General features: G+C 40.8%; 2 protein-coding genes and 1 pseudogene across 6 annotated transcripts in view; 1 reads left to right on the top strand and 2 right to left on the bottom strand.

Moving 5' to 3' along the window:
* CDK5RAP2 (CDK5 regulatory subunit associated protein 2) overlaps window positions 1–32,357 on the bottom strand; it is a 185,775-nt gene extending 153,418 nt beyond the window's left edge. For 3 of the 4 annotated variants that reach the window (XM_025359182.1, XM_025359184.1, XM_025359185.1), the window contains exons 1-4: window positions 32,107–32,357; window positions 23,817–23,884; window positions 20,166–20,233; window positions 3,346–3,456 (exon numbers count right to left, since the gene is read on the bottom strand). In XM_025359182.1, the coding sequence (XP_025214967.1) occupies window positions 3,346–3,456; window positions 20,166–20,233; window positions 23,817–23,884; window positions 32,107–32,165 (306 nt within the window). In that variant the 5' untranslated portion in view covers window positions 32,166–32,357. The remainder of the gene's footprint in view (window positions 1–3,345; window positions 3,457–20,165; window positions 20,234–23,816; window positions 23,885–32,106) is intronic. The other variant, XM_025359183.1, reaches the window with a different exon arrangement.
* Window positions 32,358–52,773: 20,416 nt separating this feature from the next.
* Window positions 52,774–167,960, bottom strand: MEGF9 (multiple EGF like domains 9). The gene is made up of 6 exons (XM_025360527.1): window positions 167,240–167,960; window positions 111,408–111,609; window positions 75,178–75,317; window positions 64,829–64,969; window positions 59,959–60,228; window positions 52,774–57,855 (listed from the first exon to the last, which is right to left on the bottom strand). Exons 1-6 carry the CDS (start codon window positions 167,835–167,837, stop codon window positions 57,404–57,406), a joined length of 1,803 nt encoding a protein of 600 aa, XP_025216312.1. The 5' UTR covers window positions 167,838–167,960; the 3' UTR covers window positions 52,774–57,403.
* A 6,717-nt stretch (window positions 167,961–174,677) lies between these two features.
* Window positions 174,678–176,057, top strand: LOC112607684 (annotated as a pseudogene). Its single transcript, XR_003115899.1, has one exon. The product of XR_003115899.1 is annotated as an adenosylhomocysteinase-like (transcript).
* The last annotated feature ends 28,458 nt before the right edge of the window (window positions 176,058–204,515 follow it).

Genomic DNA, 204,515 nt, shown 5'->3' with positions numbered 1-204,515 from the left:
AAAAAAAAAAAAAAAAAAAAAAAAAAAAATCATTTCCAGTAAGATTTACCATCTCACAGGATATGCCTCCCTCCTTTCTGGCAAGCAGCCCTGGAGAAACAAGTACTTCAGGTTGAGAAGTACAGCCATGACAGAAAGGTCATGGGTGTGTGACCAAAAGGACATGGGTTTAAATTCTGTCTCTACTCTCTACAAGAGGAGACCACAGAGTCAGTGGCTACTCACTTATTCATTCCTTCACTTCGCAGAAACTTACCAAGCACCTGTGAAGGACCGACCACAGAAGACACTGAAGTGAACAAGACACGCTAACGTGGAATACAAAACTAGAAGCACAATATTATAACTGTCCTTAGACACATAAGTCCACAGGGTGACAAAGCAATGCTTCTCCTTTCCAATCCCTCAAGTGTCAAAAACAAAACATAAAAGCTCCCATGACATGAGGGCTTTAAGGATTAAATGAGCAAAGCCTCGGAGACAGGGCTTAAAATAGGTTATCTTCTTCACTGTCAAACAACAAGAACTAAAGAAGTCATCTATGAGGCAGAACTTTTTCTTGAAGAAAGAGATCTTTGCATAAAGGACCCTGGGTAACATTGTATAATGTCTTCAACTGTGATTTTGTGAAAAATGCAGAAACATCCTTCAAACAGAGGAGTCTTTTTCCAGCTCTCAGAAGGGTGGAGAGCTTCTATTTATGAAATGATATAATATACTCTAAGTGCTTCACTTTGTGATGAACCAACAGGCACTCCAATTTAATATATTTAAAAGAATTAATACTAACTTGTCCATTCGGCTATTTTTCTCAAGTCCAATATCTCAAGTTATAAACTCATATACATAATTGTAATTTCCAAACCAAAAGTCAGGGTACCTTCAAAGCATAAAACGGAATATTATGAAACTATAAAAAAAAGGCAGCTTAGTGTGGTGGCTCACACCTGTAAGTCCCAACACTTTAGGAAGCCAAGACAGGAGGACGGCTTGAAGCTAGAAGTTCAAGACCAGCCTTGGGCAACATAGCAAGACCCCATCTCTATAAAAAGCAAAAATTTTAAAATGCCAGGTGTGGTGGTGCATGCCTGTAGTCCCAACTACTAAGGAGACTGAGATGGGAGGATCCCTTGAGCCCAAGAGTTCAAGGTTGTAGTGAGCTATGATCATGCCACTACACTCCAGCCTGGTGACAGAGTGAGATACTGTCTCAAAAACAAAAAGAATAAAGAAATTCATTCTTAAACTACTCTTAAAGAAAGATATCCAAGATATCATTAAGTAAAGCGAGGTGCAGTGCCTCACGCCTATAATCCAAGCACTTTGAGAGGCCAAGGCAGGTGGATCACTTGAGGCCAGGAGTTCAAGACCAGCCTGGAGAACGTGGCGAAACCCCATCTCTACCAAAAATACAAAAATTAGCCAGGCGTGCTGGCATTCACATGCAATCCCAGCTAACCAGGAGGCCGAAGACAGGAATTACTTGAACCTGGGAGGCAGAGGTTGCAGTAAGCCAAGATTGTGCCACTGCACTCCAGCCTGGGCAACAGACGGAGACTCCATCGGAAGAAAAGAAAAGAAAACAGAAAAGAGAAAAGAGAAGGAAAGAAGGAAAGAAGGAAGGAAGGAAGGAAAGAAAGAAAAAAGGAAGGAAGGAAAGGGAAGTGAAGAAAGAAAAGAAGGGAAAGGAAGGAAAGAAAAGAAAAAAAGAAAGGAAGGAAGGAAGGAAGGAAAGAAAGAAATCATTAAGTGAAAAATATAAGGTGCAGAACAGAACATGCTTGCATTTATGTAAAAAGAGGGTTTATACACATACACACACACGCAAACACACGCTTGCTTGTAATATATATATATATAAAATTCCTCTGCATAAGCAATCAATATTTATTAGATCTAGAGGACCAGGACACAAGGATGGAAGAGTCTTTTCAGTGTGTACCTCTTAGGCTTTTTGAATTCTAAACCATGTGCACCTATCCAAAAACTTACACTGAAGAAAGGGGTCATGAAATCGTCTAGTCAGACAGCTGAAGTGGTATGGTACAATGAGGTTGGAAGACCTAGGCTCAAAATCCACCTCACATAGTAGCTATATGACATCAGGTGGGTTATTCATCTTCTATAAGTCTCAGTTTCTTCCCCTATAAGATGAAGATAAACTCCATGGCATAGGACTGTCATGAGAATTACAATAAGATGCAAATGTACAGATGCCGAAGACAGTGCCTGATAGAGTTGGCAACTGGCACGTTTTGTATTCCTATCACCCAAGAGGTTCTGAGAGGCATGACCACCATACTCACATATAAACTGCTTTAGGCTATTGGTTTTCCTCTAAAATTGTGATTACATCACCACTCCCTTCCAGAAAAGGGGACATCCTCATTGTCTTTCCACCCCCAGAGTGAAGAAAAAAACTCTCATAGGGGACAAAGAAGCTTTTCAATTCTTGAAAAGGCTCAGAAGTACAGCACAATCCCTCTTCAAGACAAGTCAATTTAAGTTCATCTGCTGAAATTCAAGGAGAGTTCTTTTTCCTCCTTCAAAAGTTTCCACTGGTACAAACTTCAGAGGAGAAAAGTCAGAATAATTCCCAGGCCAAGGGCTAATCTACTAGAAAAAGCCAAGAAACAGGCACTGAAATACTGTTTGTACTCAAGCCTTTTCAAGAAAGCCAAGTTCTTTTTTCAGTTTTCAGCACCAAGGTTTGTTTTCAGACAAAGACCTCCAGGTCAAGACTTCAAATGAGGATAGCCTTTTCTTCTGACAGTTAACAGGCAAGCACACAGGAATACAGAAGAGTCCTATCACAGAAATACTGACAATCCTAACTTTGGGCTGCCAAACGAAGCCTCAAGAAGACGATAATTGTCAACTGACTGTGTGCTGGAGCTTTTCATCTGTCTTCTCATTTTAATTCACACAAATAACCCTATGACAAAGGGATTATCACTTAATTCTGGAAGCAAGCCCCAAGAGCTAAAGTGACTTGCCTAAGTTACACAAGTCAGCTGGTAACAGAATTCAACTCCAAAACCATTCCACCATTCCACTGCCTGTTTCTAAAGAACACATAATTATAAAAACTTAATTGAGGTAAAAATGAGTGAATCCAAATTCTGATTTTTAAAAGAGAGTGAAAGACTTCCTTAAAATTAATCATGTACCCCTTTGCTTAATATTAAAGTCATCCTGATATCTTCATGCTCCCCATAATCAATTGAGATTAAATGAAAGCATCTTTATTCCTGCTAACTCTGAGATCAAATATTAATCAAATTTCTGCTTGAAATGACAATGAGAAAAAACACAAGGGACAGCAATGAGAAGTGGGCCACTCACAGTTTTGTAGATATGTTCGGTGGGGCCATGAAATTCCTGTTGCATTCTTTCCTCAAGGAAATAGATGCGCAGCTTTAGGTTAAAGTTTTCTTTCTTCAATTCAGTGATTTGCTGAAAAATATCACAGAAGGGTCATCAAAAGCAAACAACAGACAGATAGTACATACATTAGTCCTATAGATTACGAGGCTACAAAACTGATTCAAATGTTAAATACTAGAGAAAGCTTGTTTTTGCTACCATTCTACTAACCCAGAAGAATTAAGCAGTTCCCACTAGCCAAAGTCAGTACAATTTGAGCATTAAAATGAATAATGACAGGAATGAATAATGAATGAAAATGAATAATGACTGAATAAAGAGAGAATTCAAAACTCCACACTGATAATAAGAAGAAAAGGAAAAGAAGAGGAGAATCTCAAAAGAAATCCAGTTAATAAATGTAGAATACGAGGAACAGAAAATCACTATTGTACAACCTCCATAGTAATGATTGATTCAGGTAAGAATCAGCAACACTAAAAGCATTAGATGAAAGATCACTACAGAACATAATATTCAGACAGTCTCAGACTTATTACCCCACAAATGGCTTATTAATTACAAAAGGAAAAGGTACCCTTACAATTTAGAAAACTTGCGAACACCATCTTAACCAAAAAAATTCATCTCTTATCACCATTGAAGGGATAAACTAACATCATTTTCCTCCTGAAATAAATCACTGAGAGCAAACAATTCCATCTCAAGTGCTTCTGTCTGTAACCTTTAACCTGTACCTAATCAAGAGGACTCTACCAGATAAGTCTAAGTTGAAAAACATTCTGCAAAACAACAGAACTGAACTCTTCAAAAATCTTAATGACAATCCTAAGGCAAAAATGTTTGGTAAACTCTTCTAAATAAACGGAGATTGAAGAGGCACAACTACTAAGTACAATAAAATCTTGAATTCTTTACAAAAACAGCCATATGATGATACCTGGGGAAACTTGAATAACAACTTTTTATTAGGTAATAATATTATGATTTTACAGGAAAATGTCCTAAGAAAGAGACATATGCTAATGTACTTGAGTGCTATGTCATGACGTCTGCAATTAACTCAAATGAGCAGAGACAGGAAAAAAAAAGATAAAGCAAATATAGAAAACATTAATGATGAATCTAGATGAATATATATGGTTGTTCACTGTGCTATTTTGCAACTTTTCATACACTTGAAATCTGTCACAATAAAAAGTTGGGGGAAAAAGTAAGAAAAAGCATATTTACTGAGAACCTACTATGTAAACAAGCACCTAGCCAGATAATTTACATACATTATCTCAATTCTTATAGTAACACTGCAAAAGTACTGTCTCCACTATATACATGATCAAAGATCACGCTAGTAGGGGAAGGGCTGGGATTCCTATCCTGCTGTCTGACTCCAGTAACTATGATCTGTCAATTCAACCTCACTGCCTATAGAGAAAATTCCTGACTTTTTTGGTTTGGTTCATCCAGTAAACTTTTCTGTGCAGTCTAACTTAACTTCAAGAACAGATATTAGCCTACACAGTAAAGCAATTCCTAGTATGTTTCTATCACCATGTTTAAATAGTTAAATGTTCTCCAAAATCCTACCAACATCCCCAGGTTCTCCCTCTCTGTTTCACATTTTTTTAAGTCTCTGCCTTTGAGGGGGAAAAAATTCCTCTCTTTTCCTTGTTACAAAGAGAGGGACAGAAACACAAGCTAGGAAGGGACTTTAAATTAGTCCAGGATGATGGTTACCTTTGGGGAGGAAAAGTGCTTAGTGCGTGGAATGAGCCACAAAGCAAACTTCTGGGGCACTGATAATGTCCCATGTCTTGGCTTTGGTGATGGTTATAGGTTATGCTCCTTTTTTGATAATTCATTAAACTGTTCACATACGATTTGTGGGTAGGCCTGCATGCATGTTACACTTCTTTTGAAGTTTTTTTTTATTATTATTATTTTTTAAAGATGAGGTCTTGCTCTGTCACCCAGGTTGGAATGAAGTGGTATAATCACAGCTTACTGCAGCCTCAAACTCCTGGGCTCAAGGAATCCTCACCTAAGCCTCCCAACTTGCTGGGATTATAGGTGCAAGCCATCACACTTGGCCTCATTTTTTAAAGTTTTTAAAGTCAAATAGTCTACTAGTCTATGGTTAATGTGAATTATTAAAAGTCAATTTGTCCATGGTTAAGTAAATTATAGTATGTCAACTCAATAGAATATGATAGAACCATAAACAAGAATGAGAGACCACATTGTGCACTCATAGGAAATTATGTCCGAGATACATTGTTAAATAAAAACACTATACTATGGAACATTATATAGACAGGTTACTATTTTTTAAAAGAGCAGGGGATATGAATACGTAATTATTTACTTGATATGATAGTATGCATCTAGAAGTACTCTGTATATTTGTACCATATAAATTTCCTATAAATAATAAAAATAAAGTAGTAATAGATAAATGCAATCTTTTATTGAGACTCTGAATTGTGAAGCAAGTGCTGATGATATTTACTAAATGCAGTGTGCCTGTCCATGCTATAGTTCGTGCATCTGTTGTTCTCTTTCCATTCTCAAAGTCACTGTTCAAGCTCAGTTCTCAATGGTAAGGCAGAAAGATTAGCGGCTTTGGAGACAATACTAAGTCCTATCTTAACTCTCTTTTATGATGCAAACTAGACATGCTACTTCTTTGAGCCTCAGTTTCCTCAACTTTAAAACAGGGATAATAAAATCAATCTCATAGGTTTTTGTGAGAAGAAAATAAATGAATTTGACGATTTCAAAATGTGAAACTGTTGTGGTTTTTTTTGAGACGGAGTCTCACACTGTCACTCAGGCTGGAGTGCAATGGCGTAATCTTGGCTCACTGCAACCTCTACCTCCCGGATTCAAGCCATTCTCCTGCCTCAGCCTCCCAAGTAGCTGGGATTACAGGCATGTGCCACCATGCCCGCCTAATTTTTGTACTTTTAGTAGAGACGGGGTTTCACCATGTTGGCCAGGCTGGTCTCAAATCCTGACCTCAGGTGATTCACCCACCTCGGCCTCCCAGAGTGCTGGGATTACAGGTGTGTCACCACGCCCAGCCTCAAAATGTGAAACTTTTTTGTTGTTGTTTTGTTTTGGTTTTTTTTGAGACGGAGTCTCGCTCTGTTGCCCAGGCTGGAGCGCAGTGGCCGGATCTCAACTCACTGCAAGCTCCGCCTCCCGGGTTTACGCCATTCTCCTGCCTCAGCCTCGGGACTACAGGCGCCCGCCAACTCACCCGGCTAGTTTTTTGTATTTTTTAGTAGAGACGGGGTTTCACTGCGTTAGCCAGGATGGTTTCGATCTCCTGACCTCGTGATCCACCCGTCTCGGCCTCCCAAAGTGCTGGGATTACAGGCTTGAGCCACCGCGCCCGGCTAAAATGTGAAACTTTTAAAGTCAAGTGACTAAAATGTTTGCAACATGCAAAATCATGTGCTAAGACATAAGACAACAATCTTGAAATGAATGGAAAGATAGAAAGTCTGAGTGGAGAAACAGGTATAAAAAAAGAATCAAGACCCTGTCCCTACAAAAAATGAGATACCGTACACACCTACTAGAATGGCTAATTTTTTTTTGGCGGGGGGCGCGGGTGGGAGACAGAGTCTTGCTCTGTTGCCCAGGCTTGGCGCAATCCTGGCTCACTACAACTTCTGTCTTCCCGGTTCAAGTGATTCTCTTTTCTCAGCCTCCTGAGTAGCTGGGATTACAGGCACACACCACCACGCTCGGCTAAGTTTTTGTATTTTTTTAAATAGAGACGAGGTTTCACCATGTTGGCCAGGCTGGTCTCGAACTCCTGACCTCAAATGATCCACTCGCCTGGGCCTCCCAAAGTGCTGGGATTACAGATGTGACCCACTATGCCTAGTAAAATAAATTGTTTACATTGTTAATACCAAGTACTGATGTAGAATAAATGGAGTTCTCATACTCTGTTGATGGGAATGCAAAATGGCACGGATACTCTAGATATACTTTGGCAATTTCTTACAAAAAAACTATACTTAACATGTGACTCAACAATTCCACTCCTGGGTATTTATCTTAGAGAAATGAAAACCTATCTTGACACAAAAAACCTGTACATAAATGTTTACTGCAGCTTTATTAATAATCACCAAAACCTGGGGAAAACTCTTATGTCCCTCAGAGGGTGAATGGATAAACAGTAGACATCCATTCAACAGAAGAGTGCTCAGCAACTATGAAACACACAACGTGAATAAAATTCAAAGACATTATGCTGAGGCAAAGAAGCCAGTCTGAAAAGATTACATTCTGTACGATTCCATTTATATGACATTCTGGGAAAAGCAAAATTACAAGGACAGAGAACAGGCATTAGTTGCCAGAGGCTTGGGGTGAAGAAAGAAGCCAAAAAAAAAAAAAAAGGGAAGTGGTTGGCCGGGCGCGGTGGCTCAAGCCTGTAATCCCAGCACTTTGGGAGGCCGAGGCGGGCGGATCACGAGGTCAGGAGATCGAGACCATCCTGGCTAACATGGTGAAACCCCGTCTCTACTAAAAATACAAAAAAAACTAGCCGGGCGTGGTGGCGGGCGCCTGTAGTCCCAGCTACTCGGAGGCTGAGGCAGGAGAATGGCCTGAACCTGGGAGGCGGAGATTGCAGTGAGCCGAGATCGCGCCACTGCACTCCAGCCAGCCTGGGTGACACAGCGCGAGACTCCGTCTCAAAAAAAAAAAAAAAAAAAAAAAAAAAGGGAAGTGGTTGGGATTATGGAACTGTTCTATATTCTGATTATAGTGATCATTACATATGCCAAGAACTGTACACACATATAAAAAACTATAACCATACATACATACAGATTACAATAGTGATTACAAGGGAATATACATCTGTCAAAGTTCATCCAACACCTAAAATTGGTACATTTTATTTTATGTAAATTATATCTCAAGCTGATTTTTAAAATAACTAAAATGAATTAGGGCAAAATGTGAAAAGCTACACTTAGATGCTAGTATATCTTCACACTCACCACATATTTTTTCCAGCTTTTTACAAAACAATTTTTAATAGCATATCATATTCTTTTTAGTAAATTTTTTTTTTTTTTTTTTGAGACGGAGTCTCGCTCTGTCACCCAGGCTGGAGTGCAGTGTTGCGATCTTGGCTCACCGCAACCTCCACCTCCCAGGTTCAAGCGATTCTCCTGCCTCAGCCTCCCGAGTAGCTGGGATTACAGATGTGTGTCACCATGCCCAGTTAATTTTTTTATTCTTAGTAGAGACGGGGTTTCACCATGCTGGCCAGGCTGGTCTTGAACTCCTGACCTCAGGAGATCCACCCGCCTCAGCCTCCCACAGTGCTGGGATTACAGGCATGACACACCACATCCAGCCCATAAATACAATTTTATCAGTGAATAAAAGAAAACGATAAGCATATTTCACATTAAGTACATTTTCAAACTATCTACCCTTGGCCCTCTTGTTAACACTTAAGGTTTCACTTTTGTGGTTAACAAGAAAAGCACAAGAAACAACTGATAGGTTCATTAGCACCTCCTTTTAAGGAAACAGCACATAAAACATTCATTCAAACAAAAACGACTACCCCGCCAGATGCTTCCTATAAAGAGAAACCTTATTCTGTTACTCAGCTACCAATAAAATATTTATGGAGGTTGCTTAGAATGCCCCCATTGTACACAATGCTAAAATTCTCAGCAACACTTGAAAGAATATTTGTCCTATTTATAGTTAAAGAAATTTGTGTATATAGCAAAGGAAAATACGCCTTTAGAAGGTCACAGCAAACGTCAGACAGTCCCAAATGAATAAAATGAAATACAAGCACCATCTTTTCCACCATGGCCAGTTCAGTTCTCTGCTTAGTACCATTTCTCTCACAGTTTTCTTTGAATACCACTACCAGGCTGGACTGGGGATCCTTCTACATGTTTCCATACACTCTCTACTTTATCAGAGCAATGACCATACTGAATTGTCCTAGCTGGATGCTTGGCTTTCCACCCACCCCCATCCCATAACCACCTTGTGCACTCGACTGTAACCCAAGAGATGGTTACTAAATAGCCAATGGTTGGCAGAATAGATGGACAGACACATTTAAGAATTTCTTGGCCAGGCAGGGTAGCTCACATCTGTAATCCCAACACTTTGGTAGGCAGAGCCAGAAGGATCACTTGAGCCCAGGAGGTCGAAGCTGCAGTAAGCCATGATCATGCTACTGCACTCCAGCCTGGGTGACAGAGTGAGACCATCTGTCAAAATATATATATATATTTGTTTTTTTTTTTTGAGACAGAGTCTCGCTCTGTCACCCAAGCTGAAGTGTAGTGGTACAATCCCAGCCCACTGCAAACTCTGCCTTCCGGGTTCAAGCAATTCTCCCTGCTTCAGCCTCCCGAGTAGCTGGGATCACAGGTGTCCGCCACCACACCTGGCTAATTTTTGTAGTTTTAATAGAGACAAGTTTTCACCATGTTGGCCAGGCTGGTCTCGAACTCCCGACTTCAGGTGATTCACCCATCTCGGCCTCCCAAAGTTCTGGGATTACAGGCGTGAGTCACTGTGTCCGGCCTAAAAATTTTTTAAAAAAAGAAGTTCTTGGCTGGGCACGGTGGCTTATCCCAGCACTTTGGGAGGCTGAGGCGGGCAGATCATGAGGTCAAGAGATCGAGACCACCCTGGCCAACATGGTGAAACCCTGTCTCTACTAAAAATACAAAAATTAGCTAGGCGTAGTAGTGTTCACCTGTAGTCTCAGCTACTCCAGAGGCTGAGGCAGGAGAATGGCTTGAACCCAGGAGGTAGAGCTTGCAGTGAACTAAGATGACGCCACTGCACTCTAGCCTGGCGACAGAGTGAGACTCCATCTCAAAAGAAAAAAAGAAAAGAATTCCTTTAAGGCAGTGTGATGTAATAAGAGCCCCCTCAGGCTTCAGACAGATCTGGTATACACCACTCCCTGGGTAAACCCTCCATTAGCTCGTTTCCATCATTCTTAGAATAAAACTCCCTGCCACAGCTACAAAGAGCTGTATCATCTGGTCCCTGACCACCTCTCCAACCTCATCAGGTATCATCTTCTCCCCTGTTCACAATATTCCAGCCTCACTGGCCTCCTTTCCAGTCCTGAAATAAGTCAAGCCCTTGTCTGCCTACAAAGCTCTTTCTGCAGCGTCTGCCAGGATGGCTCGGTCTCATCCCTTCCACCTCAGCTCCAATGTCACTGCCTTGGGGAGGCCCTCCCCAACTACGCCATCTAAAGTGGGCCCCATCTCTACCACCCCAACCAGCTCACTCTCTAACGCACAGCTCTTACTTTCTTGCTAGAATTTTTCACAATCTATATTTGTCTCATCTATTTGCGTGTTTATTATTATCATGTTTATTACATGAATATAATCCACTTGATCTTTCATGGCTGTTTCCTCCAAGGTTTTAACAAGTATCTAAGACAGAGCAGATATTCAACAATTTGTTAAATGAGTGAACAAATTAATGAATAAATACAATCCAGACCACTTTACTAGCTGTATGGCCTTACTGAAGTTCACTTTTCCTATGTGCCTCAGTTCCTCTATCTGTAAAAAAGGGATTATTATAACTATCTCAAAGAACTAGTCTAAGAATTGAAAGAAATTAATTAGAATGTTTAGTATAGTGCCTACTACAACATGGGAATTTAAAACATTGTTTTTCTCACGTGTACTTTTCCCTTTAAGAGAAACAAGAAAAAAAAAAACTTGAGGTGGAAAAACTGGTAACAGCTTACAATACAGTAGGAATAAACACCCAAAATATAAAACCCACCAAATATGACTTAGAAACCTAATGCTCAAAAGTAAGCTAATGCAAGGCTGTATCTGCCACGTTCCAGCCCTTGGAAACCACGTGTTGCTGTGGAAGTGCAGCCATCTGAAATGGGAAACATCCCAACATGATTATGGGGTGGTGCTTTCTGAAACTGGAGAAGGGCCCCAGCTTAGCAGCAGGAAAAATTTTGCAGGAGCTAGTAGTCAATCATCCTGGCTTCCTCCTACTCCCACTCTCTGTCAAAAGCCTTGCCTAGTCTGAAGTTCCATCTAAAAGGGAAGAAAAACCAAAAACATAAAAAGGAATCAGGGCAACTCCAACCAGCCCTACCTCAACTGAAATCTAAGCAAAGTGCGCCTAATTCTGGCTGTCCGTTTCAAAGGCTCGCAAGAACCTGGGTCTCCAAAGCTGAGGCTCACTCTACCAAATCATCTTTCCACCCAAGACAGCAAGGGCTAAGAGCAAGAGCTCTGCGATCAGCAGAAACAGACTAAACTACAAGAGCTGCTACTTTTACATTGTGTGACCTTGGGAAAATTATTTAACATCTTTGTCCAGTGTTGGCTCATCTATAAAATGAAGATAAAGTCAATTCCCTCACAGGGGTGTTGTGACAACCAAATGAACTAAAGCACCTGGCAGAGCCTTGCACTCAGCAAGCAGGAAACACAGGATAGCATTAAAAATCGCGCAGAGTGAAGGCAACACCAAGGCGCTAAAGGGAAGAGATCTTCTCCAACCCACCCATCTTGCTGTCTCAAGGCCTGTGTTCTCCACTCACTATTGACCGGGAATGGTCTGTGCCGATCCTGGCTGTTGCTGACCCTGTGATTATGCACCACTTGCCATCCCACTCACAGTCTCAAGACAGTATGGCATCTTTCCTCCATGAAGTCATCAATTTTTAAATGTTTACACCTAGGGAAGTATTATAGTCTGCATACATAGACGGTGGTATTGTCTTTTATTTTTAGACAGAGTCTCACTCTGTCGCCTAGGTTGGAGTGCAGTGGCGCGATCTCAGCTCACTGCAACCTCCGCCTGCCAGGTTCAAGTGATTCTCCTGCCTCAGCCTCCCAAGTAGCTGGGATTACAGGCATGTGCCACCACGTCCAGCCAATTTTTTTATTTTTAGTATTTTTTTCAAACTCCTGACCCCAGGTGATATGCCCGCCTCGACCTCCCAAAGTGCTGGGATTACCGATGTGAGCCACCGCACCCAGCCGATATTGTCTATCTTAAATAATTGTATGTGTATACACACACACAGAGTAAAGCCTTTTTTAAAAAGAAAAAGAGGCCGGGCGCGGTGGCTCATGCCTGTAATTCCAGCACTTTGGGAGGCCGAGGCGTGCGGATCACGAGGTCAGGAGATCAAGACCATCCTGGCTAACATGGTAAAACCCTGTCTCTGCTAAAAAATACAACAAAAATTAGCTGGGCTTGGTGGCGGGCGCCTGCAGTCCCAGCTACTGGGGAGGCTGAGGCAGGAGAATGGTGTGAACCGGGGAGGCGGAGCTCGTAGTGAGCTGAGATCGTGCCACTGCACTCCAGCCTGGGCAACAGAGCAAGACTCCGTCTCAAAAAAAAAAAAAAAAAGAAAAGAAAAAGAAAAAGAAATTCACTTCTCAGGACGTCAATAAGCCAATCTTTGGGTCACAATGAATTTTTTAACCTTTTTGAAAGTACAAAAACCATTAGACCTCACCTAGCCATAACAAAAACCATGAACTTGGCTACCTAAAGTTGATCTCTAGTAAACAATACTGCATGTAATATAATATTGCCTACAGCAGCTAAGTGAGGTAGTAAAGAGGGGAGGATACTTTGGAATCCATTTCTGATGCTGATACTCTCCTTGGTGTCTTCAAATCATCAAGAAAACTGTTACTAGGTAAGTCTCTATTATAAATAATACTGGAGCAATAACAGAATTTTTTTTTTAAACAAGGTCTCTCTCTGTTGCTCAGGCTAGAGTGCAGTGGCACATTCATGGCTCACTGCAGCCTCAACCTCCCAGGCTCAAGCAATCCTCCCACCTTAGCCTCCCGAGCAGCTGGGACCACAAGCACACATGACCATGCCCAGCTAACTTTTTAATTTTTTTGTAGAAATGGGGTCTCACTTTGTGACCCAAGCTGGGTCACAACTCCTGGGCTCAAGCAATCCCCCTGCCTTGGTCTCCCAAAGTGCTGGGATTACAGGTGTGAGCCACCACACCCAGCCTCAATAACAGAAATTTAAAACTGAATCTCAAACACCAGTTGGAATTTAACTACCTTATGAAACCAACTATTTTCATATTCTCTTCAACCTTTGCTCATGAATATACATTTTTGCAGAATTATAACATAAGTGAATTTGCATATTCCATTGCTTTCCTTTAATATTTCTTAAGCATTTTTCACATTGTGGCAGAATTACACAAAACTATCAGTTGAAATAACTGCACTACATTCCACTGAAGTGATTCAGTCAACTGTTTAACCATTTCTCTGCTGTGCACTGATGGACTCAGTGTGCTCTAATGGAAAGTGACCAGCTTTACAATCAGAAAGACCAGGCTTGAATTTTGCCTTCTTTTTGCTTCTCAATCACAATAAGCTCATGGGCAAGTTGTTTAATCTCTCCAACCTCAGCTTCCTCATCTGTGAAATATCCTCAATATACGTTTGTCAAAAGCAAAGAGATAACAAATGTAATATATAATTTCCCTTCCTTACAGTTTTTCACAATGATACACAATGTGGTCACAAACACCTTCATCAGCAGAGCTTTATTCCTTCTACTGGGTTGTTTCCCTAGGATCAATTTCCCCAAAATGGATTATTGGGCTCAAGAGTAATTTTATATTTATGACTATCAAAATCTCTTTCCAAATGGCCTTCAAAAAGATTGTAAAAATTTACACTACTCAGCCCTCCATCTGGCCATTTTTGGAGGGCATGGCCAGGACATGCAGAGAGAGGTACAGGAACTCAGAGCATTCAATCCAGCAGGTCGTCCCACTACACAAACGAACTCCTGTACTTAACACTTTAACCCCACCAGCCATGAGCCCTACTTGATTCCAAGTACTCATCTCTGCAAAAAACCCTAGCACCGTCGGGCTATATGTTGTGCACAGAGCTCCATGGAAAGTGGCTACAACACTCACTCTGCCAGCTACAGACCTGGTCTTCAACCACTTCCACTGAGTGGCATCCACACAATTCTTACACTCCTGCCGTGTTCTAAGCTCACCCTCATTCTCCCACTCTTAGCCTCACCTTGCCCTCATTACTGCTTGTTTTCCTATGACTCTGGCCCTGCATGCCCCCATCCTCATTATAAGCTGTCTGCCTCTAAATGTGTCTCTAGGCATATCTCCTCTCCAGCCACTTTAGTAACAATAACCAAAACAGCAGCCGCCCTGATTGCTAAAGATCTGGTATAGCAGGCACTATCCTAGCATGTTCTTTACTTTTCCCAAGCCTCAGATAAACATTTTTTCCCAGTTTTACAGATAAAGCAACCAAAATTCGGAGCTTTAGTATTCCATACAGGGTCACACATTCATTCAATCAACAAATATTAGGTGCCTACGATTTTCTTAGGTTCAGTGTTGAGTACCAGACATTGAATACAGACACATGTTAAGCAAGTACACTAATAAAGAAATAATCACAAACTGTCACAAGAGTCATGGTGGGAGAGACAGGGTGCTGAGTACTTGCTAGAAGAGAGAATCATGAGTTGAGAAGGGAGTTAGGGATAGCCTCTCTAACAAGGTCACATTCAAGCTGAGGCAAGAAGGTCCAGGGGCCTGCCATTCAAGGAAAGGGAGAAAGGGTGTCCAGGCAGAGGGTGGAACATGCATGAAGGCCCTGGCACAGGGACAAGCTGGGTGTGGCCAAGGAAGAGCGGCCTGTGTGGCAAGAGCAGTGTACGATGGGGAGAGGAATATGCTGAGTTCGGAGAGACAGGAAGCTGCCAATCACACAGGGCAGGTTCTCATGGACCATGGTTAGGGATTTTATTCCAAGGTCAAAGAAACATCACAGAAGGATGTACAGAAACTGAACACTGATGGGGCAGAACCCAGGGCAGTGGTTGTAGTCAACAGAATCTTCGGATTAGAGCAGACATCAGCATTTATTGAGTACCCACCATCCACCAGGCATCATTCTAGGTGCTTTCCATACCTTACCTAATTAATAACTCTGAAGGAAAGACAGTAGCAGCTCCACTTTACACACGAGGTTTTAGAAACAACCAATTTAAGGCCACAGGTCAGTAAGTGGCAGGGCCAAGCCTGAAACCCAGTCCCCATCATTCTCAAATCCACACTGTATCTATACACCACGGTGCTTCTGAAAGCTTCAGGGCCATACAAGTGGGGCAGGAGTGGAAGGTGAGGGAGCTATGATCTGGTAGTAAGTAACTCACAACACATTACAGTAAATTTAAAGATGCAAACATCCTAGTGAAACCAAAAACAAAACACTCAAATTTGACCAACTGCCTCGGCTGAGGCCAAGAATGTTCAACAATAGGAATAAGGGCCTCAATGCAAGAATGCCAGCATCTCAGGACAGGTGGGTATAAGACAAGAACAGCAAAAGATAAGGAGACTAGGTGTGGACAGGATACAGGAAATTGTTTCAGCCATACCTGGCTAAGAGTTCTTTCAATTCCTTAGAAAGGAGGCTGCTAGACATAACAAATCCTATTCCATAGTATCTACTGTTTATTGCATATATGCTTAATATCTCCGACATCCAGAAATCTCATTTCTAGGAATCTACCCTTTTAAAAAAACCACTCAGCAAGGCACGGTTTCTCATGCCTGTAGTCCCAGCACTTTGGGAGGCCAAGGCGGGCAGATCACAAGGTCAGGAAATCAAGACTATCCTGGCTAACACGATGAGACCATCCTGGCTAACACGGTGAAACCCTGTCTGTATTAAAAATACAAAAAAATTAGCCCGGCATGGTAGCATATGCCTGTAATCCCAGCTACTTGGGAGGCTGGGGCAGGAGAATCACTTGAATCTGGGAGGCGGAGGTTGCAGTGAGCCAAGATCACACCACTCCACTCCAGACTGGGCAACAGAGCAAGACTCTGTCTCAAAAAAAAAAAAAAAAAAAAATCACGTAACTATAAAAAGATACATGCACAAGGAGATTCATCACAGCTTTGTTTATAAAAGTGAGAAATTAGAAACAACTTGAAATGTCCCACAGTAAGGTTTTATAAATTATGGCTCAATCTATCCCTTTTAATAAGCCTTTATTTAATATTACACAGCCAATAACGCCATCCATCAATATTGAGAATGGAAAGCTATCCATGTCATTCCCTGTCAAAAGCCAGGATTAAACTCTTCCATATGTTCATAAAGATAGCTACTTGGACAGCGTATGTTGTACCAGATTCTGGGTCTTCCCCACTCACCCAAAAAACATGTTTTTTAAAGGGAGAGCAAGATACATATTAGTGTCCAGAACAAGTCACAGCAGGTACAGGCCTTCACAAAATGCTGCCTCCGCGAGGCCTCCTCTGGTCTAGGGAGGGAAGACCAGTAAGACAGGCTCCCATAGAAGAGCAACTGATCTACCTACTTCCTACCATAAGGCCTGCCATACAGGTGATTATACCCTCAGCTAACGAGGATATTAGACAATAGATTACCAGTTTAAAGACCAAAAGGAAGACATGTGGTTTTCACAAGCCAGAGTGAGTACTTGCACAGAACAGTCAAATGAAATAGAAAGGACTTCCTTTGATAGAAGACCTGGGTTCAAAGCCTGAATAAGTCCCTACCCCTGTCTGGGCTTCAGAGTCCCCACATGTCAAATGAAAGGACTGGAAGAGATGATTCCTAGAGCTCCTCCAGCTCTGAAATTAGCTCTATTCTAAATATCCCTTCATTCCATGCCCTTAGCTCCACATTCCTCCCTTTGGGCCCACACCACCACAGCAGCCTTTTAACTCATCACCTTACCACCAGCCTTGCTCCCCTCCAAACTCTTCTCCTCATAGTCACCAGCCTGGTAAGCTTTTGAAAGCACTATTCTGGTCATTTCCCTCCCCAGATTAAAATCCATTGCTGGTTCCCTTTCATCTTCAGGACAAAAACCAAACAAAGCAGTGTAACATTCAAGAACCTGCAGGAGCTGGCCCCTGCCTGCTTCAATGGCCTCACCTCTCAACTCGTCTCACACAGCCTCCTTCCAGCCAAAGAGAACTTACAGGTCCCTGAACTCATCAAACCCTGTCATGCCTCTCTCTGCATTTGCACATGTGAGTCCTTATGCCTGGGATGCTCCCTAACTCTCTCTACTTGATCAATCCCTACCTGTCCCTGATGACCCAACTCAGGCAACATCTCCTCCAGAGAGGCTTCTCTGAACCCCGAGTCATAGCCCCTCCTCTGTGGCCCCACAGCACCCTATACTTACCTCTGTCCCTGCACTATTTTTCTATCCATCTTCCCAATCAGACTGTGAGCCTCTGGATAGGGGGACTTACCTGGTCTTAATCTACTGCAGATTCCCCCAGCAGAGAGCCTGGCACAGTGGTGTACATTTAAAAATGTTTATTAAATGGATGAACTCTGAGGAAAACCAGAAGGGGACCTATGTGTTGCCAGCCCCCAACTAAATGCAACTCTTGATGGTTAGGTATCAATCATCTGAGACTAGAATAGGACGAATCATGAGTTTCCACTTTAAATCCAAAGTATCTCAGCCCCCTCCTTAATATGCATGCTGACTCTAAAATTAGCTTTAGATGCCAAGAGCATTTCCTATAAGCATCCCACAGAAAGTTCAGACTACCACTACACAGAGATCATGCATTCATAACTCAGGCCAAATGAAAAATTTCAGTGACTCATAAAGACCTGAAAGGGAGACACTGAGAACAGTGTGGCCATTTCAATTCCGGCTGCAGAATTTGCTCTTGAAAATGCTATAATAAAAAATATTAATGCCATAAAAACCTAATAGCAGCCAAAGGACTACAGTCATAAAGAAAAAAACATAAATCCTAAAACATGTTGGCATAGAAGGCTCTCCCTCACCTTCAAGAAAAACAGGATTTAGGTCACCAAAAACACATCTGAACAAGGGAAACTTGAATCACATGGCAGAGGGAAAAAAAATAACAGTAATTATAACAGTAACAGTAAGAAAAGGAAGAAGCAGCGATGGCAAACACATAGAACGTACTCCATGCTTTGCAAATATTCACTCATTCAATCCTCCTAACAACCCTATGAAGTAGGTACTGTTATCATGCCCATTGTTAAAACGAGGGAAGTACAGAGAGGTTAACTGACCGGCCACAAGGCACCCAGGAGATGTGGACAAATAAGCAGCCTGGCTCCAGCAGCCATGGGCCTCAGGCAGCACAGACTGCCTCTGAGAACAATTTTGCCATGTCACATCCCTGGGCCTCAGTTTCTGCTATATATAATAAAGAGGGTTGTGTTCAATTCTGGGATTCCTTTCCGTTCAATAAGCAGATAAAAGATGTGAAATCAAAATTCTAATATCCTGCGAAATTTTCCAATTTAGAAATAAAATGTAAAGCAGTGCCCTTCAAAAATGAAACAGGCATCCTGCAGAGCCGCTTTAATATTAAAGTAACATATACAAAGAGCTTAGCACTTAAAGTGCCCAGCTCAGAGCAAGAGCTCAATAAACAGTAGCTGTTATTACTCTTACGATAAAACAGGAACAACCATTTAATAGTAGAGCATATTTTAATTATACACGATGTAGAATAATCAAATCTCATTCGTTTGAGGCCCCAGACCCCACAGCATAGATCGAGTTGTACAGCTGAAATTATAACAACTCAAAGCTCAGAAATTACTTGTTTCCATTAGAGATCTGACAAGTCATTTCTTCAATTGGTCACTGGTGGTTTGCAGATAACTATTAGCAGTAATGAGTATTCTAAATTAAATCCAGAGACAGCACCGCTCTGTTCTGTAAAGACAACTGGGGAGAGAGAAACATAATTGTGGAATGTCCTTCTCTCTATGTCCTCCATCTTCTCTCCGATAAATATCTCTTGTGTCTTGCATAGTATGGATTTCATTTGCTTACAAATGAAGAAGGGTCTAATTCTTCCCATGATAAATGAGAGCACTGAACAGGTAACTTGTTAAAGAGAATTGGAATTGGGAAAATAACCTTATTTTCCTGTTACTTGACAACAAACCCCCTCTGCTAATAAATGAAAGACACAATGCTGGAAGACATCAGGCATTGAAGCCAAATCTATCACCAAGTAATCCATTCTCAGAAAAAAAACTACACAGTACTGGGTACAGGTTACTCACATTTCATTCAAGAGCAACAAAGATAAAAGTTTACAAAATGCAAGGGGAGGCACAATGCAGTGGAAAGAATAATGGCTTTGGAATTAATAAAAACCTGGATTCAAATTCCAACTCTGACACTTATCTATTATATGACCAGAAACAAGTCTCTCCTAGTCTTAAGATTCCTTACCTGTAAAATGGGAATAATACAAAATATCTCAAAGGTTGCAGTGAGCATCAAACAGAGGACCATAAATAACATGCCTTAGAGTGATAGTAAGGCCCTTGACAAATGTCAGCTCCCCTCACCTGTGCAACATGGACACATCCTCACCTTTAGGACACCAGAAAGACACCAAACTAGAAAACCAAAGTTGAAAACTAAAAGTTTCACCCCAAGTTGAAAACTGCTGATCCCATCAGAACCTATATTTGGCCCTTGTATAACGGGCTGACTGCATGTGGACGTAAAAGTCTCACAGAGGATGTCCATGAGACATGGCACCTCTCCTACCTCTGGCATCACCGAACTTAGATCTCAAGAAACACAGCTTTCCTGGGTCTGGCTGGACAGGGGCAGCAGACATGATTCGTTGGGGACAGTAATTTGGTATTTCCACTTACATTTTCAAAGTCCTTCATGTTCCGTGCTCGGGTGGGAGACACTGTTTCTTCTGATACATTTGAGAGCACTGTAAAAAGGTAAAATAGAGGAAAACGTCACAGCATGCAAACTGCCCAAGGTTCCTATTGAGGAATAGAGCCCAGAGAGGAAAACAACATGAACTGCTTCCATAGTGCACGCGGCTGGTACCTGCTGTCTGTGGTGATTTACTGATTTTAGTCCAGGGAAAGCTCTAAACCATTAATTTACAAATTACTTAAACTAACCCCAAAGTAACAATGCGCACATCAGAGGATGAACACGGCAAACACGTCAGGCATTTTGCAAAGCAGGCTGTCCTGATATGTACTTCCTTATTTCGTGAAATTACTTTACTGAACAGAGTGTCATCTTCTCATGTCAGTAATTACAACAAAGCACGTCTAACTGACTTGACAGCAGGGTTGGCAAACTTTTTCTTAAAATGCCAGACAATATTTTAGGCGTTGTGGGCCATACGCAAAGCCTAAAATCTGTCACAACTACTCAAATCCTGTTGTCACATAAACACAGCCACAAACAATCCAGAAACAAAGTGGTTGTGTTCTAATAAAAGTTGATTTTCAAAAGCAAGCAGTGGACCGGAAATTGCTGACCTGCTTTAAAGACTGTGCCAACAACCAAACCTCTCCGCAGCGTCTTTAACTGAACAAACATGTATTCCACACCTACTCGGTGCCAAGCCCCATCCTGTGTGCTGAGGAAACAATGGTGAAGGAGACACTAATCCTGCACCCAAGAGGTTCCCTATCGAGCGGGCAGGATGGAGACCTAAACTAACTGTTATCAGGCTGAATACCTGTGGCACTTTGTAGGTGTTCAGTAAATGTGTGCTGAGAGAATAAGTTCATTCTTCCAAAATATATGCACTGAGAGCCCACTTTCTGCTAGGCCCCTTTCTAGATGTGGAAACATCAGGAAATAAAACAAACAAATGCAGCTGAGAGTCTAAAGGGAGGAAACACAATAAACAAAACGAAAGGACAACAGCATAATATGTTAAAAGGTGATAAATGCTATGGAGAAAAAAAAAGTAGGTAAGGATAGGAAATAGGAGGCATGGGGTGAGGACTGCCATTTTAAGTAAGGTGGTTAAGGAAGGTCTCACTGAGAAGGTGACATATGGGCAGACTTGAAGAGAAAGGACCAGTTACCTGGGGGAGAATTCTCCACATTCAGAGAGAAGCCTGAGGTGGAAGTATGGTCCCCAGTGGGTCTGTGGAACAGTCAAGAGGCCAATAATCTGGAGCTCAATAAACAAAGGGGTATAGCAGGAGAGGAGGTGAGACAGGTAAACGGGGACAGACTGTATACAGTTTTTAGACTCTTCTAAGGACTCTGAGTTGCTGCTGGAAGATTTGGAGCTAAGGAGTAAGATGATTCGACTTAGGTTTCTACAGGCTCCCTCTGGCTGCCTGTCTGAGAACAGACTGTAAGGGGCTTAGGAGAGAAACAGGGAAACCAGTTAGGAGAATATTGGGATAATCTAGGCCTCAGATCATGGTGGTTTGGAGTAGGATGGAAGGAGTATAGGCGGCTGAGAACTAGTCTGATTCTGATACTTTAAAAGTAGCCAACAGGAATAAATGAAATGAGAGGAGACAAAGTGAAATACACAATGCTGAGAGAGGAAAGTACACCTTAGTCAGCCTGGGGAGAGCCAAAAAGGGTGGTGAGCTTTGAGCTGAGTCTTAAAGAGGGTGCAAGCAGGAACTGGGCAGATGAGGAACAAAAGGAAGGAAAGACAGCCCAGGCAAAAGCACAGAGGTGGGAGTGGGGATGGTGTTCAGAAACCACTTAGCAGAAAAGAGGCTAAGGAATGGGCAGGGCAGACTGTGAAGAGCACACTGGTTTGTTTTCCTGTTCCTCAAATGGGCCATGCCCTCACCTGTCTGGGATGCTCATCCCCTCCTTTTTCCTTACCTACATCCGACTTATTCAGGTCTCTGCTCCAATATCAATTTCTTGTGAAACTCTAGCCTGACTCACCTCCACACCAGAGGAAATCTCCGTTTAATCCCCTCTCACAGCACTTGATACGTCTTTGCTTCTGACACTGATGATATGATTTCTCATAAGTGTTTGTCTGTCTTCTCAGCTTAAGTATAAACACATTTGAGGTTGAATTCTAGCACTGAGCCCAGAGTTGGGCATGAAACAGATGTATACTATCGGCTAAATTAAGAAATAAGCCAGCCAGGCACGGTGGCTCATGCCTGTAATCCCAGCACTTTGGGAGGCCAAGGCAAGCACATCGCCTGAGGTCAGGAGTTCGAGACCAGCCTGGCCAACATGGTGAACTCCGTGTCTACTAAAAATACAAAAATTAACTGGGCGTGGTGGCACATGCCTGTAATCCCAGCTACTCGGGAGGCTGAGGCAGGAGAATTGCTTGAATCCACGAGGTGGAGGTTGCAGTGAGCCGAGATGGCACCACTGCACTCCAGCCTGGGCAACAGAGTGAGACTCCATCTCACATCAGATTTGTTAGATTTTGCATTTAAAGTAAAAGTTGCCAGTGAGTGCAGTGGCTCATGCCTATAATCCCAGCACTTTGGGAAGCTGAGGCAGGTGGATCGCTTGAGTCCAGGAATTCAAGACTAGCCTGGGCAACATGGCAAAACCGTCCTACAAAAAATACAAAAATTAGCTGGATGTCTTGGCGCACGCCTGTAGTCCCAGATACTAGGGAGACTGAGATGGGAGAATCGCCTGAGTCCAAGAGGTCAAGGTTGCAGTGTGCGTGATCGCACCTCTGCACTCCCATCCTGGGTGACAGGGCAAGACCCTGTCTCAAAAAAATGAAAAGTAAAAATAAAGTAAAAGTTAATAGGTTCCTGAGGAAAACATGAGGGTGCCCTGTAAGTTAAGGGATTTTCCAGAAATAAACCTTGGGACTCTTTTCCTGTCTGCTCCAAAATCTCCTTCCTTTTGCACTTATCTCAGCACTGTGGAAAAGAGAAAAAAATACACAAGTCAAAATATCTTAGAGATATTTTACAAAAACTAGCACTACCCACAGAGATGCTTAAGCATTCACTTTCTTCAGAAATAAAAATTATGAAGAATGCTTAGCTAGATCCAAACTGCAAAGTCTCCTCATAATCCAGCTTAAACACAATACGCTACTTGTTTACTCAGTGCCGTCTCCTGTGGTCTAACCAGCTATTTGTCTCCAAAGGGCAGGCCCGTGTAGGAATGCTGGGCCTCAGCCGGCAAACAGGATCCAACAGCCTGCCAGGAAGGTCTTGGCACGCTAGAGTCCAGATGGCAGCTCTCCTGGGCCTCCAGCCACCGGCTTAGCCGCCAATTCAATGTCCAGCCTCCATGCAGTTGTTCAGTTCAGCAAACGCTCACTAAGTCCCTATAGGTTTAGTAGCAACAAATGAAACTCATGAAGTATGGCCAAAAGGACAGCAATTCCTCTAGTCCAGTGTTTATGAAAGGAGGTGGAGAGCAAATCAATACATACAAAAAATACTCAGCACCTACTGTATGCCAATCCAGGGAAGCCTCTGGGCCCCAGAGACAGGAAAGCTCAAGATGCTCACAGTCTAATGTCTACTTTCCTTGTTCTTTACTCAAGAGAAGGCCTGGTTTTGTGTACTTACCACCATTTTCCAACCTAGCATCAGGGTTGATGCCATCCAGGTCATCTGGTACATTGGGAACAAGGCCACTAGGAGAGAACACATGAGATAACAGATGAGCTAATGTTTGAACAACAGAAACTGTTATGACTGTCTGGACTGCACATGACAATCATCCCATGGCCGGGAGGGACGCACACAGCTGAGCTACCTATGAGGCATGAAGCACAGAGGTTAAGAACTCAGGCTTTGGGTCTGAGTTCCAGCTCCAACACTTGATAGCTGAGTGACCTTCAGTAATGTCATTCATTCAGTCACACATCACGTTCTGTGTGCCAAATATGTGCTACTGGCAGAGGCACTGTGACAAGCACAAGCTACTTATGTTTCTGAGTCTCGCTCTCTTAATCTGGTACATGGGGATACCATGCCCTCCCTGTAAAAATTAAATTAGTTCATGTATATAAACACAAAGCACATAGTAAGTGTTCAATAAATGGCAACTATTATTGTTGTTACTATTATCATTATGACCACTAATATGCCTATCACAACCTCTGGGAATCAGACACAAACTCAGATGCTTTAAGAATGTCAAACAATGCAAAATTCACTGATCCAAGAAGTTGTCCTGGTTGAATTACATAAATACATTCAGTGAGGATCTGGAGACATTGACAGAAAACTAACCCATAATAGGAGGTGTGGTGTGACACAAAAGACACTACCCTGGATTCTATTCTAAGCTCTGCCATGTATCTCTCTGAGCCTCACTTTCTTCAACTGTAAAAGGAGAACAGCAGCTACCTCACAGAGTAATTGGCAATTAAACAAGATACAGCAAGGCCCAGTATATTGTGGGTACTCCACAAATGAAAGCAAAATATCATGTCGCCTTGAAACCTACAGTGCTTTACAATTTATAAAAGATTTACCATCATTAGAATTGCCTAACTTCCTGAGGGTACACACATTTTTCAAAGGAAGACTCCAAGGCCCAGACAATTTCACTGTCCTAGCCAGGGTCACATGGCAGTTCAGTAGAGAGCCAGGTCCAGAAGCTCGGTCTTTTACGTCCAACCCCCACGAATGCTTCCCTATCCCACGCTGTAAACTAGGAGTTGATGGAAACTCAGCTTGACTTCTTGGCAGTTTGCTCTTTCCATGCCTCTAAATCCATTCATTGTGCTCCTCAGACAATTTTGCCTGACCACTAAACTTTGGAGTTGGAATGTACCTTCAAGATCAAAAACAGGCAAAAAATTGGAAATATCATAAAATTCCAACATCAAGAAAATGATCAAAAAAAAAATGTGTCCAGGTCGGGTACAGTGACTCATGTCTATAATCCCAGTACTTTGGAAGGCCAAGGCCGGTGGATCACTTGAGATCAGGAGTTCAAGACCAGCCTGGCCAATATGGTGAAACCCCATCTCTACTAAAAATACAAAAATTAGCCAGGCATTATGGCAGGTGCCTGTAATCCTAGCTACTTGAGAGGCTAAGGCAGGAGAATCACTTGAACCCAGGAGGCGGAGGTTGCAGTGAGCTGAGATCACGCCACTGCACTCCAGCCTGGGTGACAGAGTGAGACTCCGTCTCAAAAAAAATAAATAAATAAATAAATAAAAAATGTGTCCCCTATAAAGGCAAATGAAAAAACATAAAGAGAATACGTCCTCAATTATGAAAACCAATATATACAGTACATAAATACTAAAGTCACCTCAAGTCCGTTTTGTAAATAGGTGGGCTATAGATATATAACAAGACAAAGGAAATACACTGAAATATTAAAAGTCATCATCAGTAGGGAAATGAGAGGTTTTCTTCCTTTTTAATGTTGTATAATTCTCAATTTCCTCCAATAAACATCACTAAAAGGACAAAGTCAATTTTCTAAACTGAATTTTAAAAACTAAAATAAAGTTCAACCATCACCTTTTGCAGACAGTGGTCCAGAAGCCCAAGGTCACACACACCAGGTTATTGGCCAAGCTCGGCCTAAGGTCTGGTCCTACATTCTCAATCTGGGGTTCTCTCCACCAGAGCCATTACATTAACTCCCACTGGCTGAAACTGCCCATGAATAACTCAAGCCAAGATCAATTACAGCTGAAAAGTACCTAGCAAACAAAGCCAACGATTTTGGTCTTAGACAAACTTCCTACAGGCAAACACTGAAGTTTGAAAAATGACATTTGACATCCCAACTCTTAGACAAAACCACTATGTAATGCAGAAATTCTTGCTTGGATCCTGCCAACTTTCCACTTGGGCTTTACCTACCCACTTTTAAAATGCTATGAACCTCTGTCATCTGCACCCTCCAGTCAGTTCCAACCACACCTCCAGCCCCAAGCAGCTCCCACTTTCCATTCTGATCATTCACTTGTAGCCTTACAATTAAGGTTGGGGGCTCAGGGAGACTCACCAGAAATAAAAACAATGTAAGCAAAACAAAAGGGCTCGGATATGATCTTACTCCACAGATGACAAGACTGAAACCCAGAAATGGGTTAGGAACTTATTTGCTCAAAATCACAAAAGTTACTGGCAAAGCCGAGCCCAAAGTCCAGGATCCCAGTGACTTTTCCCCTTGCTAGCCTGTGTGTGGACTGCCCAAAGCTCGTATATAAACGTGACACATGGTGGAGTACCAGTCTCCTCACATGCAAAATAAAGCACAATCTAAGAAACCTGCCTTATATGGAGCACCCGTTCCACACAAACACCGCGCTCAGCACAGGACAGGCAGCCTTCCCTTTCATCCTCACCACAGGACTGAAGTCCATTTTCTTTCTTTTTTTTTTTTTTTTTTTTTTTGAGACGTAGTTTTGCTCTCGTTGCCCAGGCTGGAGTGCAATGGTGCAATCTCGGCTCACCACAACCTCCGCCTCCCAGGTTCAAGCAATTCTTCTGCCTCAGCCTCCCGAGTAGCTGGGATTACAGGCGTGCACTACTACACCTGGCTAATTTTGTATTTTTAGTAGAGACGGGGGTTTCCCCATGTTGAAGCTGGTCTTGAACTTCTGACCTCAGGTGATCCGCCCGCTTTGGCCTCCCAAAGTGCTGGGATTACAGGCGTGAGCCACCACGCCCAGCTGAAGTCCATTTTCTAAACTGAATGTTTGAAACTAAAATCAGGTTTAATCCTCACCATAGTCCTTCTGCAGTAGGTGGTGATTTTAATGTTACCTTTTTTTTTTTTTAATTTTCTAACGAGGAAAAACAAAGACCCAAAAGTTAATAGGCTGGAAACTCCAAGCCAGCCTGACTTTAACCCCCTGCCCTGAACCTACACCACCCTGGTACCCCTGACACCTTCCCTGAGGTTGGGGATAAGGGGTGGTGGTGGTGGAGGTAAGGACCAAATGGACTGAGGCATAAGGTTTCCATCACTCAACACAGGGCACAGCCATCATAATGACTCTTCTGTTTTGTTTTGGTTTGGTTTTTTGGAGACTCTCACTCTATCGCCCAGACTGGAGTGCAAAGGCGTGATCTCAGCTCACTGCAACCTCCGCCTTCCGTATTCAAGCGATTCTCATGCCTCAGCCTCCCAAGTAGCTTGGATTACAGGCACGCACCACCATGCCCAGCTAATTTTTTGTATTTTTAGTAGAGATGGAGTTTCACCACGTTGGCCAGGCTGGTCTCGAACTCCTGAGCTCAGGTGACCTGACTGCCTCAGCCTCCCAAAGAGCTAGGATTACAGGCGTGAGCCATCGCGCACTGCTATAGCAACTGTCTGTGGACAATTTTTAAGTGATTGAATGGACCTTCCCCTGAGCTCCACCACCACATCCTCCTATCTTGCTCTATTGCTACCAAAAAGGAGTGACCTCTTTCTATGCCTATATATGCCAGCAACAAATGTCCATTCAAACCACAAGACCCAACAGGACTGTCTCCTTGACAAATTGTTTCACGAGAGCCATGAATGAGACCAGACATAACATTCAGACGATTACACCAACGAGCTCACTTTTGTCTTTTAACAACCCCTTTTTCATTCTATTTTATTCTTAATTAGAGAAAAATACATAAATTTTAAAAAAAAATACAGATAAGCCTAAAGTTCTCCTTGGCTCCTCCTCACTCCCATCTAGTACCCACCTAAGAGGTAACTGTTATCAAAAAGACCTGTAACTTCCAGATCTTTTTATGTGTTTTTACATAGATAGTTTTAATTTTGCTGCTTAAAAATAAAACACATGCAATCAAACAGTATATATCTTGCTACAACATCCTTCTTCTACTTAATGTTTTCATTAGTAGAGATGTTTTCATGACAAGATGTTTTCTTGACAGTACAAATAGATATGCCTCAAAGTTTTTAACTCCTACAAAGCTTTCTATAGCAGTGTTCTTCAAACTTTACTGACCATGAGCCGCAGAAGAAATATTATTACCCTTCATCCTTGAAATGTTTTCTATTCTGTTCCACTTTTCTAAATCCTGGTTGCAACCTACTAAATTGAATTTCATGAGCTACCAATGGGCCACAGTCTGAAAGATACTTTTGAAAGGATGTGTATTTACCCAATCCCCTACTGATAATAATTCAATTTGTTTCCAAGTTTTTCTTTTACACACATTGTCATATGAATGTCCTTATAAGGTCCCATTATGCACAAGCATGAGGATTTCTCTAGAATAGATGACAAGAAGTGGAATTGCTGGGTCAAAATATATTCACATTTTTTAAATGGACAACGGATTTGAATACATATTTCTCCAAAGAAAGTGTACAAATGGCTAAAAGGCACATGGAAAGATGCTCAACACATCAGTAGCCATTAACGTGTAATCAATACCACAATGAGGGCCAGGCGCGGTGGCTCACTCCTGCAATCCCAGCACTTTGGGAGGCCGAGGTGGGCGGATCATCTGAGGTCAAGAGTTTGACACCAGCCTGGCCAACATGGTGAAGCCCCGTCTCTACTAAAAATATACAAATTAGCCAAGCGTGCTGGCATGCGCCTGTAGTCCCAACTACTTGGGAGGCTGAGGCACGAGAATTGCTTAAACCCACGAGGCAGAGGATGTGGTGAGCTGAAATTGCACCACTGCACTCCAGCCTGGGTGAGAGAGTGAGACTCTGTCTCAAAAAAACAAACAAACAAACAAACCACAATGAGATACCTACCATGTCACACCCTAAGGGTATAATCAAAAGGACAATAAAAATATTGGTGAGGGGCAGGCACAGTGGCTTGTGCCTGTAATCCCAGCACTTAGCAAGGCAGAGGCAGGAGGATCACTTGAGTCCAGGAATTTAAGACCAATCTGGGTAACAGAGCAAGACTGTCTCTAAAATTGAAAAGAAAAGCCTTAAAAAGGAAAGAAATTCTGACACATACTACAACATGCATGAACTTTGAGGACATAATGCTAAATTAAATAAACCAGTCACAAAAGGACAAATAGTGTATTATTCTACTAATATGCGATACTTATAGAGTAGTCACAATCATAGAGACAGGCTGGGTGCAATGGCACATACCTATAATCCCAGCACTTTGGGAGGCCAAGGCAGGCAGAATACTTGAGGCCAGGAGTTCAAGACCAGCCTGGTCAACCTGGTGAAACCCTGTCTCTACTAAAAATACAAAAATTAGCCAGGCGTAGTGGGGCCTGCCTGCAGTCCCAGCCACTAAGTGGATGAGCCATGAGAATTGCTTGAACCCTGGAGGCGGGAGTTGCAGTGAGCCAAGATCACTCCACTGCATTCCAGCCTGGGCAACAGAGCAAAACCCTGTCTTAGGGAAGAAAAAAAAATCATAGAGACAGAAAATAGACTGGGGATTGTCAGAGGCTGGAAGAAGAGGGGAATAGGGAGTTACTGTTTTAACAGGGACAGAGTTTCTGTTTTGCATTTGCAAGATGGAGAGTTACATATAGATAGTGGTGACAGTTCAGCAATAACACAAATAGATTTAATACAACTGAACCATGCTTTAAAATGGTTAAGATGGAATGTATGCAGTATCTAGGTCCCGCAAAGGAGGGAGATGAGGGAAAGGAGAATGTTTGCTGTTCTGTTGAGTAGTTACTCCAGGTCAGACACTGAACTAAACATTTTAAGATTCATTTTAATCCTTATACCAACCCTAGGCTTTACACCAACCCCTTTTACAGATGATAAACACTGAGGCTCACGGAGGATGAGTGACTTGCCCCAAATCAAGGGGTTGTTAAGTAGCAGAACTGGGATTGAAACCCAGCTAGGCCTGGGACCCCAAAACCCAAGTGTTTGGCCAACAAGCACTGAAATGAGAATGGCTATCTGAGAGAATAATAATGGAAGTTACGGTAACAGCAATAAGCAGCATTAAAAGTATAAAGCAGCAGACTGTGAAGAGCAGATTTATATTTAAAAAATAGTTCTCAGGCTGGGCATGGTGGCTCACACCTATAATCTCAGCACTTTGGGAGGCCAAGGTGGACAGATCACGAGATAAGGAGATGGAGACCGTCCTGGCCAACATGGTGAAACCCCATCTCTACTAAACATACAAAAATTAGCCAGGCATGGTGGTGCACTCCTGTAATCCCAGCTATAGGGGAGGCTGAGGCAAGAGAATTGCTTGAACCCGGGAGGCAGAGGTTGCAGTGAGTTGAGATCGCGCCACTGCACTCCAGCCTGGTGATAGAGCAAGACTCAAATAAATAAATAAATAAATAATAGTTTTCAAACTGTAGTATAAAAAACTATTAGAGGTGCAAAGGACAATACAGGAGAGAAGCCATACTCCAAATATATTGGGGCAGTGGAAGTAAAACAGACAGAAAAGGGCATGATGAAATATCACAGGACCCAATTAGACAGGAACTGCAAAGCATCTTAGTCTGTGTCTGATACATGAAGGTTCTCAATAAACAGAAAAACCATTTGTCCAGGTTTACCCAAGATAGGCCCTATGTATGTCTGCTGCCCGGGCATAAATATTAATTATTTTCACTTTTTTTTTTTTTAAAGACAGAGCCTCACTTTGTCACCCAGGCTACAGTGCAGTGGCATGAACACAGCTCACTGCAGCATCAACCTTCCGGGCTCAAGCAATCCTGCCTCAGCCTCCCGAGCGGCTGAGACTACAAGTGCATGCCACCACGCCTGGCTAATTTTTGTATTTTTTGTAGAGATAGGATTTCACCATGTTTCCCAGGCTGATCTCACACTCCTGAGCTCAAGAAATCGGCCCACCTCAGCCTCCCCAAGGACTGGGATTACAGGGGTGAGCCACCGCGCCTGGCCCTTTTCACTCTTAAGTGTCCCAGTTAGCACAATAAATACCATGGTTACCCTTTCAATTAGGATCTGTTGACTAAAAGCAGCAGCTTGTCCCTAGTAGAGCTGGATAAACAGTGCAGGTTCTCAGTCAGGGCTCTCCTCTTCCTTCTTCTACTCACTCTCCAACCAGGAGTCCAGGACAACCACAGGGGCCAGCCCTGAAGCAGTGTAGTGCTCTATTAGGCCTTCCTACCAGACTCCAGCTCAACCAGCAATGGGGACTCCCAGTCTCTTGGGGCAGGTCCATGGGAGGCCACTCTTGGCCATTATTCCCTGATTCATATCACCTTTGATGACAGTAGTAATAATAACACTAATGGCAACACAAGATCATTTTTTAAGTACTGATTATGTGGCAGGCACTACAGGTGCCAAGCTAATGGCTCGACAGGCATCACCTCTTTTAATCCTCACCCCAACTCTATTGGGTAGATATTACTAGCCCATTTTACAGATGGGAAAGCCAGTGAAATCACTTTACCAAGGTCACACAGCTAGTCAGTTTACAGGGCTGGATTTGAATCCAGTTTTGTCCAACTCCAGCCACGGCTCTTAACCATTGCACTCCATTGCCTCCTGGGTGGCCACTATCTGACCCAAAAAGCAAAGTCTGGGCATATCGGCTACACTCTTCATAATGAAAACAAACCCTCAAACCAGAGTGAACCATCAGGTGCCCTCAACGTCCCTGTTCCCCACCAATCCCCACTAACGGGATACTCCAAGTGGCCCCACCCTGGTCCTACTCTTTCACAAAACCGCTTACTTGTTCTTCAAGCCCTCTACAAAGTACGTGGTGCAATGCTACAGGCAACTGTGGTGCAGATCGTGGCTCCCAGCCCCCCAGAGTGTCAGCTGGTGGGCCCCCCAGAGACCCTCTCCGAAGGAGCCCACCCCACACACTTGCCCCTGGCCAGACATCCTCAAAAGCAAACCTCAAGGCCGCGTTAGAGTGAAACCCCATCAGCCGGAACCCCGGCCCGGTTACCAAGATCACCAATGCCCCGGCCGCACCTGCAGCCGCTGAGCGTCCCAGGGAGGGTGACGTCCTCTTCCAACACCGAGTCCATCATGGATACAGAGGTGGTGGCGGTGTTGGTGTCTGTGGCGGCGGCGCCACTAGTACCCCCCGCGGTAGCGACCCGCCGAGCTCCCAAGGTCCCCGCCCCCTCCACCCCAGCGCTTGTTCAGACTCTGGCGGCGCCGCTGGAATTCAAACCGCAGACGCCGCCATCTTTCCCGGCGCTTCTTCCTACGGAAACGAGGCGGGGTCACCGAGGCGCACGCAGTGAAGCCGACCGGCTGGCGCCAGAGGACGGGCAGGGAAGCGGGGGTAGGTGCCATCTTAACTAAGGGCACAGCGTCCGTGTTTATGCCAGCAAAACTAAGAGAAAAAAAAGGCCGGCTGTCATTTTTTGTGAGGGCACTTAAGACGAGGCGAGGGCGGGTGCCATCTTTGTTGAGGGCCAAAGCCGGCCCTAGTCCGTTAATTTACGCGGGAGATGGGAATGAATACAGCCCCTTAGGCATCCTCAAATTTCCTAACCTCGTGTTTGCTTTTCTGGAATAGTGACCCCAAAACTTTGGGATTTGACCTTGAGTTGAAACTCAGATAACTGAGTGCTGCCTTGCTTTAGAAAAATCCTGCATGCGGAATCTCAAGGCAAACAGTAATTTGCAGACTTAGTTTGAAGCAAATAACTTACTCCCATGAGCCAGTGGTCAACAGCACTCTCACTCCAGTCACTCACCTATTGATCTTTTATTACTATTAGGACTCAAAAGGCACTTGTGGTCAGAAAACTGAGGCCCAGCGAGAGGAAAGGACTCTCCCAAAGTAATTAAGTATTGACAATGTCTTTCAACTGGAGCGGGGTCCGCAGCTCCTGCCAACTAGATGAGGGCTCTCTGCATAACCCTGACTGCCTTTCATTTTTGTCTTTTTTCTTTCTTTCTTTCTTTTTGAGACGGTGCCTCACTCTGTCGCCAGGCTGGAGTGCGGTGGCGCGATCTCAGGTCACTGCAACCTCCATCTCCACCTCCACCTCCCGGTTTTAAGCGATTCTCCTGCCTCAGCCTCCCAAGTAGCTGGGATTACAGGCGCAGCGCCACCGCGCCCAGGTAATTTTTGTATCTTTAGTAGAGACCATGTAGATTCACCATGTTGGCCAGGATGGTCTCGATCTCTTGACCTCGTGGTCTGCCCGCTTCAGCCTCCCAAAGTGCTGGAATTACAGGCATGAGCCACAGCACCCGGCCCCTTGGCCGCCTTTCTTAAAGCACATAGCAATCACCAAACACTTAGATAATCTTGGCAGAGCTTAAGCAATTAAATCAACCTTCCCCTCCTCAACTCAGTGTTGCTCCTTCCTCTGCAGGTGCTTGTGAGAGCACCGGATGAAAATAACTTGAAACGATTGGTGAGTGGATAGATAGTGACTTTCCCAGTAATCTTGAACAATTCCCGTTTCACCCCCAGTTTCCTCATTCTTTTTTTTTTTTTTTTTTTTAATAGAGACAGGGTCTCACTATGTTGCCTAGACTGGTCTTGAACTCCTGGCCTCAAGCAATACTCCCACTTGGCCTCCCAAAGTGCTGGGGTTATAGGCCTGAGCCACTGCACCAGGCCCTCATTCTTCAATTAAGTCATTAACCAATTATTGATACTTTTCAAAAGAAGCCTTCCCTAATCATTTAATCTAAATCAAGCCACTTCTTGTATTCCTAGCAATGCAAATTATTCCTTTGTGGCACTTACCATATTTTGCAATTGTGTGTGTGTGTGTGTGTGTGTGTGTGTGTGTGTATGTAAAATCTTTTTAAATGTCTTTCCTTGCACTAGACGGAAGCTGCATGGGGCAGGGACTACATTCTCAATTGTTCACTGCTATATCCTCAACACCTAGCACATGTCTGCCGCTCAGCAGCTATTTGAAAATGTATGTTAAGTGAATGAATGATTCAATCAATCAATCTGGAAACGAGGCCAATACCTATCCTGCAAGGTTTTTGTGAGAATAATCGGAGATACTTTTAGGAGCTCAGTCAATAGTAATTCTGTGTATCCCAGATTCATATTCATTCTCTCTGTCTCTCTCTCTCTCTCTCTCAGCTTTAGTGAGACTTCCAAAGCCCACGATTTTTGCCTATCCCTCTTCTTTCCCTAGATCTTCAACCACCCCCAGCATTAGCAATATAAAAGCATGAAAAAGAGGGAGAGCTTAGCACACCCGGTGCACTGCTCAGGAAAGGGGCAGTCCTTGAAGCCCAGAAACCAATACTCCTTGCCAGTAAGTTCAACCCATGAATAGGTGTGTCCAAAAGCAGGAAAGTTGGGGTGTCAGGATTCCCCCCCTGGCTCTGCCACCAACAATGTGATCTTTGGCAGATCACTTCTTTCTTTTCCTTTTTTTTTTTTTTTTTTTTTTTTTTTGAGATGGAGCTTTCCTCTTGTTGCCCAGACTGGGGTGCAATGGCACGATCTCAGCTCACCGAGATCTCAGATCTCAGGTCTGCCTCCCAGGTTCAAGCGATTCTCCTGCCTCAGCCTCCCAAGTAGCTGGGATTACAGGCATGCGCCACCATGCCCGGCTAGTTTTGTATTTTTAGTAGAGGCGGGGTTTGTCCATCTTGGTCAGGTTGGTCTCAAACTCCTGACCTCAGGTGATCCACCCACCTCAGCCTGCCAAAGTGCTGGGATTACAGGCATGAGCCACTGTGCCTGGCTTCTGTGTATATTTCAAAGCTACTAACATACAACCGACTCTCTCATGGGGAGGAAGGCTAACACTTCCCACATGAAGGAACTAACTTTGCATCTCCAGCCAATGAAAACTCTTGAGAATATAAACAAGGAAGAGAACTTACACATTTTGAACATGTCTTATGTGTCACTTGTTCCAGGTATATCACATGCAACACCTCATTTAACCCTCCCAACAACCTTCTGCAGGAGGTGCTACTATTTGACTTAAAATTGAGAAGACTGAGGCTATGAAAGGTAAAAACTACTTACTGAAGGTCCTACCACTAGTAAGTGCCAGAGATGGAAACTGAGGCCAGGTCCCTTTGAATTCCAGTACCTTGATTGTTTCAGGCAGCCTGTCATCCCCATTTGGGTTTTTCTTTTGCTTTAGAATTTAGTATTAAGAAGTGAGGTCTACACTCAGACGACAGTATTTAAGGGCCGTGTTCACCAGACCCTACTCCTTGGGAAACTGCTCCAAAGTGGCTAAGAGGTGAATCTTAGTGTGGGCAGTTTACAGAACCGGAAGTCTGGACACCTGGATTCTGACTCTGGAAACTCTTCCCATTTATCCTGTGACCTGGGGTTCCTTCCCGCTTGCTACACCTCGATTTTCCCATGTGTAAAATGGGGAGGACAGTGCTGAGTTCACACGATTGCCTCATCTAATTGAATACCTTGGACGTTATTGAAGAAGAAAGAACCTGTGAGGAGTTGGGTTGGTTTTTCAATTTATTTATTTATTTTTTTTTTTTTAATTTTTTGACACAGGGTCTTGCTTTGTCAACCAGGCTGGAGTGCAGTAAGAGTGATCATAGCTCACTGCAGCCTCCACCTCCTAGGCTTAGGTGATCCTCCCACCTCAGCCTCCCAAGTAGCTGGGACCACAGGCAGGTGCCACCACGCCCGACTAATTTGTTTATTTTTAGTAGAGACGGGGTCTTGGTATGTTGCCCAGGCTGGTCTCGAACTCCTGGGCTCAAATGATTCTCCCACCTCAGCCTCAGAAAGTACTGGGTTATAGACATGAACCGTCGCACCCAGCCTAGGAGCTCTCATTATGATTAGTCCATTGCCTTGTTCAGCATGACCATGTCCCTGGATTGCATGCTAAACCCTTTAGTGAACCTGGAAACTGAAAATAGAATCAATTGCACAAAGGAAAGGCTATTTGGAAGTTGGTTTTCCTGCTACTGTAGCGGTTTCATGGTCAGAGACAGAGGCCTTTGTCCTGTCTCTGTCTCACCATGATCTTTCTGCCAAGCCTAGAGGTGACATCACTACCACCAGCTGTTTGGGCTATCTGGGGCTATCTCCTTGACAACAGCTGTCCAACCACAAAGCTGGCATTATTATTTCCTCAGACAAGGTCATATAAATGGCTGGGAGGCAGTAGCTTGCAGTCAGATGTTTTTCATTTGGGTAGAACCCTCCTGAAGCTTTCACAGATCAAGACACTTGAACTGCCATTACTAACAGCAAGAATAACTTTTTATAGGATCAATATATATGCAATGCTGCTACTTTGCACTCTTCCATTTGATCCTCATGGTGCTGGGAAGTGAACTGGGGTGATCGCACTACTCTACCTAAGAAAAAGCTAAAGGCCTAGGGAGGGGAAGAGATTTCCCAAAGGCCACACTTTTTTTTGTTTCCTTCTTTCTTAGCTTTTTATTTAGAAATCATTTCAAACTTAGAAAAAAGTTTCAAAAATAGTACAAAGACTTTCTAAACTATTAACATCTTCCACAACCATAGCACAATTGTCAAAAATAAGAGATTACATTGATACGATACTACTTATTATAGACCTTATTTAAATTTAATCTTTTCCCATTAATTCCCTTTTGCTGGTCCAGGATCCAATCCAATATTCCACACTGCATTTACTTGTTACTTCTCCTTACTGTCCTCCAGTCTCTGACAGTTCTGTCTTTCATGGCATTGACGCTCTTTTTTTTTTGGAGACGCAGTCTCACTCTGTCACCCAGGCTGGGGTACAGTGGCGCGATCTCAGCTCTCACTGCAACCTCTGCCTCCCAGATTCAAGTGATCCTCCCACCTCATCTTCCCAAGTAGCTAGGATTACAAGGCACGCACCACCACGCCCAGCTAATTTTTGTATTTTTGTAGAGATGGAGTTTTACCATGTTGGCCAGGCTGGTCTTGAACTCCTGACCCAGATAATCTGCCCATCTCGGCCCCCCAAAGTAATGGAATTACAAGTGTGAGCCACTGCGCCCGGCCAGCATTGATTGGCACTTTCTAAATGTTGTTGCCAGTTATTTGGTAGAATGTTCTTCAATGTGGGTTTGTGTCGTGTTTTCTCAGGATCAAATTCAAGTTATGCACTTTTTTTTTTTTTCAGAGACAGAGTCTCACTCTGTCACCCAGGCTGAAGTGCAGTGGCACCATCATGGCTCACTGCCGCCTCTAACTCCTGGGCTCAAGTGCTCCTCCAGCCTCAGCCTCCCAAAGCCCTGGGATTACTGGTGTGAGCCACTGTGCTGAGCCCAAGTTATGCACTTTTGACAAGAATACCACAAAAGTGACGCGCCCTTCCTTGGTTGCATATCAGGAGGCGCAGAATGTTAATATGTCTCATTAATGGGTGATGTTAACTCTGATTTCTTGGCTAAGGTGGTATCTGCAATAAAATTACTGTTTTTCCTTTTGTAGTTAATACTAATGTTGTGGGAAGATATTTGAAGCTGTGTGTTCAGTTTGTACACTTTCACCCACTAATTTTAGCATCTATTGGTAATTCTTACCCAAAACCATTTTCACAGTAGTATTTGCCAATTGGTGATTTTCTATTTTCATTGTCCTTTCTATATTTATTGGAATTCTACTGTAAGGAACAGCTTTCTCTTCTCCCCCATTTATTCATTTATTCAATTCTTGATTTACATCATTATGAAGTCATGGATATTGGTTTATTTTGTGTGTTATAATCCATTACTATCATTATTTGTTGCACAAGCTGTCCTAGATTTGACTAAGCTGTCCTTCCTTTTTTTTTTTTTTGAGACAGAGTCTTGCTCTGTCCCCAGGCTCCAGTGTGGTGGCACGATCTCGACTCACTGCAACCTCCACCTCCCGGGTTCAAGCAATTCTCCTGCGTCAGCCTCCCAAGTAGCTGGGACTACAGGCGCACACAACCACACTCAGCTAATTTTTGTATTTTTAGTAGAGACAAGGTTTCACCATGTTGGCCAGGATGGTCTCAATCTCCTGACCTCGTGATCTGCCCGCCTTGGCCTCCCAAAGTGCTGGGTTTACAGGCATGAGCTACTGCAACCAGCCCAAGCTGCCCTTCTAAACTATGACTCTGCTGAGATTCAAACCCATGCCTGTCCAGTCCCACAGTTGGCGGTATTTCTGGCACACGCATCAGCTCTGTTGCTCCCAAGACCTCTTGCCATCCAATCCTCAACACCAGCAGTCCTTATTAGGGACCAGTTCTCAATTAGTACCCACTGCCTTCTCTGAAGAGTGCAGGGTGATCAAGCCAGTGATGCCTTCTGGGCCCAACATGTAGCCCAAGGCTGTGCACATAGTAGGTGCTCAATGCCAGTTTGTCAGATTAACTCCAAGTCCTGACTTTTTCTCAAGATGGAAAGAGGAATGAGAAATACCAAATATCAAAGGAATAGAATACAGATTATTGGACTAGGGATGGTAACACACATCAACATAAGATTAATACCAACCTCCCAGTTCAACTTTCTGGGCCTATTTTCTTATCGGTATACTGAGTGACTTACACTACAACATTGAGGCCCCTTCAGCTGTGATGTTCCATGAATAACTAAAATTAGCTACCATATATTAAGCTCTTTCTGTGTGCCGGGTACTGTGTTGTATACTTTGCATTCAATCCTCACAATAACCTTATGAAACAAGAACTGATTATGCTCTATCTAACTTTATGGTTGACAAAACTGAAGTACAGAGAGAAGAAAGAGTTGCCCGGCCATTGAAGGGGATCAAAATATGCCATCCCAACATATGCTACTTTTGCATAAGGATTATTTTGAGCTGAAGACAATTGAGAATCAAGAGATGCAGAAAGAATTTCCTGCCTTCTCCTTTTCTACCCTGAAGCAGGACATAAATTTCCCTTTGTGAAGATGTGCCTCCTCCCTGTCTACCATTAGTTTCCCCTATATATTCCCTAATCACTTCCCCATGATTTATCAGCCTTGAAGCTCAACACTCCCTTCCTTTGTCATAATGGGATAAAAGCCCTTGAGCCTCACCACTTATTTGAGTTTCACTTGTTTTCTATGAACTCTTGTGCACATAACTATTAATAAAAATTATATGCCTTTTCTCCTGTTAATCTGTCTTTTGTCCATTTAATTCACAGAACCCTCAGGTACTGAACCAGACAGGATAAAGAGAAAGTTTTGCTCCCTGACACCATCCAAGTAGCTCAGTTGTGGAGATGAGATTTGAACCCAGAATTCATCCCAAAGCCCTTGCTCTTAACCACTAAGCCATAGTGCCTTTCACTGAATACCTGTCCTCAAGAAGCTGGTGAAAATGCACATAAATAATTATGAAACAAAGCAAAACATTTTAAATACTTTGTTGATATAAGAAAGATAACAGGGCTGGGCACGGTGGCTCACGCCTGTAATCCCAGCACTTTGGGAGGCCGAGGCAGGTGGATCACAAGGTCAGGAGATGGAGACCATCATAGCCAACATGGTGAAACGCCGTCTCTACTAAAATACAAAAAAAGAAATTAGCTGGGTGTAGTGACGTGCACCTGTAGTCCCAGCTACTTGGGAGGCTGAGGTAGGGGAATCACTTGAACCTAGGAGGTGGAGGTTGCAGTGAGCTGAGATCACGCCACTGCACTCTAGCCTGGCGACAGAGCAAGACTCCATCTCAAAAAAAAAAGAAAAGAAAGAAAGAAAAATAACAGTAAGATTCTAGGAACACAGAAAGGATTGAGTCTTTCTGATTGAAGAGTTAGGGAAGGCTATTTTACAAGTAAGACCTATGCCCTGCAAAAGCAGGATAAAAACCTGTCTATACTATTATGTGCACTAGCTCCTCGTGTTTGAAGGTCCACAGAGATCAAATAAAATCCCTACTTGATGAAACTATTTAAAAAGCCCGTGTCACATTCTTCCTCCCTTGATTCTACCTCACAACAGCTCTGAGACAAGTTTGTTATCATTCTTCTATGGATAAGGAAATTGAGGCTCAGAGACATGAACCGATTTTCCCAAAGTCACACAGCAAGGTAGTGACAGAGAGGAGCTTGGACCTCCATTTCCTGATTCACAAAAGCTGCTTCCTGAGCTTTTTGAAACTTGCAGGAGCCCAAGATAATGTCCCACGCCAAGATCTCCTACCTAAATTGATCATCCTCAGTACTGTGGCCAGATCCCCACCCACTGAAATCCACGGTCTGCTAACAGAGATCTAAAAGCTGCTGGAAAAACTATCCGAGGATGCCAGAGAGTGCTTTCAAGCACCCTCTCCAGCTGCACATTGAATATGTAAAGCAGCGATAGCTCTAGGCAGAGAAGGATAATTGAATTAATCAACTGTCTGGACATTTTGCAGATTAAAAGAAGCGCTTAATGTCTTGTGACTTGTAGGAGGGGACGGTAAACTTTGCATCTCCCTTAAAGGCAGTGAATTCACATTGAGAGCACAGAGCAGGATCTAGAGAAGGATGAACACGACACTTGTGGCAGCTGCAGAGGGATAAATGACAGTCCCCTTTTCCTTGCATGTGTCCTCTCTGTGTGACATGCCACCAAGTACACGGCACAGGCTGTGCCCTACACAAGCACATCCACTCACAGGAGGAGTGGAGGCTGAAATTGAGTCCGTGTCATGCTGGACAAACTGTGAGTTTATCCCAAAGCAGGGATGCCTTTTTTCTAATTCACACAAAAGAACTATACATGCCAGTGACTCTTAGAGTCTGAAATATACTTCCTTCCCCTTCTCTGAGTCCTAGGGTCCTCTAAACAGCAGTTCCAGAGAAAGTTTTGGGAGCCAGTTTGGGTAGATGTCCCACCTCTGGACTCCCAGAATACCCTGAGCCTATCATCATTGTGACATTTACCTCTGTAACTGTTAACTTGGCTGCCACAGTGTGAACTCCTTGAGGCTAGGAGAGGCAATGCCATATTTTATTTTTATTTCATTTTATTTTTTGAGATGGAATTTCACTCTTGTAGCCCAGGCTGGAGTGCAGTGGCATGATCTCAGCTCACTGCAACCTCCGCCTCCCAAGTTCAAGCAATTCTCCTGCCTCAGTCTTCCAAGTAGCTGGGACTACAGGTGAGCGCCACCACGCCCAGCTAATTTTTGTATTTTTAGTAGTGACAGGATTTCACCATATTGGCCAGAATGGTCTTGAACTCCCAACCCAGCTGATCCGCCCACCTCGGCCTCCCAAAGTGCTGGGATTACAGGCGTGAGCCACGGCGCCCGGCCTTTGTTTGTTTGTTTGAGACAGAGATTCACTCTTGTCACCCAGGCTGGAGCGCAATGGCACAATCTCAACTCACTGCAACTTCCACCTCCTGGGTTCAACAATTGTCCTGCCTCAGCTTCCTGAGTAGCTGGGATTACAAGCGTGCGCCACCATGCCCAGCTAATTTTTGTGTTTTTTAGTAGAGACAGGATTTCACCACGTTGGCCAAACTCCTCTCAAACTCCTGACCTCAGGTGATCCACCCGCCTCCGCCTCCCAAAGTGCTTGGATTACAGTTGTGAGCCACCGTGCCTGGCCTCACTGTTCTATTTTCCCTAATTAAAGGTTTGTCTTTTCGGGCCCATCATGGTGGCTCTGACCTATAATAACAAAACTTGCGGAGGCCAAAGCAGGAGGATTGCTTAAGCCCAGGAGTTCGAAACCAGCCTGCTCAATATAGGGAGACCTTGTCTCTACAAAAAAAAATTAAAAATGAGTGGGGCATGAGGTGGCCACAATGGCTCACACCTGTGATCCCAGCATTTTGGGAGGCCGAGGTGGGTAGATCACGTGAGGCCAGGAGTTCAAGATCAGCCTGGGTGACATGGCAAAACCCCATCTCTACTAAAAATACAAAAATCAGCTGCGCATGGTGGAGCATGCCTGTAGTCCCAGCTACTCGGGAAGCTGAGGCAGGAGGATCCCTTGAACCTGGGAAGCAGAGTTTGCAGTGAGCCGAGATCACGCCACTGTACTCCATCCAGCCTGGGCAACAGAGTGAGATGCTGTATAAAAACAAACAAAAAATCGTTTTTTCTTTCTTTCCTTTGTTTTTTTTTTGTGTGTGTGTGTTTTGTTTCGTTTTGTTTTGTTTTGAGACAGGGTCTCGCTCTGTCGCCCAGGCTAGAGTGCAGTGGTGCAATCACAGCTCTCTGCAGCCTCGACCTCCTGGGCTCCAGCGATCTTCCCGCCTCAGCCTCCCGAGTGGCTGGTACTACAGGCACATGCCACCACACCCAGCTAAATTTAGTATTTTTTGTACAGATAGTATTTTGCCGTGTCACCCAGATTGGTTTCAAACTCCTGGACTCAAGCTGTTCTCCAGTCTCAGCCCCCCAAAGTACTAGGATTACAGGCATGAGCCACTATGCCCAGCCAAGATTTGTCTTTCAACAGTTTCTTACGACTGGAATCATACAGTACATACTCTTGTGTCTGGCTTCTTTGGAGAGCAGGAACTTTTAATTCTATGCCCTCTGGTCTATTATAATGCCTGGCAGATGATAGGTGCTTAATAAATGTTGAGGAAAGAATGAATTAATAAATCTTAACCAGAATTAATTATCTTACTCTGAACACCCTTGTCTTCCCACCACATAGAATACAAGAATTAAAAAGGTCCTCACAGAGAACATTTAAACTTCTTGGATTTACCAGTGGAAAAACTGAGATCCAGACGGATTCAGCGGCCTGCCCAAGTTCACTCTACAAGTGCGTAACAGAGCAGGAATAGACCCAAAATGGGCAGACTCCCAGGCCTGTGCTCTCCTCACTTCACAATACCCACTTCCCACCCATTTCCCATAGGCAAATATGGCATTTCTTCATGGATCCCTATGAAATCAGAAGGCTGACAAGATGTCACGTTGCCTCTTTCAGCCTCCTGTGGATGCTGTCCTGGCCCCAGATCACTTGCTGAAAACACAGAAACAGCAGCAATTCAACTTAGGGAGGTATCTCATTTCATTTCAAGTATACCCAAAACCCAAGAGTAGCCTTACTCAAATACTGGGCTGTAGATTGGTTTTCTAGTCAGGAAACAAACCAGCTGGTACCTGATTCAATTCTCCACTCACAAGAGATAGAAAAACATTGCATTTTTTGTAAAGTTTTTGTTAAAGACCTCTTTTTTTTTTTTTTTTTTTTTTAAGATGGAGTTTCGCTCTTGTTGCCCAGGCTGGAGTACAATGGCGCGATCTTGGCTCACTGCAACCTCTGCCTCCCGGGTTCAAGCGATTCTCCTGCCTCAGCCTCCCGGGTAGCTGGGATTACAGGTGCATTATCACCACACCCGGCTCATTTTTGTGTTTTCAGTAGAGACGGGGTTTCACCATCTTGGCCAGGCTGGTCTTGAACTCCTGACCTTGTGATCCACCTGCCTCGGCCTCCCAGAGTGCTGGGATTACAGGCATGAGCCACCGTGTCCAGCCTAAAGACCTCTTAAATAATAGGGAGAGAGGAAGGGAACTATTCATTGTAGACCTTGCATGTGCTGCGATGCTTCACGTAAGGTTTTCACTTAACCTCGCTGCAACCCTAAGAGGTCAGCATCAAGACTAGCCTGAGCGACGTGAGGAAACCCAATGTTTAGTAATAACTAAAAAGTTATTACTTTTATAGGTAATGGCAACAAGACAAAGAGCCATCTATTAATTTGCCCAAGATCCTATAGTTGTGAGTATCTCTCTGCTTTTGAAATGGGAGAGTCCCCTGATCCCTCTCACAGGACGTGTGAAGGCAAGTGTGGCTCACCTGTTCGGTCACTGCCGCTGCTCAAACCCCTGAGGGGAGGGGAAGCACACAGACGGACCGCTGCAGGAGCCCAAGTGGGCCTGTGTTACAGTGTTCCCTTTTAGCCCTCCTATCTCCGTGGACGGCTTGAGTGTTCACCAGCTCAATGGACCCTCTGCCTTTTCGCAAAGGCAGAGGGCCAGTGTGATAGCCTTCTGTATTGTGAGCTCTTGCCCAGCATCCTGGAAGAATCAGGTCACACACAGGCTTGAAGGATGAATGTGGGGTTTTATTGAGCGGTGGAGGTGGTTTTTAGAGGGATGGATGGGGAGCTGGAAGGGGGGATGGAACAGGAAGATGATATTCCCCTGGAGCCTGGCCATCCAGTGGCCAAACTCCTCTCTGACCACCCCCAGCCAAATTCCTCTGGGCGTTCAGACGTTCCTTCTCATCTCTCTTTCTCTGCTGCATCATTCCGCTGTTCATCTGCCTATCTCATCTCCTTGCCTGCTTGTCTGTTTCTGGAGCCTGGAGTTCGGGGTTTATATGGGTACAGGATAGGGGATGTGGTAAGCCAAAAGACAACCTTTTGGGCACGAAAATAGAAATGCCTGTTCCCACTTAGGGCTGCAGGTCTCCAGGCTTGAGGGTGGGGCCTTTGCCGGGGACCGCCCTCTTCTACTCAGTGTTTCCCTGTCTCCTGTCCGAATCATTTTCAAAGCTGATGCTTTTTGTACTCTAAGCTATTATCTTTTAGAACCAAGAAAAATAGATTTTCTGTTGATGTTCTAGTATGCACCTTTTACTTAGACAGTAATACAGGAAAATAATCTATGTTGTTGGTTGCTGGGCAGCTCATAGCTAAACTGGGTGCCAATTGCTAACTTACCCTTTAGCCTAGGTTTTCTGGTATGTTTCTGCTTCCTCCTTAGTATACTTAACTCATACTTTAACTCTTAATTTAAAGGTTTAATGATCTCTACCTTTTAATACAAAAAGTTGAGATACAGATTATAAGTAAATAAAATTCTTTGCCCAGGACAGTACCTGTTAACATTGAAACCTTTTCATTTTAACTGAAGGAAATTCAAAATGTAGCTGTTGCCAAATTCCTTGTTTTCAAATTTAAAGGCCTCTCCATTTCAGACAACTCCATTGGGGATTAATGGCCCATTGGAGTCTATACAATTTGCTTAATTACCCTAAAATTATTATCTTGACTAAAGCAGAATCTTAATAGACAACATTAATGTCTTTATCCTTGTCTGGAAGAATCTCATCTCTTTGCAAAAAATAGCTTCTTCAAATGAGGCTGGATAATCCCTCTAGCCGTGGTGATTAAAGATAACAATGGCTCATTTAGAAAATGTTTTGGGGAAATTAAAAAGCTGAGATGAAGCCTGTTGGTTCTGCACGCTAGTGAAAGTAAAGGCAGGAAGGGGAGGGCACCAAAAGCATCCATGTATTGGACTATATTTGCTTCCTACTCAGTCAGCACAGGCCGCAGTGTTTGAGGACACGCAGTCAGGTCTGTGGGTGTGATCTCCCTCTGCACCAAAGGAATGAGCTTCATCAGCACCATTCCATTGAAGGGAATTTTGTGCTATATGTTCCCGGGGTCACTCACAAACATCCCTACTTACAAGTGACTTGTTGCTTTCCAAAATAACAGTTTATTGGGATTTCAGTTTAAGTTTGCACTAATTCAAAGCCTACAGACTGCAGTATACTTACACACCTTTACTGTACTGACGAGTGTAGAAACTGATACGGCTGATTCACTTATTCATTTACTAACATATAGTGAGGTGTGTGTGTGAGAGAGAGAAAGAGAGAGACAGGGCCTCACTCTGTTGCCAAGGGCGAGTGCAGTGACAAGATCATGACTCACTGCAGCCTGGATCTTCTGGCCTTAGCTGGGCATTATATATATAGGCTCATGCCTATAATCCCAGCACTTTGGGAGGCCAAGGCAGGAGGATCGCTTGAGCTCAGGAGTTCAAGACCAGCCCTGGCAGCATAGCAAGACTCTGTCTCTAAAAAAAATTTAAAATTATTTGGGTATACTGGTGTCCACTTATAGTCCGTCCACTTGTAGTCCCAGCTACTCAGGAAGCTGAGGTGGGGGGAACATTTGTGCCTGGGAGGTCAAGGCTGCAGTGAGCCAAGGTCCCACCATTGTGCTCCTGCCTGGGCAACAGAGTGAGGCGCCAGGCCAACATTTCAATCTTCTAAACATACAGTTGATTCCTCTGGCAACCAGCACCCTCATCTTGAGGGGCTTTTCCAAAGTCACTTCATTAACTCAGGTGTGGTCAACAGGGGCTTACTATAAGTAACAAAAGTTGTTCCTTTCACCTTTATCACCCTGGACATATTATAAGAGCCAGGGACAAAAACCAAATATAATATAAGATGCTACTACAGCTCTTATCATTTAGAAACTTGTACAAAAGTTTAAAAGCTCTGGTTAGGAGATAGACAAAGACTAAAATATATATTTCTTTTTTTGTTGTTGTTGTTGTTGTTGTTTTTGGAGACAGGGTTTCGCTCTGTTGCCCAGGCTAGAGTGCAGCGGCGCAATCTCAGCTCACTGCAGCCTCCATCTCCTGGGTTCAAATGATTCTCCTGCCTCAGCCTCCCAAGTAGCTGGGATCACAGGCATTCACCACCATGCCAGGCCGTTTCTTTTTTTTGTAATTTTAGTGGAGACAGGGTTTCGCCATGTTGGGCCGTGCTGGTCTCAAACTCCTGGCCACAAGTGATCCACCCACCTCGGCCTCCCAAAGTGCTGGGATTACAGGCATGAGCCACTGTGCCCAGCCTATATTTCTTATTATATCACAATATCACAAGAGAGTATCATCATCATCATCATCACTTTTGTCATGAATGAATACTGGATTTTGTCAAATGCCTTTTGTACAGCTATTGAGGTAATCATTATATTATTTTTCTTTCTCAGCCTTTGTGAATTACACTGATTGATTTTTGAATGTTATACCAGACTTACATTTATGTGATAAACCCCAGTTGGTAATGAAGTACTATTTGTGTGTGTGTATGTGATACAGAGTCTTGCTCTGTCGCTCAGGCTGGAGTGCAGTAGTGCAGCCTCCACCTCCTGGGATCAAGTAGTTCTCCTGCCTCAGCCTCCCAAGTAGCTGGGATTACAGGCATGCGCCACCACGCCTGGCTAATTTTTGTATTTTTTATAGTAGAGACGGGGTTTTGCCATGTTGGCCAGGCTGGTCTCAAAGTCCTGACCTCAGGTGATCTGCCCGCCTTGGCCTCCCAAAGTGCTAAGATTACAGACGGGAGTCACCGCGCCCAGCCTTGAAGTACTATTTTTTAAATTGTATTGTCGTACTTAAATTTGCTTGAATTTTCTTAGAAATGTTTGTGTCTATATTCATGAGAGACATTGGTCTGTAGTTTTCTTGTTATGTTTTCTTTTTTTATTTGAGTAATGCTGATTTCATAGAATGAACCGAGAAATAATTGCTTCTTCTTTAGTTTTTCTGGAAGGGTTTGTGTAGAATTGGTAATATTTCTTTAAATATTTCTAGAGTTCACCAGTGAAGCTATCCGGACCTGGAGTTTTCTTTGTGAAAGGTTAATTTTTTGTTTATTTGGAGACAGAGTCTCACTCTGTTGCCCAGGCTAGAGTGCAGTGGTGCAATCATGGCTCACTGCAGCCTCAAAATCCTGGGTTCAAGTGATCCTCCCACCTCAGCTTCCCAAATAGCTGGGACTACAGGCATGTGCCACAACACATGGCTAATTTTCCTTTTTTTTTTTTTTTTTTTTTTTCTGTAGAGACGGGGTCTCACTTTGTTGCCCAGGCTGGCCTCTCAAACTCCTGGGCTCAAGCAGTCCTCTTGCCTTGGCCTCTCAATGTGTTAGTATTATAGGTGTGAGCCACCACACATGGCCTGTGAAAGGTTTATAACTACAGGCCAGGCACGGTGGCTCATGACTGTAATCCCAACACTTTGGTAGGCCAAGGAGGGCAGATTACGAGGTCAGGAGTTCGAGACCAGCCTGGCCAGCATGGTGAAACCCCACCTCTACTAAAAATACCAAAATTAGCCAAGCACTGTGGTGCACACCTGTAATCCTACTACTTGGGAGACTGAGGCAGGAGAATTGCTTGAACCCAGGAGGCAGAGGTTGCAGGGAGCTGAGATCGCACCATCGCACTCCAGCCTGGGCAATAGGGCGAGACTCCGTCTCAAAGATAAATAAATAAACAAACAAATAAATAAATGGTTAACTACAAATTAAATTAAAGGTAACATGGCTACTTAGGTTATCTATTTCTTTTTGAGTGAGCATGGTTTGTGTCTTTTTTTTTTTGAGACAGAGTCTCGCTTTGTAGCCCAGGCTGGAGTACAGTGGCCTAGTCTCAGCTCATTGCAAGCTCCGCCTCCCGGGTTCACGCCATTCTCCTGCCTCAGCCTCTTAACTACCTGGGACTACAGGCGCCCACCACCACGCCCAGCTAATTTTTTGTATTTTTAGTAGAGACGGGCTTTCACCGTGTTAGCCAGGATGATCTCGATCTCCTGACCTCGTGATCTGCCCACCTTGGCCTCCCAAAGTGCTGGAATTACAGGCATGAGCCACCGCACCTGGCCGGGTTTGTGTCTTTTAAGGAATATGTACATTTCACATAAGTCATCAAATTGGTTGGCATAAACTTCCTTTATTATCCTTTTTTTTTAGAAGGGGTCTCACTCTGTTCTGTCGCCCAGACTGCAGTGAAGTGGAGCAATCTTGGCTCACTGCAACCTTGGCCACCCAGGTTCAAGCGAATTCTCATGCCTCAGTCTCTCGTGTAGCTGGGACTACAGGTGCTACGCCTGGTTAATTTTTGTATTTTTTTAGGAGAGTCGGAGTTTCACCATGTTGGCCAGGCCGGTATCTCAAACTGCTGACCTCAAGTGATTACTTGAGGTCACCCAAAGTGCGGGGATTACAGGCAAGAGCCACCAGCCTGGCCCCTTTATTATCCTTTTAATATTTATGGGATGTATAGTGATTTCCCCTTTCTCATTCCTGATACTGTTTTTTTGTGTTTTCTCCCTCTCTTAATTTTTCTGATCATCTGGCTGGAAGTCTATACATTTTATTGAATTTCTCAAAGATCTAGCTTTTAGCTCCATTTTTTATTTTATGCTTTCTATTTTATTTTTGCTCTTGTTTTTGTTATCTCCTATCTGCATACTTTGGGTTTATTTTGCTCTTCGTTTTCTAGCTTTTTAAGATAGATGCTTACGTCATTAATTTGAAGTCTTTTTTCTAATATACACATTTAGTACTCCGAGCTTTTCTCTAAGTACTGCTTTAGCTGCATTCCACAATTGTGAAATGTTGTTTCATTTTCATTCAGTTCAAAATGCTAATTTTTCTTTTTTCTTTTTTTTTTTTTTTTGAGACAGAGTGTCACTCTGTCACCCAGGCTGGAGTGCAGTGGCGTGATCTCGGTTCACTGCAACCTCCACCTTCCAGGTTCAAGCAATTCTCCTGCCTCAGCCTCCCGAGTAGCTGGGATTACAGGTGCCGCCACCGCGCCTGGCTAATTTTGGTATTTTTAGTAGAGACGGGTTTTACCATGTTGGCCAGGCTGGTCTTGAACTCCTGACCTCAAGTGATCTGCCCACTTTGGCCTCCCAAAGTGCTGGGATTATATACCTGGTCTCTATGACTTACTTTTTTTGCTCATGTATATAACTGTATATAGCTGTAATTCATTCATTTTCCATGACTGCATAAAATTCTGTTCAAAGTATATGGATAGACTACAGTTCTTCTACTGACAGATATTTGGATTGTTTCCAAATATTTTGCTATAGTAAATAATGCTGCAATGAAGAATTTGAAATGCAGCTTCTGGTGCACATATATGAGTTTCTCTAAACTATATACCAGGAGTGAAATTACATGCACATCTTCAAAACATATAATTTTTCTTCATTTAACTTTGATTCTGTTTTTAATAATTCTTCCTAATCCCTCTTAGTAACTGTATGTTATCTCATCAAGTATATGCACTAAACTACATCTCTATCCTTTTTTTTTTTTTTTTTTTTGAGGAGTCTCACTCTGTCTCCCAGGCTGGAGTGCAATGGCGTAATCTCGGCTCACTGCACCCTCCGCTTCCCAGGTTCAAGCCATTCTCCTGCCTCAGCCTCCCAAGTAGCTGGGATTACAAGCATGCGCCACAGCATCCGGCTAATATTTGTATTTTTAGTAGAGACGGGGTTTCGCCATCTTGGCCAGGCTGGTCTTGAACTCCTGACCTCAGGTGATCCACCCGCCTCAGCCTCCCAAAGTGCTGGGATTACAGGTGTTAGCCATCGTGCCGGCCCACATCTCTGTTCTTGAACATCTAGAATTTATCCCCAATTTTTGAAACTTCATACACCAGTCTGAAAAAAATTTGTGAAGTTTCTGCTTTTTAGGTCATTTCCTTATGAAGAATTCCTAGAAGTGGACTTATTGAAATAAAGACCAATTTACCAATTGTGCCAATTTACATTCAGTGGGAGGATTTTTATTGCTGAAAAATGAAGTAATAATCCTTCAATTAGTTGTTTATCCTTTGGGGGTCATGGATCCTTTGGTTTTTTTTTGGAGATGGAGCCTTGCTCTGTCAGCCAGGCTGGAGTGCACTGGCACGAACTCGGCTCACTGCAAATTCCGCCTCCCAGGTTCAAGCAATTCTCCTGCCTCAGCCCCCTGAGTAAGTGCGATCACAGGCGCCTGCCACCATACCCGGCTAATTTTTGTATTTTTAGTAGAGATGGGGTTTCACCATGTTGGCCAGGCTGGTCTCGAACTCCTCACCTCAGGTGATCCACCCACCTCGGCCTCCCAAAATGCTGGGATTACAGGCGTGAGCCACCGCGCCAGGCAGATCATGGATCCTTTTGAGACAATGATTAAAGTATGGGTCTTCTCTCCAGAAAAAAAGAAACACAATTGCATCAATAAACAAAACAGCACGAAATTTCAAGGGTTTCTCAGAACCTCTGAAGCCCATGTAAACTGACACCTCTCTTGAATAAGAAATATTATCCTATCCACTGAATAGAAGTTTTCTTGCCATACTTCAACAAATAAGTTCACATACAAACTCTTGTATTGTCAACTACCTTTTGTACATAAACCATCACTTACTGAGCACCCACAATGTACCAGCAACATGCCAGATGCCAGAGGCAGAAGAATAAATGCTACTGATTTCAAGGAATACAGAGTCCAGTGGGAAAGGCACAAACTAACAAGTATTTATAATAAAATATGTGCAGTAGTAGAAGTATTCATTAGGCAAAATGGAGGTACAAATTTAAGAATTGATCAACTTTTCTTTATCAAAGGTTTGCAAAGAATGAATGAGCATTCTCAAGGATATTATAGGTAGGGGAAGCAGTACCGGCAAAGGGAGGAAGACATCATATAACCTGGCATATATAGGAAATTGCATGAGTTTAACAGGTTAAATTGGAACAGTAATTAACACTGGAAGAGCTGAGACTTTTCCTTCCTTGGGTCAAAGACTAAAAGAACCAATACTGACATATACAATTTTAGCAGTTTGTCTGACAACACAAAGGAAACCACAAAAGAAGATTTCCTCCCAAACACTTCTTTTATTACCCAAACCTACTCTTATTACATACAAAGAAAACATTTTGCCTGTTTTCTTTTGCAACTGTTTGAAGTGCAGTGTTCCATTCAACAGACAAGGTTTTAAAATCTACTTATTATTAATACAAACAAGCAGTACATTGTGAATTTAACATTGTCTGATGGCTTTCATTTTGTACACAGAAGTACTAGAAAGCCTGTACAATTACTACAATAATTTCTCATAAAATTGCCTTGAAAGACTAACTTATAGGTAAAACTACAATTTTAACATTGATTTAGATAGAATGTTGATTTTCAGCCTGTCAATTAACACTCCTAATGCTATCATCTCATGAAAAACAGTTTTTAATTCACCTTGACTTTTAAAATATAAGTAAGCACACTGTTACTTTGAAGTTACTGACTTAATTATAATGGAGCATGTGGAACTTTAAAAAACATAGGTGTCTTATACACCTATGGAAAATGAATACAACCAGTTTTGATAATGCAACCTTGCAAATGTCTTTACTTGTTTGTATATATATATACTTTCTCTTGAAAATGTAATTTGATTAGATTTCTGCCATGCTTATTCTTTTCCCTTAATAACCAATTCATATACATCACAGAACCACATGTATAAACATAAGGTGTTATTATAAAGTAATAAAACCTGTTTTCTTGTGTGGCTAGAAAAGAAAATATAAGAGTTTAAAAATTTAAATGTCAACCAACTGAAGTTGAACAAAACAATTTAAGTTTATAAAGCTCTCAGCACAAAGAAGTGCCTGACTTGTTTTTTCTTTTTTTTTTTTTTTCAAATAAAGGAATCTCTCAGATGGCATCCCATTAAACACCATCTAGCTTTGTCAAAATAAAGGTTCTTCAAGAGTAGCTTAAAATATTAAAAAGATGTACTCTTATTACAAGTTACCTAATAAATATGTAGAATATGGTTTCTCTTCAGATTTCTACCAAAGAAAGGAAATTCTTCATATGTGTGACAAAGAAATCCAAAGTGAGCAAGTTTTCTCTATAAAATCCAATGGATCTCAGAGGGAACAGGCAAAAGCACAAACAAAAATGTATGTTAATATATTTTCTTCTCAGGTTTTGTTTTGTTTTCCTCTAAGAGAAGGAATCTTCTTCATGGATTTTTTTTTTCCCCCAAGTAGAAAACATTCTTTAAGTGAACTTAAACAAAATGCATGGCCAATAAATGAAGGGTTCAAAGATTTTTATGAAGTGGGCTGAAAATAAATGATCCTTGGCATGTATTTGAAGATATCAAACAACTCTGACCACAAAAAAAAGTAAACAACAAATCTACAATAGGTACAAATTATATACATTTATTTTTAATAATTTTAAATAACACTCTTGTATAAATTCTTTCATATATTCAAATCATACACAAATTTAGAAATGCATGATGAAGCCTAGTACAGCATATGTATGAGACACGTTTTTAAAGTTTGTGTTAGAATTTTAGTGACATAAATACAAGTTTAATGTTTCAGAAACATTCCCTAATTGCTCGGGCTATAATTTAATGTATTATAGAGTGCTTATGCCTAGCATTACAACTTGACTTTAAATCATTTAGCTTTTGGACTTAGATCTGAAGCCCTGGGCTCACTTTCTAGGGCTGCTGCTGCAGTTATTGCATATGCATAAGTAACAAGAAAGATTCCCATATTGCCTTTGAGCAAACATCATTCAACCACTGACATTTTAATGATCCATAACCTTTAGTCCGTTTGCTATTATTTGACTTCTTCAGATGTATGAGTGTATTCTTCCTGCCTTTCCCTTTGGCATAGACACTGGCTCAGGGTTAAACAGAAAAATGCACTAACCTTCCCTTACTCCCCCGCACACACCAAATTCATTTAAGCTCCCAAACTCCTTACTATCAAGAAGAGTATAACAGACCAAAGATTCTTTGTGGATGAAGCCAGAAATGCTTTTCTTGCTGTAATACGTTACGCTGGGTTGCCTTTTACTTCTCTGAACTTTTTGTCAGAGACCTTGCCTTGAGCTGTGGAAATTCAATTCCTACCCACCTAGCCCAAAATATAAGAACCAGGTATGTTCATTTTAAGTGGTGTTACGTTCACCAAGCGTCCTAAAAAGTGTAGGACAAAAGTGAATGATCTAATAACCCTGTTCCAATCAAAGCTGTCAAGTGGATTCTCTACTCCCAAAACAAAACTTAAAGGGCTAAAGATCCTGATGGCACTCAGCTGACCAAAATAAACTAGTAGGTCAGTGAGTATTGCTTTAATGGTCAATTTACCTGGGAATATTGGTGCTAGAGAATAGTGATATAATTTGAGGTGTCTACAAATGTTGTCTAAAAAACCTCTCTCCTCTCATCCCATGTTTCATCCGTTCTCTACTCTTAAAATCTAGGTATCACTGGGAAGAGTAATGCACTAGGCCCACAGGACCTTAGTATTAATATAAATGAGCTTTAGTTTTCAAGTGTCATTTTTTTCTCTGTAACTGCAGAAATTCCATTAATAAAAGAACCCTGGGGGACAGAGGGTACAGGGAGTGAGAGGGGAGTAAGGGAGGACAAGGACATACTTAACACTACCTACGGCACCTAACCATCAGAAATGCATAGGCATTAATGAAGATAAAAGCATCGCTTAATGGCAGTATCTGTAATTTCCAAATAAGATTCACATCAGTGCTATCTTATTTAAAAATAAACACATTTCCAATCCTTACACAAACATTCTCCCAATATTAGGCTTTCTTTTTCTTTTTTCTTTTCTTTTTTTTTTTTTGAGATGGTGTCTTGCTCTGTCGCCCAGGCTGGAGTGAAATGGCGCCGTCTCGGCTCACTGTAACTTCTGCCTCCCGGGTTCAAGTGCTTCTCCTGCCTCAGCCTCCCGAGTAGCTGAGACTACAGGCACGCACCACCACACCCAGCTACTTTTTGTATTTTTAGTAGAGACGGGATTTCGCCATGTTGACCAGGCTGGTCTCGAACTCCTGACCTCGTGATCCACCCGCCTCAGCCTACCAAAGTGCTGGGATCACAGGCGTGAGCCACTGCACCCGGCCCAATATTAGGCTTTCTGAAGGACAGATGGCATCCTGCTGCTGGATGCCACAGTTTATGGGGCTCATGCCTTTAGAGGAAAGAACATTGTGCAGTGCATCCCATACTAGTTTCCTAGACTGATTTCAGTGGTAGATCACTTCGTGATTGGTTTATATTTTAAAGCAAATTATTTCCAGAAGCAAAAAGCTGGAGACATTAGAGGATATTATTTAAAACAAATGTTAAGACTTTTTTTCCCATTGAGAAAAATTATAACCATAACCTAGGAGCCATTAACAAATATTTAAAGGTAAACTTCCTTTGTGATTCAATTTTTCAATACTTTTTAAGGTCTGTTTCAAGGAATTTCTACATGGTCAAAATCCTCTTAGATTCCAACAAACCTCCTTTCTCTATTGGTTTAACTTCTGTTTAATAAATGTTCACTTCTCACTACCTTTAATCCTGACCTTTTTTGGGGGGTGGGGGGCGGTGTAACTGGGAGAAAGTCGGGTATGCCATTTTGCATAATTTCTTAGAATTGTGCAGTCTGTACACACATATGCAGCAACTGCTAGGGAAAGCAAGTTTTCCCTCCCTGCGTGAAAGATGAGTTCACCTTAATGAAGCACAAAACTGGCAGTTTTGTTTTCTAATCACTAACACTAGCTTCAGATAGTAAATCTTCCTGTGTTCATTTCGCTAAGTGCTTCATGGTTGTATGGCCCTGGATTGCTCCTGATATTTAAAAAAAATAAAAAACATCCACAAGTAGAACTCTTCCTCCTAGCTTTCTTGTGTCCATGGCTAGGCAATTTCTGCATATAGTTGAAAAAACATGTGCTTTAGAGTTAGAAGCCCTGATTCCAAGCCTAATAATGACACACATTGTATAGCCTTGAACAAGACATTTAGCTCCTCTGTGCCTCAGTCTTTTCATCTATAAAATGGGGAGAACAATTACTTCCTCAGGGGGCTATGGTGTGGAAGAGAGGACACACATATGGAAAAGTGCTTTGCAAACTACAAAGGGCTATAGAAAAACTAAATAATTTTCATATAATGTAATATAATGTAACCTCTATTCTTCTGAGCAATGGCCAAATATGCAAAGCACCCTCAGATTACCAGAAGTAGATTATCTGCTTGTACTCCCTCCAGAACATCATCTCCAAACCCTGAGAACAACTTAGGGGTCTCCTATAAAGGGATGACCAAGTTCTAGTTTTTTCTCTAGGGAAGTTAGGCAAAGGGGTCAGCTTGGATTTCCTAGGTCTAATCTAATAAGTTTTTATTTTTTTTTCTAACCACTTCACAGTTCACTGTTCCTCCTAATAAGTTATATTTGACTTCTGACCACCTTTCCCACCCACCTTGCTTAACCCAAAATGTCAATATCATAATAAATGAGAGCAACAGTAGTTAGCCTCTAGGAAAAAAACTGCATCAAAAAGCAAGAACTAACTATACACACCCATCTACAAAGCTACCCACTAACCAGACAGGAAGACGATGGGAGAACTATAGCACTGCAGGGAGATGGCACATACCTCATGGCAAATGAGTGACAGGCTATGTTCACATGTAGAGATTTTTTATTTGGGGTGAGGGAGAGATTATAAATATTTCACAGGCATGAAAACTACAGATCCCAAGTAATATGATGGCTTTTCTCTTGGAACTAAAATATTTCTATCCTTTGGAAGACTATCTTTTACATTCAAGAAAAACATTTTTTAATGAGGATATGTTTTATATTAATCTATGTAAAATATATAGGGTAGCTAGTGTCTACTTAGATTAATGTTTTCGGAGAATGCATCCTATGTCCCAGCTTAATGATTATTGACTTCAAAATCTATTGCTTGAATCATAGTAAGTCAAAGAGCATGTAACTCTACTTTTAGACTGAGAAAGGAAAGAAAGATTAGAAACATTCGACCTCTTATAAATTTCAGCAATGTCCTCAAGAGGGACTAAAAATGACTGATGCTCACCAGAGTCCCAGCTCTAGCAATATTGCCATCTATTTTACAGTATTTTAAGCAATCCCCATATTTTTCTTTTTACAACACCATTAACTGCTGTACAAATAAATTCCAGATGATAAAATATGACAAGATTTTTTTTTACAAATAGATACAAATACAATGTTGACCAGATATGCTACATTAACTATGTACACCTTATTTCTCTAGAGGCAGGAATATTCCTTACTTTTAGACAATTGATCATTTACACTGAGACCCTGAGGAGGACCATCAGCCTCCTGCTCCCCAATGCTGCCTTCCTCCATTAGAAGCTTATCCTGTGCTTTCATCTCATCACTGAGCAAGAATCCTAGGAGGAAAAAACCAAGCCCTTCTGAAGATCTTGGGACTTTTCTATCCCTCTTCTAGAAACTATCAAGATTATTTATTGTGATACAGCCTAGAAACCAGCTTTTCCTCAATGATGTCCTTTTGTATAGTAAAATGAATATTATCCCTGACACTGTTTTTAAAAAAATGTTTCAGGAATGAAGATGAAGTCTTCCAGCAGTCTTTTCCCCCTCCACATCCATCATCTTGTTACCACTGGCTTGGTGAACACTTCCCCAGGAGTCTATCTGGAGGTCAAAGTGGTTTTGGCCTGCACAATGGGGTTTAGCCTTTCCATACTCCCACGTGGTTTAGTACAAAAATATACTTTACTTCAAGTCCTAATGACAATGAACACTTCAGATCTTCATGGGAAAACTAAGAGCAATAGATAGGCTAAGCGCATTACAAATTTGTACCTGAAAATTTCAGATGCACTATTTGCCTTTGCTTTCTCAGCAAACTCTAGCCAGGCTTTGTCTGGCCCAGGGGCTGATGCTTATAAGCACTGTGGTTTAACAATTCAGGAGAATATTTCTAGCTCCTTAGGCTTTGTAGTTATGTATGGGCGTCGTCAGGGTCAGTTGCCCATTGGGAGCCACTTCATTGCCATCATCTTCCAACAATCCCGAAACATCTGCATTGGGAATGCTGTCATGGTAGCTGCTGAAACTGATATTGTCTTCTTTCAGCTCGATGGTCCAAAAGGGGGCATTGAGTTTCCGGTTTTGGTACTCACGGTACATATATACAGCCCCCACAAATCCCATTAGCAGCACCACAACAATGATGATGACTGTCAAAATGATGATGTTAAACTGGGTCCATGATACATCAGCTAAAGCTGAAGTGCTGTTTTCAGAAGTGCTTACTGAAAAGACAGTCTGCAGGGTTGTAGGGGTAAAAGTACTATTTATAACAGGGGTGGGCACTGATGTGGTCAAAGAGGCATTGGAAACCAAAATGGTAGAACCTTCAGGTGTTGGAACAATAACTTCTGAAAATAAAAACAGAGAATGAAATGTAAAAGACAAAATTATCTAGTTTTGAGAAACAATAAAAGAAATACACATGGGAGTGAATGTTGATGTAGGATGTTGACATGATATTCTGCTTTAAGATAATGCAAGTTAAAAATAATTTTTAAAGAAATATAGTGATAAGGGTAAGAATCAGGGTCTATAAAGCTAGATTATTACATCTATGGCTGTTTTCCAATATGTATAATATCTACATTAAAATCTTTGAGTCGGGTGTGGTGGCTCACACCTGTAATCCCAGCACTTTAGGAGGCCGAGGCGGGTGGATCACGAGTTCAGGAGTTCAAGACCAGCCTGGCCAAGATGGTGAAACTCTGTCTCTACTGAAAATACAAAAATTAGCTGGGCGTGGTGGCGGGCACCTGTAATCCCATCTATTCAAGAGGCTGAGGCAGAGAATTTTTTGAACCCGGGAGGCGGAGGTTGCAGTGAGCTGAGATTGTGCCACTGCACTCCAGACTGGGTGACAGAGCAAGACTCTGTCTCCGAAAAAAAAAAAAAAAATTGGGAAAATTCCAGTGGAGTTGTCCATTCTTATTTACTCTTAGATAAAATCATACAAATTCCTGCAAAGGCAGTAAATTTGTCACTACTGAGTTCTAAATCACATAGTTAAAAGTGACAGGGGTATATGGCAATCATTTGAACAAAAATAAGTCTAACAAGTCTGATGGCATTTCATAAAGGTAAAATAATTATCTGCAAAGGAGGTGTAGGCAAAACTGTACCTCGAGTTATGTCTGAAAAACAAATTTTAAATGTCCGAGGCTGACGTCAGCCAAGAGAGAAAACAGCTTTCCTTAATTCCATGTGTAGGAATTCTTCCTTTGTGTAAATTACAACTACTTTATAATTTAGGTACTATACTTTGTATGTCTAATGGCAGCATAGTTTGGTGGAAGGACTAAAGGCTTTGGAATCAAATAGAAGTGTGTGGCTATAGATAAGTAAATTTTTTTAAAGCTCAATTTCCTTATCTGTAAAATGTGAATAACATCAACTTTGCAGAGTTCTTGGGAAGGATTAAATGAAATAATGTACCACACGCATTATCACATTTAATGCTTGGCATATAGCAGGTACTCAATAAAATTATTACTATTATTATTATAATTCTTCACCACAAAAGCCATATCAACTTATTCTAAAAAGAGGCAAAGTTTGTACATATTACTTAATAGCTAATAAGAAAAATCATCAGTCCTGTCAGTTAAGTATGGACAAAGTGTGCCTCCCAAATAGGTAACAGAACTGAGTAGTGGGATCTCTAGCTAGTAATAGGGTTCAATCTGAATCTTTTTGTCTTAATCACAACAGTATCAAGATATCAAGAAAATGGCAGAAAGATGGCACTTGCCACAGACCAGCTGCTCATCAGCCTCGTGTTCACAATGTTAGAATATCAAAGAGTGGTTTGTAGAACAGCATGGTCCAATCTCTCTGTGACCTAATAAACCCTCAATATCCCTAACTTATCCTGAATTTATAATCATTAATTTTTAAAATTAATCTTTACTGAGCTTTCCAGTAAGAAATATTTTGCCACGTGAATAAGTTTGCTTCTAAAAATCAAAAGGAATATTATTATTTCCTCCTTTGTACGTGGGGGAAACTTAGGCCCAAAGTTAGGAGAGATGCTAGAATGAACTCCAGCTTCTCAGCTAGAACTTCTAACCAGATTAGATGTCCCTCCTTCAAAAGACCTTTGATGATCCCTCAAAGTGATGAGAATAAAGGAAGCAAAGAATAAAAGAAATGATAGGATTCTTAAATTATTAACATAAAAATAAAAATAGATGAAGAGAAAAATGTGAGAACATTTTGTCTCACTCTCGCAACGACTTTGTCTTGGTCCTCAAATTTCTGGAGTTGACTGTGGAGTGTCAGAAGAGCAGCAGGAATGGAAAGAAACCTCTTTAGGCAAATATCTATCAAAATCTATTTCCAAAAACTCCTCTGGTAGGGTTGGAAGGTTTTACAAAGCCTTCCATTTTTCACTGCTGAAATTTTCACTGCTAGGTTTAGATATTAAATTTACAATCACTTAGGTGAAGTTTTACCTTTCTTGATGCAATTTCCCTCGAGGTCTTGAACATAACCTTCTAGGCAGTTCTCACACCAAAACCCAGTGGTGTTATGGAGGCAGTTGATGCACTCACCACTCTCAGGCTTACAAATCTTTGGAGTTTTAACTGGGTCCACATGGCCGTGACATTGGCACTTTCTACAGATGCTGTCAAAATTGTAATAACCATTTTCACATTTATTGCAGTTCGGGCCCATGTAACCATCTTTACACTGGTCACATTCAGGTTCCAATTCACTCGATTCTAAAAGAGAGAATGCCAGAATAGTTTAGTACAGTCGGAAGCTACAATTAAAAATGCAAAACAACAACTAGTCCTTAGAAATATTTATAACCCCAGAACTTTGGAGGCCAAGTGGAAGGATTGCTTGAGCCCAGGAGTTTGAGACCAGCCTGGGCAACATAGTGAGACCCTGTCTCTAATTTTTAAAAAAAGTTTTATAAACCTTCCCTACTGTCTCCTCTCTAGAGACATATAATAATGTCTATTAATTAATTAAACTAAGAATCTATAATCTATTTACTAATTTTCCAGCTTATTGTAGGAATGATGGGGCCATTCAGAGAACCTATTCAGGTAGAGAGCAAAACAAATAGGCTTACAAAAGAAGTCTGACTGATTATGATGAGTTGGCACTCTCATAACTGTGTTATTCACTTCTTTTTATAGATGACAGATTGGATAAAATATTGTTTTAACAAAAACTTCCTCCATCCCTCTCATACTTAAATGTTGGTACTCTGCAGACTTCTACTCTTAGTTTCTTTCTCTTCTCTGCTCATTCTCCATGGGTGGACTCATCCACTGACATCATCAACAATTCCAACATGTGTATCTCTAGTCTATATCTCTGTCCTAAATTCCAAACTATATACTAACTTCCTGTACACCTGGATCCACAAACAGCTCAAACTTAACATGTACAACACTGTCCTCAGTATCTTCCCTTCCTGAGTCCTGTCTTCCTCCAATGTTCCCTATATCTCAGTGAATGGTACCAACATCTACCCACTTGCATAAGCCAAAACACTGAGAATCATCTCTCAATCCTCCTTCTCCCTGTGTCCCTTCTAAGCAGTTATCAATTCATATCAATTGTACCTGATGAAAGTCTTTCCAATCCACAGATGTCTCTTTTCATTCCCACTGGAGTGATCTTAGATTAAGCCTTCATCATTTCTCACCTAAATTATTGTAGCTACTTCCTCATGGTTCTTTTTATCACAATGCACCCCTACATTCACTTTGAACTTCAAAGTAAATAAGAACATTTTACTTCTCTAGAGAAATCTCTTCAATGGCTCCCTGACTCCTTCAGGATTAAGTGAAAATGTAATAGAATTTTTAGTACCTTTCATAATCTGACCTCTGCCTACTTCTCTCAACTTTTCTCTCTTCACTTCACACTCCACCACCCCCTAAGGTTCAGGCACATTAAATGGCTTAAGAGAACTCCCAAAAACTGCCTGCTTTCTTTTCTCTGAGATTTTGTACATACTGCTTTCTCTGCATGGGACATCCTCTTGTCTCTCTATTTCTAGTTCAGTTAGCAAATTCAATCTGTAGAAATTAACTCAGATATTATTTCTTCTCAGAAGCACAAAAGTTTTCCTTGATTTCCTCAGTTTGGGATAGGGTTAGTCTATGCTTAACTGTAACACATGTCATTTGAAATTGTAATTACCTAATTACTTGTGTGTCTCTCCCATTAAATTATGAGCTACTTGATATTTTTCTGTCTTTATTGCTAATGTTTAGCACAGTGCCTAAAACACAGCATGTGTTCAATATATATATACTGAGTAATTTCACCTTAGGCAGTAGGAACATAACAACTCATACCTATCTGCTTCTTTTTAATTCTTCATAGGATTTCAATTCTGGATTCTTCATTATATTTAATAAATAATTTTTTTTTTTTTTTTGAGACGGAGTCTTGCTCTGTCTCCCAGGCTGGAGTGCAGTGGCCGGATCTCAGCTCACTGCAAGCTCTGCCTCCCGGGTTCACGCCATTCTCCTGCCTCAGCCTCCCGAGTAGCTGGGACTACAGGCGCCCGCCACCTCGCCCGGCTAGGTTTTTTTTGTATTTTTTAGTAGAGACGGGGTTTCACCGTGTTAGCCAGGATGGTCTCGAACTCCTGACCTCATGATCCACCCGTCTCGGCCTCCCAAAGTGCTGGGATTACAGGCTTGAGCCACCGCGCCCGGCCAATAAATAATTTTTAATAATAAACAAATCATCTTTTAAATCTGCTAGATAGATCTTTTCTTAGAATTTACTATTATAATTACACTAACAGGATCACTCTGTTATCTAAACACAGACTAATGTTATTATAGCAGGAATACTTTACAGTGGTCATAGAACTTGTGGCAATGAATCATATTTCTGATGCTCTTTATGAAAAATAAATTCCTTTCATCTTTCACTTTTACTTTTTAAAATGGCTTTGAGATATAATTTATATACTGTAACATTCATTAAAAGCATACAATTCAATGGTTTGTATATTCCCAGAGTGTGCAATTGATAAAGAATTCTAACTTACCACTTACAATCCTAGTTGGTAGTGTGACCTCAAGTAAGTTACTAAACTCTGAGCCTCAGCTTTCCATATTTCAAATAAGGGAATTAAACCAGAAATACTTAGGTTACTTTTAGCAATAAAAGGTGGCAGCTGAATTATTCATAACCCATGCAAACAACAATATACAGGAAAAAAATAATTAGTGAAAAGGCATATACTCCTTGTTCTCAATGAAGTTATAGCTTACAACAGTACCATATTTTACAGCATTTTTGTACTTCAACAACTATAGCAACAATAACTAATCTAAATAATTCCTGATGAAGTAGATTGAAGGACTGAAATTAAGGTTTGTGAAAGTCTTTCATGCCTGTCATGGGCAGACCAACTGGACCTCAAACATGACATTCAATGTGCCTGCCTCATGTTTCACTCCTTCTGTCTTATACTTTGTTTCTGCCATTCCTAAGTAGTTTCTTGATCAAATCGGCTGTTTTAAGATTTCTGTACCATTGTTCCTATTGATCTTTTTATCTGAAATGACCTTCCTTCTCCTGTCTACCTGCTAAATGCAGACTCCCATCACAAGACTCAGCTTTTATGTCACATCCTCCCTGAAGCCATTGCTGATATTCCCCCACTTCAGGTAAAGTAATTATTCCCTCTTGGTGCATCCACTGTACATAAATGCATGATATTGCACTGCAGTACGAGAGTTTGAGGGAGAGGATAATTTCCTACTGGGAGATACAGAAAAGTCTTTATGAAGCAGGTAACATTTGAACTGGGCCTTGCTGGGAAGGTCACCAAAAAGCAAGCAAAAAATTAAACTACAAAATAGAAAAAAATATTTATAAATCATATATCTGTTAAGGGACTTGTATCCAGAACATATAAAGAATTATTTCAACTCAATGATAACAAGATAAGTAATCCAAACTTTAAATGGGCAAAGGATCTGAACAGACATTTCTCTAAATATATAAATGACCAATAAGCACATAACTAGCCATCAGGAACATGCAACTTAAAATCACAGTGGAATATCACTTCATATCTACTAGAATGGCTATAATTATATAAAGGCAGATAGTAAGTGTTGGTGAAGCTATGGAAAATTTGGAACCCACATACAGGGCTGGTAAGAATGAGAATGTAAAATGGTGTACTCATTTTGGAAAACAGCCTGACAGTTCCTCAAATGGATAAACATAGTTACTACATGACCCAGGAATTCCACTCCTAGGTATATACTGAAGATAAATGAAAATGTATGTACACACAAAAACCTGTATACAAATGTTCACAGCAGCATTATTTGTAATAGCCAGAAATTGGAAACAACACGAATGTCTATCAATTGAAGAACAGATAAATGAAATGGGGTATAACACAATAAAATATTATTTAGTAACAAAAAGGAATGAAGTATTGGACATGTTATAACATGAATGAACTGAAAATACTATGCTAAGTGAAAAAAGCCAGACACACAAGGCCATATATTGTATGACTTCACTTATATGAAATGTTCAGAATGGGCAAATCCATAGAGCAGAAAAAGCAGGTTAGTGGTTGCCTACGGCCAGACAAAAAGGGAGTAATTGCTAATGATTATAGGATTGTTTTTTAGGTCCTTTTGATGGGGGAGGTGATGAAAATTTCTAAAATTGATTGTGGTCATGGTTGCACAACTTTGAGACTATGTACTAAAAAAACTGAATTTTGCATCTTAAATTGTATGAAATGTGAATTATAGCTCAAGAAAGCTATTATTTAAACAGACAGGGAGAAAGAAAGGAAGGGAGGAAAGAATTCAAACCAGCATCACCCAGCTAAGCTGCTTTGAAAGTCCTAGTGAAAATATGTGAAATAATGAATGCTTATTGTTTTAAGTCACTAAATTTTAAGGTAATTGGTTATTTAGCAATAGATAACTAATACATACATCAGTATTAAATGATTCAACTATATTTATTAGATTGCCATATATACGCAATTAGTCAACATTATTTGGTATCTAGGAGGAACTAATTAGTAAATGTCACCTTGAAATAGGTGAGCAAAAGTTGCTCAGTCTTGAAGTTCCTGTATTAACTCATTGTGCAGGTTTTTAGACACTTTAAGTCTCATTCACATATATATATTTGAATTAGATTATAAATTCCTGGAAAGGAAAACTTTTGCTGTTTTTTTAACTCCCTTTCACCTATGGCATCCAGAACTTTATTCATTAATGCAATTTATACCTATTGATAACTGATTCACTGATTTTTTTTTCCCCTCTAAAATGAAGAGTTAGAGAAAAGCCTTACTTATAGAGCAGCTGCCTGTAGATGTCACTGCTGAACAAGGGCAGCGAAGACATTCTTTAGTGGCATCAGGACTCTGATAAAATCCTTCTTTACACTCTTCACAGTGATTTCCTTTGCTATTCTGGCAGTTTAAACAAGCACCTAAAAGAAGTAAATTAATTTTAAAGGTTAAAGATTTACCTTGAAAGCCAAGTAACTTTCAAAAATCATGCCTGCAACAAAAAGATCATAAGAAAAAGAAAAACTAATAGGGGTTGATAGAGTTAATTTCTACCCCACCTGATTTCTATACTGCCCATGCCTCTGAATTGTGTCCCCTACTAGTTTGTAAACTCCTTAGGAAAAGGTGGGATACAGGATTAGTGGTTCAGGAAACCCTTGCTGGTTGATCTGATTATATACCAAAAGTAGGCCAAGTATACACCAAGGAAAAAATAAAAACAATCCAAATACATATTAATAGAAAAAACTGTGGCATTTTCATAAGCGAACTAATCATACATGCATGAACATGCATAAATCTTTTTTTTTTTTTTTTTTTTTTTAAGAGATGGGGCCTCCCAAGTGGCTGGGACTATAGGAGCATGCCATTACACCCGGCTAATTTTTAAACTATTTGTAGAAACAGGATTTCACTGTGTTGCCCAGGCTGATATTGAACTCCCAGCCTCCAATGCTTCTCCTGCCATCAGCCTCCCAAAGTTTTGGGATTATAGGCGTGAGCCATTAGATTAGCCACCCAGCTTAAATCTTATAAAGAATGTAGGCTGAAAAGCAAATTGGAGAATAACACATACAGAAAGAGAATACTTATTAAAATTTAAAAACCACACTAAGCACGCTAAGCAAATGGATACTAACCAGATGGACATAAATATGAGTACACTAACCAGATGGACATAAATATGAGGTAAAAATTCAAATGTGGATTGCCAGGGTATAGGGGAATGTTATACTCCACTTGTCTCTGTGGAGGGAGGTGGGTAAGACAGGACTAGGGAGGAAAAGAGGACCTCAACTTTATTTGAAATTTTCTATTTCAAAGATGTAACTATATACATATGTGTATAAATATGAAGTAAAATGTCAAAATGTTAATCTTTATTATTAATAATTCTGGGTGTGAGTGCATAAGTATTTGCTATATTATTCTCCATAGCTTTATATATTTAAAAATTTAAAGTAAAAATAAAAACAATTAATAAAGAAAAGAAAAAAAAGTGGCAAAGTTAGGTTTTGTAATAATACTCCCTTGGCACTCTATGAATAAGGATGTTCTACAGACATTGGAAGCAGCATAACATTTGAAAACAGGAAATGAGAAAGTGTAGCATAATTTACATTCCTTCCTTATGGGGCCACCAAGATTCAAAGGGACACTTAGAACTACTACTATGGAAATTAGTGAGTAAACTCAACATAGAGATCTAGGAAGATAATGACATTTTACAAAGTAAACTAACTACAGTTCAATGCTAAAACTATTCATAAAGTCTTGATTTCTTTTCCTTACTAGTAGAAATATTTTTTAAAAAGGGAGAGAGAATAAGGCTGTGAAATAAAATGGTCTCACAACTGAAGCAAAACTTGAAAAAAACAAAATAATGAAAATGTCATCAACCTACATGTTAAAAATCTCAATTTTTTTTTTTTTTTTTTTTTGAGACGGAGCTCGCTCTGTGGCTCAAGTTAGAGTGCAGTGGCATGATTTCTGCTCACCGCTCACTGCAACCTCTGCCTTCAGGTTCAAGTGATTCTCCTGCCTCAACTTCCCGAGTACCTGGGATTACAGGAGCGTGTCACTACGCCCGGCTAATTTTTGTATTTTAGTAGAGACAGGGTTTCACTATGTTGGCCAGGCTGGTCTCGAGCTTCTGACCTCAAGTGATGCATCCATGTAGGCTTCCCTAAGGGTAAATCTCAATTCTTAACTGACTACAGCAAAATTCCCCCAAAACTTCATGAATTTATTGTGAAAGATATCTTCAAAAGTTTGTTATATGAACACTTAACATTAAATCAAACTTGTATGTAAATATCATTGTTTTCAATCATGTAATTTTAAAGGCCTGATAGTGTTGATGATTTTTTCCCACATATAACAAAGTAGTATACACTCATGCCGTGGTAGACACTTTAGGTACTAGCTTCTTTCCAGATCTTCCTATATCATGATCTCTCTTTAGCTATGTATCTTTGTGACAATAAAAACAGCTGAAAAATACATACTAGGAAACTGGAGTTTTGCTCTAAAAATAAAACAATTTTAAAAGTTAAATTGTTCCTCAGGTTGGACACGTCAAAACCTGCATTATGTGTGAAATCTGTCTACCTACTCTCCCCCTATTAAAAATGTTCAATACAAAGAATTTTTAAGAGAAAAAGTTCTGATAAAGTGCTAAGCTTTAATATAAAAATACCTGGAAAAAAAAAAAAGCTAACAGTTCTGTAATAAAATTTGCATGTTTAAGGTAAGATGCAGTCCAATAATAAGTCCTTTGTGCATAACTGATGTGATAAGAAAAGGTCATGTTGCGACCCTTTATATATATATATGTGTGTGTGTGTGTGTGTATATATATATATATATAAAGGGTATATATATATATGCCAGGCCTGGTGGCTCACGCCTGTAATCCCAGCACTTTAGGAGGCCGAGGCAGGCGGATCACCTGAGGTCAGGAGTTCGAGACCAGCCTGACCAATATGGTGAAACCCTGTCTCTATTAAAAATACAAAATTAGTCAGGTGTGGTGGTACATGCCTGTAATCCCAGCTACTCAGAAGGATGAGACAGGAGAATCACTTGAACCTGGAAAGCAGAGGTTGCAATGAGCCGAGATTGCACAATTGCACTCCAGCCTGGGCAACAGAGTGAAACTCTTTCTCAAAAAAAAAAAAAAAAAATATATATATATATATATATAAATAAGTCACATACTTGTAACACTTTACTCCTACAGTGCTACTGGGCTTACATGCTTATTATTTTGGGGCTTTTTACTATTCTAAATAAGACTCCACATGTCTGTGACTACCACAATATAATTCTACTCTCTTAAGCCATTTATACCAGAATATTTTTTCCAGAAGAATTTTTTATTTCTGTTTGTTTTTTGCCATACCCTGCAATGAGAAATCAATGAGTAAAAAAAAAACCTTACATGGTAAACAATGCTATCTCAAAAGTAAAAATGAAAGCAAGTATAAGTATAAAATGTAGCCCAACACAGTGGCTCAAACCTGTAATCCCAGCACTTTGGGAGGTCAACACAGGTAGATCGCTTGAGCCCCGGAGTTTGGGACCAGCCCGGGCAACAGGGAAAAACCTTGTCTCTACAAAAAATACAAAAATTAGCTGGGTGTGGTGGTGCATGCCTGTAGTCCCAGCTACTCGGGAGGCTGAGGTGGGAGGATCGCTTGAGTCTGGAAGGTTGAGGCTGTAGTGAGCTATGATCATGCCACTGCACTCCAGCCTGGGAAACAGAGTGAGACCCTGTCTCAGAAGAAAAATAAATAAATTTTAAAAAGGATAAAATTCATTGATTCTTAAATATTCATCACTGTTTACATTGCTTTACGGTGCATGTACCTTAAGTACAACTATAGAGAAAGAAAACTAATAAAGATAGACCAGCCATAAATAACCAAAGTGTTAACAACAGTTGTGAGAGGCAATAGCCCTTTCAGTGTTTTCCCCCTCCAGTCTTCAAATGATCTCTAGTATACATGCATCACTTTTATTTTTTGTTATCTTGATTTTTCTTATTGTAAAATAACACACTGTAAAATATATCACAAACACATTGTAAAATATTTCAAGAACTCAAGCAATTTGAAACACTTCCTATATATATTTAAGAATTATTTATTTTTACAATAAAAATAAAGACCATAACGTTTAAAACCTATATACGGTAGAAACTAATGATGTGAATTTGCTTTTTTAATAGCTTACAACTCCTCTGTGAGAGGCAACATAGCATTTAAAAAATGGTATGGGATTTAATGTCAAATTTGTGTTCCATTTCCAGCTGAATTTCTCACAAACTATGTTACCTCAAGCAAATAGCTTCTCTGATTTTCACTTTTCTAATCTGTAAAATGGGATAATAATTCTTTGGCTAATGATTTAATATAATGTGAGCATTTCAAAGGGTGAAAGACTACTGCATAGGACAAAATGTTTTCTCTTTATGTCTTAATTTCCTCATCTGTAAATTTTAAAAGCTGAACTAGATGAAATCTAAGGTTTCCTTTAAATCTAAAATCTAAGGGTCTTTCTTTTATGATAAATGATATATAAAAATAAGCTGAAGTTTAACATTGTTCATTGTGCTCTGCCTGGAACCCCCAAAATATAACAATACTGCCCTAAAACTCACATTCTCACATTCTCATTGCTGAAAGATGGCCAAAGGGTGGATCAAAATAAAAAGGAATGTTTCCTGAAGATGATTTTTTTCATGCTCCTTGACTAAGCATCTCAAAAATCTTTGTAGAGATAACCAAGAAAATAACTAGTCAAAGAAAGGAATGTAGGGCTCCTTTCCAGCCAAATTCAGGGACAAAACATTGAAAACATACCTGCAAAAACTGTTACCTGCAAAAAGACCTTTCCTTATTCCTTTATTTATTTTACCATTTCATCATTTATATATAAACCTGTCGGAAATACAGTAATGTGCTTTGTCGTAGGAAGAAATGCCTTACCCTCTTTATAGAACAAAAGGCAAGCTTCAACCTGTCCAACTGAAAGAAGGCCACTATGGAGCCCAGCTTAACAAGGGAGAGAGTAATAGGGCATAAGGTCAGAGAGAAACGCAGGACCCAGAAAATGTAAAACCAGATAGGCCACGGACAGATGTTTGAATTTTGTTTATTCCAAAAGGGATGAGAACCCATTGGAGGGTTTAAGCATGAAAATGACATGATCTGGTTTTACATTTTAAAAAGATTGCTCTGGTTGTTATATGGGGACTAACTGTGGTGGGGTGGGGATCAGGTAAGAGGGAGAGAAGAGAGGAGGCTGAAAGACCAGATGAGACTGCGCCAAAGTAGTTCAAAGGGATGACAGTGGCTTGGGCAAGGATGATGCAATAAAAGTCATGAGCAGTGGTCAGATTCAGAGTATGTTTTGAAGATAGGGCTGATGGAATATACTGATAAGCTGGATATTTGCAGTAAGAAAAAGGAGAAAAATCAAATATGACTACTAGGCTTTGGGACTCAGTAACTTGGTGAAATGGATAGAGCAGGCTTAATTTATAAAGTTGAAAAAAAGTTGTTTTGCATGTGTTAGGTTTATAATGCCAATTAAAACATTCAAGTGAAGATGTCAAGTGGATATTTGACTGTTGGATATTTGAGTGTGGAGATCAAGGGAGAAATGTAAATCTGATAATAAGCACATATATAGATGGCATTTAAATTAAATCCAGGGTTAAGGGAGAAAATGAGCTAAAACAAACAAACAAGTACAAATTAAATCCAGGGGACTGAATGAGACCACTTAGGGAGAAAGTTTAAATGGCAAAGACAAACGTGACAAGCTCTGAGCCCTGAGGCACTCCAATGCTTGTAGTTGAACTGAGGAAGATGTAGTAGAACTAATAAGAAGGAAAAGCTGGTTAGGTAGCACAAAAACCAGGAAAGCATGATACCCTGAAGTAAGTATCACTGGGGAGTAGATTAGTCAACTCAGTCAAGCTACTCAGGTCAAGTTACTCATCATAGGACACTATGAATACATAAAGGTACACTGGATTTTCAAAGGAAGTATATTATATGAACATAAAGTTCCAGTTTTAAAAATAATATCCCCCCACCTCCATTTTAAGGGAAACATGCTTAATAAAGAAAATCTGGAAAAATACAGGAGTAGAAAGGGGTAAAAAATAATCCTAGGAAATCTCTCATTAAGATTTTTAGGCTGGGCTCCGTGGCTCAAGCCTGTAATCCTAGGACTTTGGGAGGCCAAGATGGGTGAATCACCTAAGGTCAGGAGTTCAAGACCAGCCTGGCCACCATGGTGAAACCCCATGTCTACTAAAAATACAAAAATTAGCCAGGCATGTGATGGTGGGGGCCTGTAATCCCAGCTACTTGGGAGGCTGAAGCAGGAGAATCGTTTGAACCTGGGAGGCAGAGGTTGCAGTGAGCCAAGATTGTGCCATGCACTCTAGCCTGAGTGACAGAGCAAGACTCAGTCTCAAAAAAAGAAAGGAAAAAAAAAAAAAAAACACACACAGATTTTTAGTACTTCTCTTTGTAATCTTTCATCATTTACAGGGGTTTGGCTTTTGTTTTTTAACTAGTCTAATTATATGGCATATGTCATTTTATACCTTGCTTCTTTTACTTTCTCATATTGCTATACATCATTCTTTAAAACATTTTATCAGCCAGGCACAGTGGCTCATACCTGTAACCCCACCACTTTAGGAGGCTGAGGCAGGCGGATCACCTGAGGTCAGGAGTTTGAGACCAGCCTGCCCAACATGGCAAAACCCCGTCTCTACTAAAAATACAAAAAAAATTAGCTGGGCATGATGGTGGGCGCCTGTAATCCCAGCTACTCAGGAGGCTGAGGCAGGAGAATCACTTGAACCCAGGAGGTGGAGGTTGCAGTGAGCCAAGATCGTGTCATGCACTCCAGCCTAAGTGACAGAGCAACTGTACTCCAGCCTGGACAACAAGAGTGAAACTCCGTCTCAGAAAAAAACAAAATAAAACATTTTATCGAGAACGTAATAACAGTTACCATTTACTGATTACTTGTGATGCGTCAGACACTATATGAAGGCTCTACTAATGTACTGCATTTAATCTTCACAACAACCCACTAGGCAGTTACTGCTATTATATCAAATTTATAGGTGAAGAAACAGATTAAGTAACTTGCCCAATGTAAGATCAACATTTGGTTTTCTGTGTTTTTAATAACATACTGCCTAGATAACAGTATTTATTTCATACCCTATTGTGAGAAATTGGGGTGTCTAGCTTTTTAAAATTGTAACTACCACTTTGGTGAGCATCTTTGAACATAAGCTTCTTATGAATTTAGAATTCTTTCCTTAGAATAGATTCCTGGAAATAGAATTACCGGATCAAAGAAGAATTTTTAAGATTTCTAATACTTACTATCAAATTGCTTTCCAAAATGTTTATCCAAATATATTTTACCACAAAAAAAAAAGAGTACTTTGAAAATCTACTTCAATCTAAAACAGAAGGAATAGAAAAACAGTAGAGGGGGTGAAAATAGGACTGTAAAAACGTAGTAAGTGGCCACCAGAGGGCAACCTTATCACAGCACTGTTGAAAACAGACACTTGACAAGAGTGGTTTTATATAAAGCTTGTAATTTTAAATAAAGTATTTGCACTCCTTCATGTTGGATTCCACTTTTATTATAATTCCAAACAAACAAACCATTTATTTCTCTCACTACTAGCTGCTTTTAGAAACCATAACCATGAAAAAGAATTATTTTGCCTTAAATTATCTCCAGATCAAGGACAGGTCAGCACTTACATGACAGCAAAGAGAGTGGCCTCATTGCTGTAAGAAAAATTAAAACTGAGAATCAGCAATGTAGACTGCTTTTTGGTACTGTAAAAGATCTAGGGAGTAATTTTAATCAGCTCAATATAATGAAGTATTCCTATTGTTACCCAGTACTGAAAATCATTTTTCCTAGGCTGGGCACGGTGGCTCAAGCCTATAATCCCAGCACTTTGGGAGGCCGAGACGGGCAGATCACGAGGTCAGGAGATCGAGACCATCCTGCCTAACCCAGTGAAACTCCGTCTCCACTAAAAAATACAAAAAACTAGCCGGGCGAGGTGGCGGGTGCCTGTAGTCCCAGCTACTCGGGAGGCTGAGGCAGGAGAATGGCATAAACCTGGGAGGCGGAGCTTGCAGTGAGCTGAGATCCGGCCACTGCACTCCAGCCTGGGGGACAGAGCGAGACTCCGTCTCAAAAAAAAAAAAAAAAAAAAAAAATCATTTTTCCTCTGTATGTCTTTCCATTCATTTGTTCATTTATTTGATAAAAATTTAGTGAGTGGTTACTATATGCTAAAGCTCCATGCTAGAGATTGTGTATACAATGGTGAAAAAAAAACTGTTCTTGCCCTCATGAGTGAGCCATATGTGACTCAGAACCACAAATAAATAAATAATTACAAACTGTGAAAAGTGCTATGAAAAAAATACAAGTATACGTGAGAGCATATAATAGGGACATTACCATTAAGCCTAGAGCATCAGGAAATGCTTCCTGATGAAGTGGCCTTTAATTGATGACCCGAGGGAAGAATATGATTTAATAAGGCAGAGAGGTCAAGGATGGAGGTACAGGTGGATTAGAAAAACCACTCTTGGCAGAGGAAAGATCATATATGAGAACCCTGGAAGCAGGGAACATGCCTTGTTTTAGAAATCAATGTGACTGGATCACAGATGTAAAGAAAAAGAACACCAGAAGATAAAACTGGCAAATAGGCAGGGACAAGATCACATAAAAGAAAAAAAAAAATACACTTTCTTCTAAATCAATTTGTTTCACTATAGAGTATTTGAATGAAGAATAAACTTTCAACCGATTTTTCCAGGGTACTTTCAACTTCAAATATTTTGCCACCCTGTTCTCTTAAAAACACCTGTCAGACTAGTGTGTCCTGATTTTTTTGTTTGTTTGCTTGGGAAAAAAAAAATGTTTCCAAGGAAGGATACTTAATCCTCACATTTAGGAAAACTAAGATCAGAAGTTAATTGGTTTTAGTTTTTAATAGTTTGACTAAGTTTGCCTAAATGTGGTTTTCTTTGTTTTTATACTGCTTAGGGTTTGCTGAGCTTTCTGAATCTGTGAGTTGATGCCTTTAATCAATTTGGAAAATTCCTGGCCATTTTCTCTTCAGATATTACTGTGACCCAATATCTCTTTCCTCTCTTTTTAGCTCTCCAATTACATTTATGCTAAACCTTTTGGCTGTGTCCCACATCTTCCCTGCTCTGTTCTTCCCATTATATTTTCTCAAAATGCTTCAGTTTGGATGTTTTTAACTGTACTGTATTCAAGTCTACTAACTTTGTCTTCACTGTGTATAATTTACTGTTAGATTAATGCAATGAGTTATTAAGTCACATGTTGTATTTTTCAGTTCTAGTTTGTTCATTTGATTTTTTAGATTCCAATTTCTATTGAAATTTTGCCTCTCTTCACCTATTTTGTCTGATTTTCCCTCTGTTGTATGAAAATACGAATTTTAGTTAAGTCTTTCTATGCTAACTCTAACATCTAGATCACCTAAGGGCCTGCTTCCATTGTTCATTTTTTTCTCTTTGGTACTGGTCACATTCTTCTGTCTTTGCATTGTCTAGTATTTTTTACTGTATGCCGGACACAGTATATAAAAGAACCAGAGAGGGCTCCCCTTTTATCGATTAGGCAGATATAATGAGAGAATTACTTCAATCCAGTCGGAAGTTGAGGCGGCCTGAAGGTGGACTACAATTTTAATATGAGTGAATCAACTTCTGATTCCTTACTATTTCTTGGTCATGGCCCTCTAAAGCTTTTGATTGAGAGCCCAGCAAGCCTGTGTCTCCTTGGCCCTAAAAGACTGTGAGAGATCTGTATCGGCCTTTGGTAATTTGAGCCTAGGTCCCACTGCATGCACCTTCAGAGTCTGAGAACATCTTGAGGGGGAGATAATTGAACGTCATAGCAGGCCCTCTCTTTCTAAAGGGATTTTGTCTCCTCAGCACAAGACTGAAAGAGAAAGAGATTTTTTTCTACCTTTCTGGCCCAGCCTTCCATCTTCTGCATAGTCAGCTAATATCCTGTGGAAAAGCTGGCCTTGTGTTTAGGGATCCTCTTGTTTCCAACCATTATGCAAGCCTTAAATGACTGCCAAAAACATTTCTTGTATCTCTTTCCTAAAGAAGAATTCCTTTGCGTGGATCTAGCTCATTCTTTGCCTTTGCTCGGAATCAGCAAATGTCCCCTGGAAAGACAATGGCTGGTGATCATCAGTTTACCTAGGCAGAGTTCCAACCTTTCTGGAATTGTAGTTCCTATAGTTCTCCTTGTCTCCATAGGTGTGTGTATACATACATATATATACACATATATATATATATATATTTTTTTTTTTGAAATTTACATACTTTTTCAAGTTTGTTGTAGCAGGAGTTTGGCTTGCTGTGATCTATTACATCCTACTTAGAAGATAAAGGCCCTTCCAAACTATTTCAGAAGAATCAACCTATAGCTGAAAGATTTCCAAATGAAAAGAACAGTGGAATAATTACATGACAAAGTTAAGGAAAGTATGTACCTGTGAGGGCATCACAACTGGCAGACCGATTATTGCACTGGCAGGGCAAGCAGCCATTCTTACTAAAGCCATAATATCCATCTTGGCATCGGTCACATGTAGAGCCAATGACACCCACTTTGCACTGGCATTTCCCAGAACTGCAAATAAAAGCAAAGACAATGAATAAAAGTAAATCAGTTTAAAAGTTGTATTGCCTAACATCCCAGAAGGGAAAGAAAGCCCAGCTCATGTAAATCATATATACTCACCATATCTCAAAGCCTTGTGTCCAAAGAAATCACCTTTCAAATTCTGTATTGCTATTAAAAGCTGCCTAGTGTATTGCATAATGCCATTTCTTAGCTAACAAATAATTTTACAGAAAATTTAAAATGGAGGCATTTGAAAGCAGGAGTAATAATTATGATGATGATCATGATAAAAACAATGAGCTATCACTTATTGAGGGCTTATGTAAATAAATATATTTTTTCTCTAATCCTCAAGGTAGTTCTACTTGGTGAGGGTCATAATACTTATTTTACTACCGAGAGAATTCAGATAAAGTTACTGTCCTCAGCTAGTAAGTCAAGTCTATTCACACAAAGCCAGACTTTTCCCTACCATACTATCTACTCCTAAGATTGACTCTAAATTGGTACAAGAAATTTGTCTGCCAAATAACTTGATATTCCTTAGGTATCAAGCTTCATTCTGTAGATCCAAAGCATTACAGTTCACCATCTATATAGGTCCTGACTGTAGTGATGGTGTTTATGCTCTGTCCAGAATAAATCTTGGTCTCTTTTCTCACTGCAAGTAAATTTCAGGTCTTTAACAAAAGCTGAGAAATCTTATTGCTTAAAGAGAAGCTGCAGCCTAACAAAGTCAAAGGTTCTCAGAGATATAAGCCCAAATATTTTGATGTTTAAAGCTTAATTAAAATTTGTACTGATCATAGATGTTTTTAAAAATGCAACAAAAATTTACATTATCTAATTTACACTATCAAACATAAATCTATGAATCAAGTAATTTAGCAAAGAAAAAAGAAAAGAAGCCACACACATATACACAGTCTTACACAAGAATATCCCAAGGCACTTAAAGATCTAGCAAATAAAATCTGTATTCATAAAAAATAAAATTCAGGAATATTTTATGACTCAATAAGAAGGAATAAGAAGCCCCTCTACACTATCAGAAAATTATAAAGAACATAAAGTACCTTTCAAAGAATGGCTTACAACACTTCATTATTTCCAAGGCTTTTATTTTTTTTAATTTTTTTTTTTTAATTTTTTTTTTTTTTGAGACGGAGTCTCGCTCTGTCGCCCAGGCTGGAGTGCAGTGACCAGATCTCAGCTCACTGCAAGCTCTGCCTCCCGGGTTCCCGCCATTCTCCTGCCTCAGCCTCCCGAGTAGCTGGGACCACAGGCGCCGCCACCTCGCCCGGCTAATTTTTTGTGTTTTTAGTAGAGACGGGGTTTCGCCGTGTTAGCCAGGATGGTCTCGATCTCCTGACCTTGTGATCCGCCCGTCTCGGCCTCCCAAAGTGCTGGGATTACAGGCTTGAGCCACCGCGCCCGGCCTCCAAGGCTTTTAAAATGTTAATCAAAATATGCTTACTCCTCATTCCTCTAAATACATTTATTCAGTACACAAAAGGATAAACAGTTACTTTCAATGATGGTGTTTGCCTAACCCACAACCTATAAGAAGAAAAAGGTATTCCTTTTGAACACAAAATCACTTAATAATATTGTGTAACCATAATATAGCCAATGTTCCCAAAGCAGTCGCTATTCCTAAAGTGAGTTTTCCCTTCATAATTCTTGGGACACTAAAAGACTTTCTACCTGGAGGATCTGCTCCTTAATTGCTGATTTAAAAAAAAAATCATGCGTGACTTAATGAATCCTGATAAAGTAGTTGTCTGAGTGTACATATCATGCTTTATTTTTTCCTGGGTGTTTTTTGTTTGTTTTTGTTTTTCGCTTTTTTTTTTTTTTTTTTTGAGAGGGTCTCATTTAGTCCCCTAGGCAGCAGTGGTGCGATTTCGGCTCACTGCGGCCTCAACCTCCTGGGTTCAGGTGGTCCTTCTGCCTCAGCCCCCCAAGTAGCTGGGACTACAGGTATGCGCCACTATATCCGGCTAATTTTTGTATTTTTTGTGGAGACAGGGTTTTCCCATGTTGCCCGGGCTGGTCTCAAACTCTGGAGCTCAAGCAATCCACCTGCCTCGGCCTCCCAAAGTGCTGGCATTACAGGTATGACACATCACGCATGGCCAGATTTTAAAACAAGGAAAAAAAAAAGGTGCTTTTCTCTCTTTTAAAAGAAAATATAGGTCGGGCGTGGTGACTCATAGCCTTTATCCCAGCACTTTGGGAGGCTGAGGCAGGTGGATCACTTGAGGTCAGGAGTTCAAGACCAGTGACCAGCCTGGCCAACATGGTGAAACCCCATCTCTACTAAAAATACAAAAATTAGTCAGTGTGGTGGCGTGTGCCTGTAGTTCCAGCTACCCGGGAGGCTGAAGCAGAAGAACTGCTTGAACTCGGGAGATGGAAGGTGCAGTGAGCCAAGATCATATCACTGCACTCCAGCTTGGGTGACAGAGTGAGACTCCGTCTCAAAAAAAAAAAAAAAAAAAAAAAATGAAGTGAGGAATTTTGGTTGTGAGGTTGCACTACTAGTTCTTTTGCATCATGTTATTCATGGTCCAAGGCCAATTTCTGCATGTATAAGAATTAAATTTATCAGGCATGGTGGCACATGCCTATAGTGCCAGCTACTCAGGAGGCTGAGGCAACAAGCTAAGGCAGGAAGATCACTTGACACCAGGAGTTCTAGGCTGCACGAACTACTCCAACTGCAGTTAAACAGGAATAAACAGCTGGGTCCACTTATCTCAAATTAAACCTATCTCTCATAAAGTCCCATAGGCCAACGAAACACAGGAGACTAATCCTGCAACCACCCAATGGGTTCACCTTGCCCACTGCCTAGACAGAGCTGATTTATCAAGATGGGGGAATTGCAATAGAGAAAGAGTAATTCATGCAGAGCCAGCTGTGCAGGAGACCAGAGCTTTATTATTACTCAAATCAGTTTCCCTAAGTATTCAGGGATTAGAGTTTTTAAGGACGACTTGGTAGGTGGGGTGAAGTCAGGGAGCCAGAAGTGCTGACTGGTTAGGCAGGAGATGACATAGGGAATTGAAGCCATCCTCTTGAGCTGAGTGTGCCATGATCGTGCCTGTGACGATCCAGCCTGAGCGACATAGGGAGACTCTTCTCTCAAAAAAAAGATTTAAATCAGCTGGGCACAGTGGCTCATGCCTGTAATCCCAGCACTTTGGGAGGCCAAGGCAAGTGGATCACGAGGTCAGGAGTTCGAGATCAGCCTGGCCAACATAGGGAAACCTCGTCTCTACTAAAAATACGAAAATTAGCAGGGCATGGTGGCACACGCCCGTAGTCCCAGCTACTCGGGAGGATGAGGCAGAATTGCTTGAACCTGTGAGGTAGAGGTTGTGGTGAGCCAAGATTGCACCACTGAACTCCAGCCTGGGTGACAGCAAGACTCTGTCTCACAAAAAAAAAAAAAAAGAAAAAAGAAAGAAAAGAAATCACTCAGCAAATATAAAGCTTTGCCTGTGTGGCTTCTTTCATAGAATAAAGACTTTACAACACTCCCTTTCATGGTCTCTGTTAAAGACTTGAATGCTTTCTGAAGCAAAGGTCAATGATATAAATGCAATGAAACCAAAAAAAGAAAAAAAAAGGCTATTAACAGACCACTTATGCTTATCCATAGATTTGAAATGAAAGAACCAAATCCCACAGCTTCATAACTGGAGAATAAAGGTATAGAACTGGATTTTAAATAGAAATCAGACATCTATACTATTGAGATCAGCTAACAATTAATTTAAGATAAAATTAGCTAATCTGGTCTTAATGACATGTTGCTAGTAAAGATAGCACAAAAATTATATCAGAAAAAAAGAATATAGAATTATTCATAAAGGAAGCATAAGCACTGTGGAGTTATGTTGCATTAACTATGCAATACTACACATTTCTTAAATTATCCCAAAAGGGATTCTCAGATTTTCTTGTGGTAGTAATGCTCAATTACGGAATTTACATACTCATGGGTGTGAACAACTCCTGCAAGGTTTTAACACTTTAGAAAAAAGCATTTTTTAAGTGTATATAAATAATAATATATTTTACAACACTAACAGTCATTACTTTTTCAAAAGAAAATTCTATGTATATTTTTAGGTATCACATTATCATTTTTAACTCAAGCAGTTACAGAATAACTTAAAAATTATACATAGTTCTTCCCTTTTTCTTTTTTTTGAGATAGAGTCTTGCTCTGTCGCCCAGGCTGGAGTGGTGCAGTGGCACGATCTCGGCTTACTGCAACCTCCGCCTCCCAGGTTCAAGCGATTCTCCTGCCTCAGCCTCCCAAGTAGCTGGGACTACAACAGGCAACCACTACCACGCCCAGCTAATTTTTGTATTTTTAGTAGAGACAGAGTTTTGTCATGTTGGCCAGGCTGGTCTTAAACTCGTGACCTCCAGTGATCCACCCACCTGGGCCTCCCGAAGTGCTGGAATTACAGGCATGAGACACTATGCCCAGCCCATAATTAATTAGAGAAAATTAATTCATTTGTGGTCATTTGGGAACTTTGCTTTTCCCCTTTCCTTCTTCCTCAGACAGCATGCATGTTGACACTCTGACATGAAGAGAATAAGAAACACAATAAAGAGATAATGAAATGTATCAATTTTCTTCTTCCTCCACTTTTAAAAATGAACTTAAAAATAACTTTTTAAAGCTATTTCTAAATAACTAAAAAACAATTTGGGAGGAGACTCAAACTACTAATTAAAATAGTCTGAAATCAGTAATAGCAAACTGCTGATTATAAACTCTCTCAATGTATTAAAATCAAACTTTAAAAGGCAGCTAGAAAAAGTTTTTCCAGGCCGGGCGCGGTGGCTCAAGCCTGTAATCCCAGCACTTTGGGAGGCCGAGACGGGCGGATCACGAGGTCAGGAGATCGAGACCATCCTGGCTAACACGGTGAAACTCCATCTCTACTAAAAAATACAAAAAACTAGCCGGGCGAGGTGGCGGGCGCCTGTAGTCCCAGCTACTCGGGAGGCTGAGGCGGGAGAATGGCGGGAACCCGGGAGGCAGAGCTTGCAGTGAGCTGAGATCCGGCCACAGCACTCCAGCCTGGGCGACAGAGCGAGACTCAGTCTCAAAAAAAAAAAAAAAAAAAGAAAGAAAGAAAGAAAAAGTTTTTCCGACTAGAAAAAGGAAAAATAAAATGAAAAGTTATTAAAAATTCTTAATTTCATGTCTGGGTCATGGTTTTGTAGAGGTAAGAAAATAATAGTTTCTCCTCTTTTGTTAAAAGAAATTTAACAATTGGACTTTCTGGCAAAAGATTATCTGAATTTAGTGTTCTTCTGTCTTTCCACAGTTATGGAAAAGATCATTATGCAGTAAGCGAGGCTTCTGGAGGAAAAAAAGGATAGCTTTATTGCTGAAAACATTGGGCTATTATGCTAAACATTCCTTGTATTTTTGAGGGCAAATAGTCTAAAATATGTTTAGAGGAAATCCATATTCAGACAGAAATTCTTGTGGGTTTTTTTTTTTTTCCAGAGACAGAGGACAGTTTATTCCTCCCAACAAAAGCAGTAGCTAGAGTAGAGTATCAGCATTTGCACCATGTCCCCAAACCTCAATTCCCAACGGTCATGCAAAGAGGGCCAGTGATGCCTGCATATGAGGTGGGTTGTTACAGAAGAAGAACCCCAAACTCAGAGAATTCAAATCTTTTATAATGGACAGTGAGCTTACCTGATCTTTGCCCAGGAGGCAGACTTTATTTTTATTATAGTGGACAGTGGCAAATCTGTCCTTTACCCAGAGGAAGATATTAGCTCTATTTTCCAAGGCAGTTTGCTATGCAAATATCCTTGAATAAATAGTCCAGAACAAGGCAGGGCCTCTGCTTGCAAAAGCACAAGAGACCTTTAGAGAATTGTCTTGAAACAATAACCACCTCTCAATGATACAATCGCTTAGTCTCTGTAAACTTTTCTCATGAGTACAACACTCCAGTCATGATGACTTTGTTTTGTTTTTTGTTTTTTGAGACAGGGTCTCACTGTGTTGCCCAGGCTGGAGTGTAGTGGTGCAATCTCAGCTCATTGCAGCCTCAACCTCCTTGGCTCAAGAAATCCTCCCACCTCATTCTCTTGAGTGTGAAACTACAGGCATGTACCACCATGCCTGGATAACTTTTTGAAATTTATTTTTTTGTAGAGACAGGATCTCATTATATTGTCCAGGCTGGTCTCAAACTCCTGGGCTCAAGCAATCCTTCAGCCTCATTCTCCCAAAGTACTGGGATTACAGGTGTGAGCCACTGTACCTGGCCCAGTCATGATGATTAATCTGAACAACAGAGCCAAATCCTGCCTGTGACACATTTTAAATAATGTTTTATTGGAACACAGGCTGGGTGCAGTGGTTCATGCCTGTAATCCCAGCATTTTGGGAGGCCAAGGCAGGCGGATCACTTGAAGCTAGGAGTTCGAGACCAGCCTGGCTAACAGGGCGAAACACTGTCTCTACTAAAAATACAAAAATTAACTGGGCATGGTGGTGCACAGCTGTAATTCCAGCTACTCGAGAGGCTGAGGCATGAGACTCACTTGAACCTGGGAAGTGGAGGTTGTTACAGTGAGGTGAGATTGTGCCACTGCACTCCAGCCTGGGTGACAGACTGAGACTCTGTCTCAAAAAAAAATTTTGGCCGGGCACCTGTAATCCCAGCACTTTGGGAGGCCGAGAAGGATGGATCACCTGAGGTCAGGAGTTCAAGACCAGCCTGGCCAACATGGTGAAACCCCGTCTCTTCTAAAAATATAAAATTAGCCGGGCGTGTTGGCACGTGCTTGTAGAAGAGAGGCCAAGGCAGGAGAATCACTTGAACCCAGGAGGCGGAGGTTGCAGTGAGCCGAGATGGTGCCACTGCACTCCAGCCTGGGCAACAGAGCGAGACTCTGTCTCAAAAAAAAAAAAAAGGAAAAGTTTTATTGGAACACAGTCATTAATTTACGTATTGTCTATGGCTATTTTCACTCTTTAATGTTACAGTTCAGTATACCTTGACTATCCTCCCATTGCTGAGTGGCCTTTTTGCTATTATTTTTAATTGACAAATGGTAATTGTACATATTTATAGGGTACAGTGTGGTATGTCAATACAAGGTCTATACATATACTTTTGTATCTGTTAACCAACCTTTAGCTATCCTCCCCCTCCCCCTTTTTCTACCTTTAGTAACCACTATTCTACTTTCTACTTCTGTAAGATGAACATTTTTAGTTACCACATGAGTAAGAACATGCAGTATTTCTGCACCTGTCTTACTTTACTTAAGATAATGTTCTTTGGCCGGGCGCAGTGGCTCACGCCTGTAATCCCAGCACTTTGGGAGGCCGAGGCGGGCAGATCACGAGGTCAGGAGATCGAGACCATCCTGGCTAACACGGTGAAACCCTGTCTCTACTAAAAATACAAAAAATTAGCCGGGCGTGGTGGCGGATGCCTGTAGTCCCAGCTACTCGGGAGGCTGAGGAAGGAGAATGGCGTGAACCCGGGAGGCAGAGCTTGTAGTGAGCCGAGATCACGCCACTGCACTCCAGCCTGGGCGACAGAGCGAGACTCCGTCTCAAAAAATAACAACAACAACAACAAAAAGATAGTGTTCTTCAAGTTCATCCATGGTGCCATGAATGATAGAATTTCATTCTTTTTTTATCACTAACTAGTGTTCCATCACATACATTTCTTTATCCACTCTTCTGGTGATGGACACTGAGATTGATTCTGTATCTTGGTTATTGCGAAGTGCTGCAATAAACATGGGCGGGCAAATATCTCTTTGGCAAACTGATTTCCTTTTCTGTAGATATACACCCAGTAGAGGCATTGTTGGATCATATGATAGTTCTATTTTTAGTTTTCTGAGGAAACTCCGTACTGTTTTTCATAATGGCTGTGCTAATTTACATTTCCACTAGAACAGCATATAAGAGTACCCTTTTCTCTGCATCTTTGCCAGCATTTATTCTTTGTTGTATTTTTGATAACAGACATTCTAATGGCGGTGAGATGACATCTCACTGTAGTTTTGATTTGTACTTCTCTGATGACTAGTGATGTTGAGTACTTTTCATTTGTATGTTTCTGTTTGAGAAACGTTAATTCAGCTCCTTCGCCCATTTTAAAAATTATTTGTTTACTGGTTGTTGAGGTGTTTGAAGTTATCTGGATATTAGTCTCTTTCAGATGAATAGTTTGCAAATATCTTCTCCCATTCTGCAGATTGTCTTTTCTCTCTGTTGATTGTTGCCTTTCCTGTGCAAAAGTTTTTTAACTGGATCCGATCCCATTTATCTATTTTTGCTTTTATTGCCTGTGCTGATAACGTCTTCATAAAATCATTGCCCAGACCACTGCCCTGAAACATTTCTTCTATGTTTTCTACCAGTAGTTTCATAGTTTTTGGTCTTGCATTTAGTTCTTTAGTCAATTTTGAAATGATTTTTGTACATGGTGAGAGATAAAGGGGTCTAGTTTCATTTTTCTGCATATGGATATCCAGTTTTCCCAGCACCACTTATTGAAGAGACTTTCCCATTCCCAATGAATGTTTTTGGCACCTCTGCTGAGAATCAAGTTGGCTGTAAATACGTGGATTCATTTCTAAAGTCTTTATTCTGTTCCATTCTTCTATGTGTCTGTTTTTATGCCAGTACCATGTTGTTTTGGTTACTATAGTTTTGTACTATATTTTGAAGTCCAGCAGTGTGTTGCCTCCAGCTTTGTTCTTTTTGTTCAGAATATTTGAGGTCCTTTGTGGTTCCACATGAATTTAAGGATTGTATTTTCTTTTTCTTTTTCTTTATCTTTTCTGAGATGGAGTCTTGCTCTGTTACCCGGGCTAGAGTGCAATGGTGCAATCTCAACTCACTGCACCCTCCACCTCCCAGGTTCAAACAATTCTCCTGCCTCAGCCTCCTGAGTAGCTGGGATTACAGGTGCATACCACCATGCCCAGGTAATTTTTGTATTTTTAGTAGAGATGGGGTTTTGTCACATTGGCCAGGCTGGTCTTGAACTCCTGACCTTAAGTGATCTGCCAGCCTCAGCCTCCCAAAGTGCTGGGATTATAGGTATGAGCCACTGTGCCCAGCCCTGTATTTTCTATTTCTGTGAAGAATGCCATAGATATTTTGATAGGGATAGCATTAAACCTGTAGATCACTTTTGGTAGTATGGTTATTTTCACAATATTAATCATTCTTCTCCTTCTCCTCCTTTTTTTCTTTTTTTTTCTTTTTTTTTTTCTTTTTTTGAGAGGGAGTCTCGCTCTGTTGCCAGGCTAAAGTGCAGTAATGCAATCTCAGCTCACTGCAACCTCTGCATCCCAGGTTCAAGCAATTTGCCTGCCTCAGCCTCCCGAGTAGCTGGAAATACAGGTGTGTGCCACCACACCCAGCTAATTTTTGTATATTTAGTAGAGACAGGTTTTACCGTGTTGGCCAGGATGGTCTTGATCTCTTTACCTGGTGATCTACCTACCTCAGCCTCCCAAGTACCCAGCCCACGATATTAATTCTTCCAACCCATAAACATAGAATATCTTTCAATTTTTTAAATGTCCTAATCAATTTCCTTTCATCAGTGTTTCATAGTTTTCCTTGTATAAATCTTTCACATTCTTGGATAAATTTATTCCTAGGTGTTGTTTTTTTGGGGGGAGAGGAAGCTATTTTAAATAGGATTGGTTTTCTAAATTTCTTTTTCCACTATTTCATTGTTGCTGTGTAAAAAAAAAAAAAAAAACTGATTTTTTATGTTGATTTTGTATCCTCCAACTTTACTGAATTAATTTATCAGTTCTAAGAGCTTTTTGGTGGAGCTTTTAGGGTTTTCTATATAAAAGATCATGTCATCTGCAAACAGACAATTTGATTTCCTCCTTTCAATTTGGATGCCCTTTATTTCTTCCTCTTACCTTATTGCTCTGGCTAGGACTTCTGGTATTATGTTGAACAGGAGTGGTGAAAGTGGGCATCCTTGTCTTTTTCCAGTTCTTAGGGGAAAGACATTCACCTTTTCCCCACTCTGTATGATGTTGGTTGTTGGTCTGTCATATTGGCCTTTATTATTCTGAGGTATGTTTCTTCTATGTCTATTTTTTTAGTGTTTTTATCATGAAGAAATGTTGAATTTCATCAAATGCTTTTTCTGCATCCATTGAGATGATCATATGGTTGCTGTCCTTCATTCTGTTGATTGATGTATCATGTTTATTGACTTGCATGTGTTGAACCATCCTTGCATCCCTGGTATAAATCCCACTTGATCATGGTGTATTTTCTTTTTAATGTGTTATTAGATTTGGTTTGCAAGTATTCTGTTGGGGATTTTTGAGCCTATGTTCTTTAGGGATATTGGCCTGTAGTTTTTTTGTGTGTTGTGTCCTTGTCTGGTTTTGGTATCAGGATGATGCTAGCCTTATAGAATGAGTTAGGGAGAAGTCCCTCCTCTTTGATTTTTTGGAATAGTTTCAGGAGGATTAGTATTCGTTCTTCTTTGTATGTTTGGTAGAATTTGGCTATGAATGCAACCAGTCGGCTTTCCTTTATTGGTAGGCTTTTTATTGCTGATTAAATCTCATTACCTGTTACTGGTCTGTTCAGGTTTTCCATTTCTTTCTGATTCAGTCTTGGTAGCTTGCATGTTTCCAAACAAGTAGAATTTATCCATTTCCACTAGGTTTTCAGATTTCTTAGCATACAGTTGTTTGTAATAGCCTCTAATGATCCTTTGTACTTCTGTGGCATCAGTTGTAATGTCTGCTTTTTCATTTCTGATTGTATTTATTTAGGTTTTTTTCTCTTTTCTTCTTGGTTAGTCTAGATGATGGTTTCTCAATTTTGTTTATCTTTTCAAAGCCAACTTTTCATTTAGTTGATTTTTTGTAATGCTTTTTAGTCTCAATTTTAAAATTTTTGCCCTGGTCTTTATTGTGTCTTTCCTTCTGCTAATTTTCAGTTTTGTTTGTTCTGGCTTTTCTAATTCCTTAAGCTGGATCATTAGGTTGTTTATTTGAAATTTTGCTAGTTTTTTAATATAAGTGTTTATTGCTATAAAGTTTCCTTTTGATACTGTGTTTGCTCTATCCCATAGCATGTTATGGGATGCTGTGTTTCTATTTTCATTTGCTCCAAGAAATTTTAAAATTTCCTCATTGATCCAGTGGTCACTCAGGAGTATATTGTTTAATTTTTGTGTATTTGTATAACTTTCCAAAGTTCCTCTAATTGTTGATTTCTAGTTTGATTCCATTACAGTCAGAAAAGATACCTGATATAATTTTAATTCTTTTAAATTTGTTAAGACTTGTTTTGTAGTCTAACAGGTGGTCTATCCTGGAACATGTTCTATGTGCTATTGAAAAGAAAGGATGTACATTTTATAGCTTTTAGATTAAATGTTCTGTCAATGTCTGTTAGGTCCATTTGGTCTCAAGTGCAGTTTAAGTCAAATGTTTCCTTGTTGCTTTTCTGTCTAGATGATCTGTCCAGTGTTGAGACATTAGATATTGGGTATTGAAATCTCCAACTATTATTGTATTGGAGTCTAACTCTCCCTTTAGATCTAATATTATGTATATATGTGGGTGCTCAAGTGTTGAGTACATATATATTTACAATTATTATATCCTCTTGCTAAATTAATTCCTTTATCACTATATAATGACCTTTTTGTCTCTTTTTACAGTTTTTGACTCAAAGTTTGTTTTATCTGTTTTAACTCAAAGTTGTGTTTTAGGCATAGCTATTTCTGCTCACTTTTGGTTTCCATATGTGTGGAATATCTTTTTCCATAACTTTACGTTCAGTCTATGCATGTCTTTACAAGTGAAGACAATTTCTTGTAGGCAGCATACAGTTAGGTCATATCTTTTCATCCATTCGGCCAGTCCACATCGTTTAAGTGGGGGATTTAATCTGTTTACACTCAAGGTTATTACTGATAGGTAAGGACTTACTGCTGTCATTTTATTAATTGTTTTCTGGTTGTTTTGTATATCCTTATTTCCTTTCTTCCGCCTTTATTGTTTATCATTGATGTTTGTTGTTTTTTTTGTAGTGATAAGGTTTGATTCTTTTCTCTTTCTCCTTTGTCCATCTTTTCTACCAGTGAATGTTACACTTTTGTGTTTTATCATAATAATTATTATTGTCCTTTCACTTACAGATGTAGGACTCCCTTGAGCCTTTCATGTGAGGCTGGTCTAGTGGTGATGAATTCTCTCAGTTTTTGCTTGTCTGGGAAAGACTTTATTCCTCCCTTATTTCTGAAGGATAGCTTTTCTGGGTATAGTATTCTTGGTTCACTTTTTTTTTCCTTTTAGCACCTTGAATATATCAACCCACTCTTTCCTGGCCTGCAAGATTTCTACAGAGAAATCTGCTGTTAGGTTAATGAAGATTCCCTTATACATGACTTGACACTTTTCTCTTGCTGTGTTTAGAATTCTCTCTTTGTCTTTGACTTTTGATAATTTGACTATTAAGTGACTTGCGTGGGACCTTTTCATGTTAAAACTATTTGGGGACCCTGAGCTTCCTGAAACTGAATTTCCATATTTCTCCCCAGACTTGGGAATTTTTTAGCTATTATTTCATTAAATAGGTTTTCTATGCCTTTTCCCTTCTCTAGAACTCTCACAATACAAATACTTGTTCACTTAATGGTGTCCCATAAGTCTTGTAAGCTTTCTTCACTCTTTTTCATTCATATTTCTCTTTTTTTTCCCTTTGACTGGGTAATTTCAAATGACCTATCTTCAAGTTCAGGGATTCTTTCTTTTGCTGGATCAAGTCAGCTGTTGAATCTCTTGTATTTTTTAATTTAATTCACTGAATTCTTCAGTTGCAGGATTTCTGGTTGGTTCTTTTTTTATGATTTCTATCTCTTTGTTGAATTTGTCATTCACATCATAAATTCTTTTCTGATTGACTGAACTACCTGTATTTCCTTATATATCATTGAATTTCCTTTAAAATCAATATTTTGAATTCCTTTTCTGGCAATTAGTTGATTTCCTTTTCATGGGGGTCTGTTACTAGAAAGTGACATTCCTTTGGTGGTGTCATGTTTCCATGCTTTTTCCTGCTTCTTGTGTCCCTGTGTTGATGTCTGTGTACCTGGTGGAACAATCGCCTCTTCCTCTTTTTTGAGATGGAGTCTCCCTCTGTCACCTGTGCTGGAGTACAGTGGCACAATCTCGGCTCACTGCAACCTCTGCCTCCCAAGTTCAGGTGATTCTCTTGCCTCAGCCTCCCAAGTAGCTGGAATTACAGGTGTCCATCACCACGCCTGGCTAATTTTTTTGGTATTTTTGTAGAGATGAGGTTTCACCATATTGGCCAGGCTAGTCTTGAACTCAGAGCTCAAGTAATCCACCCATCTTGGCCTCCCAAAGTGCTGGGATTACAGATGTGAGCCACTGTGTCCAGCCTACCTCTTCCTAACTTTCTGGAGTGACTTCCATAGATAAGGACTTTCATCTGCAGTTGGGTTTTAGTTTGCTGGTTGAAAAGGAGGTGGTGATTCTGTTTCCAATTGGTTGCGGTGGTAGAGTCTTCATGCAGATTCTTCATCTTTATTCAATGTCAGCAATAACTGTAAGCATCTCAGTGGCATAGGCTATATACATTTGTGGCAGTGGTGGCCAGAAATTCATAATACTCAAAAAGAGTACTGTTTAAGTGCAAAAATATTTTGTGATAACTGATCTTATCAAAATAAAATTTAAAAATTCAAAAACTCAGAAGTAAAACTTAAAGGCATAAAAATCAAATGTGAAACATTTGCACAACTTGCAACAGTTAACTTAATTCAACTAGGACAGTGATTTTTCACTTCCTTCACTGTTTTCTTTTTAAACAGAAAAAATACAAGCATAAAAATGGTGCTCCAGGCTGGGCGTGATGGCTCATGCCTGTAATCCCAGCACTTTGGGAGGCCAAGGCGTGTGGATGATGAGGTCAGGAGTTCAAGACCAGCTTAGACAAGATGGTGTTACCCCATCTCTACTAAAAATACAAAAATTAGCTGGGCATGGTGGTGGGCGCCTGTAATCCCAGCTACTCAGGAGGCTGAGGCAGAGAATTGCTTGAACCTGGGAGGTGGAGGTTGCAGGGAGGTGAGATCACGCCACAGCACTCTAGCCTGGGCAACAGAGTAAGACTCTGTCTCAAAAAAAAAAACAGCACTATATTATTTGATAGACTTTCTGCATTTCAAAAGTCATTCTGAAAAGAGAAAGTGTAGAGACAAATATAGGGTCAGGTATCTTGCAAAGAAGTTGCTTCTCAAATATGTTAATATTTGTATTCTTTTGTAACCACTGTAAAAGAGCTGTTTAGTGAAAGGGTAAATTTTTTTTTAACTTTTTTCTTTTCTTTTCTTTCTTTCTTTCTTTCTTTGAGACAGGGTCTCACTCTGTCACCCACACTGAAGTACAGTAATGTGATCACAGCTCACGGCAGCCTTGACCTTCTGAGCTCAAATAATCATCTTGCCTCAGCCCCTCTGAGTTGCTGGGACAATAGGTGCACGCTGCCACACCTGGCTAATTTTCTGATTTTGTAGAGACAGGGTCTCACTATGTTACCCAAGTTGATCTTTAACTCCTGGCTTCAAGTGATTCTCCCACACTGGCCTCCCAAAGTGCTAGGATTACAGGCATGGGCCACCACACCCAGCTGAAAAATTATTAATACCTAATTTTTGAACTTGCTGTATTCTAAGAACTTGTAGTGCCTATAATTTAGAACTCATTTTCTCAGAGAAACAATTGCATAAATGGTGGCTTAGCTTTCAGATCAGCAAACAAAAACCTGCTTAACTTGAAACATTACTGACAGGGTTGAAGCCTAAGTCCTTTATACCCAAGTTCTACGTCTTTGAGTTTTGAATCCTATAGGGGGTAGAGTGGTCAGTAGGCAATATTTGGGCATGATCAATTTTACTGGGCAATGCCTATTTTCCAACAGGGTGGTAACAATTTATACTCCCATCATTAATGGAACAATGGTCTCACTGCTCTATATCCTCGTCAACACTTGACATTATCAGCTTTTACATTTTTGCCAATCTGATGGCTTGAAGTGGCATCACAACATGATTTTAAATTGCATTCTTCGATTATTAATGAGATGGAACATCTTTTCACCCTTATTAGCCATCTGAGTTTCCTCTTTTATAAGGAATCTGCCCAAGTATTTTTTGTTTGTTTTTAGAGATGGGGTCTCACTCTGTCACCCAAGCTGGAGTATAGTGGCACAATCATAGCTCTCTGCAGCCTTGAACTCCTGGGCTCAAGTAAGTCTTCTGCCTCAGTATCCTGAGTAGCTTGGGCTTAGGTGTGCACCACCATGCCCAGTTTGTCCAAGTATTTTTGACACTGATTTGTAAAAATTCTTTATATATTTCTGTAAAAGTAATTATCTGTCAGTTTCATGTGCTGTAATTATCTTCTCCCAGTTCGTGGCTTGTCTTTTCATTTCATTTATAAAGTCTCTCGACAAACAGAAGTTCTCACTTTTAATCCAGTTGAATGTATAAATATTTCCCATATGTTTTTTATATTTTGGAGAGATTTTAGTGAAATAATTAAGAGTAGGAACGCTGGGCCGGGCACGGTGCTCATGCCTGTAATCATAGCACTTTGGGAGGCCAAGGTGGATGGATAATTTGAGGTCAGGAGTTTGAGACTAGCTTGGCCAATATGGTGAGAACTTGTCTCCACTAAAAATACCAAAATAAGCCGGGCATGGTGGCATGTGCTTGTAATCCCAGCTACTCGGAAGGCTGAGGCAGGAGAATCACTTGAATCCAGGAAGCAGAGGTTGCACTGAGCCGAGATCATGCCACTGCACTCCAGCCTGAGCGACAGAATGAGACTCCGTCTTTAAAAAAAAAAGAAAGTAGGAACTGTGGAGCTAGAATATCTGGATTAAAATCCTGGCCACTAGTCATATGACCTTAAATAAATTACTTAATCTCTTTATGCCTCAGCTCCTCATTTGTCAAATAGAGGACCTAGCTCACAGGTTTGTTAAGATTAACTTAGTTAATATGTGTTAAGCACATATATAGAACAGTGCCTGACTCAGAGTAAAAACTACCTAAGTGTTGCTATTATTTTAGTATTATTGTAGAAGAAATCCCTCCCTACCCCAACATCATTAAGTTTTACATTTTGTCTTTCACATTTAGGTCTTTGATCTACCTGAAATTTATTTTTGCATAACATATAAGTGAAAGCTCCAAACTCATTTTCTTCCTAATAGAGAGCCAAAACTCTAGTACGATTCATTGATAAGTCCACCCTTTATGCCCCTAAGCTTGAGTACCTCCTCTGCCATATATAAAATGTCTTTATACATATGATTTACTTCTGGGCTTTCTTTCTTTATCTATTTGTTTATCCCAAACCGATACCACCCTGTCTAGATTACTATAGCTTTACCTATCTCCAATGTTTCTGTATAAAAACTTTTGAAAATATAGATAAATCAAAAGAATCGTATTCTGGATATCTGTGTATATATTTTGCTTTACATACTACCCCCCTAACTCCTGTTCCCAATTTATATCACTTCAGCCACAATGACTTTGCTGTTGCTCAAATACATCAGGCATCTTCCTGTATTAGGGACTCTACTTGCTGTTCTCTCTATTGGCAATACTTTTCCACAGGGGATCCACATGGCATGCTCTATTACTTCTTTTTGTTCCTTATTCTAATGTCATATTCTCAACATACCTTGCCTAGCCATACTATCTGAAATTGTAATGTCTCTTATTATTTAATATACTATACATTTTATTTTCTTGTTTATTATCTCTCTTCCCATCTAGAATGTCAGTTCTGTGAAATCAGGGGGGTTTTATGTGTTTTTTCCACTGCTATATTCCCAGTGCCTAGCACAGCGCCTGGCATGTGATAGACATGCAAACTTTGTTTAATGATTGCATAATCTGGCTCCAAAGTCTATGTGTGCTTTCTTCATTAACTCTTGATGACTTCTAAGTGCAATATTTGTTTTCATTTCAGTTCATTTAACATTTTCCATGTACTTAATCTTTTTAAAAATTTTATTATTGTTCTTTTGACTTTTATGCAGGTTTGTTACATGAGTAAACTGTGTTGCTGAGGTCTGGTATATGAATGATCCCCTCACCCAGGTAGTACCAAATAGTTAGTTTTTTAACCCTTTACCCCTGCCCACCCTCCCACTTCCAGTAGTACCCAGTGTTTACTGTTCCCATCTTTATGTCCATGTGTACTCAATGTTTAGATCCCACTTATAAGTGAGAACATGTGGTATTTGGTTTTCTGTTCCTGCATTAACTTGCTGAGGATAATGGCCTCCATCTGTATCCATGTTGCTGCAAAGGATGTGATTTTGTTCTTTTTTACAGCCGCGTAGTATTCCATGGTGTATATGTACCACATTTTCTTTATCCATTCTACAATTTATGGACATCAGGATTAATTCCATATCTTTGCTATTGTGAATAGCAAGCACTTAATCTTGACACTTTATGTCACATTTAAATAAACCTCTTAGAATCTTGGAAATAGAATATTCACTCCAGGTGAGCAAAATGAGACATTTAATGACTAGCCCACAATAGGTCAATCAACCTTGTAAGACAGTGATACCTCAGGTTTGTTCTTTAAAGCATGATAAAGAAGAGTAGATAGGAAAAAAAAGTCCCAGCCCTCAAAGAAAAATCCATTTTGCTCGGCCCCAATATTCCATCATGACCCTACTGAATAGGAGCTCTTTAGCTTATACAATTCTCACATAAACAAAGAATAGAGGTTGAAATGCCTCAAACAAATCCCTTCTTTCTTAGTTCTAGTTTGCATCTGCATAAGATGACCGTAGGTTTTGGGGAGAACATACTCAAGGCCACTGACATAGATCAGTGGTTCTGAAACTTTAGCATGCTGATTCTTAGGCCCTATCCCAGATGTTTTTATTCAATATGTCTGGTGTTGGGCCTAGGAATTTGCATTTCTAAGCAATTTCCAGGTTATACTGATACTGCTGGCCTGGGGACCATAATTGGAGAACCACTCTACTAAATTAACTGTACTTATTTCAGTCTATTTTTTATATCCCTATCCCTGACTGGTAAAACTGCTTACTTTCTACTTCCAGGCATAGTGATGAACCCTGAATTTGGTATCAATCCTAACCTAAGAGGAAGGTCCTTAAGGCAATCAACCTCAGTGGTCTGTCAAGTCCTGTTTGCTACTGGTTCCTTTGTCCTCAGTCCCCTATATTCCTAATGATTAATTACAACTATTGTTCCTAGTTTCTCAATGCCTGGCTCCTGGTCTCAGTTGCCCTGCCTCTCCACTTTCCACCCCAATGACTAGGTCCATGACACTTGCTTTCAGACTTCTCACATATCAAATGCCTGCTTTTTAACTTAAACCCAAGCAAGTCAGATGTTCTGACACCCAAACCACAGACCTAGCTTTAAATATTTATAATGCCCTAATTCCTGCCTTTTCCTTTCAAATGATTCTGTATGTATAGTCTCAACAATTTTTATTGTTGCCTTCTATTTAGTATTTATTTTCTTGTAGCCCAGTTCTGATTTCTAGATTTATATTTCCATAGGCCAATATCTAAACTGATGAGTCATACTCACCCACAGCTAGCCTTGCATTTACACTGAGATGCTCACACTGCCATATCTAATCTTGCCTATTCTATTTCAGGGTACAGTGGGAAGAGACTTGGAGCCGGACAGATCTGGGCTCAAAACTAAGTTCTGCCATTTATTAGTTATGCCATGTCGCTAAGTAACTTAGCTGCTAAGAACAAAACGGATGAGTTGTCTGAGAAGTCAGAGAGGTTTCATGTGTAAAATATCAAGAATGGAGGTTTAAAGTGTTCAATGAATGTTAATTTCCTTCTGTTCCTCCTGCTGCCTCTCCTGGATTATGCAGCTTCTTTAGGTGAACATGTTAGTGAAGAAAGCTAATATATTTCTCTGTAAAAATGTTTCCTTCAAATATCCACAATACCTGTTTTATTGGACATTCTATTCAATTGCAGAACCCTTTGAAAATCAATTCAAGGCCAGCAAAAGTAAAACTTAATTAAAGAAATGGTCATGGTATATGTGTTGGAAACTGGCAGAAGAGAAGGAAGAGATTTTGTTATTGACAATGTAAGCCATATTTGCATTACTGCTTTTGGCAATGTGAGAAACATGCCTATGTTCTTTCTGTAGTGTATGTAGAAAACCCCAAACTGAAAAACGAAATTGAAAACCCCAAATTGTTGAAACACACAAAATATATCACACCAGAACATTCATTTAATCTACACAGAGCCATAATAATGGAATTCATAGTTTTAAAACTAGCCCTATATACTATGTCAAAATAATCATGGTTGAAGTATTTGTGTCCCTTTTTATGGAAAATCTAAAGAAACTTCAAGTCCAAGTCTCCCTCTAGGATTCACAAATTTAGGTATTTTGAGAAGAAATCACATCCAGGGAGGAAAAAAAACTGAACAGTCCCATATTTATCTCCATCCTCTAGGAAACATACTTCTTGCTATGAAAAAAAAAGTCTGAGCTGGAAAAAGTCATGATGATTTAATTTTCTTTCAGGGAATAGAGAGGAAGACAAAGCCTTCTCTGTGGGAACAAGAGGCCTTCTATTTTAGCCTAAGTCTACTAACATGTGTCTTAGAAGCTATTCATTTTAAACTGCAAAAAAAAAAAGAATATTAAAATAGGCTATGAATTTGATTGTACATTCTAACCACAATGTCATATATCTAAAATGGCAGGTCAACAAAGTAAGTTTATTTCCTTATCCTAATTTCTCTTCTGGACTTAAGGCTAAGAATTACCATAAGGACCAACTTTGCCCTCAAATAAATAATATTATCTATATTCCCTTGAATGACTGCTTCAAATAACAATTTTATTAACTTTTTATTTTGTAATAATATTAGATTTCAAGAGGAGTTGCACAGATAGTACAGAAAGTTCTAATATACCATTCACCCAGCTTCCACTTATGTTTCTTTTTTTTTTTTGAGACAGGATCTAGCTCTGTTGCCCAGGCTGGAGTGCAGTGGTGCCATCATGGTTCACTAAAGCCTTGACCTCCTGGGCTCAACTGATCCTCCTACTTCAGCCTCCCAAGTAGCTGGGACTACTTGCATGTGCCACCAAGTAGCTGGGACTACAAGCATGCTTGACTAATTTGTAATCTTTTGTAGAGACAGGGTCTCCTTATGTTGCCCAGGCTAGTCTCAAACTCATGGGCTCAAGCGATCCTCCTGCCTTGGCCTCCCAAAGTGCTGGGATAACAGGTGTGAGGCACCAAGAGGCTCGGCCTGTTTAACTTCGTATGTAACCAGGACATATTTATCAAAAAGGAGATATTAACGATGGCACAATACTATTAACTACTCAGATCTCCCTAATTTTTCCACAGGTATCCATTTTTTTGGATCCAGAATCTAATCTAGGATATTGTCTTGCATTTACTCATCATGTCTCCATAGCCTCTTCCAATCTGATAGTTTCTCAGTCTTTTGTTGTCTCTTATGACCTTGAAGCTTTTAAGGGAACTTGTCAAGTTATTTGTGAAATTTCCCTCAATTTGGGTGTGTCTGATCTCTTGTCACAATTAGAATGAGGTTATGAATTTTGAGGAAGACTGTCACAGAGGTAATGTATCTTTCTCATCTCATCACACTAGGGATATATACTATTCATGACATATTGCTAATGATGTTATCTTGATCACACAGAAGATAATTTTTAATGCTAGGAATCTGTTTGTATGATAGCTAAACTTAAAGGATGGCTATCAGGCTTACTGAAAATAAGCATTGGTTCAGCCAACCAATTAACAAACACTAGGACCTACTGAAGGCAGGATAGTCAGACAGATGTTAATTTGAGCCAGTTTCTGCCACTTATTAGTTGTCTGTTTTGGGGCAAATTAAGTCTCAGTTTCTTCATCTGTAAAACAGAATATACCACCTTCAATTAATTGTTATTTTATCCTTACAAGACAGTAAATATAAAGCACTTACCCTGGCACATAGTAAACAGTCAGTAAATGTTAGTGTTGTTCATTCTGGAGTTGATAGTGGTAGTAATAATGTCAGGAGCATTTGCCAAGTTGTGTGGTATTTTTGTCTCAGAAGGAAGTCAAACTACAGACAGGAAAACACTACATGTTTGTAAGACTTTAAAACATATTAGGTATAGTAAAATGCCCTATAAGAGAGATGTTTATAAAGATTAAATTTGTAGTTTCTTTCTTCTTTAGCAAGAGAAGTGTGCAACTGCTTTGCCATTTGGGCAGAGGTAGGAAAATAACCTTGAAGCAGATCCTCCTGACTGTGAAAAATCATTTAAGTTGTGTTTCCTTTAGTTACATAAGTATAGCGTGAACAGGCCCTACTGTCCTGAGAGAAGGGTTTAACAAGACTCTGTATATTTTGAGTGATTAAAGAAACGCGCTTAAGCCCTGGGAAGCGAAGAAGGTTTGAGGTTTGTTAGTGAAAATATTCTACAAAATGTCCTCAAAAAGTACTCTTGGGACTGGCTTACACAATCAGATGTGGCTGCACATATAAACTGAAGGAGTTGATTGTTAAGATCTAGAACCTGGGAGACCCAATTTAGAGCATTCTTGAAAGAATGTGGCATTAAGGGAGTGGGTTCATCCTCCCTTAAAGAATCATTGCTGCCTCTGCAAGGATCTGGACCAGTTAAAGCATCATCACAGTTGTGAGCAAGCATCATCCATCCATTAGGTTGTTCAGGGACCAGGCTTCACCCCAGCAATTCCATGTAGCAGTGAGAAACAGTAGGATTAGTGAACTGATCAGAATCACATTCCTTTTATACCTAGCATCACAGAAGGACAGACCCCTAGAGTTACTGGACAATTAGTTACCTGTTGGATAATGTGTTGCCTCAAGAGGAGAGAGTACTTGACTTTATGCTATTTAGGCATATGAGGGCCAGAGTAATTAATTGGAAAAATAAAAGAAGTTAAGTTTGTCAATTATATAAGCTTTCAACTTTCCAATATCTATTATGTTTGCTACCCTCAAAGGCCTCCTTATAAAGATTAACAGTTTTAAAAACTCTTAAAAGGTAAAGGGCCTTTGGGTTTCTTTTCAGTAATGCAGAAAGAATATGGGTATGGGGACACGGCTTGACACTCAGCAGCAAGGCTTATGCAGGAATAAAAATCCCATGGGATACAGTGGGTGGTAGCAACTGCTGGAGCATAGGAAAGCAGATTCAATTTCTGCAGCCGGCAACAAAAGAAGAATGGTAAGCACAGGGAGAGGGTGTGGGCCTGAGAAGGAACCTTGTGCCTAAGCATTTCCATAAGTTCAACTTAGAAATACAGACTACCTTTAGATTTGTATGTATTAATGCAAAAATCACAAAATTTCCACAGAATTATGCACTGAAACACGGCTGTCATGGCATATCACCCTTCTGATTACTCTCCATATTTTCAATATTCTACCCATTCTCACTAATATTACCCTAAAATATTAGCCTAATTTTGGCCCTTGTTAGTTTTCACTCTGCCTCTAATCTCTCCCTACTTACATCTACTCATTCTCCTACTGCTACAATCCAGTGTTGATCTTTCTCCTGCTTAAAAACTGCTTTGTGAATAAAACCCAAATCATCTGTCTGGCCCTAAAGGCTCCCTGTGACCTGACCCCAACAGGACTTACTAGACTCATCTCCTGCCCCCACTCCTCTTCCACTTGACATCTTCAGTAAGCCCATCTCTGAGACTTTAATCTTGCTGTTTCCTGTCCGTAAAGTCCTTTCTCATCTTTTTTCACTTCTGTATGTCTAAATTCTTTCCTTCCTTCAAAGTTGGGATCAAAAGCTACCTCCTCAATGAATTCAGCTCTGAGTTTTCCAGCTATAAGTGATGTCTCCCAGCTTCTTAATCCCCTTAACATTTTATCTTTATACTGTATTTTGTGATGTGGGTCAATTTTTACTTTGTATTGTAACTATTTACATATATTTAATAGTGTCCTTACTAGACCAGAAGCTCCTTTTGAATGAGACCTATTATCTTATTTATCTTTTATCTCTCACAAGGCTTATTAAATTGCCTGCAGATAAATGCAGTATTTGGTATAAGGTATTTATTTTATTCAACAGAAACCATAATACCAAATACTGCATTTATACAAACTTAATTATTTAAACTATTAGCATATATTCAACTACAGATTTAGAGGGGAGCTTCTCAGAAAAATGAAATAAATGATCTAACACTATAAAGAACAAAATTAATAAGATATTTCTTTAAAAAATTATAAACTGGCCTAAAACTAGCTTAATAAAATGAAATAAGTAAAGGAGTCTGCAACATGGCTTAGGGACAGTAACATGTTTAATTAACGGCAATATCAACAAACTGTGACATGTTAATGTTCACAAAGGTCACCGAGACCTGGAAAGAAGTTTTTTTTTTTGCTTTTTTTTTTTATTCATTTAACTACAGCTGATATCCAGTTAACAATTAGACTAGGAGGGCAGATTATGCCCTGTATTGAATGGAGACTTTAAGACAAAAGTCCACTGAAAAAAACATAGAGCTTTCCAGACTGTATTAGATATGTATTATTTATACCCAAATCCCAACATACTCAGTGCCTTTTTCTGAACAAGCTCTTCTCTGACTATTTATTAACATTCAAACTTAATTTGTTTTTCCATGAACTTAACATACTTGATATCTTCTAAGACATAAGCCATTTGGTCCTGTACAAGCATTTATTGAATCAAATGAATCACAATAAAATCAAGGCTAAGGGCAGTTACCTACTTTTGATCAAGATGGCTACCTTTAAAAAGTCGACTTTCAAGGAAAAAAATATTCAAGTGTACCAAAAAGGTAATTTAAACTAGAGATTGGTATAACTGCAGGAATAATTGGGGTACAGAGTAAAGTCATCTTTTTTTTTTTTTTTTTTTTTTTTGAGACGGAGTCTCACTCTGTTGCCTGGGCTGGAGTGCGGTGGCCGGATCTCAGCTCACTGCAAGCTCCGCCTCCCGGGTTCACGCCATTCTCCTGTCTCAGCCTCCCGAGTAGCTGGGACTACAGGCGCCCACCACCTCGCCCGGCTAGTTTTTTGTATTTTTAGTAGAGACGGGGTTTCACCACGTTAGCCAGGATGGTCTCGATCTCCTGACCTTGTGATCCACCCGTCTCGGCCTCCCAAAGTGCTGGGATTACAGGCTTGAGCCACCGCGCCCGGCCAAAGTCATCTTAAAATAAAAAAAGAATGAAGTATTGTTCTGCTTTTCTACAAAATAGCATAAGAATATGCTAGATTAGATTTTCAGTTTGACACACAAAGAATATGCAAATGTTTACTTTCAAGAGTCTACCCAGATATCTCTACCTGAATGTCCCACAGTCACTTCAAAATCAACATTTTTGAAACCTAACATCATCATCTTCCTCCAACTTGCTTATCTATCTGTACTCTTTAGTTAGTTATTAATAATAGAATAGCTCTTCACTTATGTGCTCAAGCCAGAAACATGGGAGTCATCTCTCTCTTTCTCTCTCTTGCTTTCTCTCTCTCTCCATAGACAAGCAACCATTTAGTACTGTATATTTTATTTTCCAAATATCTCTTAAATTCTCTCCTTTCCAGCACCATTGTCAATGCCAATATTAATATCTTAAGTCAGGCCTTTAAGTTCTCTTGCTTAGATTGTTACAACAGTTTTCTCAATCTGGTTTCCTTGCCTGAGCCCACTCTCTCGAACCACCAGACTTCTGGCAGAGTAATTTTTCCAAAAAACAAATCTGATGTCACCTCTTGTTAAATATTCTTCAATGGATAAATGTATTTACAAGGCACATCAGGGCCTTCATGGCTTGGCCCCGTTTAGTCTTCATTCAATCATTCATTCATTCATTCTGTTCATTCATCAAGTATGTATTGAGTATCTAGTATGTGCCAGTCACTGTTGTAGGTGTTGGAGATATAACAGTAGACAAACAGACAAAAATGTCATCCTGTCATTGCCTACTCCCTTTCAACCCTTCTTCCCCACTACTACCAAGCTTTGTCTTCAAGAAATAGTGAACCACTTGCAATCAGTGAAGATGTCTTTTTCTTTTATACAAATTTCTACTCTCTTCAATATCAATCCAAATGCAACTGCCTCTCTTAAGACCTCCCTGACTTGCAAGTCTATCTCTGCAAGTCCACTAGCCAGTAAGTTCCTTGAGAACAGAGATAACATCTTTTGACGTATAGTTGGCAAATGCAATGTCTTTTTAAAAATAAAACATGAATGAAATGACTTTTTTCTAAATTGTTGATTGTTTCTAGTGATCAAATAACCTTTGTCTTAATCTTCCAGAATTATAGGCAAAGTAGTAAATAAGAGTTTGCAAAAGCAGCTGTTACTGTCTCATATTACACAAGAGATGATCTTCAGAGCCCTATACAAATGTAAGCCTCCAAGGTGTTTTGTCATCTTTCCATTTGAAATTTATTTTGGCATCAGTTTACCTCATAAGTTTGCCTTCTAACCTGGGGCACATTCCCATAATTAAAATGCAAAAGAGTAAAGACAGTTGTCTCTGAGCATGGGATGGGGGGTTGGTTCCAGGACCTTCCCACCATACCAAAATCTTCAGATGCTCAAGTCCCTTCCATAAAATGGCACAGTATTTGTATATGCACATCCTCCCAGATACTTCAAGGTTACTTATAATACCTAATACAATGTAAATGCAATGTAAATAATTATTGTTTTATATTGTTTTCTTAAATTTTCATTTTTTATTGTTGTACTGTTATTTTTAATTGTTTTTTAAAAAAATACTTTCAACCTGCATTGCTTGAATCTGCAGATGCGGAACTCACAGATAAGGAAAGCTGACTGTAAATTTTAAGATACACTATAGAGCTAGTCCTCAAATAATGTAGTTCCAGTACAACATTGTTGAAGAAAAATTATTCCCAGTGGAAGCTACTATCTGTGTGGGGTTTGCATGTTCTCCCCATGTCGGTCTAGGTTTTCTCTGGGTACTCTGGTTTCCTCTCACATCCCAAAGATGTGCATATCAGGCTCACTGGCAGGTCAAAATCATCCTAGGATGACTGAGTGTGGCGGGGTGTGTGAATGCACTTTATGACAGAATGGTGTCCTGTCCAGGGGTGGTTCTGCCTTCAGCTGCTGGGACAGACTCCAGTCACCCATGACCCTAAACTAGAATAACTAGGTAAATAATTTTCTTAGTTGTTATTAAATTTTCTTACATATATATATAGCTCACATTTATTTCAATGTTTGTTATTAGAAGTGTCTTTGGTCTTTTTTTTAGTAGTTTAGTGATGTTTCTGTCACCAGAAACATGCCGTATGCACTTAAACTCTTGTTTATATCTATTAGCCTATGGTAAAATTGGTTTTGTTGTACCTTGTTTTGCTTAAAGTTGCAGTTTCCAAGAACCTATGATGATGAGGAGGACTTACTGTGGAGCAGCAATGACAGATTTTATGGAAAAGGATATTAGACCAATACAGAATTACTTTGTTATCTAAGACAGTCTAAAATGATGCACCTTGTACGCTAACCTACCGTGAATATATTTAAAAATCTCAAATTAGGCCAGGCACGGTGGCTCACGCCTGTAATTTCAGCCCTTTGGGAGGCCGAGGTCAGGAATTCAAGACCAGCCTGGCCAAGATGGTGAAATTCTGTCTCTACTAAAAATACAAAAATATATTAGCTGGGCATGGTGGCGGGCGCCTATAATCCCAGTTACTCGGAAGGCTGAGGCAGAGAATTGCTTGAACCTGGGAGGCAGAGGTTGTAGTGGCAAAAAAGTCTCAAATCAATACGTAATTGTTTACATATAAAGTCATTCCTGATAACATTTTAAGAGCTATATTGAGATTCACACTTTCACTAAGCATATTGTTTTTTGAGATAAAATGCTACCGGATTTCTCTATTCATTTATTAAGCACATGTCAAAATATAAATCAGGAAAAACATTTGAAATGTGTTCCAAAAGCAAAACTGAAAGGTTCAGATATTGTAGACCAGTTCCTTCCAATTAAACAGGTTGGAACACCAATGGTGATGTGAGGGGGTGGACATCTGTCAGTACAAAAAGAACTTTGTGTTTGCACACAAAGACATTGCTCAACCCACATCTGACTCCTGCAGCCAAAATCTACCCTCACTGGGGCGACTCCCACTAAAATATATGGGCATAAAGAATAGGGAAATGAATTTTTTAAAAGTGAATTGTTAGTTCCACAGACTTCAAATAGATGAGGGAATCAGGATAGAATTGAATCCACTTTTCTACTCTTATTTTTTAAAAGAGAACAGAGAGGTCACAACAGAAGAGAATTTGGTGTTAGGATATCAGATTTCTCATGTTATTGTATAATCTTAGGAAATTCACTGGAATTTTCATGTTTTTTTTTCTCCTGATAGGTCTTCTCATCTCTCTGCCTCTCTAAATCATAACTTGTAAGACCCCCTTTCCTATTTTCCTGTAATAGGAAAAGCCGTTCCTATTATACTTCAATTTACTTACTCCTGTTCTTTTTCTACTCTAAACTACTATACTTACAAATTAAGCATATATTCATAAACTGTTTTGTATTGTATGTGTTTCATAGTTTTGCACAGATTAGATTATAAATTTCTTGACAAGAGCAAAAGCAATGTTCCAAAGTGCCTAACAAAAAGGAAGGGCAATACAATAGATATTGCAATTGATATTTGTTCATCAAAGGGCTGGTCCTTTCATGTTCTAATTTCTACTAAGCCAAAACTAGGATTAGTCCTTACAAAGAAGAGTTATTATTTATGTAACATGTTATTATTTACAAAGAGTTATTATTTACAAAGAGTTATTATTTACAAAGAGTTATTATTTACGTAACATGAGCTACATCACACCAGGGTCAGTGTCTGATTACCAAAAGACAATTAGAAGAAATTTCTAGAAAATATCAAGAAGTCTGCACCATAGCATCAAATTTCTTACAATACTCACTCTCTTTGCTCAATATCTGAGATTTTGAGAAAGGCTGTACCAGCATAGCGGATATGGATATACTCTAGATCCAGACTGCAAATGTATTAATTCCAACTCTTTTACTTACTGGCTGTTATGCAGCCTAATTTGCCTTTTTTTTCCTGTATAAATGAGAATAGTAATAATAGTGCCTACATTATATGGTTGCTATGAGAATTACATAAATTAATAACTGCAAAGGGCTTAGGATAATGCCTAGCAAGTATTCAGTTTAAGCTATTATTATTCTAAAATATATAACATTCCATTTTAAAAGGTATAATAGGTTTTTAAATAAAAATTGAAGAAAATAAGAGAATTTTTTCTGTTATAATGAACAATTTCTTCTCTAGCATACCAACAAAAAACAAATACCCCAATATCTTCTCATACTCAAGGGCGGTTGATTTAATCCTCCTTTTTGGTATAACACTAATTCTATTCCTCACTTAAAAAAAACAAGCAAAAATAAATAAATAAATAAATAAACAAACAAACAAACAGGTCAGGCATGGTGGCTCCTGCCTGTAATCCCAGAACTTTGGGAGGCCAAGGCAAGTGGATCACTTGAGCCCAGGAGTTGAAGACCAACCTGGGCAACATGGTAAAACCCTGTCTCTACAAAAAATACAAAAATTAGGCAGGCGTGGTGGTACATGCCATTGGGTCCCAGCTACTTGGGAGGCTGAGGTGGGAGGATCCATTGAGTCCAGGAGGTTGAGGCTGCAGTGCGCTATGATTGAGCCACATTGCACTCCAGCCTGGGTGACAGAGTGAGATCTTGTCTTAAAAAAAAAAAAAAAAAAAAAAAACCCAGAAACAAAAGCCAAAAAGAGATTCAACTACTACAGAGTTATTGAGCTGAATCTATGTGCCAGTCTAAGTAGACACACACACACACATATGCGCACAATTTAGTTTTCTTCTTTTAAACTTTTTTAATTTTTAATTTTTATGGATATATAATAGTCATATATATTTGTAGAGGACATGTGGTTTTTATATAAGCATGCCATGGGTTGATTTGTGTTGGAAACATTCCAGATCTACTCTTTTAGCTTTCTGAAATATACAAAATACATTGTTAACTATAGTCACCTTATTGTGTTACCGAGCACTAGATCTTTATTCTCCTATCTAACTGTATTTTTGTACTAATTATCAGAAAAATCCTTCATGTTAGATATATTACAGATAAAAGCACTGAGGTTCAGAGAGGTCAAACAGCCATTTTAATCAACATCACACAGTAAGCCAGTGGCTGAACCAAGAATAGAAACCAAGTTTACCAATGTCAAATTCCACTCCTTTCTATTACACATCATCACACTATTGTCCACAATTTCCTTTCTCCATTTACCCACTCACATATAATTTCTAGCAGAGCAGAACAGAGCTGTTTCCTCATAGTTCATTCATTCATATCTTCTTGCAAAGTACATAGTCCCACAACTTTCCATTTCTGTTCTAGTTTCACGTCAATTTAACTTCCCACTAAGAAATTCAGTGCTTAGGGCTATGTGGATTTAGACCTCCTAAGCCTCCTTGTAAAGACTTCCTTTAAATACAGGCTTTTAAACTACTTTTGTGATACACTACTTGTTCTGACAAATTGCCTGACATTCTGAAATAATATTTTATTTGTTTTATTTTATTTTTTTGATACAGCCCAGACTAGAGTGCAATAGTACTACCTCAACTCACTGCAACTTCTACCTCCCAGGTTCAGGCAATTCTCCCACCTCAGCCTCCCAAGCAGCTGGGATTACAGGCGCATGCTACCATACCCAGCTAATTTTTGTACTTTTAGTAGAGACATGGTTTCACCATGTTGGCTAGGCTGGTCTTAAACGCCTGACCTCAGGTGATCCACCCACCTCGGCTTCCCAAAGTGCCGGGATTACAGGCGTGGGCCACCACGCCTGGCCTTTATTTTTTAATAATATTTTTTAAAACTAAAAAAATTACTCTGTTGTGACCAACAGAAGTATAAATTTATCTCGGAAGTTTGATATGCCAAAGACAAACAAGAAATAGGGCAAGTAAAGAAACAAAGACTGGAAGGCGCATGGAGGAAAACTTACTGGAAGTAAGTTTCAAGAAACTGAGAAGCCCAAGTATTGTTAGGCTTATCTATAGATACTGCAGTCATCTAAAACTATGGCAAGTGTAGTGTCAGAGATAACAGTGAGCCAAGTGTAAGAAATAAAGCCTGGTGCCCAGGAGTAGAAACAGCAACAAGGAGGTGTGACAGCATAGTTAGCTGCCGTGAGCTTCAAAGGAGTTTTTAGGAAGGAGGCTGGGAAGAGCACTCTGAGAGCAGCAATGAAGAGCAAGAGAGAGATCTATTGCAACTCCAGGTCCAGAAGTAAGAGTGTGAGACAGAAAACAGTCATTACTTGCATGGGCTGCAGGGGAAGCAAGGTCCTTCCAGATTTCACTTAGAAGAAGATGATACAGGATTTGAGAAATCAATACACTTTGATGCTATGAGGATAATATAAAATCATGTGTTACCTCATTAAAAAAAAGAAACCTACTAAGGATAACAGAAGCTATCAGGTAGGTACACACAGAAAATAGTCCATATAGAATGGAAAAATAATATAGTCAGGTGCCACATAATGACATTTCCGTCAATGATGTATAGAATATATCATGATGGTCCCTTAAGATTATAATGAAGCTGAAAAATTCCCATCACCTAGTGAGATCATAGCTGTGGTAACACAGTGCAACATATTATTCATGTGTTCATGGTGATGTTGGTGTAAACAAACCTACTGCACTGCCAATCATATAAAAGTATAGCATGTGCAATTATACACAGTACATAATACTTAATAATGAAAATAAATGACTGTTACTGGTTTATGTATTTACTATACTACAGTTTTTATTGTTATGTTAGAGTGTACATCTGCATATTTGTTAAACTAAAATTTTTTAACTAAAACAGCCTCAGGCAGTTTCTTCAGGAGGTATCCCAAAAGAAGGCACCATTATCATAGATGACAGCTCCATGCATGTTAATCCCCCTGAAGACCTTCTAGTGGGATGAGATGTGGAGGTGGAAGACAGTACTTACTATTGGTCCTGACTTTGTGTAGGCCTAGGCTAATGTATATGTTTTTAACACAAAAGTTTAATAAGTAAAAAATAAAATTTTTAAATAGAAAAAAAGCTTATAGAATAAGGATATAAAAGAGAAAATATTTTTGTACAACTGTACAGTGGGCTTATGTTTAAGCTAAGTGTTATCAGAAAGAGTCAAAAAGTTTTAAAAATCAGAGATTATAATGTTAAAAAGCTACAGTAAGCTAAGATTAATTTATTATTGAAGAAAACTTTTAAAAAATAAATTTAGTGTAGCCTAAGTGTGCAGACTTTATAAATTCTACAGTAGTGTACAATAATATCCTAGGCCTTCACTTTCACTCATGACTCAATCACTGACTCACCCACACCAACTATCAGTCCTGCAAACTCCATTCATAGTAAGTACCCTAGACAGGCATGCCGTTTTTATCTTTTATATGTTTAGATACAAAAATATTTACCACTGTACTAAAATTGCCTACAGTATTCAGTTCAGAAACATGCTGTACAGGTTTGTAGCCTAGGAGCAACAGGCCATACCATATAGTCTAGGTATACAGCAGGCTATACCATCTAGGTTTGCGTAAGTACATTCTATGATGCTGCGTGACAATGAAATTGCCTAATAACACATTTCTCACAACATATCTCCACCATTAAGTAAGGTAGTAATAATAGTATTGTTCTCTTCCACCTCTTGCATGAATCGTCCATCACTGAATATCAGATATTCTACATGAGATACTAACAAAAAACCTATTTATCAATTTTAAGTGAAAAAAATTACAGTTCATTTCATGTCAACCCCAAACAACTAACCAAGTTCCTAAAGTGTAACTAAAACACAGTAAAGCACCTATACAAAAGTAACAAATTCCTATGTTAGGATATAAAATGCTGAAAACATCACTTCCCGAGCAAAAACCATTCCTAAGGTTAACAGTGGCTACAAGTAGTAACATGCTACATATCCTCTTTGTTGATATTTGGTGCACCTTTCAAATTGTTGACATGTAATGCTGACAGTCTACCTATTTGGAATTTAACACAGACTTCTCACATATTATTTTGTTTAAAATGCAGTATTTGGCTTTATTTCTGGGACACAAATGTAAATATGTCCCATCTTTTTTTATAATCATCAGCCAAAACACACTGAATTGAGAGGTAATTAATTCTAGGACATTTGGGTGTTAAATATCAACAGGCTTTCTACTAGGAAAAACATGAACTTTGAAGTCATTCTGTGGACTCTGCTTACGTATTACATTTGTTTAAATGGGTTGAATGGCAGCTTTAGTGTATAAACTTAGTCAAGTTAACTTTAAACATCAAAATTCTCAGTCAAAATGGGAAAATAATAATGTTCTCAAGGGAGTTTTTGTAAAGATTAAATGAGATGGCCAGGTGTGGTGGCTCACACCTGTAATCCCAGCACTTCGAGAGGCCGAGGCGAGTGGATCATGAGGTCAGGAGATCCAGACCATCCTGGCTAACACAGTGAAACCCCGTCTCTACTAAAAATACAAAAACATTAGCCAGGCGTGGTGGCAGGTGCCTGTAGTCTCAGCTACTTGCGAGCCTGAGGCAGGAGAATGGCATGAACCCAGGAGGCAGAGCTTGCAGTGAGCCAAGATCATGCCACTGTACTCCAGCCTGGGAGACAGAGTGAGATGTCGTCTCAAAAAAAAAAAAAAGATTAAATGAGATAATGCACATCAAGTAGTTAGTAGAGTGTCCTAGCATATAGCATATGCTCAATAAATGGTTCCCATAATTACTTGTATTATCTGTCTAGCAATTGCAGCTTAAAAGATTTATGCATGCATTATCTTGCTTGATTCTTAAGACAAACAACTTTATGCAGGACAGAGACAGGACATGGATTATTATCTCCACTTCACAAACAAAAAGACAAACACTAAAAAGAATTCAGCCAGGCATGATGGCTCATGCCTGTAACCCCAGCTCTTTGGGAGGCCAAGGCAGGAGGATCGCTTGAGTCCAGGAGTTCAAGACCAGCCTGGGTACACAGTGAGACTCTGTCTCAAAATAAAATAAAATAATAAAAAAAATAAAGGTTAAAGTGAACTGCCTAAAGTTACATGATTACCTAGAAATACCCACCATGATTGGATATAAACCACCATATAAACCAGGGGTTGGTAAACTTTTTACAAAAAGGCCAAATAGTAAATACTTTAGGTTTGTAGCCCATACAGTCTCTATCACAACCAGTCAATGCTGCCACTATAGCACAAAAGCAGCCATAGACAATACATAAATAAATGTGTGGAACTATGTTCCAATAAAACCTTACTTACAAAAACAGGCAGTGGGTTGGATTAGGTTCATAGGCCATAGTCTGCAGACCCCTGCCCTAGGCCTTTAGATTACTAGTCTAGTGTACTTTTCCATTACTTTATGGTTACCACCTATTTTCAGGATAGAGTTTCAGAATAAAACTTAGTAGCATTAACTGTCACAGAAAAGATAAATCAGGAATAATTTGCAGAAGAACTATGAATACAGTAAGACAGTACATAAATATTAGTACTATTGTTTTTTCCTCTTTTACAGCTTCTATTATAAAACTCTCTCTTAATCCTTCCTTTATTTCCTTCTCTTCTAATAAAGCTTTGGGCCTAGAAGTGAACACTTTTCTATTTCTCCAAAAGTACTCAAAGCAAATATGTTTGCAGAATATTATTCCAAAGAAAGTAGTGGACATTCCATGAGACACCAGAGTGAACAAACTTACATTATCTCATCTTTTAAAATGGTAAGCAATGCGAAACTTCTGAATCTAACTTGCATGAGCATGTTTTGGGGAGAGTGGAGGGAATAGCGTTAAGCTACTACTCTATTCTCAATCTCAAAGAACAGAGTGATTATCAGTTTTCTAACTATATAATCTATATGCTGTGGTATGCTACAGTGGTAAAGACACTAGACTTGGAATTGGAAGACCTAATATGGAATTCTTTCTCTGGCACTTACTATCTTTGTGATCTCGTAACCTACATATAAGGAGTTGCTGTGAAAATTAAGACAAATAACTATTTTAAAATACCAAGCATCAGAAGCATTGATTATTGCTGCATTTCAAATTATAAACTTCTTTTTTTTTTTTTTTTTGAGACGGAGTCTCGCTTTGTGGCCCAGGCTGGAGTGCAGTGGCCGGATCTCAGCTCACTGCAAGCTCTGCCTCCTGGCTTTATGCCATTCTCCTGCCTCAGCGTCCCGAGTAGCTGTGACTACAGGCGCCCGCCACCTCGCCCGGCTAGTTTTTTGTATTTTTTAGTAGAGATGGGGTTTCACCGTGTTAGCCAGGATGGTCTCGATCTCCTGACCTCGTGATCTGCCCGTCTCGGCCTCCCAAAGTGCTGGGATTACAGGCTTGAGCCACCGCGCCCAGCCTATAAACTTCTTAATGAAGTTCTCTTCTACCTTTTTTTTTTTTGAGACAGAGTCTCCTCTGTCGCCAGGCTGGAGTGCAGCGGCGTGATCTCGGCTCACTGCAACCTCCACCTCCCGGGTTCAAGCAATTCTCCTGCCTCAGCCTCCTGAGTAGCTGGGACTACAGGCATGCACCACCACGCCCAGCTAATTTTTTTGTATTTTTAGTAGACACTAGGTTTCACCATGTTGGCCAGGATGGTCTTGATCTCTTGATCTCGTGATCCACCAGCCTTGGCCTCCCAAAGTGCTGGGATTACAGGTGTGAACTACCACGTCCAGCCTCTTCTACATTTTTAATAAGCTACCATACGATACAATATTCCGTAACAGTACAATATCATTTATAAAGCATCCAAAATATTTATTGCTAAAGTATAAAGCACTTCTTTGTCAAGGAGCTAAAAGTTCTTAAAACATGTTCTCTCATTTCAGCCCATAATATTCCTTTGAAATTAAAACAAACCAGAATGTATTGAGTGACATGTGTTAGGCAGTTTATATATATCAACTCATTTAATCTTCACAACAACCTTGAGAAGAAACAAGCTCAGTTCCTTGCCCAAGGAACCCAGTTTCTAAGTAGCAGCAGATCTTGGGTTACACCCCAGGTTACACTGAGTATAAGCTGTCATTATTTTTTTCATTATTTAATACTGTCTCTTCAGTTTTTTGAGTTGGGGGTCCACAAAAAGTCAAGTGCCTCATATAAGGTCAAAGAATAATTACTTTCAGTGTGGTACAAGGCAAACGTTTAGATAACAGTACATTATTCCACTAGATTAAATCACCTCCAAATAACATACTATTTTAAAGATAATTCCTGCTTAATCTACTTTTGGTTTCAAAAATATACTGGTAAATAGAGTAAAACCAGTCTACTTACCACTAGTTAAATAAATTAAGGTATTCCCAAGTTAAGCTTTAGTTGTCCAAAGAAACAAATGTAGAATTTTGATTAGAGAGAAAAATAAACCAAAGAACAAATTTCCTCAAACTCCAATGGTATATTAATAAACATAAGAACATTTCTAAACCTCCTAGCAGGTTTCATGCCTGGAAGCCCTTCCAGAAAGCAGATTTCTTCTTCAATAATTTTTTTCCCATGAAATTTACAGAAATTATCCCAGAGAAAAATTGGCAACTCTAGTGCTTTTGAAGAATTAAATCAGTAAATTAGAAGTTTTTAAATCCTGACATTAAATATAACATATAAAGTAAGGGAATAAAAGTATATAAAATATTTTGTAAATCTATGACCCTCATCCCCCTTTGTTTAAACCAGTATGGTCCTTAAGAGTAGGACCCTTTTTTTTCCCTTGCTAAAATAAAATAAACTTCAGTTCCACCCTCTGTTGCTTACCTGTTGCACAGTATGCTGAGAGCTCCATGTGGACTACAGTCACATGGCTGACAGAGCCCAGAAGTGTAATTTGGGTAAAAGCCCTCTTTGCAGGTTTCACAGTGAAGCCCCTGATAACCTGGCCGACACTCACACTGCCCTGTGGTCTGGTTGCAGTGATTCACATCCAGGCTTCCAACCACAGAGCAGTTACATACATACTCTGCAAAGGAAAGAAGGAAAGAGACATTACCAACCAAGATTTAAGGCCCTCTTAATAAAATGAACTCTATTTTATTTTTCTTAATAAATTTTCATGACAACTTTGTAAGGACAGATAAAATTAACTCTAGTTCAAATTTACTTTCTATCCTGTTTAGTTTATTCAAATCAGGAAACATATAGGGTATATAAATTATGGTTTTGTGTGTGTGTGTGTGTGTGTGTGTGTGTGTGTGTGTGTGTGTATTATGTTTTTCTGAATTAGAAGCCACCAAAGGCAGGCTTATCTACACAGCACTAAGGGCACATGTTGGAAATGACAACATGTTAAATAATAAATAATCCCATTGTATAGCAGCAAAAGCCTAAGGCTCAGATGATTAACTTTGGTAACCTTATTCAAGGTCATATTAGATTGTGCCATAGCTAGAATCATAAGTTAATGTGTTCTGCCCAGGAAGAAATTAATGAAGAATAGGAAATGATGAACAATAAAACCAGAAGAGAAAGTTTACAGGTTCATCCTGATCTGGGAGTTAAAACCAATCCCAATTTGAATGTCTTTCCCAAATTAAAATATTTGGAAAATAAACATTTAAGTATATTTCAAACGGTTCTTTGTTATTTGCTTGTTTGTTTCACTTTTTTCACTTTTCAAAAGAAATATTTTAATTTTTAATTTTTGTGAGTATACAGGAGTATAAGGTGTGTATATTTATGGGGTACCTGAGATATTCTGACAGGCATGCAGTGTGTAATAATCACATCAGGGTAAATGGGGTATCCATCACCTTAAGCATTTATCCTTGTGTTACAAACAATCCAATTCTACTCCTTTAGTTATTTTAACATGTACAATCAAATTACTGTCCATAAATTACTAAATTATTGACCACAGTCACTCTGTTGTGTTATCAAATACTAGGTCTTATTCATTCTTTCTATTTTTTTGGTACCCATTAACCATCCCCACTTCCTTCCCACCGTATCCCTGTCAGATGGTTCTTTGGATAAAAATATTGAGAAGCCCTTAGTTTTAGACTTCTAGTGCAAAGACTCATTTAAAGGTCAGTTAGGATTTGTTTTTTGCTACTGCCTCTATTCATTTTATCAAAAGGAAAGTGTTTTCAACATAGCTTGATACAGTATTAACTGAGGACTTTGTATTAATATATATATCCTAGGAATAGGTCCCATTCCAAAATAGCCATGATGCTACCCTTAAAGGGTCCTGAGAAATCTATGGTACAAATTACAGTTCTAAATAGGTAAGGCACTATATAAAATGGCACTGTACCGATACAGTTTAGCTTGGAAAAAATAATCTTTGATATTATTTTTGATTACTTCAAAAAGCTACTAGATAACTACAAATCCAGAGTCTCAAATAGAGAGTTATAAAGGGGTTTGCTTCTCCATTCTAGAAAAGGAAATTAAGCTTCAAAATTCTTTATGTAATCACAAGCAGCTTATTTATCCACACAAGTAAAAACAAAAGATTCCTCAAAGAAATTCCCACTTGGCCAACTCTATACCTCCCACACTTCTGCAATTCCTAAACTTTGGTGTCACTTTTTCCTTGCTCTTCACAGCTCTTCTAGTTTGTAAAGATAACAAATAACGAATAAATAGGCCAGGCGCAGTGGCTCATGCGTGTAATCCTAGCACTTTGGGAGGCCGAGGTGAGCAGATCACTTGAGCTCAGGAGTTTGAGACCAGCCTGGGCAACATGGTGAAATTCCATCTCTACAAAAAAAAAAAAAAAAGTATAAAAATTAGCCGAGCATCCTGGCATGCGCCTGTAGTCCTGGCTACTCAGGAGGCTGAGGTGGGAGGATCGCTTGAGCCTGGAAGGCTGAGGTTACAGTGAACCAAGATCTCGCCACTGCACCCCCACCTGGGTGACAAAGTAAGACCTGTCTCAAAAAAAATAACTAAAGTAAATAAATAAATATTGGCAACTTATTTGTTTATTTTATGTGTATTTCAAACTTGAGTGGTGCACAAAACCCAAAGGAAAATTCAGATTTCTTCAGCCTCAAGCTTAGGAAAGGAATGAGCTTCCCATTACTTCCCATTTCTTATTTTCACTAGGCTACATAAACATGACATTTCTTTGACAGAGTTACATGTTTTCACATGATATTTACTTTCTGTGTAGGTGTGTTGTGGTTTTTGTAACTAGCAAAGCCACGTTCAGTGGTCTGTAAACCTGCCAATGACAACTTCATGACAGGACCTTCACTCCACCAGAAACGACCAGAACACTTAAAATAATATTTTTCTTCTGAAATCGGGCAGAAATTCAACTTACATTCAACTCCTCCTGCTGGACCTATTTTATTACAAGTTAAAGTAATTAAAGTATGTTGATGTCAGTAGAACTAGCTCAAGAAAAAATGAAAATACTAAAAAAAATTTTTCTATAATAAAGACTATGAATTTTATTTCATTATTTCCTTACTAATGTATTTCCATCTGAAAACTGAGTCAATGTTCCCAGTGAGTAAGATTAGCAGTATTTTCTAAAGAATCCAATTGAATTTAAGAACTCAGATATAAACACTCAATATTTTTTCCAGTTAAGTTCTAATGGATAAACTTTCAATACTAACCAAGTTCACTGGTTATTTATTATTTCTATAGTCAGTCTAATATCTTCATTATTCCCTGAACATACTCTGGTTAGTCCTGTCTCTGAACCTTTGCTTATTCTGTGCATCTTAGAGTGCTCTTTTTCACATAGTCAAACTTATTCCCTATTTTAAGAATCAGCTGAAACTCACTTCTCCATAAACTCTAACTGTACTGCCCCTATTATAAATCCGTAACAACACCTACTACCTAAACCTCTCAAATGACAATAATTTGAAGAGGCAGTAAAGCAAAGAGTTATGAGCACAGATTGTAGAGGTAGATGGCTAAGATTAAATCCTGCTCTCTCACTAACTTTATACCCTTAGGCAAGTTAATTAAGCTCTGTGTGCCTTCATTTTTTTCTCCTGTAAACAGGGCATAATAGTAGCTATACCACTCAGTGCCAATACTTAAGCTGGAAGTGGTCTGGAGTATTGCAATAATTAATACAACAGCTGGAAAAAAAGTAGAAAGTGTTATCAGATAAAATAATAAATGCAATTCGGATGTTAGATTCACAGGCTATAGCTTCGTTATACCCTGAGGATAAGATCTAAAAGCCTGACAATGGGTTTAGTACCATAGCAGCTTTGAATAATGTCTGGGAAACAGAATTAGTTTCCTATTACGCAGAAATCCATGTTATGGCTCATCTAGGTAGAGAATAAGATGATATTCTACTTATACTAGGCTCCACTCATTAACAATATGCGTGCCTTAAAATACACAGTGGTAAAAACAAGGATTTAGGATGCGGCTTCAGAGAAGATGAAAAATGAGCATTTATTTATTATACATCCTTGGTACTAATCAATTTAACAGTAGCAGCATGAATGGCAAATGTTTCAGCAAGAGAGACCACCCCAGGGATAAGAAGGGGGCTGACACATCAAGACAAAAAGGCACTATCATGTTAATACTTCTCCCCAAAATAACAAAAGGAAAGGAAGAGAATACAAAGTAAACCAAATGCCAGGGAGCATGGGCATCTTTTCTGTTTGTAACTCAGAATTTAAGGCCCATCCCAGTGACTGACCTTAAATGAAATGACGCAAGTTAAATGAATAGTATAAGCAACAGTAATAAATGTAAAACACTCCGGGTATTCATTAAATTGTGCCAGGATAATTTGTTAGCTTGTAAGTAAAGTAAAATCTCAGACCCTTCACAGGTCTAGACATTTGTGCGGAACCAGACAGGAGTTAATGCAGAAATAATGCAGTCCCCTTAGTAAAAATGTGGCAATATGAAAAAGAAGGAAGTTTCAATTGATAGAAGCAATGAGAAGGACCAAAGACAAGAGGAAGTGCTGACTTTTTAATGAGTTAGAATCTTAGACATCAGAACAGCACAAAGGAGTCTGCAACATGATTAATGGAAAGTCACCAGTGTGGATGTTAATGGGAATGAAACAATATGAAGAGGACACCAAAAGCTAATTACAGACAAGTATGAATAAGATGCCGAACAGCTCATTCAATTGCCTAAAAGTAAATACGGAATAAACTCTGTCATGTGAGTAGCAGGCTTCCTTTCAGCCCTTTAATTCTTTGGAAAACTCTATAGAGAAATGATTAGAGAAGGGTAATGTAAATGTTCTCAGAGAGAGCAAAATCTTGGCAACATTTTTTCCTTTTGTTGTCTGGCTTCTGAAGAACAATAAAATATAGTGATTTTCACCCTGAAGAAGAATAAGAAACTAAACTCTTTGCCAAACTGCTTTAAGTATTTGAAAACAGACACATAAAGTCCCAGAGAAAATCAAATTCTGCACTTTTTCAAACATTCGAAAAGCCAAGAGTTGAAGTTTTTTAGCCCTAAAAAAATGAGAGTATTTTGTTTACAAATCCCATAAGTTCCCTTGCCACCTACCTCCACCTGCCCTGCCCTTTGTGCACAAACATTTGCCCTGGTAAAAGATTATCTACTTGAACATACTGAAGACCTTTTCTAGGCCTTTCATAAACCTTGTAGGCTCTCTCTTCATCCAACTTTTAACCATCTCACAGAGAATATTTGGTGTGTTCTGGTATTCAGCTTGTTTGCATTTATGATGGGAGTTTTTGAAAAATACTAATTGTGATTGTATGTCCTAATGAATGTGTCCTCTCTGTGTCTCTTTTTGAAGTCATTTCTAAGTGCTAGAATTAACTGTAATGCTCAAGCAGTTTGGTACAATTGTGTATTAAACCTTTGCAGATAAAAATCCATAAAAACAGTAAATGAAAAATTTGCATGACAAAATTTAAAAATTATGTCCTCAGTCATGATGGAAATCTCCTAAACAAATAAATGTTACCCTGACAACAATACTGTTGGTAAACTAAAATGATTACAAAATTATTGCATTTAAGCATAGATACTAGAAGACTACTAGTGGCTATAACTAATACAGAGCACTCACAGGAATCTGGTTCAGGAAGACAGCCTGAAATTCAATTTACAGCCTTTTGCAAAACTGCATAAACACCTTTGCAAAACTCAATTTCTGACTCCTTTTCATTCATTGAACAACAATTTCACCCCTTTTATTGTTAGCTGACGTGTAATAATAATACCTATTTATGCAATACAGAGTGATATTTCAATACATGCATACAATGTGTAATGATCAGACTAAATAGCATATCCATTACCTCAAACATTGATCATTTCATTGTACTATGAACATTCAAAATTCTCTCTTCTAGCTTTTTGAAAATATAGAGTAAATTACAGTTAACCATATTTATTTACCCTATTGTGCTACAGAACACCAGTACTCATTTAGTACTATACAGCTATAATTTTGTATCCATTAACCAACCTCTTCCCATCCTTCCTTCTCACCTACCCTTCATGGCTTCTAATACCTCCAATTCTACTCTTTTTTTTTTTTTGAGACGGAGCCTCACTCTGCAGCCTAGGCTAGAGTGTGGTGGTGCAATCTCGGCTCACTGCAACCTCTGCCTCCCGAGTTCAAGCAATTCTCCTGCCTCACCTTCTGAGTAGCTGGGATTACAGGCGCACACCACCACACTCAGCTAATTTTTGTATTTTTAGTAGAGACGGGGTTTCACCATGTTGGTCAAGCTGGTCTTGAACTCCTGACCTCATGATCCGCCCGCCTCAGACTCCCAAAGTGCTGGGATTACAGGCATGAGCCACCGCGCCCGGCTCCAATTCTACTCTTTACTTTCATGAGCTCGATTTTTTTTTAATCTCCCACATATGAGTAAGAACATGCAGTATTTAACTTTCTGTGCCTTATTTTACTTAACATAATAACCTCCAGCTTCATCCATGTTTCCATAAATAGCAGGATTTCATTCTTTTTCATGGCTGTATAGGACCAATATTCTAAAGCATTTCCCCTGTGTTTTCTTCTAGTAGTTTTATAGTTTCAGATCTTACTTTTAAGTCTTTAATCCATTTTGAGTTAATTTTTGTATAAGATGAAAGATGGGAGGTCTAGTTTTATTCTTCTGCATATAGATATCCAGTTTCCCCAGCATGATTTATTGAAGAATATATCCTTTCCCCCAATGTATGTTCTGGGCACCTTTATTGAAAATCAGTTGGCTGTAAATACATGGATTTATTTCTGGATTCTCTGTTCTGTTCCACTGACTTATGTGTCTGTTTTCATACCTATGCCATGTTGTTTTGGTTACCATAGTTTTGTAGTATATTTTGAAGTCAGGTAGTGTGATACCTCCAGCTTTATTCTTTTTGCTCAGGATTGCTTTGTTTTCTGTGATTCCATATGAATTTCAGGGTTTTTTTTTTTTTTAATTTCTGTGAAGAATATCACTGATATTTTGATACGGATTGCATTAAATCTATAAATTGCTTTAGGTAGTACACTCTTGCTTTTTAATATCTTCAAATACTGTTATCTATTAAGAATACAAAAAACCTGTATTAAGCTATTCCTAAACTTACAATATTTATCAGAGCACTGGCCATTCAAGTTCTAAGTCCCAAAGATATATCATCATTTTAGACAGTTGGAACTACAGTCTGACTTGCAAAAGTAGATGGAAATAGTTCTATTCTCAGCACACACAATGCAAACATTATAGGAACATCCACTCAATGGAAGTCAAAAAGCAAAACTGTACTTTGAAAGGCAATGAGTATCCATCTATTTGAATAGCTAAAGTACACAAACAAAAAAAATTTGACAATACTAATTCCTGGCAAGCATGCAGGACTTTCAAAAATTACTGGTGTAAGTACAAAATAGTAGAGACACTTTGGAAAACAGTTTGACAGTTTCTTATAAAGTTAAATATACCTTTACTATATGACCCAGCAATTCCACTCCTAGGTATGTATCTGAGGGAAATGAAAAGTTATAGTCACACAAAAACTTGTACAGAAATATTTATAAGTGATATTAATAATCACCAAAACCTGGAAATCAACCAAATGTCCTTCAACTAGTGAATGGATACAGTATGGTACATTCTCATAATGGAATGCCATTCAACAATAAAAAGGAATAAACCACTGACATCCAAGAACATGGATGAATCTTAAATGCATTATGCTAAATGAAAGGAGCCAGGGGCAGAGAACAGATCAGGGATTTGCCAAGAGGTGGGGGCAGAAGGGAAGGGCTGACTACAAAGGAGCAATACAGGGGAATTTTGAGGGGGTAATAAAACCATTTTGCATCTTGATTATGCACATATCAAAACTAACAGAACTATTGCACATCAAATGAGTAAATTTCATTGGATATAAATTTTAAAATATGCAAAAAAATTTTTTTAAGCAATGAAGTTTTACTAGATTCAATTTTTAAAATGTTGCTGGAAGGATGCCTTGGTGTCCCACAAGCAACTATTTCAACTGAACTGTGGCACCAGCGTCCACAGGGGATCCAACTAATGACTGAGGCTTTCTCAAAGTGACTGTTACATTTAAGATAGCAGGAAGTTATTAATGCTCCAGCTGATTATTGCATAAGGAGTTGCGGAACATTTTAGTATTTAAAATTCTATTTCACTAAAAGGAGTACAATCTTTTCTTTTCCCTTTGGCTCCAACTTAAGTCTTAGGCTGCAACTGTTCCCATGTACAATGAGAGACAAGAGGAAAAAAATGAAAGGCAAAGATGTATAGGATTACCATCCTTTTTTCATACGCAATTGTTTGTTTCCTTTTGAGATTCATCATTAAAAACCCTACTCTGTTTAAACAAAGACCAGGAAAATGCATGTAAATATAACTTTCAATCTATCTAATCTATTCAACAAAGAACGTCACCCATTTTCACAAGCCTAGGATTGGATCCACAAAAATTACATCATTCCTGATTTTCGAACTGAAAAGAAAAGGAAAAATATTGTCAAAATCAAGAGTAGGAATACACAACTCAAACCTCTGCATGTACATCAAATGATTCTTTTAAAAAATCCAACAAACTGGCCAGGTGCGGTGGCTCACATCTGTAATCCCAGCACTTTGGGAGGCCAAGGTGGGCAGATCACTGAAGGTCAGGAGTTCAAGCCCAGCCTGGCCAACATGGCAAAACCCCATCTCTACTAAAATACAAAAATTAGTCAGGCATGGTGGCATGTGCCTGTAATCCCACCTACTCCGGAGGCTGAGGCAGGAGAATCGCTTGAACCCAGGAGGCGGAGGTTGGCAGTGAGATGAGATCGTGCCACTGCACTTCAGCCTGGATTACAGAGCGAAACCCTGTCTCAAAACAAACAAACAAACAAACAAAACCAACAAAACTATATTATCTTGACTACAGGCCTGATTTCCTAAGTATATGGTGTATTTCAAAATGTACTTTTTATTAGGACCATAGTTTATGTTTTAGGTTTGAAGAAAAGGAATCTCAGAAAAGCCTCATTCTAGGGAAAAGGAATTATCAACACAAGAATTTTTGTTTTGAGAGTCTTACTCTAGAGTAACATTAATACTCAAATTACATTTGACTATTGCCAAGGTATTGCCACAAATCTTTGAAAACTTGGGAAACTTAATATTAAAGCTGATGAATTTCTTTAGTTAAACTAGACTTTGTAGAGATGTGTAGTATTAAAGTCACTACTTTTAAAGAAAAGTTTTAAGCTTTATTTGAAAATAAAAATGTATCAATTAAAATTCCCAGTCACAATTTACTAGAGCAAAACATTTCTTCAACTTCATGGTAGACATATGAAATAAATGGGGCAACATAATCCAGGTTTTGTAGAAAATTTTCTGTCTCACATTTTAAAATCATGTTGTTAGTGCTTGTCCCTGGCTCACTGCCAGTTTTCCACAATTCAGAGATAATTCATCTAATTAATGAGACAAGATGACAAGTTCTGGAAAAGGCTGTAAAGGCTAGTTTTTACTTCTAATAACAATGATGATATTACCAGCTATTAAGCATATCCTACACATATATCAGATATCACACTAGAAACTGGACACAAATGGCCTCCTTTAGTGTTCACCATAATCCTGTGATGCAGGTACCTTAAGCGAGGAATCTGAGTCTCAGATAGATGAAACAAATCACAGAACTAATCAGTACAGAAGAAGAGACTAAAGCCCAAAATGAGTAACTCCAAAGTCCATGTCTTTTCACTCTGAGAAGCCAAACAATCAGACAGACCCAGAACACCTTAAAATCAAACTTTGCTGCTAATTAACCAGCTCTAGGACAGTTAGTGAATCTAACTGCTCTCAGATTCAGTGTCTCAATGCACAAACTGTGGCTAATTCTTTTCATCTATCATGAAAAACAATTAAAGGTCAAATTATATATGGCCACGTATATTGTTTTTAGTTTACAAAAACTTTTGTTTAATTGAGCCACTGGTGTATCTAATAATCTGAATAAGTAAATCAGAAGGCAATTTCCTTCGAAAATTTTGAATGTATATACTATGTTTTAAGGGAAAATCATAGGTTTTAAATTGCTCAGTGGTGGCAAATTTTCTCATATCTCTACATTTCTCATAGTGGTTTAGCACAGTAGTGATCAATAAATAGCTATAAATGTCAGTTCAAATCAGACTCCATTTTATAAATTAAAATTAGAGCTGGTCAATTTAAAAGACAAAGATCTTCAAGATTCAATGAAACCCACAAAATCCAGCTACAAACACATTACAAGAGACATAAAACAGAATTATACATTAAGGTTAAAAGTAACTGAAAGGAAAAAGATGAAGCAGGTAAATATTAACTAAAAGAAAACTAGTATTCCATCCTGGCTAACATGGTGAAACCCCGTCTCTACTAAAAAATACAAAAAACTAGCCAGGCGAGGTGGTGGGCGTCTGTAGTCCCAGCTACTCGGGAGGCTGAGGCAGGAGAATGGCGTAAACCCGGGAGGCGGAGCTTGCAGTGAGCTGAGATCCGGCCACTGCACTCCAGCCTGGGCGACAGAGCGAGACTCAGTCTCAAAAAAAAAAAAAAAAAAAGAAAACTAGTATAGATAGCTATATTAATTAATGTAAGACAAAATAGATGTTTAAGTGAAAAAAAAAAAAAACAATATAAGGGGACAAGAGGTCTGGTCACTATATAAAAAAATGTACAATTCATTAAAAATATGTAGTTCTAAATTAGATGTGTATCTAATACCATAGTCTCAAAATACATGAGGCAAAATGACAGCAAATATATTTAATATGGTTATTTGAGGATGAAGTGAGATAAAAATGTGACAGTACCAGAATAGGATATTTACTGTTTTATCTCCCCAGATGTCCCACTTTTCTTGAAATGTAGAAAATACTCTCAGAAATATATATCAGAAACAAGATATGACAATAAATGCTCTAAAATAAGGGATTGGGGAAGATTAGGAATTAGAGTTGGTTAAACTACAGCATTCTACAATGTTCTGGCAGAAGGGACTTTCTTTTAATCCAGAATTAGAATAATTCAACAAATTTCCTGAAGTCATAAAAAAGGTAGAAGAGAGAAGTCTAGTCTAGACTATAGAAAAATATTTACTATACAGGATCATGTACTCAAATACTTTCCTCATTAGCATTCTAAACACCCTTATTCTCCAAAAGTTCTTTTATTTTTTGAGACGGAATCTCTGTCAACCAGGCTAGAGTGCCACGGCACACTCTCAGCTCACTGCAACCTCTGCCTCCCGGATTCAAGCGATTCTCCTGTCTCAGCCTCCCGAGTAGCTGGGACTACAGGCAAACGCCACCATGCCCAGCTAATTTTTGTGTTTTTATGTAGAGAAGGGGTTTCACCAGGTTGGTCAGGCTGGTCTCAAACTCCTGACCTCAAATAATCTGCCCACCTCAGCCTCCCAAAGTGCTGGGATTACAGGCATAAGCTACCATGCCCGGCCTCTAAAAGTTCTTTGTACCTTCCACTATGTATCCTCTACCGTGTTCCTAGAGCACTGTTAGAGACAGTTACAATATAAAGACCTGGCCTGTTAAAGGTTTTATTTTCACTAAGTCCCTAGAACTGCTTCTAAATCCTTAGATTTATCTTATTGTTTCCACATATCCATTGCCGGCATTGGCTATTCCAAGCTTCTCTTTAAGTCTTCCATCCCACTATACAACCAGCAAATGGGTGCAACTTCATGGAAACTGAGACCTTCTTTTTCTCTCTTCCTCCTTTTTCCCACCAACCTAACCTTCTCTCCAGTTTCAGGCTAGACAGCTCCTTCCAAGACCAAACAATCCCTCCAACTGCACTCTTTATCACATCCTCTCCCGAAGCTCTTTCCAGGACTCTACTCTGCCCACTCCCATTGTCCCCCTCCTTCAGCCTTTTCAAGCTTTCACTTTTTACAGAATTCGCCTTCAAATATGCATTGGGTCTCTCACGATTCTCTGTTCAGTCTCCTGTTCCATTTAACTAGCATTTATTTTCTAAATAAAATTTCTTAGACAAAAATACAGACTGCCTCCTTTTCTTCACCACATGTTTTCTTCTTAATGCTCTGCAATCTTTTCTAAACTCTACTAAAAATGCTCTCTCAAAAGTTACTAACCCAAAACAAAACAATAGCCTTCTCAGGCCATATTCTGCTTAACCATTTTGCAGCATTTGACATACTGATACCCCTTCCATTTTGAAACTCTTTCTTTGGTCTCCATGTCATTGGATAAATCCATGAGCACTTATTGAGGATTTTACTATGATCAAGTCCTCTCCTTATGCTTCCACTTCCACATGGCAGACAGATCATTATGGTTCCCAATGAATCCATGGAGAGAGACAAGTCTCAGCTACTCCAGTCATCCCCATCAAGGCCCCAAACATATGGGTGAGGCCATTTTAGATCCTCCAGCGGTAGCCAATCTACCAATACAGCCAGGGTAAGCCCAAGAGAGACCAGGAGAAGAATCATCAGAATGAGAAATAAATCATTGTTATTGTTTTCAGACACTAATATCAAGAATGATATTACTACGGGGAATATTATGCACAACTCTATACATATAAATTCAACAACTTTGATGAAATGGACCAATCTCTTGCAAACCAAGCTATCAAAACCTAATTCAGATTACCTAAATGGTCCTATACCTATTAAAGAAATAGAATTTATAGTTTAAAACCTTCCAAAAGGGAAATTTCCAGGCCCATATGGCATCACTGGAGAATACTACTAAGCATTTTAATAAGAAGTAACATCAATTCTATAAGACGTCTTCCAGATAATAGAAGAGGTAGGAATCCTTTCCAATTAATTCTATATGGACAGCATTATTTTGATACCAAAACCAGATAAAAACATTACAAGAAAACTACAGAACAATATTCCTTGTGAACATCTTGGATCAAAAACCTCTCAACAAAATAACCAGTAATATATAAAAAACAAATTGAACCCTGCAATATATAAAAAGATTAAATGAGATTTATTCCAGAAATACTGGTTCAACACTTGAAAATTAATAAGCGCAATCCATCCTGTTAGCAGGCTAAAGAAAAATGCCATCTCATCTCAACTGATGCAAAAAAAGATTTAAAAAAATTAACATCCATTCATAGGAGAAGTGCCCAGAAAACTACGAATAGAAGGAAACTTTCTCAGCCTAATAAAGGGTATCTATGGAGAAACAACATTTAACATTATACTTCATAGTGAGAGACTAATTACTTTCTCCCAAGATCAGGAACAAGGCAAGAATGTCCCCTCTTGCCACTCCTGTTCAAAATCATATTAGAAGTCCTAGACAGTGGAATAAAGCAAGGAAAAGAAAGAAATGGTCTTCAGATCAAAAAAAGAAACAAAACTGGGCCACAGTAGTAGCTCAACATGTATAAAATCCCAGTACTTTGGGAGGCCAAGGTGGGAGGATTACATGAACCCAGGATTTCAAGACCAGTCTAGGCAACATAGTGAGACCCCATCTCTACAGAAAAATAAATAAATAAATAAATAAATAAATAAATAAATAAATAAATGCCAGGAAGGGTGGCCAGGAATGCCTGTAGTCTCAGCTATTCCTGGGGCTGAGATGGAAGGATCACTTGAGCCCACGAGGTCGAGGCAGTAGTGAGCCATGATCATACCACTCTATGCCAGCCTGTATAACAGAATGAGACCCTGTCTCAATAAATACATAAATAAATAAACACTGTCTCTATTCACAGATAACATGAACGTTTATGCAGAAAAAAAGTTTAATCTATTACAAAAATTCCTAGAACTAATAAATGACATTAATAAGCTTGCAAGGGCTGGGCCTGGTGGCTCACGCCTGTAATCCCAGCACTTTGGGAGGCCAAGGTGGGCAGATCACCTAAGGTCAGGAGTTGGAGACCAGCCTGACCAACATGGAGAAACCCTATCTCTACTAAAAATACAAAATTAGTCAGGCATGGTGGTGCATGCCTGTAATCCCAGCTACTCAGGAGACTGAGGCAGGAGAATCGCTTGAACCCAGGAGGCAGATGTTGCGGTGAACCGAGATTGCACCATTGCACTCCAGCCTGGGCAAGAAGAGCGAAACTCCGTCTCAAAAAAATAAAAAATAAGGTTGCAAGACACAAAATTAACAAACAAAAATCAACTGTATTTCTATGTGTTATGAATGAACAGATGGAATTTTTAAAATTTTAATACCACTTGACTAGCTCCAAAAATATGAAATACTTACATACAAAATTAACGCGTATGACCTTTATGCTAAAAACTATGAAACATGATAAAAGAAACAAAAAGACCTAAAAGTATGGAAAGACATAATGTAAACAATTAGATCTATAGATTTAATAAATCCCAACCAAAATCCCAGAAGGATTTTTTTGTAGATATTAACAAATTGATTCTAAAATATATATGAAAAAGCAAAGAAACCTCAATAGCCAAATAACAAAGCTGGAGGACTCACAATAATTGATTTCAAGACTTACTATAAAGCTATGGTAATCAAGACATGGTGTTATTGGTAAAAAGAAAAAAGAAAAAAACCGACACAAAGGCCAATGGAATAGAGAGCCCAGAAGTAAACCCTCAGAAATATCTAATTTAATTTTTGACAAGATGAAAAGGCAATTCAATGGAGAAAGGATGCTTTTTTTTTTTTCAAATAAATGGTGTTGGTACAGTTGGACATCCATAAACAAAAGATTAAAACTCGACATTAACTCACACCTTATATAAAAATTAACTCAACATGGATCATAGCCCTAAATGTAAAATGTAAAACTATAACACTTCTAGAAGAAAACACAGGAGAAAATATGATTGACCTTGCATTAGGCAAATAGCTTACAAATAAAATACCAAAAGTAAAATCCATAAAAGAAAAATGTATAAGTTGGACTTTACTAAAATGAAATACTTTGTTCTTCAAAAGACTGCTAACAAAACTAAAACACAGCCATAGACTGGGAGAAAATACTTACAAATCACATTTCTGTCAAAGCACTTGCATCAAGAATATACGAAGAACTCTCAAAACTCAACAATAAGGAAATAATGCAATTTAAAAATGGAGAAAAGATCTAGAAACTTTACCAAAGAAGATATACGTACAACAAATAAGCACTTGAAAAGGTACCCACTATCTTTCATTAGGAAAATACAAATTAAAACCAGAATGACATACTACTACACATCTTAAAAAATGGCAAATTTCAAAAAACTGTCAATACCAAATACCAGAATGCTGAGGAAGTAGAACTCCAGTACACTGTTGATGGGAATGCTTGAAAAATAATTTGACAGTTTCTATTTTTCTTCTCTCTCTCTTTTTTTTTTTTAAGAGACAGGTTCTCAATTTGTCACCTAGGCTGGAGTACAGTGGCATGGCCATAGCTCACTGTAACCTCAAACACCTGAGCTCAAGAGACCCTCCTGCCTCAGCCTCCAAAGAAGCTAGGGTTACAAGCACACACCATCATGCTTGGCTAATTTTTAAATTTTGTGCAGAGACAGGGTGTTGCTATGTTGGCCAGGCTGGTCTCAAACTCCTGGCCTCAAGTGATCCTCCCTCCTCAGCCTCTCAAAGTGCTAGGATTACAGGTGTGACCACCACACCGGCCAGCAGTTTCCTTTCCTTTCTTTTCTTTTCTGTTCTTTTTTTTTTTTTTTTTTTTTTTTTTGAGATGGAGTCTCGCTCTGTCACCCAGGCTGGAGTGCAGTGGTGCCATCTCAGCTCACTGCAAGCTCCACCTCCCAGGTTCACGCCATTCTCCTGCCTCAGCCTCCTGAGTAGCTGGGACTACAGGCGCCCACCACCAAGCCCGGCTAATTTTTATAAAATTAAATATATACCTACCATATGATCCAATAACTCTGCTCCCAGGTATCTACCCAAGAGAAATGAAAACTGAGTTCACACATACATGTAACTGAATGTTTATAGCAGCTTTATTCATAATCACCAAATATTGGAAATAACCCAAATGTCCTTCAACTGGTGAATGGCTAAACCAACTGCGGTCCTTTTTATATTATATATGAGAATATTTTTACACATCAGAATCTATGTCGGATCTATTAAGTTGATCTAGTCTGGCTAGGTGCAGTGGGTCACACCTGTAATCCCGGCACTTGGGTGGCCGAGGCAGGAGGATCCCTTGAGCCCAGGAGTTCAATACCAGCCTGGGCAACATAGTGAAACCCCATTTTTACAATATAAAAAAATATAAAAAATTACTCGAGCATGGTGGCTCAGACCTGTGGTTCCAGCTATTCAGGAGGTTAAAGTGAGAGGATGGCTTAAGCCTGGGAGGTCAAGGGTGCAGTGAGCTGTGATCACTGTACTCCAGCCTGGGCAACAGAGTGAGACCCTGTCTCAAAAAAAAAAAAAAAAAAAAAAAGAGTGGCCAGACACGGTGGCTCACGCCTGTAATCCCAGCACTTTGGGAGGCTGAGGTGGGTGGATCACAAGTTCAGGAGTTCAAGACCAGCCTGGTCAACACAGTAAAACCCTAAATATACAAAAAATTAGCCAGGTGTGGTGGTGGGTGCCTATAATCCCTGCTACTGTGGAGGCTGAGGCAGGAGAATCGCTTGAACCTCGGAGGCAGAAGTTGCAACGAGCTGAGGTCGCGCCACTGCACTTCGGCCTGGGTGACAGAGAGACTCCATCTCAAAAAAAACCAAAAAAACAAAACAAAAAAAAACCTATTCTTATATCAGCACACAGAAAAGTTTTAATAACTGCAGCTTGATAATGTGTTTCACTAATGTATTATCCTTCTTTACATTTTTTTAGTTGTTCATAGTTACCAATGTTTCCACCCAAACTTTATTGCCACATTCCCTCCAAAAATATTCCTATTGTAATTTCCCCAGTAATTCCACTTATCCTAAAAATTAATGTATCAAGAACTGGCAGCTTTACAATATTCAATTTTCAGCCAGGCACATTGGCTCTGGCTTGCATTCCCAGCACTTTGGGAGGCCAAAGGAAGGCAGATCATTTGAGTCCACAAGTTCAGCCTGGGCAACATGGCAAAATCGGTTCCATCTCTACAAAAAATAATTTCAATTTTCCCATCTATGAGCACTGACATGTGTCTCCACTTATTCAGTCTACTTTTATATCAGTGAAATTTTACAACTTAAAAAATATATATATGAGTTTCATACATATCTTGTTATGATGATTTCTAAACTTTTTATCATTAGTGGTGGTGGTGGCAGTAGTGGTTAAAACTTCTATCTTCTAATCAATATTAGTAATAATCATTCAATTAGATTTTTTGAGATATCCACACAGGCATTTTGATGAACTCCTTATTGTTTCTAATGGTATCCCCCCTTGATTTTCTTGAGTAAGATTTCTATTTTTAAGTTACATGATATGAGATCTTCCATTAAAGGTCATATCTTACCTGGCTAACAATAGATATAATTCTCCGCTTCCTCCACAACAGCTTGTGATAAAATACAGGAAACTGTTTCACACAACTGCTTATCTTAATCCCTAGGTAGGCCTCATTACTATTAATTATAACAAAAATAATTATCATTTACTATGACCTGCAATGTCCCAGACTTTGCTGCACATTTTACTTGCACGAACACTTAGCTTTACAACAACCTTGCAAGTGTAGAGACTGCAAGTCCCAGTTTATTAATAGGAAAACTAAAACTTAGAGAACCTAAGTGCTTGCCCAAGACCAGAGTTAGTGGGTAATGGGTTGAGACAACATTCACATCCAGGTTTACCTTACATCAATACCCTTCCTCATTTCACTTCACCTCACCACTTCTTCCTTTACAAGAAGGGGAGGAGATAAGGAGCAAAAAGAAGAAGAAATTCTACCTAGTACTATTAAATGCAGTTGTGTTTTCTTTTCTTTTCGTGTGTGTGAGTGTGTGTGTGTGACCGGATCTCCCTCGGTCACCCAGGCTGGAGTGCAGTGGCGCGATCACAGCTCACTGCAGCCTCAACCTCCCTGCCTCAGGTTATCCTCCCACTAAGCTTCCCAAGTAGCTGGGACTACAGGCGTGCACCACCATGCTGGCTTAATTTAAAAAAAAAAAAATTTTTTTTTTATACAGATAGGGTGTCATCATGTTGCCCAGGCTGGTTTTGAACTCCTGTGCTCAAGCAATCTGCCCACCTCAGCCCCCAAAGTGCTGGTTCACAGGTCAGAGCCACTGCGTCTGGCATTTTTTTCCAATCTGTTTTTCTGTAAGCAAGTGACATCAAATCAAATGATTACCAAATGGTGTGGGGTAGGAGGGAAGCAGTTGCTCAAGCTACAAAATAAATTCTCAGTTGGCAACACCTTGCATTTATTTTCAGCTGGTACACGTTAACATACTGTTCAAAGCCAAAGACACAATCATGAGTTAGTATTTGTCATCTGTTTATTTTATTTAAATGCACTCTCATAACTAAAACAATACTGATAATTAGTATTTCAAGTATCTCTCCAAAAGAAACGTGCTAATTTGGGATCAAGAGTTCTGGATAGGGACTATACTAAGCTACCAAACTGCTACTTGAACCTAGGCAAAACACTTATCTTTTTGTGCCACCGCTTTTCCATTAGTATACATTTTTCAAAGTTTTGAGAAAACTAATTTTGTCACTTAATAAGAGTTAATCGTTTATGTTTTGAGAGTATATTTTATTTTCTGTACCCATTAACCATCCCCACTTCCCCTCCACGCAACCCCCGACTACTCTTCCCAGACCCTAGTAAATATCTTTCTATTTTCTATCTCCATGAGTTCAATTGTTTTAATTTTTAGGTCCCATAAGTAAGTGAGAACATGCAATATTTGACTTTCTGTGCTTTATTTCCCTTAATGTAATGACCTCTAGTTGTTGTTGTTGCAAAACCATGTTGTTGCAAATGACAGGATCTTATTCTGTTTTATGGATGAATAGTAGTGTATATGCACCACATTTTCTTTATCTATTTGTCTGTTGATAGATACTTAGGTTGCTTCCAAATCTTGGCTATTATGAACGGTGCTGCAACAAACATGGGAATGCAAATATTCTTCGATATACTGATTTCCTTTCTTTTGAGTATATATCCAGCAGTGAGATTGATGGATTGTATTGTAGCTCTAATTTTAGTTTACTGAGGAACCTCTAACCTGTTCTCCATAGTGGTTGTACTAATTTACCCTCCCACCAACACTATACAAGATTTCCCTTTCTCCACATCCTCACCAGCATTTATTATTGTCTGACTTTTGTGGGGGATTTTTTTGTTTGTTTTCCTGAGACAGAGTCTCACTCTGTCACGCAGGGTGAAGGGCAGTGGCATGATCTCGGCTCACTGCAACCTCTGCCTCCCGGGTTCAAGGAATTCTCATGCCTCAGCATCCTGAATAGTTGGAATTACAGGTGTGCACCACCATACCTGGCTAATTTTTTTGCATTTCAGTAGAGATGGGGTTTTGCCATGTTGGCCATGCTGGTCTTGAACTCCTGCCTGAAGTGATCCACCTGCCTTGGCCTCCCAAAGTGCTGGGACTACAGGTGTGAGCCACTGAACTTAGCCTGATTTTGTATTTTTAAATAGCCTGTCTTCATGTTCATTAGTTCTTCTGCTTAATCAATTCTACTATTAAGAGACTTTGGTCGAACAGACACACAAAAAAATGCTCATCATCACTGGCTATCAGGGAAATGCAAATCGAAACCACAATGAGATACTATCTCACATCAGTTAGAATGGTGATCATTAAAAAGTCAGGAAACAACAGGTGCTGGAGAGGATGTGGAGAAACAAGAACACTTTTATACTGTTGGTGGGAATGTAAACTAGTTCAACCATTGTGGAAGACAGTGTGGCGATTCCTCAAGGATCTAGAACTAGAAATACCATTTGACCCAGTCATCCCATTACTGGGTATATACCCAAAGGATTATAAATCATGCTGCTATAAAGACACATGTACACGCATGTTTATTGCAGCACTATTCACAATAGCAAAGACTTGAAACCAACCCAAATGTCCATCAATGATAGACTGGATTAAGAAAATGTGGCACACATACACCATGGAATACTATGCAGCCATAAAAAGGGATGAGTTCATGTCCTTTGTAGGGACATGGATGAAGCTGGAAACCATCGTTCTGAGCAAACTATCACAAGGACAGAAAACCAAACACCACATGTACTCACTCACAAGTGGGAATTAAACAATGAGAACACATGGACACAAGATGGGAAACATCACACACTGGAGCATGTCGTGGGGTCGGGGGAGGGGAGAGGGATAGCATTAGGAGCTATACCTAATGTAAATGACAAGTTAATGGGTGCAGCACAGCAACATGGCACACATATACATATGTAACAAACCTGCACATTGTGCACATGTACCCTAGAACTTAAAGTATAATTTAAAAAAAAGAGAGAGAGAGACTCTGGCCAGGCGCAGTGGCTCACGTCTATAATCCCAGCACTTTGGGAGGCTGAGGCAGGCAGATCACCTGAGGCCAGGAGTTTAACACCAGCCTGGCCAACATGGTGAAACCCCATCTCTACTAAAAATACAAAATTAGCCGAGTGTGGTGGCAAGCGCTCATAATCTCAGCTACTCGGGAGGCTGAGGCAGGAGAATCACCTGAACCCGGGAGGCGGAGGTTGCACTGAGCCAAGATTATGCCACTACACTCCAGCCTGGGTGACAAAGTGAGACTCCATCTCAAAAAAAAAAAGAGACTCTGATGCATTCTTCAGCATGTCAGTTGCATTTCCAACTCCAGAATTTCTGTTGATTATTTTTACTTATTTCAATTTCTGTTAAACTTCTCTAATAGAATTCTGACTTCGTTCTCTGTTTTATCTTGAATTTATTTGAGTTTCCTCAAAACAGCTCTTTTGAATTCTCTGTTTGAAAGGTCATATATTTCTGTTTCTCCAAGATTGGTCCCTGGTGCCTTATTTAGTTCATTTGATGAGGTCATGTTTTCCTGGATGGTGTTGATACATGTAGATATTCAGCGGTGTCTAGGCATTGAAGAGTTAGTTATTTATTGTAGTCTTCACAGCCTGGGCTTGTGTGTGCCTCTCCTTTTTCGGAAGGCTTTCCAGGTATTGGAAGGGACTTGGGCCCCAAATGCAGCAACACTGGTTTTTGCAGACTTATACAGGTACCGCCTTGGTGATCCTGGATAAGATCTGGAAGAATTCTGTGGACTACCAGGCAGAAACTCTTATTCTTTACCCTTGCCATCTCCCATATAAATGAAGTCTCTCCCTGTGCTGAGCCACCTGAAACTGGGGGTGTGGTAACGCATGCACCCCTGTGGCCACCACCACTGGGACTGCACTGGGTCAGACCTGAAGTCACCACAGCACTAAATCTCTCCCAAGGCCCTTCCCTTCAGGGCGGCAAGCTCCCCTAGACCCTGGATGTATCCAGAGATGCTGTCTGGGAGCCAGCGATAGAAGTAAAAAATCTTAGTAGTTTACCTGATGTTTTTCTACTCTACTGTGGCTAAGCTGGCACTCACACCACAATGCAAAGTCCTTCTCCCTCTTCCCCCCTCTTTCCTGAGGCCACCACCACTGGTTCTGCCAGGCCACTGCCGATGTTCATTTAAAGCCCAAGGGCTCTTCCGTCAGCTTGTGGTGAATGCTGCCAGGCCTGGGACTCTGTTTTCAGGGCAGCAGGTTCCCCTGTGGCCAAGGGCAGGTCCAGAAATGCTGCCTAAGAGTCTAGGCCTAGGCTCCTTAGAGTTAGGGACTCCAAAAGCCCAATTACTGCTCTATCCTACCATAGATGAGCTGGTACCTAAGGTGCCAAAATGCCCTTTACTTTTCCCCCTGCTTTTCTCAAACAGAAGGAGTCTTTCACCATAGCCACCACAGCTGGGAATGTGCTGGATCACCTCTGAAGCCAGCACATCTCAGAGCCCACGGCCCCACAGTATCCTCCCTGGCTACTGCTGCTGGTTATTCAGGGCCCAAGGGCTCTTTAGTCAGTAGGTGATGAATGCTGCCAGGACTGGGTCCTTCCCTTGAAGGAGCCAGATTCCCTTTTGGCATAGGGTGTGTCTAGAAATGTTGTCCGGGAGCTAGGTCCTGGAATGGGGGCCTCACAGCTCTGCTTGATGCCCTATACTACTGTGGTTGAGCTGGTATTCAAGATGCGAGACAAAGTCCTCTTTACTCTTTGCCTCCTCTCCTTAAACAAAAAGGAGTCACTTTTGTTGCTGCAAGATGCATTGCCTTGGGGTTGGGGGAGGGATGGCACAAGACAAGAATGCATTTGACTCTATCAGGCCACTATCAAATTTAGAATGTGTAATACTAAAATAATCAACCAAGTACTGCCTAAAAGGCTTGAAAGAGTATTCTATCTTAGTTACCATATACCTGTTAATATAGAGTAGCTATTATCTTGGCAATTATTCTTGAATTTATATGGACTTTTTGATTTACAGCATTATCACAATATCCTGAGTCCAAGGGGAGGTAGAGACAGCGAGAGCAAACACAGAAACTGAATTTGAATAACTTGAAATCTGGCTCCAGGCCACAGTAGAAGAAGATCCGTTTATGAAGTAAAGGGACTTGGGTGCAAACCTGAATCCATTGTTTACAGCTCTGCAATCTCAAATGTCATGCCCTCTTTGTAAAGACTTTTCTTAAAATTAGAGTAATGAACCTTACAGGGATGTTTTCAGAATTAGAAGATACAAGCAAAACCAAAACAACAAGCAACAACAACAAAAAACACCTATGACAGTGGCCTTTCCCTACCCTACATTTTTATTATAAGCAATCTGTTTGGCAAAGTAGCATCCTTAGATGTTACTACAGACTGCAAAAATTAAAAACTAAAAGGGATCATCAGAGGTCTATTAATGAATTCAAAATACCCAAATTCATTAATGCCTGATGAAGGCTTAATCTTATAGGCAATATAACAGAAAGCATAAGAAGAAAATAACTTCAATTTCAAGTACTGCCAATTGCTTCAGAGGTTGGGACCAGATTTGCCTTACTGTCTCTGTTTACAGAGAGGCCAGCTGAGCAACTTAAAGGCTAGAACTATTTGCTCATTGTAATGCCTGGAAAATTTATTCAGAGAAAAGTAGTAGAAAGAGAACAAAAGGAGAGGTCAGTTTAAAAATGCTATCCTAAGGTGTGCAGTGGTAGGAACTGTTTACCAATATTCAAAAAAGGGAAGGGAAGATTGGTTCTACATTTTGTAGTTTCACATTCATCCCCAACCAATCCTTACACACACACATACGCACACACATATATTTGAAGCAGGGCCTTGCTCTGCCACCCAGGTTGCAGTGCAGGGGCATGATTATGGTCTACTGTAGATCACCCAGGCTTAGGCCATCCTCCTAACTCAGTGTCCCAAGTAGCTGTGACTACAGGAGCAAGCCACCATGCCCAGCTAATGCTTTTATTTTTTGCAGAGACAGGATCTTGCTATGTTAACCAGACTGGTCTCAAATTCCTGGGCCCAAGTGATCCTCCCACCTCAGCTTCCAGAGTGCTGGGATTATAGGCCTGAGCCACCTCACCCAGTCCTTACACATATTATTAAATGAATATTTTGTAGATAACTAGGAATAAATATATATTTGCTTACAAAGTTATGCCATACTATCTTGGGAAAATACATGGGGCATATGGGGAAGAGTGAGTAGAGGAAATGTACTTGTTATGGTTGCAGCAAAGACTAATATGGAGGAACAGGAGAATATACATATTAGAAAGGTATATTAGAGCCCTGAACTCCAGTCTAAAGAGTCTGCATTTCATCCTACATGGAATGATTCCCCAACGAAGGTTCCAGTACCACCAGCCTCAAAATCACCTGGAGAGCACAGTAACACACTGATTCCTGGGTCCCATCCTAGGCCAACTGAATAGAAATCTCTGGTGGGGGTACTAAGGAATATGCATTTTTACACAGTTCAAAATTCATTCTGATTTACCCAAAAAGTTGGCCATAAGCCAAAGGGAACGAAATGGTTTGGCTCTGTGTCCCCACCCAAATCTCATCTCGAATTGTAATCCTCATAATCTTCATGTGTTGAGGAAGGGACCCGATGGGAGGTGATTGGATCATAGGGGCGGTTTCCCTCATGCCGTTCTAGTGACAGTGAGTGAGTTCTGACAAGATCTGATGGTTTTATAAGGCAGTTTTCCCTGCTCTTGCTAGCTCTCTTTCCTGCCACCATGTGAAGAAGGTCTTTGCTTCCCCTTCAGCTTCTGCCATGATTGTAAGTTTCCTGAGGCCTCCCCAGGTATGTGGAACTGTAAGTCAATTAAACCTCATTTATTTATAAATTACCCAGTCTCAAGCAGTTCTTTATAGCAGTGTGAAAACTGGCAGTGTGAAGCCTGGGCAACATGGTAAAACCCTGTCTCTACTTAAAATACAAAAAATTAGCCAGGTGTGGTGGCACACACCTGTAGTCCCAGCCACTCGGGAGGCTGAGGTGGAAGGATCATCTAAGCCTGGGAAGTTGAGGCTGCAGTGAGCCATGATCATACCACTGCACTCCAGCATGGGCAACAGGAGTGAGACCCTGCTTCAAAAAACAAAAACAAAAACAAAAACAAAAAACTTACAAGGAAAAAAAATTAAAAATAAAATAAAATCCAGGTACAAATACAAATAAAAATGTACAAGGAACCTATAAGATAGTTACAACCTTTACCATAGAGAGGATAAAATAAGAAAATAGAGGCACAGAGAAATTAATTTTCCCAAGGTCAAATGGTCATGACCATCTTTAAGAGCAGTGTGAAGAAAGGACTAGAGAAGGGAGACTAGTGCAACAGGTTTACTGATGAACTACTGTAGCAATTTGACAGGAGAACCTGAATTTGGGCAGTCACTAGTAAAGGCTGCTTCTTCAAACATACAGAGGGAACAGTAAGTAGGGTCTATCTGTATATTATACACTGAAATTAAGTCTGCTTCTTTTTGAATAAACACTCCAAGTTCAAAAATATACCTGTCTGCAGTTGTCTACAGTGTTAGAAGTTTAATAGATTTGCAGTTAAGAAGCAAGTAAAATAGCTGAGCCTTGAGTCATTCCAAAGGACATTTTTAAATAACTACTTTTTCCTTTCAGAAGTAGAAGGAGGTTATCTTACTTTGTGTTCCCTATCTAATCCTCTTAATCCTCAAAACTTGTTGACAAATTCTTCCCACTCTCCTGCCACACTTCACTATTATCAAATACTTATACAGTATAAACACTGTTCCACACTGCAAGCTGTGAAGTTCTTTGCTTTATCATCATGACTAAGCATTTGAGTAACACTTCATATTCAAAAGGAAGGGCACAGTAGAGAAGAAATCCCTCTTCTATCTCTGCTAATCATTCCTGCTCTTGCACACACCATTAGTGGAACTCAACCACCTCCCTGCCAAAACATATATGCCATGTATACACTAAGAGCCTCAAAAGAAAACTGATGTTGAGAACTCACAATACTAAAACAGATTGGGAGGCTTCATTTTTTAAATGCAATTTTGGAAGCATCAAGATGTTGAAGACTTTGTTCAAGGCTGCAAGCAATGCAGACACAGAATTGCATTCCATGTTCCAGACATACTCCTAACCTGCTAATCACAATGTTTACATCAACATCATACTATTGCACGCTCCTTCACAGAAAAATACAAAACACAGTCCTCAAACTTCCTCTAATAATTGCCAAGGCACTATTAGATGTTAACAATCTCAGATATTCCCAAGGACCAATGGTCAATAAAATATCAAAAAAGAAATAATTGGGCTCCCTCCTCCCCTCCTGAAGTAATAGTCTTGGAGAAGCAGGCAATGTTAGATAAAATATCTAAGGGAAACAGACTATGGCTAAGTGATATCTATATCCATACTAGCAGAATTTGCCAATTCTTTCTACTTCACTTCTGATTTCATATATCCCATTCACTACTTTCTGTACCATTAAAAGCTATCACCATAGTCTTGGTGGAACTGTAAAATGGTACAGCCACTATGAAAAACAGTATGGCAGTTTCCCAAAATATTAAAACTAGAATTACCATATATGATCCAACAATCTCATTAATGGGTTTATATCCAAAAGAACTAAGCAATGCCTCAAAGAGACACTTGCACAACCACGTTCATAGCAGCACTATTCACAATACTCAAGAAGTGGAAGCAAATCACATGTCTATTGATGGATAAAAAAAATAAAATGTGGCATCTGTATACAATGGAATATTATTCAGCCCTAAAAATGAAGGAAATCCTGTCACATGCTACAGCATGGAGAAACCTTGAGGTCATTGTGTTAAGTGAAATAAACTAGTCACAAAACAAGAAATACTCTATGATTCCACTTATGAAGTATCTAAAGTAGTCAAATTCACAGAAACAGAATAGAATGATAGTTGCCAAAGGCTTGGGGGAAGAGGAAAAGGGAGTTGAGGGAAGTCTTTTTTTTTTTTTTTTTTGAGACGGAGTCTCGCTCTGTCGCCCGGGCTGGAGTGCAGTGGCCGGATCTCAGCTCACTGCAAGCTCCTCCTCCCGGGTTTATGCCATTCTCCTGCCTCAGCCTCCCGAGTAGCTATAGGCGCCCGCCACCTCGCCCGGCTAGATTTTTGTTTTGTTTTTTTTTAGTAGACACGGGGTTTCACCGTGTTAGCCAGGATGGTCTCGATCTCCTGACCTCGTGATCCGCCCGTCTCGGCCTCCCAAAGTGCTGGGATTACAGGCTTGAGCCACCGCGCCCGGCAGGAATTCTTATTTAATGGATACAGAGTTTCAAATTCGCAAGATGAAAAAGTTCTGGAAATCTGTTTTGCAACAATGTGAATATACTTAACAAACTGTTACACTTAAAAATGGTTACAGTGGGCCAGGAGCAGTGGCTCATGCCTGTAATCCCAGCACTTTGGGAGGCCGAGGCAGGCGGGTCACGAGGTCACAAGATCGAGACCATCCTGTGAATAGTGAAACCCCGTCTCTACTAAAAATACAAAAAAATTATCCGGGCACGGTGGCGGGCACCTGTAGTCCCAGCTAATCGAGAGGCTGAGGCGGGAGAATGGTGTGAACCCGGGAGGCAGAGCTTGCAGTGAGCCAAGATCGTGCCACTGCACTCCAGCCTGGGCGACAGAGCAAGACTCTGTCTCCAAAAAAAAAAGTTTACAATGGTCAGCTTTATATGTTTTTTAAGCCACAATTTGAAAAGGAGGGAGGGAGCTATCACCATACAGTATGCTGGTAGGCATTCCTTACTTCCCTAACTAGAAGCTAGTGAATCTTAAAGTGCTGGAAGTTAGGGATCTGATTATCTGCTCTGCTACTACCTCCTTTTTACAGATAACTAAAGCTAGGCGTAGTACACCAGTCTTTAAAGTCAGGTGGACTAGAATCCAAACACTGGCTCTAACACTTTGCTGTGAGCCTCACCTCCCTCCCCTGTACAAATGTGGGTATTAAATGAAACAATGTAGCATAGTACTTGGCACACAGTTTTCCTTCCCTTTCAACTCTCTGAGATGGTTCATTTTGTAGCCAAAGCCCTGTCTTGGTTGGCAATGGTAAACAGAGTAACTATTTGAACGAAAAGGAAACAGGTGAATTTTTAATAAAATAGTGTGTGTGTGTGTATATATATATATATATAGAGAGAGAGAGAGAGAGAGAGAGAGAGATCAATTCCTGAGAAATGCTGAAATTAAGCCAACTATCCACTGAAGTGGTTCTGCTGTATGTTTTAATGCTTTCCCTCCAAAAACACTATCTAGTTTTAAGGAGAGAATGGTTACACATTAAACTTATATAATCATCTAAAAGAGGCTACTCCTGGAACAGCCAAATCTCTCATACATTCCTAGTTGAAATATAAACTTGTATAACCTCTTCAGAGAAGAATGTGCATATTCTAGAACCTAGCAGTCCCTTGCAACTCCAAGTGTGGTCCATGGATCTGCATCACCTGGGAACTTGTGAGAACTATAGATTCTCAGGCCCACCTGAGAACAACTGAACCGGAACCTGCAGTATCATAAGGTACTCAAGTGATTCCTATGCACATTAATTGAGAAGCACTGCTCTAGAGAAACTCTCCTACATGTGAAGAAGAAAACAAGTGCAATGTTGTTCATTGCAGCATTACTTGAAAAAGCAAAAAATGTATAATCAGCTCAAATGATTATCAATAAAAAAATGAGATATTGTGGACTATTCATACAGCAGGAAACTATACAGCAGACTTGATACAGTAGAAGTACATGGAACAATATAGATAAATCTCAAAAAAATGGCGAGTTTAAAAAAAGCATGGTAAGAGTTCATTATGCAAAATTTGAAACATGAACACGACACTCTGTGTGTGTGTGTGTGAACATTTTTAAATGCATGGCACCAAATTCAGGATAGTGGTTACATCTGAGTAGGGAAGGAAGAAAAAGAGATTAAAAAAAAAAGAACACCTAGAGGCTATGATCATATTTAATATTTTATCTCAAAAATGAAAACAATCCAAAGCAAATACAGAAGAAAATTCAGATATTACAAAGTTGGCAGGTATACAGAGGATGTTCACTATAATACTTTTTATACTTTTCAGAAAACTTAATATATTTCATAATTTTTAAAATGAAGAATAAGTTTCTCCCCATTGGTTAGCACTTCTCATAAACAAATATCACCATACTCAAACTTGTACTATAGAAATAATCCAACATGGCACAAGTATACATATGTAACAAACCTGCACGTTATGCACATGTACCCTACAACTTAAAGTATAATAATAATAAATAAATTTTTTTAAAAAAAAACACACAAAAAAAAGAAATAATCATCTGTTTGTCCTATCTAGGTTTGAAAAGAACAAGTTATGCATCTGACTTATCTCTGAATGCATCATCTCCCCTCCACAACACACACACACACACACACACACACACACACACACACATGACTTCTCTTTGGGTTTCAGTTATCAAGTTAGGAGATGTGAAGATCAGATTCAAGTGAAGATATGGTTACCTGAGCCAATCAACATGGAAAAACAGAATCTCTGCCTGGGGTAGCCAAGATTATGGCCCCTAAATAGTACAAAACATAAAGTCTGCAAAATGAAGGAAGGAAAAGAAACAGTACAGTGCTAACAGCAGGGCTGAATCAGGTGCACCAAAATCAACTGAAAAAGAAAAAGACATACATCCAAGGGCATGAATATGTTCATTCATTCAGCAAATACATATTGCCTCATATATACCGGCTAAACATTATTTCAGATGCTAGGGATGCGGCAGTAAACAAAACAGGCCAAAATTAATGCCCTCATGGACCTTACATCTTAGAAAGTGGACACACAATTAGTTACTTAAATAAGTTAAATATTTAGTATGTTAGAAGGTAGTTAAATCCTAAGGAGGAAAAACAGCAGGAAAGGGAGACAGGGGAGGATGATAGTGGGGAGTAACTACATGTGTGTTGTGGGAGTGCAGTTTTAGATAGGATGGACATAGGAAGCATATAGTAAGTATATGCAGGAGCTTTTCATTTTGCATGTTCTTTACACGTGCTTCTGGGCAAGGTATAGAGGTTTAAAACATTCAAAGCAATGTTCTGTTGATAATTGAATTAATATGAATAGAAGATAGAGAGGAAAATATGAAGAGCACAAAACCAGAGAACTGTAATTCTTCTCTGAGGTTTCTAGAGAAAAGATTCCTGGCAAAGCACATGAATCACTGGTTCAATCATCAACAAACTACTGTTATGCCAGAAATACAGACTACAATTTCTAGGTGCTAAAGATACAATAATGAGAAAGACAGACATGGTCATTGTTCTCATACAGCTTAATGTCTTATAGCAGAGAGAAAAACAAAGAAGCAATATCGTGTGATAAGTACTGAAACAGAAATATGAATAGAGCATTATGGTATGTGTGTTTGCACATGGAGAACCACCTAATCCAGACTTCGTAGAGGAAGCTTGGACATGAAGAATGAGGAGTTATAGCTAAGCTAAGGGTGGAGGAGAGGAGTATCCCCAAGGTAAGGAGCAGCATGTGTAACAACATAGAGGCAAAAGAGAGCACAGTACTACAGAGAACTGGAAAAAGTGCATTTTGGCTGGGACACAGAATGGGGTCAGAAGTGGTGACAGGTGGTTGGGCGTGGTGGCTCAAGCCTGTAATCCCAGCACTTTGGGAGGCCGAGACGGGTGGATCACGAGGTCAGGAGATCGAGACCATCCTGGCTAACACGTGAAACCCCATCTCTACTAAAAGATACAAAAAACTAGCCGGGCGAGGTGGTGGGCGCCTGTAGTCCCAGCTACACGGGAGGCTGAGGCAGGAGAATGGCGTAAACCTGGGAGACGGAGCTTGCAGTGAGCTGAGATCCGGCCACTGCACTCCAGCCTGGGCAACAGAGCGAGACTCCATCTCAAAAAAAAAAAAAAAAAGGGAAGTGGTGACAGGTGAAGGCCTTTCCTAAGAGCAACTGGATAGCCATGGAAGAATTTTACACAAGAAAGGAGGAATAATCAGATCTACATCTTAGAAACATAATTCTGGCTACAGTGTGAAAATGGACCAGGGAAAGAATGAATGCAAAGAGACTTTTTAGCAGCCTGCTAAAAAAAAATCCAATTGAGAGATGAAGATAGCCAGAAAAATAAATGCCAAGAGCATGTGCATGTTGTTATGACCACAGGATATTTATCATTACCTGTGCACCAGATGGTATGCTAATATCCTAAAAACCTAGTTTTTCCCCTATTGTAGTAAAAATGAATCATGTGTGCCAATGAATTATCATTGTCTCTTACCCACAAGGTAGGAGAATTGCATAAAAATCAAAGACCCTAATAAACTAGGCCATAAAAATGTTGCCCGAGTTGTGCTTTATAACCACCTGAAGTCATTATGCTCTTCTCTAAAAGAGCACCTTTACTTGCACATTATGTCAATACCTGATAACAATTTTCATCCTCTCCTTTCCCATAACAATTTTTCTACCCGTTTTAACAGCTTCTGAGACTCTAAGATTCATGACTGGCTGTGTAAGAGGCAAGTACTTGCTTTTCAGCTGAATAAACAAAGACAGACAATGAGGGTAATGTGGCAAATGGGTCTGCCCACTCAGATATTTTCCAAAGTAGGAGTTCATGCTGGGCTCCCTCAGTTGGAAAGCCCAGGGGAATAAACATACCAGATATATAACTAAACTAATATCGAAGTCATACTTCATCAAGCACTATTACTTCTGCTGTTGAGGGAACGGCACACAAAACTTTGGGGAAATTATGAGGTCCAAGGACATAAAAATTAAAGAATGGGAATAAAGAAGGTAGGTACACTGGGCTATTTTGTTGACAAAATCAAACCTGACATATTAAAGCAACTTTACTCACCCAGAGACCAAGAAAGCAATGAACTTTCATCAATGCCCTGGAGTCAGTGTATGTGTGCGTATATATTAAAGGATATGTGGCTATAGTCAAAGATGGCAACATTCAAAATGAAAACTATTTGTATTTTAGGGTATACTCTAAAAGACTTACGTTTTGTATCAACGATACATCAGATGTAGAATGTTTGGCAATGCTTGGGGCAGCTTCTCTATCCTTTTTATTTATTTCATTCAAAATGAGCAGTACATTCCTAACCAGGTCTGCTCAGACACCCAGGGTGCTATTGAATGGTACTACAGACTCTTCAGTGACCAAGCAACCAATATCCTGGAATTTGAAAAGAACTTTTTATAATGAAAAGTTCCACTATCAATAGACCATTTGCCTGAGTTGTTTTCATAGTTGCAACTGACCCTCTGCTGGAGACCAAAATTTCCTCTGTATTATCCCTAAAGTCACTCTACTAGCTAAGAATTAGGATAGGACAGAGGAGAAGGGAAGTACTTTAAATTCTAATGTAATAAAAGAAGAAATTAGGTGATCAAAATAAAAATGTCCTTGTTATAAATATAATTTTGGCCATAGACATTTAAAAAGAAATATTTTATTGAACTCAATAAATATTTATGGAATGAGCATGGTTCCAATGACAAATTTTAGCACAAGTTGTTTGTAGCTAATATGACCATTGATAAGAATTTCTTTGAGTCATAGTTTCTTCACATGTAGAAACTGGGTAATAATCTGTATCCTACCCTACCCAAACAATTCCAGGAGTACTTACGTTGCCAGTTTTCATCCTCAGTTGGGCTACTAGGTATTTAACAATGCCAGAAATAATAACAACAAAAAAGCCACCATTTTTCATTACTTCTCTCAAAAAATGATCAATCAATCAAGTCTCTAGATTTAGCTTTAGCAACATAAATGGATAGGGGTGTGGATGAGGCAGGACTGGCCATTGAGTGATAGTTGGTTGTGCAGGTGGGTGAGAGATATGAGAAAGGTCAAAACCCTACTCTGTTAATTTTGGTATATATTCAAAATTTTCCATAATACAAAAGTTTTTAAGTATCTTTATGTTACTCTCACAGGCACATTTTCCTAGATATTTTTGGGGCATCTTTGCCACAGGTCACTGATGCCCTGAACAAGAAGTCAGATTTCAAATATGCACACGAGGCAAAAGCTCTTCACCAAGATTAACTTCAATAAAGTTGGATAGTTTAAATGCATTTTATTAAAATTTCCTGAATGTTTGGAAAGTAGATGAATTGCTATTCCAATGACAATTTTAGGTAACATCAATTGAATTCTTTCCCTGTGCTTTCACTGTTTTTTTTTTTTTTTTTTTTTTTTTTTTTTGAGACGGAGTCTCGCTCTGTAGCCCGGGCTGGAGTACAGTGGCCGGATCTCAGCTCACTGCACGCTCCGCCTCCCGGGTTCACGCCATTCTCCTGCCTCAGCCTCCCGAGTAGCTGGGACTACAGGCGCCCGCCACCTCGCCCGGCTAGTTTTTTGTATTTTTTAGTAGAGATGGGGTTTCACGGTGTTTGCCAGGATGGTCTCGATCTCCTGACCTCGTGATCCGCCCATCTCGGCCTCCCAAAGTGCTGGGATTACAGGCTTGAGCCACCGCGCCCGGCCTTTCACTGTTTTAAGTGCTTTACCGACATCATCTCCTAATTCTATGATGTAGGCTGACAGACAGGGAGCAAGAGATGGAGCTGGGATTGGAATCCAGACAACCTGACTTCAGAGCCTGCACTTTTAACCAACAATGACTGGATACTTCAAGGCTGAACATTACTGGTTTGGGTAGCATTAGAAAGAACTAAGAAAAGAGAGGAAGAAAACTACTTCAGGCTCAAAAGTATATATGCATTGCCTCGTCAAGAGAAGCAGTACAATATGGCATGGAAAAAATTGAGTTAGGTACTTTGAATACTGAATCGTGCCTATTTACCACTCATTATTACATGACCTTGAGTAAGTTAAATACTTCTTATCTTTGGTTTCCTCATCCATACTTAAGTTTAAGGTAAGGACTGAAAGTGAAAATGTACATTAAGGAAGCTAATACGTAAGTATTCTAGAGCACTTGCATTCGTGTATGAATCTGTCTCTCCACTAGATTGTGAATGCCCAAGTCATTTGCCATTCTCTCTTCAGTTCCTAGCACACTGCCTGGCACACAAAAGGCACTTATGTTTGTTTAGCCTAACACCAGATCCATCAGGAGGTCCAGCACCAATTGGTAGCTTTGTCAAGTCTCTAATTTTAATTATCTAAGTCTATGTATTATACCAACAAGCAAAATAGGTTTCAAATGTTTGCTTAATAACAGAAGACAGGAAACTCACTCATAAACCCTCTATTATTATGTTATCTAGCATTTAATCCAAAATTAATGATGGAAAAGATTTAAAGAGACAATAAGTGCCCTCTAATTATCTTTACTGATGATCATTTGCGCTTACAGAAGTATGTTGCAGTTTCTAGACTGATCTTTCCAAACACAAATCTCATCATGTCACTTCCTGGCTTATACTTCTTCATGGCTCTTAGAATACATTTCTGAGCATGACATGGAGAACACGTCATGATCTGGCAACTTTGGACCATCCCAGCCTCAAATCTCTTCATTCTCTGTTCCACTTTCATGTACCTTTTCCTCCCCTACTCGAGCCACTCAGGACTTTGGTTCCCTAAATGGGCCATGTATGTGCTCTCTTACTGTACTTTTTCAACATGCTGCTGTTTCCTCTTCCTACAGTGTCCTCCCCCTCTTCTACCTGAATAATTCCTATTTGTTCTCAAGACTCAGCTCAGAGAAAACTTCCCTCAGAAAGCCTTTCCTGACATTGTCCTTCATCCCCTAAAAGTCTGGGTAAGGAGTCCTCTCTCTGCTTCTGTAGTACATACCACTATGATAGAACTTACCATTCTGTAGTCTAATTTTCCATATCCTTCGCTATGTTCTCAATGACAGAAACCAGGTCTTATTTGTCTTTCCAGTATCTATCTAGCCCAGCTAGGTGCACAGTGGGTGATGAACAAAGATCTGATGAACGTAAAAGAACCTTATTTTGTATAACAGAAAGCCCAGTGTAAACTTATTGATAAAAGCACACCCTTTTCTTTATTACTTAAATAAATGTAAAGTCAAACAGAAGCACTTTAGTGAAGCATTGTTAAAGACCAATTTGAGCATGGCAAGAAAAAATAAAGAGGATCTGAAATTTGGTCTGGTTAACCAAAAAAAAAAAAAAAGAAGAAGAAGAAGGAAAAAGAGGATGACACCATTGCAGATTGGTTAAGCAATAAGGAAACAGAATGCAACAGCAACAGCATCCTGCTGCTTGTGGCTTTAGTCCCTGAAGACCATTTAAACATTGATTTTAAGTGTGTATATTTCTAAATGAGTGCCCTATTACACAAGATCATCAACTAAAAGAAATACAGCAAAGAGAAATGCTTACATTCTGATAAACTGTTAAAAGGCTTGCTATGAACAAGAAAGACCATATGCTAAGAAAAATAATTCTCTAAAACAGCAAGTTTAAGTAAATTTTTGGTTTGCAATAAATGTCTGGAATCCATTTGGAATTTTTCAGTATTATGCACAAGTTAAAAATAATTGATACACATAAAAGTACATTACTAGGTTGCAAAGCATTTGTAGGAACTCAATATCATTACTTGCTATTGTCTCTATTTCTGACCAACTTGTGTTTCATCTTTTACACTGGCTAAAATGACTCTTAGTTTGGGGATGTACGCTATTAGCCCTTAAATGTCATCCTGGCTAATGTATAAGTTTACTCATCTGAGTCATAATAGATATCTAAGTCTTCCCTCTGCAAACCAATCCACTGTACAAATGAATTAGGCTAACAAAAAAATAAAGGCAAAAGTAAAATGGACAGAGTAGTATGTAAGGATGTGCTTTTTCTTTTGGGTAAAATGTATACTTTCTACTCCGAAGAATCAGGAGACAAACTGAAGAGAGTAGTAAACAAATTTATGACATGGACAGTAAAATAATGACTACAAATCAGAAAAGAGAAGCAAAGGTGGCGGGGGCAAAAGATGTATTAAAACTAACAGTGGTTAGAAGGATATAATAGAACACATTAAACTCAACCTACATTTAGCATGTTATTTTGTCATGCTAGAAAGAACTTAAAAAATAAGATAGATCTGCGTTTGAATCCCAGCCAAATAGCACTTCTCAGCTGTGTAACCTTTGGGCAAACAACCTCATCTTAGATTCAGGTTCTTTATTTGTAAACTAGGGTAACATTGTTTATCAACAGAATTGAGAGGATTACAGGTAATGAATTTAAAAGGACTGGAAGCAGTGAAGTAAAAAGTCTGAAATACTAAGTTTTCAATATACAATAAAAAGTACAGCTAATATTTAGAAGGCCAATTTATGCCAGGAATTCTAAGTATTTTACATTTATATGAATCATTTCACAATTATGGACCTCCACTTCTTCATTTCTTCAAAGTGAGATGCTACTGCCCTAGGTTATGCTACTTTTTTAAACATAAGTACAAGACAGTTTGCCCAACAGCCTTTTCTTCCCAGAGTAGATGCAATCTCAGGATACAACTGGTTATATACAAAAGGAGACCAAAAAGAATGTTTCATGTTTAGCCGGTATGGTAGGTACTTCAGTCAATTTTTGAGGATAGTGACTATCATGCTAGGTCTAGGAAAGAATTTCAAATTGCCCTTTTCTGTATGTTTCTGGATAGGAACAAGAGGTAACCAAAGATGAATAACGCAGTTTCTGTCCTCACTGTTTGTGGTCTAGTTGTATATTATAATATAGTGCTTTGAATTTCCCATTCACATTCAAAGGCCTTTTTGACAGCATCACTCCCAGAGATAAATAATTTACTATTTAGGAGTATTCATTAACAAATATTTACCACAGACCTACCACATGCTGGGAATTAATCTAGGTGCTGGCCATATGGTGGTTTAAAAGAGAGAGAGAGAGAGAGAGAGACAAAGACAAAAACCCCTGCCTGTTATGGACCTTACATTCTAGTGCTAGTGGTGAGTAGGGACAATTTATGCACTAATGCTGTTCAATCATTTATTTAGTATTTACTACCTGCTGAACACTATCCTATGTACATGTTGGGGAGTACCAACATCAACAAGACATAGCCTACAGCCTACTTGAGAAAAGGTATAGAGGAGTCAGTTACATAGACAAGTAATACTTAAGAGTCCTTAAAAAGCAAGTAATCAAAAGGCCGGACGCGGTAGCTCACGCCTGTAATCCCAGCACTTTGGGAGGCCAAGGTGGGCAAATCACGAGGTCAGGAGTTCAAGAGCAGCCTGGCCAAAATGGTGAAACCCCGTCTCTACTAAAAATACAAAAAATTAGCTAGGAGTGGTGGCGGGTGCCTGTAATCCCAGTTACTCAGGAGGCTGAGGCAGGAGAATCGCTTGAATCTGGGAGGTGAAGGTTGCAGTGAGCAAAGATCACACCACTGCACTCCAGTCTGGGTGACAGTGCAAGACTCCATCTCAAAAAAGAAAAAAAAAGCAAGTAATCAAAAATGATGTAATGTTAGAAAGTATAAGTTATAATAGGAGACTGCAAGGATGTTTTTAAAGGACAAATAAGTTTGCAGGTAGCCAAAGAAACGGTGTGGGTAGACATGTGTCATTCTTTCTGGCAGCCTAAGTATCATAGTATAATTTCTCACCATTCTCAGGATCCCTTCCTATTTGGAGGAATTCTCCATATTTTAAGGCTTGATACCCCATCACACAGGTTCATAATGTCAGATTCTTGTTTTCCTGGCCTTCCCTGCAGCCAGGCCATGGGCCAGTCATTGAGGTTCCAACAATCAGATGCACCTTTACCTGGCTTGGAATTAGAAACTAACGATTCAAAGGAATGAACAGGAGGCCCTCTCTCTGGTGGCAAACAGGGAGATGGATGGAGTATGATAAGTGGCAGTAGCACTTGTTCTAACATCCAGTACCCAAGGTTAGCAGTGTGAGTGGTGATGTCAGTGGCATAATATATTCAATGGACAAAATTGACTATTACCTCTAACTCCATGGCCTGAATTTGGTACCTCTGGAGATTGTGTGAACTCCTCAATATCCTTTTAAAAAATTTCAATCCTAATTGAATCAATAAATGATTTCTATTGCTTAGAATTAAGACCCCTATTGAAACTGAAGAGTAGGTCATCCCAGGTAGAGGGAACAGCATATGCAAAACAAGGAGAGTCTAGTTAACTTAGTGATTAGGATAGGCAGCTCTAAAGCTAAACAGATCTGAATTTGAATCAAGGTTCTACATTGTACTAGCTATGAAACCCTGCTTTGTGTATTTAAACTCTCAAAACCTCAATTCCTGCTTAGTAGAGTGGGGATAATAATACAAATTTTTTATTAGGTTCTTTTGGTAATTAAATGAGGTCATGGAAATTCATTTAACGCTTTTAGTATCTGACAAAGAGTAAGACCTTCACAGATGATTGCTTTATTAATAATGATAATGAACATAAGCATAGTACTTGAAGGAAAATATAAGCCATTTGAGTCTGCTAGAGTTTAAAGCACAAGGGGAAGAGTACAGGAAATGAGGATGGCAGACATCTTGGAGTTTTAAATCATACCAAAGAACTTGAGTTGTATGGGCTGGGCTCACTTTAATAGTGAGTAATAGGACAAGTATAGTGAAACATAAATACTATATTAAATGACTAACTAGGCAAGTATGATTAGGTTTTGCATTATATGTGTATTCTCCACATCTGTAGTTGTATAGTATGATCTGACCACTATACTTATGTACCTGTAGGATGTAATATTATTGTTATTGTTCAGTATGGATACCAAACTGAAGCTATTTCATTTTTTCTAATAAACATAAATCCTCCAAAATTTTGCATATCATCTGTCAATATGTTTTCCAACTAGATTAAATGAGGTCGGGTCTAGAGTTGAATAACAGCTGCTCCTTTGTCTCATCTGAGAGACAACTAACCTTTGAGTAAGGAGGGAAGTTTACAAAATAGGGAAGGGGAGGCCAGGCGCGGTGGCTCAAGCCTGTAATCCCAGCACTTTGGGAGGCCGAGACGGGTGGATCACAAGGTCAGGAGATCGAGACCATCCTGGCTAACATGGTGAAACCCCGTCTCTACTAAAAATACAAAAAACTAGCCGGGCGAGGTGGCGGGCGCCTGTAGTCCCAGCTACTCGGGAGGCTGAGGCAGGAGAATGGCGTAAACCCGGGAGGCAGAGCTTGCAGTGAGCTGAGATCCGGCCACTGCACTCCAGCCTGGGCGACAGAGCGAGACTCCGTCTCAAAAAAAAAAAAAAAAAAAAAAAACAAAATAGGGAAGGGGAATGCACCCTGAAATGAATGGCAGAGTATGAATCACATTTGCAAGTCTGATATTCTATGACCTTTCTTTCTTTTTTTGAAGACAGGGTCTCACTCTGTCACCCAGGCTGGAGTACAGTGGGATGATCTTGGCTCACTGCAACCTCTGCCTCCTGGGCGCAAGCAATCCTCCCACCTCAGCATTCCAAGTAGCTGGGACTACAGGCGCAAGCCACTATACCCAGCTAGTTTTTGCATTTTTTGTAGAGAAGGATTTTCACCATGTTGCCCGGGCGGGTCTCAAACTTCTGGGCTCAAGTGATCTGGTCCTCTCAGCCTCACAAAGTGCTGGGATTACAGGCATGAGCCACCGCACCCAGCCTATTCTATGACTTTTATATAATCGAATGTCACCTGCTTTTTTTTTTTTTTTTTTTTTTTTTTACAAAATATTGTTATGCATTAGCATCTTCGTCTAGAGTCCATATTATGTTAAAGATGAAAGGTTTTATTGTCAGGTCACAAACAATCAATACTACCATTTCACAGTATGTGGTATTATTGCTAAATGCTGATAAGCATTACATTGTCTCGTTAGCACCAATCCTCTTTGTGCTGAATAGACAATCACATAGTTACTATTCAGTTCTGCTTTATATTTGCCATGCTTTTCTACCTGCTTACCCTCATTTAATTTCCACCATTATCTCCTCTCCTAACCTCCACGCCTCACCCATATCTGCCTTCAAGAAACACTCTTTGATCTAATTTTGATTTTCACAGTAGCTACTGAAAGCAAACCTGGATCACTGTGTACATCTCAGAACCAGCGCTGAGAGAGAAAATGTATGAGTTTGCTGGAGGAGGATAGGGGAGGTAAAAAAAAAAAAAAAAAAAAAACAGAACCCAAAATGTGCTCTGTAACTACTAAATGCTTTACTTCATTTTCTGCTACTCCCATCTGCTTTGGCAATGTAGCACAGTTTCATCAAAGGAAAAAAGGGGCACAGATTTGAGTCAGAGGGCTAGTTCTGAATTCTAGGCCCAACATCCAAGAACCTTATTTGGTAGGTTACTATTATACTCATGTTTCAGAAGATAGTATAGAAGCCCAAGAAGATTATGTGACTTGCACCTGTATGCAACTATGTAAGGTTAGAAAGTATAAGTTTTAATAGGTTATAATAGGTGTATATCAATGTGCTACCAACATAAAACTGAGTGGTCACATCTTTCTATAAGCCCAATTTTACTTTTACTTTACTAGGTCATTTGTAGCTAGGGCCTACATAAGATCCCAAGGAGTATATACCCACTGGACAATGGCTGTTTTGGGGATTCCCATCTTTGCATTTGCCTTTTTAAAATGTCTTCCATTTAGTCCAGTTCTGAGCAGTATCATTACTGTTGTATCTGGCAACATGACACAGGATAATTCTAGCTTGACCTGGGCCATTCTGGAAGGATAGGAGGTAGCCTTTGCCTCAAGCATATTGTTCCTACCCTCCATCTTAGAACCACCTATTAGAGAGTTGATATGCAAGTATTTCTGATTACCAACGTGTTACCAGTCTACGGATTATATGATAGAAGTCGGTAAATTAATTAATCTAGAATTAACAAAGTTCTACTGCTGTCTTTGAAAAATCCCTGCTCTTCAAAAACTGTTTTGAGTGTTTACTATGTGCTGATGATTAATGTATGTGCTGGTTGTTAAGCACTGCTGAATTAAGGGTTTTGCATGCATTGATCAATTTAATCCTCTCTCAATAACACTATGATTCATTACTGCTTGGATTTCAAAGTTCAAAATTCAGAGAAGAGTAATCATTACCAGTTTCCTAAAGGCCAGAGTTATTCTCTGGCATATTCTTTAGGGTAGCACCTAGGCCTTTTGGCAATGCACAAGCCAGGCAGATGGGTACCTTGTCTTCTCTCACCACAGTACTGAAAAATACCAAATGCCTGGCTTTGTTCCAGGCTGCTTTGGGCTTTCGGGGGCCACGGGAACCAAAGACAAATCATGTCTGTGCTGGAGCAGACACAAGAAAAACAGTCACTGACTTGATTCTGTCAAGGAGTACCAAGTCTCGAGTAAAGCATCATATGGAGTCTTAGATCAAAATAGATTTACGTTCTTTTTGGTGACATGACAAATAATTTAAATGTGGTGAATTTTTTCACATTTTGATCTGTCTTATATTTGTCTTCAGAAGAGTGTTAAATCCTACTTGCACCTCTGTTTTCACAACAAGTAAGTGATCTCATTTATTATTGTGAGAAATGAAGCACTATATGCAGTAATAAAATATTAAACTCAATCAGTGATTTTAAAAAAGCTTTATGGGACAGCTTTTTTCTCTATTAAGATACCTAATATAGTAAATTGAACATAGTAAGCACTTAAAGTTTGATAATTTAAATAACAGAAATAGTACCAACAGTACTACTTTCATTTCCATTTGAAAGATGTCCCACTTCAAAACATTTAAATGTTTCAAATACGTTAAAGAGCGGTTTCAAAGCAATACTTCCAAACAGAATTATCTCAATGGCAGGGAGGGGGTTAAAATATTGATGTTAAAAATATTCCATAGTTACCACTAAATAATTACTTTTAGTTATCTCTGGGTTCATGTTCTGTTTTCACATTTCTTTATGTTTTCTACAATAAACATTGTAGAAAATGAACATCGATTATTTTTATAATTGTAAAAAAACTGGCCAGGTGCAGTGGCTCACACCTGTAATGCCAACACTTTGTGAGGCTGTGGTGGGAAGACTGCTTGAAGCCAGGAGTTTAATACCAGCCTGGGCAATATAGCGAGACCCCATGTCTACAATCTTTTTTTTTTTAATTAGCTGAGCATGGTGGCACATGCCTGTAGTCCCAACTACTCAGGAGGCTGATATGGGAGGATCACCTGAGCCCAGGAGTTCGAGGCTGCAGTAAGCTACAATCACACTACTGTACTCCAACCTGGGTGAAAGAGTGAGACCTTGTTTCTTAAAAAAACAAACAAACAAAAGTAAGTAGAATCCATTCTAAACAGATCAACCAAAAATAATATTACATAAAGCACAACTTATGTATGTTGTGAGTTTAATATGAGATAAAGATTATTTTGTTTTCTCAAGGTAGTGGGGAAGAAAAATAATACTAAAGGACCCCAAACCTTTGGAAAATACCATAATTTTTAAATTATACAAATATGTCAACTACAAAATAGCATTAAAATATATTTTGTGTAAAGAAGCCACATATAAATGCATGTGTTTATTTCTTTGTTGTGTTTAATCAAAGCTATCTTGATCACATTATATTATAAGCTAATATAAACCATGTAATCTGGAAAGAATATTAAAGCCTTTATGTCTGAGAAAGTCAAAAGTAGTTTACATGTGTTACTTCTCAAAAACCACTGGTGATTAGAATTAAGTTTCATTTTATAGTCTGGGAAACTAAGTCATAGAGTCATCAAAAAATGTATTCAATAACTCAAAAAGTGAATAGAAAGACTACAATTTAGTTCTTCTGACTTCAATTCCACTGATTAGCTGAACCTTCCAGCCCTGCCTTTGTGGACAAGTTGAAGCAACAAACTAACTTAAAAACTAAAACCAGTTGAACAGGATAGGTTTGCAGGCAATACACCAACAATTTAGTATAATAATAACCAATAGCTAGATTGCTTTGGGTTTTTGGTACACTTTATAACTACTCAATAACCCACAAAACATCAATAGATGGTGGGACTATACTGTTAGTGCTATTCATATAGAACTGATAAAACACACTCTAGGATTACAATAAATATAAAATCACAGAAAAATCTACACTGGAAAAAGTCCAATGCCTTCCTCTCATCAAGACTCAATAAACAAACACAACAGGATAAATATATTGGAAAGCAAGTCCTTTCCCCCCATTATTTCCAATAACTCTTCCTGATCCCTATAATGATTAATAGGACTTAAGAGAATCTAAAAACCTATTCAAGTTATCCAATTTCCTTCAGAGTGAGTAACATCTAAACTTTTCCTAGAATATTTTTAAAGAAATTTTATCTTTAAAGACCATTTCCAGGCCAGGCACAGTGGTTCACGCCTGTAATCTCAACACCAAAGAATGAGGTGGGCTGATCGCTTGAGCCCAGGAATTGAGACTAGCCTGGGCAACGTGGTGAAACCCTGTCTCTACAAAAAAAAAAAAAGGAAGAAATTAATGTTTACAAAAAATTAGCCAGGCATGGTGGCGCATGCCTGTAGTCCTAGCTACTTGGGAGGCTGAGGTGAGACGATCACTTGAACCCGGGAGGTCAAGGCTACAGTGAGCCACAATCACGCCACTGCATTCCAGGCTGGGTGACAGAGTGCAACCCTGTCTCAAGAAAAAGAAAAAAAATTCCAAATTTAAAAAGGAGTAGGAAATATGATATCCTCCTTGTAGTTAACAACACTACTACTTCTCATCTCTTCCTTTTGCTCACATAAAGTAAAAGCACTAGATTATTAAAAAATAAATGATAAAAATCTAATAAGATCTGTGATAATAAGCCAGTTTCTTGGAAGCATGCAAGACTGAAATAAGTTTTCAGACTCAGTTATCTAAAGGGTCTAATATTTAGTAAATAAAGGTTATTTAACATTCTCCAGCCAGGTTGACAACATTCCTACTCCTTATCACTTTCCCTGTGAGTAGGCAGAGTGCATTCCTTTTTCCAAATGAATAAATTTCCCCTTCCCTTAGAGCTTAGCTGTCTCCCTGGTGAGGTATCATATAGAACAGCTGTTATATTACCAGTATAACAGCAATCCCATCTGATCTAATTGGAAAACATATGGACAGACTGAAACCAAACTTTTGGGGGCTCAGTAACTTTAAGGAAGAAATAATCAAATATATTGATAAAGACTATGAACAATGCCATGAATTCAAATTTTGCACAATCTAAACAAGATCGATTTCAAAAAGCTACTTTAGGTAACGTTAAAGTGCATGCTTTAAATTACCTAGACAAGGCGGGACACGGTGGCTCACGCCTGTAATCCTAGCACTTTGGGAGGCCGAGCAGGTGGATCACAAGGTTAGGAGATTGAGACCATCCTGGCTAACACGCTGAAACCCCATCTCTACTAAAAATACAAAAATTAGCCAGGCTTGGTGGTGGGCGCCTGTAGTTCCAGCTACGCGGGAGGCTAAGGCAGGAGAATGGCGTGAACCCGGGAGGCAGAGCTTGCAGTGAGCCGAGATCATACCACTGCACTCCAGCCTGGGCGACAGAGCGAGACTCTGTCTCTAAAAATAAATAATTAATTAAATTAATTAATTAAAAAATTATCTAGACAAAATGAAATGGAGAAAGAGCCAGCTCTCAATTTTCAGCCTCTGCTGAAGATCTCAGTTAAACTTTGCCTAAAGGTACCAAATCTTAGATATGTCATTCCTACTCTATGTTTAAGATTTGTCAGCCCTCAGGAATAGTTTCCTTTCTTCAAAACCCTGACTCACTTAAACAAATACCCTGATATAGATCAAACTTGCTTAGTCAATGACAGAAATTATAAGTTGCCCTGGGTAATATCATCTGACTTGATCTTATATAAGTAAAGACTTACCAAGCTTATCAAAACTTTTTATTCATTTTTAAATGTTATTCATTTATTTTTAAGACTATAAAATTAGAATTGGATATAGTCATTGAAAAAACTTTAAAAATTCGGAAAAACACAAAGAAGATAATTAAAATTACCCATAATCCCATTACTTAGATTTAACCAATTATTATTTTGGTATATTTCTCTCCTTTTATGCATATTGCTACTTAATATAATGTAAACATTTTAATGTAAGTTTATAAATTACCAAATTTAGCATAAAATGTGAGAGTAGGAGAATTCCTCTTTCAAAAATCTTCACTGAAAGGGCAAATCCAAAATATAAGCCAAACGAGAGAAGAGCTGATGTAAGTGTGGGTGGTGATGTGGAGGTGAGAGGTGAGAGTTGGGCGTGAAAGGTCCAGAAGTAAACCTGTTGGCCTCTCCACTCCCTATAATGGTTCCCAAACACATCTGAGGAACCCTAAGTCCCCAAATAATACTGTTTAAAAATCACAAATCTAGTCTAACTCATTTAACACATGAAACTACTTGCTTTTACTAGATAGAGAACTAGTAAAAGAACTAATGAAAGAACTTAGGATCCCACATCTTACAGACAAGTGCTCAGCTTTTGCAACTTGGCTACCCTTTCTACAAAAGTCATCAAATGTTCATTTATCCATTGTTGTTCTTCCTTTAAGAAAAATACAAGGGAAAAAGTTACATAACAAAAAATGAATAATTAATATAATAAGCTAGATCTCAAGGAATTCCACTTGCCCTAAGCAGGTTCTCATACTATTCCTCATATTACTATGAGTGAGAGAAATGTTCATTTCTAAACTAAAGAGAAAGGCATGATTACATTATTTTCCTCAAGAATACACTGCATGTCCAGTATATCTACAAACTGTTCCTTCTTTTTCACTAATTCAACACTAAATATTTATTAAGACTGTATCTGGGCTGGACAGCAGAGGTATAATTATGAACAAAACAAACAGAAGTCCTGCCTTCATGGAGTCTGTAAGCCTGACACGCTTGAGCAAACTGCTTTAACTTTCTGAATCCCAGTGTTTGCCAGTCATAAAGTAAGGCTAATAAGATTTAACTACTGCATTGTTTAAGAATTAAATGACATGATATAAGTAAAAAAATCCTTATAGGTAATCAGGCATATAATACGTGTTCAGTTAACATTAGTTACCTTTCCTGCCAAAGTGTTAAATATCAGATTAAAAATGAGAGGTGAGAGTGTAAGTCTCTTTGCTATTAAAACACTGATTTGAGGCAGTACAACTGAAATAGCAGGTTAAGATAATTCCAAAGAGATTCTGGGCCAGGCGCAGTGGCTCATGCCTGTAATCCCAGCACTTTGGGAGGCCGAGAGGGGTGGATCACCTAAGGTCAGGAGTTTGAGACCAGCCTAGCCAATATGGTGAAACCCCATCTCCACTAAAAATACAAAAATTAGCTGGGAGTGGTGATGGGTACCTGTAATCCCAGCTACTTGGGAGGCTGAGGGAGAAGAGTCACTTGAACCTAAGAGGCAGAGGTTGCAGTGAGCCGAGATGGCACCACTGCACTCCAGCCTGGGAGACAGGGTGAGACTCTTTCTATATTAAAAAAAAAAAAAAAAAAAAAAGATAATTCCAAAGACATTCTTACACTAGGAAAGAAGTAAATATTTCAATACAAAGAAATGAAATTCAGGCCAGGCACAGTGGCTCACACCTGTAATCCCAGCACTTTGGGCGGCCAAGGCGGGCAGATCACTTGAGGTCAGCAGACCAACCTGGCCAACATGGCAAAACCCCACCTCTTCTAAAAATACAAAAATTAGCTAAACATGGTGCCAGGCACCTGTAATCCCAGCTACTAGGAAGGCTGAGGCAGGAGAACTGCTAGAACCCAGGAGGCAGAGGTTGCAGTGAGCTGAGATCGCGCCACTGCATTACAGCCTGGGCAACAGAGCAAGACTGCGTCTCAAAAAAAAAAAAAAAAAAAAAAGAAAGAAATGAAATTCACATGAGCCCTCCCAGTCAAATTCTGTAATTCACCTTGTTTCCTCTGTCACCATTTACTTTCAGTTACTTCTGGACTCTTTCCACAACATTCAGCCCTGTATAGTGTTTAGGAAAGAAAATATAAGGCCGGGCGCGGTGGCTCAAGCCTGTAATCCCAGCACTTTGGGAGGCCGAGACGGGCGGATCACGAGGTCAGGAGATCGAGACCATGCTGGCTAACACGGTGAAACCCCGTCTCTACTAAAAAAAAAAAAATACAAAAAATTAGCCGGGCGAGGTGGCGGGCGCCTGTGGTCCCAGCTACTCGGGAGGCTGAGGCGGGAGAATGGTGTGAACCCGGGAGGCGGAGCTTGCCGTGAGCTGAGATCCGGCCACTGCACTCCAGCCTGGGCGACAGAGCGAGACTCCGTCTCAAAAAAAAAAAAAAAAAAAAAGGAAAGAAAATATAAAGCAAGCAGTCCTCTTCTCCAAATACCATTTATTCATCATATAAATATGGGCAGCTAAACAAGCTAAGATTTATACTTAACAAAATCAACTTAAAAGACAATGGTTTAAAATACAAAATATCAAATCTGAAACCCACCAAAATCTATAAAGGTTTGATCACTATTCACCAATAAGAGTACAAACAGAGGACATAAGCCCTTTTCATTAATATAATATGCAGAAATCAACAAAATGTGAATTGCAAGGTCTTAGACATTCTAAGAGCACCTTGTAAGCCATAGTGCACTGCACACTTGTTAATTATTATTAAAGGCACTCTGTTCACTACTAACTTTAATTATATTTCTAATGGGGAAATTCTGTCATTCAAAAGATCAAACATTTGTTTCTTAACCAAATTAATTACACTGGTATGCATCTCAAAACCACCTACCAACAAAAACAGCTCATGTTATTCATAAATAGGAAAATAAATTTGCTACTTATTCAAAGTACTTAATTTTTTTTAGAGCCAGATAACTTCTGTTTTGAAAGTTTTTTCTTTATGGCTCCTCAGAAGAAGGTGGCAGGGGATGGGGGGTTGTAAGTTGGACAATAAAGAAGACCCCAGCGAAAAAAGAAAATATTTTCTCCATTTTTTTCCAAAAAGAGAGAATACCATGTTCTGAATATGGTACAAATGATGACATTTTCATAATAGGAAGGCTTCATAATCTAAATTAGACTAAAACAAATCAATAGGAAAAAAGTCAAAGTCACAGAGAAAGACAGATTTTGTTCTCAGTGCAAACTGTTCAACGCCATGCATGCTGACACTAACACATCTTCAAGGACTTTTTGTTCATCTAGAAAGATGTCTTGGAAGAATTAGGCTTTGAGGAAGCACTGAAGGAGGACAAAGTGGTAAATTGTTAAACAGAGAGGGTAATTTGGTTCCTTAAAGATCATGGAAAGAATAGATGGGGCTAAAAATAGAAGATATGAGTGAGAGGAACAGATAGAAGACTTTAAATTGAAAAAAAATGAGCAAGGAGAATGGAAGAAAGGTTGTTTTTGGTTTTTTTTCCAATGAAGACAAAATAATAGGGAAAGACTTTTTCTGACAATAATTATCTGTAGAACAGTGATATTATGAGAGAGATTATTTTGATACAAATTTATCACAGGTACTCACATAGATACATCCAAAAGGATAATTACTTTAAGTAAACCTTTACTATGATTCAAACGTAGGCGTCCAGACATAATCTGTATCTTCTTCACCACATTTTTAGAAATCCTCCTTTAAAGTTACCAGGGCATTCAGGGTAGTCATTTCTAGTCAAAAATAGATAAATCAAAATGTATACTTGAAAAAAAGACTAAGTGATCAAGAAGTGGTCCCTATAATACACTGTCAATATTACTAATAAGGATTTTTGTATCACACCTAAAAAAAAACACACACACAAAAATCAAGATAAAGGCAAAAATCAAGGATTAAAGCTATTTATAACTTAAAATATCATCTAACACTGTCTTTCAGCTAAATAAGGTCTTACATTTTTATTTTCTTCTGATCTATTAAGTACCCTACAGCAGAACTCTCTCCACCCATAATTGACTCCTCAGTAAAAACAGCACTGCAATACTTTTCTTCCATTCTTTTTATAAGGGTGCCAGAACATCTGGAAGTTAATATACACGTTTAGAAATGCTAAGATGAAAAGTTACACACACTTTAATTTTAGGGGTCTTTTAAAAAAATAAAGATAAAAAGTCCTAGTCAGACTATTTCAATGTGTACATTTTCAACTAGGCAGGAGGCTTCCTGGGGACATAATTCAGAAGATTTGAAACTAATGTTCTGGAGTTTATGCTGCTCCAGAAACTAATCAGACTAAGGAATTTCTACAGAAACTTCAGCACTTAGGCCAGGCATAAGGTATGATAAATTTAGAAGTCCCTGGGCTGGGCCCCACAAAAAATATAAACAAATCTCTCCATCACAGAGAAACTTAGAACCTAATTAATGAAACAATAAGAGCTACAATTTAATATAACAATTGTAAAACATTGTCAAACAGAAAATTCAGGGAGGTGGCTGGGCGCGGTGGCTCACACCTGTAATCCCAGTACTTTGGAAGGCCAAGGTGGGTGGATTGCTTGAGTTCAGGAGTTCCAGACTAGCTTGGGCAACATGGCAAAATCCCATCTCTACTAAATATACAAAAACCAGCTGGCTGCGGTGGTGCATGCCTGCAGTCCCAACTACTCTGGAGGTTGAGGTGAGAGAATCATTTGAGCCCAGGAGGTTGAGGCTGCAGTGAGCCATGATCGTGCTGCAGCACTCCAGCCTGGGAGACAGAGTGAGACCCTGTCTCAAAAAAACAAAAACAAAAACAAAACAGAAAGAAAGAAAATTCGGGGAGATGAATGAATAGCACACAGTGGAACGAACACAGTAAAAGCCAAGGAAGAGTAGAAATTTTCCCAGATTAATATCTAAGGACCAATTATTTTTAGCAAAATGGTTTCCTACTCTTCTAGACAGTTGGTTTCTTTAAATGCCAATAATATGGATTCTGGAGCTAGACCCACTAGGTTTGAATGTAGGTTCTGCCAGAGCTGGGCTTCTACGGAACTCAATTTCCTTATCTATAAAATGAGGATAATAACAGTAACTAACTCAGTAGTTCCTGTTTTGGAGATTAAATGACTTAATATACATAAGGCACGTAGAACAGTGCCAGGAACATAGTGTGTTTGTAATTACTATTACAACAGTCCACAATCCCTCAAATCTGATGCTCAATACCAGAAGCTGTGAAACTACAAATTTTCCTGTAACTCATTTGGTGGCAAATATCTGACCTACCCTGAATACATTTGGCAACAAAACCTGACCTGAGCAAATGCAAATAAAACCTGACCTGAGCAAAGGCTACTGGTAGTCTTGATTTATCCTACTTAGTGTACAGATATGTGCATTTTGCTGCAGATATCTTAATGTGTTTGATTACAAGATGCTGCCCCCAATTCACTGGAATGTATTTATGAAAAAATGAAAAAATCTAAATTCTGAAACACATCCAACCCAGAGGTTTTAGATAAAAGACTGTGGGTCTGTGTTAACTTTGAAGCCTAGACAGTTTGTATTTCCTTAAAATAAATGGCATCTTCTTAAAGAAACACAAGTAAGTAAGATCCTGAATCTAGTATTAGAGAATATTAGGATGAGGAAAACATTTCCCAGTACAGTTAGAAGGGTCCTATATTCCTAGGTCCTACATTTCCAGGATGTTCTTTTCAAATATAATCCATCTTTGCCGGGCGCGGTGGCTCACACCTGTAATCCCAGCACTTTGGGAAGCTGAGGCAGGCAGATCATCTGACGTCAGGAGTTCAAGACTAGCCTGACCAACATGGTGAAACCCCATCTCTACTAAAAATACAAGAAAGTTAGTTGGGTGTGGTGGCACATGCCTGTAGTCCCAGCTACTCAGGAGGATGAAACAGGAGAATTGCTTGAACCTGGGAGGCGGAGGCTGCAGTGAGCCAAGATGGTGCCACTGCACTCCAGCCTGGGCAACTGAGACTCTGTCTGAAAAAAAAAAAAAACAGGCTGGGCGTGGTGGCTCATGCCTGTGATCCTAGCACTTTGGGAGGCCGAGGTGGGAGGATTGCCTGAGCTCAGGAGTTTGAGACCAGCCTAGGCAACATGGTGAAACCCCGTTTCTACTAAAATACAAGAAATAAGTAAATTAGCTGAGTGTGGCGGCAAGGGCCTGTAGTCCCAGCTACTCGGGAGGCTAAGGCAGGAGAATCGCTTGAACCGGGGAGGCAGAGGTTGTAGCGATCCAAGATGGTGCCACTGCACTCCAGCCTGGTGACAGAGCAAGACTCCGTCTCCAAAAACAAAAAACAAACAAACAAAAATAAATAATCCATCTGTAATATTTTGTTTACATGTCACGGTAGTCAGAGTTTTCAAGTTCTAAATTCTAGGGCTTGCTTAAACAAAGTCTATTCTCATCACTTAGATAACAAAGAAATAATTAAGGTTCTTTGTGGGGCATAAATATCCCTTGAATCATGCAGACCAAACCATCACAGAACTTTAGAGCTGAAAGAAACCCTTCAAAACTAATCTAAATTATTATCCTTTACCTTCCAAATCGTTTTATCATCTGTAAATTCACTCTTCCCTATGAGGTAAGAATAATCTGCCCTAACTTGTCCATAGACTCTGTCTATAGGAACACCCTGTAGGTAAATGCAAATAAACTGGGTGGAGTACACTAACAAACTTGGGATCTAAAAGGATAATTGAATTTAACACAATCAATCTTATAAATTTAGTAAAGTCTCAGATCATACTTTAGAAAATTATAAGAATTTCCAAGTCCAGAATGAAAGGAGACTCACCTAGCACATATTTAAAAATAAATAAATTTTAATAGACCTTAGCAATCTTAATGGGCTCAATGAGTCAACAACATAATGTGGCTGCCAAAAAGCTACTGTGATTAGGAACTAACCGCACCAACATCAGTATCCCATCCAGAAGGAATGAGGCAACTGCCCTCTCTGCTACAAGCTGGTTAGAGCACATCTGGAGTATTATATTCAGCTCTGTTCCACATTTTGGGAGAGACACAGAAAGACTGAAAAAGACTAGAAGAGGGCCAGGCACAGTGGCTCATGCCTGTAATCCCAGTATTTTCGGAGGCTGAGGTGGATCACTTGAGGTCAGGAGTTCCAGACCAGCCTGGCCAACATGGTGAAATCCCGTCTGTACTAAAAATACAAAAAGTAGCCAAGCATGGTGGCATGCACTATAATTCCAGCTACTCAGGAGGCTGAGGCAGGAGAATTGCCTGAAACCATGACGCAGAGGTTGCAATGAGCTGAGACGGCGCCACTGCATTCCAGCCTGGGCAACAGAATGGAACTCCATCTCAAAACAAAAAACAAAAAAAACTATAAGAGAAGTAACCAAGATAGTGAGAAAATTTGAAAACATGTCACATAAAGACCAGTTGAAGGAGCTGAAGTTATTTAGCCCAGACTGAGAGGGATTATGATCCCTGTCCCCAAATCTGTAAGAGCTGTCAAGGCACAGAGACAGCCAACTTTTTCTGCATGGTCCCAACAGGCAGAGCCAGATCAATCAGTTAACTAAAAGAAGAAATTTCAGCTAAGCCTGTGGAAATATTTCTTCAAATGTAGAGTCACATTAGGAAGTAGTGGCATTTAAAGTCCTGTCTAACCCTAAGGGTCCATAATTTTAAAAATCAAACATTTGGGCCAGCCCACGGTGGCTCTTGCCTATAATCTCAGCACTTTGGGAGACTGAGGTGGGAGGATAACCTGAGGTCAGAAGTTCGAGACCAGCCTGGCCAACGTGGTGAAACCCCATCTCTACTAAAAATACAAAAACTAAGCGGGCATGGTGGTGTGCACCTGTGATCCCAGCAACTGAGGAAGCTGAGGCAGGAGAATCGCTTGAACCCAGGAGGCGGAGATGGCAGTGAGCCGAAATCGCCCCACTGCACTCTAGCCTGGGCAACAAGAGCGAAACTCCATCTCAAAAACAAACAAACAAACATTTGTCATTACCTCAGTGTCTTACTGATTATTATTACTTCTAGTATCACAGCATCTCTCTTCACCCTGCTTAAAATGTCCTACCCAGGACCAGGTGCTGTGGCTCACAACCTGTAATTCCAGCACTTTGGGAGGCCAAGGTGGGCGGATCACCTGAGGTCGGGAGCCCAAGACCAGCCTGACCAACATGGAGAAACCCTGTCTTTACTAAAAATACAAAATTAGCTGGGCTTTGTGGCTCATGCCTGTAATCCCAGCTACTCGGGAGACTGGGGCAGGAGAATCGCTTGAACCCGGGAGACGGAGCTTGTGGAGAGCCGAGATCGCGCCATTGCACTCCAGCCTGGGCAACAGGAGTGAAACTCCGTCTCAAAAAAGAAAAAAAAGTCCTACCCAGCCAACCAATCAGCTGAATGTTTTGCTGGGTTTGTGGGAGAAAAAGTGCCTGCTTGCTGGGCAATTAGTTTCAGTTTGCAGATCAGTGTCCATGTAAACAAAAAAGGGTCCTAATTGAGGGGCAGGCAAGAGCTCCCAGCTAGATCTCCATGAAAGAAATTATTATTAATTCAAAAAGCATCTATAAGACCTATCCAATCAAATAATATATTATCAATGGCACTTAGTTCTTACAGGAACGTTGAAATTAAAAAATACTGTACAACCATCTTCTCAAATGCCAGGGAATCCAACTTTGCAAGCCAAACCAGTTGTCTCAAATTCAATTATAAGTTTTCCTTCTGCCAAAGAGATATGTTTTCTGTTTAAAGCAAACTGGAGCCCATGCTCCATACTTGATCAGATCATGGTAGAGTCAGTTTAGCCGCTGAGAACTAGATACTGGCAATCCAGACTGAATTCACAGACAAGTACAAACTACCTAATATTTAAAACACAGGAAAGTTATCGAAACTGGACATCCTTCTAAAAATTTTTCACCCAAAGACTACCACAGACATAAGTATAATGTTCGTTCATGAAAATTACTAAAAGCCTTGAACAGTTCAGATGACAAATATTATTCAATCCGGCTTTACTGCAGTTTAAACTGAATTGGATTCTAAGCAACTCCAGTGAAAGCATTAGAGAATATAGTAAGTATATGATGGACTTAACAGAAATACTCTGTGCTGCTTCCTCTCTGTGCTTTTTAAAGTGAAGCCTAGAAGCAATCTAAGTGTCCATAAATAAGGGCTTGGTTAAATAAATTATCATACATTCTTACCCTGGAAAATGCAACTATTAAAAAGAATAAAGTAGGCCCTAGATACTGACATTTTTTTTTTAAGTCCATGATACCTAGTTAAGTGAATACCACAAGTGGCAAAACATGTAGAGAATTATTCCATTTTGATTTTTTAAAATCTATTTTTAAATACCCTGTGTGTATGCTCATATATGCCCAGCAAAAACAGTTGAAAAAGATCTGACAAATTGCTAACAGTAGTAACCTCCAGGGACTGACTGAAACTAGGAGGCAGTGAAGGAGTGACTTTCCCTTTTTCCTTTGTGGACTTCTGGTTGTTTATATTTTTTTGCCAGTAGGGGTAACCTCTGTGGTTGAAAAATAACAACACAAAAATAGTAAAAGTAAAATAAGATGAATTACACAGATCTACGTATCAGATACCAACCAAAGTGATCTTTCTTCTTAAATGCTACTGTATGCTTAAAACTCCAGAGAATCTAATTCATTCTTTTTCTATTATATTTTACTAAAACAAATAAAAATCACAAGTCCCTAATAGTTTTCTCAAATGCTTTCTATACACACACACACACACACACACACACACACCCCACAGGCCTGGTCATAAGCATAGCTAACACACATGGAGCTTATTCTACACTAGGAACTGTTGTAAACACAGTAAGTGTTAACTTATTTAATCTTCCCAGCAGGCCTGGTGCAGTGAATCATGCCTGAAATCCTCGCAGTTTGGGAGGCCAAGGCAGGAGGATTGCTTGAGTTCAGGAATTCAAGACTAGCCTGGGCAATGTAGTGAGCCCTCATCTCTACAAAAAATACAAAAAATTAGCTGGGCGTGGTGACTCACGCCTATAGTCTCAGCTACTCAGGAAGCTGAGGTGGGAGGATCGCTTGAGCCTAGGCAGCAGAGGTTGCAGTGAGCCAAGATTGCACCACTGCACTTCAGCCTGGGCAACAGAGCCAGACCCTGTCTCAAAAAACAAAAACAAAAACAAAAACAAAACAGTCTTCACAGCAACCTTATGAAGTAAGTACTACTATAATATTATCTTCATTTCACAATCGAAGAAACTGAGTCCAAAGAACTTCAGTGAGCCGCCTAAGCTTACACAGCTAACAAGGGGAAGAGCTAGGATTCAAACCTAAGAATAAACTCCAGAGTCCATACTCTCAACCACTATGCTTCCTGTCTCTCAGTAATGTCAGTCTTCCTATATGAAAGCCAAAAGGGGTTACAGGTAAAACCCAGCTAGCTAATGTGCTCCTTGAAGCTGGAAGAGATGCACACTTGGCTTTTTATGGGTGAATAATCCTACTTATGTCATTGCCAAGCTCCAACCCAAGGCTCAAGACTGTATTAAGGCTCATAACCACGTGGGAAAATTCTCTACACACTCAATTATAGTCCAAAGTCCATACCTGACTCCACAGTAAATCACTAAGCCTAAGATTTAGGTCAGAGATCCAGCTAGACAAACGATTTGGACAAATCTCTACCCCAACTCAAAGCAAGAGAACTCAAACTTTTGCCCAACATCTTGACAAGGTAGGTTTTCGTTTTGTTTTGTTTTAGTTCTAGGCCCACTTTAGATTTAAACGGGGAAAGAACAGGAGTTGTCTCTAACTTTGGTTGAAGACTTCAGCAAGAAAAGCTTTTTCTACATGGGCTCAAACAGAAATTGGCATTTATCAGCATCAGCAAAGTTGAACATCCTGGCTTAAGGAGACAAAAATAGGCATCCTTGCTTAAATTGTGTATTTGTCCAAACATGTTGACCTTATAATTGTGGAAGAAAAAAATGGTGCGAGGAAGAGATTTAACCTAATTTGTAAATGTGCTCAGCCTAGATACACACCTGTCCCAAATGACCTACTGAATCCACTTATGTGCAGGGACAACATGAATTACAATGCCTTTTTTGTTTTTTTGTTTTGCCCTCAAGTGGTCCCTACTACTGTTTGTAAACAAAATCCTCTCACTACCTTTCTTCCACCTGTCATACACACACATCTGATATTTACATAAACAAGAAGAAATGAACGGGGAAACTGGAGCTCTGGGAGGAATTCCTTACCCTCAGCTTTTGACCCAGTGGTTGAAGGAGGTACTATGCGGGCTTTCAAACTTCCCCAAATAACCCAGGCAGAGAGGCTGGGTGCGCGAACCCAACCCAAAAGTTGGCGCCCATTCTGGGTCTCTGAAAAAGGCCAGAAAGCCCTGTTGGGAAGAAGATGAGATGCCTTCCACCCAGCAGCCACCCCCTCCCGAGGGAGCACAGCCCACGGGGGACAAAAGACTTTCCAGATTGATCGGGGGCGGGAGGAGGACTAGCTGGAGCTGGGATCCCCCCTCCGGAGCCAGAACCTGAGAAGTCTTTGGGGCAAGAAACGATAAATTATAGGCAAGAGCCCAACCCCAGATGCCGGGGCTGGGGTGAGGACGGGTCCTGCCCGAGAGGGAGCGCCGGACTCACCTGGAGAAGGCGAAGAGGGGGCCTCGGTGGCAGGTGGGGTTGGGGGGACGCTGCTCCTGCTGCTGCTGCTGCTGCTGGGGAGATCGAAGGTCGAGGTCCGGGGAGTCGTGGGCGCCGGTACGGTGGTCGCTACAGGGGTGGTCGGCACGGGGCCAGTGATCGTCGAAAGGGTGGTCGGCGGGGGTCTGGTCGGCGCCTGAGAGGTGGTCGAAGCGCGTTCCGCCGCCGGAGGGGTAGTCGGCGAGGGGCCGAGCGGCGTCTGAAAGGTGGTGGAAGCGGGTCTGGCTGTCGCCCGAGGAGGGGTGGTCTCCCGGGACTGGGCTGGAGAAGTCGCAGCCAGGGGTCGGTGGACGGTGGCGCGCAGGGGCCCGGTCCTCGGGGCCTGGGCCGTAGGAGCCGTCGCCCTAGGGAAGGGGTGGCTGGGCTCGCCCCGCAACCCAGGGCCCGGCGACGCGTCCACCTGCCCTGCGGCCCCGCTGCCACCGGTGACATTCCCCGCCGAGGCGGCCGAGGCGGCGGCGGCGGCGGCGCAGCACAACAGGGCGAGGCCGCCCAGGCTCGGCAGGCTCCTCATGGCGCGCTCGGCTCCGCCATTCATTCATTCAGCCAGTCGGTTGGTCAGTCATCTTCTCCTCGCTGCAATCCTACCGAGGAAGCTTCCGCAGCCGCCGCCGCCACCGGGCGCACCATCGCCACCTCCCTCTGACAGGCGGCCGGCCCCGCGGGCGGGCCCCAGCGCGGAGGGAGCGACCGGACCAAGCACGGACCGCCCGCCCGCCTCGATTGGCAGCCCCGCCTAACCAATGGGAGGCCAGGGTCGCCCACGTGATCCTCCCGCTTCCCGGCCTCTTTGTGGGCCCGTGGGCCAATCAGAGGACGTCCAGGAGAGGAGGCGGTCCGTTAGGCGGGAGAAGGGTGGTGCGAGCCCAGCTCCAGCCCGCCGGGCTCGCGGCGGCCCCGGCTTTGTCTGCCCAAGGAGTGGGGCGCGGGCCTGGGGCACCGGGCGCCGCGGAGCAGACAAAGGATGCGCCCCGCGCGGCCGATGCCGGGCCTAGTCATCTGCTCCACCGGGCTGCGAGCACGACCCGGGGGTGGATCAGCACTCGGGAGCGTCTCCGCCCTCCTGAACAATGGGGCGCCGGCGCCGTACCCCGGCTCGGGCGGGGACCACGCGGGAACCCCGCGATGGGAGAGGGCGGCGGCAGCGACGATGTAGAGCTTAACATGCCCTCTGCTGCTCCAGAGAGCCTGGTCGCAGCCTTGCGAGGTCTCTGCCGCCATTCCCATTTCAGAGATGGAGAAACTGAGGCCCTTGCTGAGGCCCTCTCTGAACCGAGACCCACGCCCTCACCAGAAACCTGCTGTGGGCCAGGTTGTGTGCCAGGCTGGACGAGGGGGCGGGACCGGGCGGTGGAGACCCCGCAGGGCAGAAGGTGCAGGCCTCCTGCGTGGAGGAGACAGTCTCGCAAGCACACTTGCCTAAACCGCAGGAAGAATAGGATCAGACAGGGTTGAACCTCAACTTGATGTCTCTTGCTGAATGGTTTTGTCGCTTGAGCGCGGTTTTTTCACCACTAAAATGGAGACGATAGGACACCCCTCACCCCGCTCACAGAGCTGTTGTGAGAATTAAGTCATGGACATAAAGGGTTTAGCCCAGCCCCTGGCCCACTGTTGTAACCCTCATTATTGCTAACTATTCTCAGCATTCTGCGCCAGGGCAAGCCTAGGATTAGAAAGCAGCCCCAGGCCACAGCCCTTCAGTGCCCCCAGAGCCTCCGGCTGATTGCAGGGATTGGGGTGGGGCTAATAGCCGAGCTTGACCCTGCGTGACATTAAACCCTGGATCAAGCTGGAATTCGGACACGCAGCCTCGCATCATCCGCCCAGGATCCGAGCTAGGTCAGGCGCTGCTGCTTCGGCTCAGCAGCTTCCAGGGGGAGCCAGGCAGGGCGGGTTTGTCATCTGATGGGGCTTAATCCAAGCCCCACTGCTAACCCAATCGCGGCCTCCCCTACGTGATGTTTGGCTTTGTGTATGGTTTCCCATTAGTCACTGGTCTTCGACCAGACCGGCAGGATGAGATTTATGTGTGAACTTGTGTATGTTAATGAAAGCATGCATTTATTTTCCTGCATGAACAGTGGGTGGGGGAGGCTGTGTATGAATGCATAAACATGTTTGTGAGTCTTGTGTGTATGAGTATTGTATGTATCTGCGTGAGTTTATGAGTATGGGAGATTGTATCTATTTTCATACATTGTGTCTTAATAATCTGTGCATGTGTACTGGTGTGTGTTTTTGTGTATTTTCTGTGTTTTTGCATTTGTGGTTATGTATGGGTGTGTCTTGATAGGTCTGTGTATATAAGACAGCGGGAATGAGGGAGAAGGTGAGTGTTCTGTCTTCAGGACCAATATTTAGCAAGCACTAACCAAGGTTCTATTTTTACTTTGCTTTGGAAGTATTCCCTTGCTGATCCTCCCTGGCCCTTCAAACCCCAACCAAAATGCCACATTCTCTAAAAGACATTCCTGGATTTGAGTGGGAATTAATCTCTCCCCTCTTATTTCCCCACCACCCCTTGTTTATGCATTGATTACAGCCCTGATCTACCAATTTACCTCATCCTCGCCTCTTCCTAAAAGGATTAAGGATGGCTTTCAGAAATATATACAACAGGATAAATCGAATTGCCCACATGGCTTTATTACTTCTCATAGGCATGCATCAGCCTTAATACTAGAACTTGTTATTTATGTGTCTGTCTCTTACATCAGCTGTTCTCCCTGTTCTCAGTACCTAGCAGGGGTAACACATGTAAGTGCTAACCCATGCTGGTTAAATTGAATTAATTGAAGTCTTGTGGTGCTTGTGGGAGGAGCTTGTGTCTTTAGAGTCAGACAGACTTGGTTCGTGACTGCCAACTCTGTGACCTTGGAGGAAACCTTTCACCTCTCTGAGCCTCAGTTTTCTCTTTTTTTTTTTTTTTTTTTTTTTTTTTTAATTTGAGACAGAGTTTCACCCTTGTCACCCAGGCTGGAGTGCAATGGCGCCATCTTGGCTCACTGCAACCTCCGCTTCCCAGGTTAAATCCATTCTCCTGCCTCAGCCTCCCGAGTAGCTGGGATTACAGGCACCCACCACCAGGCCCAGTTAATTCCTGTATTTTTAGTAGAGACAGGGTTTCATCATGTTGGCCAGGCTGGTCTCGAACACCTGAGATCAGGTGATCCTCCCGCCTAGACCTCCCAAAGTGCTGGGATTACAGACATGAGCTGCCGCGCCAGGCCAGTTTTCTCATCTATTAAATGGGGCCAATAAATCGTCTCTCATTTGTTGAGCTAAGGATTGAGGAGAATGGTTTTACAGAGCCTAGCACACAGACAGTGCTCAAGGTGTGTAGGTTCATATTTTTGTTATACTATTGCTAACTTTGAGCCTTGTTGGCTGAAGGACCAGAGCAGAAACCCCTGCCCCGTAAGTTCCCCATCAGGTGACATGGCCTGACAGTTGCCCTACCTGATATTTCCAAATGATATCTGAAAAGTGCTGGGTTGGCCCTGAGCTTTGCTGTATCAGAGGTTCTCTGGCAAGGGGGAAAAAGCTGATGCAGCTTCTTGGCCAGGAGAGACACAGAGCAAATGACTAGAAGACCTTGTCTAGTGATTCAGGTCAGCTCTCTGCCTTAGGCAAGGATCATCCATGCCAGGGCTTTTAAGATGGGATAATTAGCCTGTAATATGTATAGAAAATATTGAATTTTTTGAAAGATATTACTAATTTAAATGTATTAATGTCCATTCAACATTTAATTCTTAAATTTCCTTAATCTTTTTTTTTTTTTTTTTTTTTTTTGAGACGGAGTCTCGCTCTGTCGCCCAGGCTGGAGTGCAGTGGCCGGATCTCAGCTCACTGCAAGCTCCGCCTCCCGGGTTTTTACGCCATTCTCCTGCCTCAGCCTCCCGAGTAGCCGGGACTACAGGCGCCTGCCACCTCGCCCGGCTAGTTTTTCGTATTTTTTAGTAGAGACGGGGTTTCACCGTGTTAGCCAGGATGGTCTCGAACTCCTGACCTCGTGATCTGCCCGTCTCGGCCTCCCAAAGTGCTGGGATTACAGGCTTGAGCCACCGCGCCCGGCCAAATTTCCTTAATCTTAAATCTTCCTTAATCTCTAAACTACAAGATGACTTTCTTAGGAATTATGTTTGTGTTTAAAAATTGGAAACACCTTACATATCTGCCATCAGAGAAAGGTATTATTATACCAGTTAAACTTAATCATATAAAGTCATTGTACGTGTAGCTATGAGGACAGTATAGCAAATATTAATAGTAATAATTGAGCTCATAGTCTGTGCTAGACACTATACCAAGAGCTACATATGAATTATTTTGTTTAATCCTAAGAACCCCAGGAAGTAGGTACTATTGTGTCTTAGTCCATTCGGGCTGCTGCAACAAAGTACTGTAGATTGTAGCTTGTAGACAACAAAAAATATATCTCTCTCAGTTCTGGTGCCTGGGAAGTCCAAGATCAGGGCACCAGCAGATTCAGTGAGTTCCCTGGGTGTCCTTTAAAAGGACACTAATTCCATTCATGATGGCTCTGCCCTCCTAACCTAATCACCTCCCAAAGGCTTCCAAATACTTTCACATGGGGTGTTAGGATTTCAACGTATAAATTTTAGAGGGACACAAACATTCAGTCTATAGTCTATTATTATCTGCATTTTACAGATAAGGAAACTAGGACGCAGGTTAAGCAACTTGCCCATGGTCACTTAGTAAATAATAGAGCTAGAAATCAAACTGAGGCTGGCTGGCTCCCACTGACACCCTTAACTATAAAGGGAAAATACTTATAATGGTAAGAAGAAAAGAAAAAAATTATAGCTGTGACACTCTGTGTAACAGAACATCAACTGGCACTTTTTCTGTTGCCCCAGAATTGTAGCTAAGGCCCATGAGACCTGGAGCCAAAGGCTTAGGGAAGGACCACAGAACAGCAGGAGTCAGAGAGGGCCTTGCTGGAGCCAATGTGCAGCCTGACTTTTCTCCTAGGCAAAGGAGATGCTGTAAAGGGCCCCATCTGATTTCTCACTTTATAGTCAGCACCTAGCACAGTGTCAAATACGCAGAAATGGCTCAAGAATTATCTGTGAGCCAGACACGGTGGCTCACGCCTGTAATCACAGCACTTTGGGAGGCCAAGGTGGACAGATCACAAGGTCAGGAGTTCAAGACTAGCCTGGCCAGGCTGGGCACGGTGGCTCACGCCTGTAATCCCAGCACTCTGGGAGGCCAAGGCGGGCAGATCAGGAGGTCAGGAGATTGAGACCATCCTGGCTAACATGGTGAAATCCCGTCTTCACTAAAAATAGAGAACATTAGCGGGGTGTGGTGGCGGGCGCCTGTAGTCCCAGCTGCTCGGGAGGCTGAAGTAGGAGAATGGCGTGAACCTGGGAGGCAGAGCTTGCAGTGAGCCGAGATCATGCCACTACACTCCAGCCTGGGTGACACAGCAAGACTCCGTCTCAAAAAAAAAAAAAAAAAAAAGAAGACTAGCCTGGCCAACATAGTGAAACCCCATCTCTACTAAAAATACAAAAAAGTTAGCCAGGTGTGGTGGTGAACACCTGTAATCCCAGCTACTCGGGAGGCTGAGGCAGGAGAATTGCTTGAACCTGGGAAGCAGAGGTTGCGGCGAGCCGAGATTGTGCACTCAAGCCTGGGCAACAGAGCAAGATTCCATCTTGAAAAAAAAATTTTTTTAATTGTCTATGAAGTCTTATGATGTGGCAGATGCTGTTCTAGGAGTTTTACATTCATAACACATTTATTCCTCAAAGACAAGGCTATCATCTGCACTTCAAAGAAGAGGAAACTGAGCCTCCAAGAGCTTAAGGGACTTACTTGGCCAAGGCCCTTGTGACTCAAAAGCCCAGGCTCTTCTCTATCACTACAGTCCATTAATGTGGCCGCTATGCGTTGCACATAGTAGGAGGTCAGTGAACACATACTAAAAGAAAGGCTACACATGCACCAAATTTAACCCTTCTGCTAGAAAAGAGAAGCTTTGGGAGTGAGAAAATAAAAGAAAGCATAATAATATGATAGATATGGCTCAGCAAAATAACTTCATCTCCCAGACTCCAATAAAACACAGACACCTTTCCCCTTTCTTGTTTCATTGAAACAGCAATGCTGACATGGACTATTTCTAATCCTGCCGGAGGCTGGCCTCCTATCAGATGTGGCTAAATGCAAGGTTTGGCATCTTCTGCAGACAACTGTGGGATTATGGGGCCACTGTTCACAAAGTCGGCCCAGCAAAGGACACTAACAGACAAGTCACAGAAAGGAATACAAATGACTAAGAAATATGAAATACTGCATATGCAACTTGAGTAATTAAAGAATTGCAAGTTGAGATAAGGAGTTGCCATTTTTTTAACCTATTGATTTGGCAACAATTTTTACAAACTGGTAATATTTGTTATGGTCTCTCACGTTGATAGAAATATAAAGTGAAACAACCTTTCCAGGAAGCCTTAAAAGTGTTTATACTCTTTGACCCATTATTTCCACTTTTTTTTTTTTTTTGAGTCGGAGTCTCGCTGTTTTTGCCCAGGCTGGAGTGCAATGGTGCGATCTTGGCTCACCGCAGTCTCCACCTCCTGGGTTCAAGCGATTCTCCTGCCTCAGCCTCTCAAGTAGCTGAGATTACAGGCATGCGCCACCATGCCCAGCTAATTTTGTATTTTCAGTAGAGATGGGGTTTCTCCATGTTGCTCAGGCTGATCTCGAATTCCCGACCTCAGGTGATCCGCCTGCCTCGGGCTCCCAAAGTGCTGGGATTACAGGCGTGAGCCAGTGCACCTGGCCCATTATTTCTGCTTTTAATAATCTATCCAAAGGTCAGGCACAGCGGATTATGCCTGTGATCCCAACACTTTGGGAAGCTGAGGTGGGCAGATCACTTGAGCCCAGGAGTTCAAGACCAGCCTGGGCAATGTGGTGAAACCCCGTCTCTACTAAAAAAAAAAAAAAAAAAAAAAAATACTAAAAATTAGCTGGGCATGGTGGTGTGCACCTGTAGTCCCAGCTACCTGGGAGGCTGAGGTGGGAGATCACCTGAGCTTGGGAAGTCGAGGCTGCAGTGAGCCATGATCATGCCACTGTACTCCAACCTGGGCAACAGAGGGAGCCCCTGTCCCAAAAAGAAAAAGAAAAAAAATCTACCCAAGGGAAATAAATAATCAGATGTAAATATATATGTACAAAAATGTTCGCCAGTGTTATATAATTAGAAAAATTAGAAAAATCTAAACAGTTAACAAACGATTAGTTGAGTACTTTGTGCTCTATGATGTTTCTATGTAGAAATACTATACATCTATAAAAAATGATACTCACCTGCCCAGCGCTGCCTGCCCAGCACTGCCCACCCAGTGCCTGTCCCCAGACCGAGGCCCAGTCCCCTTTGCCCTTGTCCATCAAAGGTGCCGCCAGCGTGTCTGACAAACTGCCCTACAAAGTTGCTGACATCGGCCTGACCACCTGGGGACACAAGGCCCTAGACATTATGGAGAAGGAGATGCCGGGCCTGATGGGCATGCAGGAGCTGTACTTGGCCTCCAGGCCACTGAAGGGCGCCTGCATTGCTGGCTGCCTGCAAGTCACTGTGGAGATGGCCATCCTCATTGAGACCCTCATTTCCCTGAGTGTTCAGGAGCAGTGGTCTAGCTGCAACATCTTCTCCACCCAGGACCATGCAGTGGCTATCTTTGCCAAGGCTGGCATCCCAGTGTTCATCTGGAAGGGCAAAACAGATGAGGGGCACCCATGGTGCATTGAAAAGACACTGTACTTCAAGGACGGGCCCCTCAACATGATTCTGGATGATGGGTGTGACCTTACCAGCCTCGTCCACACCAAGTACATACCCACAGCTCATGTCGGGCATCTGAGCATCTCTGAGGAGACCAAAACCGGGGTCCATAACCTATACAAGATGATGGCCAATGGAATCCTGAAGGAGCTTACCATCAAGTCAATGACTCCATCACCAAGAGGAAAATTGACAGTCTCCATGGCTGCCCGGGAGTCCCTCATAGATGGCATCAAGTGGGCCAAGATGTGATGATTGCCAGCAAGGTAGCAGTGGTAGCAGGCTATGATGATGTGGGCAAGGGCTGTGCCCAGGCCTTGCAGGGTTTTGGGGCTCATGTAATCATCACCGAGACTGACCCCATCAGCACACTGCAGGCTGCCATGGAAGGCTATAAGGTGACCACCATGGACAAGGCCTGTCAGGAGGGCAACATCTTTGTCATCACCACAGCCTGTGTCAATATCATCCTTGGCCGGCACTTTGAGCAGATGAAGGATGATGTCATCTTGTGTAACACTGGACACTTTGACGTGGAGATCGATGTCAGGTGGCTCAACAAGAATGTTGTGGAGAAGGTAAACATCAAGCCCCAGGTGGACTGGTACTGGCTGAAGAATGGGTGCCACATCATCCTGCTGGCTGAGGGTTGGCTGGTCAACCTGGGTTGTGCCATGGGCTGCCCCAGCTTTGTGGGGTGTAACTCCTTCATCAACCAGGTGATGGTATAGATTGAGCTGTGGACCCACCTAGACAAGTACCCCATTGGGGTTCACTTCCTGCTCAAGAAGCTGGATGAGGCAGTGGCTGAAGCCCCGGCTGAGCAAGCTGAATGTGAAATTGACCAAGCTAACTGAGAAGCAAGCCCAGTAGCTGAGCACATCCCACGATGGCCCCTTCAAGCTGGATCACTACTGCTGCTGAGAGTCCGGCCTGCCCTTCACCTTCCAGCTGCTATCCTTGCTCAGGCCCCATCTCTTCTCCCTAAGAGCAAATGGCACCAACTTTGCGATTGATTTGTCAGTGTCTCCCATTGATGGGGCTGGTCACTCAGTTTTTGGCCTCTGCAGCATCCCTCACACTATATCAAGTGTGGCAGGGGGAACTGAGAGGCCTCTCCTCAAGCCCTGGTCATGATGGAGGTACAAGGGAGGCATCCACAGGGAACCATGAGTTGAATGGTCTTGGAACTGCTCACTAAGTCAGTCCTTCCTTAGTCTGGAAGTTGGTAGTGGAGTCACAAAGCCCGTGTACCTTACCATTCAGGTAAGGTTCCGGGTCTGTGGACTTATGTCCGTGTGCTTGGTTTATAGGTTCAGTGGTTCCTCAGCCCATGGCAGATGAGAAGGAGCTACATTGAAGGGCAAAGAGGAACTGTTGTTTGACTTTTCCTGAGAGCCTGGCTTAGGGCTGGGCCTTCTCTTAAACCTTATAACAATGAGGTTGGTACTTTTAGTCCCTGTTTTACAGGGGTCAGAATAGACTTTAAAGTGATAACTGAGAAAGGACAGAGAAGTGACAGCCAGAGGGGCCATAAAAACATAAAAGCAGGCATAGATCTGCTACCACTTTGTAATAAGATGGTTCCTATCACAATCCTGGGTCAAAAAGATAATAATTTGGTTTATAATGTTAAAAGAAAGCAGGAAAGTGGGTAAATAAAAATCTTGGTAACTGAAAAAAAAAAAAAAAGATGATACTCAGGCACAGTGGCTCATGCCTGTAATCCCAACACTTTGGGAGGCCCAGGCGGGCAGACTGCTTGAGCTCAGGAGTTCGAGACCAGCCTGGGCAAAATGGTGAAACCCCATCTCTACCAAAAATACAGAAAAATTCGCCTGGCATGGTGGTTGCACCTGTAGTTCCAGCTATTCTAGAGGCTGAATTGGGAGGATCACTTAAACCCCAGAGGTGGAGGTTGCAGTGAGTGGAGATGGTGCCACTGTACTCCAGCCTGGGTGACAGAGTGAAACCCTGTCTCAAAAAAAAATAAATAAAAAGATACTTATGAAGGAAATTCTTACGATATAAAATTGTGGAAAAAATCGTTAATACAACTATTTATGCCATGACCCCCAATTATGTAAATGATAATATAGGCAGAGAATAAAATACCAAAAGGAAATACACCAAAATGTTAACATTCTTTTCTTCTGAGTGACTGCATTATGGATATTTAACTTTTTTCTCCTTCATAGTTTTCTGCATTTTCCAATTTTTTTATAGTGAGCACTTATTACTCTCAAAAATCAATAACAATCAACAATAGAATTAATTTGAATCTGGAGCTACGTCTCTGCCAACCACATCCCTGACCTGCCCTCATGGTATCTCAAGAGGATGAGAGGAAGAAAGGCTCAAGTTGTAAACCCACATTAAATGCAAGGCACCATCCCCAAACAATGAAACAATGTTGAAATCCTGCTTCAAAGGTCCTCTGATGCTAAAATAAGCCCAGAAAAGCATTTGCTACAGTTCTTGGAGATCTATTGAAGGACGTCATTCACAGTGGGCACCAAGTCAAACCCTCACTCGTCATCAGTGTTGGCTGCAATACAAAGAATTTGAACCAATTTGGGGAGGAATAGGGTTGGAGCTTCACAAATAACTCTATCCCTTAGGTTGCTTTCATTGTAATAAAGGGGATTACTGACAGGTGCACAGCACAGAGCTTTCCCAGCCATCATCTCATTTGAACTTGACAACAACCTGGAGAAAAGATGTTGATAGTAACAACAACAACAATAACAACGATGACGGAGACTTAACATTTACTGAATACTTATTACGTGCCAGGAATCAATTCTAAACACTTCACATACATTGTGCCTTTTAATTAAAAAGCAAAAACAAAACAAAACAAAACCAGGGGCTTGCTCTGTCACCCAGGCTAGAATGCAGTGATATAATCATAGCTCACTGCAGCCTCAAACTCCTAGGCTCAAGTGATCCTCCTGCCTCAGCCTCCCGAGTAGCTGGGACTACAGGTGCACATTACCTTTTAAAAATTTTTTGTAGAGGTGGGGTCTTGCTATCTTGCCCAGGCTGGTCTTCAACTCCTGGTCTCAAGCAGTCTTCCCCTCAGCCTCCCAAAGTGTTGGGATTTCAGGCTTGAACCACTGTGCATTCCCCTTTTAATCTTTTTAGCCTTATCTGTGAAGTAGAAAGAGTGATTACCCCCACTTTAAAAGCTAGTATGTTGTCACTCAAAGTAGTCAAATGACTTGTCCCAGATCACCATGCTTACAAATGAAAGCATAGAATTTGTAGTCATTTCTTTAGACCTCAGGTCCAGATTTCCACAACTGCCTACTGTTGTTCCTCAGCTTTGAGGTTTTTTTTTCATTGCTGTATTATTAGAGGAGACAGTAGTTTAGCAGTAAAGAATGCCGGGTTCAAATCTGGTGTTTCTAGCTGTATAATCTTGGACAAGTTACTTTAGCTCTGTGTCTCAATTTCCTCCTCTGTAAAATGGGGATCATAATATTTATCTCATAGGCCTCAAAGTCAAATGAATATAAAGCTTTGAGCCAAAGTCTGCCCCGAAATGAACACTCAGAAGACCTTGGTATGTGTCTGATTTTCCTATACCTTGCCTTCTCACATAGACGGTCAAGGTCAGGAGGGTACAATGTCCTTGGGTTCAATGCCCAGAACTTCTAGATTTTCAGAAGAGTCATATTCTCTGACTTCCATGGCCTCGGCCCTCTTGAAGAGCCTCCTTTGCTGGAGCATGTGCCTGTCAGAGGGTAGCTTCTAGGACTGAGAGAGTACTTGGAGGAATGAGCACTTGACTTCTTCTCAGAAATCCTTAGGCCTTTAGGACTATGATGCCCTTTGTTGAACTATTTGAGGTAGCTGTGTTGATTTCTTGCTGGCTTCTGGGGGCTGGATAATAAGGAAATCCACTTCTGGAAGAGCAACTGTTTCCCTGAAAAGACCACAAAAACGGCAACTATCACAGCTGGAAGGGGACTTGGCATCAGTCCTTTCAAACATGTCCTTGTACAGATAATTAACCAAGAACCGCAGAAGTAAAGCATCTTGATAAGATCCCACACTGTCAAGAGCCAGGGTCATATTCATCATCAGACTCAAATCAGTCCATACAAAGGAGGCAGCTGAGGGCCAGTGAGAGGCCTAGAGTCTACTGGCTGGACACCGATGGATCTTCCCACCTTCTGACTCTGGCCCAAGGCTCTCTTTATGTCCCCAAGCTCCCTCTCTAGGAACTTCCTTCCTAGAATCACAGAAATGGCACCACACTGCCAGCTTCTTAACAATGGCCAAGGCAAGATTTTAAATAATGACAATACCAAGGCGGGAGGATCACCTGAGGTCAGGAGTTCAAGACCAGCCTGGCCAACATGGTGAAACCCCGTCTCTACAAAAATACAAAAATTAGCCAGGCATGATGGCAGGTGCCTGTAATCCCAGCTACTCAGGAGGCTGGGGCAGAAGAATCTCTTGAACTCGGGAGGCAGAGGTTGCAGTGAGCCAAGATTGTGCCATTGCACTCCAGCCTGGACAACAGAGCGGGACTCCATCTCAAATAATAATAAAATGATAGCAATAATGAGGATCTGCTCTCAGGCGGCAGTTGGGACGTTAGGAATTATAAAATCTTCCAAATTAGGTCACATTCATGTAAAGGAATTAGAAACATCTTTCCCATTTCTTCAGGCCCAAATTAGAACAGGCTCTGCAGAGGGTCCTGGTAGATCAGTCCTCCTCTCAGGCCCATGGGTCTGATTTCCTTTCTCAAACAGCCACTGAACTTTTCTTATGATTATGGAGTGTTTATTGGGTGTGTGCAACGCCTCAAGTGCAGTCTGGAATTTGGAACTGTCACATACTGGCAGCACGACCTCTTTAAGAGGCAGGAACTGGTTATCTCTGCCATCCGGTCCCATGTTGGGGAACTGTCTATGAATCAGCTAAGATGGGTTCCCAGCCCTCCGTCTATCTCCCTTCAAGGTAAAATGGGCTAGTGGGAAAAAAAGTCCATGATCTAGCAGGCCTGGCTGGTCTACTTCCAGCCTATGTTACTTAGAGCAAGAATCGACCTTTTTAAGCTTCAGTTTTGTCATCTGTACAATAAGCATACAATACCTGGTCTACCTATTGTGTTGCTAGGAGGATTCATTCATTCATTCATTCATTCATTCATTCATTCAGCAGAAATGTATTAAACACTGATATAGAGATACCCTAGTGAACAAGACAACAAAAAAAGGTGCATACAACATAGTAAGATAATCAATTAACAAATAAATGGGTAAATAATCAAGATATTTACAGGTTAAGCAAGTGCTACAAGGGAGATAAAAATGGTGCTGTGACACAGAATAATATCCCCTTAGAGTGATCAAGGAAAGCCTTGCTGAGATGTGACATTCAGCCTGAAAGCAAAAGGAGACAACTCTGTCAGAACTGGAAGGAACAGCAAGTGCAAGACTTTGAAGCTGGAAAGGAACAGAAAGGAAACCAGAATGGGTAAAGCATATTAAGTGAAGGAGAGAGTGGTACAAGCTAGAGTGCAGGACTCTGTAGCCAGGGAAGAAGACTGGGCTTCATTCTAGGAGCAAAGAGAAGTCAGGGAGTGTTTTAAGCGGGGAGATGAGGGCAGATTATAGAGCAGCAGGGACAGAAGCACAGACGGCAGTCAGAAGGCCGAGTTATCCAGGCTTGAGAAGATGGTGGCCTGGACTGGCTTAGAGGCAGATTCAGAATCTGTTTTAGAAGTGGAATTGTCAAGACTTGCTGTTGGTTTGGGTGTGGGGTGAAGGAAAGACAGAAATAAAAAGTTGCTCCTAGATTTTGGAATCCACAGGATCACTCACTCACTCATTCATTCAACAAACATCAATTAAACACATATATCTGCCTGTCTCTAGGCATGGTGTTGGGGATAAAGATGGAGATGAAGAGCACAGCTTTGTCAGGGAAATGGACCAGAAAATAGGCAAATATAATGCATTTAAGTAAGTGCAGTAAGTATTAGAGAACATCGAACTCTGCTGAGGGGACAGAATCAAAGAAAAGTCTTCCTAGGGGAGGGAAGTTTGAGCTAAGCCTTGAAGGAGCAACAGGAATAGCAGAAGGGCTTTGGGGTTATAGAACAGAGCTCTGAAATAATAACAATAGTAGTAGTAGTAGTAGTAGTAGTAGTAGTAGTAGTAGTAGTAGCAGCAGCAGTAGCAGCTACTACTTGTTGTTAAGCCCTACCAATGTGCTAGGTCCTGTTGTAAGCATAAATGAATCATTTAATCCTCACATAAGAATCCTATAAAATAGATCCTATTGCTATCATCCCCACTTTACAGATGAGGAAGCTGAGGCATAGTTAACTTCTGTTACATAACTTGCCCCAGATCACGCAACTCATAATGACAGAGCCCGGCTTTAATCACATGCATTTTGGTGCTGGAAGCTATGCTCCAAACACCACAAGAAACTGCCTCACTGTGGGACGTCACTGCACATTTAGGGGCTGAGAACAAGTGAAGGACGCATAGGATGTAGGAAGATAGGAACTGATGGGAGATCAGATAAATGACATGAAGGTATTTTGCAAACTATAAAGTACTGTCCCCAAGCAGATCGTCATCACTACTATTATAATAAATAACTACCTTTCCTCCCTGTGAAAAATGAAGGCTTCTCAGCAGTATCTCTGGATTTTTGACCTTGGAAAAAAGTGGCTGCTTGGAGGGCCTGTCCAGACAGAGGGAATCCCAGGAAAGGTTGGGCTGATGTGAATCTGACCCTGAGTTGGGAAGCAGCAGATATGGGCTCCAGTCCCAGCTCTGCACCTAACTTATGATGTGGTCTTGGGTGGGTTACCTCCCCAGCCTGTCTTTAGTTTCCCCATCTCTAAGATAGAAGAAGGAAAGAGTGGGGATTTTTTTTTTTTTTCCAGATGGAGTCTCACTCTGTCACCCAGGCTGGAGTGTGGTGGTGCGATCTCGGCCCACTGTAACCTCTGCCTTCTGGGTACAAGCAAATCTCCTGCCTCAGCCTCCTGAGTAGCTGGGACTACAGGCCCATGCCACCATGACCAGCTGATTTTTGTATTGTTTTTAGTTGATGTTGGGTTTTGCCATGTTGGCCAGGCTGGTCTTGAACTCCTGAACTCAAGTGATCTGACTGCCTTGGCCTCCCAACGTGCTGGGATTACAGGTGTGAGCCACTGCACTTGGCCAAGAGTGGGGATTCTAAGGCCTTTTTCAGCCTTCACATTTTGAACAATCGCTGCTACTGTTGGTGTTCCGCTTCTCCGAGCTGGACAGTGACCAAAAAGGAATGTCAGCTTGGGGCCCTTTACCAAAACAAAGGCTTGGTGGCAACCTCTGATGGGAGTGGCACCTTCCAGAAAGCAGGACCCATGCTGGATGGGAGGCCTATTGCTTATGTCCCCTGAGTCCACAGATCTCCAGTTCAAACGCTGCTCATCACTCCTGTCCCTGCCAGGACACTTGCTGGTTTCAGGCTCCTTGAACCAGGCCCATTCCTGTTCCTTTTAATGCTCCAGTGGGAGTCTGAGTAATGACAGCATTCTGGACACCATCCTTTTGAGGATGTGGCCAGAAAACGCAGATGTAGTTTACATCCTAAGGGGTCCTGTTTTGATTTTTCTGTGAGCCAAAACCCCCAGGGCTTTCTCACATGTGCTGCTCCAGGCTCCATCTTTTGCCATTGAGGGTTTTGTATTCACTGTCCTGGAATTAAAAGTGTTCTTGAGGGATGCAGCATTGAGTCTTTCTCCTCATGTCTCAGGATCTTCATCATGAGAATAGAATCATACACCTGCAAGAGATCCCCTTACATCAAGTCATTCAATCCAAACCCTTCTCGCTGACACAGAACTCCATAAACTGTAAAGCACTGTTGTACATCATTAATTCACGTATTATTCCTTCTGTACCTTATAAAAAGTACTAGTTTGGGTAGGGCTAGGATTATCAGATAAAATGCAAGATCCCCAGTTAAATTTAAAATTCATATTTAACTAGGCATCTTGTGATTTGATCCAATAAATCTGGCAGCCCTGGATGGGATCATCACTCCCATTTTGCAGAACTGAAGCTCAAAGGGGTGAAAGGATTTTATCCAAACTGCTTGAGAGCAGGGACTATGTCCCAGAGCTGTGAATAAACATAGACTTTCTGAGAAGACTTGAGCTGCCGATGACAGAGGTCAGGGTTCTTGGTTCCTTTTAAATATTTTTTTCCAACATGAGAAGTATATTCCCTTAAAGCTAATGTATCAGTCCATTTAGCAGTGATCTAAAAGATTTATGTTTTGTGAAAAGCCTATTCCTCTATGAATACAGAATCTATGTCCTGTGTCTGTGTAGGTATATATGTTGCACAGAACATTAAAAAGTTAATAAATTCATCTTTAATCCTCAGTTCCCAAGTTGGGGTTAGCTCAGAGAAGATGCTTGAGAAATGTTTACTCAACTGGTGGGCTTTCTGAATATTTCATTCCTACAAGAATCCTACAGAATGAAAAGAAAATTGCTGACTCAGGACAGAGAATGGCCCCAGAATGCAGTGTCAGGCTTCCCTGATCTTCCTACATGGCTGTGCCAAAGATGAGTTGAGTTTCAGGAAAGCTCAGTGAAACCATCACATCATGAAATAGTCATGGGCCTCATGAAAGGGCTTCTTGTCATTACACTCCCTTCCTGCTCCAGGTTTAGGACCACAGGGAGGCTTCCCTAAGACTACCACTTGCAGGGAGGTCTTGGCCATAAATGTTGCCCAAGGAGTCCTTACACCATCAAAGGCAGAGGCACAAAGTCCCTTTCCTGCCCTTTGGATGAGTAGACCTGTTGGGGGTGCTGGTGGGACAGCCCCCAGGTGGCTTCTAGACTTAGCTCATCTCCCTCATGATGGACAGCTCAGGGTCTGTCCACTGACAGACCATGTACTTTTCTCAGCTGCCTAGCCAGAGCTGTGAATAAACATAGATTCTCTGAGAAGACTTGAGCTGCCAATGACAGAGGTCAGGGGTCTTGGTTCCTTTCCAGGCTGTCAGCTAAGAAAGAGGATCTGCTGAAGAATTGAAGCCTGGGCATGAGCTCTTGCCACGGATGGAACTTTTTTCATGTGTGAGGTTCACTAGTAGAATCCTAGAATGTTAGAGTTAGAAGAGATGGCCTTAAAAAGCACCTAGGTCAGGCTGCGCACAGTGGCTCATGTCTGTAATCCCAGCACTTTGGGAGGCCGAGGCCGGTGGATCACCTGAGGTCAGCAGTTCGAGACCAGCCTGACCAACATGGAGAAACCCCATCTGTACTAAAAATACAAAATTAGCTGGGCATGGTGGCACATTTCTGTAATCCCAGCTACTTGGGAGGCTGAGGCAGGAGAATCGCTTGAACCCGGGAGGCAGAGGTTGCGGTGAGCCAAGATCACACCATTGCACTCCAGCCTGGGAAACAAGAGCAAAACGCCATTAAAAAAAAAAAAAAAAAAAAGCATCTAGGTCTAATCCAAACATTCTTCCAGAAAGACACACCAAGGCTCAGAGCAGGAAAGGACTTATTCAAGCTCACATGATAACTTGGCAGCAGAACCAGGCCTGGAACGCATATTTCTTCTTGGTGCTGCATTCCTGATTCAGATGAGCAGCTCGCCCTGCTAAGCAAACAGCAGGTGGGCAGATGTGGTCACTAATCAGTGCACTGGCACTGTGGGTCATTGAGCTTTAACCCCAGGGCACTATTAACAGCTTAACTCAGTCTGTCACCCTCTCCTCCCTGGAGGCCCTGCAGTCCTCAGGATTAGAAATAAACTGCTCTCAGCCGAGCCCCTGAAATGGGAGATGAAATGGCCCACAGAGACCATCCAATTTAGTTCTCCCAGTGATGCCGAATCCCCACCCTCTGTGCTGGGAAGCGGTTCCAGTGACCAATGAGCTCCGTGAGCTTGCAGGTGGGTGGGCAGGCTGCACAGAAGCAGAGGTTTGTGAGTGGACCATGGCGGGATGGACGGGCATGGAGCTGGTGCAGTTTAGCAGCAGCGTCCCCATTCTGTCTCCTGTCAGCTCTGTTCTCAAGTCCTTTTGCTATTACACTAAAGTCCATCTCTGCAAACTTCTGTCCACTGGGTCCAGCTCAGATCCCTGGAGCCCAGGCCTCACCCCTTGTGAAGCTGCTAAGTTAAGCGGGAACCCTGGTCTCCATGCAGGGTTGGCTGCCTGGCTCTATTCACTGCCAAGCCAATATCTGTATACCACTTAGGAGGAAAACTATAAAGCTGAATGAGGAAAAGCAAGGACGGCTCTGCCTGTGATCTTTGGATGGATCCCCTGTCTGTGCCAGCACTGTTCTCAGCTCTTAGCAGAGAACAGAAAGGCCCTGTCGGTGTTCTCATGGAGTTTATGTTCTGGTTAGGGAGCCAGACAGCATATGGGTACATAAATAAATCAGATAATTTCAGAAAATGACAGTGCTAAGAAGGAGATACAGACTAATAACGGGATAGGAAATGACTCCAGGGTGGCATGTCACCTTCACAAGCATGGTCAAGGAAGCGCCCTGGGAGAAGGTGCACATTGAGCTGAGGCCTGAATGAGAACGAGGAGGCAGGCTTGGGAAGACCAGGGAGAGAGAATGGGAAATGCAGAGTCTCATAGACAGACACAAGCTTTGTGTGTGTTTGAGGAGGAGAAAACCCAGAATAGGTAGAATATAGCAAATAAGAGAGATAGAATCTGAAAGGAAGTTTTGGTCTGAGCCACAGTCTAGTGCGCTGAGCTGGGCTAAAGGTTAAATCATGGTGATGATTCTGCTTCCAGAGAACCAGAGCCACAGCAAAGCAGAAATCACAGCATCATCGTGGTGCTAACTGTGAAGGCCAGGTGTCCACTGGAGCAAATCCACTGCAACTGCAGCTCAGTCAGTTCTCCAATCCAACAGGAAACGCCCATCCCAGGTTTCTTTCTAGGCTGAATGACCTCGGAGGTGGGGGAGCTTGTCTGCTGCTCCCCCAAAGCACATTGTTCTTCTCAGGGAGCCCCCCGGGGCAGAGGTAACTAGAGAAGGAAGCCTAGGTTTTAAGAGTTTTTGTGAACTATAGAAGGCTAGACCATGAGCTTATTAGCCTCCTTCACGGGGCTCCTTTTCTTGCTTTCAGGATCTTGCCTTTCTTCCTTTCTTCCTTCCTTCTTTCTTTCCTTCCTTCCTTCCTTCCTTCCTTCCTTCCTTCCTTCCTTCCTTCCTTCCTTCCTTCCTTCCTTCCTTCCTTTCTTCCTTCCTTCCTTTCTTCCATCCTTTCTTCCTTTCTCTCTCTCTCTCTCCTTTTTTTTAATAAAAACTCTCACCGTGTCCCAGGCTGGAGTGCAGCGGCGTGATCTCAGCTCCCTGCAACCTTCACCTCCCAAGTTCAAGTGATCCTCCTGCCTCAGCCTCTTGAGTAGCTGGGACTACAGTCTTGTGTCACCACACCTGACTAATTTTTGTATTTTTAGTAGAGATGAGGTTTCACCATGTTGGGCAGGCTGGTCTTGAACTCCTGACCTCAAGTGATCTGCCTGCCTTGGCCACCCAAAGTGCTGGGATTACAGGCGTGAGCCACGATGCCCTGCCTTGCTTTCAGGATCTTCATGGGGCCTCTTCACCTCCTTCCCCAACCAGACCTGTTCTTAGAGTCAGCTTTGGTAAAATAGTTCACTCTGGGATAAAAATGGCACTGTGCCCTCTCCCAGGAGTCCTATATTTTATCAAGAGTCAAAGTCCTGGCCGGGTGTAGTGGCTCACACCTATAATCCCAACACTTTGGGAGGTCGAAGCCGGTAGATCACTTGAGGTCAGGAGGTCAAGACCAGCCTAGCCAATACGGTAAAACCCTGTCTCTACTGAAAATACAAAAATTAGCTGGGCATGGTGGTGCGCACCTGTAGTCCCAGCTACTTGGGAGGCTGAGGCAGGAGAATTGCTTGAACCCAGGAGGCGGAGGTTGCAGTGAGCCAAGATGGTGCCACTGCACTCCAGCCTGGGTGACAGAGTGAGACTGTATATTTTAAAAAAAAAAAAAAAAGGAATCAAAGTCCTAGGCCAAATAAATGCATCTATAGTTGTGTAAATTAAGAAATCTGCCATCCAGGTGGGGAGGGGGTACCTGCTGCATCAGCAGGTTGACAGCGGGGCCCTGCCTGGTCAGTGTGGTTCTCCATCTCCCAGGTCATGCCACCTTGTTCAGGTAGAACATTATTCCTGCCCACCACAGGCATTTGACTCTCCAGAATTCATGGGAGGTTCTAGAGCGCGTCCGGCTCTGTGTCAACTGCCACTGTACAATTCCTGCAAAGGCAGTTGAGGCGGGGGCGGAGTAGTCCTGCACAAACTGACAGTCAGAGGACTGGGATATCAGCTGAGAACGTTCCCATGGAAAAGAAAAGTCCAGCCCCTTCCAGCAAATGCTGCCTGGCTCTGCGAAAATTGCCTTGTCATCTCCTTGGCATTGCTTCTGTATTTTTTTCCTATTTCAGACCAGAAGTGAGTGCATGGAGGATCTCTGTGAGCTGGTTTTCTCTATCTTCAAGATAATCCAACCTTTAGTAACAAAAGCAGAAAAATCTATTCCTATCCTTTGGCTCCTGAGTCCACATCTAAGTGATTCATCCTAAAGAAGTATTTCCAAAATTGTTTTAAAATCTTGTTTTAGGCCAGGAGTGGTGGCTCACACCTGTAATTCCTGCACTTTGGGAGGCCGAGGCGGGTGGATCACCTGAGGTCAGCAGTTTGAGACCAACCTGGCCAACATGGCAAAACCCCGTCTCTACTAAAAATACAAAATGTAGCCATGCGTGGTGGTGGACACCTGTAATCCCACCTACTTGGGACGCTGAGGCAGGAGAATTGCTTGAACCCAGAAGGTGGAGGTTGCAGTGAGCCAAGATGATGCCATTGCACTCCAGCCTGGGCAACAGAGTGTGACTGTCTCAAAAAATAAGTAAATAAATAAATCTTTTTAAAAATAAAGGTTGCTAGTATTGTGCATGATTACATAAAGTGGGGCCTACCCAGGTCCCAAATGACAGGTGGATGAGCAAACTTTGGCCCCCATTTGAAAGAATATTATGACAAACTTTAAAATGACGAAATGAAATCCATCAAAATATAGAAAAGTATATATGAAAGAATGTCCAGGGAAAATACTGGAAACCCAGACTGCACAAGTCAATCAGTTTCTCCCCGGAGCCCTGTTGATGAAAACTGGACGAGTTCAAGAAATAATTGTGTAAAATTTCAATAAAGCCCATGTTCTTTTTTGTGGGTACTTGTGTGCTTAAGTAATGTAAGTATCATAAACCCTAAGAAAATACTTTCTAACTTTTAAATATTGTTCACTATAAAATTATTATTCACTTTCTTCAAAAAATAATAAATTAGTTTAATAACTGTTAATTGCTCCGTCTAGAGGTAGGTGGTTGGGATACAGAAGTAATTGCTTCCTGGCATTCAGGAAAGTACGGGTCTTGTTTTGACCAGGCCTCTGCCTTCCCAGGAATTGGGATCTAGAACAGCATATGTTCACACCCAAAGGTGGGAGATCACTTTCTCAGGCAGGACTGGTCCTGGACTGGGGAAAACTACTCATCTAGCTGAAACAACCTGTCCTTCCAAAGAAACTATTCTGCTCCCCCAACTAATATTAGCCATATCAGGATTCTTAACTGCAAACAAGAAAAAATTTGCCATGGACAGTTGCGATAACAATTATCATCATTGTTATCATCATTTGTGGTGGGGTTGTTGTATGCAGGCCCTGTGCTAGGCTCAATGGAAGGGTTTTATGTGCATTATCTCTTTTAATCAACAGCCTAGAAAAGGAAGCAATTACTTCCTGTTATGGATGAAGGAATTGAGGCTAAGAAAGGTTGAGAAACTTGCCCAGAGACCACAGATTTAGTAAGTGGTAGAGGAGATTTTCAAAGCTAGAGCTGACTGCCAAGCTTGAGGTCTTAACAAGCTTAGTTTCTGCAGTGAAAATCCTGCTGGGCTTCAGTGAGAATCCAGCAAGCTGGTGATGCAGCCTCCATCCTTGGTGGGCCTCTACTAGCCTTACTATTTCAGGGCAATTTCCAGGAGAGCTGGCTGGAGTCAGTGGTTGGCATCCACACGCAGCAGAGCCATGAAGCTGGCTTTCCCAGCAGCTCACATTAACTGGCAGTGGCAACCAAGGCAGCTCAGAAGCAGAAATGCTCTCAGGTCCTCAGGAAACATCTGCAAGTCCTCAAGGAGGCAAGACCTGCCCCCTTATCACCTCCACGGGGGGAGACAGTGGGCCTATTCCATTTGCAGGGAAAGGACAAACACATTGCTTTTATTTTCCAAGCTGTGTTTCTGCAAATGAAACAATTCACTGCTATGGAACTTTTAGGATCTCCACATGAGAGTAGGCCTTGTACTGGACAATGGGGTGGCAGTCCTGAAATCAGAGCCACCACCTGCCTGCTAGGGCTTGCGGGGCAATGGTGAAGATGGTGACAAGTGACAAGCAGTATTTGCAATTCAAAGTGAACGGTGCAAGGAAAAGGGGATGTGGTGTAAGGGGAAAGTACGAACTTTGGGGTCAGAAAGATCTGTTTCTTCATGTCCTGGTTGTGAGACTTTGGGCAAATTTCCTAACATCTCGAGGTTGTTTCCTCATCTGGAAGAAATGTAAATAGTTATACTTGTATTGCATAATTACCATGAACATTAAAAGGAACAAGTATATCAATACTTAAAATTGCCTAGCGGATAATGGGAGCTCAATATGTGATAACATTACCAGTGTTATTAAAAAGGCTCTAGTTGGTGGATCTATAAATGGTGTTGTTAAAAAGAAAACAGAAGGGACATATTAGCTGGGTTTTGATGGGGAAGTAGGAGTTTGTTGACTAGCTGGTAGGCAGGAAGGCTTTTTTAGTTAGTAACCTAGCAAGGACAGCTTTGTGAAGGTGCATAGAACATCCAGGCAACATGCGTGGACCAGTTAGGAGCTACTGAAATATTTCCACCAAAATGTAGGGCGTCGGCCGGGTACAGTGGCTCATACCTGTAATCCCAGCACTTTGGGAGGCGAGACAGGTGGATCACGAGGTCAGGAGATCGAGACCATCCTGGCTAACACGGTGAAACTCCATCTCTACTAAAATACCAAAAAAAATTAGCTGGGGTTGGTGGCGGGCACCTGTAGTCCCAGCTACTGGGGAGGCTGAGGCAGGAGAATGGCGTTAACCCGGGAGGCGGAGCTTGCAGTGAGCCGAGATCGCGCCACTGTACTCCAGCCCGGGCAACAAGAGCAAAACTCTGTCTCAAAAAATATATATATATATATATATATATTATATATTTAATATATACATAAATATATATATATATATATATATTTTTTTAGTCTCTGACATCCACTTGCTACCATTCTCAAATAAAGGACCATGAACAACGTCTCAGTGTAAATTCATAAACCAGCATTCTTGTAAGCTGTGCTTCCTGAAGTGGAGCAGCCTCCAGGTCCTTGGCCTGACAATCCACAAGGAACAAACAAAGCTGAGAATTAGATTCCAAGAGCCCAAGCTCTTCCTTCTCTGGAGTTAGACAGGCTTGAGTTTTCATTCCTGTCCTTGCCGTGTAAACTTGGCAAGTCACTCATCTCTCTTACCTTACAGTTTTGCCATGTGAAAAATTGGAATAATTATACATTACACATAAATTGTTTTACATTATCAGAGTGCCTGGTGCATGGCAGGTGCTCTCTACTCTTTAGAGAAAGGAGCTGCTCTCTTGCCTGAATTTATGGCAGAGTGAAGGCAAGACTGACATATTCTAGAAGAAGCCCTACAATCTCGACCATGAAATACAGAAAAAAGACTTTCACAAAAATGGCATAGGATAGATGTTATTCTGTACTTTGCTTTTTTCAATGAGTAATACATGGTGTGAATACATTTATATCTTTCTCATTTGTTTTTTGTTGTTGTTGTTGGTTTTTGTTTTTGTTTTTTTGTTTTGTTTTTTTGAGACAGAGTTTTGCTCTTGTCACCCAGGCTGGAGTTCAATGGCACAATCTTGGCTCACTGAAACTTTCACCTCCCGGGTTCAAGAGGTTCTCCAGCCTCAGCCTCCCAAGTAGCTGGGATTACCAGTGCCTGCCACCACACCCAGCTAATTTTTGTATTTTTAGTAGAGACGGGGTTTCACCATGTTGGCCAGGCTGGTCTCGAACTACTGACCTCAGGTGATCTGCCCGCCTCAGCCTCCCAAAGTGCTGGGATTACAGGCATGAGCTACCGTGCCCGACCCTCTTCTTTTTTTAAAATTGAGAATTTTACAGTATTATTACAGTATAAAGCTCACCCTTTTAAAGTGTACAAGTCAGTAGTTTTTAGCATATTCATGAGGTCTTTCTTGCAGTCATCACTATTACCTAATTCAGGACAATTTCATCATCCCAAAAAGAAACCCTGTATCTGTTAGCAATCATGCCCCATTGACCCCTTCCCCTGGCCCCCAGGGACTGCTTATCTTATTTTCTGTCTCTATGATTTGCCTATTGTAGCCATTTCATACAAATGGAATCATATTATATGTGGCCTTCTGTGTCTAATTTATCTTATGTAGCATAATGCTTTCAAGGTTCATCCATGTTGTAGGATGTATCTCATTCCTTTTTATGGCTGAGTAATATTCCACTGTATGGATATAATACCATGTTTTGTTTATTTATTAGCTGATGAACATCTAAATTGCTTCCATTTTTGGCTATTATAAAGTAATCCTAATTTCTTTAAATAGTTGCCTAGTATTTCATTAATTAGAGGTAGCATAGTTTAGTTAAGCACTTCTTCCCGAAGGATAGTTCTGGTCTTCTTCATTGTTTGCTAAGCCAAAAAGGATATTGTTACCACAATATCCTTCTCGTCTAAGAGGTAGTCAAAACTCACCCCATTTCCTGAGGGAATTATCCAACAGAAGCAAAAAGTCGTATTGCAAAAGATATTAATTGCAGCAATTTTTGTGGTAACACAAAATTGGGAACTACTTAAGGAGTCCACAGTAAGGAGCTCTTTACGTAAACTCTATTGTTCAGTCAAATAATGTACAATTACTAAAATGATAATTATGAAGGCAATGTAGCAACAAGTGAATTGCAAATGGTGATGTTAAGTGGAGGAAAAACCATGACAACATGCAAAATGGCATCCCTTGCCCACACTGGTTCTCGCGATAGTAAGAAGTGGGGCTGGAAAGCACATCCATGCCCTCTGGCCTTGAAATTCCTGTCTCTGCCATGTCACAATGAGAAACAGAAGCCAGGCTTCCTCACTAAGGAGCAGGCTGGGGATCACTGACATCCTACATCTACTGCGGGTTCTAGGAGAGGGCCCACTCAGGAGAAAGGAAGGGTCCCCTCCTATGTGACGAGGGGAAGCTGAAGTCACTGTTGCCTTCCCTAGATTTTGAAGGTCCTGACTCCCTAGGTCCCCAGGGGGTGGGTCATAGCTGGGCTGTATAATGGTGATGAGAATCGTGGACCCAAGTCATCCTGGTGGCTGTGGAACCAGTTGTTCATGAAGATAGTGGGTGAACCGTTGTGATGAGTACCTTCCAAACTTCCTGTGTATGGTGCTGGAGTCTCTTGCCAACATCCAGTATCTGGGACAAATGCTGACTTCTCAGAGTGCCACCTGGCACTGTACTTTCCAGAGTAGTGACTGCAAATACATTCAACAGCAGTAATTGTGAATCCATTCAATTGAACCAATAATGTGAAATATTTATTTCACATTATATTTATATATTATTTTTATTATATTTATTTATTTAGTTATTATATTTATTTAGTTATTATATTATATTATATTATATTTAGTTATTATATTTATTTATTTATTTATTTGAAGACAGAGTCTCACTCTGTTGCCCAGGCTGGAGTGCAGTGGTGCCATATTGGCTCATTGAAACCTGGGTTTTGAGCAATTCTTCTGCCTCAGCCTCCCAAGTAATTGGGATTACAGGTGCCTACCACAATGCTCAGCTTATTTTTGTATTTTTAGTAGAGACGGGGTTTCATCATGTTGGCCAGGCTGGTCTCCAACTCCTGACCTCAAGTGATCCACCTTCCTTGGCCTCCCAAACTGCTAGGATAAAGGTGAAAGCCACCATGCCCAGCCTGGAACTGTTTTTTAAAACTGTTTTTTAACAGTTCCAGCCTGGAACTGTTTTTACAAGCTTCTTGCTTGTAATCCCAGCACTTTGGGAGACCAAGGGGGTGGATCACATGAGACCAGGAGTTTGAGACCAGCTTGGCCAACATGGTGAAACCGTGTCTCCACTAATAATACAAAATTAGCTGGGCGTAGTGGCGTGCACCTGTAGTCCCAGCTACTTGGGAGGTTGAGGCAGGAGAATCACTTGGACCCGGCAGGCAGAGGTTTCAGTGAGCCAAGATCGCACTACTGCTCTCCAGCCCAGGCAACAGAGTGAGACCCTGTCTTAAAAAATAGAATAAAAATGGCCAGGCGCGGTGGCTCACGCCGGTAATCCCAGCACTTTGGGAGGCGAGGCAGGCAGATCACGGGTCAGGAGATCGAGATCAACCTGGCTAACACGGTGAAATCCCGTCTCTACTAAAAATACAAAACAAAACAAAAATTAGCCGGGCATGGTTGCAGGCGCCTGTAGTCCCAGTTGCTCGGGAGGCTGAGGCAGGAGAACGGAGTGAACCCAGGGGGCAGAGCTTGCAGTGAGCTGAGATGGCGCCACTGCACTCCAGTCTGGGTGACAGAGCGAGACTCGGTCTCAAAAAAAAAAAAAAAAAATTTGCTTCTTATTGTCATGATCATGAAAACCACAACCATTGCCATTAAAAGCACACAGTGTAGCAGAACCACTGATAACCTGTAGCCTTAAAAGTATCAATAAGAAATTTATCCTCAATGGAGTATGTTGGTTGGCAGCTTATTTTTTTGGATACTTATAGTGTGATTTTTACATTATGATTTTGTATTTTGTATCGACCATTAATTATATTTATTTCCAAACCTTGTAAACAAAAAATATACTAACACAGAATTTTGTTAAAATTTATATGAAGGAATATAAAAAAAACAATATTTTCTAGTATTCAGGAAAGTACACAGTAGCTTCCCAGTCCTCTGCTACCAGCTTCCAAACAGCTCCACAAACTGTGAAATGGTCCCCAAAATGTCCCCAGTCTTAGGGAGAAGTTTGAGATTATTAGGGTCACAGCTACACTGCTGTAACAGAGGCCCCAAAATATCGTGGGTGCAAACAACATCAAAATTATTATTATTATTATTTTTTGAGACGGAGTCTCACTCTGATGCCCAGGCTGGAATGCAGTGACATGATCTCGGCTCGCTGCAAGCTCTGCCTCCCGCCTCCATTCTCCTGCCTCGGCCTCCCAAGTAGCTGGGACTACACGTGCCCACCACCACATCCGGCTAATTTTTTGTATTTTTAGTAGAGATGGGGTTTCACTGTGTTAGCCAGGATGGTCTCAATCTTCTGACCTCGTGATCTGCCCACCTCGTCCTCCCAAAGTGCTGGGATTACAGGTGTGAGCCATCAAGCCCGGCCCAAAATTAATTTTTCTCTTACAAAACAAAACAACCAGGCTGGGTTGTTCAGGTGATGCTGCTATAAACAGATACAGTTTCAGCCAGGTGCGGTGGCACATGCCTGTAATCCCATCACTTTGGGAGGCCGAGGCAGATGGATCACCTGAGGTCAGGAGTTCAAGACCAGCCTGGCTAATGTGGCAAAACTCCGTCTCTACTAAAAATACAAAAATTGGCGGGCGTGGTGGTGGACACCTGTAATCCCAGTTACTTGGGAGGCTGAGGCAGGGAGAATTGCTTGAACCCGGGAGGCGGAGATTGCAATGAGTCAAGATGATGCCACCGGGCCACAGAGCAAGACTCTGTCAAAAAAAAAAAAAAAAAAAAAAAGCCAGGTATGGTTTCCCTGTTGCTCTCCATCCCCTAAGGTGTCATTATTTGCTTAATCAAGGCTGGGTTGCTCACTCTGGGAAAGGAGGAAGAACCAACATTCCAGATAAGGAGCTTAAATCTGGAAGTGACCCAGAAAATGTTCACATCACTTCCTTTCAATATTTGGTTAGTCCACACTTAACCACATGGTCACATCCAGCTGCACAGGAGGCTAGGAAATGTAGCCTCTAGCTGGGCAACTGTGCCCAGGAAGAGGGGAGGAATTTGGAGGAACAAGTAGCCATCTGCTACAGAGATTCTTTTTAATTTAAAAAATTTACAACATAAAAGAATTATATCACAATCCCATCATAGAACTACTGACATTTTTCTATTGTTCTTTCCACTCTTGATACATGCGTGTTCCATGTATTTTTACAAAGTTGTAAAAATAGTGTGTATGCAATTTTACGTTCTACCAGAAATAACACAGTATAATGAAAATAACATTAGGTTCAAACAATGATATGCTATTTTTTTACCCATGACATTGGCAAGATCTTTTAAAAAACCACAATAACCAATGTTGGAGAGATCATGGGGAAACAGCCACTCAAATGTTACTAATGAGAGTGTACATATGTGTAATTTCACTTGGAGGGCAATTTGGTGATATATTTAAAAGTTTTGGCCGGGTTTGGTGGTGTGCACCTGTATCCCCAGCTACACGGGGAGGCTAAAGTGGAGGATGGTTTGAGTCCAGGAGTTTGAGGCTACAGTGAGCTATGATCACCCCATTGCACTCCAGCCTGGGCGACAGAGGGAGACCCTGTCTCATTAAAAAAAAAAAAAAGTTTTACAATTTAACCTAAGGGGAAAAATTTAGAGATGTGGGTACAGATTTGTATAAAGGCTAGTTGTCAAAGCCTTACTTATGCTAAAAAGTAGAACTAACCTAAATATCCAACAGGGATTGTTTAAATGAATTATGATTCAACCGTCCACAGAGATTAGAATCATGCTCTTGAAGAACACTGACGATGTAAAAATTCTGCTAACATATTAAGTGAGAAAGCACATTACAAAATGGAATGTATGTTCTGATAATTTTTGGTAAAAATTATCCATAGCTATAAAGAGGACTAGAAGAATATTCACCCAAATGTCAACAGTGGTTCTTCCGTGTGAGTGCTATTGACAGTGGTTTTTACTTCCTTATTTACTCCTTTTGGTATTTTTCAAATATTTGGCAATAGACATGTATTAGTTTTATGATAAAGGGATTATTTAAGACACTGAACTAGACATACAGAATCTTAACACAGTAGAAATGATCCTCAAACTCCCTCATGTTCCAAATGAGGAAACTGAGGCCCAGAGAGGGTGAGTGACTTGCTAAAGTAACACAACTAGTTAGAACTGAGATTTGAACTGAGGTAGTTTGTCTCCAAGGCTGGTGTTCTTATCACTATATAACTAAAACAAACAAACAAACAAACTCTTTTTTTTTTTCTTTTTCTTTTTGTAGTCAATGTTCTACTGAACAAAAAGAACTTTTCTAAAAACAGCTTGACTCCTGGCAGCTTAGTCAGTGTTGAGATACACAAAAAACAAGTGTCTGCAAGTCCTTGGAGAACTTAAAACAACTTAAAACACAAACACACACATACACACACACACACACACACCAAATTTCTGGTACATCCAGTGCTTATAAAGAAATATACATTGGGGGCCGGGCGCGGTGGCTCAAGCCTGTAATCCCAGCACTTTGGGAGGCCGAGACGGGTGGATCACAAGGTCAGGAGATCGAGACCATCCTGGCTAACCCCGTGAAACCCCGTCTCTACTAAAAAATACAAAAAATTAGCCGGGCGAGGTGGCGGGCGCCTGCAGTCCCAGCTACTCGGGAGGCTGAGGCAGGAGAATGGCGTAAACCTGGGAGGCGGAGCTTGCAGTGAGCTGAGATCCGGCCACTGCACTCCAGCCTGGGTGACAGAGCGAGACTCCGTCTCAAAAAAAAAAAAAAAAAAAGAAAAGAAATATACATTGGGAAAACAAACATTCACACTGATAGAAAGAGGATGTGAGTGCCTCATTCATTCATTCAAAAAATATTTGTTGCGCACCTACTGCATGCTGTTTTTAACACCCTAGATCCTGGTAATCAATGGTAAGCAGACATGATTCTCACTCTTCTGGTGGCTTACAGTATTTAAATTCTGCTAATGTTCGTTGGACATCTATTATACACTTCACATATTTTTAAAGTTTTTTTCAGTATAGAGATGGGGTCTCACTATGTTGCCCACGCTGGTCTCAAATTCCTGGGCTCAAGTGATCCTCCTGCCTTGGCCTCCCAAAGTGCTGGGATTACAGGCATGAGCCACCACACCTGGCCAACGCTATACATTTTTATGAACCTTTGTCATTGTGCTATACCAATAATGTTAACCTCCACTTAATGAGTTATAATTTAGCTACTAAGCATTGTAACTAGGCACTATTTCTAATCTTACAACAGCCCTATGAGATAGGTACCATTAATTCTATTTCACAGATGAGAGAACTAGAATCACAGATATTAAGTGGATTTCCCATGGTTACACAGACTAAGTGACAGATCTGTTTTCTAAAGCTCATCTCACTGCCCTTAAACATAGGGTCCTCTTCCCACAACTGTAGCCTCAACCTCGAGCACCCACTCATTACAGAGATTGAATAAAGGGCTAGGACTTAGTGAATTTAGACTTTTTCAGACTTATTGAACTTACTGAGATAGAGCCCAGGAATCTGCTATTCTTTATTTATTTATTTATTTTGAGACAGAGTCTCTCTCTGTCACCAGGCTGGAGTGCAGTGGCGGATCTCGGCTCACTGCAACCTCTACTTCCCGGGTTCAAGCGATTCTCCTGCCTCAGCCTCCTGAGTAGCTGGGATTACAGGCACGTGCCACCATGCCCAGCTAATTTTTGTATTTTTAGTAGAGACGGGGTTTCACTATGTTGGCCAGGATGGTCTCGATCTCTTGACCTCATGATCTGCCTGCTTCGGCCTCCCAAAGTGCTGGGATTACAGGTGTGAGCCACTGCGCCCAGCCGAATCTGCCATTCTTAATAAGATCACTCTATAACTTGTATCTGTGCTAAAGTTCAGGGGCCACTGCCCTTATCTGTAACCTGGATTCCTACAATTCAATCTCCCATTAGAGAATGTGTCCCAGGTCTCAGGTGGGATGTACCAATCCTCAAATTCCACTAGGGGACAGTATAGGCCAATATGTCTAGAGAAGTGGCACATTGTTGAAGACTGTGGAATCAATCACTGATGACATTCATTCATCACTGGACCAGCAGCGAAGGCTTGTTGGCTGCCAGGCACTGGGCTGAGCAAAGGCGGATGATTTCTTTAATGCTATTTACAAACTAGGAAAACTGCTTTGGGGCCAGGCGCGGTGGCTCACGTCTATAATCCCAGCACTTTGGGAGGCCGAGGTGGGTGGATCACCTGAAGTCAGGAGTTTGAGATTAGCCTGGCCAACATAGTGAGAGCCCAACTCTATACTGAAAAAACTTTTAAAAAATGTTTAATGTATGGTAGATGTCCAACAAACATTAGCAGAATTTAAATACTGTAAACACCAGAAGAGTGAGAATCATGTCTGTTTACCATTAATTACCAGGATCTAGTGTGTTGAAAATAGCATGTAGCAGATGTGCAACAAATATTTTTTGAATGAATGAATCAATGAAGCACTCATATCCTGTTTCTATCAATGAGCAGAGATTGTGCCACTGCACTCCAGCCTGGACAACAGAGTTGAGACTCTATCAGAAAGAAAAGAAAGGGAAGGGAAGTGGAGGGGAGGGGAGGGGAGGGGAGGGGAGGGGAGAGAAAAAGAAGGAAAGAAAGCAGGCTGCTGTGGAGTAATGTGGTATGTTGAAAAGCAGGGTCATGGTGTTTTGCAGTTTCTCCCATCAAAAGGTAGATCTATTTCCTCACCCCTTGATTCTGGACTTGCTTGGACCAAGAGAACGTGGTAGAAGTGACTTGCCAAGTTCCGGAGCCTAGACCTCGAGGTCTCACTGCTTCTCCCTTTGCTTTCTTGGGAGGCTTCTGGCATTGAGTTCAGAAGCCTAGGTTGAAAGACCATGCAGAGAAGCCCAGCTATCCCAGCTGACGCCCCAGCCTCGTGGATAAAGCCGTCTTAGCCCACATATTCCTGGACCAGCCACCAGTGATTGTAAGCTGCCTGGTGAGCCCAGCAGACCCAGTCAACCCACCAAATTGTGAAAAATAACAAATCATTATTTTAAGCCACTAAGTTTCAGAGTAGATTATTACACAGCAATAGATAACTGACAGACGTGGCAATGCACAGCACAGAGGATTTTTTAAATTAATTTAGCAGTTCTTTAACTGAGTGTCTGCTTTGTATAAGTATTGTATTATCCCATGTGTTGGAGAACTGTGCCTTGTGGAACAAGATGGAAGAAGCCCCAAGCCTCAGATGGGCGAAGACGTGCAATCAGTTAGTAAATGGATAGATATATGGGACAGTATAATCCCATATGGAGATAAGTGCTGTGAAGAAAATCAAAATATGGAGTTCAAGAATGATTGAGGGTGGAGATCAGGTTCTTATAGATAGAGTGGTCATGGAAATCTTCTCTACAAAGGTGAAATTTGAGGATAGCTCTGAGTACTGAGAAGTAGCAAAACCTGTGACGATCCAGGAGAAACACTTCCATTTCAGGCAAATGGAACAATAGGTAAAAAACTCCAAAGTGGTAAACATCTTAGTATACTCAGAGTACAGCCTGGAGGCCAGTGGGATTTGTTGAATGCAATGTTAAATGCAAATTAATACAAATTTGTTAAATGCAACTGTCAAATGCAAATTAATATAGTTTAACTTGTTAGGCCGAGCACGATGGCTCTTGCCTGTAATCTCAGCACTTTGGGAGGCCGAGGAGGGCGGATCACAAGGTCAGGAGTTCGAGACCAGCCTGACCAACGTGGTGAAATCCCGTCTCTACTAAAAATACAAAAATTAGCCTAGCGTGGTGGTGCGCATCTGTAGTCCCAGCTACTCAGGAGGCTGAGGCAAGAGAGTCGCCTGAACCCGGGAGGTGGAGGTTGCAGTGAGCCAAGATAGTGCCACTGCACTCCAGACTGGGTGACAGAGTGAGACTTCATCGCCAAAAAAAAGGTTAACTTGTTAAACTGGTGTAAGATATCATTTTAACTTATTTAGGATTCCCTATACTTCAATTTTCTTAAAGCTAAGAACAGGGTCATGTCAGCCACTCACATTCACTGAATGCTAACTCGAATGAATATTATTCTAAAGTATTTGTCAAAATATGTTTAAAAGTTCTTTCTTTTTCTGGCTTTTGAATCAGTAAACTATTTTACACTTCTCTGAAGCTCTTATTGCCTTTAGTGTTATGATGCTCAGAACCTAATTTTCAGATCTAGACTACCTCATCAAAGAATACTAATTGGTTTTACAGAGTAAACAGGCAGCTTACAGAATGGGAGAAAATATTTGCAAACTATACATCTGACAAAGGTCTAATATCCAGAATGTACAAAAAAACTTAAATAAATGTGCAAGCAAAAAATAACCCCATTAAAAAATGGGCAAAGAATATGAACAGACACTTTTCAAAAGAAGACATACATGTGGCCAACAGGCATATGAAAAAATGCTCAGTATCACTGATTGTGAGAGAAATGCAAATCAAAACCACAGCAAGATACCATGTCACACAGGTCAGAATGGCTATTACTAAAAAGTCAAGGCCAGGCGCAGTGGCTCACGCTTGTGATCCCAGCACTTTGGGAGGCCGAGGCAGGTGGATTACCTGAGGTCAGGAGTTCCAGACCAGCCTGGCCAAAGTGGTGAAACCCTGTCTCTACTAAAAATACAAAAATTAGCTGGGCAGGGTGGCGGGCGCCTGTAATCCCAGCTACTGGGGAGGCTGAGGCAGGAGAATTGCTTGAACCTGGGAGGCAGAGGTTGCAGTGAGCTGACATAATGCCATTGCACTCAAGCCTGGGTGACAAGAGCAAAACGCTGTCTTAAAAAAAAAAAAAAAAAGTCAAAAAATAACAGATGCTGGCCAGGTTGCAGAGAAAAGCAAGCACTTACACGCTGCTGGTGGGAGTGCAAATTAGTTCAACCACTGTGGAAAGCAGTGTGGCAATTCCTCAAAGAACTAAAACCACAGCTAGCATTTGACCTGGCAGTCCCACAGCTGGATAGATACCTAAAGGAATATAAATTGTTCTGCCATAAAGATAAATGCACATGTATGTTCATTACATCACTATTCATAATGGCAAATACATGGAATCAACCTAAATACCCATCAGTGGCAGATTGGGTACAGAAAATGTGGTACATATAGACCATAGAATACTATGCAGTCATAAAAAAGAACAAGATCAGCTGGGCATGGTGGCTCACCCCTGTAATCTCGGCACTTTGGGATGCCAAGGCGGATGGATTCCTGAAGTCAGGAGTTCAGGATCAGCCTGGTCAACATGGTAAAACTGTGTCTCTACTAAAAATACAAAAATTAGCTGGGTGTGGTGGCGGGCACCTGTAATCCCAGCTACTCAGGAGGCTGAGGCAGGAGAATTGCTTAAACCCAGGAGGCAGTGAGCCGAGATTGCACCACTGCACTCCAGCCTGGGCGACCGAGCGAGACTCCATCTCAAAAAAAAGAAGCAGCCGCCTCTGGGGTGACAGAAGTCTGTCTGCAATGATTTCTATACTCAAGGGCAAGGAGGGAAGTGCCAGCAGCCTGGGTTAAGGGCTGATGGAGGCGGTAGAGAGAGACTACAGGCCAGGAAGGTCGCTGTTGCTCACCCACATGTTGTCTTGGGACAATCACTACCTACATCCTACTTCTTCCCTTTAGAAACCATCAGCATAGCCAGGCCACATGGATCAGCCTTCCAGGAAAGCAACATGCCCTAATAAGGAGAAAAGTTAAGTGAAATTAAGAGATTATTTCCCAGAAAGACGCCTCCTATCACTGCTGGCTGCTTAGTACAAATTTAAGGGCAAATCCCTGACCAGAGGATAACTCTCACCTAGAAAGATGTGATTAGACCAGAGGGATCAAGAGGGGTTTTGGACAGGTGTGGTGGCTCACGCCTGTAATCCCAACATTTTGCGAGGCTGAGGTGGGAGGATCATTTGAGGCTAGGACTTGAGACCAGCCTAGGCAACACAGTGAGCCCCTATCTCTACAAAATAAAATAAAATAATTACCCTGGTGTGGTGGCGCACACCTGTGGTCCTAACTACTTGGGTGGCTGAGGTGGGAGGATTGCTTGAGCCCAGGAGTTAAGGGTAGCAGTGTGCTGTGATCACACCATTGCACTCTGGCCTGGACGACAGAGACTCTATCTCTTAAAAAAAAAACTGGGGGGCACTCTGTGACCAGGGCTTATCTCCTCTCTCCTTAAACCCAGAGGGAGAGACAGACTGGTCCTCAGTCCTTCCCCTAGAAGTTGCCATGCAGAGTGGCTGATAACTTCAGCGGAACAGGAGCTCATTGACCAAACTAATTAGCCACCTGAGGAGTACAAACACAGTAAAAAGAGACGACGAACATCTACCATCTGAAGCAAAATTATTGGAATAGACCAACCAAGAACATGCGTGGTAAATAAACTTAGGAAAATAAAGATAAAGCAAGAACAAGAAATCATTCTGTACCACTTTAATGAAGTATACTTAACATACAGTAAACTACACATATTTAAAACATTCAATTTGATGAGCTTTGACATAAGTATACACCTGTCAAACCATCACTATAATCAAGATAATGAACATCTCAATCACCCCTAAAGCTTCCTTGTACCCCTCTATCTTAGCCTGTTCAGGCTGTTATTAACAGAATATTATAGACTGGGTGGTTTATAAACAACAGAAATGTATTTATTTATTTATTTATATTTTATTTTATTTTTTGAGACAGAGTGTCATTCTGTCACTCAGGCGGGAATGCAGTGGCGTGATCTCGGCTCGCTGCAACCTCTGCCTCCCAGGTTCAAGCAATTCTCGTGCCTCAGCCTCCCAAGTTGCTGGGATTACAGGCACCCACTACCACTCCCAGTTAACTGTTTTTTTTTTGTTTTTTTTTAAGTAGAGACAGGGTTTCACCATGTTGGCCAGGCTGGTCTTGAACTGCTGACCTCAGGCCATTTACCCACCTCAGCTTCCCAAAGTGCTGAGATGACAGGCATGAGGCACTGCACCCAGCCAACAACAGAGATTTGTTTCTCACAGTTCTGGAGGCTGGAAGACCTTGATCAAGATGTCTGGTAAGGGTCAGCTTCTTCATAGACACCTGTCTTCTCACAGTAACCTCCCAGGCAGAAGAGGGAACAGACTCACTGAGACTCTTTTATGAGGACGCTAATCCCATTCATGGAGGCTCCGCCCTTACCACCTAATCACCTCCTGAAGGGCCACTTCCTAATACCATCACCTTGAAGGTTAAGATTTCAATATATGAATTGTGGGGGGACACAAACTCAGACCATAGCACCTTCATGGTCATCCTTTCCTCCAGCTCCATCCCAGATAACCATTGATCTGCTTTCTGTCACTGGAGATTAATTTTATAGATAGAATTTTGTATAAATAGAAGCATATGGTGTGCATTCTTTTTATCAGGCTTATTTTACTCAGCATCATAATTCTGAGGTTCACTCATATCATTGCATATATTGATAATTTTTCCTTTGATTGTTGATTAGTATTTCATTGAACAAATAGATCTCAATTATACATCCATTTATCTGTTAATACATATTTGGGGCTGTTTCCAGTTTGGGGGCTATTACAAATGAAGCTGCTATAAATATCTAGGTACAAATCTTTGTGTTGATGTATGGGTTTGTTTGTTTGTTTGTTTTGAGACAGGGTCTCACTCTGTTGCCCAGGATGGAGTACAGTGACGCAATCTTGGCTCACTGAAACCTCCTGAGTAAGTGGGATTACAAGTGCGTGCCACCTCTCCTGGCTAATTTTTGTATTTTTAGTAGAGACGGGTTTGTACCATGTTGGGCAGGCTGTGTGTTGATGTATGTTTCTATTTCTTTTGGATAAAAAAATAGCTGAGAATGGAATGGCTGTGTCATATGGTAGGTGTCTATTAAACTTTAAGAAACTGCCACGTCTTTTTCCAAAGTGGTTGTGTCATTTTTCATTCCTGTTAGCAGTGTATGAGATCCCCAGTTGCTCCACGTCTTCTCTAGTACTTGGTTTGGTTGGTTTTTTAAATTTTAGCCATTCTATTTAGATGTTTCCCTGTTTACTAACGATGTTAAGCATCTTCTTAAGTTCTTATTCATGTATCTTCTTCTTTTTTTTTTTTTTTTTTTTTTTTTTTTTGA

This window comes from Theropithecus gelada, chromosome 15 (assembly GCF_003255815.1).
Source record: "Theropithecus gelada isolate Dixy chromosome 15, Tgel_1.0, whole genome shotgun sequence".
Lineage (NCBI taxonomy): Eukaryota > Metazoa > Chordata > Mammalia > Primates > Cercopithecidae > Theropithecus > Theropithecus gelada.
The sequence above is the reverse complement of the archived record's forward strand: the minus strand, read 5'-3'. Positions and strand labels throughout refer to the sequence as shown.

Excerpts from the sequence above, each read along its gene's own strand:
- MEGF9 (XM_025360527.1), bottom strand. The coding sequence starts at position 167,837 with ATGAATGGCGGAGCCGAGCGCGCCATGAGGAGCCTGCCGAGCCTGGGC. Across the intron at positions 111,610-167,239 it reads CCCCTCTTCGCCTTCTCCAG|AGTATGTATGTAACTGCTCT; the intron begins GTGAGTCCGGCG and ends TTTCCTTTGCAG. Across the intron at positions 60,229-64,828 it reads TACAGGCAGCTGCTCTATAA|AATCGAGTGAATTGGAACCT; the intron begins GTAAGGCTTTTC and ends TCTCTCTTTTAG.